Source organism: Eumetopias jubatus, unplaced genomic scaffold, assembly GCF_037043125.1.
Source record: "Eumetopias jubatus isolate StellerSeaLion01/CBP00866 unplaced genomic scaffold, mEumJub1_p1.0 scaffold_8, whole genome shotgun sequence".
In the NCBI taxonomy this organism is placed as follows: domain Eukaryota; kingdom Metazoa; phylum Chordata; class Mammalia; order Carnivora; family Otariidae; genus Eumetopias; species Eumetopias jubatus.
Window position 1 is genome coordinate 41,007,012 of NW_028274814.1, and position 210,072 is coordinate 41,217,083.

At 52.7% G+C, this 210,072-nt stretch overlaps 1 protein-coding gene across 5 annotated transcripts; it reads left to right on the forward strand.

Annotated features, from left to right (window-relative positions):
- The first annotated feature begins 13,911 nt into the window (after positions 1-13,911).
- TSPAN9 (tetraspanin 9) lies at positions 13,912-208,444 on the forward strand. 5 transcript variants are annotated; one of them, XM_028121157.2, is made up of 10 exons: positions 13,912-13,989; positions 18,768-18,833; positions 110,884-110,932; positions 125,672-125,751; positions 200,833-201,024; positions 201,420-201,494; positions 201,851-201,952; positions 202,583-202,714; positions 203,002-203,085; positions 204,879-208,444. In XM_028121157.2, exons 4-10 carry the CDS (start codon positions 125,689-125,691, stop codon positions 204,948-204,950), a joined length of 720 nt encoding a protein of 239 aa, XP_027976958.1. In that variant the 5' UTR covers positions 13,912-13,989; positions 18,768-18,833; positions 110,884-110,932; positions 125,672-125,688; the 3' UTR covers positions 204,951-208,444. The 5 variants fall into 5 exon arrangements, with proteins under 5 accessions (XP_027976958.1, XP_027976959.1, XP_027976956.1 ...); XM_028121158.2 differs by lacking the exon at positions 110,884-110,932; XM_028121155.2 differs by lacking the exons at positions 13,912-13,989; positions 110,884-110,932 and adding an exon at positions 19,562-19,654.
- Positions 208,445-210,072: the final 1,628 nt, after the last annotated feature.

Genomic DNA, 210,072 nt, shown 5'->3' on the forward strand with positions numbered 1-210,072 from the left:
CGTATATCTCACCCTGCATCTTCTGGCTTCTCAGCCAGGGCACAGGAATACAGGTGGAGAGCAGGTGATGGATGCACAGGAAGTTCTGCCCCAGAGTTTGCCCGATGCTGGTGGGGGGGTTCTTTGGCAGCTGACCCCAGAGGTCCCAGTGAGTCCCGGCACCAGGAGTGCCGCGATCAAAGTTTCTCGCCTTTTCAGGAAAATACTTCTATTTCTAGAGAGATGATGTGGAGTACAGGAGATGGTGGAGAACAAAGGAAGTAAAAATTAGATAAGCATCACCATGGGGAAAGTGGGTCTGCCAGCTGGCCTGCCAGCAGTCCCATTCTGGAAGTAATCAGGTAGCGTCAGATGTTCAGATCAAGTCTGCTGAGTGTCCTATGACCGTGTCAATGTCTCGGGATCAAAGGGATCTGCTGCTCTTTGCAGCCTCCCTTCTTCGGAGGCCCGGCTCAGAGCTTCTGAAGTTTGGCATGAATTGCTCCTTCTGTTTTCCTCTTCAGGAATGACTTTGCTGACTTCTTTCCAATTTCTCTCTCTAGATCCCCACCAGTCCAGAGATTGCTGGGGATACACACATTTTAAGCTGAGCCAGGGTTTGTACCTTCTGAACGGCAAGGTGAGATTACTTTTAAGTAACTCACTCAAGGTTATGCAGTCGGCAAGTAGAGGCTGGGATTTAAGATCATCCTTGTGACTTCTAAGACCACGTGCAGCTCCCCAGCTCTAACCCCAAGCAGAAGAGCCCTCGGGGAAATACCATTCCGTCCACCCTACCCACGGCCCCCTTTAATCTCGACTGACCCACCCTCACCCTGCTCCTGGAGGCACATTAAAGCAAGCCTCACATGCCTGGCCCAGGGAAAGGCCTCGGCCCCTCCCCAGCTCCAAGCGGCCCTCTTACTCTTGCTCTTCACCTCACTGGACCTTGGATTCCTGGCTGTAGTCCCTGGCTTTGATATTTGCTTCTGCTCTCTGAAGTCTGGCAACTCATCACATTCTCCTCGCAGCTTTTTGGGCCTCAGGGGTTTTTCCGTTAGCCCTCTGCTCTGTCTGCCTCTGATTCAGCATCCTCCCCTGGCCCTGGGTGAGGAGCCCTTGCCCTCTGGCCTGGGTTCTGCGTCTGGGCCAGAGATGGATGTGGTATTGAGATGGCGTTATGACAAGGGGCATAAAGAGACTCCAGTCCTGCCCTTGGCCACACTTCTTCCTCGAGGGAGATGTATGCCCAAAAGAGGCTAAGCAAGGCACTTACCACGGTCTGTCCCGTAAGACTTGGACCCCAATGTCAAATTCCTGAGGGTTTGAATGGCCTAGAGCCAAAACAGGCTTCATTCAGCCCATAAACACCGAGCACCTAGGATGTGTCTGGCACCCTTGTAGCTCCTGGGGACACAGCAGAGAACAGAATCAAAGTGCCAGTCCTCCAAGAGCTTACAAGCCAGTGAGGGGGTGGGGAGGTGGGTGGGAATCCTGCAGAAATTCAGCAAAATAACCTGTTCTGTACTACCCCTCACTCCCGCCCCTACTGGCCATTCCCAAACAGTCTTGGATCTGATCTCTGTGATGGAGGGAAGGCCACACATCAGAGATCAGTGGAGGGGGTGTCAGACTTAGGACCAAAGGAGGGCAGTTGTCTCAATGCCTCCTCAGATGAGGGCCCCTGGGCCCTGCTACTGTAGGAGAGCAAAATGCTTTGTTCCATCCACAGAGAAAACCCCTTACGTGAGAGACAGGGAGAGAGAGAGCATGCACTCACCTGGCTGAGAGCCCTAGATAACTGGGACCATTGGAAAGAGCCACACCCACGCATGCTCACGTGTGCAGAGCATGCCCTTCAAGGGCTTCAGGGGGGCGGGTCCTGGATGCAGAGCATCATAAGGAGCTCAGTAAAAGTGCAAATTCTCACCCCACCCATCCCAGTCATTTGGAATCCAAGTCTGCAGGTGATTCCTATGCACACTGAGAAGCAACAGGCTGGACTTTGATCAGGTGCAGGGAAGAGCTTCCTGCCTAGACTGTGACCAGCCCACAATAATTCAAAAAAACTCTTGGAGACGGCCTGGGAGATGGAGTGTGGGGTGGGTCACAGGGTTTCCTTCCCTGCAAGAGGCATGTATTTGAGCAACATATTCACCACTGCTTGTAGAAGTTAGCTGCTATAAATGAAATAGTAAAAGAAAAATAGAATAAAAGAAAACTAAATTCAAAAAAGGATGCTTCCTTGGAATACTTGGAATACTTGGAATATCTGCAGCTGTCAACATTTCAACAAATAAATATCATTCTATACTTTGTATTAGTTTGTAAACTGCTAAGCCACTATCAGTTGAGTTTTTATTGTCCGAGGGGAAATTTTATGCATGGAAAAGAATAAAGCTATTTATTTTAATGTTTGTCACCTGATTAAAGTTGTAAATTTAAAGCCTGATTTTATTAACTCAGGTTCAACTTCTAAATCTTGCTATTTTGTTCATAAAGCTAGTGTTTTCATGTTAAGTCTTAGACTTTTTTGATTGATGTTCACTTAGCCCATAAATTCTCTAAACATTTAATATCACTTACAGATTTGATTGATTAAATTAGCTCTGACTGTTTAAGCTATAATTAAGCACTTCAAAAATCTAACAAGGCAGACATGAATCTAACAAAATCTTAGACTCTAAGCATTTAACACTAAGAACTTAAACACTTATTCATGAAACAGAGTAAATCTCAACTTGTCGATCTAAACAGATTTATTTAAGCATTTAATCACCAAACTTAATCCACCCAAGTTATGAAATCAACATCTCAAGTCCAATATGTCACATGCTTTTATACTTTTCCAACACATTAAAAAGCAGATAAAAATTGTACACGTTGAAATGGTGGATGCCTAATTTTGTTATGTGAATTTTTAAATAAAGAAATACAAAACTTTTCAATTAAATTTTTAAACTTCCAAAAATTACAGGCAGAACACAGATGATTCCAGTGACTGCAGCAGTGACTACTGCACACACCCTTAGACCCATCACAGAAGTGTTAATATACATTTGCATCATTCACCATCTGTATATTGATCTCCAAGCCTCTAGTCAGGCAAAGAAGGCAGAACGAGCCTCACGGTTAGGTTGAGGTGACTAAGGCAAAGGTTTAGGGCTCATACACACTTACAGACTCAGGTTGGGAGCTCCTTGTTTGCTCCTTGTTTGCAGTTGCTCTGCTGTTACAGATACGGAGAGTCACCTGGAGATTGGCCAGTCTGGGGATGCAGGCTGGACGTGCCTCCTGAAAGAATTTCACCCAACGGGCTAATCACCTGTGGGGGTGACTTCCTATGATCAAATTTTGCCTGCTACAGTCACAAAACTCACCAAACCTTCGCTTAAAGAAACTACAACCCAGTGCATCTTTCATCCCTGCATGTCCCTTAAGTCGAACTGCCTGATACAAGTACAAGAAAGCCATAGCTCATTGGTTCAGCATCTGCCTTCGGCTCCCGTCATGATCCCGGGGTCCTGGGATGGAGTGCCGCGTCGGGCTCCCTGCTCAGCGGGGAGTCTGTTTCTCCCTCTCTCTCCTGCTGCCCCTGCTTGGCTCTCTCCCTCTCTCTACTGCTCTCTGTCAAATAAATAAAATCTTAAAAGAAAGAAATCCACAGCTTAATTATTAACCAAAACTGGGCTATGGTAGGCACATTGAATGGTTGACATTTTGGGGAAACTCACATATACTTTTTTTTTTTTTTTTTTTTTACCCACATTCAATATCACAACGGACTTGGGTGTTCACACGTTTGTTTCCTTTCTGGTACTCAGCCGCAACTTTACTCCCTCCCTTCTTCCTTCCTCTCTCCCTCCCTTCCTCTCTCCCTCCCTCCCTCCCTCCCTCCCTTCTTTCCTCCCTTCCCTGCATCCCTTTCCCTAAATATGTTTTGAAACTAACATGCTTCTGGCATCATCTAGCAGACTTAGGCCTGCTTTGATTTTTCTTGCACAGAGGTATGGTATCAGCTACTTTCCAAGAAGCCCTGGTTTCTTTAAGTGGTGAGTGTTATTAAGGACGAATGTCTGGGCACTCCTGGTGCAAATCCGATTATCCACGTGAGAGCTGCAGGCGAGGAGGAGTTCCCACCTCCAGTCCTCTAGTGGGAGAGCCAGAAAATGAGTTCACACTTATTTGGTCCAATTTAACGCCAACCCTACTAAGTCCTTTAGAAATACGTGTTCTGTAATGGCGTTCATTTTATTCCCCCCCCCCTTTAAACTACCAGTTTTTAGCTACCAGCTGCTGCTTTCCAAACAACCTTAATATGTCATTCTATATGTATATTTTAATTATAATGGGAATGAACCTTTCCATGTTGTAAATGAACGTGTAATGACTTCGATCCCAGATGCCCTGGTGGGGCTGCAAATGTGTTCCTCGTCCCTTTTATGATCCTTGAGTGTTTTATTAACCATCATCCTCAGGTCATTTTATTTGACAGTCACACAATTTCATTTCATCCCACTCTATTGAATTCACTAGGCTTGATTCCAATTTCGAAGTGTCACGTTCAGCTCTCTTCCTTTCTCCCGGAGCACCTTTGCCTTCTGGCCCTCCTCTGCCTTTTATCCTGGGAATAGGGCTGTCATTTTTTTCTCCCTGTTATCTTTAAGACTCCTCTCAGGCTGTCTCAGTCTATGTGCCTCAACCATCTGCTCTTTAAAGAGGCCAGACTTTTGGAGAAAATAGAATCAATATATATTCAGCAAAGTTAACCTATTTGACACAACATATTTTTGTAAGTAAGCAGATTTGTCTTCCATAGTACACAGGATGGAGAAAGGCAGAGAACCCAGTTTCCATCAACTTGTACTCAAAGTCTAAACCCCTCTTCCCGTCACACCATCCATCCCCTGCCAAACCCTCATCCTCAAGTGCTCAGCATTTGCTTGCCCCAATCCAGCTCCCACCTCCTGGTCTCCCACCTCCATCCACCGTTTTGCCCCATAGTGACTTGCACACATCCCGTATCCCCTTCCCTTCCGTGGATCACAGACCCGAAGGTGCCCCCAAGATCCCTGACTCCCTGTGTTCACACCTCTGTGTGACATCCTCCCCGTGAGTGTGTGGGCACCTGGGCCTCTAATGCATAATAGGCAGAGGCGATGGGATGTCACATCTATGTTAAGGTTATGTTACACACCCCTCCGTCTTGCTAACAGACTTGTTCTAGGAGACCCTCTCTGTTGGCTTGATGAAATCAGTGTCCATGTTGGGAAAGCCCGCATGGCCACGCAGTGAGGACAGCCTCTGAGAGCTGAGGACGGCTTCCAGCAGGCAGCTGGCAAGAAGCCAACGTCCTCAGCCGCACAGCCACCAGGAAATGAACTCTGACAACAGCCTGAGCGAGCATGGACGCAGATTCTTCCCCAGTCGAGCCTCCGGATGGCAATCTGGCCAACGCCCTGCCTGCAGCCTTGAAAGAGCAGAGGGCCCAGCGGAGCACAAAGTGTGAGGTCAGAACTGGAGCTTGTTTTAAGACGCTAAGTCCGTGGTAATGTGTTGTACACACACCTACAAACACTGCTTCTTTTGTAGGCCTCCCACACGGTGGCTGCTTCTGTTCTCCCACACCCCCGTGTAAAAGCTGGGGGGCAGGGGGCTTGTTTTTTTTACTTCCCACTTCCCATAGACCATTGTTCTGAGTCTCAGTGGTGTGGCTAGGCCACTTTCTTCCCCTCCTGAGAGCCTCTGCCATTTACTGACCCCCTGGTCCCTCATTCTTCGATAATCTCAGCAGCTGTCTCATAGTCTCCTCTCATCCTATGTGAATTCAATGTTGGTTTGGGGGAAATTTTCTTTCCTTGTTTTTTTTTTGCTGGTTTTTAAAAAATTTATTTTATTTAAATTCAATTAGCCAACATATAGTACATCCTTAGTTTCAGAGGTAGAGTTCAGTGATTCATCACTTGCACATAACACCCAGTGCTCATTCCATCAAGTGCCCTCCTTAATGCCCATCACCCCAGTGACCCCATCCCCGCACCCCACTCCCCTCCAGCGACCCTCAGTGTATTTCCCAGAGTTAAGAGGTTTGGGTGACATTTTTAGCAGGTCACCTGGGCTCTCAGTTTCTTAATTTCCTCTTCTCTGCAGGCCAACTCTCTTCTCTCCAAGCCACCCACCTCCACAGTCACAACTGGGGCTTTGGTATCTCTGGGAACTGGTCCAAAATCATAGAGCCAGGCTGTCCCTCTCTGCCCTCTGCCCCCTTCCCTGTCCGCAGGCTGGCTGCTCCCACTGCCATCACTGCCCCTCCCCAGCACCCCTGCTCTGCTGATCTCTCTGATCCCCCCCACCCCATCAGCCCTCTTACTTTTTTTCTGTTCTCCTTATCATGCTTAGAGTTAATGTCTATGCCTAACCTTGATCCTCTGTCATTTGGTCACACCCATCTGGCAAAACCCCAGCTGTGATGAACCCAAGTATCCCAAACTAGCGTGCTTGCATTCAGGCAGCCTCTGGGAGAGTCACGCAACAGGGCATATTGGTTCTGCATAAATTCACGGTTACTATGTTCCAACAAGCCCTTAATACACCCAGGGAACACTAGTAAGTGTCTATGATGATCTCACTCTCCCATGGTGATTTCAAGCCTCTGGCCCTTCCTTACGCTGGCACTTGCAGCAAACGAACTTCTGTCTCACTCTGTCTCTCAGCCTCTCTCTTTAAAAGGGGAAATAGAAGCCAGCAGATGAAAATCCCCATCCAGGACACAGACCCACCTATGTTTGCTCCCATCCTATTCTCTCTTCCCTCTTGTGATGCAAGTGTTCGCATCTTTTCTGCCTTAGCCAAATCTCATCACCTAGACCTTGGATTCCATCCCTTCCCTTATTCTATAAAAGCTTTTACTATTTGTGGTCTCTTATCGTTCCCATATATTCAACCTCTTCCTCTTGATTGGATCCTCCCCATAAGCTTTTAAATATATCTATTTTTGCCACCCCATTTTCTCTTCTTCTTCTGGGACTTCAATTACCTATGTATTAGATATTTCTCTCTCTTTCAGATTGGTTACTTTCTATTGATTTATCTTCAAGTTCATTTTTCTCCTTCCACTGAGATCTTATTTGGCCATTAAGCCCACCCAGTGAATTTTATTTTTTAAATTCCAGATATTTAGTTCTAAAATTTTCATTTGGGGGCACCTGGGTGGATCGGTTGGTTAAGCATCTGATTCTTGATTTCTGCTCAGGTCATGATCTCAGGGTTGTGAGATGGAGCCCCTTGTCGGGCTCTGCGCTGACCGTGGGCCTGCCTAAGTTCTCTCTCCCTCTCCCTCTCTTCTGCCCCTCCCCCTGCTCGCACTCTCTCTTTTAAAAAAAAAAAACAAAATTTTCATTTGATTATTTTTTATATTTTCTATTTTTCTGCTGTGGTTTCCTGTCTGTTCATTTATTATAAATGTATTTCTCTTTATATCCTGGAACATGTTTTTAAGAGCTGTTTTAAAATTCTTGTCTGATAATTCCAACATCTGGGTTATCTTGGGATTGGCATCAGTTGCCTGCTTATCCCTTGAGAATGGGCCACATTTTCCTGGTTCTTTTTATGTTGAGTAACTTTGGATCATATCCTGAATATTTTGAAGGTTATGTTGAGGAGACTCTGGAGTCTATTTTTTTTTTAAGGATTTTATTTATTTGACAGAGAGAGACACAGTGAGAGAGGGAACACAAGCGGGGGGAGTGGGAGAGGGAGAAGCAGGCTTCCCGCTGAGCATGGAGTCCGACGTCCTGGGATCATGACCTGAGCCGAAGGCAGACGCTTAACGACTGAGCCACCCAGGCACCCCTCTGGATTCTATTTTATCATTCAGAAAAGTATTGACATTTTTTTCCTAGGAGGCAATTAACCTGCCTATACTCAAACTACAGATTCTGTCCTACCTGCAGCAGGCAATTGCTCAAGTCTCAGTTTGGTTCTTTCCTCTTTAGCTGGGATTCCCTGCTCATATGCCATTCAAGCATAAGCCAAACGCTTGGGAAGAGTTTATGCAGAGAAATGTGTGTTCCTTTTCTCTGACTCTTTCCTTTCCTCTTTCTAGGATTCACCCCTCACTCTTCAGCAACCTTGATTGCTCTGGGCTCTATCCCCTGGCTCCTCTGCGCAAGAGACAGTGGGTTTTCTACCGGAATTATGCCCACCCTCTGCTGCTGCGGGAAAATCTGCAAAAAGTAGGAACTCATCTCATGTCAGTTCTTCTTCTACACTTTGAATCCCCTCCCAAATCTACCTACGTGGATTCACTCTCCAGAGTCCTCAGATAGTTGGTTGGTTGGTTTGGTTTTCTTTTGTTCGTTTGTTTGTTTTGAATGTCGTCCAGAGTGTATTGTTATTATCTGTGAGAGGGTTGGTCAGTTAGAAACAGATTCTTCTATACCAGAAATAGGACTCTTTCCACAGATAGGTTCAGTTCTCCCTGTTAAGTTCCTCAAACCCTCTCTTGACCCACAATCTCCTTTAGCTTTCTGCTCTACGTATCTTCCCAGCTTGTTTTCTTGACATAATTGTCTTTCCCCATTTCTCCCCTTCTACTTCCTTCTCAACTCTCTCCCGCACAGCTTCTGTGTCATCACGGCAATGAAATGGTTCTTTCCAAGATCCCCAGTGATCTTCGACTCACTGAGTCTGATGGATACTTGTTAGCCCTCATCTTTGAACTCATGATCTTTCCCTTAAATCTAGTCCTCGTCCCCTATTGCCTCTCTCCATGAATGGCTCCACCAACCATCCTCTTAGGCTGATTAGAAACCTGACAAGTCATTTTTGACACTTTTCCCTACCTAATTCCCCATATCCATCGCCCATCTGTACATTTCATCTACTAAATCTCTCTCAAGTCTATTCATAGCTTTCCTTCATCACTACCCCCAACCTAGACCAAGCTAACTTCATCTTGTGCCTAGGCCACAGTTAAAGCCTCGTGTTTCCATTTTGGCCCCCGCCACCCTCCAATTTGTTCTCTATACTACAGCCAGAGTGAAAGTCTCAAAATGCAAATCTGATCCTGTCATTCTCTTGTTTAAAACACTTCAGTGATGACTTATGTGTCTTAAGACATATGTGCATGTCAAAATCCTTAACACGGCCCACGATAGTCCGCTGCTTATGTGATTCTTTGCCCTTATCTTGCACCGTGCCCTCTCACAACTCCCTTGCTCCAGACACATTAACATTTTCTGTGCTGTGGCAAATTGATGACTGGATTTAAGGCTTTTAATTGGTCAGCCTTTTAGATGTGGTTTTGGTTTGAAGGGCAGAACTTGAGTTGTGATTTTAAACCACGGAGTTGCCTTTGATAAGCATATAGGGATATTCTAAGATCATTAAGAAAGTTGATATAAATGTAACTCATATGGCTATTACTGTTGAATTTATTGATTTCAACCCACCATGCAGATTCCTCAGTTGCTACCCACGTGTTGAGATAGATGGTGTATGTGCGGGACACACACGTGCACACTCAGAGATAACTACCACGGGTTTCTGAGTACCCTACCTCCGGTGAACGAACACCAACAGCTTTAGCATCCCCTTAAGGCCTTCTGCAGGGGCGTTTTGCTTTTCTCGGCCTCCGCACTTTCTGATTTCACAATGTTGCCTGTGCATTTTTGTCTTTACAGGGAACACGCCGACCACTAGGAATCCCACACGTAGAAGCTGTACTTCAGACAGCGTCTGAGCAAGACTTTGTAGAACTTAGGTGGCTCCAAACCACTCTAGGCGTGCGTGCTTCCTGCAGACACTGACCCATCTTGGGTCACACACATGCACACGTGCACACCCCCTCAGAATTACTGGTGTTCATTCTATGCAATGATTTTGATCGGTCTCTCTCTGTTTTGCACACTTGAGCACTTGGGTCCAGGCCACTCTCACCCTCACAATACCTCTGAAGGTAGCCAGGAATCTAAAGGCCCTAACTTGGTCCGGGGGTAGGCAATGTTTGTTGTTGCCTGTTTTTGGAAAAAAAGATTTTTTAAAAAATATTTATTTATTTATTTATTCGGGGTTGGGGGGAGGAATGGAGGGAGAGGGACAAGCAGACTCTATGCTGAGCATGGAGCCCAACGTGGGGCTCGATCTCAGGACCCTGAGAGCATGACCTGAGCCGAACCCAAGAATCGGATGCTTAACTGACTGAGCCACCCAGGCGCCCCTGTAAATAAAATTTTACTGGAACACAGTCATGCGTGTTCCTTTATGAATTGTTTATGACTGCTACAGTGGCAGGGTTGAGTGGTTGTGACAGAGACTGTATAGACTACAAAGCTGAAAATATTTAGTATCTGGCCCTTTACAGGAAAAGTTTACAGACCTCTGATTTAGTACAGTTTTCTATTTTAGCAACAATCCATACCGAAGTGGAGTTGCCAAATTTTGCAATTAAAAATACAGGATACTCAGATAAATGATGAATTTTTTAGAATAAGTATGTCCCAAATATCACATGGCGACCCTATGACAAGGGCTTGCACAGGACTCCTGTCCTTCCCTTGGTCCTGCTACACCTCCCTCACTGAGCTTTGGAAGAGAAAGATGTTGAGGGAAAGAGGGGCCTTTGGGATGATTTGCATTCTTTAGGGGAGGGAGTGTGGAATGGAAGCCGGAGAACCATCTTTGGTCACTTCTGCCTTATTCACCATGAGAAAGGGGGGAGGTCCGGCTTGGGTCCTCCAGGTGCAGCTGGTAGGCTTCCGTGATCAGTAAGCACTCTTCAGACTGTCCGAGCAAATGCTGAAGGGAGTGGGGTGGGGAGGAACTGTTTCGCTCTTCACGCCTGGAAGTGCTTCTTTCAACGAGCAGCTCCCTGTGCATCCGGCTGATGGTTATAAATCTTCTCACAGTCTGGTTTGATGCCCTGATCTTCATCCCTAGGAGATGCGGAAACCACCACTCTTCACTGGCAGATGTGGAGGTAGGTCTCCTCACCCACTCCGCTTCCTCCTCTCCATGTCCTCTCTGTGGTGGAGGGTTCGTTGACATGGCTTATGAGGGAAGACACCTCTGCAGTCACCTGGCCCCTGTAGCTGCGGGGGGCTGGACAGAGTAGCAGTTAAGTGCCCCAGACCTGCAGCCAGCCAACCTGGGCTTATATCCTGGCTCAGTCTTTTCATGGTGACATGACCTGGGGGAAGTTATGTACCCTCGGAGCCTCCAACCCCTCATCTGTAAGACGCAGGGACGCTGGTAGTACCTATCTCATGGAGCTGTTGTGGGGACCAAAAGAATGGAAACATGTGAAGTACTCGGAACGGTGCCTGACACGTAAGCACTTGGTAAATGTTCGCTTGTTCTCTGCTTCACAAGCTGACTTGGAGAAACCTATGGCCCAATGTGGTGGCCCTAAAACCCAGCCTCCGGCAGTGTGAACTCTGCCCACTAGGTGTCACAATTCAGCAGGTACTGTCCCTTAGCTTGGCTTGGGGGAACGTGGGCTTATCATTTTTGATTTGACTTGGTGATTTCAAGGGGGATAAATTGTCACACAATCTTTTGAAGTCTTTGGGGCTTCGGAAATTCCAGCAGAACTGCTGACAACCAGGCTGGAAGGAGCTGTCTGGAGTACTGCCTTTGTTCATAGTTAAAGTGACATATAATAATATTTGTTGTTGTTCAAACCAAGCTATTTTTGAGAGTGAAAGGGGGACTATTCATAACTATGCCAGGACAAGTAAATGGGGTGTGCCCTGACAACCTGGATGTAGTCACCCTATCATAGGGTAATTATTCCTCAGCATTCCCAGAATCTCCAGGACAGAAATGTGATGACCTTCCTTAGAAGTCTGCTACAGCCAAGTGCGGCTCCGTGCTTTTGGGAGCTCCTGCCCTAAGCGTCTCTTGCCTCCTTGTCAGGTCAATTATTTGAGTTTTGTCCTCAACCGCCTTGATCAGCCTCACAGACTGCAAGTCCCCTTGGCTACCTTTGTGTTGAATAATCCCATATCCTCTACAGCTTTTCCCCAAGTGGTTTTCTTGCAGCCGTAAACCCCTCTGGGGGCACTGAGTCCCCATCTCTGGATGTGTTTGATGGAGGGTGAACAACCACTTTCTGGGTTATTGCTGAGGGACCTCTAAGGTTTCTCCATCCCTAAGGCTCCATAATTCTATTATTTCTGATTTATCTTCCTTTAAAGGGCAGGAGGAAACCAACATTTGTTAGGCTCCCAGCATGCATCAAATATTGTGCTTTTTTTTTTTTTTAAAGATTTATTTATTTATTTGAGAGAGAAAGAGAGAGAAAGCACAAGCAGGAGTGGCAAGCAGAGGGAGAGGGAGAAGCAGACCCTCCCGCTGAGCAGGGAGCCCGATGCGGGGCTTGATCCTAGGACCCCGGGATCATGACCTGAGCTGAAGGCAGACACTTAACAGACTGAGCCACCCAGGCGCCCCAAATATTGTGCTTTTGCCTCCATCATCTTAGTTATCCCCTCAATCCTGTGGCATTGATACTCTTAAGTCACACATTTCGCAGGTAAGGAAACTGAGGCCTAGAGAAGTCACAACCCATAAGCGGCAGAACCAGGATTTAATTCTGGGTCCGTTGGGCTCCAAAGCACCTTGGTCACTTGCACACCAGGCTGCCTCTCTTTGTTTTTACAGGAGGACCCGCTCCAGGGCAGATATCTCTAGCAAGTCCCTTTCCCTCCCTGGGTCTCAATTTCCTCTTCTGGAAGCTAGGCAGAGCTAGCCATACTGTGCTAAAGGGCTGCCCCAGTGACTGGAGACACTGGGGCTGGTGGTGGTTAGTGTAGGAAGACTCTATGGGGGGGGGGTTGTCGTGAACAAGGCTTTGAAGGAAGGAAAAGGGGAGTCAGAAGGAGGTGGATTATTTGGTTATGTAATGGACACAGGCAAGACTGTGAGCGTCTAAAGGGGAGGGGGCCCGGGAGATGAGTAGAAACTGCCAGTCTAATTAGGAGAGGCCAAGGGGACCCTGGTGACTACAGTCAGGTTTAAAAAATCCGACGCAACTCATACTCAGCCCACGACCGTGCACGTGGGAAGCACAGCATCCACTTAACAGTAATGCTGTGGAGAAGCGACGGCTGTTCAGCCTCACTTCGGAAAAGGGTCGAGGCCTTCTGGCTTCCAGACCTCAGGCCCAGTAAGGCCTATTGGAAGCGCTGGGCCAGAGATGCCTAACTTGAGTTTTTCCTGCTTCAATCCAGTCCCTCTGCCACACGGTGCCCTTTACCCGCACTTGGAGGCCTTTCGCTCCTGGGGAGACCGATAGCGGCTCCTCCTCCTGGGTATCTGCGGACTGGATCACTACACACTCGCGTCGTCAACATCTCAACTGGTCCGCCCCAAACACCGGGGACGGATTTCTCAGGCGTGGGGGAGGGGGCGGTAGGCCGGCCGGCGCGGCCCGCGGGGGACAGCGGCGACCCAGGCGGCGACGGCCCTCGGGGCGGGGCGAGCGCGCGGGCTCCCGGGTCCCGGCCGCCCAGTCCCCACGTCCGCTCTCGGCGGCGGCCCGGGCCCGCGGGGGGCAGCGGACGGGCGTCTTGCGGACGTCTCGGCGGAGCGGCCGGTCGGGAACCCCGCGGCGGGAGGGAGGAAGGCTTCCGGAAGGAAGCCCAGAGGGCGGCCACCCCTAGCGCGGGACGGCGGTGCCCAGCGCGCCCGTGGGTTCCCCGCGGGCTCCCTCCGGCTCGCACACGGCGGGGCGGCCAGGGGGTGTGGGCGGGGCTCCCGCTTCCTCCCGGGGCTCCGAGCCCCCCCCCTCCGCTGGCGCTCGGGCCGCGGCCCCTCGGCCCCTCGGCCCCGCCCCGCCCCGCCCCGCGGCCGGCCCCGCCCCGCGGCCTCGCCATTCCCGGGCAGGCCCCGCCCCCCGCCGCGAGTCCCCGGCCCCGCCCCCCGTTTCCGCTGGCGGCGGCGGTGGCGGCGGCGGTGCCGGCGGTGCGGGAGCGGGCGCGAGACGGGACCCCACGTTCCCCGAGCGCGGTGAGTGCGGCCCGGGGCGGGCCGGGGACCCGGGAGCGCGAGACCTTGCGGGGCTCGGGCCGGCTGTGGGCGGGCCGGGCCAGCCCACGCCCCGGTCCCCGTCTTGGGGAGCAGCTCGGGGGCGCCCCGGGGAGGGGTGACGGGAGGGCGGCTGTGGGCGAGCTGAGAGGGAGGGATGGGGTAGGCGCCCTGTGAGGATGCGGGAAGCGGCTGGGGAAGGGGGTGTGTGTGCGCGGGGCCCCGTAACAGAGCGAAGAGGGGTCTGCAGGGGGAGAGGCTTGGAGGAAGACCCTTTGGGAAAGGGGCTGCGGGAGAGCGGACAGCGGAATCCCAAGTGAAGGGATGGGAGGGCTTTAGGATGCAGCAGAAGGGGAGAGCCTCAGAGCTGTCAAGGCTTTCTGACTGTGTGGCCCAGTGGACTGGCTTGGGCTAGTCCCTAGAGCGCCCCCAGGGAGGGCGTGGGGGGGGGGAGCTCGGGCAGGACTGGGATGCTGCCTGCGGCCCCCCGGACACCCCCTGACCACTCCTTGGGCCACCGCTGGCAGATCGGCACTCACAGTGACGGGGCTTTGGCACACTCCGAGTTCCAAGATGTAGTCCATCTGTGCATCCAAGTTTGGGACTTTAAAAAACTTTCTTGTGGTTAGAAAAAAAAAAAAAAAAAAGTCCAAACAAGAAACTGGCTTGTTATGTGAGCAGAATTTGTACTTAGGTATCTCGGAACTGGAATCTTTGATGTCCTCTTTTTGAAAAAGATCCTGACCTCTTCCTGAACTCCTCTCCGAATGCCTGTACTGTCTGGGCCAACCTGCAGCATTGGGATAATGTGGGATCCCCTGGGTTGTGTCAACCAGCTTGTGTCTTCCCATCCCAAAAATGGGGATAAGAGGACGGCAGCTCACTTCCCTTGGGTTCAGAGAAGCAAACTCATTATATGAGGATGTCCTTCGGACCTGCAGCTGTCCCCTTCTCTGAGGTGCCTCAGGTATTTCCTCCTCCAGGAAGCTTTCCTGGACCAGTGGAGAAAACTGAGGACTCATGCTCTGATCCCTGTATACCCGGCAGCTTCCCTCTCTCTACTAAAAATAGCCACAGAGAATGTTTTGCATGTATGTTCTGCTATAAAGATGTGCAGTCAGCTTGTCATCGTAAGTAATGGGGAAGGGAGGTGAGGTATTAAGGATAATTTCAAACAATGGACTGGACAAATCATTTATATTTAGCTAAGGAATGCAGCCAGGGAGGCAGACATTCATTCACAGGGGCTTCCTATCTTCCACCTGGTCCTGGCAGGGCTGATGCAGCTGGGCTTTGGGTTGGGGGTGAGGGAGGGAACAGGATTGAGGTGGATGAAACTTGAAGGGTAAACCAGCTCTGCACTTACTCATTGAAGACCTGTTGTGTGCAAGGCCCCGAAGAGCTGAGAGTAGACCAGAATGGAATGGGCTTTTTATTTTTATTTTTTTGGTTTGACTAAATCAGATTTTAATTTTTAAATCTATGAACAGATATTTAGTATTAATAATAATGACCACTGTTTATAAAGTAATTTGTAGTTGACCAAGTGCTTTCCCTGCACATTAGCTGTACATAATTTTATTTGATTTACACATAATCTTGTAAAGTTTATGTTCTTTATAATTGCCTTCTTATAGATTGGGAAAATGAAGCTCAGAGAGAGTCAGTGACTTCTCTGAGGTTACAGAACTCATTAGGTGGAAGAAGCGGAACTTGAACCCGTGGCTTCTGACCCCCACCCCCCCACCCCGCCATGTGTTTTGCATTATGCTCTGCTGTCTCTGCCATTCTTCCCCATTGAGTCTGTGGAGAGCAGGGCTCTGATCTTAGCTCTAACACCATCTGTTTGTGCAGCCCTGGGCATGTTACCTCCCCTTTTCAGCTCTGTGTTTTCGAGGGTTACTGGAATGAAATGTTTCTAGAGTTTCTTCCTGTATTAGATAATTAACGATAGAAGATGCTAGTGGCAGCCAATCAGTCAAGTAATAAGTGCACTCTATTTAAAATTTTTTAAATTGTGGTATGAAACAAAACAAAATTTACCATCTTAGCCATTTTTAAATGTAGAGTTGTGCAACAGATCTCCAGAACTTTTGCATCCTGCAAGACTGAAACTGTATGCCCATTAAACAGTAATGCTCCATTTCTTCCCCCCACCAAGCCACCATTCTCCTTAGTGTGCTTTATTATGCTCTTACTGTGTGCTCAATACATGTTGGCCTTGAGGAATTAATAAGGAGGGTTGTGGAGAAGCAGGCCAGCTTAAATAAGAAGGCCTTGGGCCTGTGGTGGCTGGCTAGAGAGCTGGCCCTTATTCCCTTGTCTGTAACTCCAGTTCCTGTATTAAGTGAGTGAGTGGGAGAGGCCTTGGGCAAGTGCCTTCACCTCTTGTAGCTTTAGCTTCCTGCTTGCAAAATGAAGGTAACAATACCAAGCTCTCGGGGCTATTAGAAGGAGCAATGAGACAATGTATGTGAAGCTCGGAGCTTTGGGCCTCACACACAGCAGGTGTGCAGTAAATAGTGGTTGTTATTTATAACCTAGCTGAGGAGACTAGACTAATAAGCTCAGAGCAAGAGAGGACAAGACTTCTTTTCTTCTACCATGAAAGCCCAGGCCTGGTGTGATGGTCATCCTCACTGACTGAGAGGGAATGGATCAAATCCAGGTACCTTAGCCTGGCACTCAGCATCCTTCCTATCCATCTCCAGCCTTCCTGTGTAGCCTTATCTCCCAGCCTTCTCCCCCAGGGACCCTTGGTTCCAGCCAAACTCATCTCCCAAGCATGCTTTGCTCATTCCTTCTTTGTCCCTGAGTTTACACTGTTCCACTTTTCTGGAGTGCTCTTCCCCACCTCATCCTCCCCCACTTTCAAGACCTTATTCATGTTTGAATTCCTTCCTGGAGCCTTCCCTGGCCACCCATCCCCAAAGCACCTCTTTTTCCTTGGAACTCCTCTGGCATTTTCTGTCTTCATCTCTCCTGGCTTTTATCCACTGCCCAGGGCGATTCTTTAGTGAATTCCGCAAACACTTAATGCGTGTGTCATAGTACAAGAGTCTGTGCTAAGTTCTGATGATGAAAAAATGAAAAAACGTAAAGGTCCTTGTCTTCGTGGGGTATATAATGCAGTAAAGGTTAAGAAAGGTCTTCAAAAAGTGGTATTTCAAGGTATAAGGTGAGTGGCCTACTGTATTGTGTGGGTTCAAACAGGGGGATTGATCACCCCAATTCTGGAGAAGCACCTCACGCAGCAGGGGGTGTTTGATGTGAATTTGCAAGAGTGGCTTGCACTTCAGCAGAAGAGAGGAAGAATCAGCCTGCGGAGAGGCACTGAGAGTGTGGGCTGATGAGTAGGTTGTGTGAAGGGAAGCAGAGGGAGGAAAGCCTGGACAGGTAGACAGTGGACCTGTTGTGGTGGCTGCACATGTGTAGCCAAGGAATTCCATCCATCCATCCATCTATCCACCCACCCACCCATCCATCCATCCATCCATCCATCCATCCATCCATCCATCGATCCATCCATCCATCCATCGATCCATCCACCCATCAATCCACCCATCCACGAGAAGCTGAGTGCCCACCTTGTGCAGAAAGCAGTCAGCATTGGGAGGCTCAGGAGCTTTGCACGTTTTTGCATAGGGGCTACAGAAGCAGGGCTAGGCCTAAGGAGGGAGAGTCTGGGGTCTGGGAAGGGGGAAATCATGGCGGGGAGAGCACTGGGAATCTGTGAGGAATGGCGAGGAGAGGAGCCGGACTGGGGACATTTTGGAGGCAGGGTGGAGGGCCTTTGTGAATTGATTGGATGGGGGATGAGGAAAGGAGGAAGGGGGATTGGATTGAAGCCGATTCTGAGCTGGGTGACTGTCAGTGGGCAGTGCCATTTACTGTTCCCAGTGCTTACCATCCTTTCTCCAAGTAGATGGGAAGCCCCTTCAGGACGTGGATTACAGCTCCCTCTGTGTTCTTCCTGGCCCAGTGCTCACTGCTGAGTGGCACAGAGTGGGCACAATGTGGACCTCTGATGTCCTCAAGAAATGAATCTTGCACCTTCTACAATGCCAGATTTGCACCCACAGCAATATTTATTTGTACATGGGCCTGGCTTTTTCCAGAGTCACGTTCTGCAGAGAGCCAAATATCTCCTGTATATGTCTTCATAGCCCAAGTTAACTACCCTTCCAACTTCACTCCAGTTTTCTCTCTCGCCTGATGGCCATTTTCTGCCACATTGTTATTGCTCCACAGGATAACTGTGGATGTGGTAGAGATGGAAAGAACAACGTGGCCTGTTCCTTTACATCAGCCCCTCACATAGGGTATGTGAGTCAGAGTCATGTCTCAGTAGAGTTATATCGTTTTACAGATCTTGAAACTTCAGATCATTTGTCAGTGGTCAGAATTACAGATGTTAAATCCTTGATGCCAAGGGTCTACCCAGGGATGGCAAATAGGTTTAACATGGGTACTGTTACCTCTGTAACTGCCCATAGCAGACATCACTAATTGATCACAGCTATCTTGACTGCTGAGTCAGGGCTTGGGTTCTGCGCCCGATGCTTCAGGCACCCACTATTAGCTGAGCGGCATTGGCACCACAGCTGAAACCAGTTTGCCATTTCTGGCCTTCTGCATCTGTTGATTGAATAGATTCTAGGGGGGAGGCTGCCTCCCCAAAGAGTGGCCATTGCTGGACAGAGTTCACCCTGGAGTGGCTTCCCAGCAGAGTGGTGACTTAATTTTTTATTTTCCTGCAGGAATATCCTGGGATCTTCCCTTATCTGTCAGCGGCCAAGGTGTTTGCAGGACATTCAAAGGAACAGGTCAGTCTGGGTCCATCGTGTGGTGGGGTCTCTGAAAGTGTGTGTGTTATAAACTGTCTAAAGTCTCTCTTGCCCTTAACTGTGGATTGGGGAGGAAGGATAGAATGGGATGCTGATATTTTCTAGATGTCTCTCTGTCTTAGCTCTTGACTTTGATTTGATAAGCTCCTTCAACTGGGCTTTGGGGGTTAAGGAGACAGTTACCCCCTCCCCGCTATTTCTTTCTTTTTTTTTTTTTTAAGATTTTATTTATTTATTTGAGAGAGAGAATGAGAGATAGAGAGCACGAGAGGGAAGAGGGTCAGAGGGAGAAGCAGACTCCCTGCCAAGCAGGGAGCCCAATGCGGGACTCGATCCCGGGACTCCAGGATCATGACCTGAGCGGAAGGCAGTCGCTTAACCGACTGAGCCACCCAGGCGCCCCTCCCCGCTATTTCTGACAGTTAGGATAGTACTCTCAATTTCTTTCCTGACCACTCTGATTACAGGGAGGAGACCTAGGGAAGCAGGAGAGGCCTGTAACTTCCTGCTTCCTGTCCCCTCCCAGCAGGCTTGGGAGCCAGGGTGGAGGACCTCCCCCTAGCTGGCCAGAAAAGAATCTGGGGGAATCTGGCCAATCCTACCTGTCTCTTTTCCTCTGTAGTGGCCGCTGCAGTCATGCCCATGGCCCTTCGGGTGGGTACCCTCTGCCGGGACCCTCACCAGGATCCTGATTTGTGCTCCCACAGGCTCCTGGGGTCTTGCTGAGAGCTGCTTTTGTTCCCAGCACTGGCGCATCAAGGCCTGCCGCCAGTGGGAGCTAGCAGGAGCTCCTTAGGCAGGTAGGCAGCCTTGGTGGATGGTGCTGATTCCGGTTCGCTGTGGGGGTGCTGCTTACAGACCTGGGCCTTTTTGTGTTTTAATTTATGTGTGTTTTATCCTGTGGCTTCCTCCTGCTGGGTGATTTGTAAATCTCTCACCTTCTAAGAATTCAGCAGTGTGGGGGTGGGGAAGGGGGTGGCAGTTGGAAGGATGGTGCTGGCTGATAGCTCACCTTGCCAAAAGATTCCTTGCTCCGTGAGTTCCAGCAGAGAGGGTATGGTGTCCCAGGAGTGGCCTCAGACCTCTTCTTGTCCTGCCGTACTTTGTATGTCATACTTAGGATGCCAGTGCTCACATTTGTCATCCTCATCAGGAGCCTCGGTTTCAGACTCTGTGTCCACAACGAATTTACTTGAAGTCGTATCAAACCTTACTTTAAATCTCATTGACTTTTCCCCCAGAGTCCTGCGAGGTAGTGCTCATTTGCCCCCATGTTACAGGGGCTGCAGCTGGGGCTGAGAGCGGGGCAGGGACTTGCCGGAGACCCATCGGTAGTGGGAGGTGGGGCAGGGGTTCCAACCCGAGCTGCCTGACTACCGCAGCGCCTGCCCTTCCCACTGCAGACCTGCTGCCCCTTCTCGCGGCTCCTGAGACTTGCCTCCAGGTCTGTCCTTTGGCCTGCTGCGGCAGGAATGTGGGAGCTCCCATTTTAAGTCTTCCCCCTCCTCCCCGGGGCCTGGGTGGGGTGTCTGCTTTCATTGTCGCTGCTCTGGGATTTGGAGCACTGCCTGTGGATGGACGACTCGGGGCAGCCAGGCCTGAGCTGAAGGAAAGGGTCTGGTGGAGAGCAGGCCGCAGGGAGGGAAAGGCTCGAGGACTCTGTGTCGCTCCTTGCCGCTCAGCACCTCCTGGCCCTTCATGGAGACTACTCTGTGGGGCTTGCTCCTGGGGAGGTCCTGCCAGGGCAGAACCTGGGGGTGAGCTTCTCGGGAGGCCCGCAAAGCCTTGGGGAGACAGACAGGCCCTGCTGTCACCAGTCACTTCTGGCCAGAAGACCGGCCTCCTTCTGTACATCTGGGAGGGAGACCTGAGGGAGGGACCCTCCGGGCAGGAAGCTTATCCTCTCCTATGGGTTTGGCCTCCCAGGGCTTTGGCGTTGCCATTTCTCGTCCTGCTGTTGAGCCTCCGGGATGATGACCAGCTCCTGGGATGCAGGCTCTCATGTGGCTCCTGCCTCTGCCTCTAACGGGCTTTGTGGCTCAGGCTGGTTTCCTCACCTGCAAAGTGGGGGTCTGGACAGCCAGTTGTTGAGGTTCCTTTAGCTCTGACAAAGGTGGTTTCTGAGTGAGAAGAGGGGGTTTTTGGCTTCCAGCCCCTGGGCTTCCCAAATACCTCCTCCTCTCAAGTGCCCTCCCTGCCTCTGGCCTAGAGGTGGATGGAGGAGGAAAGAGTGAAGTTAATGATTAAACCGGAGGCCCTGATTTTTGAGGGAAGTCGGACTGGGGGCGGAGGTTGTTTACAGAGATGGTCGCCTGTCTGGTTGGTGGCAGGCTCTTGCGGCCTGACTTTGTCCTGTGCTGATGTTATTTATTTGACAGAAAGACACAGCGAGAGAGGAACACAAGCAGGGGGAGTGGGGGAGGGAGAAGCAGGCTTCCCGCTGAGCAGGGAGCCCGATGTGGGGCTCGATCCCAGGACCCCAGGATCATCACCTGAGCCGAAGGCAGACGCTTAACCACTAAGCCGCCCAGGCGCTCCACTGGTGCTACTTTTATTTTAACTGCCTCCTGCCCCTGCCTGCTGCATTTAGGAGCTAGAAAGTTCCATTGCTGCACTCCAGCCTGATGAGTTAATAATTTCAGCTTCAAGTATAACCACAGCATCATGAAACTAGGGTTCCTGCCTGGGGGTAGTCCAGCGTCCAAACCCTTTCCCTCCTCCTGAACCAACAACTCAGCCTGAGTTGGGCTGAGGCCCTTGTGAACGGGACGGAGCCAGAAGGAGCACCTCTGCCGGCTTGGAGTGTCACCGCATGCATGCTTTAGTTCATACTCAGGAGTGAAGGTGCATTATTTTTTGACCATTCATTGTTTAATACTATCTGTGCTTTTGAGTTTACCGCACCCCTTCTCCCCTCCGGCTTCCTTCCCACTCCCCATACCGTGGCTGGAAATTAACTGTGCTTTGAATACTCACTTGCTTTTTGAGAGTCTTGTGATCATTTTTATGTTCAGCGGTCAGTGTTCGTTCAAATATCCGACCTTGTGATGGGGTTGGGAAAGGGGAGGATGAGGAGGGACGACTGTCCAGAGAGTCTGCAGAGTCATCTCAGCAGACCCCCTGGGGATCCCCCCGCTTTTGGGGGAGGCTTGAGCCTCCCTGCAGGAAGGCTGAGGGTCCTGCAACCCTGGCACAGGATCTTGGTGAGTTCTTGGTCTTGGCTTTAGCAGCGTAGGCCACTGCTAACCCTTACAGCACCTTTGTGCACATTGGAAAAACTGCCCTTTCTCGGGTTAAAAAGAAAAATTAAAACGAATAAATGATTGTAAGACTTGACCAAGGCCCAGCTGTGCCTGGGAAGTGTCCTGGAGTGGCCCAGGCTGTCTGCACAGCGGTGCCCACCACCTGCCACGCCACAGGGGCACACGTTGCCCGTGGCACAGGCCCGCTGTGCTCCGCCCACCCCCAGGGAGGGCCGCGGGTCAGGCTCTGAGTCAGGGTGAGGGGCTGCGGCTGGGGACGGGCCTCTGAGAACAGTGGGTGAGGGGGAGGGACGTGAACTCTGGGAGGGTATTCAGAGCAAGGCTGGAACAAGGTGTGGCCAGGCACATGTGTCTGTGTGTGTGTGTGTGGGGGGGAGGTTAGTCTGTGTGTGTTTGCCCCAGTGTGTGTGTGGCTGGGTATGCCCGCGTGGGTTTGGGAAGGAGTTCTCTTGCATTGTTCTGGGACTCAGGTGAGAGGCCCACCTGAGCCCTTTCAGTCCATCACTATATACCTGCGATGTGAATGCCTCCTCCTTAGAGGGCAGTGTAAGACTTGAACACAACGCCTGATAGTCCTGCTCAGCCCTCTCACCTGGCCACCTGCCACAGTGGGGAAACTGAGGCTGAGGGGCCTGCTACTCTCTGACAAGCCTTGGGGGTGGTGGTGCCTGGGCCAGAGGGAGCGGATCCTGCCGGAGCAAGTCCCCAGCCCCCACTTGGGCGGAGCCCTATAGAAGGGCTCAGAGGGGCAGGGTGACTGGCTGCCTTTGAATGGGGGTGTGTGAACACGTAGAATGACATGTTGTGTTTTAGAGAAAGTGAGGTAGAGGTCTGGGCTTGCAATTTTCCACTTGTCTTAATCCTGAGAGATTCTAAACAGCTTTGTTTAAAAAACTGGACGTGCACATTGCAGCCACCTGAGGGAGGAAGTGCCGTTGGGCCCCCCAGGAAGGCAATTAGGTTTGAAGCCAGAGTTTGGATGTGAATGCAGCTTGTGGGACCTGGAAGGTGGGGAGGGAGAGCCCCTAGAGCAGCCCTGAAGGCATGAGTCACTCTGAATTAGCAGCTGTTGCAAATTGGCTCCCACTTGCTGCTGGAGATGGGCGGGTGGGGAGGAAGCTCCAGGCCAAGGCATCACCCGCCATCTAGGCTGTGGGCACAGAGAGGGACGTGGGTTGGAATTGCCTGTCTGGGCTTTTCCCCTCTCCCACTGTTAGCCAGAGCAGTTGGAGCTGGTGATGGTCAGCCCGCCTGTGTCTGTGAAGGTCCCCCTCGAGGTACCGGCAGTACCTGCAGGTACCTGCAGTGCAGGGAGGATAATATAGTACGCCATCCTGTCCAGGGCAGGGCTGGGTGGAACTTTCTTGGGGACCCGTAGAGGAACCCAGGGGAAATCGGGCTGGGCCTCGAGGGAGGGGTGAGATTTGGGGAAGCAAAGGAAGGGGTTCTTTGAGGGTTTGCAGTGGTGGAGGTTGGGGTTGAGATGGGTGTGACTTGGAGATGAGCGCAGAGAGGAGGGAGGGACATAGCTGGCAAGAGGTGGGCTCCACGCTGGGGGCACCTTGAATGCCACCCGGAGGAGGGTCAGATTCTAGGAGGCTAGCAGTAGGGAGTCAGTATTGGGGGTGGTCCCTGAATGGGGGGAATGACAGGCTGAAAGAGATGTTTTAGGAAAAATCACCTTGTGCAGAATTCAGGGTGAATTTTCTTTTTAACATACTTTTCTTTGTTATTGTTGCAAAAATAACACAAATTCATTATAATATTCGTACATTACATAAATTGTATAAAAGGAAAATCTCCTATAATCCTGCCCCTCAGAAATAGTCACTGTTAATACTTTGGTTTTTATTCTTTCCAGGTATTTTTATGAGCGACTGGCATCCAGCTGTCCACCTATTAACAGTTTCCACAAATAGAATTGTATTATACTGACTGGCAACTTCTTTAGCCATCTTTCCACATGAGTGCATAGAGAATGACCTCATTCTAGGGAATAGCTGCATGGACTTGCTGGATGAGTGTTGTATTGATTGTTTATCGCCGCAGAACCAACCACCCCAAAATGTAGTAGATTAACACAAGAAACATTTTGTTTGCTCACAACTCTGTGGCCTAGCCCTGCTGGCCAGGCTGGGCTGGTCTCATTACCTAAGCCTATTAATGTGGCGGCAGTCACCTGGTGGCTCTGCAGGGCCTGGCCGGGCTGAGAGCCTCAGCACCTGTCTGGTGATTGGTGCAGCCTCTCACCTGGGTCCCTCCCAAGGAAGCTAGCCTTTCAGGTGAAAATGGGATCTCCAGGACCTCTTGGGCTCTAGGCTCTGAGGCCTCACAATGTACATCCATTGGCTGCTTGGTCAAAGCAAGTCATAGGACCGGTCAGAATCCCGGGGCTGGGGGAAAGACTCCACCTCGTGAAGGCACGTGTGCTCAGGGCTGGGAGGACATGGATGTGCAGTCCCTTCATGTGCCCAGAAGGAGGAGAATTAGACTATTTGGGAATAGACCCCACTGATCTTTGGAAGATAGCACAGGCCCCTGCCCTTCCCGCCCCTCTCTTCACTGTATGGGTCAGCCTGGGAAACTGGCAAGGACAGGGCACTTGATCTTGCTGGGCGAGAGGTGTTGTTTGAAGTAGCTTCTGAGTGTTTGTGTGTGCGCAGGGCTTGTGCTGGCAGGGGCTTGGGGGTAATCTAGAATTTGGACTCTGGAGCAGACAGCTTCTCCTGCTAAGGCTACCGGAACTGTAGGAGGAGGGCTGGAAGCTCTGGAAGCTGCCAAGGGCTTGGCCGCTTTGTACCCCTTGCTAATTTATGTGGCATCTCTGAAGAATGTGAGTCCCTGAGTGACAGGTCTTTAAGAAAGCCAGCTGGCCACTCCAGATCCAAGCCTCTGCTGGGAATTCGTTTACTCATCTACCCAGCAAATACCACACCTACCATGCATCAAACTTGCTCCCCATCCTCTCATAACTGCAGATGGGAAGGGAGAAGACCCGGGCCTGTACGGTTCCCAGGTCTTCCTTCTCAGGCAGTGCAATGGACTTGACATTTTGACTTCCCACAGTGTATTTGTTTTGAAGGTTTTCTTATCACCTACCTCGGTAGAGCCTCTCCTGTGAAATGTCACAGTGGCAGGGAGGCAGAAGGAAACAGAGGAAGAGGCAGCTCTGGGTCCTTAATGAATCCCCACTGCTAGTTTAGATGATGCTGCAGTGGGCTGCTGGTGAAGTCCTCGTCGGCACCGATCATTCATCAAACTTACCTCTCCCCGGAGATCGTAGGCTGGACTCGAGGAAATATACTTTCTTAGCACAACAGTGTTTTTTGGCCTGTCATCTGCCTCATGGTTTGTGCATTCATCAAATAAGAACAAAGGCTGAGTGGGGTTTCACATTTGAAAACCCCTTGGTGTTTTATTTTCTCCCTGCTCCCTCTCAGCATCTCTTAGAAAAGAAATGCTTTGCGGTGGAAAGGTTCTCTGTTTGTGAAAGTGCAGTCCACACTGTGTAGCTCAGCCTCTGGGTCATTCCTCTTCCTCCTGCTCGACTGTGCTGTGAGGACAGTGACCCAGCTCAGTGAGAGAACTGGGTGAGGAGTGTGGGGAAGGGCAAGCAGCTGCACCACACTCAGAGCCACCCGGATGTGGCTAGGTGACCTGGGGTGCAAGCGCTGGGCTACTGTTTTGGGGTTAATGATATCTGATCAGCTCACAGGGCAGACTGTGCACTAGCATTTAAGGTTGAGGAAAAATGTGCAAAGCTGAGTCTGCGGACCTTGAGAAATCTGGCATCCCAGCAAGACAAGAAACCTCAGCAACTCCTTGTGGCCAAGGAATTGGAAAAACTGGATGGAAGACCTCAGCCTGCTTCAGACTTCAAAGAGTTTGCTCCTTTGAGACATATATATAGTAGGTACCTTCCCCATAAGCAGAGATCCAAGAGGCCGTTCTCTGATTCCTGACTTCTCTGCCCATGCCTCCACGCCCATTTCTGGTTCTCTATCAATATGAGGGTAGACACACTTCAGCGTGCTCAGGAGTCATGCTATTAATTCATTAACAAGCAATTATTGAGCACTTGGATTCTTTTTCTTAATTAAAAATTTTTTTTAAAGATTTTATTGATTTGAAATAGTGAGAGAGAGAGAGCACGAGTGGGGAGCAGAGGGAGAGGGAGAAGCAGGCTTCCTGCTGAGCAAGGAGCCCAACGTGGGGCTCAATCTCAGGACCCTGGGATCATGACCTGAGCCGAAGGCAGATGCTCAACCAACTGAACCACCCAGGTTCCCAGTTTTTTGTTTTTTAAAGATTTTATTTATTTATTCATGAGAGACAGAGAGAGAGAGAGAAGCAGAGGGAGAAGCAGGCTCCCAAGGAGCGGGGAGCCCGATGCGAGACTCGATCCCAGGACCCTGGGATCATGACCTGAGCCGAAGGCAGACACTTAACCATCTGAGCCACCCAGGTGCCCCAGGCGCCTAGTTTTTAAAAAAATTTAAAAAAATTTACTTAAGTAGGCTTTACATTCAGCGGGGGACCCAGTGTGGGGCTTGACCTCACAATCCTGAGATCAAGATCTGAGCAGACACCAAAAGTCCAATGAATGCTTAGCTGACTGAGCCACCCAGGCACCTCTGTGCACTTTGATTCTTTAAAGGTCTGAGGCATCTTTTGATCCAAGTGCTCTGTGTGATGAGGGAGCTTCTGTTCAAGATGGCAGTGTGGGAAGATCCTGAACTCACCTCCTCTAATAGACACAACAGTTACTACCTAGGGAAAAATTTCCCCTGAAAAAGACCTGAAAATTACCAGAATAAGCTCCTTCACAATGGATAAACAGACCACATCGAGATGGGTCTTGCCAAAAACTCCACCCTCAGCACAGCGACCCACATTTGGGAGGGATCTCACAAATACAGAGCTTGTCCCTGTGTAGAGAGGAGTTTGTATCCCACATCAGGTACCCCAACCCTTGGGACCTGCACCAGAGAGACGAGCCCCCAAAACATCTGGTTTTGAAAACCAGCAGGGCATATGTCTGAAAAAGCCATAGGGCTGTAGGGAACCTAGACTCCACTCTTAAAGGGCTCATGTATATGCTCACTCATCCTGGGATAGTGCAGAAGCAGCAGTTTGAAAAGCGCATACACCAAGAGATTCATTTGCTATTCTTAAAGTGTCTGCCAGAAGGGCAAGAGCCTGTTGGGACTCTCTCTGGGGATGGGGACGCTGGCGGGGGCCATTTTGGGTATTCTCCTCCTACCCTGTAAGTGCCGGTGCTGTCAGATGCCATTTTGTCACTCTCCCTCTACCCTGCTAGCACTGGTGGACATCCCCTGTGCTCCTTCCTGAGACCCTGCCTAAGCCAGTAGGACAAAAGCCCTGCCCCCACCTGCTGCCCTGTGTATGTAGCCCACATAGGGGATGTCTGAGCACCTGACTCCAGTGGCCGAGGGGGATTGTGTTTCTGGGTCATACAGGTCTGAAACAATTGGAGACAGTTCTTGGCAGACTGCCATCCCCAGGGCTCTGCACAGACAGCAGACTGATACCACCCCCAGTTATCTGATGGAAAAGGCTTATTTACTTGTCCTGGAGCTTTAGCTTGAGGGTCAGGCTTCAGGTTTGCCACACATCTAGAGACTCTGGAGGTGCTATCAGGGAACATGGGGGTACTGCCTTTGAGCTGACCTTGCTATACCCCCCAGAAATCTTGCTGGTACCTCCCAGAGAGGAGCCTCATATTTTGCAACTATCACTGAAGGCACATCTCCAGACTGCTTGTTTTGCAGGCCAGCAGGGTCTGTGATTATGATCTCATAGGAATATATATATATATATATATATATATATATATATATATATATATGCATACCTTAAAACCTGCTGCTTGAGGGTCTAGATTCCAAACAACCTGAGACCAGGTGCTGACTGAAATCCCTCCGTCTGGAAGACTGACAAATCTTGGCATACCCTCCACAACTGGGACCCACTTAGGAAAAATCGGGCATAAAGATTCAAGAGACAAACAAGAGCTAGGGCACGGTTGAACAATAAAGTTCATCTCCTACATAAGGCCACTCCTGCAAGACTGGGAGAGAGGGCTCTTTTACCTAATGCATAGAGCTGTTTCACCTAATGCATAGAAACTGACACAGAAACTCAAGCAAAATGAGGAGACAGAAGAATATGTTCCAAATGGAAGAACAAGATGAAACCCTAGGGAAAGAAACCTTTAATGAAACAGAGATGAGTAATTTACATGATAAAGATTTCAAAGTAATGGTTTTAAAGGTACTCACCAAACCTGGAAAAAGAATGGATAAGCACAGTGAGAATTTCAACAGAGAGATAGAAAATATAAGTACCAAATAGAAATAGTAGAACTGAAGAATACAATAACTGGAACTGAAGAATACACTGGAAGGTTTCAACGGCAGACTACCTGAAGCAGAAGATGGAATCAGTGAGCTGGAAGACAGGGCAGTGTAACTCACCAGAAGAAGAGCAAAAAGAAAAAAGAACTAAAAACAATGAAGGTAGCCTAAGGGGCTTATGGGACAACATCAAGTGTACTAATATTCACATTATAGGAATCCCGAAGGAGAAGAGAGAGAGAAAGGGGCAGAAAACTTAGTTGAAGAAATAATGGCTGAGAACTTCCATAACCCCGGGAGGAAACACACATCCAGATCCAGGAATCCCAGAGAGTTCCAAACAAGATGACCCCAAAGAGACCACACCAAGACATGTTATAATTAAAATGTGAAAAGTTAAGGATACAGAGAGAATCTTAAAAATAACTTGTTTGGTACAAGGCAACCCCCATAAGACCATCAGCAGATTTCTCAGCAGAAACACTGTAGGCGAGCAGGGAGTGGCATGATATATTCAAAATGCAGAAAGGAAAACACGTCCACTACCTGGGGCGCTTGGGTGGCTCAGATGGTTAAGCATTTGCCTTTGGCTAGGGTCATGATCTCAGGGTCCTGGGATCCAGCCGCATGTCAGGCTCCCTGCTCAGCGGGGAGCCTGCTTCTCCCTCTCCCTCTGCTTCTCCCCTCTGCTCATGCTTTCTCTCTCTCTCAAATGAATAAATAAAATCTTAAAGGAAAAAAAAAAGAATACTCTGCCTGGCAAGGTTATCATTCACAACTGAAAGAGAGATAAAGAGCTTTCCAAAAGCTAAAGGAGCTCATCAACACTAAACTGGCCCTCCAAGAAATATTAAAGGGGCTTTTTTAAGCTGAAAAGAAAGGGGACTAATTAGTAACACGAAAATATATGAAAGTAAAAATCTCACTGGGAAATGTAAATATTTGGTAAAAGTAGTGGACTAATCACTTGTAAAGCTAGTATGAAGGTTAAAAGATAAAAGTATTAAAATTCACCATAACTACAGTGGTTAAGGGATACATAAAATAAAGAAGATGTAAAATGTGATATTAAAAATATAAAATGTTGGGGGGGCGTAAAAATGTAGAGTTTTAGAATGCATTCAGACAACCTGCTGTCAACTTAAAATAGATTGCTATATATATGGGCTGCTATATATATATATAAGAGTGATAACATATATATATATTATATAACTATATATGATATATACGAGTCTCATGGTAACAACAAAGCAAAATCTCATAATAGATAACACAAGAGATAATGAGAAAGGAATCTGAGCACAACACTATAGAAAGTCATCAAAGCACAAGGGAAGAAACCAAGAGAAGAAGAAAGGAACAGAGAGGAAGTATAAAACAGACCAAAAAAAAAACAAAACAAAAAAAACAAAACACAACAAAATGTCAGTAAGTATATACCTTAAATTTAACATAGAATATAAATAATAGAGCTAAATTCTCCAATCAAAAGACATAGAGTGGCTGAATGGATTTAAAAAACCCAGAAGACCACTATGAGCTACCTACAAGAGACTCACTTCAAGACACATAGAGACCGAAAGTGAAGGGATGGGGAAAGATGTTTCATGTAAATAGAAATGAAAAGAAAGCAGGGGTAGCTATACTGATATCAGACCAAATAGACTTTAAAACAAGGACTGTAATAAAAGACAAAGATGGACACTATATAATGATAAAAGGGTCAGTCCAGCAAGAAGATATAACATTTGTAAATATTTTTATGCCCAACGTAGCAGCATCTAAATACACAAAGCAAGTATTAACAGACCTAAGGGGAAAAATTGACAATAATACAGTAATAGTAGGGGACTTTCATACCCCACTTACATGAATGAATAGATCATCCAGACAGAAATCAATAAAGAAACATTGCATTGGCCTTAAATGATATATTAGACCACGTGGACTTAATAGATAGGTACAGAACATTCTATCCAAAAGCAGCAGAATACACAATCTTCAGAAATGCACATAGAACATTCTCCAGGATAGATCATATGTTAGGCCACAAAACAAGTCTCAATATATTTAAGATGATTTAAATCATATCAAGCATCTTTTCCAACCACAGTGATATAAAACTAGGAATCAATTACAAGAAGACAGAAAAATCACAAATATATGGAGATTAAGCAACATGCTATTGAACAACCAATGGGTCAGTGAAGAAATCAAAGAAGAAATAAAAAAGATACCTGGAGACGAATGAAAATGGAACTACAACATACCAGAATCTATGGGATGCAGCAAAAGTAGTTCTGAGAGGCACAGTCCTAGTGATAACTGCCTACCTCAAGAAATAAGAAAAATCTCAAACAATCTAACTTTATACCTAAAGGAACTAGAAAAAGAACAAATGGAGCCCCAAATTAGTAGAAGGAAGGAAATAATAAAGATCAGACTGAAAATAAATGAAATAAAGACTAAAAAGATAGAAAAGATCAGTGAAACTAAGAGCTGGTTCTTTGAAAAGATTAGCAGAGTCGACAGACCTTTAGCTAGATTCATTAAGAAAAAAAAGAGAGGGCTCAAATAAATAAAATCAGAAATGAAAGAGGAGAAGTTACAACTGATACCAAAGAAGTACAAAGGATCATAAGTACTACTACAAACACTTATGTGCCAACAAACTGGACAATCTAGAAGAAATGGATAAGTTCCTAGAAACATACAGTCTTCCAAGACTGAATCATGAAGATGTAAAAAATCAGAATAGACTAGTAAGGAGATTGAATCGAAAACTTTCCAACAAACAAAAAGTCCAGGACCAGAAGGCTTCCCTAGTGAATTCTATCAAAAAATGTTCAAAGAAGATTTAATACCTAAAGTTTTCTCAAACTCTTCCAAAAAGTTGAAGAGAGGGAATGCTTCCAAACTCACTTTATGAGGTCAGCATTACTCTGATACGAAAACCAGACAAGGACACCACACACACACACACACACACACACACACACACACACACACACACACACACACACACACACAAATTATAGATCAATATCCCTGATGAACATAGATGAAAAATTCCTTGGCAAAAATATTAGCAAACTGAACTTAACAATACATTAAAAGCATCATATGCCAAGATCAAGTGTGATTTATTCAAGGGATGCAAGGATGTTTTAACATTTTCAAATCAGTCAGTGTGATACACCATATTAAAAGGAAAGAAAATTATGTGATCATTTCAATAGATGCAGAAAAAGCAGTTGACAAATTCAACATCCATTTATGATAAAAACTCTCAACAAAGTGGGTATAGATGTAAACATACCTCAACATGATAAAGGCCCTAAGTGACAGCTGACATTATGCTCAGTGACAAAAAACTGAAAGCTTTTCCCTTAAGATTAGGAACGAGAAAAGGATGCCTATTCTTGCCACTTTTATTCAACATAGTATTGGAAATTCTAGCCAGAGCAATGAGGCAGGAAAAAGTAATAAAAGACATCTAAATTAGAAAGGAAGATGTAAAACTCTCACTGTGTGTGGACAACATGATTTTATGTATAGAAAATCCTAGAGACTCCATCAAAAAACTGTTAGAACTAATATATGAATTTGGTAAAGTTGCAGGGTACAAAACCAATATACAAAAATCTGTTTTTTTTTATAGACTAAGAATGAACTATCAGAAAGAGAAATTAAGAAAACAATCCCATTTCAGACTGCATCAAGAAGAACAAAGTATCTAGGATTAAATTTAATCAAGGAGGTGAAAGACTTAAACACTGAAAACTATAGCATTGATGAAAGAAGTTGAAGATCTGAATAAATGGAAAGATATTTTCTGCTCATGGATTGGAAGAATTCATGTTGTTAAAATGTCCATATTTTCCAACGCCATCTACAGATTTAGTGCAATCCCTATCAGAATTCCAGTGGTATTTTTCACAGAAATAGAACAATCCTAAGATTTGTGTGGAACCATGAAAGATCCCGAATAGCCAAAGCAGTCCTGAGAAAAAGGAATAAAGCTGGAGGCATCACACTCCCTGATTTCAAACTGTACTACCAAGCTATGGTAATCAATTCAATATGGTATTGATGTAAAATAGACACATAGATCATTGTAACAGAGCAGATGGCCCAGAAATCAAACTGTATATATGGTCAATTAATTTACAACAAAGGAGGCAAGAACATGCAATAGGGACAGGACAGTCTCTTCAGTAAGTGTTGGGAAAACTGGACAGCTACATGCAAAAGAATGAAATTGGACCACTGTCTTACACCATATACAAAAATCAGCTCAAAATGGATTAAAGACTTGACTATGAGACCAGAAACCATAAAACCGCCAGAAGAAAACATAGGTAGTAAGCTCCTTGACATTGGTCTTAGTGATATCTTTTTGTATCTGAATTCAGAAGCAATGGCAACAAAAGCAAAAATAAACAAATGGGACTATATCAAACTAAAAAGCTTCTGCACAGTGAGGGAAACCATCGAGAAAATAAAAGGGCAACCTGAGAGAAGATATTTGCAAATCATGTATTTAATAAGGGGTTACTACCCAAAATACAGAAAGAACTCCTACAGCCCAATAACAAAAATACAAACAATCTGACCAAAAAATGGGCAGAGGAGCTAATAGACATTTCTCCAAAGAAGACATGCAGATAGCCAACAGGTACATGAAAAGGTGCTCAACATCTCTCGTTACTGGGGAAGTGCAAGTCAAAATCACAATGAGTTATCTATCACCTTGCACCTGTTAGAATTATCGAAAAGACAACAAATAACAAGTGTTGGCAAGGATGTGGAGAAAAGAGAATCCTTGTGTAGTGTTGGTGTAGCCACTCTGGAAAAACAGTATGGAGGTTCCTCAAAAAATTAAAAATAGAATTGCCATATGATCCAGCAATTCTACTTCTGGGTATTTATCCAAAGGAAATGACACTCATTTAGAGTGTCGTTTATATGTACCCCTATGTTCATTGCAGCATTATTTATAATAGCCAAGATGTGGAAGCAAGCTAAATATCCATCAATGGATGAATGGGTAAAGATGTGGTGTGTACATATAATGGAATAAATACTCAATAAAAAGATGAAATCTTGCCATTTGTGACAACATGGATGCTCCTCAAGAGTATTATGCTAAGTGAAATAAGCAGACAGAGAAAGAAAAATACTTTATGATTTCACTTATATCTGGAATATAACCAACAAATAACCAAACCAAACAGGTACAGAAAACAATTGGTTGCCAGAGGGGAAAGGGATTGTGAGTTGGGCGAAATGGGGGAAGGAGATCAAGAGGTACAAACTTCCGCTTATATAAAATAAGTCACAGGGATGTAATGTACAGCACGAAGACTGTAGTCAATAATAACATTGTATTGCAAAATTGAAAGCTGTTAAGAAAGTAAAGCTTAAAAGTTCCGATTGCAAGAAAAGGAATTTTTGTAAATTTGTATGGTGACAGATGGTAAATAGACTTACTGGGATGATCATTTTGCAGTGTATTCAAATGTAGAATTAATTATGTGGTACACCTGAAACTAATATAATAAATATTAGTTAATATTAATTAATAGTTAATAATAAATAAACTAATATAATTAGTTTATACATCAATAAAAAAGAAAAAACTGTTTGAATAGGGTATAAATTGCGTGCAATGCATTATTTTTTTTAAATTTTTTATTGTTATGTTAATCACCATACATTACATCATTAGTTTTTGACATAGTGTTCCATGATTCATTGTTTGTGCATAACACCCAGTGCTCCACGCAGAACGTGCCCTCTTTAATACCCATCACCAGGCTAACCCATCCCCCCAACACCCTCCCCTCTAGAACCCTCGGTTTGTTTTTCAGAGTCCATCGTCTCTCATGGTTCGTCTCCCCCTCCGACTTACTCCCCTTCATTCTTCCCCTCCTGCTATCTTCTTTTTCTTTTTTCTTAACATATGTTGCATTATTTGTTTCAGAAGTACAGATCTGTGATTCAACAGTCTTGCACAATTCACAGCGCTCACCATAGCACATACCCTCCCCAATGCCTATCACCCAGCCACCCCATCCCTCCCACCCCCCACCACTCCAGCAACACTCAGTTTGTTTCCTGAGATTAAGAATTCTTCATATCAGTGAGGTCATGTGATACATGTCTTTCTGTGATTGACTTATTTCACTCAGCATTAACACCCTCCAGTTCCATCCACGTCGTTGCAAATGGCAAGATCTCATTCCTTTTGATGGTTGCATAATATTCCATTGTGTATATATACCACATCTTCTTTATCCATTCATCTGTCGATGGACATCTTGGCTCTTTCCACAGTTTGGCTATTGTGGACATTGCTGCTGTAAACATTGGGGCATGCAATGCATTATTAAAAGAGTGATTGATTGATTTAGCCAATGTAGGGTTAGGTGAGTCCCGAACCCTTTCTGTTCTTGGCTACCGACTGTCTCCTCTGTTTTCTGCAGCTTTCCCATTCCCCCTCAGAGCTCGGTCCTGCAGTATCCCTAGCACCCAGCAGTGGGCTCTGAAGGCCAATCAGGAAGGCAGGAGGTGGCTGGAGATGTGGCCAGAGCCCTCTCTGTAGGACTCAAAGGAGAGGCCTGCCTGGACCCAGCTGAAGTCTCACTGCTTTACACTTATACCTCATGTGGAACAAGAATGATGTTCCCTCACCTTCATCATCCACCTTCCTCACTGCTTATCCAAATACCTCTGGGCGGTTTAACAAGTTCAGGTGTCCCTGTAGGAGAAGGATGGCCCTCCCCTGGGGATGCTCAGGGGACTATGCCTTGGGCTCCGAGGATGGTTCTTCAAGCCAAGAACAGCAGCTGCATCTCCAGAACATGTGTGTGACTTCCCCAGAGGGTCCACAGTCTACTGGCTGATGGCGAAGCTTGCAGCGGCTGCCACCATGCCTGGGGCTGGGCGAGCCGGGAGGTGCTTCAAGCCCGCACTTGGCCTGGACCCTGCAGGCCGAGAGGTCAGGCAGAGGGGGCCTCTCCCTCCACAGAGCTCCCCTTCTGACATTCCAGTTAAGCCTGAGGCGCATGGGAGAGCGGAGTCCTGGAGTTGGAGGACCTGAACCAGATCCAGTTTCTTCTCTCTGGAAGTACTTTTGGGACGCTGGCCTTTGGGATGCTAATACTGATTGTAGGACCTGCTTACACCGCGGAGGGGGAAGCCACAGAGTTGTCCCCAGTTCTGGGGGCGTGGCTGGCGGTCCATTTTCCTGGGCCCTCACCGCAGCTGGTTCTGGTGGTACAAGTGTTGGGCAGCGCAGGTGGAAATACTTGCTTGACTCTTTCTTTGTGGGCTGGGCTGGGGGAGCGGGCGAGGCTTCTGGGGGTGAGCCCTACCCTCACTCTGGGGCAAAGGAGAAGGGCAGGTGATTCTTTGGACTGCAGGGCCTGTCTCCTTTGGCCCGCACCCTGTAACTAAAGCATTAGATGCTGCCACATTGTAGACCAAGTGGCGTAGGGGACTGGTCCCCGCAGACCCTGCAGCCATCCCGCTCTTTGAACTCTCCAGGTTCCAGGCAGTGTTTGTGCTGCCAGAGAATGATGGCCCCACAGACTCAGGACTTCTGTAGCCTCCACGGGTGTTCTCTGATAGGCAGGGACTTTTCTGAGGGCTCCCCCCAGTCTCTGGATCTTCATTCCTTCTAAGGAGCAGAGCCCTTGATTTTCCCCTCCACTGATGCTTTGCCTGTTTTCTCATTGTCTGGCACCAGGTGGGCACTCAAATATTTTTTGAATGAATTAATACTGCATTTGAGGTAGAAAAAGAAACGTATCCCTAATCTAGCCCATTTCCCTGGACACTGAGAGCACTTGGCTTGATTTAAAACCACCCATCTTGGGCGCCTGGGTGGCTCAGATGGTTAAGTGTCTGTCTTCGAGGTCATGATCCTGGAGTCCTGGGATCAAGTCCCGCATCGGGCTCCCTGCTCCTTGGGAGGCTGCTTCTCGCTCTGCCTCTCTCTCTCCCTGTCTCTCATGAATAAATAAATAAAATCTTTAAAAAAAATAAAAAATAAATAAAACCATCCATCTTCATAAGTACCGGGGTTTGAAATGTCTCTGGGGAGGAGGCAGGACTCATAGCTCAGGAGCTCCATACTTTAGGGGCTGAGGCTCTGCCCAAGAGGCTTACGTTGCCTTTTCCTGAGGGGAGGTGGAGAGAAGGCCACTGCTTGGAAATTTCACAGATGAGGAAACTGAGGCTGGTTTCCCCAGGATCTCCAAGAGTTGAGCAGAGGAGGCTGGAGCCAGACTTCCTAGATCCTGACCCTAGATTCTATTTTATTTCACCCCCACACGCCCACACCTGCTCCCATCTTCCTCGGTTCATGCAGGGCTACCTCAGAGTTCCTGGTACCTTGTGTGTGAGGTGACCTCGCAGGGCCTGGGGGCAGCTTTGTAGGAAAAATGCACCCCAAATGGCCAGATCCATGGGGACTTGAGAGAGGCACGTGTGGGTTATTTTGGGTTTGGTGGGCCGGGCTCAGATCTCTCTGGCATTCCCGGCCGCTGGCCTCTCAGAATTGACCAGAATGGAAGGATGATAAAAATCGAGCCTCCAGGAATAGCTCAAGAATGTGTTCATTCTTAACCCCTGTAAAGAGGTGCCACCCAACCCGGAGTCTGTAGTGAAGATGGGGCTGAGGGAGGGTGCTGTTATGAGGGGTGGGGTGGAGAAGGAGAGTTAAGACAATTTCCTTTTCCTCCCCTGGGTAGGCCCAGGGGGCAAGCCCAGTGCATGGCTCAGGGCCAATCTGATATGAGCAGGATTTAGAGGCCAGAGGAATGTCCCTCCTCCCACTAGACCATCCCTGCCTCTTGTGTGTGGGGGGTGTCTCCTGGGAGCTCCCATTGGCTGGGGCAGTGGGTCTAGCTCTCTGGATCTCTGACTGCCTCTTTCTGTTTCTCTGTCCTTCTCAGACTTAGGCCAGCTTGGGGGCGGCTCTGGCCTCGGATCCTCAGGAAGGCTTACCTCTTCCTCCCTTCCCCAGAGTCAGGCCCAGAGTCACTTTTGCTCAGTGTAGAAGAGGGAGATGTGTCCTGAGCATCTACCCTATAGAAGGTCAGGGGCTCAGTGATGCCAGGAATGTGCCATCACCCCAAAGGAGCTAGGGCGGACATGTAGAGATGACCGTGTGTTGACATGCACATGCTAGAGCAGTCCATACTTCTGGCGGGGCATTTGAGGTTGTAACAGGTAGGGCAGAGGCAGTGGACAGAGCAGTCCACCAGGAGGCAGGACGCCTGGCTTGTCCTGGACCAGCCACATTGCTTTTCTAGGCCTTAGATTTTTTATTTTTTTAATCTGTAAAATGAGTCTCTGATCCCTGGCTCCTTTCTGGCTTAAGGATTATCTGATTCCAGGGTTGCAGGAAGAACTTTCTCAGATGGGTGGGATGTTTTTGTGCCTCTGCTCTTTGTTCCATATGGGGTCCAAGGGTGGGTATCTCAGCTCGTCAGCCCCATGGGGGGGGGGTGGCTGAAGGCTCAAGATGTCACAGTTGGGCCTCAAACCTCTCTTCTGTTCTCTGGACACTCCTGCTTAGGAAAACCGTAAAGTCCAATGTCAGGTTTAAAAAATCAGTTGCCCTTGTCCAGGACGAGGTGATCATGCCTTGGCCTACAAGATGAGGTCCAAGGGTTCAGAGCTTGCACCTGTCCCTGGCCAGCCTTACTGCTTCCCACTTGGAGCCACTTTGCCCCTTTTGTTTCTGTAATCCCAAATTACTGGTAGCCCCTCCTCCCTCTCCCCGCCGTGCGCCGTGCAAGTTCTCATTTCCTATTGTCCCTGCTGTGGTCTACTTGCTTGAAATGCCCCTCCCATCCTGCATTGTGTTTTCTCTTATCTGCATTGTTTTAGCAAGTTGGAAAATTTGTTCAGCCTTCATGTCTTCGAGCATTTTTCTGCTCCCCCCCTTTTCTCTTTCTGCAATTCTGCAATTTCTCTAACTACAATTCTAATTGCAGTTACGTGTGCATTAGCCTCTTGGTTATTGTCCTACAGGTTGCTGATGCTCTATTAATTTTTTTCAGTCTTTGTTCTTTGTGCGCTTCGTCTGAGATAGTTTTCAGTTGTTACGTCTTCAAGTACAATGCTGTTTTCTTCATTCTAATCTGATGTTAATGCTTCCATCCAGCGTCTTTTTCATTCCAGATACTATCATCTTCACCTCTAGAAGTTAGATTTGAGTCTTTTTTACATCTTTCATATCTCTTCTCATCATTTGTATGTTTCCCTCTACATTCTTGAGCAGATGGAACATACTTACAATCTCTGTTTTTCTACCCTCATCTGCTGGTTTTGTTATCTGTATCGTTTTTGGGTCTGTTGTATTAACTGATGTTTTTCCTGGTGATGGGTCATATTTTTCTGTTTCTTTGCCTGCCTACTAATTTTCGATTGGATGCCAGACATTGTGAACTTAATGTTGCTGGATTTTGTTATATTCCTTTAGATAGTATTGGACTTTATTCTGGCATGCATTTGAATTGCTCAGGATCAGTTTAATATTTGAGGCTTGTCTTTAAGCTTTGTTAGGGTGGATCTAGAGCAGCCTTTAGTCTAGGGCTAATTTAGCTTCACTATTAAGGCATCACCCTTCTGAGGACTCTGCCCAGTACCCTGTGTATAGTGGGGGCTCTCCACTCTCGAAAGGGGAATGTGACCACTTTGTGCTTCTGTGTGTGCTCTTATCGCTTGCCATTGATTCTCTTCCCAGTCTTGTGGAGCTTCACTCCACACGTGTGCGGATTAGCCAGAGAGCCAAGGGGACCCCTCTGCATATCTCTAGAGTACCCTCTCTGTGCAGCTCTTCCTTTCTACTGTTCCACCTTCAATTCCAGCTCTGTGAACTCTGTCCTGAGCTTGGTGAGACCACTGGACTCCATTTGGATTCCTCCTCCTGTGCAGCTGTGTGCAAGCCGCCTCCAGGCAGTCAGCTGGGCAGTCGGAGGACTCACTCTTTCGGTTCCTTCTTCTCAAGGATTACAGTCCTGTGCTGCCTGTTGTCCCACATCTGAAGGAGTTGTTCCATGTATTCTGTTCGGTTTTCTAGCTGTTTAAAGTGGGAGTGTAGAGCCAGTCCCTGTTACTTCACCATGGCTGTAAACCGAAGTCCAACATTATTGGAAGACTTACCTCAGGCATCACTTCCCTCCCCACTGGGGAAGGTGCCTCTAGTCAGCTGTCCTGCAAGACCCCACAAGCAGCATATTCTTTTCCTTATAATTTTGTCTGGGCTTGTTTGTTATCTAAGTAGGCTGTCTCCTGGAACACAAAGATGAGATGGCATTTTTTTGTTGTTGTTGTTATCAAAGAAAATATAGTATTTCCCTTGTGCCTAGTCAGTGCCTGGCATCTAGTAGGCAGCCCGTGTTTGTTGACTGAATGAATGAGAAATGAAAGAAGCTGTATGCTAGCCATGTCATGTGGTTGCTAAGAAGAACAGTGGGTGTGGAGTTCAGACTCTCTGCTGTGTGGAGCTTACACCACATCTGCAGCACTGGGTTTTGTTAATTCTGGCTGGGACACTGGCAGATCTGAATTCATCCAGACAAGGGTGACTAAGATGCTGGAAACTACACCGCATGGGAATTGGATGAAAGCTTTGGGGAAGTTCATCTTGTCTGGAAATTGTTTTTATGGAGTGTTAAGGGGGACACAATAATCGTTTTCTAACATATGTGGGATTGATGTGGAAGTGGGCTTAAACATGTTACATCCTATGGCTTCAGAGGGCCAAACCTAGGACCCATGGGGAGGGGATTCCAGGAGATCAGATTTGGATCCAGTTCCGGGAAGAACTTTCTAGAGCCATCCAGCAGACGAATGGGCTATCTTGGGAGGTAGTGAGTTCTTCATCACTTCTGAGATTTAAGCAAAAACTGATATGAATCAGGGATTTTGTGTTTGGGATTGTAAGATTAGATCTAATGTTGTGTGAGATCATCTCTAAGATGCTTTTCTACGCAGTGATTCTAAATCTTACTTCTCCCTTTGAACCCCATGATTCATCCTTTCTTGCAACTCCGAATCCCCAGCACACACACACACACACCACACCCCTGAATATGTGCTCCTTACTACTGTTTGGTGAAACTCCTCACACTCCTTCATCCTTGCCTAAAGTGGCCTTGCCTAAAGTGGCCTTGCGGACTAGCTGCTCACTCTGCTGATCTCCATTGTTTCGATTTCAGCCTGCTTGGCACTCCATCGATGGGCTGGCTTCTTATGTCAGTGCCTTGTCCCATTGTCTTCTGTATCTGGAGACACAGTGCCTTTGAGACAGCGGATGACTCTGGCTAGGCCGTTGTTCTCCCCCCTGCCCACAGAGCAAAGCCTGGCCGCCTTGCTGCAGCCATTCTCCATGCTCATGAGTGTTGCTCTCAACTGACCTGGCCACTCTTGACCTGTTCATTGACTTGCTTCCCTGAGATTGTGTCTCTTCCCCCGTGGAGCCTCTCTCCTCCCTGGACCGAAAGCTCCCAGGGAGGTGTCACTCCACTGAGTCTAGGATTGAATACCTTGCCCACTGTGGAGGCCATTTAGTAGTGGCCGTGGCAGATTTCTCAAGAGAATCTTCAAGCATCTGCCTTTTCCCATTTTTGAGGTGGCCTCTAGGGAGCTCCAAATATGATTCCAGCCCCAGAAGGAAGGGTGAGTCTGCAGCTCAGTGGCTGGAGGGGAGCGTAGGGGGCCGACTGAGACGGGACCAAAAGCCCCTCATTGTTTCTGCGGCAGTCAGCTGTGCCCAGGGGGTAAGTTCCAGCCGGGTAGACTGTGGGGCAAGGGCTTTATGGGAAGCAGGCCTGAGATGAGAACTCTTCCTGGCAGCCGAGTGCCCTGGCCTGACCCCAAGTGGCCTTGAGCTCCTGAGAACCTCCCTCCCACTGTGCCACTCTTCCTTCAGCTTGCTGGGCCGCATGTGGTCATGGACATGAGGCACACTCTTGAGCTTGGACTTGGGTTCTATGAGCCTCTTAGCCTTGGTCAGACAAGTTTGACATGGAGAAGCCTTGTTTCTTCCTCAGCAGATGGGAAGAACAGTGGCTCCACTGGGAAGCTGGGGATGGGTTCATTTGCACGACTAATGTTCGAGGCTCCTGATCCCAGAGCAGCTTTTCACTGTCCTGGACGGTGTGGGCTTAGCCTCAGTTGCAAAAACTGCTTGCAAATGGAGAGTCCTACCCCTTGCAAATGGAGAGTCCTATCTCCCATCGGAACAAAGGGAACGTTATCTGGAAACTGATCTGCCTTGGGGGCTAGAGCCCAACTGCATTTGGGCTCACACGGTCAGCGCCCCCACTGGAAAGGGAGCTCCGGGAGAGAAGGCACGTAGCTCTCTGGGTTTGCTCTATACTATTAAGGCCAGCAGGGAGAGAGCAATTGGCACAAAATAGGCACTCGACACTTGACAACTGAATGAAAGCATCCCAGAGGAAGGAGGCCCAGCATTTAGGCAGCCGGGACCGTGGGGCACCTGCCCTGTGCCATTTCACAGGTGAGGCAGAAGTGCAGCAGGGAAGGAGCGTGCCTAGTCCCTCGCTGTTGGCTGGGAAACTTAAGTGTTCGGTCTCCCCACCGCCTGCTTGTTCCATTGGAGGGCTGCCAAAACAATAATAAAAACAATGTTATAGGGGCGCCTGGGTGGCTCAGTCGTTGAGTGTCTGCCTTCGGCTCGGGTCGTGATCCCGGGGTCCTGGGATCGAGTCCCGCAGCGGGCTCCTTGCTCAGCCAGGAGCCTGCTTCTCCCTCTGCCTGCTGCTCTGCCTGCTTGTGCTCTCTCTCTCTCTCTGTCAGATAAATGAATGGAATCTTAAAAACAACAACAACAACAATGATATAATTACAGCTAATATTGACAGAGTGTGTTCTGTCGTGATGGGTAGTATTTTGGCCTAATTCTTGAAATGCATTCACTGAAACGAGGTTTCCTGAACTTGTTCACCCTTCCCCGTGGCCTTCTGCCCCAGTTCCCTAGTGTCTGCCCTAGAGCACACTTGCCCTTGATATGAAGATAATAAAAATATATTTACTATTTTTGTCAGTGTCAGGCGTGGTAGCTATTGGCTGCATGCTGTTTTAGGTCAACTAATATTTTGTTCAGGGTGTCTATATTGGTGGTCTTTCTGGTCTCTTTGTGGTTACCAGTATGCAGTTTACTTCTCTGTGCGTCGGCTGGTCATCTGTTGAGCACCTGCCACGTGTAAGCAGGTCTTGGGCACCAGGGGATCAGTGGGGAGTAGTACTTGGTGCGCCCGCCTGGCTGAGGACCTCAGAGCTGACCTAGCTGTTCCCTCGGGGCAGGAACTGGGTGTGCGCATCCCTCTCTGTCAGTCTCCTCTTAGCACTCAGGGCCCCCTGCCCTGGCACTGAAAGTTGGCCTGGGGGAGACCACTGGAGGAACATCCTGGGGTCTTCCATTTCTGTAGGGCGCCCCACTATGAAAGCACCAGGACACATTCCCAGGTGTCATCTTACTGTCATTTCCCCCCGACAATGGCCTTGAGAAGTGGCTAGCATGAGGATTGTTTTTTTTTCAGAGGAGGCCACTGAGCCTCAAAGGACTGAGAGCTTGTAAGTGGGGGCTGAGGACTTGTGATTCCAACCCTGGCCTTGGCTTGCCTCACCCTTAAGTGTTCTGAGACTCTCATCCCACAAATGTTTGAGGGACTCCTGTGGGCCAGACACTGTTCAGGCCCTGGGGATGCAGAAGTGAAGGAAAATCCCTGTCCTCAAGAGCTTATGTTTTGATGGAGGAAATAGAGAATAAACAAATAACTTAAGCTCTGTATTATACTGGGTGGTGACAAATGCTGTGGAGAAGAGTGAAATAGGGAAGGTGGTGGAGGAGAGGGCAGGGGTCAGGGATTATGGCTTAAACAGGGTACTTAGGGAAGGCCTTACCGAGGAGGTGAATTTCATCAGAGATGGAAGAAGGTGATGGAGCCCATCCTGAAGATATCTGAGGGAGGTGCATCCCATGGCAGAAGGAACAGGATATGCAAAGGCCCTGAGGTAGGAGTATGTGAGGCTTGTTCAAGCCCGTACAGCTGGAGTGAAGTGAGCAAGGGAAAGGTCATGGTACTCAGATCGCGTAGGGCCTTGAAAGGCTTTTTGAGGACTTTAGCTTGTATGGTGGTGAGGTGGGAGCCAGTGGGGGGAATTTGATCAAGGAGAGACAGACCTGCCTTATATTTCAAAAGGACCACTGGCTGTTATGTTGAGAATCGACTGAGACTATGCAGCAGCAGGAACAGTAATAAGTGCTTATTTGAGTACCCGGCATGGTTGAGTTCAATCCTCCCCACAACTCTATCTCCGTCTTCCTTAGGAGGAAACCCAGCCTCAGCTGGTAGAGCTGGCTGTCAGTTTAGGACGATCTGAATCCAAAGTCTGTGTTCTTCACTGTTGTCCAGTTTTCAGTGGCATAGGGACAGAATGTTTAGGATGACGGTGAACAATGTCCGGGCGTGACGGTCAGGCTGACCCTGTGCCCATTCTTTGGCTGCTCTCAGGTGTTTAGTGGGCCACCCAGAAGAGGGAGGGGGGCAGGCTCTCTCCTTGAACTCTCGTGAGTGGAGGCCGGGGCAAATTGCTTCCAGATGAGGGAAGGCAACTTGGGGAGTGGAATTTGTGCCCTGTCTCGACAGCGGCTTCTCAGGGCCCGAGAGGGCTCTGTGTCTTTGTGTTTGGCATATTAGACAAGCCCTGTACTTAGAGACCTGGAATTTTTGCTACCGACTGGGGCTCGGCGCCCTGAGGCAGGTGGGCGGGAGGCCGCTGCATATGGTCTTCCTCTCCCTGGAGCCCGGGCCTCCCTCTCTTTCGGAGTGAAGTCTGGGCCAAAGTGCCCTGTATTTTATGTCCCACCTTTTCTTCCAAGTAGCTTAGATCACTTGCAGAATGTCACTTCCATAATCCTCTTATTTATTGCTCCCGAAGGAAGTAGGAAGATTTTTCCTTGTCTTTAAACAAAAGTGCTGGGGTGCTGGCTGGCTCAGTCTGTAGAGCATGTGACTCTTGATCTTGGGTGCGTGAGTTCGAGCCTCTCATTGGGGGTTGAGTTTACTTAATAATAATAATAAAAGTGCTGCAGGGTAGAAAATTGGGGTCAGGGAGTGAGGCTGGAGTGGAGTGAGGGAGGGGACCTGGAGGCCTGGGCCCAGGCCTGGGTGCAGCTTGCCTGGAGTGGGCGGGGGTGGGGGGTGGGGGGAGAGCCGAGCTGAGGTGGGAAATGGGCTTCTGGACTTGGGGGTTGTTCCTTTTACCTTTACCGTGCGCTTTGGTGCCTGAGTTTGTAGGAGGTGGGGCTGACCTGGGACTTCCCGCCCTTACCTAGTGCGCAGTCTCAAGGAGCTGATGCGGCCCTGGCGGTGCCAAGTGAGGGAGATTCTTAAAAAGAGGTACTGGAGGACGCAGCGCAGCTGGAGCTGATGCATCCCCCCCCCCACCTTGAATACATTACCACCCGCAGCGCCAGACCTCAGCAGCGGGCCCCAGGGAGGAGGGCACATTGTTCTGCAGGGTAGAAAAGGACCATTTGGAGAAGGAAAGGCTCCTTCTTGGCTGCTCAGATCCCAGCGGGTTACCAGCCACAGAGGCAAAGCAAACAGGCCCCTGACTTTGTTTCTGTTTCAGAAACCTCACTGCTGCCGACATGCCACCGCTGTGGAACACGACATCATCACGGGGCTGTGGGAATCCAGTGAGACTCGGGCGCCAGCCACCTCCTGCCGTGGGCATGGGGGAGGGGGCGCCCAGTGTGGGGGCTCTATCTAGAAAGTTGCCCCCATCAGTTTGGGTTGAGTGGGGGAGGGGCCAGATGTTACTCGGCTGTGGCCGGTCCTCTTGCCCTCTCATCATCCAGCAAGTGAAAATCCACATGAAGACCCAAGGGCGCCAGGCAGGACTGTGAAGGGTGGGAGGTGGCCTGGAAACTTGGATTGCATTCCCAGCCGGTTTGGCTGACCAACCAGGTGATGAGGGCCTTCTTTCTCCTCTCGGGGCCCCTGGGATCTTTCTGAGCCTGATAGCTCCGGCTTTCACAGGTGGGGGTGAGGAGACACGGTCCAAGCACAGAGACCCTCCCTGCCCCTGCCCAGCCCCCAGATGCCAGGTACCCTTCATCCAGGCCCTTTGCGTGTTCATTGTTAGGTCGGGCTTCCCCTTTCTGTTAGGGCACTGGCTTCACGGTGGTCTGTCCCTGTTCTTCATGCTCAGATTGGTTGTATTTTATTAACTTGTATATCATCTTCCCGAAAAGAGCGTTCAAACGAACCCAAATACCTGGTAATATCAACTGATGTTACTCGGGCATGGGCTCGTTTGTCCCTGACTTGCGTCTCCCCTGTTGGCTAGGACTCTTGGCTGTGGTCAGCCAATTGATGGTTCGTGATGGGTCCCCAAGGCTTTGCACATGTTCCTGCTGCCTGAAACAACACTGTGCTAGACGTCCTTCCCTTAGCCTTGAGGATTCAGTGTAGATGTCCCTTCCCTCCACTAAGTGTCCTCTGCCTCCCCTTTGCTGAGGGCGCCTTTCTTATGGAACCCCGCGGCACCTTGTGCGGAAGCTTTCCAGAGGAACCAGACAGTCTCTAGCTTCAAGCCTAGTGGGATAGACAGCGAGGAATTTGCCCTTTGTACAGGAAGTGCAGTGGACCACGTAAGAGGTGCTCTGTAAATGTTTGTTGGCCTTACAGAGCTGAAAAGGCGTTCATTCTGTACTCCCACTTTATTGCTGTTTGGTTTGGTATAGAAATTCTAGGCCAGGGATTTTTGTGTGTGCAAAACATTGCTGAATTTTCTTTTCGGTTCCAGGGTTACTGTCCAGAAGTTTAATGCCATTCCCATTTTTTAAAAAGATTTTATTTATTTGAGAGAGAGAGGAAGCGGGAGCGTGAGTGAGCGGGGTGAGGGGAGGGGCAGAAGGAGAGGGAGAGAGAATCTCAAGCAGACTCCCTACTCAGGGCAGAGCCCGACCCCACGACCCTGAGATCATGACCTGAGCTGACACCAAGAGTCAGACGCTCAACCAGCTGAGCCATCCAGGCGCCCCGGTACCATTCCCATTTTGATCCTTTGTAGGTAACAAAGGATTTTTCTCTCTGGAGTTGCTAGTGTCCTCTGTGAAAGTCTTCTTTGCCTGGTAGTGCAGAACATCACAAGTGACATGCCTGAGTGCAGATACACGATCATCTGGGGCACTTGGGGACCTTTCAGTCTTGAAACATATCCAGTTCTGGGAAACTTTCTGGAATTACTTCATTGATGATTTCCTCCTGCTGTTTTCTTTCTTCTTTCCTCTGGAGCTCCTGGAATTTAGACACTGAATCTCCTGGATTGGTCCTGAAATTTATTCTCTTTCTCTTTCCTACTCTTACCCCTTTCTGGGAAATTTCTTCAGCTTTATCATCTGGGCTTCTATTGGGGTTTTCATGTTAATTAGCATATTTTTAATTTTTAAGAGTTCTTCTGTTTTCTAAATATATATATATATATTTTAAATAGCATCCTGTTTTAGTTTCGTCGATGCAATCTCACCTCTCTTATTTCTCTGATGCTATTAATGATAGTTATATTTTGGAGGGAAGGATTCTCCCTTGCTGTTCCCTGGAAAGTGTGTGTGTGTGCCTTTCCTCTGTCTTTACTGTGATGGGCTTTCTCCAGAAGTCTGGTGACCCTTGGTAGTCTGCTTACATCTGCGTGGGGCATTACGTTCTGTGTGTTTGTATGTGGTGGGGGGGTCTTGTGGACTCTGGGCCTCGAGTAGGGTGACCTGGTGGGCCTGTTTCACTTAGGAACCGGTAAATTAGCATCTGAGATGTTTTCTCTCGAGCTGTTCAGATTCCCTAGAGGAGAATCTTCTACTAGTCTACCTCGAAAGTGTAAGGCTGACCCCCTGTGCCAGGAACCTGATGGGGAAGTGGGATTTCTGTCTTTTGTACTTCAGCTTAGCCATTTCCAACGTGGTGCCCAGCATTTCCCTGGGCTCAGTTTCCCCAGTCCGCAGACCTTCCGCTTTGCCCTCTCCAAAGAGTAAACCCCTGGGGTGGGAGTGATGCTGACCTGCTTGAGAGAAGTCGGGGAGGAGGTCAGGGGCTAGGGACTCTTTCTCAGGCCGACTTGTAGTCACGCCTCCCTGGCGCTGCCAGTCCTCGTGCTTTAGGATTCAGCGCTCCCAGGTTTCTGAAGTTAACGAGCCCTGTCCTTGTGCCCTCCAGTCTCTAAAATCCTGTGGCTATCCTCTCCCCTTCTGCTATCTTGAAATCGTGGGTTTGGGTTTATGCCTTCAAAAGTCTCTTCACTCTTTCAGGGAGGTGTGGGGCCATGCACGTGTTTTCCCTGAGAGCCGTTGCCAAGACTAGTTGGTGTGCGTAGTTGCCCTTACGTGTTGTTTTTCCACACGCCGGCGGGTGTGTTTCTTCAGGCTTTGTGGGAAAGGGGTGATGGATCCTTTTCTTCCATATGCTCCTTGCTGAAGCCCCAGCACCTGGACCCGGGTGAGTTACACACGAGAGGCTCCGCAGTCGCTGGCTGAGCGAGCGAGGGAACAAATGAATGAATCGCAAAGCGACTTGGAAACAAAAACGGAAACAGAACTACAATTCACCCCGGTTCAAACTGTTCTGAAATGCAAGCCACTTAATGTAACTCTACACCTGTTAAATATAAAACTGTTTAGCAGAGTTTATGGCTTGTGGTGGGGACACGGTGGACTACTCTGTCAGCTTGGTTTCTTTTCTCTGGCTGCGGTGAGCATGTGTCACCCCTATAATTGTTGAAGGGGAATTGAACGAGGAAGAATAGGAATGCATCTCGTTTAGAATGTGGGCCTGGGTGCATCGGAGCAGAGGTACGGTCTATGGCTTTTGCAACCTTTCAAGGTCACTCTGCCGCCTTGGACCTTGGCGTCTTGCTCTGTAAAGCGAGGGGCCGGATGGGACACATCGAAGGTCCCCAAGTGCCAGTCCTGTGACTCCACTATGTCCTCTCCTGCTCGAATCATGATAGCATAGGTCTCTTGTGGAAAAGAACTGCCCCTACCTCCTCCCCCCCCCTTTTTTTTGACATAGAATGCCTTTCGTCTGCCCGTGTGCTCATCTGAATCCTTTCAGTCCTTCAGAACAGAATCTGGGCTCACGTCCTTTGTGAACAGTCCTCAGCTGCTCCAGGACAGGCCCGACTCCCTGTCCGCAGCAGACTTTGCTGTTCAGTTTACGGTCGGGCAGAAAGGAAAGAGCATAGACCTTGGAGCTGGATGGTGCCAAGTTGAATGTTAATTCTCTTGCTTACTAACCCTGTGACCTTGGACGGCTTACCTGGTGTCCCTGAGCTTTAGTGTCCCCCTCTTCCCAAAGGGAATTTGTAGCGAAAGCTGTCTCATGGGGTTTACGTGAGCATTAAATGGGATACGTATTTAAAAGGCCTCCGTTAACACGTGACACAAAATAGACCCATAACACAAGACGGTGAGGACAACAGTAATGATCAACCTTTACGCGCAATACCTTATTTACTCACAAAGTAGGTACTTTCATTGTTTTTATTTTTCAAATGAGGGGACGGAGCCATAAAGAAATAACTTGTCCAAGGTCACAAACCAAGGACATGGACCCTTTAGTGTTTTTTTGTGTTTGTCTTCGCACTTACTCCACAAATACTGATTTGGGAGCTGACTCCATGTTGGGTCTCGGTACTGGGAATGCAGTGGGGAAGCAACAAAGTTCCTGCCCTCATAAAGCTTGTCTTCTCTTGGCAGGGTGGGTCGGCGAGCAAATACTTGTGTAACAGGCAGAGTCGAGTGCGGTGGTGCAAACAAAGCGTGGCTGGGGCCTGCGGGAGGGCGGCAGGCGCGAGGTGTTTCTTGTCAGGTGGTAGGGAGAGCTCTAGAGATGTCACGAAGTCGAGGGAGCAGTCCGCTGTGGGATCTGGGGAAGCACATTGCAGGCATTGGGGACGGGAGTGCAACTCTGGGTAGCCAAGCAGAGGATTGGGCTTGTTTCCTCAACTCCCTGTTTCCTCTTTTAAGTCCCAGATTGCCCCGTTTTCCTGTTTTGTGTCCTGTATGATACTGGATAAAGAAAGTGAGGGGCACTTTCTTAGATGATCAAGAAATATTTTTCTGTTGATTAGTACTCCCACCTGTGTCTACTTAGATCATCGGGCACAGGGACTGTACATAGTCACCACTCTTGGGTGGTTCTCAGTGCCCTTCCCACAGTCTCCAGGGGAGTGCAGACTTGGGAGCACCGCTGCCCTGCAAGGCCTGCCCTCTACTCCGTACTGCAGCCTTGGTGGCCTTTGAGCCCTTCACTAGGCCACATGCTCCCCTGCCCCAGGGCCTTTGTGCATGTGGCTCCCATCTGTTCCTTCAGGGCTCTGTCAGGTCTGCTTGTGGGGAAGCCTTCTGTGATCTCTGGCCCAGGTCAGTCTCTTTGTTCTGGGTTCTCATAGATCTGTAGGTTCTTTCCTTCCAAGCGTTCTTCTATTTTGTTTTATTTTTAATTTTTTAGTTTTTTTATGTATTTTATTTATTTGAGAGAGAGAGGGAGAGTGAGCGGGGCGGGGGAGGGGGGTGGGGTGGAGAGGGAGGGAGGGAGGGAGGGGGAAGCAGGCTCCCTGTGAGCAGGGAGCCTGATGTGGAGCTCCATCCAAAGACCCTGGGATCATGACCTGAGCCGAAGGCAGACGCTTAACGACTGAGCCACCCAGGCGCCTCTTCCTCTCCATTTATAACTGTATACTCACCTGTGTGGTCCTCAGACCCTGAATGTCTTTCTCCCTGGGCCATAAACTCCAGGAGACAGAGGCCCGGGCTTCTGTTGCTCATCCCTTGTCCTCCCCTGCATCTCTAGCATCTGGCACAGGCGTTGGCAAATATTATCCGTAAAGGACCTGATAATAAATATTTTAGGCTTTGCAGACTGTCCGGTCTCTGTTGTGACCACTCAGCTCTGCCCTTGCAGCACAGAAGTGGCCATAGACAATGTGTACACAAATGAGTGTGGCTGGGTTCCAATAAAATTTATTTATGGACACCAAAATTGGAATTTCATATAATTTCCACATGTCATGAAATATTATTCTGCTTTTGATTTTTTCCAACCTTATTTTATAAAGAGAAACCATCTTAGTTTGCAGGCTGTGTAGGCAGTGGGCTGGATTTGGCCTGCAGCCTGTCGTTTATTGACCTTTGATGTAGAGCAGTGCATGACTTAGAGTAGGTTCTCAGTAAGTATTTGTTGAACAAGTAGATGGCATCTTGGACAGGGTAAGAGGCAATGAGTTTATGAGCTGCTGCCTTCCCTTGATTTGCTCCATAATCTGTATCCCTTGTCAGATTCCCTGTGGTCTGTTAAAATCGAAGGCGATAGCCTACTGATTTTTCTTTTAAAAACTACTTTATTAAGATATAATTTATATACCATAAAATTCACCCATTTAAAGTGAACGATTCAGTGGTTTTTAGCATGTTCTCAGCTGTGTGACTATCATCACTATGAATCTGAGAACATTTCAGCCACTGTCCAAGAAACGCCATGCCCACCGACAGTCATTCCCATCCCCCCAAACAGGCCCACTAACGTATTTTTTTTGCCTTTGTAGATTTGCCTAGTCTGGACATTTCATATAAATGGAATCCTATCATAGGGGGCCTTTTATGACTGGTTTTGCCCTTGGCATGGCTTTTTCGAGGTTCATCCTTGTTGTAGCATGTGTAAGTCTGAATAATAGTCCATTGCATGGACGTATCACATTTTGGTTGTCCGTATTCATTCATTCCTCAGTTGACAGACATTTGAGTTGTTTCCACCTTTTAGATTGTTATGACCAATGCTGTTCTGAACGTTCATGCACAGTTTTTTTGTGTGAACATGTGTTTTCGTTTCTCTGGGGCAAATACGTTGAAGTGGAACTGCTGGGTCATACGGTAACTGTGTGTTAAGCCTCTTGTGGAGCTGCCAGACTCTTCTCCAAAGCGGCCGCGCCATCTTGCACCCCAGCGAGCAGTGTGTGAGGGTTCCAGTTTCTCCACAGCCTCGAAGACAACTCTTTATTTTATTTTAATTTTTTGACTGACTCGCCTACTGCTTGTCTTTTTGATTGGCCACTTCGTTCTTCAGTGGCCGCAGCTGTGGTTGTGAGATAGTGGGCTGAATTGGACACCTGGATACGTTTTGTTACTTTCTTTGGTAAGAGTGGTGTCCGCCTCTTGGAGTGTATTTGGACAGCAAAGCCCAAAGCCCGTTAGCGACATGCTCGCTGCATTTGGCCACGGCCCGCTGACTCTAACAGGTCTCCGAAGACGGAGGCAGCTGCCTGAGCGAGCAGTGCGGTGGATGAGGCAGGACCCGGGCCCTGGGGCTCAGAATGCGGGGCATAGCCTGCTTCTGCTGCTGCCCAGAGGCTTGACCTGGGCAAGGTGCTTGGTCTCTGCAGATCTCAGTCTTGTCCTTGGTAAGAGGACAGGCATGCATTCTCCTCTCATTCAGCAGATCTTTTCTGGGCACCTCCTCTGTGGCAGGCATAGCACATTCCTCTCCAGGGTTATGGCAAAGACCAAACGAGGTCAGGTGTGAAGTGCTGAGCACACATGAGAACAGGACAAAACCAGTCGACAGAGCCTGCCCTTCCCGCGACCACCCTGCTCCTCACTGTGTGTAACCGTCGTAAGGGAACGATAGATGCTCAGAGGAGGAAGCGTCCTCAGGGCTTCTCCTGCTCATGCATGGCTTGCATTGGACTCCAGCCCAGTCGCTAGCTTCTGCTTGGACGTTTCCGGTGACGAGCAGTCCCTCTGATGGCTGGGCAGCCCTGGTTTTCAGATCTGCCTCTCTGGAGCCATCCCTTGGCCTCGTCTCTGCTGGCTGAGCCCGAGAGAGTGAGCCTGCTCCTTCGTCCACATGACAACCCGGGAGTATTTGACAACAGCTACCCCCTCCATCTCTTCTCCAGTTCCACCAGCTGTCTCCCAGATAGCTTCATTGCGAGACCCTGCCGCCTTTGGATGCGCTCCAGCTTGTTGTTTGTTGTTTCCCGGACTCAGCCCGAGCCTTCCCCGTTGGAGATAAACACAGACCGAGTGCCCGAATGAGTTGTAAGTCTCCGAGGGTGACAAGTCTTCACCTTTACCAGCAGGACGGTTTTATGGAGGAAAGTGCTCAAGAAGGAAAGATAACTTCATTCAAGATTATGGAAAAAATAAAATTCCAGCGAAAGCCTGTGCATTCTCCCCGCTCCCGCTCTTTCCATGCTTGGTCTGAGAAGGCAGCGCAGACCCCCCTCCTGGTCGTCACAGGGGTGAGCTGCTCTGCTGAAAGGGTTTGTGATTGAGAGTTTGAGGGTTCCCCACTGTCACCGCCTGGCCTGGTGGGGCAGAGCTGTTGATACATTTCTTGGGCTCAGTTTTATAAGCTGCTGGAGGGAGATGGTGACAAGCAGCCCACTAATAAAAGCACTTTAGCAAAAACAACACGAGGAGGGGAGAGGACTCAGAGCTCCATCATTTGTCTGTCTGATTTTTGTGTCCTAGGGCCTCGCTCTTCTTTTGGTGGGAGAAATCCAAATGTGTTTAGCAGTTCCTCTGCTGCTGCCCTTGGGGTAAAAACCTCATAGCTTTTGTAATCAGGAGTAGTCTAGAAACCCACAACAGGCCCAGCTCTGCCCCGAGGCAGGAACGGTGACGGAACACACATTTTAGGCCTTCCCCACTTCCTTAGCCTGAGTTTTCGAAAGCCCATGCCTAACTTTTTTTTTTTTTTCCTGCGCTCCAGGCTGATTTACATAACTTTATTCTTCTGTGGTTAGTTACTCATTCAGAAATTCCCCTGTCCATCTGTTCTGGGATTCTGAGTCAGTGGGAACAGAATATCACGGTGAATTCTGGCCCCTGCCTCCCTACCTCCTCTCTGCCTGGAGGCAGAAGGCAGAGGCCAAGGACCAGGACATCTGTGCGGAGTCCAGTTGAAGGAGCTCCTTGGGAGCCAGTTGCTACAGGTACTGGAACCTCGGGGCCTGAGAGCTTGCCTCCAAGCTGTCCCCTCAGGGCTTAAGAGGTGAGATGCGACCTAGAGGTGAGAGGCAGCAAGCATAGGGAATGGCTGAGGCCCATCTCCTGGTTCGGATCCCAGCCCCGGCGCTCCCTGCTGTGGCCCTGGGCAAGTTCTTTTAAGACCCTTTCTCACCTGTGAAATGGAGATACTAAAGGACCTGCTTCACAAGGTTATTGTGACAGGATATGAAATGAGTTAATGTGTGTGAAGCATCTAGAACCTGCCTGGCACATGGGAAGCCCCGTGCAGCTGTTAGCGGTGGTGAGGAGGATGGTGGGGAGGATTTCTGTCCTTCCTGTTGAATTACCTGATCCATCTTTTTTCTTAATGGAACAAAGATACCGAACGTGTATTTATTGACAGATATGGGAAAACTTTGGTGTGAGCTCAGCCTCATGGCATTCCCTCTCAGATTCCTTTGTGCTCCCTCCCTCCCGCTCCTGACCAGCGTTTTCACCACTCCAGCCTCCACATGAGAACTGGCCCTGGGCTGATCGCCCAGTAGCAGCAATTTCATGTCCCTGCCTCTGTTTCCTTATCTGTAACCTGTGGAAAAGCATTTACCCCTCCCTCTTCTTCCTCCCAGTGCCCTCCAGAGATGGGAAGAGGCACCAGGCACCATCTGTTGAGCATGACGGACAGGTTCCAAAGACAGAACTTTGGTGGATGGTATGGGAGAGCTGGAGGGCCCAGGGCCCAGGGCTCAGGGGACTGTCACCCTGCCCTCAGGAACTCTGGGCCATGGTCTGGAGCGGGGTGGCCATGATGCTGAGCACCCTCCTTGGGATACTGTGAGCACATCCTTGTCCCTTGGCTTACATCACCACAGAAAATGTAGGTCAGATGTTTCGAAAGTCAGTCACAAATGAATGTTCTCCCACCTCATTCTCTGACCCCTAACTGGACAAGTGCCTATGCTTTTTGCCCTCAGATGCTCATGAAGGGGCGAAATGCAGTTTAATACCAGGAAGAAAGCCTCAGTGACATGAATAACCATCAGTCATTGCTTTCCCTTTATGCCTCAGGTACTACTTTATAAGATGAGGAAGACGAGGCTCAGAGGGGCTCATTAGCTGCCCCCTGGGGTCAAGCAGTGGAATACGCCAGAGAAGGATTTCAGCTCCTCTCTGGGGGAGTCCAAAGTCTGTGTTCCTTCCAGGAGGAAAAACCTGATTCTGAGCCCCACGAGGCCTGTTGGGGAGTCCCCAGATCTTTCTTCCGACTTTTCTGGAGTGTTGTGGTGCAACCCTCTCTCTCAGCCACGTGATGTGTGTGTGTGTTCTTCTTTCCGCTGGTAGTGCCAGCCTTTCTCCCCTTCCCTCACCCCTTCTCCTCCTTTCCCCTTCCCCCTTGCCCACCCCAACCCCATGGAGTGTTTAACTTGAGGACCTCCCCACTCACGGTTGGTGACACATCCCACCCACCTCTCTGCTGCCTCCCAAGATTTGAGCCATCAGCAGGTGAGAGAGATGTGTGCAAGAAGGTGCGTGTGACCTTGGGCTTTTGTGAGAAGTATGGAGAGGGAGATGGGGAGGTGAGATGTTGTGGCGGTGTTTGCTGTGCCCTGGAGGTGTTCTTAGGTGAGAGCACGGAATGCTGAGGCAGCGGAGTGGGGGAGGCGGCCGTGTCCTGTCATCACAGGGCCTGGCAGCCTTGGCCCCCAGAGTCGGTCTGTCGGCACCGACAGGCCGTGTGACCTTGGGTACACTGCTCCCCGTTCTGGGCCTTGTTCTAACATGAGGGGTTTGTTTTCCTCCGAGTTCTACAACCTGAGATGCCTCCATGGGGAAATAACGGAGCCCAAGCTCCTTCTCTCCTCCTTTCCCAGTTGCCTCTTGGAGGTTAACGTTTGGTTTTCAGCCGGTGTTAATTGGAAAGCTTTAATGTATGCTCTGGAAGGGGCCAGGAGAAATTCCAGGGCCATAACTCCCTGAGCCATCTGGGGTGAAAAGTGTTCTGGTAAGAGCAGGTTCAAACAGGATACCCCTGGGGCCTGGGGACAGGCTACAACCTTGGCAGGCTCCTTCGCCTCAGGGAACACAGCTCCATGGCTTTGGAAGCCGGCTGGTTAAACCTGGAAGGACCTGCTTCCCGCTCCCTGATTTGTGCCCTTGCGTGGCCGAAACCTAGCAGGCCAGCTGGTCCAGTGTCCCCTCAGCCTGGGGATCCTTGTCCCACCAGCAGCCACGCCTCCCTTTCCAGCGCACTTTCCCATCCCCTCTGCCATCCAGTCACCCTCTCTCCTCCAGCTGCACCAGCCCACCTGGCCCCAAGTGCACTTCCCGGCCTGCCAGCCTGCCTCCTTTTGTTCAGGCCTCCCTGTCCCCTCTTCATCCTCTCTGCTTATTGAGGTCAGCCCATCCTTTCATGTCCGGTCTTCCCTTACCCCCCAGACCAGGCTGGGATAGGTCAGGGGACCGAACCTGGCACGGGGCCTAGCCCGAGGTATGCAGGGATGCGGGGGTGGGGGTGGGGGAGCATCACTGCTGACCTTCGTCATTGGTCAGTTCACAGCAAGTAAGCCTTGTCACCTGCCTGGCATGAGGCTGAGTTCTGTGAGGTAGCAAAGATGGGCACAGCACACTCACCTTGGGGGAGCTGCCCACAGCAGTTGGCGAGAGCAGCGCTCACGAGGCGGGGATGAACTGAGTCTGTAACTGGGAGGGGCTGCTCGGGCCTGTGCAACTTAGGTGACAGTCCCAGGACCTGGGTCCGGCCTCCCTCTTGCCATGGGCTCATTTGGAGACCTTGGGTCAGCCACGGGCCCTCCCTGACGTTTTTTCTTAGTAGAATGAGCAGGTTGGGGTGGGTGTTCCTTGGGGCCCTTCCAGCTCCGCTGAGTTAACGGTCGCTGCTTGTCAGGCGCCTCCTGTGTATCCCACAGTGTGAAGCATGATGGGCCGAACCCCATCCAATCCTCCCGACACCAGGCACTTTTATTTGCCCTCATCTTGCAGCTGAGGAACCTAAGGTTGAGAGCCAAGGTTGCGATCCCGTGGCCCCAAGTCAGGTCCAGGCCACAGATGGATTTTGTTTGGTGTTATTCTTTATTTATTTGAATTTAAACACGGAAGCGATTCCACAAAAATAGAGATTTTGGGTTTTTTAGAGGTGACAAGTCTGGTTACATTGAGTCCACACTCCTTGGTGGCAACAATTGGCTGGATCTGAGTCTCAGCCACCACCTGCAGATGGGGCCTATGCTTTCCTGGCCCCTCAGTGTCGACCCAGCGTGGGTGTGTGCCTGTAAACCCAGCCATTGTCTTTAATTTGCGTTTTCTACCTGCCTCCGGTGAAGGATGTGATATACTCACACCATGTAGGTGACACAGCTACTCTGTTCGAGGCAGGAGTCAGACTCGGCTCTCTCTGACCTTAAACCATGAACCATCAGCTGCTTTTCTGAGTTATCTCTAAATCCCAGCGGGGATGTTTGGGTCCTCTGTTGGAGCACAGGAGACCCTGGTCAAGTCTCTAGATAAGGAAGTTGACAAGAATTCCTCTTTCCAGAGAAGTTTAAGTCTCTAGCCCCGCCTGAGTGCACTGTTGCAGTGAGGTGGCATCCGCTCGCTCGTGTTGAGTCCAGAGAACAACCCTCTCCTTGCCATATGGTATGTCTTCTTCCAGTTGATTCGGTATAACTGTGTTTCGTCTATTTCCTGTTTGCTCGCACCTTGGTTTCTGTTTACTGGCGGGTTGAACCCAGGAGACTCCACCTCCCTGCCCCTGGGAGTGTTGCCAAAATGCCACGCAAAGAATGTGTGTTTTGCCCCTGGCAAATGGAGGCAGGAAATAGAGAGGTCTGTTCAGACCGTGGATGCCTTGGGGTTGGTCAGGGGTCTCTAAGGGATAGGCAGGCAGGATGCTGGGCCTCCTGAATGGGGCAGGGGCTCTTGAGGGGAGCCCTGGTGGAGGCTGGGGTTTCCTGCCCTTGTGGTTGGTCTGTCCAGCTGTTTCCTCCTGATAGAGCATTTGGACAATGCCACAGTGACTCAACTCCCAGCATCGGCAGTGAACAATAGCAGATCTGTCCAGGGTCAGCTAGGGAGTGGCGGCTTATACTGGTCAACCTGCTTCCAGGCTCCCCAAACCATTGCCCTGCTTGCTCTTGGTGCCCCAAAGTCCTGTTCCAATTGGGTTGATTTCGCTGTTGCCTTTTGATTTCCCTATAGCTTGTGTGCACAGCTGACCAGAGCTTCAGTGGCTCCATGCTTACCAGCTGCCTGCCCGCCATCCAAGTCAAGCTTTGCCAGACCTCCCTCACCCTTGGTTTGAGGTTCAGTGGGTTTGGCACCAATTCCTGAAGGTTCTGAATCTCTACCCAGGCATTCAGGACCTGGATGAGCTTCAGATGAGAAAGACAGCTGTATGATTCTTTAATCTCCTCCAGTGGGTAGAGGATTAAGTAATTTTTTGGTGGGTTTGTTTTCATGTATTACGATTTTTTTCTAACAAGTGATTGTTTATTGAGTGTTTTTGAGTTCGTGTCACACAATCACTTTCCATAATTTATCTAACTTAGTCCTTCCGTAGCTCTCCAAGGGATGTATCATTACCTCCATTTTACAGATGAGGCATCCGAGGCACCAAGATCTCAGATCCTTCTCACTTGAAAGTCCTGACACGTGACTTCCTAGGGAGGAACATGGGGTGTGTGGAAGAGTACAGAAATCAGTTTGAGGACCCTAGATGGAAGATGAGTGGTTTGAACAAAGCTGTACAGAGAGCATGCAAGAGTGAGTGGGGCTGAGGCCCTGGGTTTCTTGGAGTTTACAGGAAAGCGAAGGAAGCAGGCGTTGTGACCGGTGCTAACACTGGGGCTGCTACAGGGATTTGGAACCACATTTTCATCTGGTATGTGAGCACCTGGATAAAGAGACACTTCAAAACAGAAGTGGAAAATTCCTGACTCACAGGACTGACTCAGCTATTAGTGTGATTGAAACTGGTCCATGTAGAAAATATCGAGAGATGGTGCCATTTGTGTCTAGAGTTGCAAAAACGCAACATTGCTCAGAATTAGTTTTAATACAGTTATTGGAAATTTATGTCAAATATTCATTCTGACTCAGTGATTCTGTTTTTTGGAATTTGTATTGAGGACCTAATCATATACACATGTGTGTATATATGTATATATATGTACACACATGTGCATAAGGTATCTTCATTGTAGCATTATTTATAATAGTTAGAAATGGAAACATTCCAAGCATCCAACAATAGATTAGTTATGTAAATTTTGACATGTTCATCTGATGCCCTGCTGTATAGCCTTTAAAAAAGGTCTTTGGGGCGCTTGGGTGGCTCAGTTGTTTAAGTGTCTGCCTTTGGCTCAGGTCATGATCCCAGGGTCCTGGGATTGAGCTCCCTGCATCGGGCTCCCTGCTCGGTGGGAAGCCTGCTTCTCCGTCTCCCACTCCCCCTGCTTGTGTTCCCTCTCTCGCTGTGTCTCTCTCTGTCAAATAAATAAATACAATCTTAAAAAAAAAAGTCATGTCTTCAAAAATTATATATGACTCAAGATAATCTTATGAGGAAGTGTCAAGCAAATACTGTAAGATTTAAAACTGTATATGCTATAAATTCTAAGTTTTTAAAAACATGAAGAAAAAAGACTAGAGGAAATATACCCCAAATGCTAATGTAGTGACTTCTGTTTTCTTTTTTATGTTCTTTTATAGCTTCTAAAATTTCTTTTTAAAAAAGATTCATTTATTCATTTTAGAGAGAGAAAGAGAGAGAGTGCATGAGGGGGACGGGCAGAGGGGGAGAGAGAATCTCGAGCAGACCCCCCACTGAGCACGGGGCCTGATGTGGGGCTTGATCTCTCCACCCTGAGATCATGACCTGAGCCGAAACTAAGAGTCAGACGCTTAACTGACTGAGCCACCCAGGTGCCCCTAAAATTTCTTTACTGTACTATAACAGCAACAAGAACAAAAATGTCTCAGGCATCTTCCAGGACTTAGGGCGTCTGTTACGTGGACAACTCCAGCACTCTCCAGAGCATGACATTAAATGTGTTTGGGGAGGTGGTTCCTCTGCCTTTAGTTCACTCTTTCTTCTCTATCACTGTCTCCCCACTCCAGTTTTCTCCCTTAGTTGGCCATCAATTCATAACTGAAGAACGATTTTTTAGAAATATACATTGTTTTTTCTTGGTTGTGTTTCCCAAATACTGTGACAAGAGAGACATTTTATACTTCTCTCTAAAAGAAAACCCTAATTTAAGTTTCTTTCCACTCATGTGATCCCAGTTGATTTTCTCTTTGTAGTTCAGATGGCCTTTGTCAGAAGAATTTTCTGCTCCTGCCTTAAATGGCCTTGGAAAGCCCGATTTCAAATGAATCGTCATAGCCATGGCCTATTAAGTGTTACCAGTCCTGCCTGCTTTCACCACAGAGGAATGGGAGCAAGGGAAGCTTTGCTGTCTTAACCGTTCTGTGGCCGGTGAGAAGTGTGAAGCTGATCCCAGGTTTGAAGCTGACCCCCCAGTGAGCCCAGAGAACACTTGTGATCCGAACTCAACAACAGCCTTTTTGTTTGTGTTTTGTGGCTATTGAGCAGGACTTAGCATGTTACCTGGCATTCGAGGCTTCCACACATGTTGTTTGGATAAATACTGGCCTTTGTGGCAATGTTCACTCCCCTACTGGGGAGACTTCCTTCAAGTGTATGAGGAAACTGGTGTCCTGTAGTGCTTAAGAAAACAGGGATGCAGATCCTGGCTCACTAGCCCGGTGATTGTGAGCACTGCTCCTAACTTGCTGGAGCCTCACTTCCCTCCTCTGTAAAGTGGGCATAATGCTGAAACCCCAGAGGGATGTTAGAGGAATTAAATGAGATCATGCTTATAAAATGCTTAGTAAGGGATCAAGGAATATACAACTAATATTGAACTAGTAATATTGTTGTTTTTGGAGGAGAGGTCCCCCTATCAGGGTCTTTGTTCTCGCCTTGTGTGGAAGATGGCTTCAGTGGTTCATTCGCATACGGACCTGAGCCCTGACCACTTTCTTAATGCCCAGCTTCCACCTTCAGGACCCCGCCACTCCTTTTGGGCCTGCAAATGCAAAAAGGCTGATCCCACTGACTTTCTTGGCTTTTGCACTCTGTGGGGAATAAACTTTCAAAACACAGAAGGCCCATTTTCAGGTCATCTTCAAGGAGGCTTTAAACACAAAAGACTGAATTTCCACATCCCCCAAGAGATAACCTTCCTAGCTCCATGAGGACTCAGTATGCCTGCACCCCACAACAGGGCGACTCCGGGTTTCCCACTGGTTAGAGCAAAGACAAAAATAGTTTAAGGTACATACAGCAGGCCATCACCGTCACCACCAGCCTATTTCTGTTCTTTAGGAAAATCTTTTGATTGTGACAAGGTATACGTAACATTTACCATTTTAAGCATTTTTAAGTGTACAGTTCAGTAGTGTGTTAGGGTTCCCCAGAGAAACAGAACCAATAGGAGAAACATACACACACGTGTCTTTTATCATATGATGCCCATGTATATGGAGCTCGATCCAGAGGGATTGGCTGGTGCAGTGATGGGGGCTGAGAAGCTCCACTGTCTGCCGTCTGCAAGCCACGGGCCCAGGCGGTGTAATTCGGTCTGAGTCCACAGGTCCGAGGACCTGGGGAGCCGATGGTGTACATGCTAGTCCAAGGATGGCAGATGAGAAGAGATGGCCCAGCTCAAGCAGTGAGGCAGGAAAAATGGGGCGAATCCCTCCATCTTTGACCTTTTGTTCTGTTCAGGCCCTCAACTGACTGGTTGGCATCCACCTGTACCGGGGAGCGGGGCGCTCTACTGACCATCCCAATTCAAATGCTGATCTCATCTGAGACGCTTCCCAGACACACCAGAAATAAGGTTTCATCCGGGTGCCCTGGGCCAGTCCGGGTGACGCATGGGGTTTACCTTCACAAGTGACTTCAAGTACATTCACGTTACCGTGCAGCCATCACCACTGTCCGTTTCCTGAACTTTGTCATCCTCCTGATCTGCAGCTGTGTACCCCTGGAGCCCCAACTGCCCGCTCTCCCCTCCCCCTAGGCCCTGGCAACCCCCACTCTGCTTTCTGTCTCTATGATTTTGAGGCCTCAAGGTCCCTCATGTAAGTGGGGTCACCCAGCCTGCGTCCTTGCGCGACTGGCTCAGTACCCTCCGCATCATGTCCTCATAGGTCAGCCATGCTATAGCCTGTGTCCAAACTTCATCCCTTTTTTAGGCTGAATAATAAATTCCATTGTATGGATATACCACATCTGTATTTATCCACTCATCTCTGATGGACATTTGGGTTGTTTCCACCTTTTGGCTATTGTGCACATTGTATTTTATTTATTTATTTATTTATTTATTTATTTATTTATTTATTTTTAAGATTTTATTTATTTTTTGACAGAGAGAGACACAGTGTGAGAGGGAACACCAGCAGGGGGAGTGGGAGACGGAGAAGCAGGCTTCCTGTAAAGTAGGGAGCCCGATGCGGGGCTTGATCCCAGGACCCCGAGATCATGACCTGAGCCAAAGGCAGACGCTTCATGACTGAGCCACCCAGGGGTCCCGTGCACATCGTATTTTAAAGTTAAATTCCCACCGTCTTCCTTTGGAGTCCTCCCATTGGTTCCCCAGTACGTGCCTTTGTGTACTAGAAGCGATGACCACACACCTTGGGTAATGATACACGTGTTCATAGGCTGTTTCCCTGTGCACTGGATCCATTTATCCATTTCCCTCATCAGGCTGTAAATGCTCTGAGGCTGGGAACTGTGTTTAATAATTCTTTTTACTAGCTCCTGAGAGTCTGTTTTAGGAAGTGGTAAAGGATCTTGGTTAAGCGTGTGGGTTCTGAGGTCAGACCACAGGGGTATGTGTCCTAATTCTACCACCTACTAATTTGTCATTGCACAAGTCCCTTTCCCACACTCAGTTTGTCCTTTGAAATGGCGATGATTGTGATTACCACCCCAAGGGGCTGTCTCGAAAATGAAGTGAGATCGTCCAGGTATAGGGTTTGGCACAGTGTCCCAGACCTTAGAAGCCCTTAAAAGTTAGCTTAAGAACAAATGAGGATCTCAACATCCTTTTCTGGATTCGTCTCTTTTATCCTCATAGTTTCTTCTCAAGGTGGAGGAAGAGTGAGTGGCTTCCACTGTGGATTGGGGTCCCCGGGTCAGAGCCAGGTGGAGTTAGAGCCTGCTCACTGCCAGTCACTTACATGTCCTCCCAATGCCCTTGGCCCCCATCAGGTGGTGTGCACCCGGGGCCCCGGGTCTCCTTCCATGCCTTGCCTGCAGCCTCTTTTCTGAAGGGGCCACTGCTCAGTGGGATGGACCAGGCAGCCAGGGGAGGCCTTGGGCACCATACGGACTCTGGCTCTCTCAGGATGGTGCTGTTGGGATGGCCGGTGGGTCATGTCCCAGCTGCTTTGCTTCCCCGGCCACTGCAGAGTCAGCCTGAGTATGCCTGTGGCCGGTCCTGCCTGGCCAGCTCGGGAAACTTGAACCCCTCTCTGCAGAGCCAGTGCACAAGCAGGATCGGGCTGAGCGTTTGGCAGCCGCTCCAAGTGGCCTGTGGTTTCTTCCCCAAGCTGATTGAGCTGGTGAAAACAGAAGTTCCTCTTTTTTTTCCTTCACTTTACAAAATTTTCCCAAATATTCACTGGATCTTCTCACAGTATATTCTTAGCATTAGCTTCTAGATTCGGCTTTCTGGCCAGAGATTGGGGCTGGGGGGAGGTTCTGCCTGGGGCTGATTTTCTGCTCTGGATAGTCTTCCGCCTACAGGCAGAAGGCAGGAGCTGGGCGGATGAAATCCAAAGGCCATCACCCCTCAAGTCAGGTGATAGGGCTTCTTGAGGCTGGCACTCAGGATTGGCCCGTGGCAGTGGCAGAGTGGGCCCTTTCTGCTTACGGCACCTCGAGCACGGTTCTTTGCCCCTTTTACCTTCAGCCTCCTCATCAGCGAGATGAAGATAATAATAGTGTCTACCCTGCAGAGATGTGAGGATGTGGTAAGATAATCTATATAAAATGCTTAGTATAGCGTCTGGCACACATGGGGATGCTCTAAAAGTGGACGTTACTTCTATTTTTATTGGCGAACTTTATTTTTGTTGTTCTCAGCCGCCCGGCTCTCTACACCTTTTTTCTTTTCGTGGGAACTCTGATTCCTCTAGGATCTTCATGTCCTCGAATGGCTCCTTTCTTTCCTCCAGCAGGGCCTGCTCTGGGGAAAAACTCCCATCCTGTAGCCACAGCAGATTTCAACTGGAGAAGCTTCAAGGTCATCTGGGCCAGCCCCGTCTGACAGTTGTCCCTGCGGAGTGGTGCCTTTGCTTTTGCTCACCTCCTCACCTCCTTTGTCAGGGCCTTCTCTACCTGCTAAGACTGGTTCCTCTACCTTTGTAATTTTCTCTACTTTGGGGGAAAAAGAGGAACTGAATTTATGGAGTCCCTTTATGTGTGAGGAGCTGCTAGGTGCATTCATTATCTCATTTCATTGTCCCAGCGGGACTTGGAGCCTGTTGCTAACGTTATTCCAGTTTTTATGGCAGAGGAAACTGAGGCACAGCAAGGCTGAGCAAATAGCCAGAGGCCACAGGTGCCAGTGGGGCTTGATTGAGCCTGGACGTGTGCAGCTGCAGCTGTGTTCTTTGCACTGGGGGTGCTGGATGGCTTGGTGGCACTCAGCACAGGCGTCCAGCTCCCCCGCTCACCGTGTCCCTCTGGGCCCATTGCCTACCCTTTTGGAGCCTCAGTTTGTTCACCTAAGAATGGGGATAACAGGAGTATCTAATGCTGATAGAGCCATTGTACAGTGCCTGACACATGGCAAAGGTGCCGTCATGCACACTGTTCTGTCAGAATTTGATTTCTGCTAGGTTCCTTATTCTGGGAACTCACAGAACAAGTCCTGTCCTCCAACATCTCCTGGACAGGCCCCGAGTATTTGCTCTCAGGGATCATGTCAAGATGGGGATGTTCGGGCTTAAACAGGATTAGATTTAAAAAAAAAAAAATCTTAAAAAAATTTTTTTAAAGAGGATATCGAAGCCCTCTCCATTTTTATTTTTTACTTTTTTATTTTTGAATTTTTATTGTTATGTTAATCACCATACATTACATCATTAGTTTTTGATGTAGTGTTCCATGATTCATTGTTTGTGTATAACACCCAGTGCTCCATGCAGAATGTGCCCTCTTTAATACCCATCACCAGGCTAACCCATCCCCCCACCCTCCTCCCCTCTAGAACCCTCAGTTTGTTTTTCAGAGTCCATCATCTCTCATGGTTCGTCTCCCCCTCCGATTTACCCCCCTTCATTCTTCCCCTCCTGCTATCTTCTTCTTTTTATTCTTAACATATATTGCATTATTTGTTTCAGAGGTACAGATCTGTGATTCAACAGTCTTGCACAGCCCTCTCCATTTTTAAAAACATCTCTTTTATTGTGGCAAAACACATATAACATAAAGTTAACCATTTTAAAGCGGACAGTTCGTTGGTATTAAGTGCATTCGCTGGGTTGAGAAACCATCACCACCATCTAGTTCCATAACGTTTTCATCACCCCGGATGGAAATCCGGCACCCCTGAGACCTCATCCCCTGGTCTCCCCTACCCCCAGCCCCTGGCCACGACTGATCTGATTTCTGTCTATGGATTTGCCTGTTCTGGACATTTTGTGTGGGTCAAGTCATAGTGCATGGCCTTCGTGTCTGGCTTTATTTCAGTACTTGGCACAGTATTGTCAAAGTTCACCTGTGTTATAGTACATATCAGTACTTTGTTCCTTTTTATGGCCTAAATAATATTCTGTGGTACGGATACGCCATATTTTGTTGATCCGTTCATCTGTGGTTGGACATTTGGGTTGTTCCTACCTTTTGATGTTGTGAATAGACCTGCTGGGAGCAGTCACGCACAGGTTTCTGCGTGGACACCTGTTTTCAGTTCTTTCGGGTCTTTACCTAGGAGTGCAATAGCTGGATCATATGGTAATTCTGGGTTTAACGTTTTGAGGCTCTGCCAAACTTTTTCCACAGGTAGGACCCCATTTTACATTCCCACTGGTGATGTGGGAGGGTTCCAGTTTCTGCACATCCGTGCCAACCCTTATTCCCATTAAAAAAATTTAAAAAGTTACGGGGCGCCTGGGTGACTCGGTTGGGCGACTGCCGTTGGCTCAGGTCATGGTCCCAGGGTCCTGGGATCGAGCCCCACGTGGGCTCCCTGCTCAGCAGGAAGCCTGCTTCTCCCTCTCCCACTCTCCCTGCTTGTGTTCCCTCTCTCGCTGTGTCTCTCTGTCAAATAAATAAATAAAAAATCTTAAAAAATTTTTTTTTAAAAAGTTACGACCATCCTAGTGGGCGTACAGTGCTCTCTCTTTGTGGTTTTGGTTTGCGTTTCCCTGACGACCCATGACATGGAGCATTCTCCTTCCGTTTTAACATTCCCGCTTTCTTTTGTTTGATTTATTTATTTATTATTTATTTATTTAAAGATTTTTATTTATTTATCAGAGAGAGACAGAGGCAGGCAGAGGGAGAAGCAGGCTCCCTGCTCAGCAAGGAGCCCGATGTGGGACTCGATTCCAGACCCTGGGATCATCACCTGAGCCGAAGGCAAACGCTTAACCGACTGAGCCACCCAGGTGACCCTCCCGCTTTCTTTTGATCCAGTTCTCGGGTCTTCCCCCATCCTGTTCATGCTTTTCACAATGTGGCCCTGTGCATCTAGATCCTGTTTAAGCTGCTCAGATCCCAGGGCATCCCTCGCCTCCAGCGTGGTTGGGAGTGGTGTGGTGCGGGGGACTCCCAATTGGCTCGTTCCAGATCCACTCCTTTCTCTTATCTGCTCTCCTCTTGATGGCGTCATCCCTCCTCAGCTCGTGGAGCTTCTAGAATCTAGTTCTTTCAGCCCAGGGGGTTACACTTGTTTTGGCCTGTCCTTCCCAGTCCTGGTCAGCTGGCTCTCTCTTCCCACCAAAGTCAGGGTGAGGACAGGTGCCTTCCTGCAGGCTGGCCCAGAAGCCCCCCTCTCACCTTAGCGCAGTTCTTAATCAACCAGGTTATTACTGCCTCCAGCCCGAACATCCCCATCTTGTCCATGGGATTATTCTGAGAGCCTTGTAAGAGCCTTGTTCCCCCAACCCCAGTGACCTCGTTCCCTCTGAGTGTGACTTGAAGGCACTGTTTTGCTTCTCTTGGGTGGGTTTATGGTTTCAGGCCTATTTCTGACCAAGGAATCAAAGACTGCCCCTCAGTGAAGGAATTTCAGGCATGAATGAGCAGATGGAGGAGGTATTTTGGGGGGCAGAGAGTTTGTCTCTGTGCTCCAGAAACCACTCCACCATCTGCCTGTGCACAAGGGACCCCACCCATCCTGGAAAAAGCAGTGGACTCATTTCCTGCTGGAGGGCCCTGTCCTGTGGGACCTGCTTTGCCCCATTGGCTCTCTCCTTACAAGTACCAGGTATAGATCTGCCATCTATCTGCAGAAAGTGTTTAAAATCATGACTCATTTACTATATGAAAATATGCTGCAAAAAAATGAAGTAACATAAAATAATAGCATGAAATGTGAGAGACCCCATTGCCACAGCTGTCCCTCCATCTCAGCGCCCTTTCCGGGGGAAATCAGGTAAAACTTGCTGTGGATTCTGGATCCTTCCGGGCTTTTCAGTCCAGTGCATTCTTTTTTTTTTCTTCTGTAATCCAAGGGCAGTTCCAAAAAAAAAAAACAAAAAACAAAAAACAAAAAAAAACTAATGCCATCAGGCTGAGTGTAGCAAACAGAGTGAGTTCAGATATACCCTAGAATGCTTCTTCAAAGCTGGGCAGACAGTCGGGGCTTGCCCTCGGGGGCTCTGACTGACTCTGGTGTGCAGACGTGGGTAAGCGGCTACTGGGAAAGACAGCACTGGGGGTGGGGGGCAGTGGAGGAATCTCAGGACTCAGCATGAACACGTGGTGACGGAGGGCAGGAGAGGAAGGGCCACTTAATTGAGCCCACCAGCGTTGGAGTCCCAGCTCCACACTCACTGGTTCTGCAGTTACAAACCTTGTCAGCTCCTAGGGTTGCTGGGGGGGTGGTACGTGAAATTGGAGAGTGTCACGTAAGGATTAGGCGCTCCGTCAGGAGCGTGGGTCAGACGCAGGGCAAGTGCCTTCCTTCCTTCTGCTTTGCCTGAGTCCACTCTGCATGGACATTTTGCCTTCATCACTGGCCTTTCTCCTTGTGGCTGGAGCAGAGCTAAGCAAGCCGTACTGCCAAAAGTATTGATCCCACCACAAGCACATGGGTGTTCAGTTACTGTATGAATGAGTGGGTGATGGGTCCAGGTTCTCCCCCTCTCAAGATGAGAGTATCGTGGGAACAGTTATACAATTAGCTGTGAGTGGTCATTGACACATTAGTATGAATTAGTGCCATAGATGTTTTGACCTGAAAGAGACCCAAGTAATGATCCTTCATTCTACAAATGGGGAAATTTTAAGGCTTTAGGAAGGAAGAAACTTGCTAGGAGTATTAGTGCAGCCAGTTAGGGGCCAACTGAGGCTGGAACCGGGTCTCCTGATTCTGGCTGATGCTCTGCTGATCCAAGGGGAGCACCTAATATCTGTGAGGGCCTGCTCACCTCTACTGAGGGTTGTTGCTTCCAGATGGAGGGCTGCCTGTGGCAGGAGGCTCACAGAGAGGCCAGAAGGCAAATGGGCCTTTGGAGGGAGGGAGGGAGCTCTGGGGAACAGTGGCCTTGGGGTTTGGCCTGGCAGGTTTAGGGTCCTGTATCTTCCAAGACAGGAGGTGAGAAGTGTTTGGGGCTCTGAGACCCAGCCTGGCTTGGCCTGTGGAGCCAGGCTTGCAGCTTTGTGCATGTGACAGCTAGATGAGGGCAGGGGGCTGGATCTGGTGGGACATGCACTCCGATAATCACAGCCCAGTGTGAGAGCATGAGGAGAGGGGATGATGTGATGTGGAAGGCACAGCAACATTTGCAGGGCGAAGAGAGACTGGCATGGGCAAAGTCAGGGGCTGGTAGACGTGTGTGACAGGAGGGAGGCTGCGCAGGGCCTTGGGGAGCAGAGGAGAGGCCACATGGGTTTTTCTGTGGTCCAAGTCAGCATCTTATTTACCTACTTTTTCTCAGCGCTGAGGCAGTGCCTTGCCCGAGAGTCAGAGCACCGTTTTAAAATTGTATTTAAAAAAAATTTTTAAAGTTTTTTATTTCACTCACTCGGCACACCAGCATTTTTATTTCTTACAGGGATGAATGAGCCAGGCTCCTCCTTCTCAGTCTCTGGAGGATGACCAACAGGCTTTTTTGGGCTCTTTAAACATTTTTCTTTTTTAAAAATATTTTATTTATTTGAGAGCGAGAAAGAGAGCACGAGTGCGGGGAGGGACAGAGGGAGAAGCAGACCCCAACTGAGGAGGGAGCCTGACGTGGGGCTCAATCCTGGGACTCTTGGGACCCTGGGATCATGACCTGAGTTGAAGGCAGACACTTAACCACCTGAGCCACCCAGGCGCCCCTTTACACATTTTTCTTGCACCCTCTTCCTTCTGCTAGATTCTGCGTCATGGAGCTGGTCACTCACTCCTGGTCCAGGTGTGCAGGGCTGACTAGTGGTCACCCCTTGCTGGTGGCCTTCTGGCTCCTTGCCTGCTTTTATTTGTTTTGGCCATTAGATGGCAGCAGAAAACTTACCAATTTCTCCTCCATGTTGATTTTATTTAGGTCAAGCCCTTTGCTCTAGGTGGGTCAGCCGTTGCTTCTTGGATGGCACAGGGACTGTCAAATGCCACGTTTCACTGGTTCCAGGATGGGGACGAGGAAAGGCTGCGATGAAGCTGAGGCAGCCTGATGTCTGACTCTCCCACAACATTCTTGAGAAGTGGCGGGAAGTGGCCGTCTCAGCTCAAAGAGTCCCAGGGTTGGGAGGCCGGCTTTTCCGGAGCCCTCCCTCCGTGTGGCCGGGACTCTTTGAGCAGAGCTCCCACTGCTGGGGAAGATCTCCTTTGTCCCAGGCTGGGTCCTAGTGCCTTAAAGGGGTCAGCAGCCGAGACCCAGAGTCACTGCAGAAAGTCGGCTTGCTCCCTGTGCAGTCCCCAGCTTGGCAGCCGGGCACATATGTGCACATATGGATGGGTGCAGGGGAGGGGATGGAGGGGCAATAGCGGGACACCGAGGATGTGGGCCACACTCACGGTGATGCGTAGCAGTGGCCGACATTTGTAAAGCACTCCCTTGAGCCGGGGAACAGCCTGTCCACCTCGAACTCTCACTCCTCACACGCAGCTGGTAGTGTGCGGGGATTGGAATCCGTGAGTCACATGCCACCTGAGGATTGTGCTCATTCTTAAGCACTCTGCATATTACATGGCAGCTTGTGTTCCAGGTCACGTGGTTCTTCCTCATCTCCCATGGTTTCACTTGGTCTTCCCAAGGATCTTACCCTGTGTGGGGCACCGGGGTATCCCCTTTTTACAGATGAGGAGGTTGGGGCACATCGAAAGTAAGGCAGCATCCAACATGTCAAGGACAGGCTGCAGACCCTGGCCATCGGATCCCACGCCCGGCGGCCTTCTGTGTGACTGCACCATGTTGCCTCTATTTGTAGGGGAGCAGGTGTGTGTGCTGGGGGTTGGCGGGGTCAGAGAAGCACTCCCTCTCTCTCAGGGCCAGGATGACCGTCAGAAGGCCTATCCCAGTACTTGGCAGTCACCTCCAGCACCCCTGGAAGAGGAAAGTGTGTGCGGGTGCCCCGTGGGAAGCTGGAGAGCACAGGCTGCAAGTGAGAGACTGGGCATCCCACCATCACGCACCCCGAGCGGAAGGCAGGGTGGAGGGCAGGTTGGCCTGGGAACCGGCCCCCCACTCCTACTTTGTGCTGTGGGACTGCCTCGTGGCCCCAGCTGTTAGAACCTTCCACTGGCCAGTGTACTATGGAGGCGTGGGTCAGTTGGGGAGGAGGGTGTTCTTGTGCTTGGGATCGAGCTTCTGCTAGCCTTCCGAGGTACCAGCACTGCTCTGGGCTCCACTGAAGCAAGGGGGCTTTTGCTCAGATCCCCCTCCCCTTTCCAGTTGGGCCTCCTCTGGTGCAGCACCTTCCAAACTGGGCACAGCAACAGTGGGGACAGCTTCTATGTGCCTCTTTGTCTTTTTCCCTCTCCAAGATGCGTCTTCCTGAGGTCCCAGCCCCACTCTCTCTGGGCACAAAGCCATGTCAACTTTATCGGATCTGCAGCAGTTGAGTGACAGGAGGCGATGGGAAGATGGACAGCAGCCCTGCCTACCTTTCTTTGTGCCGCTGTGTGCTGGCCGGCCCAGGCCCCCCATCCACTCCTCACCGGAGGACCTGAGGGTCTGCCTCTGGAGCTTGAGTCACTGTTCTGACTCCCTGCACTCCCAGAACCCTTCCTCCTGCTTCCCACCTCCCACCTGGCTTCACGTCCTGCAGGTTCTGCCGGTAGACACAGCCCCCATGATGCCTCTGACGTACCCTGCTCCAGGCACCCCACGTCCATGCCAGCCTGGATGCGGGCCCCAAGGAAGCATTACCCCCTGGGTTGCCAGTTCAAAGGCTTTTGTTTTCCAGCCAGACACTCGCCAAGGCCTGTGTCTCCAGCTCCAACAGCCTGCTTGGCGTGTCCTGCCCCCCTCAACCCCCCCAGCTCCAGCTGCAGTCTCCCTATTGTGCTCCTGGCAATAGGCTTGCTGGGGGTTGGGGGGGGCTCCTCTCCCCTTGGCCTCTCCTTCCTATATTACGTCAGCTTCCAGCCAAATACTCCTGGGGTCTGGTAAGGGAGAGCTTTTTATTAATTTTTTTTTCCAGGGGAAATAATTCCACCTCTTGTCACATGGATTTCTGCATTCAGCTCTTTAGGGGGCTTGACTTCCTCCCCACATTCTATCCCAGCCCCCTTGATGCTCAAAGAGGGGGCAGCTTTGTTTCCTTAAACTGGGGCTGCTGCTGGTTCTGGGACTCAGAGGAAGGTAGGGTAGGGAGTGGGGAGAGCATAGAGCTGGGAGTCAGGTCTCTGCGGCCTGGCTTCCCCTTGCTGCTGTGTGACCTGGGGCTTGGCCCTTCCCTCTCTGGGCCTCAGCTTCCCCTTCCTGCACCTAGGGCCACATCTGTCATCTGCAGTGGTGAGGTGGCTCAGAGGTTCCCACTCTGGAAGGGAGAGCTCCACCTTCCTCCTGCTGGTGGGATTTTCCCATCCTGCCCCCACCCTGGCCTGGCCCCTCGGGCGGGGTTTGGCAGGTGTGGCAGCAGGCTAGGACAAGTGGATCCGTGTGTGTGTGTGTGTGTGTGTGTGTGTGTGTGTGTGTGAAGTACAGGGCTGGCCGAGCCAAGGGGAGTCAGCTTTGTCTCCTTGCTGGTTGTCACTCACCGCCCCCTGGAGTCTCCTGGTTAGAGGAAGGAGCTCGTCCAGGATGAATGGGACAGACAGGGCAGAGGCTCTGGCGTCCTGCTTATGCCACGCTCCTGCCAGACCCCTCCCGGGGACCTCTTTCAGGGCTTGCCCCTCCTCTCTGGTTTCTTCTTTGGCTTTCCTCCACGTGCCTCCTTGCCTCTGCTTCCCTCCCTCTGTCCCTGTCACCATGCCCTCCTCTGGCTGCAGACCCCAGGATTCGCCATCCCCGCCATCCATCCCTGCAGGCCGGCTCTCTGGGAAGGCAGCAGCCTGGGCCTTGGCCCCGCCGCCTCTGCGCACACAAGCATGAGGCCCGGCTCCTCCCAAGGGCCCACATCTGGCCCGAGTGCTCAGTTTTCCTGGCTGTAAATTGCCTCCCGCTGCCCCTTGGCATCTTCTCAGGTTTCAGCTTCACGAGCCTTTTGGTTTTGGGGGGGTTCAGGGCAGGCCGGCAGCGTCGTGCTCCCTCCCTCCCCGCTCTGCGTGAGGCCGCAGGGAGCAACCTTTGGCGGGGCTGTCAGTGATCCTCTGTCCAAGTCTTGGGTGAGCTGTGGTTTTTAGCAGGTGGCTGAGCAGGAACCAGTTTTAATTAGATTTTTCCCTTTTCTTTTCACACCTCCCCTCCTCCCCTCTTCCTCCCAGAGGCCAGCTTGCCCAGGTGTCTCCTCACCGTGCAGTCAGAGGGGCTTTCTCCCTGGGGTCTGGCTTTGGTAGCGGGCCACTCGGGGACAAACTGCCCTGCCTCACGCCTGCCTTGGCATATCCCTTGACAGAGTTTGCAGCCTCGGGGTCCATAGACACAACCTTCCTCAGGGCTTCCCTCAAGCCCCTGGCTCTGAGATGGATTTTCTCCTGCTTCGCAGGTGGGCAGGCTCCAGTGGCTGCAGCTGACCCACCAGGGGCTCAGACCCTTGCACCCATGCCAGTGCACCCAGAAGCACCGGGACAGTAGATGCCAGTTTGTCCCGTTGGGCATGCCCTCTCTTCCTTCCTTGTGGAATTTGCTCTCTACCATCTTTGCTCTCGGTTATCCACACACCTGGGAACACCTTTTGTTTGGGCCCTGAAACACCCTTTTGAAAGGGTGTCTCAGGGCAGCCACCAGGACCAGCTCAGAGGGAAGAATCATCTAGAGGAGTGCTGTGTAAGCGTGATCCGTGGACCGTGGTGACCAGAAAGGTTCCAAAATGGAAAGTAAGCATTTAGCAGCATTTCTAGTGATAGGCATGGCCATGGCATTCTAGGTTCGTTTGGACTTTCGTTGGTGGGGGGGAAGCTCATCGGAAGTCAGAATTTGGTGATTGGAACCAAGGAAACTCTTAGGGATTTTTAGTCGGAGCTGAAGGACTTGTCTTGTCAAACAGGGTGTTGTTAAAATCTCCGGGAGATTCACGTGTGGCGTGAAGCCTGTACTAGTCCTTCACGGCAGATCCACCCATGGGTCCGGAATGGACCGGAAATAAAACGCCTGACATTTGCCACTGATTGGGTGGGAAGTGCTGTCCTCAGCATCCCGAGCCTGCTCAAGAGTCCCTGAAAGGAAACCTTGAGGGTTTCTTAGAGGAAGCTGGAGATTTAGATTTGGTAGGGAAAGTTGAGGAGAACTGGGGGTTTGATGATGAAGGTCCAAGGGAAGTGCAGGATTTCTTGGGGCATTTGAGGTGAGGAAGGTTTGTAGTCGGCGCAGAAAGTTCGAGGGGAGTTTGGAGTTTGCAGTGGGCGGATGTGGAGATGTTTTGGGGTTAGGTGTGGGAACACAGAGGGCTGCTGGGAAACTCCATGGGTGAGGATGCAAGCAATACCGGGCTCCTGGGACAAGACAAGGGAAGAACAGGCTCTTGTCTGACCAGTGGAAGTTTGGGGGTGTGCAGGGGGAGGCTGGGAGAAACTTGGGGTTTTATTCAGGACATTGGAAGGAAATTTGGATGTGGATTGGCTAAGGACCAAGGGAGTTCAGGCTTTATTGGAGAGGGCCAAAGGGAAGCATTGGGGCTTTGTGGAGAAGGCCATGGGAAATGTTGGGGTTCACAGTAGAGGCCAAAGGAGAGATTGGGACTCTATGCAGGAGGCCAGAGGGGAGCCAGGAGATTCAGCCGATGAGGCCACGGGGCCTTGGGGTCCTTGCCAGAGGGGAAGTGTGGGTGTTTTATGCAAGGTGATCTAAGCTCCCAGAGTCTCTAGCAGCCCTCAAAATCAAACAAAATCTCCCATCGTGTTCACTGCGAACTTGCTGCCCGGTGCCAGAACCTTCTCTCTCCCCCGGCTCCTCCAGCTCTGTCAGTGTAAGAGCAGCCGTGCCCATGCTGTGGCAGCACACGGGGTGTCTTCACTCACAGCCGGAAGCTCTGGCCCTTCTCAGTCGGCCTCCGAACGGCTTTTCCAGCCCACTCCCCTCGCCCCCCACCATGGCGGTGACAGATGTCCTGCCTGCCTCTGGAGCATGCTGTGACGGGTCTGGCATCCGGGACGGCTTTCCCCTTCCTCCTGCCCCTGTCTGTGCTCCTCAGAGCCCCACCTGTCTTCCAGAGTCTAGCGAGAGCCCTGCTTCTTCGAGGAAGCCCTGCGTGACGCTGCTCCCTGGGGCAGCCTCTCCCCTCTTTGGTGGCTCCCTCCCTGGTGGCTTGCGTTTTCTCTGGTCCTCTCACTTGTCCTTGGCTTGCCTTATCAGCAGTGACGGCCCTCCTGTCGTGACCCGACTTTTCCGTTACTCTTGTCCCCCCAGCTAGACTGTAAAGACCCTGAATGCAGGGTCTGGGTGGCTCTGTATGGTGTCTTAGTTGCTTGGGAAACACAGGTGCACCGGTCTAAAGGCTTTTCTCTGAGTCAAGGTGCCCATCCTTACTTAGCACTGCCCCCTCCTTCCCCAGCCTGGCCAGCGCTGCTGTGTGGACCTTGCCTTTCCCCCTTGCAGGGACGACAGCCCCACATCTGAACAAGTCGCCTCTCCTGAGTGGGCAGCTACCTATGGGTTAGACATAAGGACCCTACTCCATGCTGCTCGGCAGTGGACTCGTGACAGCCTCTTGGGAAACCCGTGGCTTCTTTCCTGGGACCAGTAGGTCCCTGTATTTTCCACCATGCCCACACCCACGCTGTCCATCTGGCCCTTGCTCTGGCCCTTTCCCACGTGGCCAGCAGGTGACTAGCAAGATTTGGTGTCAGATATTATGTGAAGTGCATAACATGGATTGGTGCTCATGGGAATCCTGTGTGATAGGTACATCTCAGGGTTGGGGAACCTGCCCAACATCACACACGCTTCAGAGGCTGAGAGCTGGTGGCCACTCTGCCCTACAGCTCGACCAGGATTCCCTTCGGGGGAGCCTGCTGCCTGACTCTCTCTCTCTCTCTCGGGCTGGCCTTTATTTGATCATGGGGGCACCCCACCCACCCACCTACACCCCTCTCCCCTCCTGGCAGCTGAGCTGCCTCTTCTTCTCCGACAGGGGGTCCCTTTCTTGGAAACCAGATGGGGTTCAGGTTGATCTCTGTGGCGGGGGCCGAGACTGTCCTCAGGCGGGTCCCGGCTGTAGGAGGAGGGCTGCAGGGTGAAAGGTGATATATAAATGTAAGGCGGTGATTATTTATTTGACAGGGACAGCTGCCTGTGGTAAAGAATGTAATCTAGTAATCCTTTTGTGAAAATCGGATCCTAGGCTCAGCACGCTGCCTGAAACAGCAAAAGGCCATTCTCCCCCTGCCCCCCAGACTCATGCACACTTCCTGGCATTCCCGCATTCCTGCACTCTTGTGCCCTGTGGCACGGATGTGTGAGGCACATACGTGCACACACGCCCTGCTGCTTTTGCTTTTCTGGGCCCTTGTTAACATCTTACGTAACCACAGTACAACCGTCAAAGTCAAGAAATTTATACTGGTGTAACGTTAATAACTGAACTACAGACTCTTTCGTCTTTCCCACTAATGTCCTTTTTCTGCTCCGGGGTCCCACGCTGCATTTAGTTGTCACGCCTCCTTGGTCTCCTCCAACCTGCAACAGTTCCTCAGCATTTCTTTGACTTGTGGCCTTGACCGTATGGGAGAGCACTAATATCAGGAATTGGGTTTGCCTGGTGTTCTCTGACGGTGAGGTTGAGGTGATGCATTTTTGGCAAGAACATGGCAGACGGGATGCTGTGTCCTTCTCAGTGCATTGTGTCAAAGGGGTGCATGCTGTCAACTCGCCTTATGACCAGTGGTGCTCACGCTGCTCACTCTGAGAAGGTGGCGTTGGCCGCGTATCTCCTCTATGAAGTCCCTGGTTTTTTCTTGGTAATTCATAACTGTCTTGTGTATCTCGGAGATACTTTGAGACTCGACAGATAGCCAGTTTTTCCTCAAACTTGACTCACTCATTTGAGCACCTGTCGGTGGTTCTTGCTGGTGGTAGTTATTACGGTGGTGTTTGCCTAATGGCACTTTCTATTTTCCGCATTTCCTCTGTTTATTTTTTTATTTTTAATTTTGTAAGAATTAATTTGTGGATTTGAGAGAGAGCGAGCGAGCGAGGGAGCGTGCGTGCGTGTGAGGGGAGGGGCAGAGGGAGAGGGAAAGGGAGAGAATCCCAAGCCGATTCCTCGCTGAGCATGGAGCCCAATGTGGGACTGGATCTCATGACCCTGAGATCATGATCTGAGTCCACACCAAGAGTTGGATGCTCAACTGACTGAGCCACCCATGTGCCCCTCGTTATGTTTATGAATTGGAATTCTTCTGTAGGAAGAGCTGGGCCTTCTCCCGCATTTATTTATCTAACCATTGAGTTATTTCTTTTATCGTTACAAACTCATGAATATTTATCATATTTATTTGATAAAATATGTAGTATGTAACAAACGCAGGACTCCGTGCTGTGTGAGAGAAATGCTGGGTATGTATTCTATTCTACGGGCTGTAGTTAGAATTCAATACTGTAGTTCTTTCGTGGCTCAGATCGGTCCCCCTCTGACTGTTGGAAGCTCTTTCAGTTTGGCTCCTGTGCCCTTTGACATGGCCTCATCTTTTTTTTTTTTTGAGCACTTCCTTCCTTTCTGGCACCCTGAGGTACTCCAGGCTCACGTTCTGTTCTTCCTGCTCCAGCCCTGGGACCAGCCACTTCCCTCAAGAGCCCTGCTTCACCCTGAAGTCTCCCGTGCTCCTCACCCCTCCCGTGTGCGCAGGGCCCCTGCCGTGCCTAGAAGGTGCCTAACTCGGGTTTGCTGTGGGTTTTCTCCTTGTTTATACCTGGGGGCGGATATAAAGGAACCTTCATCTCAACACATCTTGCCGGGGATGTGTTGAGCTTGAGGCTGAAGAGTCCCACCTACTTATAGGGAAACTGAGTCCCAGGAAGAGCGAAGCGTGCCCATCAGCCAGCACCCCAACAGCACATACACAGTGAGGTCAGGGAGGGTAGGGACCAGGTGTCCTAAGCTTCCCCTCGGTCCTCTTTGCCAAAATCGTCTTGTCCTGCTCTTTCCTCATTTTTCTGTCCAGATGGCTGGGGGGAGGCATGGCTGGCATCAGCCAAGATGATGTATGACCACATGGGGCTCAGGGCAGAGAGGGCTCGGACGATTAGGGGTATCAGGCTGGGAAATCGGAAATTATAGGCCTGGCACCGTGGCCAGCAAAACCTCCCCCTGGTGCAGTGTTCTGAAGTCACCCGCGGTGGGTTTCATCAACACGGGCACAAGGGAAGGAAGGCCTCTTGGCAGGCTGGAGAGACAGATGGGCTGCAGGCACTGCCTGGCCCTGCAAGCGAGCTACAGGGCATTGGGGCTCCGCACCAGGCCTCTGCTGTCCAGTTCCTGCTGGCATGGTCACGGGAAACTTCTCCACTTTGGGGGTGTGCCGCTGGACGAGTCAGTTCCCCTCTTATATCTCAGTCTCCTCATCAGGACGATGAGACGATGGGACCACATGATCTTTGCAGTCTCTTTCAGCCCTAGACTTAGGACCTGTGGTCACCAGGAGAGTGGGCTTGGGGCCATGGCTGCCACAGAGGGGCAGACAGAGCCTAGCGGGCCAGCTGCCCCCAGTGGTTCAGAGCCCTCGGGAGCCGAGCTAGTGCTGAGGTCAGGAGGACTTCTTGTGGGCTCTGAAGGGCAGAAAGAGGACTTGTCTTTCTCCACAGTTCTTTGCCATTCCGTCTGTTATTCCATCCACCCTTCTGTCTTTCCGACGGGCATGTATTGAGCACCTGCTTTGCGCCCGGCACCGTGGTCGGGTTAGGAACACAGCGGTGAGCAAGACGAGGGCATTGCTTTCATGGAGGCTGAGGTCTAATTGAGGAAGACAGGTATTAATTACACTTGGAGTACTTTCAAACGCTCGGCCTCCTCCCACGTGCTCTAGCCCCCTCCCATGATTTTACTTTTCTGTTCCCTCCACTGCCTTCTTCCTTCCCTTCCTTAGTCTGCTCCACCTGCTTTGTCTTCAGCCTTTCTTCACCTCGGAGCTGCCAAGACCTTCCTGAGATTCTGGGCTCTCTCAGGCCGGAGACTCCGAAAGCCCTAAGTCCCAGCCATCGTGCGTACATGTGTGGAGAATTCTGTGGGAGGGAGAGTGGAAGTGGCTGCTTCCCCTTCATCAGTTGTCCGTGGCCATGGCCCTGGAGGGGGTGATAGATTGTAAACTCTGCAGGCTGACATTTCTGGGTTTGCATTGAGACCATGACCCTTAACTTCCTAGCTCGCACAGCTCACATTCCTTCTCTGAGCCTTATCTCGTCTGGAGAGTGGGTCTAACCACACTTACCTTGCAGCATTTTTGGAGGGGGGGATCAAATGGGAAAATTTAAGTGGAAGTACCTTCATGTGGCCCCTTGAGTATAATAGGTGCTTGATTAAAACTAGCTTTCTCACCTTCCTTCCCCTTTGGTCTGGGCTAGCAGCCAGATATTTTTGAGTCAGGTGGACGTGGAGGAGCTGAGGCTTCCTGTAGGTCAGAACCCCAGCTGAAGCTGGGCGGCCGCCCTCCCCGCTCTGAGACAAGGTGTAGACCGTGAGCTAGGGAAGGCCAGGGAGTCTGCCAGGGGCTGGAGAGAATGACGAGCGTCCCATGCATCCCAAAAATGAAGTGTGCTGTGACAGCTGCCTGTGCATCCTGCCAGGTGTTGGGGCCAGGGAGCCCTCCCTGGGTGGGTGGGGGGCAGCTACCCTGAGTTGGTGGGCCTGCCGGAGCCCCCATCCTGGTGGTATGTCCACCAAAGCGGTGGGAAGAGGCCCCTCTTCTTCCAGGATTGCCCTCCCCCTCCCTCTCTGTCCCCTTCCAGAGTCCATCTGAGCCCCCTTGGGGCCTGTTCTGCCCCTGACTGGAGAGCATCTTCGAGACGAGTACTGTGGTGAGGGAGATGTTCTATTCTGCACCATCCACTACAGAGGCACTAGTTACACATGGCTAGCGGGTGTTGGAAATGTAGCCAGTGTGCCTGAGGAACTGCATTTTTAATTGTATTTAGTTTTAATTAATTAAAATTTAAATTTAAGTGGCCACATGTTGCTCGTGGTTGCCATATTGGACAGTACGGTTCTGCGCCAACAGTTTCCACTTGCAATGTTGTTACACACTGGTGGGTCACCTCTGGTGTGCGATGTGTTAGGAGTGAGTAATTTGCTCTCGGTAAGAAATGACTGAACTGTATGAATGGTTTATCTCTATGTATGGGGGGCATGGCTTGGTGGATGAAGGGCTGGCCCTTGGGAGTCCGGCCTGGGCACATTTGGAGATTGAGTTACCGGGTCTGGATGGGGAATTGGAGGGGAGAAGCCTCAGGGCCTGACTGATTTGGGAGAAACTGCGGGAATCGGTGCTCGAATTGTCTTTAGAGGAAAGGGACGAAGGGGCTACATCCCAGCGTTGTTGGCCAGAGGCCGAGTCAGTTTTATGGGCGCCGGAGGAGCCCTGAGAGACCATCTAGGCTAGCCTGCTCATTTTACAGATGAAGAAACTGAGGTCTGGGACCTGTCATGGACCAGGATGTGGTTCCTCTCCTTACAAGAACTACTCTATAAAGTAGGTATTACCATCCTCATGTTGCAGACAAGGCAACTGGAAATCAAAGTCATAAAGCTTTTTAGTAGAACCAGGATTGATCCCGAGTCCGTTAGGAGTCACACGCTCCATTTGTGACGGAATCCACGTCTGCTGACAGGCCAGCATCCATGTTGTAGGTCACTGAATTGCCTTCCACCGTGTTGGGATGAGGGTCAGGACTCGGGGCTCCTTCCTGCGGTACCTGTGGCCTATGGAATAGCTGGTGGGGGGGGGCGCGGCGGTGCTCAGGTCCCGCATGGGAGGAGGAGTGCAGAACGTTTGCAGGGAGTGTGACCCATGGCAGTGTGGGGCTGCCTGCTCCGAGGCCTAGAATATGTGGCCATGCCATGGAGTGGCCTACTATTTGTGGAATCCAGAGACACCTGCCCGCCTGGAGGACCAGGAGAGGCAGGGGGAGCAAGGCCAGAGGGGGGGCCGAAGGCTCACATTCCACTCCTGAAGGAGAAGTGTGCAGAGGGGACCTGTCCTCTCCTTCCTCGCCAGCTCCGGCGGGGGAGGGACCCTCCCTCTGTCCAGCTGTTGTCCCCCCCTTCACCCCCCGCCGCTGCAGCTGTCCCGGCTCCATCAATCTCATCTAAGGCTGCCTGGAAGGAGGAGGATAAGGGAAGAGGGGGCCTCTCAGGCGCGTCCCGCCGAGGTGCCTTCGGCTCCTGCCTTTAAGGGGTGTCTCCAGTTAGAGAGACTGCCCCACTGCTGGGTAAGCTGTGGGCTGTGGGCCGCTCGGCTCTCAGCCTGCCGGCACTGTCCCTCCAGAAGGCCGCTCGTTTATTGAGAAGAATAGGAATAGCTAAGTTCCTCCTTCAACTCCACTGGGGACACGGCACCTTCCTAACCTTCTCCTCTGCTCGGCACGTCTTCGCTGTGCTGTAGTTTTCATGAATGAATAAATGAACAGCCCTTCCCCTATGTCCGTGGCACGCCGCAGATGAAGGGCCTGGGGCTCTGTTCCTCCTGATCCTCTGATACTAGAGGGGCTCCGTGTTTGGGGGGCAGCCTTGGGGCGTGCGACCATCAAACAACAGTATGTTTTGTCCTCCAGGTCCGGACAGGAGGCGTAGAGATGGCAGTCCTACAGCCAAGTGTGTGCCTGGCCTTGTTCTCTCTCAATCTCTCTCTTTGAAATTTAGCTGGGTCCTTGAAAGCTGTAATACCCTACCTTTTTCTGGAGCTCAAAGGAGAGGTGAAAAGGGGAGTTAATACTCTTTCTTGGGCAGACCTCAGTTTTCCAACCTACAGAATGGGGAGAAGCTTTGCTACCCTGTTGCAGTCCAATAGGTAACAGCACCACGGCATAAAAAGTTGGTGTGAGCTCTTTGGAAAAAAGGCTCTAGGAGAGTCACTCTTTTTTTTTTTTTTTTTCATTTCTTAGCTTCATCCGGTCCCAGTGCAGGACTGAATGGGTGTTAGCCAAGTAATATACATCAGTGCTTCCAGACCTGGCGTTGAGTTAGAGACATCTGGGGAGCTTTTTAATAATTCATACTCCTGGGCCCCCAGCCCAGATCTTCTGAGTCTGCAGCTCTGGGAGTGGGGCAGGAATCTGTATTTTGACAAGCTCTCCAGATACTTTCAATGCAGAGTTAGGTTTGGGAAGGTCCAGCTTTTCTACCTTTGAGGAGCAATCTGGTAAACAGATATTTGTAAGTGCTTTCTTCTGAAGTGTGCCTGGCTTCGAGGAGCATTTGCTCATGCATTCATTCATCGACTCACTCATTCAAGCAGCTGATATTGGATGAGTGTCTGTGACACACCAGATGCAGCTCTGGGCAGAGGGGTGCAGGCAGAATTAGGTGGGGCGTTCTTCCCCGAGGGAGAACACGGTCTGTGGGGGAGACAGATGAGAACACAAGAACGCTAACAGTTATAATAAGGCGTGAAAGGTGGGGTGTTGCAGATACTGGCGGCTACAACTTTTAGCTGGATTCAGAGAACCATATTGAAGGCCTCTCTGTCTGTTTCATTTTCTCTGCCAGAATTACAGTCTAACTTACCCTTTCTATGCCTAAGTGAACAGGAAGGGGCCTTATCAATACCTTAATCATCCCCTTATTCTTACTCAGGGGCAGCTGATGCCCAGAGAGACTGAGGGGCTTGCCTAAGGCCACCCAGCGAGCCAGGTGGTGGTGGTGGTGGTGGTGGTGGTTGAGAGAGGGGTCGGGGGTGGGGAGGGCTTGCTTTTGGGCAAACTGGATCATGAAACCCTCATTGGAGGGTGGTGTATCTGGAGTGTGGTGTGGCCTCGATCTTGGTTCCAGCCACATGGCTGAGGTGATTCCCCTGGATTCCTAGACTTCATGTCTGCAGTATTAGAATGATATACCCATTTCACTGCAAGTTCTTAGAATTAGTGGTATTGTGCACTTGGTCCAGGCGAGGTGCTTACTAAATGCTAGCTTTTCTTCTCCACGATTTTATTTGTTCTCTTAAGTGAAGATAGCATGTTTCTTTGGCCTCAACTTGCTGAGTCCTCCTTCTAGCTGGGGGTTGTCCTCGGCTAGTTCCCACTGCAGGGCTGATTGAGGGTGCTAAGTTCCAGGCCCTACGGGACCGCAGGCGTTACCCCTTCCTCACCCTGCCCCCGCCTCGGGGAGCCCAGCCCCCAAGTGAACTCAGTACTCCCTGCACAGCCCCATGCAAATTGCTGGAGCACTCAGAATGCCTTACTGCTCAGTAAGGCTCCTTCATCCAAGCCTTTGTCCTTCCGTGCTCGACATTCAACTCTGTCAACATTTTTTCCCAATGAAGTTCTTCCTCCCCCTGCAGTCCCCAGTCTCCAGCCGGCTTCTCTAGCCAGGGACACAATTGGATTGCAGTTGCTAGCACTTCCTGGAGATCAGGTCCCTGAAGAGCTATAAAAGTCCAGGAGTGTCTCTGGCCACCTTTCCATGTGGTTTGTAGAGCCTGGCGTGGCCCCGCATGCTCTCACACTGCCGCTGAGCCTGTGAGCATGCGTGCATTCAGCTTTAAGGGAGGCTCTCTATTGCATTACCTATGTCACTCATCTCTGGCTGCCAGTTTGCATTTCTTTAAACGGATTTGCTGATTACAGGCTCCGGAGGGCTCCCCCCGCCCCCCACCCCACTGGACGTAATTGGGCACAGAGCCGTGGTGGGGTGGATTTGGGTAATGGCTGGGCTGCGTGCCTCCCATTCTTTTCTCACAGGAAAAAGTGCCTGGAAATAACCCTGGGGTGGGGATTGCTTACAGGAGGAGGGGCCGGCTGCCTGCTGTGGAGTCTTTTCCGTCCCTGTTGGCCCTCTGCTGCCCTTCCCTACCACCTCCCCTCCAGCAGATGCCACCAGCTGGGCCGGCACCAGGCTTGCAGATGCCCCTCGAGGGGCTTCATGACCTGACCAGCTGGGCTGTTCTCTTCCCACCATCGCTCGCCAGGACTGTGACCCTGGTCCCAGGGGACTCTCTCTGTGAGCCCCAGACACTGAAAAGGATAGGGCAGCAATGAATGCCTCCCTGCCTCTTCCCTACTCCCCACCTCCACCTATTGATTTTTTTTTTTTTTTTAAAGAAGCCAGTTTTTGGAATTGAAAAGTAAAAGCCCAGCAATTGAGTGTAAGTGAATTTCCCCGAAAATGGGATGCCCTGCTGGATTTGGGGTGTGATTCTCGAGGAGATTCTTTCCTCCTCCAGCTCTCTCTTGGTCCCAGGGGGATTTCATAGGAGGAAATCTCTCCCTGGGGAGTCTGATCAGCTTGCAGAGTGTATGTGAGCCTGAGTCTTCTGTCTTCTGAGGCAGTGGCTCTCTGTCACCGCTTGCAATAAGGCACCCGGCCACCGGGAGTCACGTCTTCCTGGGTCACGTCTTCTGGTTGTCCGCATGGCCCCGACGCTCAGTCCCTCCCTCACCTTCCTCTCGGGCTCGCAGGGGGTTTGGCTTGATGCCATGGGGGACCCCTCCTTTTAGGAGGTGCTTTGGCGGTCCCCCTCTCCTGACGATCTGCCTCTTCCCCGGACCGGTTCCTAAGTCCCCAGAGATGGGCATGACGAAACGTATATTGGAAAGGAGTGAGGGATGGGACTGCTGCTGTGGCTGCTTGTGGCCTGGAGGCCTCGGAGCCTACTCCTATCCTCAAGTGTCCAGGAGAGGGGGGGCTCTGAAACCGTAGCTGGGGGACAGAGCCGTAGAGGGCCATACATGCATGAAGGGGGGTGGGGGCCCCGGGAGGTAGTCCCTCAGTGAGGAGTGCTGAGCTTCCTTTTGTGGTGTGTGTGTGGCAGAGGAGGTGTGGTGGTGCCCCCCGACTCTGCAGACTGATTGATGGTGAAGCCTCTGACCCCTGTGGGACTCCCAGAAGGCCCCGAGACATTTTCCACCTACCCTTCCTCCTCATCTGGTTTTAGATTGTGCTAGCTTGTTCTAGGGTCAGGAGCGGGTTGGGTGCTCAAAAACAAATGCAGATCATATAACTAATGCTATACAATAAGAGCACAAATCAAAGGAATAAGAAAAAAACAATGCCTCCCAAACCTGCCACCGTGACAAATCACCTTTCCATTTTCTAGGGTGCCTTCAGTCTGTATTTACTTGCAGGCATAATTTTCATATGATTATAGTCATAGTGGAGATAGAATTTTGCATTCTGTTTGCTTTAATATTCTACCACGAGCTACATAATCATCACAATTAGACTTTTAAGTGCCTACATAGTAATCACCGAGTATTTATCAATTTTCCCATTGTTGAACATTTAGTTTGTTCACACTTTTTTGACTTAGCCTAATAATACTGCAGGAAACCTCATTGATCTACAGCAATATGTTATATTAAGAGTACATGTGTGTGTGTCTATGAATGTGTCTCCTTTTCCTCTCTCTCCCCACCCTTCTCTTTCTTTCTCCCCCTTCTGTATTGTTGTCTAGGATGAGTCAAGAAGCCAGGCATTTTTTCCTGGAGTAATGGGAGATCTCATTCTGGGCTGTTAAATGCCTGCCGGAAGTCAGGTGCCTGAGAGCAACCACGGGATTTAGCTCAGATCTTGGTCTAAGTCTGGCCTTACACACTAGCCTCAGAAGTGAGTTAGGTGGCAGAGTTTTAAAGGCTGGTAACTCTGCATTTCTCTTGTAGCTCTGGCTCTGAAGCCTGCAGGCCTGGGTACCCAGATTTTGACTAGGCAGGTTAAACTCCTTGGGTAGCTCTCTAAGTGCATGCCACGCCCCCATCTCACCTCACTGAAAGCGCGAGAAATAGCTCCAGCTCTCACCCTCAGGGATCTTGTAGTCCAGAATGACCACAGGCTCGCCCGTTCAGCCATATGCAACCAAACTATGCAAAGCTGCCAACTCTGAGGAGGGACATGGGCCAGGGTCTGCGACAGACTGAAGACCTGCCACCCAGTACCTGCTGATGGTTGCTGCACCAGAATGTGAGCCTGGTATTGCCAGATCTTCCAGTTTTCAAGAGAAACTTGAACTCCTGAGTTTGGGGTAAAATCTCCTGATATGGCAACTAATTAAAAAAATGGAAGACATGATACAGATCAAACAAAACATATCTGTGGCTTAGGGTGCTCGGCTGTTAGCCCTGCTTTCCGTGTTAGGGGTCAGTTGTTATGCTGGGCCCTTCGGGGGAGGGTGTGAGGAGCATAAAGCCGTACAATTAATAACAATGGTGGGGAGAGGAGCGACTTGCACCCAGAACGCCACCATGGAGCAGGACACGATTGGAGACCCCAGTGAGACAGAAGTCCAGCTGTTCTGGAAGCGCCTGGGCGGGGGTGGTAGGTTCCATTGTGAGGGGTTAGGAAATAGTCACTTACTCTCTGTGTACTCTTCTGGTCAGCCATGAGACCGGGGGCTCTGTGTCTGTCCGTCTGTCTTGAGCAAGAGACCACAGCTTCATTTTCTCGTCCCTCCATCCAGGCCGTTGTGAGGAGCTAGGTCTCAAGTGAGAGAGGACTTGAAACACAGAGTCGGAACTGGGAAAATTGGATTAGGTGGGCGCTGAGTAAATTGCCTTTCCTCCATCTTCCCATCTGTGCAAGTGAGGAAAATCATCCCCCTTGGGCAGTTGGCAAGTATTTATTGTAGGCACACTGGCAGACTTGCCAGGGGCCCTCTCCCTTTGAGAGCTGTAGAGAGGATGAAGGAGGATCCGTTTGAGGTGCTTTGAATTCCTCAGCAAGGAGAAGGGACTGGAAGACGCCAGCATCACTCCACGATTTCCCTAGATGAGACAGCCTTGACGTATGAGCCTAGTGATTCTTAAGAAGTACGACTTGCTAGGGAAATAAACACCCTGTGTTATTTATTATTTAGTAAAAAAACAAAGCTTTCCTCAGCTGGGAGGTTTCAGATCACTGACAATGTCAGGTCCAATTTTCCTCTATTAATAATAGGTCGGTATCCTTCTCAGCTTGTGTCGGGAGCATCAGGATGTTTGTCTGGGTGTAGCTTTGGCATGTGATGACTACCCGAGGGGAAAGGATCATGGTTTTGAAGAATTGAAAGGTTGTGTGGTGCCTGGGCCCAGATCTTGTGAAGACGAGCTACCCTCTTGGTGCTGGGTGCCGTGGTGGCTCCTTTATCTGCGTCCTCTCGTGCCATCTCCTCCAGGATTGGGGGGAGTGAAGGGCAGCTGTGGGGGGAACCCCAGTGGTCAGGAGTGAGGGAGCTAATGGAGATATGCACTGTCTTCCAATAGGTAGATTCTTGGAGCTTAGAACCCAGGCGAGACCTGGGTTTTGCTTCTAGGGGTTGAGTGGAATCCAGGGACCGAAAGCATCATGGAGGAAGTGACGGTGGGCCAGCAGGGTGGAAGGCTGGGCTAGCTGGAGGGCTTTCTGTAGAAGGGCCTGGGGCTAGGGCCTCAGTTGAGGTGAGTCTTAGCTGGCTTGAGGGCCACCACATTTGGACCTTGAGTAACTACAGTATCAATAGAGACAATACTCTTGCAGTATTGAGAGTGAATTCTCCCCACTGAGCCTCATGGCAAAGAGGTGAGGGAGGGAAGAGCAGGCTTTATTATTTCCACTCGAGTCACATTCATTGTGATACAGTTTAAAAATGTGGGTTTTGAAGCTTGATGAATCTGGGTTTAAGCATGACTTTCTGACCTTGACTAGCCTATTTAACTTGTGGACCCCAGTTTCTCCATCTATAAAACGGGGAGACTAATACTTACCTCATAGGGTGTTTTGTAAGGGCTAAAAGCCTAAAATAGCCCCTGGCACCTAGTAGACACTGAATAACTCGTCACGGCTATTGCTGTCAGTGAAGACCTAGGGAGGGGACGTGTCTGACTCAAGGTCACAAAGCTGGAGAGGGAAACACATCCAGGACTCTAACCAAGGACTCTCAGCCTCTCGTGCTGTCTTCCCCATTCTCTGTGTGTATCTGGGCCCTTCCTCCCTCCCTGATCAGGGGGTGCTTGGTGGCCATTGGCGGGCAGGCGTTGCTGCTGTCCCTGCTGCAGCTGTAAGGCACGGGCTGTGTCCCCACATTCCATGGGATTGTAGGGTGCCAGCAGAGCAGCCCACCCTGAGGAAAACGAGCAGAAATGTACCAGGGCTTTTCTTCACTAAGCAACTCCATTGTGTCTCTCTCCCCTTCCCCACCCCTCCCTTTAGCTCCTAAAAAAAAAAAAAAAAGAAAGAAAGAAAGAAAGAAAGAAAAGAAAACCCACCATAGAAAAGATGAAGGGCTGTCAGCACCGGATCACAACATGGGCTCTGGGAGTTGGCGGCTTTTCAGTGCCTGCAGAGAGTTCCCTCCTCTTCTTGCTTGCCTCAACTTCTCATTTTCCCAAGTCTAATTAAGATAAATCTGAGAAAGCTTCCCCTAGAAGCAGGGAGCTCTCCAGTTCCTTGAATCCCATTGGCTTCTTCCCATCAGTTATGCTCCTTACCATCCTCTACTGTCCCGTGAATGCTTCATCCTAAGAGTTATTGAAGTGGCCGCTCAGGCCATGTCCCAGCCACGGTGGCGCCACCTTTCCCCTGCGAGCGCTCCCCAGGTGACACCCACTTCTGTTCCAGAATGTTCAGTGGCTCCCTGTTACTTACCTCAAGTTCATGCTTCGAAGCGTGGCGTGCAAAGCTCTCTAGGATCTGACCTCAGCCTACCTTTGTAGGTAGGCTTTGTAATCCCCCACTGTTCCCTGTACAAAGCATATGCTTCTGTTGCCCTGGCCAACTTGCTATTTCCTGAACAGGTCTGGAAATTACCTGCCTTTGGTCACGCGGTTCCTTTTGCTTGGAAAGCCCTCACCCGGTGGAATTGGGCCCATTCTTCAAGGATTAGCTGAAGTGCCAAGTGTTCTGTAAAGCACATCTTGCTTAGGACCAAGCTCCTATTTCACATGGCACACAACAGATATGGAATTCATGTAGAATTTGCTCACGGACTCTGCTGGCATGGTGTGGGTCTCTCCCAGGGCCTCCCCAGAGCTCTGCTGTCTGCCTCCTTTCCCACAAGCCGTGGAGCATATTTACTTCTTAATTACACATGATCTAAGTTCTTAGGCATTTTTCTTAAGTTTAAAGTTCTCTTACTTTTCCCATCATTGTTTGGTTTATGAGCCCTAGAGGTTCAGGTGGAAGGAGGGTGTAGCAGAAAGAGCACCAGACTTATAGTAGCAGCTGTGAGTTCTACTCCCAGCTCTGCCTCTGACCAGCTGTGATTTGGGGGCAAGTGGCTCCCCATCTCTGGGCCTCAGTTCCACATGTGGAAGACAAAGGGGGGGGCAGCTGATCTCTAGGATTTGCGGATGGGGTTTTAAAAATGGTTATGTGTTATATGTTGAAACCCTAACCCCTCGACCCTGAAAATGGGACTGTATTTGGAAATAGGATCTTGAAAGAGGTCATTAAGGTGAAACGAGGTCATTGGGATGGGCCCTAATCCAGCAGGACTGGTGTGTTTTTAAGAAGAGGAGGTGAGGACATAGACATGCCCAAAGGAAGGACCGTGCAAAGGCATGGGAAGAAGACAGCCATTTACAAGCCCAGGAGAGAGTCCTCAGGAGAGAGGAGAGCAAACCAGCGGATACCTTGATTTTGGACTTCTAGCCTCCAGAATCAGGAGAAAATCGATTTCTGTTGTTGAAGCCACCCAGACTGTGGTACTTTGTCGTGGCAGTCCGAGCAAACAAACACACCCCTTTGATGTTCACAGGGTTGTATAACCATTGTCGCATCTACTTTTTGAATACTTGATGACCCCCATATTAAACCCCGTACCCGTTAGCAGTCACTCCTCATTTCTCCCCAGGCCAGCCGTGGGCAACCACTAACCCATGTCCTGCCTCCACGGACTTGTCTGTTCTGGAGATTTCTTTTCTTTTCTTTTTTTTTTTTTTAAGATTTTATTTATTTATTTGACAGAGAGAGACATAGCGAGAGCAGGAACACAAGCAGGGGGAGTGGGAGAGGGAGAAGCAGGCTTCCCGCAGAGCAGGGAGCCCGATGTGGGACTCGATCCCAGGACCCTGGGATCATGACCTGAGCCGAAGGCAGACGCTTAACGACTGAGCCACCCAGGCGCCCTGTTCTGGAGATTTCTTACAAGTGGAGTCATATAATGTAGGGTCTTGTGTGAGTGACTGCTCATATTTAGCACAATGCTTTCAAGGTTTATCCGTGTTGTAGACTATACAAGTATTTTGTTCCTTTTTATGACTGAATAACTTGTTGTATGGGTATGCCACCTTTTGTTTATCCGTTCATCACTTGATGGGCATTTGGGTGGTTCCAGTTTTTTTGGCTGATGTTACTGATACTACAGTGAACATCTGTGCACAAGTTTCTGTGTGGACCTGCTATCATTTTTCTTGGTTACATACCCAGGAGAGGAAGTGCTGGGTCGAATGGTAACTCTATATTTAATGTTTTGAGGAACTACCAAACTGTTTTCCAAAGTGGCAGCCTCCCTACCAGCAATGTGTACAGGATCATAATTTCTCCACGCCCTTGCCAACACTTATTATTGTCTGTCTTGTTGTAGTAATCCCAGTGGGTGTGAGATGGTGTCTCATTGTGGTTTTGATTTGCGTTTCTCTGATAATGAGTAATGTTGAGCATCTGTTCATGTACTTAGTTGCCATTTGTGTGTCTTCCTTGGAGAAGTACCTGTTGATGTACTTGGCCTGTTTTGAAATTGAGTTGTCTTTTAATTATGGAGTTGTAAGAGTTCTTTATATATTCTGGATAGAAGCCCCTTATCAGATATATGATCTGCAAATATTTTTTATATTCTGTGAGTTGTCTTTTCATTTTTCTTGGTGGTGTCATTTGCAGCATGAAAGTTTTTAATTTTGATCAAGTCCAAATTGTTTAATTTTTCTCACATTACTTTTGCTTTTGGTGTCCCAAGAAACCTTTGCCTAAGCCAATGTCACAAAGATTTACTCCTGTGCTTTCTTCTAAGAATTTTATAGGTTTAGTTCTTACATCAAGTCCCTGATCCCTTTTGAGTTAATTTTTGCGTATGGTGTGAGGCAGGGGTCCAGCTTCATTTTTTGCGTGTGGATATGGGGCTGTCCGGCACCAGCTGCTGAAATGGGTAGGACCTTAAAGGTCACTCGGCTCAGCCTGCCGTCTGAGGGGAAGGTGTGGGGGACGACTAGCCTGGAGCCTGGCTTGGGAGAATGCTCTTGACTGCTCTCCCCTTTCCTCCTGCAGCAGCACCAACATGCAGCTAGCTCCCCAGGCTCTGCTTGGCAGTCCTTTGTGTTGAGATTTTAGAATTCTGTTTGTTCACCTTGCTCCTCACCACTTCCAGAAAGGTGTTGTGTGTATTTGCATGCTAAATAAGTGGTTCTGATGATGGCGATGGTCAGAACAAGAGGATGTGGGCTCCCAATCATAGCAAGGCTGTCCCTGACTCATGAACCCACTGGAACTAAGAGCAGAGAAGTTATCCACTAGAGAGGTGTCTGGGGGTCCCAGTGTCCAGTTGGTGGGGCCCTTGCAGGCCTTGATCTGGCTGGGGAGGAGATGACCGTGACAGCTGAGACCGGAGGTGATGGATGTTTGGGGGAAAAAGGAAAGAGGGTCTTTTCAGTTTTTTGGATCCTTTTTTTTTTTTTTTAAAGATTTTATTTATTTATCCATGAGAGACAGAGAGAGAGAGAGACAGAGGCAGAGGGAGAGGGAGAAGCAGGCTCCCCGCCGAGCAGGGAGCGCAATGCGGGACTCGATCCCAGGACCCTGGGATCATGACTTGAGCTGAAGGCAGACGCTTAACCGACTGAGCCACCCAGGCATCCCAGCTTTTTGGATCCTTTAATCCGACTCTGTTTTTCAGGCCAGAGGAGGACCATTTTCTTTCCCCTCAGGACTTCTTCAGCAGAGCTAATAGGTCCCCTGGGTAGATTTAAGGGAAGTTAGTAAGGCAAGTTATGGTTAGATCAGGCTCTGGGCTGTCTGTCCCCCTTCTCTCCCAGTCCTCAAAGCACCATATTCCTCACCATGGAAGCTGAAGCAGGGACTGAGGACCGGGCAGCCTGCTGGGTAGAGTACCCATGGGAGGGCAGTGAGGGACACAGAGGGCACAGGCCTTCTCTTGACGGGATGGGAATGGGGGCTCTTGCTAGTCGTTGGCAAATCTCTCCAGTTGGGCCCAACTCTCTTCTCCCGGCTCATTCGCATCCTCTTCCAGGGTCCCTGGCTCCCGTCAGCACAGACCTCCATGCTTGTTTGTTCCGTTCGCTCTACGTGGAACAACTGCGTGGCACTAGAAAGAGTTGTTGAGTAAATGGACGGATGGACGGAAGAACGCTTTTCTGCCGTGTGCTCAATCTGTTCCTTTTCCCTTGTTCCCTACCAGCCCTCTGGCTGACTTCCAAAGCCTACCAACTGTTCCAGGTCCAGCTTACGTATCATTTCCACAAGACTTAGCTACTGCTGCTTGCCCCCATCATTGCATGTGACGATCTCTTCTCTTTTCTGTCTCCTCTTTATTAGGCTCCTACCTCTGCTTTGCCGCTTTCACTTTACCACACTCTGCGCTGTGGTAAAATCTTTGTCTTAACCCCAGAATTGAAACACAGGCCATGAGGCAGGGCCCGGGCTTTCTCGTTTTGTATTTTATAGCGTTCCTTCTCCCTGGCACTCCACCACACCTCGCACGGCGTCTTACAGACATTCGTCACTCAGCAGGCTCGGCTTGATTACAGTGCCTAGGTCACAGCTCATTGGTACTGGGTCTCCACCCCCCCAGGAGTGTGTTGTGCCTACAGCTTGATGTTACCCAGAGGATTTTCCTGGGTTTCACATCCTGGAGTAGGAAGGATCTGCGAGGGACATATGTCCGTGTGCGGCCTTCCCTAGCCATTGTGTATAATTTGCATATCTCTGTGTAGGGAGCATCAGTGGGCCCGCATTACTGAGGTATCACCCGTGACTCCCGGCAGGAAGAATTGGAGCAGATAGCACATCAGTGGTAATCCCTTGTTCTGCCCTGGAGGATACTGAAAATCTCTGGTGTGAGTTGCGGCCTGTGGATATTAGAGGCTCCCCTGCTATGGTTGATGTAGTGGCTGGATTATTCCCTCCAGTTGATCAGGCAGCTCTTTCCCATCCTCACCTCTTGGCCATGCCCCTCTCCCCACAATAGTTCCCGACTGGAAGAATGTCAAGCTACGGAGGGCCTCTGGGGAAGACCGGCCGGCAAGGAGGCTCAGGCTTGGTGGCTGCCAAGTCCCTAATGAGAGACAAGGGGATGGAGGAAATGATGGTGAGCCTCTGTCCTTATACGGATGGGGCTTTCTGTTCCCTAACCCACCTTCCTATAGATTTTCTCTTGCGAAGCTCACAGTAATCCCGAGAGCTGTGCAGACCTCTGTTTTCAGACACAGGGTCTGCGGGGCAGAGAGGAAGGTGACTTGTTCCTGATGTTAGTAGCAGAGACAGGAGGAAGGTTTACTGTCTGTGGATGTGGCCCTGGCGAGGAGGCCACACCCCGTGCCTCGTGTGCAGTGGGCATCTGAGGCATGTGTATCTGAGAAATGAATAGCGGGCACTTAGTAAAAATTGTTGATTTGAGACAAAAGTAGAGTTCTCTGGATTTTACTCCCAACTCAGTCTGCTCTCCTTCACTCTTTGACTCAGTTTCTTGTCCTCCCCATAGGGGACAGTCACTCTCCCTGGCCCTTGCATGTATCCCAGCCTGCAGAACGACACTCAGGAGTTTTTGGAAAAGGAGATGCAGAGTGTCCATCCTGGGAGTCAGTGTGGTGTAGTGGCAGGCTGGCAAATACTTAATGCGAAACCCTCTTCCTTGGCTCAAGGTGCGTATTGCTAATTGATCACAGCGGTCTTTCTTCTGCACCCGACTGAATCCTTTTCAGCGTGGCATGCCACATCGCCACCAGCAAAGGGCCAAAGTGGCATTTGGATGTCAGATAGCCCTTACCTTGGGTCTAGTAAAAAGAGCATTAGGCTGAGGGTCAGAGGACCTAGCTTTGAACCCCGTCCTCTTCGTCCTGCTTTGGGAAACTGACATCATCCCTGGACATTTTGGAGCCTTGAACTTGATGGTTTCTCAGGTCCCTTATAGCTCTGAAATTCTAGGATTCTGTGGTTCCCTGGTTGGGAGGGAGAGGATCCTCATCGTGTAGCCTGGCCACAGAGGGGTAGGATTAACCTTCGGGGTCAGCAAGCTTGCAGAGCTCAGGAAATGCCTCTCTGTGATCCGTATTTGGTCCAGAGACAGGTGGTGGAGCCTGGAGGAGGGGAAGTGTGCTCACAGCCCCGGGGCTGGGGGAAGGGAGGCCTAGCTCAGCTGCCCTTTTTTTCCTGATGAAATGAAGGTCTTCAGGCCGAGTCTTCGGTGCATTTAGATCTTTAGCCAAGAAGCTGGACCCTGTGAGTTAAGTCTCCCAAGTCAAGTACTTGCCTGCTAATCCCATGGCCCACTCTCTGTTGGTGGGGGGAAAGGAGAGCTGTCAGCGGGGAGTTAGCTGGGAATCAGGTTCACTCACTCGCTTTTCAGTAAACTTTGATGAGATGCCTATTTTTTGGGCAGACACTGCTCTTTGGACTTGCATCAAGGCCTCCCTTGAGCCATTATTCCTCATACTTTCTTATTTGGTGGGGGAGTCCAGACATAGAGTGTTAATGAACCAATTCCTTTGCCATCCTGTCAAAGCAGGGTGAGGGTTATGGGGCATTTCTTCCCATTGTATAGAAGGATCTACTGAGCCCAAAGAGAGTTGCTGGCCGGGCTGTGATTGTGCAGGCAGTCGGGGAGGGAGGGGCCTCCGGTTCTTGTAAGCCCTCAAGGCTGCAAGTGAGCCTTAGTCTATCTGTTTGTGTATTTGTGAGGCGCCCATGAGATTAGCCACTGAGCAGAGGTTTTATTTATGCCGGCGCCTAGAATTCCCGTCCTGCTGCCATCATTGGTGTTGCCAGGCTCCCAGGGGTGTCTTCAGTCTCCCAAGTAATCTGTGTGTCGGCCGTGTTCGAGGGCAGCCGCGTGCGGAGGACAGCCCTCAAGGAGTGGGATCGGCACAGGGCTCAGACCGGGCTCAGCTTTTCCCAGGTGTGGGGCAGAAGCTCCATGGACCAGGGCTGGGAAAGGAGGTGGCCGGGGCTCGGGGGTTAGAGACGTCTGGGTCTATGTTACCATCAGAATGCACTAATTTAGTTACTTGTAATATAGCAGATGTGGTAATGTGGCATTCATGACTCCTCTTGATTAAAGTGGTTGAAAGAAGGATTTAACACGGGCAAGACACAGGACTTTAATAATATTCAAGCAGTATCAAGTAGTGTCAGCCTAATGTATAATTTTTTTCATTAACTTCCACTTAGTGGACATTTATATTTTAATTTGTAATGCACTTAGTGCTTGAAAGCTGTCACACTGCCTTCTTTAAACAAATGTTCCATATATTTTTATTTTTCACTAATTTGGGAAAGATTTCTTATTACTGATTAATGAGGTTTTACTAAGAATAGGATCAAAGCATCAGACTATCTAGAGCTGGAAGGTTCCTTAGAGATTATCTCATATTCTTCATTTTGGAGATGAAAAACGACACACACATTCACAGATGATCAGTGGTTCCTTTAATAGCTTTGTCCTTTCACGTGAAAGGGCTGCAGGGTGAACAAAAGGAACAGAAATGAAACTTCTAGCCTTTGGTTGAGGGACGACATATGTAGAAACGTAGTGTCCGTTGAACTCTTACGAAGTGCACACATCGATGGCACCAGTACACAGATTAAGAAACAGAACGTTACCAGCACCCAGAAATCACCCTCCTGCCCTCTTCCCGTCACTACCCCCAGTCAAGGGTAGCCACCATCCTGATAGCACAGCTTCATTTTTGAGGGGCACATCAGTAGAATCATACAGTGTGTGCTCTTCTGTGTCAGCCTTCTTTTCCTCAATTTTTTTTGTTTTCCCCTGTCTTGAGAGTCATCCATGTTGCTGGAGGTGGCTGTCGTTCATTCATTTGCATTGCTGCGTAGTATTCTGCCGTGGGGCTGACTATGCCGTTGTTGATGTAGTTGTTCTAGTGCTGATGGACATGTTGGCAGCTTCCAGACTTTGGTTATTTTTCATTGTACTTCTGTGAATATGCTGGTCTACCTTTACCATCGAAACTCGGTTTTCTAGGTTGACAGTAAAGGGTGGACATGGGATATGGGAATGGTGCACTTGCACACATAGTGCCAGTTTTCCAAAGTGGTTGTGTCCCAATCTGGAGTCCCACCAGCCGTGGATGAGAGTTCCGCATGGCCCATATTTATCCAAGGACTTGGGATTTTCTCTCGTGTTTGTTTTAGCCATTCTGGTAGACATGTGGTAGTATCTGAGCATGGCTTTTATTTGACTTTGCTGGCGACCAGTGAGGTTGAGCAATGGGAATGGGCCTTGGAGCCACACTGGAACTTTCAACTCTTCCATCAGGAAGTTACTGAAGGCCAGTCAATGCGGACATAGACTAAGACATTTTCAGGGGTGGTAAGTCAGTGTCAGTCTAGGTTTGGTCAGCTTAGACTAGGAAGAGCTGCAAGCCCCTTGGGGTTGGGATTATATTGCGTGCTTCTGCACCTGCCTTCCCCTTTGGTGGCTGGGATAGTGCCAGGCCCGTAGGTGTTCAGTGAAGACTAGCACTGAGATAGGCCTGAGGTGCAGCTGGAGGGCTCAACAGAGGCAGGCCCGGGTGGCTATGGGGGTGTAGAGCCCACGATGGGCTGGATTTGGGGCATGCACAAGCCCCTCCAATGTGGCTCCAAGTCCAGGTAGCTGCTGCGTAAGTGCCATGAGCATGGCCGCCCTGGGTGTCCTCTGCGAGCTTGCGATGGATGGAGGGAATGGGAGCTGCTGGGGCACAGATGAAGCTGCTGACCTGCAGTGCAAAGACCAAGGCTGACTGCATTTCCTCCAGGGGCCTTGACCGGCCTCACCCAGGTCGGGGGTGGGGGTACCTTCTACTGGGCCTGCAGAGTCCCTGTCTGGGGCAGTGTGCTCGCTTGGACTCACCACCCTCTTAGAACCATACCACTGGCTCCTTTGGGAGCTCTGGGACTGATTCTGCTGGGTCAGCTTACGGGCATATACTTTTGGAGAGAGTGAAGTCAGCAGGGGCTGTAGGCCTCTGTGGATGAAGGCACAGCCTGGGGTGATTCGTCCTGTATGGTCCTAGGGAGCCCCAGGCTGCAGGGGGAAGAGCAGCCCCAGGAGGTTGCCGCCGTCATGTCACACATAATGCATCAGAAAAACACTGTGGAGGCCCGGGCTTGGGAGAACCCACAGCACCATTTTAGCTCAGTCCCCTGCAAGGCAGTGGGACCATCAACCATCCTTGACAAAGAACCATTCACTCTTTATCATTAAGAAATCTCCTCTCTGTATGCTGCACCAACTCCTTCCAGATGCTTCAAACCTATTTAGTTGATAAGGTCTTCATAAAATCTTCCCCTCTGGCCTTTTTCTTTATGCCTCCTTCAATTTAAAGCCAAGAGCCAGTATGTGTGCATTCCCAGTGTGCACATGCCAGGTGCTTCAGGGGCTGGAAGAACAAGCCCTGGGCTCGGCCTGAAGTTCCCCAGCATCCAGCACATGGAGCAGAAAACAGGTACCCCGGTAACAAACCTGGGGCAGGGTATAAGAGTGTGTGAGGGCCAGGAGGAGGGGAGCCAGAGCAGGTGGCAGTACACTTACCGTCTCTTTCCCTACCCCCACCTGTCCCCCTGCCTCTGTCTTGCCCCTTTCTGTCTGGGGGCTGTCATTACTTACTCATGAAGGGCTACATCCAATCTCTTTACCAGTGGGTGTCTCAAGAGGGGTTACAGGGATTGGGGAAGAATGGGGTCCAGGTGTGGAGGATCTGGTCAATCTCGACTCTTTTCCCGGGTCAGGCCCTGCCCCTCCAGGAAGCCAAGGCAGCTCCCCACCCCTCCTTCCCTGTGTGTCTCCCATCAGCAAGACTCTAGTGGAGCAAATGAGTGAATACGATGTGGGATGTGGTCCGTTGCCGGGCCCGCCTCCACTCCTGGCCAGTGCTGGCGTGCGGATGGATGAGCTCAGGTTTGGACATGACTCAGGAGGCAGGTAGTGGAGAAACATAAGGTGGTGATCTCATGTGGCATTAAATGGAGCCAGGAACACGAAGTGTGTGCACGCTTATCTGCTTGTCATCTCTCTCCTTCCAGAGCCCCTGGCAGCAGGCTGCCTGGATGGGACTCTCTGTGGATGTCGTCGAGAGGAGAAAATTGGCTCCATTTTCACACATTCATGAGTTTTCTCTGACTATTCCAGCTTCTGCACAGGGGTGTCGGCAAGGGCTAAAGGCGCCTTTTCTCCACACACAGGGCACCTTTTCTCGATGGTGCTCTGTTCTTCCCCGTGGCGAGCAGAAGGTGCTCACTCTGTTTCAGGTAGTTCGGGACACTCGGGTGGTTCGGAGCAGCTTGGCTCCAGGCCAGGGGAAGGTAGGACTGACTCTGGCACTCACGGAGAGGACATGTGGGAGGAGACTCTACTCTAGGAAGTCGAGCCAGAGCCCTCTTGTGTCCTCGTGGAAAGACCTTTGGCCTAGAAATGAGAAGCTCTGATTCCTGGTGCAGATGTTACTGAGTTTAGTGTCCCGGGAGAAGTCCCTGTCCCCCATATTTCCATTTCCTCCTATGTCAAGTAGCTGTGGGTGTACCTGCCCTCCCTCCTGCCCAGGGTAGTGATAAGGACCATGCGAGTTAACAGTGGTAGCCTAGGGAAGGTGAAAGTGCTGCTCAAAAGTAATATGATACCACTATTAATAATAAATACCATAAACACTGAGAGCTAGAGGTGTCTCTAGGGTTGTGAGTGATTACAGCTGTAGATCCAGGGCTGAAGGCCATGCATGCAGAGCCTGACATTTGTGAGGTCCGTCCAACTCTCTTAGCTCATTGGAGGAGGAAGAGGCATGGTGTTAGTTTGGAGGGCTTGATAAAGGAGGTAGTTTTGAACGCTATTTGAAGGAGAGAAGAAGACTATGTCAGGCATCCTGGTGGGCAGGTGACTTCCTTGTGGCCAGAAGTAACAGGGTCTAGGAAGGTGCCAGTCCTGGAAAAGGTGGAGGTGAAGGATGCAGGGGAGCCTTGAGATGTGCTCCATGCCCTGAGTTAGACTAAGCCATCCCATTAAGCCCGATTGTGGGGTCCTTTTCTCATTTTGGGGAGGCAGTGTGGCAATGGAAGGCTCGGGATGTCTTAGAGAAGGGGCAAGGTGTCCTGAATCTCTTCTCTGTCATTTTCTAGCATCTGTGACCTTGAGCAAGTCCCTTTACTTCTCCAGGTTCCTCGTCCTTCATCTGGGAATCATAATACCTGTCTCGCAGGGTCGCTGTGAGGATTGAGTGAAGTGAAAGAATAGCCTGGAAATAGAAGGTGCTCAATAAATGTCACTTAAATCTGAATTTCTCTCCCATCCATCTCGTTTATGGTGTTTGAAGGGAACATTCTAGAGCCTTTTGGTACATCCACATTGGTCCATGCCAGGGCTTGGGATTTTCCTTCCTTTCTGTGGAGACAGACCTTACGGTTTGTCCAGTTTCATACCAGCAGCCCGTATCCTTGTGTCTTTCCTAACCGTGTCCAGTTTGCATCCAGAAATCAGGTAGCATGGAGTTTGTATTTAATGTCCCTTTTGGGGGAAAAACTCAAATTTGTAAGTAGCTTTTATGAAAAAACTTACAGAAGCAGAGATCCTTCCCCCCTTGTCATGAACATGACACTCCTGGAAGCAAAACCGAATTTGCGGGTCTGTGTAGCAGAGAGATCACTGAGTGGGTCTCTGCTGCCAGGTAGGAGAGGGCCTGGGCAGGCCATCTGGCTCCTCCCAGCCTCAGAGCACCTCGCCTATAGAATGAAGCAGACGCATCGGTCAGGCCTCCCAGCTAGCCAAGCAGGAGTGTTGGGGATGATGACACGGACCCGGGAGTAGAGGAGAAAGGACCGCCTGGCAGTGGCACCTGCTGGGAGAGCTGCCAGATGAGGCTTCCTCATCACCATCCCATCATTACCTGTTGGGTGAGGACGCCAAGTCAGACTCTCTTGGGTCTGTTCTGGTTCTAAAGTTCTTTGAGTCATCAAATCATGGGATCACATCTCCACTTGGATGGCTAACAGACCTCTTAATTTATCTAAAAGTGCACTTCTGGGGGCGCCTGGGTGGCTCAGACGGCTAAGCGTCTGCCTTCGGCTCAGGTCATGATCCCAGGGTCCTGGGATCGAGTGCCGCATTGGGCTCCCTGCTCAGCAGAGAGTCTGCTTCTCCCTTTCCCTCTGCTGTTGCCCCTGCTTGTGCTCTCTCTCTCTCTCTCTGTCAAAAATAAATAAAATCTTAAAATAAATAAAATAAAAGTGCACTTCTGGTCTCCCCCCACCCCTCTCAGCCCCGTGTCCTTTATGGAACAACCGGGGTCCATTCTCTTCTTCCTACTCCCACTGCCACAGCCCTGGTCCAAGCCATGGTCCATCCTCTCTTGCTTGGATTATACTAGCTTCCCCGCTTGTCTCCTCTGGTGTACCACTGAGACCTTCCCTGGCCACCCTGCTTAAAATAGCTGCCCTTCCTCCACACCCTGTATTCCTGGTCTCCCCATCCCTCTTTATTTTCTTCATAGCACATCAGATATTTTATATATATACATATATATATATATTTACTTCTTTCTTGTCTTTCTTTATTGTCACCCCCTTGTCCTCAACTCAGAACGTAAGCCATAAGAAGGGATTTGTTTTTTTCTTCTGGTTTTATATACTGCCATAAAGCCAGTAACTAGATCACACAACAAATCTGTGATCTTTAGAAATGGTTTGCTATCAGTCTGGGAATTACTGTCTACCCTCTTGTCAAGTTTTTCTTGATGCCAGCCCAACCCTGTGGACCCCTCGGCCCTGGACCTCCCAGTGGCCCCTGCTGTCCCTCCCTCCCTGACCAGACGCCTATCCTTCCTGCATTGTTAGTTATTCAGCCCTGGGTTTCCTCTGAGCAGATCGGGTAGATAAGACTGAGAGCCTGGTTTTATACTTCTAACCCCCTTTGCCCAGCACAGACCTAAGATGTAATAGAAGGTGCTCAATGAATTCATTATTCATTTATTTACTGGCAAATGTTTTAATGAAATACTGTTGGCCGTTGGTTACAATTCAACCCTAGAAATGATCTGGGCCTCTGGAAGTCATGTTGTATAGCCCCAAACAAGGGGTTAGTGACCAGATTGTGGTTTGTACTGGTAGGTAGGATGTGGAAGGGTGAGGATGGTGCAGTCTCCAGGGTGCGTCTCTGGGAGTGTGACAGCCGGTGACAGGTGCTCCTTGCATCTGCTTCCAGAATGGCCACAGTCCCCAGAGGATGAGGAGTGCACCTATTTTTTTTTTTTTTTTTTAAATTTCCATAGAGGATCGAAGCTGCTCCTTGAGATTTTAAAATAACACTGCACGGTCCCGATGGTGTCAGGTAGCTAGTTTATGGGTCCCGTCCTGGTTGTGATAACTCAGGCTAAGCTGGATAATAAACGAAAGTGGGACAGAGCCGCAGGATAAATATTGCTACAGGGCATCTCGGGCGGTACAAATCATGGGCAAAATATCTCCCAGGCTTTTCATTTCTCCTCTTCCTCCCTGGCCCTCTGGCCGCAGCAGGCAAAGCAGGATCCATCCATCATAGCGTCCCCACCCCCAGCCCCAGCTTCCGCTCTCTGCTGTCCGCGCACCGCTGTGGAGGGAGGGATGCAGGCTGGTCCTTGGATGCGGGTGCGGCTCTGCGCCCAGGGCGACACAGGGGAGCCAGCATGGACTGGGTCAGGTCTCCCGTCTGTGGCCATGCTCCATTTCAGGCGATGGACCACTATGTAGCTTTGCAAACCTGTTTATCTCTAAAATGAGAGAATTTCATAATTGGTTGGTATCTGGAGTGAGCATTTGAGCCACCCAGGGCATTTAGAAGCAGCTTTCTGAGTCCCACGGTAGTGTAAGAATCAGCACCGTGGGAGTCTAGTCTTGAGTGCTTTCCATGGACCTTCCCCTGCCTGGGGTGGGGTGGGGGGCTCCTGGTGTCCACACCTGGCTGTAGGACCCTATATGTGTCCGAATGGAGGGGATGAGATGGGTGGCGGGTTAGGTGGTGAGAGGGGTGGTCTGTGTGACCCACTCTTGTACTAGATCCATCAGCACTGTCACTCGGTAAGGCTTTCTCCAGCTTGGGACTCGTGCTTGCTTTGTAAGCAACGTCAACCTGCAAGTATTGATTGAGCCTGTGGGGAATATAGAGCTGTGGAAGGCACGTAGGCACACAAAGTAACTGCACGAGGCAGGTGAGTCTATTAAATGAAGAGGGTGGTCTCAGGGAAGGACCTTACCACCCATCCCGGCCCCTCCCCTTCCAGACATGTAGGCAGCATTCTCAGCTTTTTCTCTTGGACTCCACGTCTGGCTTCTGTTGCTTCCACTTCTGCTCTGCCTCCAGATCCCACTTTTCCAGTTTTGGTGCTCCCGGTGTCTCACCTGAATGTTGTAAGAGCTCGCTTGTTAGCCCCCTCCAGGCTGTCTTCTGCCGCAGAGCAGAGTGGCCATACCCATGGACTGGGTGACCTGTGCCTGGTGTGTGCAGGACGCTCACTTGTCTTGGGTGGATTAGCTTCATGGGTGCCCTCCTGGGGGTCCTGGGGGAAGGCCCAGACTTCGAGTGTGGCTCAGCCTTGCCTCTGTAGCCCTCACGAGGGGCATGCAGCCACGCCACGGATCTTCTCACACTTCTTGATTTTGCTGAGTACTTCCAGTCTCGGGGGCGCACCTGCGCCATTGGCTCTCCCTGGGATGGGGACACCTTTCTCCTCTCTCTGTCTGGCAGACAGATTCCTGCTCACCCAGTGGACCCCGCTCATGCCCCCCCCCCCAGTGGAAGTAGTCACCTCCATATCTGTGCCCCACTGGTATTCTACCACTTGTCACATCCTTGTGCTGTTTAACGAGTTTGTTTTGTCTTCAAGTTTTTGTTGGTTTCATATATCTCTCCTTCCATCTCTCTCTGTCTGTCTCTTCTTAAATTTTAAGCTTCTTGAGAACAGGGATCGACTATGTCTTAAATTGGCCCCTTCTGCCAATGTTTGTTGAATGAATAGAGTGGAAAAGACACTGATCACACAGTCAAGAAACACGGGTTTTTGTATCAGTTCTGTTACTGCCTCGCTAGATGACTGTAGATGAGTTCGTTCTTTCCTCTGGAAGCTCATTTTTTCTTTCATTGTAAAGAGTGTTTGCACCTGAATGACTTCTAGGCTGCCTTCCACTTCTGACATTCCGTGATTCTGGGCGTTAGAAGATGGAGAGAGGTCTGTGTGTCCGTCTTTACCAGCGCACGCATCCTGCTGCGCCGGGGGCCCTCCTTGGGGTATCTAGTTCTGGGCCTAGCACCCGGTGGCTAGCTGTGGTATTAACTGACGTGGCTGGGACCTCAGGGGCCTCCCGATTTGGTGGTGTAAGAGGGAGCTCTTTGGCTTCCCCTGCCTCACCTCTCTCATCTTTCCTTCCTTCCTTTCGGAAGAGGTGGCCAGGAGCACTCATAAGGCTCTCGTCACCAGCTTTGCGCCCGGCATGATATGGCACGTTGAGACAAGCCTCTGACTTCTTGTGTGTTCTGCGGACATGAGCCCGACTCAGTGGTGTCGTGTGTGATGTGCTGGAGCTGGAGCAGCATCTGGCTGAGGCATGAGACTGGGGACCAGGACGGTCCCTCAGAGCTGAAACCCAAACTGGGAGGGAGAAGCCCAAGAGGGTGGTGCGAGAGAATCGGTTTTCCCGGGTCTTGAGGTTAAAAAGCATCGGGATATCCAGGCTCCGGGAGGGGAGCGGGGAGACAGCCCGAGAAGGAATGGGAAGGACGGCACCCGGGTGGGGGTGGCCCCATGAGCCGCGGCGTGACTGCTTTGGAGCAGGTATGAGACAGGGAGCTGATGGATGCCAGGAAGGTCAGGACTCAGTCTGAGAGGCCCAGCCTGTCTGGCGGTGCTCACGAAAGCCAGGAGGAAGAGTAGTCCTTCCAGCTGGTCAGCGGGCCCTCCAGTGAGAAGGCCCCTGGGGAGGGGTAGAGTCTCTCTGGTCTTTCTGGCAACTGTTTCTAGACCTCAGTTTCTTCCTCTGTCCCACTCTGCCCCACTTCTGAGGCTGGGTGTGGGACCGGCACTGCACCACTTCGGTCAGAGGTGCTTTATAAATAGAAAGATACTTAACACTGACCATGGAACCAAGCAGGGAGGGTGGCTCTGGGCAGCCGTGTTTTAAAAATGAGCACTGATTTCTGGGAATCTACATGCCGCATATTAAACAGACCCATGCTGGCTCCCTGGGCTCTGCTCTGTCCTGCACCCTGCTCCTCCCCCTCTCAGGGACACTCACTGCCCGTCCTGGTCCTCAGAGGCCCCAAAGAGCCATACACTTGGGGTCTGTCTCCCTTCACCTCGGAGGGCATTGTCTGCCTGGCATGCATCTGTTCATTGCTCATTCATCCATTTTCACCTCTTAGGAGGCAGGCACTGTACTAGGTTTTGGGATTCAAAGATGAACAAGAATCACCTCCTGGTCCCTCCCTCCTCCCCATTCTCAGCATTGAGACTCACAGAGCAGGGTGCAGGGCAAGAGTCTTAACACCGGGGCTTCAGAGAATGCTGAAGAGCACGTCCAGTTTTGCCTGGGGTAGGAAGGGAAAAGGCTTCACAGAGAAAACAGCGTGCCCAAGAGAGGGGAGTACGTTCCATGCAGGGAACGGAATGTGCAAAGGCACAAGCAGTTGACACGGCATATAACGGGCATCTCGTCACTGGTACCCAAGTCCCTTGTGTGCCAGTGGGTTCTGATGTCCATATAATACACCTGCTCCCTCCTGTTAGCGTCCCATGCTAGTAGAGGACCCGCTTTATCTTTTGGTTGATTACAGTATTTTGCCTCTGGGTCCAATCACAGTGAAAAGCTTAGCTAAAAAAAAAAAAAAAAGACTAAGTAGTTGAATAACCTCACCACCACTAAGACTTCCTTCCTTTTCATTTGGTGACTTGCACTACATTCTGGGATCTGGTCATAGGGGAGAAGGAAGGTATCAGGCCAGTGTTAGAGAAAATCCAAGGAAAACTCACGACAGGTGTCCCATCTCTACATCATTCCCTCCTCCCCGCCTTCCGTCCCCCGACTGCCACTTGGCTGAGAATTGTGCATCTTTTAGGCCCCATGGAGTTCTGTCCAGTCTTCTCCAAACGGTCCACCGGAGCTTTTCCTCAGACACTCCATTAAAGCTGGCGCCATTGACGTGTTTCCGCGGTGGAGTGAAATGAGCAGGACTGAGTGTTAGGAAGATGTGGGGCAGTCTTCTGAGGAGGGCCCTGGGGAGGAAGGGGAGCCAAGGCCAAGTCAATGAGACAGACACCGGGAGGTGGCCAGGCACCGCGGGGAGCGGGCGACCCCGAGGAGATGGGCCACACTCTTGCCAGCATTGGGTAGCCTTGTTTAATTACATATATGTAACCTGATAGCGTAAACGATGATAGGTTGGCCATTTTAATTTGTGAAATCCCTCATCATGAAAGCTGTTCACACGGCGCCCACGGCCCTGGTTGGAGATGTGGCCAGTGAGTGTGGGCTGGGTGCCACCTGGGAGTGTGGGGGGTCCTCTGAGCTCTGCCTGGGGAAGGGATCTTGCCTGCAGTTTGGAAGCTGCTCATGGACCCAAAGCATGTCTTGCAGTTTGCTTGACTTTCAGGGGGCGGCAGGTGCCGTGGGGAGCAGGGAGGTGGCGCTCCCATTTAGTGCTGTGGGCCAGGCTATGCTTCAGCCTCGCCCCACTGCAGACGTCTTTCTCTCTCTCTCTTTATCCCCCCTCCCTTGTCTTTTGACCTTTCACTCCTTCTCCTCCTCCATTTTCTCCCCCCTCCCTACAACATTAGTGTAATATTTGTTGTGCTCATTTTTCTCCATTTGCATTTCTGTCTTCAGGGTGCCTGTTGCCCCATAGGGATCAAGAGGTTTCAGACCGCGAGTGCTCCACCCAGTGCCTGACACTCAGGCTCTCAATAAACACGGGAATTTTCTTCCTTTCCCTGAGAGTTTAGTTGCCATTTTCACAAAAAGTCAGGGAGATGGGTAGCATAGAAACATTGACGCTTGGAAAGCAGCGTGTCCAGGTCAAGGGTACAGGTGGGGCTCTGACTGCTCACACCTGCTCTTGACTGCCAAGGTCAGAGTGGGGGTTAAGCCTGCAAGAAGGGGTAGGTGAGCTTTCTGGGCAAGTCTGTATCCACTGCAGAGGGTCTGATGGACAGTGCTGGAGACACCCTATGGCTCCCGCCGTCCCCCTTTGTTCCCATCACGCATAGGATCTGGTTGCTTGCCCTCTGATGTGGTTTCTCCTGGGAGGCTGGAGGAATGAGAGTTATTCGGTAGCTTTTCATGACGAGGAATGTGTGATTTGAACAATGCTGGGCCCAGGATGCCCTGGATTCCTCAGTCCACACTGGCATTAGACAGGAACTATCAGGAGCTGGAAATAGGCCGTGGGGCCCCAGGGCTGGGGGGAGGGCCGATTGTTTGTGGCAACCCCGCCATCACCATCTCGCCTCATCCTGGAACCATGGATGCCGCAGACAGGAAGGCACCTCCCAAAGTCATCTAGGAAGGAAGGGACCATGCTGCACTCGGCCGTTTGGACTCCAGGTGGGGCCGGGTTCAGCCCGCCCAGGGTGGTAGCTGGCACCTGCTTTGGTCACCTGCCTCTGTCCTTAACAGCTGTCTTCGGAAGGCTTCCCCTTGCATTCTGAGTCCATTGCTTTCATTCTGCCCTCAGTGAAGCGAGACAGAGGCCATCATCCTTTCTTTGCACAGAGCCTTTAAACGCAGGAGGGTATGATGTTTTCCTTCTGTTTTGGAGCACCAGTGGGAGGTGGTGTCTACTTTCGACACATGAGGCAAGACAGCTGAGCAGAATTTGTAATGGATGAAATATTGGCTCAATTCAGAATTGGTTTTCTCTAGTTTAATGGGGTAGGAAGGTATAGTTCTGTGCTGAGCTAACTTCATGCATTTTTTAAACCAACTTTGTTTCAGCAATCAAGAGAGGAATACATGAATAAAGAGTCCATATTATACATTGTCCATTTGAGATCCTGCTTCCCGCTGATCTGGGCACTGTTCTCCCAGTTTTGCAGGCAAGTACCTTGCACCCACATTTCTAGCCAGAGTTCTGCCACATGACCCAGGGACACATTTTCACAATGCCAAGACTTGCCGTGTCTTCTCATGGCACACGTAACATTTTGGCATACTTAAGCACATTTCTCTCTCCGAGGGCGAATCACGTGTATTTCCTACCGCTGGGTAAACTTGCCTGACCAGGTGTGGCCCCTGCAGAAAGTAGCCGGCTCTAAACTTCATGCCTAGAAAGCCCCTGTTCTCACGTCCCGAGACCCTCCTGGGCTGGACATGTCAGCACTAAAGATCCAAGACCACGTTTCTCAAACTTCGTGACTTAGTACGTGCCTGCGTGTGCGTGCGTGCATGTGCGCATGTGCATGCTACGTCCGTAAAAACGTTTCGTGAAATTACCATGTGAGATACATGCTGGTATTTTCTGTTTAATTTTTAAAAATACTCTTCCTGACCCACTAAACTGATTTCATAACCCACTAATGAGTAATGACCTGCCTTTTGGAAAACACTAATCTGGGAGTCGCTATACATTAAAGCAAATGGAAACAATTAGCAAGTTAGTGCATTTGGTCACACATCTATTATAGCTCAGATTTTTATTTTTTGCGATTGAGTTTCTCTTTTCTTTATTGTCGTTGATGCCTTCAAAGCAGGCACATGTCCAGGAAGCTTGGCTTTCACGCATCTCTTAACAAGGACCCCTGTCAGTCAGTATGTTAACATCAGCTTTCTAAAATAAATTTGATCTTCCGACACAGGTTTTTACTTAACAGGTTATTTTTCATAATAAAAGTATAAACAGAGCCCTGAATTATTAAACTGCTAATTTACTCAACAGTTTTCGTGGAGTGTTTCCAAGGTAGAGTTAAATGAGCAAATCCATGAGTTGGAGCTGGGGATCAGAGGTGTCACCTTCCTGCCCTCAAGGAGCTCACCCCCAGAGGGGGTGGAAGGCTTGTGCAGGAAGTGCGTTGTGAGAAGCGCCGGAGGAGAGGTGCCGGCAAAGACTCCGTCGGAAAGACGGACTCCAGGGAGGCAGGAGGGCAGGAACCAGACCAGGAAGAGAGGAGGGTTGAGTGGGGTCTTGTGGGATGTGCAGGAGTTCGAGTGGCAGGCCTGCCAGGTTGTGGTGAAAGAAATTTGGACTAGAATCAACAAAGTTTTTAAGTTGGAGCAATATAAGCTCAATTTATTTTAAAGAGATGTTTGTGAGGGCAGATGTAAAAGGCGTTCTGGAAATGGATGTGCTGGGAAGGGGCATGGTTTTGGTAATCGTTTTTTTTTTTTTTTTTTTTTTGGTTTTATGAGAAGAACTTAGTTGAGGAGCTTGGCCAAGGAAATGGCAAGAGGAGGGGCTGGCTTCTGGGGTGTAGGGGATGGCTCAAAACAGCTGGGCAGAGAGGTAAAGTAACAGTCTGAGGAGTTGCTCTGGGTTTCTAGATCAAGTGACTGAACTGGTGGTGATGCTATTAACAGAGTAGAAAACAGCAAAGGAGGAACAGGCAGGTAGAGGGAAGAGATGAGAACAAACTTAGATTTGGGCCTGCTGGTGCATCCCTGGTGGATACCCCGGTGGAGGTGTTCCAGGACTCAGCAGCCTAGGGCAGGGCTCCCGGAGAAAGAGCACATTCTTTTCCTAGCTTGGCCATGAACTCCTGGTCTTGTGGTCCAAGATGAATCGCCTCAGCCCTGTCAAGTGCGGAAAGAAAGCAGCGTTTATCTTGCAGGGTTGTTAACGAGGATTGGGAAGAAGAGCTGTTGAAATCGTGGCACAAGGTAAGTACTGAGAATTTTATAGCATTACTATCAGTGATCTGGGCTGAGAGGAAGGATCCAGGGCTCCAATCTTAGGTTTGCCACAAAATTACAGGTGTCCCTGGGCAAGTTACATCATTAGTCTGGGATTTCCTCATTTGGATGTGGCAGGCATGGAGCTTGATGATCCCTAACATCCATTGTAGTGCGAAAATTCTGTGGTCTTCTGAATGTTGAGAGAAATAATTTACCAATACTTTGGTTGATAGAACGGGGACTTTAAATCACCAGTGTGCTGTAATAGTGGAGAGAAACTAATGAGATGAATGGCAATGGGCAAATGTTTACAGTTATACTGTACCTAGATTTATAAAACCGCAGGAATATTGAAGGGGGAGCTCCGCCTTAACGTGCTTGATGTGACACCTCCGGGCAAGCCCTGGTGCTGCTTAGGGCTTCATGTTCGTGATGGTCTGATGCACAGTAGGAAGGGAGTTCAGTGCCAGGCTGCATGGATGGAAACAGAGGGTACAGATCCAGAGCCATCACAGCCTGTTACCCCTTGCAATTTTCAGATTCCATGGAGCGTAGTGTTCAGCCCATTCATTGACTGCTCTGTCACTAATAGTTTCCGTGCACCTGCTAAGTGCTGGGTGCTGAGGCGGGTGATGGAGGTACTGTATTATTGATCAGATGCAGTAGTTGAGGGCTCTACGTCTTGGGGAGGGCATTGGCTGACCAGGAACGGCCAGGAGGAGAGTGGGCAGGGCTGCGAAGGATCTGTAGGTTGCTGCATGAGTAACAGCGGGAAGAAGTGGGGACGTTTGCTCGGGGAAGGGAGGGCTCAGGGGCACATGATACTGCCTTCTTACTTGGGAAAGGCTGGCACCTGGTTGAGGAATTAGGCCTCTGCTTTACGGCTCCAGAGGGAAGAACTAATTCTATTAGCTAGAATAATGATGACGATGATAATTAAAAGAAATATTATCTACTATTTATTAAGTGTAGGGTGTGCCAGGCACTGAATCAGGCCCTGTGCATAGATCACAGACTCTGCACGTTGTTAGGCATTTATTGTACTCATAATTCAGATCAGAAAACTGAGGTGCAGGGCGGTTAAGTAACTTGTCAAGGGGCAGAGCTGGGCTTTGATACCGATGTGACCGAGTTCACGGCCCATGTCTCCCCATACCCCATCCACGTCTCATAAGGTGGAAAGCAGAGGCAGGTGGGTGGGGCGCAGCTTAAGGAACGGCTTTACAGGAGTTAGAGCTGGGAGATGATGCCCGGGCAGTGCTCGAGCAGAGTTAGTTGGCTGCCTTGCAGGGTCTTCCTCAGGGGGCTTCTGCCGAGGGGCGGAGACTGGACATAAGCCAGTAGCTTCCTGAGTTCCCTGGCTCCCAGAGCAGCCCTGGAGGAAGGGAGGGAGGCATTATGCCCATTTTGCAGATGGGGAAAACTGCAGCTCATAGGGTTGAGTGGCTTGCCCAAAGTCACAGGGTCCCTAAAAGACAGATCGGGAACTCAGACCTGGATCTTGGGACCCCATCCCGTGGACCCTTCCTACTGCCCCACTCTGCCTGCCAGCCCTTTACAGCAGTCAGACCTTCTGTGATTTGCATTAGTCTTTTGTCTAGATTCATTCCACCTGCGTCTCCCTGCTCCTTTGATGTATCTGACAGGTGCCAGAGCTCAAGACTGGCCTCAAATTGAGGCCTCAAAACTGAGCTCAAATCAGCCAGTATCCGAGCTGATGGAGAGGTGGTACCATAGTAAGTGTGCACGCACGTGTGCATGCGTGTGTCCTGGAAGGGCCATGAGGGGGGTTTGAAGTCTGGGGGGCTGTGCCTGATGTGGGATAGGCTGGAATTTCTGGCAAGTTGGGGCTGGTGGAGAAGGCTGCAGGATCTGGAGAGGCAAGTGGTCTCTCTTCCTGCCCCTTCTCAGCCTTCCCCTGGGGTGCTGCTATCCCTTTCTGGAAGGCAGGCCGGGAGGGAGCAGATTAGGGAAGTTAATTACTCAATTAATTCATCTAGATCAGACAGGCTTTCTGCTTGAGAGATGCTCTGCTGATGGAATGAGGAAATTGCTAAATTTGCCAGTTCTGGTTACTGACAGAGGGTATCGGGAGGTAGGGAAGCTGTTGGTACACCCTACCAGGCTCCCTGGGGAGCTGATTGCCTTGTTCTTGGCCTTATGTGAGTGAGCACTTCTCTCTCTCACCCTGTGGTTCACTCTCCTCCCCCCCGCCCCCCGCTGCCCCTCCTCTTTTGGAAGCATTGGATACTGCCGAGGAGTTGACTGGGCTAGATTTTCAGACTTGGTTCATTCACTCAACAAGTGCTTCCTGAGTCACTGGCACATGACTGGATGCTAAGGGGACACAGCAGGAATTGACTCGTGCTCTGCTCTCTTGCAGCTGACGGTCCATTTGCAAAGACGAGACTTGCCCACTTGGGCTGCCCAGGGTGAGTCAAGGAGACCACGTGATCTGGGTTCGGGGAGGGTGGGAGGGCAGGTGTGTGCCGGGGTCACGACGAGGGGGAGATCTGTAACTGGGCCATCAACCTGAGGAGCCTCCATGCCAAGGGAGGGGATGCTAATTGAAGCCTAGAATTGGGGCAGGCTGGTGGAGAGCCGCGCCAGGCCATGGAGCCCTCCCAAAGGCTGCGACAGCCACACGGGAGCCGAGTCCACGACAGAATGGTGCACACAGGGTCAGGGCAGATGATGGAGTGCCAGTTGGAGCTGTCTCGAGGGCTGACGTAGGGATAGCTACTTTGTCAGCTTTGCTGGGGTGAGGGCATATCTGAAAGTGAGCAATCAAAGGCGGACGCTGTATCTTTGAGGACACATGCAGGAGGGAAAGAAAAGCAGCCCTGGAGTGACCTAATCCTACCATTCTGTTCTTCCTTCCCTTCCTCTGCCCCTCCCCCCGCCACCCCCCTGCGTCCCTCTTCATTAGGCACGTCTGTGAGTTCGGGCTGGGGCTGACGGAGTGATTTTGGCAGATATGTCCCTGCTGGAGAGGGGAGCTTTTGGCCAGGATTGTCTTCCCAGCTGGTGTGACTTCAGATTACTGACAGAAATGTCTCAGGGTGACTTTGGTGATTATGTGCAGATGTATCTTCAGGAGATGAACCAAAGGGAGCAGTGGGGCTCTCGCACCCAAGCAGCCTCTAGGCCTGGAGGGTTTGCTGGAGGCGGTCGGACTTGTGTTGTTACTTGAGTAGGGAAAGGAAGGGCCGCCAGGGACCCTCTGAGTTCAGCCCACTTTAGAATCCCTTGAAGGTTTTATTAACAGAGGAGGTTATCATGGCCCGGCTTCCAGAAATCCTGACTCCATGAGGCCAGGGTGGGCTCAGGAATTTGCCTTTGGTCTCAGAACGTCCAAGGATTTGGAAGTAGGTGGCCTGGGAACCACACTAAGAGAAATGTGTTTTGGAGGGAACTCAGCACTTGCAAAGGGCACGGGGCCAGGGCTGTGAGACCTGTCGTGGCCCCTCAGTGATGGGCTCGACGCAGGTCTCGTCCCCTCAGATACGGTGATGTGTGCAGCGCCTCTGCCTCCCGGGACTTTCGTGAGGGCGAAGTCCTGACTTAGGTGAGATCCTTTTGAACAGTATACGCTTTTCTGTAGATGCAAGCTGTGGTCATCGCTTTTACAATTACAATAAAAATGTTCCACAGAGCCCGCCTGGGTTGATTGAAGCCAGGAAAGGGGAGGGGTGGAGAGAAGTGAATCGGACAATCTCCGCAGACCCATAGCTTCTGGCATCTTCTTCCAACAAGAAAATTCAAGGAATTGCCCTCTCCCTCCCCCTAGTCCAGGTTCAAATCTATTTCTGCAAATCTGTTTCTTTACCATGTGGGTCACTACTTCAGTCTTGAGATAGATGAGTAGCAAGAAGAGAGGTCCCAGAACTCCCTAATTACAGCACCTTCTGGATCGCCTTTCCCTTTTCTCTGGTGCTGATGTTGCGTAAACTGAGCAATTAGACCTGTGCTGCGAGCTCCCGGCGCGAGTGACCCGGCCTGCCCTGGGTGGTTTTGCTGATGTCCTGCGGCGTGAGGTTGGGGTGGGATGCCCTGCACCTAGAGTTCCTGTTCTGTGCATTGCTTGTCAAGCCAGCTCCTGGCTGCTGGATGTCCTATGGAAGGGGGTGGGTAAGACAGGGCCTCCGTGTCGCACAGCTTCAGGGGACATGCTTCCCAGAGACCACGGTGTCACTCTCCCCCTGGAGGTGGATGGTCCCTCCCTGGAAGGGCCGCAGCCCCGGCCATCTCTGTTTTGTTACTAAACTCTTCTGCTTCCTTGTTCCTTTGGTCTTTATTCTTAGTTTGGGTGCCTGCTGAGGTCAGTAGAAATGTATATAATTAAAGAATGATAATGATAACAGTGATAAGGATGAGTTTGTCCCCTGACCATACTTGGTTTAGGAATACATGGAGAAGCAATCATTTAATAAATAAGTATTTGTGAAGCGGGGCTGTGTGTCTAGCAGTGCGCGGAGTCACTGAGGGGGGACTGGAGTCGGGGAGAGGGGTGGAGAGGGACCCAGTGAATAAGCCATTTTCAGATAACAGAATGCCAGCTCCCTTTGTTCAGTCTGCATTTTTGGTGTCTCCTTGCAATGTCAGGTCCTGGGACATGGGTACCATGCTAGCTCCAGCTTTGCTGGAATTCCGAGGTTGTCCGGGTGGGGCTAGGAGTCGTTGTAATGTGGAAACACAGGGGGTCACATTCAGAAATGGAATCTGGGTGTGCCCAACACAGCTCTTGACTCACTTTCCCCATGGCTGGTGGATTTGAGGGTGTGGACCGGGAGTTTCCGGTCCCTCCAAGGAAGGTCTGGTGTTACAGGGGGTGGCCGACACTCCCTTTCCGAGCTCCCCAGGTCAGCACTCTTAGTGAGTTAGCTTCTTCTACCTCCAACCCGGGCCTCTGGCCCGCTGTGGCCACGTGCTACAGCTGGGCCTGCAGAGCTTAAAATAGCAGTATGAGCTGGCTGCTTTGAATGTGGGGAGCCCGCCTGAGGCATGATGGGGCAGCTGCCTGGAGTTGGGGCTCCACTGGCTCTAACCACTGGGGTGGGCAGTATTCTTTGGGGATTTCTTCTAGGCTCAGGGCTGGGGGAACAGTGGGTTGGGGGCTCAGGTGTGGGTGGTGCGGAGGGGAAGCAGAGAGCTCTTGTCTTTCCTAAGACCTTTTAAGGGAAGGCCTCGAACCTGACCATAGAGCCTCCTACTGCAGAGCTCAGAGGCCTTTGGCTTGGTGTCCTGTCTGGCCCTAGCCCTGGCCCTTGGTACTGCCCAGGGTTAGCCATGTAGGGTCCCATTCTGGCCTAAATGAAGGGAGAAAATGAGGTGCAGAGGTGGGGTCGAGGGTGCTGCTGTGTCCGGTCACGGTGGCAGGATCAGCATGAGAATGCAGGCATCCCGAGCCTAGTCAGGTGGGCACTAACCACTGGGCTCCCTCACTCCCCGGTTGCCTCCTCTTGGGAAGCCAAGATGGCACCTAGAGGATTGTCCAGGGGCGTCCTCCAGGCATTCCTTCGTCCAGCAAGTGCTTACTGAGTACTTATCGGGGGGAAGCTCTGTTCTTTGGTGGAAAGATAGCAAGGAATAAAACAGACCAAATCCCCGCCCTCACGGAGCTTCCTTCTGGTCGGGGAGAGAGATCGTGAACAATCAGTTAACCGAAAGGTAGAGGCACACTCTGTTTTATTGTGCTGTGCAGATACTGCATTTTTCACAAATTGAAGGTTTGTGGCAACTCTCCGTCGGGCAAGTCTGTTGGCGCCATTTTTCCAACAGCATTTGCCTACTTTGGTCTCTGTGTCACATTTTTGTAATTCTCACCATATTTCAAACTTTCCGTTATTATTACATTTGTTATGGTGATCTGTGATCAGTGATTACAACCGGCTGAAGGCTCAGATGATGGTATTATTTAGCAATAAAATACTTTTAAATTAAGGTATGTACATTTTTTTTTAGATCTAATCCTATTGCATTAAGAGACTACAGTAGTTTAAACGGAACTTTTATATGCTCTGAGAAACCCCACATTCATTTGACTTGCTTTATTGCAATATTTGCATTATTGTGATACTCACTTGGTTGTGATATTTGCTTTATTAGAGTGGTCTGGAACTGAACTTGCGACAGCGCCGAGGTATGCCTGTAAATTATATAGTATATTGGGGATAAGTGCTATGGAAAAAGCTGGACAGGGTAAGAGAGATTGTGCATGCTGGGGGAGTACAGTTTTAAATGGGGTGGTCGGGGAAAGTCTCATTGAGAAGGTGTGAAGGAGACGAGAGAGTTGGCCATGCAGAGATCTAGAGGAAGAACGTTCCGGTCATGGAAACAGCCAGCGTAAAGGTTCTCCTGGAAGAAACAGCAGAATGGATGGTGTGGCCATGGGTGGAGAGAGTGGTGGTGTGTGTGTGAACTTTGAACTTTGTCTTTCACTCTGAGAGATGGGAAGCCATTAGAAGGTTTTGAGCAGAGTAGTACCCTGGTCTGACTTACGTGGTAAGGTCATGATAGTATGGGAGCTAATTTCAGTTGTCTTTCTCCAGTGATTAGACCACCTGGGGGGCACCACAGGAGACCAGGCAGAGGACTGCTCCATCCCTTCCCCGTGACATGTCTGGCCTCCGTTCCTACTCCCACACCCTAATCGTGGGACCTTTCCTGCCAGGGGGGAGGACAGGATGGGGCTGGGTTTCTTCTCCTGGCTGTGGAGTTTCTTCTGAAGGGAAGGGAGCTGGGCTGTTAAAGTGGTTTGCTGGAGCCTCTGGGTACTGGCTCTCAAGAGCCTATCAGTAAACGATAGGAAAATTTGCCAGCTATTAGGCCGCTGGTAGCCTGAAATTGGCCATGGTAGGAAGTATTGACACCATGGAAATTGGCAAGGACTACGGGAGAGCTAGTTGTTAAGCATTTGCCAGCCCGCCCCTGGCTTGTCATCTCCACTCTACCTGGACTGTGGTTTTGGAGGACGGGGCCTCTTTTTGCTCTCATTTGGCAAAGCACATATATGCATTCCTGCTGAGTGAAGTCAGAAAGAGCGAGGGACACGCTGGCTGAGGGTTTGATGCAGGCTGGTGTTGGGTGTGCTGGTGTGTTGCCCAGGCTCGTCCCCTGGTGCCGCAGTGTGGGGCTTCTCTGTCACTCCTGGCTGGACCATCCCGATGCATGAGTGCTCTCTCATTTTATTCCTTGCCTTCCCTTGGCCTCCCTCTGTGTAGGGAGCATGCCATGCGCATGCCTTGTTAGGGGTCAGCTTTGTGAGGCAAAACAGGGTCCACTCGGGGTGTAAGGGAAGATCTCCGGGTTAGGAGTCAGGAGACATAGGTTCAGTCCCACCTCTGCCGCTAACTGGCTTTTGACAAGCCCTCTCCTCTCTTTGGTGCCTAGTTCCCTCATTTATACACGAGGACAACTTCCCTGCTTACGTATCTTGCAGGAGTGTGGTGCCTATCACGTGCGCTGTTAAGCATGAAAGCGCCTTGAACTAGCTGAGTCACAGGTCTCTGCTCACTGTGTTCAGGCATCTGGGACCCCTCTCCTCTGCCTCCTTCAGTAGGGATGGCAGCTCAGCATGCATCCCATCTTTTCTAAGAAGCCTTCCCCGAAAGGCCAGGCCTCCCTGGGCAAGTCCTCTGAGCACTCAGTCCGTGCCCCCTGCTCTGGCATGTGTGCATGTGCTTCTTCACCGGCTTCCCTTTCATTTTGTTGCTCTTCCCCCATATGGACCATTAGGTCTTAAGGGCTAACGCTCCTCAGTAACACCCACAGTGGCGGGCCCAGGATGGGCACGTCGTGGGAGCTCAGGAAATCGTCAGTGATTAGTAACCGGTGCAGTGTCCTTTGTCGAGCTCATAGGAAACACATGGGATGGATCCAGACTGTGTGTGGATGGCAGGTTCTGCCCATTTGATAAAGCAGTTACCCAGACAATGCCTCGTCTGTCCCTCACAATCGTACCCAGCCCCCGTTCACAGATAAGAAAATGGAAGTGTGCTCATTCATTTAGACAATATATCAATATATACTGTGCTCGGACAGCTTTAAGCCTGTCACCCAGGTCACACAGATGGTAAGTGCCAGAGCTGGGACCGGGGCCCCAGCCCTTCATTCTGCCTGGCTCCCCACAGCACAAGTGTTCGTCTTGTGCTTTCCCTTTAGGAGGCAGACAGGGCTGCACAGTCGAGTGGAGCGTGCATTCATGGAAGGATCGGGGATAAGCCAGGTTGGATGCTGGTCAGGCTCAGGCTTGGGGGTGGAGGGAGAGAGGGGCTGTGCCAGTGCTCAGTGCCTGTCCCTGCTGTGTCCGGCCGAGGCTGCGGGCTGGCATTTCCTCTGGCAGCAGTTGTGGGGGAGGGGAAGAGCAGGTGTGCCCTGGCAGCGGGCCCGACTGGGATATGGAAGCGCCCCTTGGGGCCAGAGCTTGGGGGCTGAGTGACATGCAGCCACCCAGACCCATTGGGCCTCGCAGAGCACAGCCGCATTCTCTGAGCTCCAGGCTGGACATCCCGAGTCCTCCGGTGCTTCAGGAGATGGCCAAGTCTGGTGGGTGACCCCAGAAAGGGCCTTCAGAAGGGAGGACAGATACTAGTGATTTTGCAAGGTGAGCACCCACCAGAAAGGCTGAGGGCGGTGTCAGGTGTGTCCAATACATGGGTTGAGGTGAGTACGGATGGTAGAGGTGGGGGTGATGCTTGGGGGCCATGTGGATGATGTTGAGGGACTCAGTTAATTTGGCTTCACATTTCTGAAGTGTCCTCCACATATCAGGCTGGTTCTGCAAGAGGAACACAGGTGAGTTCATCCCCTCAGGTCTTCCTGTAGTCTTGTAGGAAGACATTTATGCAAACAGCCATGACACAAGTCAGAGTGAAATGAGTGCCCCAAAGAGAGGTTAGGAACAAGAAGAGGGCCTCTTAGTTTGGGGGCGATCCTTAGGGTCAGAGTTTCATTCATGGAGGATGTGGCATTTGAGACGAGTCCTGGCCCACCTACTGCAGACAGAGATGGGTGGGGGGAGCCACCGTGGGTGGAGGGCAGTGCATACGCCAGAGTGTGGAGACTGGGAGGTGGAGACGTGTCCGGGGAGCCCTGAGGAGCTCCGACTGCTGAGGGGATAGGGCACAGGCCAGGGACTCGTGGGAAATAAGGCCCGCAAAGCACAGTGTAGAAGGTCTTGAATGCCAAGCTTGAGTGTGTGTGTTAAAAGACCCGGAGAGCGGGCGAAGAGTTGGAGCTGGTGAGAGGGGGCAGTGTGGCACCTCGGAGCCCTGCCTCTGGTCCGTGATGGTGGCAACATTTGGCAGGGGGCCATTAGGAGGACGGGAGGCAGTGAGGAGACTGGCAGGTGGGAGGCGGACTGGGGCAGGCAGTCTCAAGGCGGGGAGGCTGCGACAGGGAACGTGTGTGCGTGCCGTCTGCATTCTGGCCATGTGCTGGGCAAGTCTGGGTCAGGGAAACATGGTTGGGTACGCATCACGTTAAGATCTGGTTACCGCGGCTCTGCCGGGACAACCTGAGAGGCTTTGGAGGAACGCTGCAGGACGGCAAAGGGTGTGGTTTGTGACCATTTTCATCCCAGCTACTTGGAGACGAGAGCTGCCTCCAGGTTTGGGGTGGCTGCTTCTCTGAGCCCCCTCAGCTGGAGGTACCCTGACTGACTCGGCCGCATGGACGCGGGCCCGCAGGCAGAGGCAGGAGAGATGCAGTGGGATTTTGGCCGGCGCTGCTGCCTCACTTTACCGAAGGGGCTGGCGGGAGTTCAGAGACCACAAGCAGCTTCATGCACCATCAGACTTGAGTCCTTCGATAGCCAACTTCTACCCAATGGGGATGCCCAAATATGTCTTCTCAAACCCATTCACCACACTGTACCTCCTACTCGCTTCAGCTCAGGGGCAAGCTCCCTTCCTGTGAGGGTTCAGAGCCAGTGGAATCCGGGGCATTGTTTCTTCCTCCATCTTCTTTAGAGCACCCCCAAGTGCTCCTCACAGGCTGCTCTTCCCTACAGTGGTCCCAGGCCCAGGGAGGGACGGAGGGAAGAGGGGAGGCAGCAGTTTCTCAATCAGCGGATGGGTCCTGGCTGCAGGGGCTGGCTTCACAGGCAGGCTGGATGCTGGGTCAGAGGGTGCTGGCCCAGGCCGCAAGTCAGTGCCCTCCACGGGGTGGTTCAGGAATACTGGATTTGCTGGGTCAGTGAATTTCCACCGGTGCATGGCAATAAACCTCAGGCTTCGCCACACTTCCCTGTGCCTGGTGGCCTGGCCTTATCTCATCCTCCCTGAAGCCACCTGCCCTCTTTGATAAGTACTTATAACAAATCCTTTCTTTCTCTCTGTCTCCCTGGAGTAAATAGCTCCGTGTGTGTGCGTGTGCGGGTCCAGGTACATCTGTCCAGCACAATGCCTTGCACGCCAGGCCCCTTAGGGATGCTGATGGGGCTTGGGAAGAAAGATGGTGCTGGTTTGGGACTTTCTTGGGAAAAAGGGCCTGAGAGCCCAGGTGGGCATCACGCTGGTGGGCCACCAGCCTGTGCTTCCAGGGCTCAGCGTCTGCTGTTCCCTTCCACTCTGTACACCTGCTCAAGGAAAAGGAGCCACAGAATATTTTGTATCGGTTACGTGTTGTATCTTTGTTCAACTGCATTATAATTCGATGGGGACTGGGACCACAGTTACTATCATAATTACGCTGATAATCATAATAGTGCCTCAATTCCTTTGAACATTTCTGTCTCAGACACTGTGCTATGTGCATTGCGGTTTTAACCTTTAATCTCTGTCTTCTTACTGCCTGGGGAAGTGTGATTATCATCTCCATTTTATGGTTGGGGAAACTGAGATACGTGGGGGGAAGAGACGCAGATCCATCTAGTCCCAAAGCCCAGAGAGTTTCCACGCTGTTACTTTGCTAGAGCTCGGCTCTCCGTGGCTGGGTGGGGTGGTGGGTTTGGACAGGGGGTATTGACGCCATCTGAGCGTATGCCATGGTTTCTCACAGAACCGGGCCCAACTGGCCCACAGTCACTCGGGCATGTGGTATGTGCTGAGTGGTGTTGGTGTTCCTGACGATCCATGCACACCTTCCACCTGGTTCCTCATGATCTAGAAGCCTGACCTGCAGCACTCCTGACTGGGTCATGAGCAGTACAGTTGGTCTACAGCTGTGACCCTGTTTCCTCAGAGCTTACTGCCTGCAGGGTCAGCAGCACACGCTCTGCCCAGTGCTCTCACCTCTCACTGTGGCGTGTGGACACACAGCTGAGGGACCCTTCACAGTCATGGTTTTTCAGTGGCCAGGAGTGGCCTCTGACAGGGGCTCATCACAGCCAGCACTTGGGCTCTGAGACGTGACCATAGCAGTGGGGAGCGGAGCTCACAGGGACTAGGGAGTTCACCAGGGACTCAGCTGGAGGCCGACCTGCATGGTCCTTAGAGCTCTTCCAAAAGGCGTGGTCCACTGGGGGATGGGGAGGGGTGGTCTGGTTCCTGTCGGTTCCTGTCGGTCTTCCCTGTTTTCTCCTTCCTGCCTTTCCTGAGTCTTCCTCCACAATGGCCTTCTGATCCATAAGCTTATTTATCCATCTGTCAGTTTCCTCACCATCCCATGCTGCTCTATGTGTTGGGAATATGGCTATGAACAAAACAGTTGACCTTGTGGCCTTTCCACTCTGTTATCTGTAGCTGGGAAATTTAAATTTCCTGAGTTCCCTTGTCAGGTTTTGATGGCCTCAGATAGCCTGCTTTGCAGGAACAATTCCATAGATTTCTGGCTTGGGTCCCATCCTCTGGTTAATCAACTTGGGGCTCTCAGGCTATCCTTAGAGAGAACTCAGGACTTAGGCATTAGGCATGGTGGTCTGCCTTTCCCCTCTAACCAGCTGACACATTCTGAGTACCTGCCCTGTAGTGGTCCCTGTGACACGCCCCCAGGCGGGGGTGTGTGTGTGTGGGGTGGGGTGGGGGGGTGGGCAGGGGGAGGGATGAAGTGATTCAGACACAGCCCCTCCCTCCTTTGGGAAGCCCAGTGGCCAGAGCAGAGGCATGCAGGCAAACTGTAATTGCAGGCTGAACAAACAGCTGGGGACTCAAAGGAGGGAGGAGCAGACCTCTTCCCAGAGAGCGAGGTACCCTTGGTACACTCCTGAGCAATTCTAACTGTGAACTGTGCCCCTGCAGCCAAACCCTCTTTGTTTGTGTGTTTTCCTTATGAGTCTCAGAAATTAAACACATACAAAATAGAAGTACCCCCTAGTTCTTTTTTACTCTGATCTTTTCACTGGCATTGTTACCATCCTTCCTGAATCCTGGCCAAGTATGGGTATGCATGACCTTGTAGCATGACCTTGTAGCTGTTTAATTTCCCTGGCAAAGAGCCTTCCCCCGGCCTCTGGACCCTCCTAATCATTCCTTGCCTACTGAGCCTTCACGTAAACATTGTGGGATATGGGCCCCCTGCTAGGGACCTCTCCAGCCTTTTTCTCTTTTGGCACCATTGGTAAATGGTTTGCCAAAAAAGATCCCAATTTTGGAGTTTAAAAACTGGGATGGACTCCCTTCTCCTACAGCGGTGGCCCATCTCACATGTTCCTTAGGATAGCAAATACCACCGCATGTCTAACCTGAATTCTCTGTGAGACTGCCCTGTTTGAAGCTTAGAGGTACAGGATTCCTCGTGAGCTGCACACGCTGCTGAACACGGAAGTGTTCAGTGCAGGTCAGGAAGGGGATCTGTGTGGGCCCATCAGCTCTGATTGTGTGTGGGTGAGTGAGAGACCAAAGCCGAGCTCTGGCTCACACTGCAGGCCTGAGAAACTCAGGAAGAGGCAGAGAGAGCTTGGCATTTACTCTGAGCCCACAGCTCCCCAATTGCCAGTCAGCTGAGACTTTGCATGTTAATTTCACGTATTCACTTCTCTTTCTCCCCTCTGGGAATTCTGTACTTGCTTCACTTTTTGGGGGGTTGTTGTTTAAAAAAAAAAAAAGAAAGGCAGCTCTGCCTTGTTCACATGCTCAGAGATCCTCAAGGGCAGGCTGTGCCTTGTTCACATGCTCAGAGATCCTCAAGGGCAGGCTGTGTCTTCCAGCTCCCCTGAGCATGGCAAGTGGTTGAGGATCAGGGCTGGGCAGGAGACTGGTGTCTCAGGCCACCTTTGCTCTCTGGTCGTTACTTCTGCACCCACAATCTAAGAAATTGGGGCAACCACAGCAGCTGATCCTCTCACCTCTGCACGCTGCTGCCAGGTCCAGCTTCCAAGGGCACCAATGGTGTCATGTGCTTGGGAAGCTCCAGGATGCGGTCCATACTGTTCTTGTGTCATGCAAGGCTGTGCAAAGTAGCTCACTTTGATTCCCAGGCACCTTCTCCTGCTCCAGGCAGGCCTGGTTCCTTATTGCCCCTCAGTGTACCATACCCACGCCTTCCTGGGATGCCCTCACACCTCCTCTCTCCCTGTCCACACTCACTCCGGGGGGTCCAAGGGACCCCTCTCTGCTGGTCCTGTCATGGAACTGGCTATATTGCTCTGCTTTGGGCTTCTCTATGTACAGTCTTGGAGTGGGGGCAGAAAGCTTTTTTTTTTTTTTGAGGTCCTTTTTTATGAAGTCCTTTTATCTAATGACCTCTCATCAGGACATGCAATTTCAGGTTCCCTGTTGTGCTTTTAGATTCTGCCTTTTAGACTGGAAGATTCCCAAGGTTGGGAACTAGGTTTTGAGCCCAAGAGAGTAAAGAAATGGGCTTTGAAATCATATTTCCTTATCTGTAAAATGGGGTTAATAACATTCCTATTCTACATGGTTGTCATGAGGACTCAGTGAGTTACTATGTGTGAAGCTGGGTGCCTGGGATATAATGAGGACTTGCAAATCTCTGTTGCTCTTATTATCCTGATAATGACTAAGCTGGGTGCCCTGATGGGACATCATTGAACTTTGTTAATGGACTGAAGACCGGGACTTCAGTGCCCTCCCAACAAGGGTAACCCGGAGTGAGCAGAACTCTTACACTGGGCAGCTTCCTCTTCCCCTTACCTCGTCCTTCACCCTGGCCTACCAGGGCCTCCGCTGCTGAGGAAATAATTACGGCCTGAACCCACTTATAAGCAGGAATGCAGGGGGAACGATCCAGGGACAACGCAGAGGCTATTCTTACTGAAGAAGGTGTGAATTGATGAAGAAGAAAAAAAAGAGAAGATAGGAGGGGGGGCCAACCTGGGAGGGCCCGTGCTGACACAGAGTCTCCGTCTGAGGCTAGCGTTACCAGGCCCTTGTATTTGCTCAGCGCTTACAGTGCTCAGATGGGTCTCACATCTGCCAGCTCACTTTATTCTCATGACACGTCTCCGGGGGGAGGCTCTATTAATCCCCATTTTAAAGAGGAAGAAATAGTAGCTCAGAAAGGCAGACTACCTTGTCCTTGATCACACGGCTCAAAATTGAGCTCAGAGTGAAAAACAGGTCTCCTGACTCACAGTCCAGCTGGTAAATGATCTCTCCTGCATCAAAGAAGTAATGTTATGAGAACGAAGTGGCAGCCGGGAGCCCGTGGGAGCCAGTCGAAGCTGAAGAGGACAAAAGGTGTTAGCCATTCCAGTCAGGTGGCAGTGGGGTCAGTCGGGAGCCAGCCAGACACGTGCCCCTCATCTGTAGATAGCATCCAGAGGACCACTGTGCCCAACCAGGAGACCAAGGTGCCATGGCCATGACACTCACTAGGTTTCATTGCTGGGCTGCCCTCTAAGTGGGGAAGGGGCTTAGAATGGTAACACCATTGCAGGTCCCACTAAAGAAGCTGAGCGCTGGCCCCCCCCCCTTGCCTCTGAGCCAATGAGGGTGCAGACTCAGCAAAGGGCCACCACAGCCAACCCATGATGAGGGTCTTCAAGTCCCTCTGATTGGAATGAATGTCCCTCTCCCTCTAGGCCATAGCCAGTTATATGCCTGCCCACCACCTTGGTGATTGATGTCCTTCCGTCTTCCTAACTAGATTGTGTGTGTCTGAAGGGCAGGGAGCAGCACACCCTGTATCTGTTCCCTCAAGGGTCTGGCCCCACGCTCAGCACATAGCAGGTGTGGAATACATGTCTCATGGGATCCAGGTTGGGCATAATCACACTCCCACTCCCACGGAGGGCAGGAACTCTTCTATCCAGCCATCCTTGTCTAGCGCCTCCCAGAGGCCAAGCCCGGTGTTGGGTGCTGGGATACAGAGCCTGGTAAATGGAGGGGGGTGGCGGGCTGCTCTCAAGGGCTCTCAGCACTCTCTTGCTGGTGGCAGAAAGGAGAGGTGGGCTCCTCACCCCCCAAGTCTTCTAGTTTTCTTTGTTTGCCAACTATGGTAGCTCCAGATCAGCTGTGCAGATTTATGCACAAGCCAAGGGGACACGGGTGCAATGTTTTACAGTAGGATAAAGGGCTCCTCCAGGATGTTCCCGAGCCCCTAGCAAGAGCGTTCTTTGTCCTGTTTCCCTTGATCAGCCCCTTTTGTGCAGTCCTCACGGGAGAGGACCCAGCCTGGGTCCCAGAGCACTCCTACGTCACCCTTGGCATAGGCAGCATTCAGAGGGGCAAGGCAGGACCCTACTTCTGCCACCTACTCTTCTCAGCCCAGCTGGGGTCCCAGCCAGCACGGCATCCCACCCGGGAACGCGGGGACGGTGGGGGTTGGGGGGCCTCGCGCAGCTGCAGGAGTCTCGCGGAGCCGCGTGTGTGCTCGAGCGCGCGCGCGCGCGCGCGCGGAGGGGGCGGGGAGGGCGGCGCGCGCCCCGCGGAGGCCCCGAGCGCCTTTCCCACACCTCGCGCCTCCCCTGCGGTCTCTTTTCTCTGCGTGCAGTAGCCAGATCCACGTGTGCAAAAGCGTGTGTGCGCGTATGCAGCAGGGAGACCGTGTGCCTCGGGTCGGACAGGCCCCGTGTGCACAGGGGGCGGCGGCCAGCTCGACAGTGGCCGCGCTTCTTTCCTCCTCCTGTCCTCCCCAGCCCTTTCCTCTGGTTTCCTTGGGTCGTTGGTACCTCCAGCCATTCCCCTTCTCTCGCCGCCCCCTTTTCTCCCGTGGAAGAGACCAGCGCCTTCCGATGAAGGTTCTGGTTCACCCCCAGCTCCAGAGCCCTTGACATTTAGCGAGGGCTCGCGGCGCACTGGTATAGGCACACAGCAGAACGCTAATCCTATTAAAGATAGTGTGTCATTGGGGAGGGGGAGGCTGCCCGCCCCCCCGGCAAGCCCGGTGCTCATTGGTCGAATGCAAAGCAGGGGGCGGGGCCGAGGCCCCGAGGAGGGGGCTCCGGGCGATATCGGAGTCGGGAGTCGGGGCTGGGATTTCGCAGGGAAAGCCCAGCGGTGGCAGCTGCGGCGGATCCCTCGGCACTGCCCGCCGCGCGCCCGGGCAGCCCAGGGCCGGCGAGCAGCTCCGCAAAGTCGCGGAGCGAAAGGAGGAGGAGCGCCAGCAAAGTGGTCGGGCTCCGCGCTAGGGCTGGGCAAGGAGAGGTGTGCCCGGGGACCTGGATCCTGGCGCCCTTGTGCCTCGCGTGGAGCGGCCAGTGCACCCGGGAGGCGAGCTGACGCTCTGGAAAGAAAAATCAAATTGCAGCCTCCCCAAAGACGTTAAGTTACGCAGACCAGCCAGTTCCCGGAGAGCGTTCGCGAGCGCGCGTAGAGCCGAAGCCGCGCCGCGCCGTGCCGCGCCGCGCAGCACCGCAGAGCCCTCCCGGGCCAGTCGGCTGGGAGCGGGGCGCCGTCCGAAAGGCAGCGGCCCCTGAGCACGGGGTCTGGCCGGGAGTGCGCCCCGGTGCAGAGAGGGGGCGTGCAGGGCTCCGCCAGCCCGCCTGCAGCCCGCGCCCGACTTGGGCGCCCCCTCCGTCCCACTCCGGGAGCGATGCCCCCCGCCCCTCGCGCCCCCCGGGAACGACGCGAGCATGGAGAAGTCGAGTAGCGAGGATTCTTCGATCCACCGGAGTCCATCTTTGGACAGCAAGGACTCGGACTTTGCCAAGCCGTCCACCTCGGGCCGCCCGTTCGGCCGCGGCTTCACGGCCGGCGCCTTCTACGGCACCGCGGGCTCCCGGGGACAGAGCCGCGCCGAGGCTGGCGTCAAGACTGACAAGTACCATGCCCCCAAAGGCAGCAAGTACGTGGTGTTTTACCTGGACCTGTCCTTTGTTTTTCTCCTAGAATTTAAGAAGTGCAACATGGCCAGGGGCTGCCTCTGCTGCTTGAAGTACATGATGTTCCTCTTCAATTTGATATTCTGGGTAAGTCCTTGCGTTTCTCTCTCCCTTGCCACCTCTCCTCTTCGCTGCTTACCGTCATGCTACCGTCTTCCTCCGTGGTGCTGCATTGCCCTGCTTTCTGCACAACGGTAAGTGTGGGGTTTTTTGTTGTTTTTTTTTTTTAAATCGTTACCCCCTCCCCCTTCATTCATCTTTCTCTCTCCTCGGTGGCTGAATGGAGGCTCCAACTTGCCAGTCTTCCAGGAGAGACTTACTCTACTCCTAGGTGGCTGGCAAAGTTTGCCACCACCTCTCTCCCCTGTCAGAAACCCATGCTGCAAGTGCCTCCAACTGGGTAACCTGCAGAAATAGGTGTGGGGCCAGAATTTTTAACAGCTGTGACCTTGAGTTGGAGATAGGCACAAGTGTGGATGATTTTCGAGTATCTTCTTGTAGTCTTCCTGAATATACAAGAAGACAGTCGGCCGCGTTTTGTGGGCATGAGGTGGAGGGGTGGGAGGGATGGTCGAGGTCACGTCCTCTCACTCCTTCAGTGAGTCCCGGGAAAAGGAGAGGAGCCCCTGTCCCAAGCCAGGAGGCACATTTGCTAGCCTGCAGATCTGCCCCTGAGTGTGGGAGGGATACTGCCATCGGGTGGCGGACAGCTGCTTTTGAGGGATTGCAGTGGACTGGGCAGGGAGCAGGCTGGCCATGTGCTCCCACCATGGAACGCCAGGGAGCCCTCTCAGGCTCCCGGAGCCCCCAAGACTGGAAGGGACAAAGGGAGTGCCCCATCCTCGGTGAGAGATTATTTTCTAGAGAAGGTATCGGTGGGTGGGGCAACTTGGAATAGCTCTCTGTTCTCTGTGATTCTGAAGGCCGCGGGCACACACGTGTGCATGCGTGCATAAGGAACACAAGTTAGGCAAATTTTAAAACTTCTTAAATTTGTGTGTCATGGCTTCTTCATCCCAGCTGCTGCCTCTGCCTTTCTTTGCCAGAGCCCCAGCGTCGTCAGCACAGATGTTTGGCTCTGCCCCAGGGCCTGTCCTCCTGCCGGCTGGAGGCTGTCAGCTGCCCAGGGTCCAGAAGGAGCCCTGGGGGCAGAAGAAAGTCATTCACGGTGAAGCTGGGTAGAAGCCGTTGTGCTTTGATGTTCAGCACCCGTGTGAAGTGACCTGCTTTAACTGACAAACTTTTTTGGGTGTGCGCGTGGGATGACTTTTCCCACAGAAGGAAAGAGCTCAGGGCTGGGTGGGAAGAAGACGGGATCTAGTCTTGGTTCTGTCTTAGCTTCTCTTGTGACCTTGGGCAAATCGCTTTATCCCTTAAGCACTGGGTTTCCTTTCTAGTCTGGGGCAGGGGAGGCTATTGTGATGGCCTCCCTCATGTCTGACCTCATTAGTTATGGGGTCCTGCATCCTTTCCTTCCCTCTGGGGAGGGAGCCCCCCTCCCAGCCTGGGGCACAGGCCACTGCTTCTCTTTTGAGGAGCCCAGTTTGAGATTGTTTGAGTTGGATTTCCCCAGATGCCTGCCTGGTCTGGGGCCCTCCGGCCACCACCGCTGTTAGGATGTTACCTGTCCTGTGGTGAGGGTTTTGTGGAAACCGGGGCTGAACCATTGGAATGTCAAGAATGATTTCACGGCCGCTTTTGGGCAGGTGCTCCTGGTCCTCCGACTCATTTGCCAGCATCAGTGTCAGCCAAGTGGTGGTGTGTATTTGGTGCCTGTGATTTACACGAGTGCTGCCTACACTTTCATTGTGGAGTTTCCTTCTCTGCCGTTGTTCATAGTCTCAACCTACCTTTCTGCCTTGCCCCACTCTGCATATCTTACCACTTACTAGAAAGCCCTTGGTGGGGCAGCTCAGGGCCTTGGCCAATACCGCCCACTTAGCAGCCCTCCTCCCCACCCCCACCCCGCCCCCTGCTGGCCAGAGTAGATATAACTGCTTGTGGCTCCTTTCTTCAGCTCCGTCCCTCTACTTGGTTTCCATCCTCCTCACACCTGGGCACAGGGGTCCCGGCCCTGCACGTTGTAGGCACTCATTATAAGTTTGTGAGTGAATGGACGGCCAGAGTGGTAAATCCACATCTTCCTGTGTGGTAGGGATTCCCGAATCCCCCCTGTTAGGGAAGAGAAGTTAGTTCTCAGACTTGCCTGTGATGAAGGCTCTCCTAGCAACTTAGCTGTGGGGCGACAAGGAACTCTTTTCATCTTCCCTTAAGAGCTTGGCAGAGGTTAATGAGCTGATTGATGGAGTGGCTTTCTTATTTTTGGTTATAGTGAGGAAACTTGCTGTCGTTTCCTAATTAGGGGGTACCTACCAGCACTCTTTTTTACCAGGCAAGGATTCTCTTTCTCTGAATCATTGACTTTTCTGATTGCTTAATATTTTCAGAATTCCCATGACATGCTACGAGCTGGGAGACATTGGATCTCAAAGACCCAGTTCTTTTATGCTAGTCACTCGTGAAATGATGAAGTAAGACGTAGACCTTAGGAAAGGTGGAAAGTTAGCAGAAGAGCAATGGATGCTCGTGTGTGTAAGAGTGTCTGCCACTGTGTTCCCTGGGAGGCGGACAGGGCGTAGCTGGGAGTTAGCCGGGATTTGGGCATGGGGGCAGGTCACTGCGCTTTACCTGCAGGCAGGTGCTTGGGCCCGATACGAGGGAGGGAGCAGAGGAAAGAGCCAAGTCGGAAGAGAAAGGGTGAAGGTGTTTAGGCCAAGGGCAGGTGGGCTGGTTGATGAGGCAGGACTCCTGGGACACTTCTCTTGCTTTACAGTGCACACAGGAAGACTGGAGGGGAGTGAGAGGGTAGGGGTGAGGAGGGATGCCGAGCTGGTCAGAGCCTGAGCCCTTTGGGACCCAGAGCAATTGTTAGGACTTATGTAGCCATCACTTGTTCTAGTCTTATGGCTCAGATCCCCAAAGGAGGCTTTTCTGAGGCATTAGAGTTGAACCTGAGGCCTGCAATCAATAGATAGAGATCTTCCTATAGATCCTGGAGCCTACCTGGTAGTTCTCCAAGCCCGCTGCTGCCGCCACACCCCCCTGCCTTCACACTGCACCCCCTCCTGGGCGGGAGAATCCTGGGTCCCATCTACTGGGTGGAGCTTTGAGGGTACTGCCATTAGTGAGGTCCTGGGCGACATCATTAGGGGCAGGAGGGGGGCGGGGCTATGCGGCCGGTGCTCCTCCTCCTTACGAAGAAAAAGACAGGTGACTTACAGGCTGCTGGGCGCGCCTGCCTATTGGGGGTCGGGGTGGCATCCCGGTTTGCTCCTGGCACCACTGACTTCAACCAGTTGGTGCTAACCATGTTGGCACCCAGGGCAGCATTTCTGAGGGCCTGAAAGAGATGCTGGGGCTAGGGGAGGGGGGATCAGTGGCCGTGTCAGACTGAGCCCCATCTCCTCGTCCCCTTCATACCTCGACCTGATCCTGGGGCCCTCATCCTGATTCTGGGGCCCTCATCCTGATCCTTGGGGCCAAAGAGAAGGCTGGCTTCTTGGTAGCAGGGAGATAGGAGGCCTGACTTGGGACAGCAGTTTCTCTCCATCCTGAGGGGCCTGTACACCAGTAATCAAACCCACCCCAGGGTGTTCTCCCAGCAGTGGAAAGAAAGCGCAGGGCAGCACCCTCCATCAGCTCCATCCCTGAGTCCTCCCAGGGCCATCTGGTGGAATACCCTAGGGAGAGATGAAGTGAATCAGAGCCCCTCCAGGAGGGCAAAGGAGGCTCAGAGCTTTAAACCCTGAGTAGGAGAGAGAGAGTGTGTGGGGGTGGGCTTTGGGTGCTGGGGGCCTGTGTCCCCTTCTCAGCACAGCAGACCGTGATCCCAGCCCAGCTCCTCCCAACCCAAATCCAGCTCCTGTCTGATAATGGAGGGGCTGGGGATGGGCCTGGGGTTGCTGGCATAATTGCCACTCAGGATAGTGGTCACTTTTCATGCTTGCCAGCAGAGCTGTCCCATCACTTTAAATCAGGGCTGGCAGAGCAGTGACATTCCGGCTCCATTGGAAAGTCTATTCCTTGTGGGTTGCTCTCTTAATAAAGGCCAATTAGCCAAGGAGGCAGTGTTCAGTGTGCCTGCTGGAGCAGGGGAAAGGTTGGGGCAGGGCTGCCACGGGTAGGGTGCTGGGTGGACACCCTGATTAACCTCCCCTGAGTGGGGTCAGGCCTTTGCGGCTTGGCCCCTCATAGGCCATTCACTTGCCTTCTGGGTGCGGGCAACTTGGTTAAGGCTCTCTAGCCACAACTGAGGCTTACGTTCGTTACTGGCTTGGCTGCATCGTGAGTTCCTCTGTGGGCTCCTTGGTTCCCCGCCGGTCCATGGTGCCCAGGACACAGGTGTGCATACAGCCGGTGCTGGATGGCCTGGGTGTCCTATGGAGTCTGTGGGAGACCTTCTGTCTGGGAAGGGAAGTGGTAAGCAGGCAGAGGGGTCTCAACAGGGTCAAAACAGGTTTGGGACGTGACCTCTCCAAGCAGGAGGCTGGCTGAGCTGGGCAATGGGAGGCATTTAGAGGCTTCCTGAAATGCTCAGGTGTGAGGCATCGGGCTGTCTCCCCAGAGCACCCTGGCAAGTAGGCCTTCTGGGTGGGTCAGGCAGGGCTCTGCTTGGGGAAAGGGGGCTGGTGCTCCGAGACCCCAGAACGTGGCTGTGAGGGAATGCCAGCTCCGTGTTCACTTCCTTTCCAAAGCATTAAAAATTAAATTTCCTTGTCTTAATATCTATTTTTAAATCATGTCAGAGCCAGCACTAGTGTCAATCAAGGGGGGGGCGGGGAGGAAGAGGAAAGAAAAGAGAAAGTCCCAGCTGAACCAGGGTGAGCCCTGTCACCATCTTGAGGGAAGGGCCACAGGTTTGCCCTCACGTTGGCTGGCCTGCCAGGGAAGAGCCCAGAAAGCACCACCGACCTCTTCTGAGGATGGGGGCCTCGCCCTCCCCCTGCCGTGCCTCTGTGTGCCTGGCTGCCCTTGGCTGAACTTGGCAGCGGGCTCTGGGGCTTGCTGGGCTGTTGGGGTCCCAGTTGAGCCCATTCACTCATGCCACAACTATTTACTGAATGCCCGCTGCGTGCACAGGAGCCTCCAGTTGGTGAGAACAGGCTGACTGGGCTTGCAGAGGGCAGATCAGTTTTCTCAGGCCAGGAAGTCGCGGAATTGAGAGGTCATCTGGACTGTCCTCCACCAAGCATTTGAACACAGGGCTCCCAAGGCAGGGGTTAGAGCCAGGCCATCTCCCCCTCCCCAGCGTTCTAGGGAGGGACAGCAGCAGGCCTGGACCCCGCCCCCGGGTGGCCTGACTTGACTTGTCCTTCCCTGTCCGCCCCCCCCCATCCCCATGTTGGCTGTCCGACTCTGCCTCTCTAGAATGTTTGTGTCCATCAGAAATAAAGGGGAGGGGAAAAAAACCAGTCTGAGTTTCCTAGTTTGGAAAAAAGTCTTAGTGAATTATGTGTCTTTTTGTTTCTTCTACCGAGAGGGCTGACTGGAGGCACTGTGGCTCTGTGCATTGATTGAGCACCTGCTGTAAGCCAGGTGGGCCCTTGAGCTGCTCAGAGTCCCACGGAGGAGTCAGATACACGAACAGTTCTAGTTCTGAGCAGTAGGTGCTCAGTCGAGTTACTTGATCGAGTAGTTAATACTGCTCGGTAGACAGAAACAAAGATAACAGAGTAGAGCCAGTGACCCCTGGATTTTGAAGGATGGGTAAGAGTTTGCTGGTAAGATGAGGATGGGGTTCCGGGCACGGGACAAGGGTGGAGAGAGACAGAGACAAGTTGATCCAGAGCCTGTGCCCGGGGAGAGCTTGCAGCCCAGTGGAAGAGACAGAGCCTCCTGTGCACGTGAAATGGGCTGAACCCAGAGCACAAAGGGTGCTGTCAGTCTGGGTGGTGCCAGTTGAGAATGGCTTCCGGGGTGGTGAGTGTGGTGTGGCTTCTGAGGACGAGGTGGCCCTGCCCTGCTGTGAAGGGTGCACCCCTGCTTGCGGATGTTCCTGACTTTGTCCCCAGGGCTCGGAGGAAAGGGGTATTTGTTTTTTCCTGCAGTGACCACCATGACAGGTCTTGCTGTGTCACTCAGCTGCAGGCTGTTGCTGTAGGTAATCCAGCTTACAGAGATGCCCCTGTCCTCCCCCCTCCTTCCGGCCTGTCCCTTCCAGCTGCGATATGCCCGCTTATTTGGTTCCAGTTAGGAAGCTTTGAAGCTGAGCTAAACCCGTCGGGCAGAGTTAAGTCTTCTGAGCCAGCTTTGTCCCTGCTCACATTTGAAAGCTAATCTGCCAGCAGAAGTGGTAGGGGGTTGGGGCAGGGACATTACAAGTGGCACGTGGTCCGGAGGGTGAGCAGACCTGCAGCGGGGGGAGCAGGACAGGTTAGAGGTAGGCTTGTGCCCCCTACTCTTTCTCTAAGTGGTCACGGGGCTTCAGATGATACCTGAAGTACCTGTGCTTCCATCTGGATGGGCTCTACCTTCTCTTCCTTTGGGCTCCAGCAAGCTTTGAAGGCTCTCGGGACCTGGAGAAGCCCTTGGAAGGGAAGGCTGCAGGGTTTCAAATCTTCTCCCTTGTGTTGGGTGGCTTAGTGCATTGGGGCCTACAGGGAGGTCCTGTTTTAGTGGCTGTCGGGGAGGTGACTGGCCAAGAAGAACAGAGACATGGCTTCTGCCTTCCGAGAGCTTTCTGCCTGCTCTGAGGGTTCTTCATGAGGGTGTAGACTCAGATCAACCAGATACCTTTTGTACATGAACAGAGGCCATGTCCCCCTGCCCGCTTCACCCTCTCTCCCACCTACCGACCTACTGAGTCAGAGGCCTGTGTTTTGAAGGTTGCCTTACCTCTTGGTGCCTGGATTTCTTCATCCTTGACGGTATCAACTGTCTTCCAGGGCTGCAGTGAGGCCCAGATGAGGCCGTTGATGCGTTCTTAGGTATGCCGCTTAGAAGGATGCTGGGACTGCTGGATGCACAGGGAACCTCTCTCACGGAGTCAGATGTCCAGAGGCTTGAGCAACAGTGCTGGGCAGGGCTTTGGAGCCCTTCAAGGGGCCCCATGTGTCCCTTTAGGCTGGGAATTGTTCCGAATGTCTTCTGGTCTTAGGGATATGTGCTAGAAATGGGGATCAGTGAGGTTTAGGCAGATCTGTTGGGCTAGAGGATGGGCATGGAAGGCAGTGGGGGAGGGGTGTGGTCTCAGATCCCAGGGCCTGCAGCTGCACCTGCCACCCTGTACACTTACCTCTGGCCTTCCCAGGTGAGGTGGCCCACACCCTGCCCCTGCTTCCCCTTGTTGCTGGTGCAGTGAACCAGGCCGGGAGCAGGGTCCTCATGGGCCTTCGACCCTGGGTGCTGGAAGGGCAGGTCCCTCCTTCTGGCACACTTAGTGTTGGACTCTGCTGGGCAACTTGGCCTGTGACACAAGCAGACTAATAGACAGGGCATGTGGGGCTCCAGGTCCAGGTCACTTTACCAACCAGAAAAACAAGTCACTCAAATTTTTTTTTTTAAATGTTGGAATATATCATGTGTAAATTCATGTAGTTTAAAAAGTTACATAAAAACATGTACCCCCTGTGTAGCTTAAGAAATAAAACACCATTTATACCCATGAAACCTTTGCATGCCCTTTCCTGAGCGTGCCCCCAACCTGTCCCCTAGAAAGAACCATTATCCTGAAATTTTGTGTTAGGTATATTTCTTTGTAGTGTTTCCACATATGTAAGCATCCTTAAACACCACATCATTTGATTTGGCTTGGCTTGTTTTAAAACTTTTGCTAGATGGAATCATCTGGTTTTTGTTGTTGTTATTGTTGTTTAATAGAGAGGGAGCAGCTGGGCACATGAGCGGGGGGTAGGGCAGAGAAAGAGGGAGGGGGAGAGAATCTCAGGCAGGCTCCATCTCACGACCCTGAGGTCATGACCTGAGCCGAAATCAAGAGTTGGACACCCAACTGACTGAGCCACCCAGGTGCCCCTGAACTTTTTTTAAATTCACTGTTACGTTTATTGATTCGTTCAGGGTGGTATGTGTGGCCAACAGTGACTTACTGTCCCTGTTCCATAGTATTCCATTATCATTCTTCTGATGATAAGCATTTTGGATTACTTCCTTCTTTTTAAACGTGCTTCTGTGAACATTCCTGTACAAGGCTCCTGGTGTATATACGCAAGGCTTTCTCTAGGACATTGCTTCTGGAAGGAGCAGCTTTTTAACTTCCAGGTCTCAGTCACGGTTCTGCGGTGCATGACCACAACTTTATACTAAGTCATAATATCTGGTGGGGAAAATCCTCTCATCTGATGCTTTTTCAAGAATGTTTTGGCTGTTCTTGGCCTTTTATTCTCAGAAGAGGTTATGCAAACATAAATTTTGGAATCAGTTTGTCTAGTTTCATCAAAAGTTAATCGATCAATCAGTCAACCACTTTTCCCCACCCTCTGCCATGCAAGCCCTGTTGGTATTTGGACTGGTTTTGCATTGAGTCTGTTGATCAACTTGGGGAGAATTGCTCTTTTTGTATTTCCATTCATGAATATCAGTTGTATTCTAGTCATGTGTTCCTATTCATGGACATGGTATACTTTGTATATTAGGCCTTGTTTAATGTCTTTCTGTAAAGTTTCATAATGTTCTCCATGAAGGTCTTACACATCTTTTGTTACATAGAGACTTGTGATCTTCTATCCTTTGACGCCACCCCACCCTCCCCTCAGAATGCAGCAGAACCCCTGTGTGCACAAGGACAGAGAATAGAGCCCCGGGAGGACAGCAGCAGCCCTTCTAGCCACTCCTCCTTATGGTGTGGTGGGGCTGAGTAGGTGCTGGGCACTTCCCTAGGTTGCTTTGTTACCTTATCTACTCTTCACAGCACTTGATGAGGAGAGGTAGGATTCTTCACATTTTGTCTTGGAGGAGTTGGAAGCTCTGGCAGGTTAGGGATTTTGCCCCAAATCAGAGCTGGAAAGTGACAGAACTGGGATTTGAAGCCAGGTTCAGAGCCCATGTTCTTTCTATGACTGTCTCTGGGAGGTCATCCTAATCCAGCTCCTTCCTCTGCTAACTTTAGATTGTGCTTTTCTTGGATCCGTGCTTCCAGTCTGGTGTGGTGCAGCCCTGTAATAACAGGATCAGAGTTATGAATATTCGGGTATAACCCATTGACGATTTGTGCCTTCCCTCCACCAGTCCCAGCGCCAAACAGAAACGGCTCAGGAGGTGACCACCTAGTGATCATCAGGGCCTTTCTCAGATCGGGGGATGGTCAGTTGTGTACACTATAGGTTTTATGATCTATTTTTGTGCTTGTTATGAGAGAACCCTAGAACGAATACTGTTTTCTTCACAGCTTCCCGATAGCATGACCCTGCATATTGTGCTATTGAATATTTCAGATTCTGCTCACCTCATCATGGCAGGGTTTACCATATGGCAGGGTTCTAACCATATGGTCCTGCTTTTATGTTTTGTATCTTGCCCCTCCACTCTGCTAGCATCTTCTAGGCACTTTAAGTCCTTGCAGCTACCACGAGTGGGCAGTGGTATGTATGTATGGATGAGGACACTGAGGCTAGAGGCATTCATCACCCGAGGCCGAGAGCAGGAGGAGTTGAGTGTGAGGGGCCTTGTCTTATCTGTGACTCACTTGCTCGTGATGGGTGCTCAGGAGATGTGTGTTGGTCTGTGGGCTGACTGAACTGCACAGCAATGCTAGGTAAGGGGGCTTGGGCAGGCTCATAATGGGATGCCCCTTGCAGGAGAGACCCTTTGACTGTGATTGGGGTTTATCTAAAGGAAAGGCTCCATGCTGTGGGGGAGCATACTGGCCCCCAACTGGAACGTCCTGCTTAGCCGAACAGGACCCGTGCAGCCGCACATACTCACTGCCTTGGAAGGCAGCTTTGCGACCAGTAGCCTTATCACAGCAAGCCCTTGGAGGGTGTCGCCCTGCACAGTGAATCATCAGGGTGCTCTTTCTCACATGCACAACATTCTCCCTGAGGACTCTGGAGAATACTGTTGCCTCCATTGCACTAGTTCCCAGAGATGCTGCAGACTTATGGGGTTTGGTGCCCTGGCCCTTGGCTGGCCATTTTGCCCTGTGATCTGGTTCTGGGTAGGCCCTTGGTGGTGGTATTACTTGGTCACTGCACGATGAGTGATGAGCACTTGGAAAATTCCATTTGTCACTCTACACCTCAGTTTCTCTTCCTTTTGGGGAGTTAGAAATTAAGTGGGATGGTCTGAAAAATGATTTCTGGTGTGAGGGAGAAGTGGAAAGAGCCTGTGAAAGGAAAAGCATGATTAGATTTGTCCTTTGGCAGAAAAAGGAGATGAGGGAGCAGGGGTTTAATTGTATTTCTGCCCGTGTCAGGGCCTGCAGCTGTGTGTGAGGGGAGCTGCCAGCCACTTCAGAACAGAACCCCAAAATGCAATCCTAATTGGTCATGGCAGGCTTGGTCCCGCGTCCCCAACCAGGGGCTCCATGTGCCGTGTGCTCAAGTGGGACGGCCCTTCCCACTGCTCATCCTTCCCCAGGATCAGGGTGAGGGGGGGGCGTCCTTTCAGACTTCTCTGGGCCTGGGACCCCATGGTGGCAGAGGAGATACACTGCTTGCCTGTTGAAGCCTGAACGGGTGGAGTTGGGGCAGTGGGCAGGGGACTGTCTCTGTGTGAGGAGTCCATGGGTGGCACGGATGGTGGGGCTGGTTCCTGAGGGGCTTTATTTCCTTTTCTTCTGCTGGTCTGGTTCTGCACTTGTGTCTTCTCCTTGGGTACCTCTGCTGTGAGTTCTCAGAGCTCCCCCGCGCCCCATACACAGACACACAAGCACAGACATGCAGACCTGTGGGTATGTATGTGCATATGTGTATACATATGATGTGTGTATGTACGCGTGTATATGTGCATGAAAATATAAACGTTCAGAAGCATTTTCATAGTGTGAATATGTGTGTGTGCGTATTTATATAGTTGACCCTTGAACAACATGGGTTTGAACTATATGGGTCCACTGATATGCACGTTTTTTACAGTATACTACTGTAAATGTGTTTTCTTAGGATGTTCTTAACATTTTCTTTTCTCTCACTTACTTTAGTGTAAGAACACCGTATATGATACACATAACATACAAAATATGTGTTGATCAATTGTTTATTATTGGTAAGATTTCCAGTCAACGGTAGGCTATTAGTAGTTAAGTTTTGGGGGAGTCAAAAATTATACCCAGTTTTTTTTGTTTTTACGCTCGTATGAAATATATTTCTGTTAATAACAGCATTTTCTATATGGGTAATGGTTCTATGAAAGAAATTAATAACCTCAGTGTGCTGTAATTAATACACTCTGGAAAGACACATGTATAAAAGATCTTCCTAAGAATTCTAGGAGCATATTTGAATACGTACAGTTATATATATATGCAGATTCTTGACCGGGGGGGATCGGTGTGGTTCAAGGGTCAATTGTGAATGAACATGTAAATTCAGTTAGAGTCCCTCCAAGTGTGTGTGACCATTGGGTATAAGCTGGCATCCCCGTTTTCAGCTTCCCGTTTCCAGATGGATTCTGGGCCTCGTAGGTTGCAAGCACCACACCCCAACCATGGCAAACTCAAGAACACAGATAGAGACCTACCTTTTTATCTCTCTCTGTGACCACAGCCCAGCAGTGTTGTTTGGCATTTGGGGGCAAACCACTCTGGTGGGCGTCTGTTGTTTTCATTGGCCCGGCTTTCTTCTACCTTCTCTTGCTGTCTGCCCCTGTGTTTCAATCTGCTGATCTTTCAGTATCTGTGAAGAGACAAGGTTAGCTCATGGGCTAGAAAGGAAAGCTGAGCAACAGGCCACACACAGGGACAGGAACGAGGGCCGCTCCCGGTGTCCAGGTACCAGGAGGTAATGATGACCTCGGTCACGTTGACCGTGTCCGTTTTTGGCCCGCGGGGCTCACTGCTCAGGAACTGGCTTTCCTGGACAGAGGGTCTGAGGCTGTTTTTGGCAGGGCTGAGCAGAGCACCTTGACTGACGGGACAGGGCTGTATGCACCGGGAAGGAGGAGGATTCCCCAAAGGAAAACAGGGTGCTGACACCAAAAGAAGGGGCAAAAGCAGAAATGGTAGATGTCCACCGAAGAGTTTTGCCTCCCAAATGCCAGATGCCACTGCTGGGATTTGCTCATCCCCTGGAAGTATCCTCCCCACCTCCTGGGGAGCGAGGTCAGGAGCAGATGGGGAGGCTGAGATCCCCCCTGCTCCCACCACCATCCAGCGCCTCAGGCCGTGTTTGCCTGGCCGCCATGCCTGCCTCTGGGGGCGAGATTTGGCAGCCTTGGTGCTCCTGCTCCTCTGGTCTGCTCTGTGCCTGGCTGGGCCATCTGGGTATGTCTGAGTTGCTCGGGGATAGATTTTCCAGCTTCCCCAGAGCCAAGACAGCTTCAGGCCATCTCCCAGCAAGCCATGCGTCTAGATTCCAGTGTGTTGCCCCTTCCCACACCCTGCCCCGGTGACTGCTGCTGGACCTGCCGATGCTCCAGGAGGTGTGTGGTCTGGTGCTGCTGCCTCATCAGCCCTGTCCTGGAGCTGCCTGACATTCGTCAGTCCTGAGTCTCCGAATTCCCAAAAAGGGGTCCTCAGTGATCAGCCAGTGAGTCCTGAGTTGTGTTCATGGTTCACTGACCCCACACTGCAGGCTGGTGGGGAACAAGAGCCTACCGTGTCCCTGCTCTCAAGACGCACGCAGTCTCACCGGGAAGAGCCAACTGTGGCCCAGAGCGGTGCGGAAAGGCAGTGCAGCGTGCCCGGGGCGCCCACATACGCAGCCGGCCTCTCCAAGGTTAGCACATTTTACAGACATCCTCTGTGTCCGACCCACGGGCTCCTCATCCAGGCTGCTGAGTAAGTCAGGGTGCCTGTGCACGGCCTCTCACATGTAGCGGGCACTTACAAACAGTCCACGCTAGTCCATGATCTAGTGTGTTTCCCATTTGCCTTGGCTGCCTGGGAGCGTGAATGGTGGCAGCACCAAGCAGTTCGGGGTGAGGGCCAGGCAGACAGGGAAGGCTGTGTGCAAGAGGCAGGACTTGAGCTGATCCTTGACAAAAGAGTGGTATTTCGCCACATGTGGGGGAGGAGGCATGGCCTCCCGGGTGTGCCCGGATGTGGGGAGAAGGGGAGCCAGAGGTCAGCAGGATGAGAAGCTGGCGCAGGACCTTGCAGTCAGGCTCACCGCGGCCGTGTGTATAGACCTGATGACTGAGATGAGCGTGGAGGACGAGGTGGTCCTCCGGCAGGTGCATGGCGGGGTGGGTGCCTCTTGGGGACGGGAGAGGACAGTGCGTACTGAGTAGCTGCCATGCCCCAGCATGACGCTCAGTGCTCTCCTGGCCGTGGAGGGCAGCGTCTGCCTGGCCCTGCCCAGCACCTGCCATCTGTCTCTGAGCAGAGCGGGCTTAATGGAGGAGGCAGGCTCTCGGGCAGTATTTGAGGGCAAAGAGGAGAGGGCCCGAGGACCCAGAGGATGGAAGATGTACAGCTGGGGAGAAGGCAGGGAAGGGGGAGAAGGCAGTCAGGTAAAGGGGTTCTGGACAGGCAGAGGGGGCATGGGGAGAATGGAGGAGGTGGCGGCAGGAAAAATGAGGTGATATTTGAAGTCAGAGAGAGGGGCTGATACAGAGGGTTTTGAACCAGATTGTGGTGGGCAAGGAATCGCTTCAGTAGAGCAGTTTGCTGGCCATCGAGGACCCCTTTGATGACAGCACTTTGGGTGGTACCTGGCAGAGCGTTAGAGACCACTGGGTGGAATCCGGTCTGTGTAGGTAAGCACCCTGGGGTTTGGAGAACATGTTGAGCCTGGGCTGGGCTGGGCTGGCAGGGGGGTTGAAGGAGATTACAGTGGCTGGTGGAAGGACCCGGAACCTTCTGTGCTCCATCCAGTGTGGAGCAGCCCCCAGTGCGTTCTCTCTGGGAGGTCGGGTGTGCGTTGAGGCCTAACTGTGCCCCCCCCAGCCCCCCGCCACCCGCCCCACTCAAGGGAGGCTTCCACTGCCTGTGGGCAAGAGCTCATGGGACCCAAATCAGAGTGACAGCTTGTCAGACCGATGAGCCTGGGTTCTGGGCCGGAGCTCTGTGATGTCTGAGCCATTTAGGACACCCATCGTGACCGGTGCCTGGGGCCTGGGGGCCTGGTGGGGAGGAGATTGGGGGGCCCTCAGGAGGGCAGGGAGAAGGAACGTTGTTGCTATCGGAAGAGCTCAGCGCACAGGGTGCTTGATTTGTTACCATTTATGGCAGCCAAAGAGAAGGGGGCGAGGCCCCCATTCCCTCCCCTCTCTGCCGCAAGCCCCCCTTCGTCTGCCCCTTTCTCAGGCTGCCTGGTGGGAGGAGGGGAGTCTGTGTGAAAAGTGCATGGTTCATAAAAAGCCGCTCTATAGAGGGTGGCGGGTCTGAATCAGGAGCTGTAGGAGGAAGACAGACAAGATTCTCAGCACTGCTGATTCGTTTTCTCTCTTCGTTCTTGACCGGGGCTCTTCAGAACTTGTTGGGGTTGGGGGGCAGGGTGGGTTGGATGGCCCCTCCAGCAGCCTGAGAATTCTGCTGTGCCTAGTCATGGTTCCTGCATTTTCTCCCCATTTCTAGAAAGGCAGGAATCCCGCTTTTCATGCAAGCCATACACCAGCGAATTCTGCTTGGGATCAAGGGGGCAGAGTGGGAAAGAGCAAGGGATGGGTCATAGATACCTGAGTTCTGAGTTCCAGCTGTGTTGCTAACTGGCTGTGTGACCCTGGACAAGTCACTTCCTTTCTCTGGGCCTAAGTGTCCACATCTGGACAGTGATAGACTTGGACTAGCCCATCTCTAAGGTCCCTTCGGGCTCTGACATCCTGCGATTTTATGCATTTCTTTTGCTCACTTTGTGTTTGCAAAGAGCTGGTGATTCTTGAGTTACCTTATCTTCCTTTCCTCATGGTAGCCTTGGCAGAGCGAGGGACCAGGGAGGGTTCCTTCACATCTCACAAGTGGGGAAACTGAGGCCGGAGTGAGGGAGGACCCACTGAGCAGGGCTGGGTGTGTCCGTGGTGTGCTGGAACTCACTGCCTGAACCTCACAAAACTGCCCCAGATTCTGCTCTGCCCAAGGCTTACGTGCTGGCAGCTAGCAGCGGCTCTGCCCTGGGGCTGGGTGTGGGCACAGGGGCCCCCGGGTTCCAGACTGAACGTTCCCCACTGCGCTTTGGCTCCTTGGACCTCGGTTTCTCTGCTCAGTGGCAGGGAGAGAATCTCCCCTGCTCCCCATTTCCCGCTTCAGGGTCATGGCTGGGTCCGAGCAAGAGATGCCGACAGCCACAACAGCAGGCTGGTTTTGCCTGCCCGCCACCCCCACCCCCGCCCGAGAGGGCTGTCACCTGCTAAGCAGGTAATGAGGGGTGGGCCGCTTTATTAAGCACCCTCACCAGGGGGAGAGGAGCTCAGCACCTTGTTTGACACACACAACTGTCTCGGCTCCCTTCCTATTGTTAGAAGCCTTAATTACGATTGTTCCAATTCCGCCCTCCAGCATTCATCATTAGGAAGAGCTTTCTTTTCCCTTCCTGCGTTCCCCCCAATCCCCTGAGCAGTGTCTTCGCTGTTCCCTTGCACTACGATGCCTCCCACCTCTGTCTCTCCCCTCTCCGCCACCTACCTCTATCTGGGGCAGCCCAGCGCCAGCCGCCTCCCTGTCCCCTGGCCCTGTCTTGCGCCCCCAGCTGCCACCCTTTGAGAAAACAAACACCCCCCTACCCAACTCCACCAAACACAAGGCTCCAAGCTGAGGAGGCTTTCCCTTCAAGGGGCCTCTTAATCGTGAATTCAGGAACCTGCCTGGCCCTTTCCGTGTGGTCATGAGGATCAGCAGGGTGGGTGTCATCGACTGGAGAGCACGCACACATTGACTGGGAGCTCGTTTTCCACTTTGGGGGCTCTTCGCCATTGCTGGCTGCTCCTCCCCTTCTGGCCCCGAGCCCCTGGGTCTGTTTTTTCTCTGACTTCGTTGGAAGGACCCTTGTCTGGGGGTGGGGGTCGGGGGACGGAAAGAACCTTGACCAGGAGTATGGGTCCCCCTCACAGCTCTGCCGTGGCCCCACTGTGAGGATCTTGGACTTCATTTTCTCATCTGTACAATGGGGATGCACCTCAATACTTGGCCGGCCAACCTGGAGGAATTGTCAGGAGGATACATTGAGTTACGGTGTTCGTGAATGTTCTCCGAAGTCTGTGAAGGGCGATGCTAGTGTAAATTGTTTTTCTTTTCCTAACTCCCATCATTCTGCGTTTCTGTGTCTGCCCACCACCTCTCTGCCTTCCTCTTTCGGAGTGTGCCGTAAAGCTGCACGGTGGTTTCTGCCCTGAGGTGTTTCTCCATCCAGGCGGCCACTGAAAGTGTGGTTTTGGCTCCTGCAGGCTGCCTGCCGAGGTACCTGGCTCCTACGTGGTTTTGGCTCCTGCAGGCTGCCTGCCGAGGTACCCCACCATGGTTGGCACCCCAGCAAAGCCCACTCATGGCTGTCCAGGACGTGTGTTGGTGGGAGGGGGGCCCCTCCTCTATCTCCAGCGGCCCCCAAGTTCTGCGATGGGTCAGTGGGGGAGAAAATGGGTCGGCTGGGTAGCAACTACACATGCCTCTCCAGATACATCTAGGACTGCTCTGTCTGGCTTCTTTAGGCTCATTCCTTCTGTCACGGGTTTACCAAGATGACCCGTATCTCAAGATCACAGAGAGCTGGTTTCATTTTCCCAGTGGCTGATCCATCTGACCCACTGTCTACTCTACCCTCAGCTCCCCGCCAAGGAAGAATCCTGTGCTGGGGGTAACCTCCAGGGAAGCCCTTCCCCCACGGGGCCCTAGGGCTGGTCTCTTGAGCCGAGCTGGTAAGTCTGGCGCTTTGATTGACAGGAGTTTGAGCAACTTTGCTTGCTTGGGTTTATCTGCCCTGTGGGGATACTCAGGCCGGTCCAATCATCCTTTGAGGGACAAAGCCAGCTGGTTTCTGCTCTGACTATGGAGATGTGCAAGTAGGTTTTGGGGCCAGGGCACTGAGCTGAGCTCTCACATTTGCCCACATCACGGTGGATGCATACTGGGGAAATGAACGGCCCCTTTCCTTCCCGCCAGAGATGGGGGACATACCCTATCACTCTGGGCGCTCAGCCTGGTGAATGTGTGTCTGTCTGGAGGCTGGGGTCTGGACAGGATGAGCTGGAAGACTTTTCCAGCTTCAGTCCTCCCCATGATCAGTATTTTATACTGTCTCTGAGGCACCTGAGGAACATCGTCTCCTCAGGGAGGTTTGCCAGAGAGTCAACAGCCTTATTTGGCTTGCAGGGAGACTGAGTTGTAGAGAGAGAAGGTGTTTTTTGAGGGTCCAGGTCACGCAGGGCATAAATGAAGCCTGCTTGGCTGTAGTGGAACGTACTGGAACGCAGAATGCCTGAGTGGGCATGGAATCCGATTTGTATTAGGTGTTGTCAGGAGGTGGCCTGGCTCCCAGGCTTTGTGGATCCTTCTCTGCTTCCCAAGGAAGGCCACTGTGGGCCGGTTTCTCCACAGAACTACAGGCATCCTGGGGGAAGTGTGAACCTCCTTTGCCAAGGCCCTGACCTCCAGCCTTTAGACATAGACACCCGTGGCCCCTAGCTTCAGTGGGCTCTGGGGATCTGTCTGGGCATACCGCAGGCTAAGGCTGTCAGAATGGGCTTCTGAACATGGTTGGAGAAGGGCCTGGGGAAGGAGAGGGGGATGGGCTGGAGGGCCGGGCCGAGAGACACCTTTGGGAGGGCAACCTGTTGCCTTGTATTTATATTTAATTAGCTGGAGTATTTTTCCTTGTCTTTCTCTGTTTGGTGTTCCCAAACTTGTCTTTGTAACTGTCTCCCTTCAGGGAGATAACTAAGTAGAGGAGTTTTCCACGATGCCCCTGACCCGATGCCCCCTGACATGGAATGCCAGGACTGAGGAGGCAGGGCAGACCTGGGGAGCCCTTCTGGGGAGGCAGTCGTGGGTCCCCGTGATGTCCACTGACTCTGTTGGGGGTTGGGCTTAGCGCTTGCCTTCTAGGTGATGGGAGAAGGAGGGGGCGGGGAACAACCCTGCCACACCCCGCACCTGATTTCTCTGAAGTCTGTCTGCATCACTGAAGCAGTGGTGAGGGGCCCTGGTGTGGGTGGGTGGCCTGGTGTTTGAGAGGAGAGTGAGGGGTGAGGTGAGCCTCGGCTCCAGACGCTGTGCTGTTGTGCAGACACATTTCTCTCCCTCGTGCCAGGAAATTGGAAGAGGCTTTTTCCTTTGAGAGGGGAGAAGATCAGAAGCCATGGAGACGGACTTCTCCCGGCTTTAGCTGTCCCTCTCTGCATCCCTGTAGCCACCCTGCCCTCCTGCCCCCTCCCTTCTCCCCAGGCTCCTCTAGCTGTCTGGTTTGCGAAGTGAAAGGTGGGATGGTGGCAAGGACATTGGCTTTAGAGACAGATAGTGGGCTTGACTCTCGGCATCACTGCATCCTGGTTTCAGGAACCTGGCCAAGGTGCTTAATTAACTCCTGAAGCCTTGACCTCCTCATCTGTAAAATGGGATAATAATAGAGCTACTTTCTAGGTTGGCTCAAGGAGTAATGGACACACCGTATGAAGAGGGTTCAGCCCGTTGTATGGCAAATGGCAGATGCCTTCAGGTGAGGTGAGGTGTGCACAGGCAGGTGTGGCTGCTGGCTCCTTGGCAGGGCGATATGGGGAACATGTGTTCAGAATTAGAGTGGGGGTGCCTGGTTTCTGTTCTCAGCCCCTGCTTCCTCGGCTGGGCCCACTTTCTCTAGGCTTTGTTTTGGCTTTCTCCTCAGCAGAATGAGGCGAGTCATTGTGTCCCTCTTCCCCCTTTCCCCAGCCTCCTGCGGGGCAGGGAGAGCTGGACAGATGAGGAATGAGCTCCCAGCCCCTGAGTGCTTGGAGATCTCAGCCGGAGATGGGGGAGGAAATTGAAGGTGGGCTGTTCTATGCTTTTAGGATGCTCTCTAGGGACTCTGTGTTTAAACTAGGGTTGAAACCGCTCCTGGAGGAGGCCCCTGGGGCCTGCATTAGCCAGACCAGCCAGGGACCCGGGTGGGCAGAGACGTCCCACCTGGCCTTGCTGGCGGGGCTGAGGCATGTCTGTGGGGAGACTGCGTGTCCCACGTGGGCCATGGCAGAGACACAGTGAAAGACAAAAGCAGAACCTGAGCAGGGAGGACGAGAGGGAAAGGAATGGGGGGAAGAAAGGAGAAGGCACAGGGACAGCTGGTGGGGCGGGGCGGATGCCGGCAGAGCGCCTCAGGTAGCCAGCACCAGGGGCTGAGCCTGCCTGGTCCCTTCCTCTCCGCAGTGATTAAGACATCACCAGCTGCCTGTGTTCTTAGTTCCGCTGGCTCTCCGCTGCCAATAACAAATGCATCTGGCTGGAATCTGGGTCATTAAAAAAACAACCTGATATTTCTCTTCTTCCTTCACCCCCCGGCAATCTGTGTCCTGGAATATAGCCGGGACCCCGAAAGGAGGAGTCCAGAAGTACAGGGAGCTAGGGTGGACACACTGGCTGTCAGGGCCACTCAGCCAGACAGACTGCCATGCTTGCTGGCTGTCCGGGTTCTGTTGTGGTGAAGGCAGGCCTTCAGTGGAGAGTGATGGGCTGGGGACGGGGGTTTTACAGGTGGCTTTTCCTTCCCGTTGGCAGGCCGGGGGGCAGATAACATAGTGGCTGCAGTGAGGACACCAGCTCAGAGTCGCAGCCTCGGGTTCGACGGTGATCTAGTGAGATTCCTTAGCCGCTCCAGACTCACTTTGTTTCCACTGTGAATGATGACAGTGACGCGCAACCTACCCCAGGGGTGGTTGCGTGGGGTTTTTGGGGGATGTCCCAGCACAGCACGCAAGGAAGGATAGCTCTGGCTCAGTTTGTCATCCTGATCATGTTGCCTGTGTGGAGTAGCACCTCCGGAGGGAGCTATGTTGACTCCACCATGATGCCCTGTGTTGAGCTGGGCACCTGACCGAGACTGACCCGCGGGAGAACAGACGGGGAGGTGTCCGTGCCTCTCGTGCCAGGAGCAAAGGATCAGCTGGACAGGTAGCTCTCCTAAACGGAGACCTCTTTTAAGACTGTAAAGGTTTGTTTGTACATTGCGCTCTGGGTTACATTGCGAATACAGATAGATGCTTAGGGAGAAGTAGAGGGAAGGTGGAAAGGATGATTTACATAGAGGGAAGAAATCAAGGAAGTTTCTTGGGATCGGCCTGAATTCTACTTATCTGCAGCTTCCACTTGTGGGTGCTTACCTGTGCTGGGCCCTGGTCCGAGCACCTCCCCTCTGGGGTCCCTTGTCTGGTAGATTCCAGAGGCTCCCTTGCTCCTAACCGCTATATAGGCTTCCCCCGCTATCCAAAAGTAGCGCCTTCCTATGAAACTTCTCACAGGCGGAAATAGCATAAAGCGGAGAAGCGGTTACCATTAATTTATATGGAAATACTTTCTGATCATTCCCAGATGCAAAAAATAACCTCTCTTAGGCTTTTCTGATACCTTAGGACACATCTTGCTAACGGATGCACAAAGTAAATGGAGATAAAGCACAGATGCTCACAGATAGCGTTCAAAGCTCTGCCGAGATGCTGAGTGTGGTTCCCTGGGGATGGAACTGAGTGGGGTCCCTCTCCCGGCTCCAGTGTGCACTGCCTCTAGGATGGCTGGCTGCAAGATGAACCCTGAATGCTATTTTCACTTTTTTTTTTTTTTTTTGTAAAAGTGAAAATCCTCTTTGGATTTCTTTCAGTTAGTGAAAATAGGTACTGGTGTAGGTCTTGCGTAAAAGCAAAGTGGCACGCTGCGGACTTTCAAAAAGCAGGGGCTACCTAAATTGCCCTTTTCTGTTCCAGGCTGGTAATAGCCCAAAGAGTGTGACTTCGGGTAAAGCCGTCAGGGTTGGCAAGGTCCTAGGGGTCAATCCAGGTGTTCTTCAGTGGGTGTGGGGTGGCTGGTTGGCACCTCGCTGGTAGACTGCAGGTCTCATGGATGGGAACACACGTGGCAGGTGCCCCTGCCCCAGGAGCCAAGCCTCACTTCATCCATCCCTCCAGCAGCACACCCAGAGCTGTGTCACAAAGCAGCTCAGTACATGTCGGCTGGGGTGCCTCTCTGGAGGAGGCAGAGGTGATGCTTTTGGTGATCACGCTGAACCTGGGGTGTTTCCTGGGGAGTGGGGAGCGTGGGGGCTGTCTGCAGAATAATCTGATATTGAGGTGTTTTCCTTGGACTGGCACAAGGGCCCAAGTACAGAGACTTAGCCCTGTTGTCCTGACCTGTGGGGGCCGTTCCTGGTCTGCCTGGTGGGGCTGTCTCAATGTGAGGCCAGGGTGCCACACCAAACCACCAGCAGAGGGGCCTCAGGTGGGAAGGGCGGGCCATTTCTGGGTTCTGCCCTTCAAAGGACAGGGCCCTGCTGGTCATAGATCTTAGATGACGGATGCACTGGCCTTTTCCCAGGAGATTGTTCCTGACTCTGGAGCCATCCTTCACCCGGTGCTCTTTTCTGAAGATACAAAGAGATATTTCAAGTCACCTTTTATGGCTCTGAGACAGGAGAGCCCTGGAGACTTGGCATCAGGTCGACCTTTGGCAAGCGTCCTGGCTCTTGGTGGGTGGGGGAGGGGAGAGAGAAGCCCTGGGGACACAGGGACCAGTTCACCACCCTCAACACACAGGGCTTTCCAGGGCTCCCTTGCCTGCTGGCGGTTGGGAGGATGCCCTCTTGTTAGGATCACTTCCTAGATTTTTCACTCTATTCTTAATAGCTCTTTTCCCTTGTTTGTTGTTTCCTTTATTCATTCGTTCAAATACCTCCTGTGCCAGGAAAGACAAAAACAGGGCTGGAACACAGTCCCTACCTTGTCATAGTAGACTGCCTTGACATATTGAGACATTATTTTGTATTAAAGGGAAATCTTAAAGATATCTGAGCACCTAATTGAAGCCTGTCTTTTGACATGGTACAATGTGTTGTTTAAAGACCCCTGAATGAGAGTGTACTGGAAAGAGAGTGAGCAGCTGTCTTAGGTGCTCTGTTGTGAACACATTTCCTTAGAGCTGGGCGGGGTTCTCCACTCTCTTTTCCTGACAGTTCTTCCGATAACAGTAGTGAACTTCTCCTGTGCCCGAGGCACAGCCTGGGCTCAGCTCTGCCAGGACGCAGAAGGGAGGGGCAAGGCCGTGACTGCCCTGGGAAGAGGAGGGTGTGTGAATGGGGATCCCCACTGCTTGCCCTTAGGGCCCTGGCCCCGTCCCAGGTGAGGCCTGTTTGGCTTTGGTATAACTTGTCCTTCCAGAGTCAGCAGCAACAGTGACTGGCGGGCTCCAAATCCCTGCCCAGGCTGGACTATGATGGTGGCAAAGAGGTGGGTGTCAAATGCTTCCTGGTCATTTACCAGCACAAGTCTCCAAGCCCAAGGCTTTCCCCTTGCTAGGCTAATAGTCACCCCCCACCCCACCCCCAGCACCCCATGGATCTGTATCTGGGAAGAGTCACAGGGGTCTTAGCTCTTGACCACATCTCCTGGGCCTGAGGCCACCAAGGTGATCTTGATCAGATCGTGTGTGGGGTCCCATGTGATGGATGGCTCATTTTGTGTCTTGGCTCTGGAGGCCCACGTTCCTGCCAAGAGCATGCCAGATCCAAGGGCCCCTTCTCTAGTGGGTCCTCAAGAAATATTAATTGGGAGTGAGGACAAGAGAGTCAAGTTCACCAGAGCTGGCTTCTGGGTCCTTGTTCTCCCACAGTTTGTAGTTCTCTCCTTAAATCATCCCCAGGCGTCATGCTGGGACACAGGACCAACCAACTTCTCCGCACTGTGGGTTTTGTCCTACAGCTGAGAGGAGAGGGGGCCTTAATCACAACTCAGGCTCTTTGGACCTGCGGAGCCGCCACCGGAGATGCATTTGGAGGCCAAGGCCGACAGATGGGCGGGGCCCTAGTCTTGTGCCGGGCACCCAGCCTAAAGCTGGGGACTCTGAGTGCCAGCCCACCTGGCGGAGATGGACCTGCAGGGGCCCAGTGCCTGAGCTGCCCTCCCCCTGTCTATTAACTTCCCATTGGCATGCGGCACCGGCGTTGCCTCGAACAGTTTGATTTATGCCATCGAGGTTTTGCTTACAAATTAGAAGCCGCTATTGTGCTAAGTCGGCTTTGAAATCGATGCAGAGTAATTGCAGTACACGAGTAGTTGGACGACATTAACATGAGAAATGTGCTGTAGTCGTCATCCTTGGAACAAACATGACCAATTACAGTGCAATCCTGAGCCCTTTCCCCGGCTAATTTGAACACAGCTCAGTGCCAAGCCCTCCCCCAGCGTGGCCAGCCCTGGGTGGAGACATGTCCTGAGTGGATTTGTTGGGAGCGGGGCTGGGAGTGATCGTGTTGACATCCCGTGGAGGTGTGGGGCGGGGACCTCGTTTGCTTCATTGCCTGTTCCGAACCTCCTGGCTTTCGTGGCGTGTTTTCTATGTGGTTTTGCTGCCATGATGCTTTCGGCCTGGAGTAACAGCCCTAAGAACCTTCGTGGATGTGGTATGTGCGTGCGTGCATGCGTGTGCGTGTGTGTGTGTGTCTGTGTGTCCTGCCTTAGAGTAAAACAAAGTGCTTGTGAGGCTCGCTGATCACTTTGCACCCTGCCTCCCTACTGGTTCCTATTGTCACTCCTGTCTCCTCACCTGTAAAATGGGGAGACAGCACTGCTTTCTCACTGGGATCAAATATTGGGAGAGACAACGGGAGCGCGAGAGCAGGAACGCTGGAGCGTGGATCTGGCAGTGGCAGCAGCCATGGCTTGTTAGGAGAATGATCTACCCAGCGGCCGATGGGGCGGCCAGCCACCAGGATGGTTCTTAGCCTTCTCTGCACAGCGGAGTCGCTCAGTGGATTTCAAACAAGATACTGATGCTTGGTTCCGTCTTCAGAAACTTTGGTTTGTTCGGACTGACGTATGCCCTGGGCATCTGGATATTGGAAGACCCCCCCAGAGGATTCGCAGGTATAGCCAAGGCTGAAAACTTTTCCCTCTCCATCTCTCTGTCTTCAGATGGGTGTGCACTTCTTTAGGTAGGTCCCATACTGATCACTGTTAAAGGTCTCTGGAGGAAGGAAAGAAAGGTTTTCTGACAGGTAGGAAGTTCTTCCATCTAACCAGAAGCCCCATTGCTTCACATTCTACCTGCCCACTCCTCCCTTCGCTGAACGTGCGTACCTGGCCCCTCCATTGCTCTGTATGGCAGGTGTCGGGCAGCACTGTCCTTGGTGGGAGCATCTGCTTTTCCCTGGGACTCTTGCTGACTTATACATGGGGCAGTGAGGCCTTCTACTGGGAGTGCCTCACTGAGGGTTGTCCCACTCTCCTAGGCCGTGTGCTTGCCACCTTTGCAGACCAATGAGGTATGGAGTTCAGAGCCCTCGGAGTCCACAGGGTATGGGGGGGAAAGAGCCCAGCGAGTCCAATCCTCTCTTTTTATACACGAGGGAGCGAGGACCCAGAGAAGGATAGGCACTTGGCCTGTGGATCATAGCAAGTTGGGGGCAGAGGCAGGAGTAGAACCTCAGGCCCAGGCTCCTGTTCAGGGCTATTTTCCTGCACTGTCCCAGCCCCAGCTGGGGCGAAGTGGCCCCTGGACCCCGTCTCTGGGGAGGCTGTGCCCAGGGAGGCAGGATCCGTGTGCATGGCTCCGAGCAGCCCTGCATCTGAGACAAGACTGAGTGCCTGCTCACTCCCAGCACACGCATTGCGCCAGGATGGCCGCGTGATGGGCTGGGGGAATGACAGCTGTCGGGTCTGGTTTGACGTCAGTGCAGGCCCCCTGACAGATTCCCCAGTTCTGTCAGCTTCGCTGTAGCAGCATGCTTCCTGTTTGATGAAAGCAGGTCTGCCTTACATCAGCCCACTGGGCGGGTGGGAGTGGCAGCTGGGGGAGCAGAGTGATGGTCAAGATTATAGGGCGGCCATGGGGAGGGGTGCTCGTCCCCGTGTGGCAGTCAGGGCCTCAGAAATCATTTGCCATCGCTCAATCACGACTGAATGTGAGCGTCACCTTTTCCTAGTCTTGTGCCGGGCACCCAGCCTAAAGCTGGGGACTCTGGGAATAATGCGTTCATCTGCACCCAAAGTGAAGGGAGGTGAGTGACGTCAGGCCTGATGGGGCTTTGTCTTCTGGCATCTTGGACCCTCCCCAGCCTGCAGGCCTACCCAGCAGGAAGGGAGTCTGGGCGGGGGAGGCCAGCAGCTCTTCCCTCACCTTCCCTTGAAGTGCGGGCAAGGTGGTGGGCAGGACGTCACACCCGAGATGGGCCTGGCAGCCCCAGGCAGAGAAGTAGTCACGTGTGCAGCACTGGTCTGGGGGCAGTTGGCTGGCAGCTGCAAGCAACGCAGGGCCCTGGGGGATGTTGGCCCGTTGTTGCCTCCTCATGAGAAGATGAGCAATGTCTCCCTGCACATTGCCTGACTCATGCTGGGTTCCGGAGCTTTAAAAAGGTGGGAAAACGGCCCCCTCCCCTCTACAATAACAGGAAGACAGGGGCAGAGAGATTGCTTTAAGTCTGGGGAAGCAGGGTGGGTTGTTTTCAAATAGGTTATGCTCATCAGGGGGACTGTGACCAGGCTAGTCCTTAGTCCTGGGCCACCAGGCTGAATCCCTGGGAGAGGTGGACAAGTTCTTTCTCAGCTGGGAGAACAAGCCCGTGCCTGCGGGACCAGAGGGACTGTTTTTCTGTGCGCCTTCCTGCTGGGCCAGGTGGGGAGCCAGCTGGGGACTGGTTTTCATTTCTTCTGACTGCAGTAAACCACGGCAGGCCCATCAGTGTGGATGGGGGGCAGGAGAGGGGTCAGAGTGTTTGGTCTGCTGTCTCTCCCACTCAGTACTGGCGGGACACCAGAGCGGGGCGGAAGCTGGGGTGAAGGAGGGCTCAGGCGGTTGCTCTGGCCGAGGGTTGGGGGAGTTGGAGAGGGTGGTAGCTGGAGAGGGGAAGGCAGGAGCAGAAGGGAGGGTGATCTTTTTATTACCAGAATTGCACGTAGGGGGAGAAACTTCTTTATAGGCCAGAGAAGGTAACCTTCCATTCTTGGTATTTGGGCTTTGAAAGGAGGAATGTTCCTAGTTTGTCCGCAAGTTCAAGGAGACTGGCCAGGATATTTCTTAGGGAGCAGTTAGCTCTTGAAAGGTCAAATTCACCTGTCAGCAGCCTTACGGGGGCCCACCTCTGAATCCTTTGGTAATGAGGTCCTTAAGGCCTTACCAGTCCCTCCTCCTCTCTGGGTAGAACATTGACTGCCCTTTACCTAGAGGTGAAGAGTCCCTGCCTCCCAGGTGTGTTCTGATTTTAGGGCTCCCTCCTTTGTGACCTGAATCCTTTCCAAGCTGCTCCCACGTGGTAGCCCTGCAGGAGAGGGCACCAGGTCCTCCTCCCAGTAATGAGCAAGACACTGGGGGGCGGGGGGGGGGGTCCACTCAGCACTTCCCCAGCAGGTCAGGGTGGGTGGCGGAGGCCACAGTGGAACTCCCTTGTGCAGGTCTCTGCCTGTGGCCACTGCCTGTACTCCAGCGAAAAACACCACCATGGGTAAATCCAAATGATGGTTTAATGGTGAAAAATTAAATGCGAGAGCTGAGGCCAACAGTAATTTTAACCAACACATGGAGACTAAGAGCCCCAGAGCAGCATTAGAAGTTGTCTGCCACGCATGTGTCCTGGGTTTTATTCTGGGCCCGAATGTTTCCCCCAGGTATGCACAGTCTGGGCTTCTTTGCGCTGCTGGGGGAAGGGCTGGGGACTGCTCAGCCTCCCTACAAGCTCCCTGTGCATCGTTCCTGTGGCCTGTTTGCTCCTGGGTTCCCTGAGATAACAAGGGCGGAGGCCTGAAGGGACAGAGCTATTTTCAGTGGGTGGGGGGGAGGGTGCAGGCGAGTGTTTATGCAGCAGGCTGCGTTGTGGGCCAGACCCACCCCGACCACGACCACCCTCCCTCCCTCACTGGCCACCGCTCCCCCCCCCCCCCCCCCCCGTTTGCTCTAGCCGGGCATATCCTCCCCGCGCCAGACCTGCCTGAGGCAGGGCCTGGTTCCCTCGCAGCTAGGACCTAGTGCCCTGGGGGCTTGACGATGAGCGCAGGTGAGGTCCTTCATGAACAGGGGTGATCGGTCCCTCTCGTGTGGGCTGCAGTGGCCACAAGCTTGACTTCCGCCGAGTTGTAACTAACCATAACTGCCACTCCTGTGGTGCCTCCCTGCTCAGCAAACACCTCCAGGGGTGTCTGGGGGGCTCAGTCATTAAGCGTCTGCCTTCAGCTCAGGTCATGATCCCAGGGTCCTGGGATCGAGCCCCGCATCGGACTCCTTGCTCAGTGGGGAGTCTGCTTCTTCTCCCTCTCTGTCTCTCTCAAATAAATAAATTAAAAAACAAACAAAAAAACCCCTCCAGATGCATTGCTCTTTTGCTCCTCATGCAGCCGTTCAAGGATGTAACAATGGCAGCTAGTGTTTATTAGGTAACTACTATGTGCTAGGCACTGTGCTAAGTGCTTTATGGGCATTAAAAAAGATTCTTTCCTCACAACCATCTTGGGACACAGTACCAATACAACCCCATTTTCTCTGTGAGGACGCCAACAGTCAGAGATGTTGGCTACCAGGGTCACACAGGTTATACCCAAGCCACTGGGCGCTGGAGGCCATGCTCCCTCCCACCCCGTCTATCTGGCACACAGGCTTGGAAGGGAGCGTGTCTGACTCTGGTGCTCACCCGGAGCCCTGGCTGCTGGTGGGCTGCAGAGTGGCACCTGCTCCCAGGCGGCAGCACTGTTCCCAGGCGGCAGCACTGTTCCCAGGCGGCAGCACTGTTCCCAGGCGGCAGCGCCTGTGTCCAAGCAGCAGCGCCCATGTCCAGGCGGCACTGCCCGATCCCAGGCGGCAGCGCTGTTCCCAGGCGGTAGTGCCTGTGTCCAGGCGGCAGTGCCCGTGTCCAGGCGGCAGCACTGTTCCCAGATGTCAGTGCCCGATCCCAGGCAGCAGTGCCCGTGTCCAGACGGCACTGCCCGATCCCAGGTGGCAGCACTGTTCCCAGGCGGCAGTGCCTGTGTCCAGGCGGCAGTGCCCGTGTCCAGGCGGCAGCACTGTTCCCAGATGGCAGTGCCCGATCCCAGGCAGCAGTGCCCGTGTCCAGGCGGCAGTGCCCGATCCCAGGTGGCAGCACTGTTCCCAGATGGTAGTGCCCGTGTCCAGGTGGCAGTGCCCGTGTCCAGGCGGCAGTGCCCATGTCCAGGCAGCAGCGCCTGATCTCAGGTGGTAGCACTGTTCCCAGGTGGCAGCGCCCGTGTCGAGGTGGCAGTGCCTGATCCCAGGTGGCAGCACTGTTCCCAGGCAGTACCTCCCGATCCCAGGTGGCAGCACTGTTCCCAGGCGGTAGCTCCCGATCCCAGGTGGCAGCACTGTTCCCAGGTGGCAGCACCTGTGTCCAGGTCACAACGCCCGTATCCAGGGGCAGCGCCTCTCAGCCTGGGCACAGGTTGATGCCCACGCAGGTTTCTTGATGAAAGCTTACTCCAGTTCCCTTCCAGGGTGTCCAGTGGCTGCTGCAACAAATGAGCACAAATTCGGTGGCGTAAAACAGCAGAAATTTATTCTCACGTGGTTCTGGGGGTTAGAAGACTGTATTAAGGTGTTAGCAGGGCCACACTTCTCCAGAGCCTCTTGGGGAGAATTCTTCTTTGCCTCTTCCAGCTTCCGGTGGCTGCCGGCATTCCTTGGCTTGTGGCCGTCTCATTCGGATCTCTTTCTCCATGTTCGAGGACTCAGTCTCTGCTTCCACCTTCACAGCACATTCTCTGTGTGTCTCATTTCCCTCCTCTTTCTCTCGTAAGGACACTTGTAATGCATTGAAGGGCCCACCAGGGTAATCCAGGATGATCTCCCCATCTCAAGAGCTTAACCTAACCACACAGGCAAAGACCCCTTTTCCCAATAAAGCCACGTTCACAGGTTCTGGGGGTTGGGACACGGACCCGCCAGTCCACTACCCAGGGCATCCTCAGGTGCAATGGGCACAGGAGGCAGGGGTTGGTCCCATTTCAGACCCAGGCGGTGGGGGTGGCCATGGATCTGTGCCCCCGCCCCCCCCCCCCCCCCCACCGCCTGTAGAACCAGGAAGGTGACTCCTACCACTCAGTCTCCTCATACCGTGACCTCATGGCTTGGCCTTTGAGCATGCCTCTGACTCTGAACCTGACTGGGCATGCAGCCTTGCTCTCCCTGCTTTTCTTCCATCTCTGAACTCTGGAACCTTGGGACTGGGGGAAGCGCCCATGGGTTGTCTTGCCCTGGTGATCACTTTCTCCTTACCTCCGGCCTCATTGCCCTCTGCAGTCTTCCTGTCTGGGGCTTGCTGCCAAGGGGGCTTTCACCAGGACCTGTCAACACATTGAAAGCCATGGCCAATCTGAAAACTTTGTGCACGGGGCTGGATGGGTGTGGAGTGCTTTGCCTTGAGCTTAAGCTGTGTGCAGTTTCCCTGCTGGGTTTTGCTGAGCTCAGAAAGAGGGGGGAAGCAGGCTCATGGTAGCATCTCCATCCTGCTGGGCACAACCTGGGTGGAATGCAGATGAAGCCCCTTGCTGGCCTCACAGGCCCAGCCCAGCAGCCTCTGCTCTGGCAGGCAGGCCCTGTTGGACCCACTTCTATTGCAGAGACAGTTGGGAGCCCTCTGCTGTGTGGGAAGTCAAAGTCAGTGCTGGCTCCCTTGGGCCAGATGAGTTTGCCTCCTGTGGTCTCTGAGCAGGAGATAGGGACCTGGTTGTGTAGAGTTGGCTCCTTTCCTCATTCTCAGCTCATTCTCCATCCTTCCTGCTGTTCCCACCTCTCCCAGCAGCTGCCCCGTGGGGCCCTGCATTGCCCCCACCTCCACACCACCTGTGTCCCCCCAGGATGGCCCCGAGCCTGCTTGGGCTTTGGTTAGAGACGCTAGGGACCTGAATAGAGGTGGCAGACATCACAGGTTATCTGCGAGGGTGAACAGTGTTGAAGATTAGGAGGCAAGGTCAAGCGCCAGCTCTTCCTGAGTGTGCCGTGATGCGTCGTCCTGCGGCCCAGCTTCTGTGTCCCTTATGAGCCTGACCCCGCTGTCTCTATTTCACGATCTCTTCTCTCCCTGGCCCTTCTCCCACCGCCCACCAGGCAGCCCTGTCTGTTGCAGCCTCCACTCCTTTGTGTGCACCAGGGCTTTCCGTTCATGCCCTGGAAATGAATGTTTCTAGAGGACAGTAAGGCACTTGCTTTGCACCTGCCTCTGCAAAGAGTAGGTGCCCACTGAGTGCTCTTCAGTGCTTTGGGGTATAGTCTTCTAAAGTGGGGATGGAACAGTGGTTTCTCAGCCCTTGAGATTTTTGCCAAGCTGTTCTGGGAACCAACAGGGGCAGAAGTCCCTCCCAGCCCACCTTGCCAACTGTTTTCCCCACCGCCCTCCTTCCATCCCCGGTGCACTTCTCTTCATCGTTCAGCCTCTGCTCCTGGTTCTCTGAGCAAGTGCCAATTTTGTGGAAGGCTTGCTTATTCCTTGGTCACCCTGGAGACCCCTTAAGGATGCCACGGGGCTTCCCTGATCTTATTTGGAGGCCCTAAAACAGTAGGATCTCTGTGTACCCCTCCTTGCCTAAGGGTGTAGAGATGGGGTGGGACTGGGGGACTGTGTGCTCTCAGGGCCCAACTTGGCCTCTATAAGCCTGTTGTCCCAGGGGTGAAGGACACCTCAAATTGGGGACAGTGCTTGGTCAAGAGAGTGTGCACCTGGGTGTGTAAGGATTGTGGGTTTTTAAAAGTCATTTAAATTTCTCGCCAGGGAATGCCATACATTCTTTCTCTCTCTGCCCTGTGGAGCCTCTTATCCCTGCAGAAGGCGATAGGACAGCAGGTGCAGAAATGAGAGAGGCAGATGAGAATGAGGGGGAGCAGGGACAGTCCCGGGTTCACTGGCTCTGTGACCTCGGGCTAGGTCCCTCCCCTGTCTGGGCCTTGGGATTCCCATCAGTGCATTGACCTTTTGGATTCCTTCAGGTGGAAGATTCTGGTTCTGTTGCCACCACTGCAGACACTAAACATGATTTGAGATGGGGAGTGAGCAAGGACGGTACTCCTAAGCTGGGCCTCACTCTGGCCTTGGCTGGGGCAAAATCCCTGGCATCGGCCCCATTGCACTGGGGACAGATGCCATGGGTGAGAGCTTGGAGAGAGTTCACCAGATCCACGCGTTATAACCTGGCCTGTCTGTACCCCATGCCAGGCCCACCCTAAAGAGGTCAACCTCAAGAGGCAAAGACTGGAGCTGCTAGGGGCGGGGCGGGTGGAAATTCACGTGGAATTGGCCAGCCTATGTGCCAGGGCAACAGATGTTCGCTTTGGAGCCTGGATGGAGTTCGCTCCAGGCCGTGGGCGGGCGGTGCCTTCAGATGATCTCCCGGGTCAGGTTTCTCGTTGGCTCTGGGCAGGGCCTTTCACTTTGGGGGCCGTCTGGCCTCCAAGATTCCTCCTACCCCTGCCTTTCCACCCGCTGTTGCATGCATGCTTCGCCAGCAGAGTTGGCCGCTGCGCCCCCGGCACTGTGAGCTCCCTGAGCTTGGGGCCGGCTCTGCTTTGGGCTGTCTTTGGCCAGGGTAGCTGCTCCCCTCCGCCCGGGAGCATCCTACTCACCCTGAATGCAATAGCACAATTACATGCACCCTAGGAGGGCACTGGGAGTCTGCAGGACCTCAGCCCCAGCTTCTCCAGAAGTCACCTCCATCTGGTTGTTAGGTGCCCTCCGGGATCTTCCTTTTTGGCACCGTGCTTACGGGCCTGAGGCTAGTGAGCTTTGGAAGTGAAGTGGGCACAGGCTTTCCAGCTGCCAGAATGCCCTATGTAACCAAGTACCTGCTCCTGGCACACGTTATGGTAAGTCCTGGGAAATGTGTGCCATCTCCTCTCAAAATATTTTCTCTCCTGACCCAGAGTTTCCATTATAAGCTTGTTTCTCTTTTTACCATGAGATTTATTTATTTATTTGCTTTAAAAATCTGCCCAGTAGCCAGAGGATATGAAGCCGGTTTAATTTTTTTATTCATCAGAGGACAAGAAAGCCGGAGTGGACGGATTTGGGTTGGATCTTCAGAGGTACTGAGAACCAGAGCACGTTCCCTGCCCTGATTGCCCGCCCCCTGCTCCATACCATTGGTGCCATCGGTCCACAGAATCTTGAACTAAAGGAATTCTTTTTTTTTTTAATTTTTAAAGATTTTATTTATTTATTTGACAGAGAGACAGCAAGAGAGGCAACACAAGCAGAGGGAGTGGGGGGAGGGAGAAGCAGGCTTCCCACTGAGCAGGGAGCCCGATGCGGGGCTGGATCCCAGGACCCTGGGATCATGACCTGAGCTGAAGGCAGCGGCTTAACCGACGGGGCCACCCAGGCGCCCTTGAACTAAAAGAATTCTTATAGGGCATTAAATCAGGTGCAGACGGTCCGGCTCCAGCTTCTCCCCATGGCCCCCTGCGGTGGATGCTCACCGCCTCCTGGGGCTGCTCACTCCCTTTGAGGACATGTGAGCCGTAGCTAATTCTTTCTCGTTGGCCCCTCTCTGTTCCCCAGAGCTACACAGAAAGGTTCTGCTTCCTCTTCTCTGTGGCTGGCCTTCTCAGGTGGTGACAGCCGTCCCATTCCACCCAGTCTTGTCCTCTGCAGTCTGTATACCCTTGCTCCTCCTCCTCATGCTTCTCAGACTCCTTTGTCAGCCACAGGAGCCGGGAGGGAAACCGAGGGGGAGGAGCTCAGGAGTGGGGGCTGGGAACCCACGTGCTCAGGAACCCTCCCCCCACCTCCACCACCACTCCTGCTTTTCAGTGTTGTTACGTAACATCGGCAGGTTGGCTCACTGACTTCTCGAGCTTCCATAGCCACAGTAAATTATTAATCTGATAAGCTCACAAGCTCATAAAGTTATATGATAAACACGAAATACACGTATAAGTTGCGAAGGATGATAGAAGGAGCGCCTCTGAACCCATCACCCGACCTGAGGCCAGGTCCTCACCAATACATTGCCTCTGGTCATGTCATCGTTCGTCCCCTTGTACCCCTGGCCTCTCCCCTCAGAGGGGATCCCTCTCCTGACTGCGTTTTTATTACCCTTCTGCCTTGGTTTTATGGTGTTGCCACTCATATATATCTCTAAGCAATACATCTATAATTTTGCTTGCGATTGAGCTGTATGCGATGGTGGTGAGCTATATGTAGCTTTCGGTGGCTTGCATTTCTTTTACACAGTATTATGTTTCTAAGATTCATCATGTTGTTTGTAGCTGCAGTTCACTCATTTCCCGTCTTTATGATATTTCATTGTGCGACTATATGGTCTGTCCTTTGTTACCTGTTTTGGCCCTTAGGGGCAACCTGCCGTGAGCAGTCCCCGCTGTGAGCATTTCTTCAGGGCATGGGTCTAGGTGTGTCTCCAGGGCATATTCCTAAGGGCCGGACATGGCGGGTTGCAGGGGGCAAGGACAGTCTCATCTTTTGGGAACCTTTAGATCTTGAAGAAAGCAAAGGGCCGTCCTACTGGCTAGGCTTGATCAGGTGTGGTTTTATCTGACTGGGGTCCTGGGGTAGAGAGGCTGTACCAGTCCTGGTCAGATGAGCAGCCTGGTCTCTGCAGAGGATAATTCCAAAGCCAGTGGTTCAAGCCAGGTTCCTTCAGCAGCCCCAGGTCTGGGCCCACCACAGGTTGCATAGAATAGCAGTCACTTCACAACAGAGCAGGGAGGAATGGAGTGTGTGAACGTGTGAACGTGTGTGTGTGTATGTGTGTGTGTGTGTGTGTGTGTGTGTGTGTGTGTGTGTGTGTGTGTGTGAGTCTGGGGCTGAGATGTTCTCACAGATCTAATTTACTGCTCCACTTTCCCATCCTGGAGCCTCTGCCAAGTGCCTATAAAAAAGATGAAATATTTAGCTAAGATCAGGGAAGGAAGGATCAAGGCAGTCTTTTGCATTAGCCATGGTGTTGAGGAGGTAGTTTGGGTAATTTCCTTCTATACCATCCCAGATCTAAATCCTGGCCGTCCTTCTATGTCTCCCTTGTTATATTCCATGTTCTGAATGAAATCTTTCTGTTCCTAGTGGCAGGGGCCTTGGGTTCCTCTGAATTTCTCAGCAGCACTTTCCATCTGAGATGTAGTTGAGACTGCGGTGCTTCCTGCCTCATCAGTTGCTTCTCTTTCCAGACGTGTCTCCTTCCCTCACCCAGATCAGTCCCTTGAGGGCAGAACCTTTGTCTCCCCATCCATGGTGCCCCCCTGGAACCCCAGGCACAGTGGTGGGTACTCAGTAAATACTGTCATTAATTGACTAATTAATTGGCTGGATCTTCTTCAGCCACACGCGCTTGCCTGTGGGCTGGGCAACAGGCTATGTTGTCTTTCCCATTCCTTACTCCATGCTCCCTCCCCAAATACCATTCCAAGAGCCAGATTTCTGGGAGGTTGAGATCTTTTGTTTTTTAAGATTTATTTATTTTAGAGAGAGAGTGGGGGTGAGGGGCAGAGGAGAAAGAGAGAATCTCAAGCAGATTCCCCACTGAGCGTGGAGCCCCATGCGGGGCTCGATCCCACGACCCTGAGATCATGACCTGAGCCGAGATCAAGAGTCAGACGCTTCACTGACTGAGCCACCCAGGCGCCCCTGGGAGGTTGAGATGCCTTATGCATGGGGCTTTTGACTTCCTTGTGCAGTGGAGGGGTCAGTTCTAGACCAGGGCTGCAGGTAGGGTGGACCCTGGAGCAGTGTGCTCTGTTCCCAGCCCTCACTCTGGGACCAGCCTCGGTTTGCCATGTACAGCTGTGCTGGGAGGGCTTGGGGAGGGGTGTGTTCCTGGCAGGTCCACAGGAGAGAAAAACATCACTGCGGTCCTCCACGTTTTCTCAGACAGCAAGAGAACGTAGTAGCGGATAAATGACCTGGAGGGTCAAAAATGTAGGCGAGTGAGTGAAGGACTGAGCAGAGCAAAGGAAGAATGAATGAATGAGAGTGCAGTGCGCATGAACAGCATGCTGTTACGGAAAGAACCGTGGCCTGGAGCCTGGAGACCTGGTTTTGCATCCCAGCCCTTTCCTTACTATTTGTGCAACATTGGAAATAACACCTAATGTTTTCTTTGTTTCCTCACCTGTAAAATGGGGCAAAAGTATGTACTTCTGGGGTGGCCCAGAAGACCAAAAGAAATCATGTCTGCCGAAATGTCTCTTCCCCGTGAGGTTATGTCTAATATAACCAGGGTCTCGGGGTCAGCAAGACCGGGTGGGATGGGTGCATGGGTGTGATTTTCCCACTGAGGGGCTGGTAGTCAGCAAAGTACCCACTGCATGCCATCTCCCACCCTCTGGCTATTGCTGGCGATTTGAGGATGGAGAAGGTCTCTGCCAAGCTGGGTTTGCACTATAGCCAGAGTGTTGAAAACAGTTGTTTTCCCATCATGTGTGAAGGCTGATGACGGGCTGCAGCTTCCCAGTTTCCTGTGTGTGTGTGGGGGGGGGGCGGGCAGGTCTCTATTAAATCAGCTTTTGGGGGTTTGGCCTGGCTGCTGCAGCAGCATCTAACTTGGGGGAGACCAGCCAAGCCTCTCAAATAGAGACTTGCTAAGGCCATGCCTCAACTTTCTGCTGAAGTCAAAGAGGGGTGGAGGGACCCGACCCAGGGTCCCCCAGCCACTTGGTTCCTAGGACTTGAGGCTGTGACCTTCCCCGGGTGAGGGCACACCCTGCTGCCTCTCTGTCCCTTTAGTGTCCTCGGCAAGCCCACGCCGTTGCAAAATCAGTGCGCCCTAAGGCGGAAGACCTGAGTGCAAATCCCCACCTCTGTCTCCTTAGCAGCAGCTCTGTGCCTCTGAACCACGTTGCCTGACATCTCTGAGCTTTGCCCTCCTCACTGGTAGAGGGAAGACAGTAATGCCTTGAGGGATCGATGCAATAATATAGTATTATCATTTATCGGGTGCTTTCTAAGAGTGCCGGCTGCTTAGTATATGCTTTAACAACATTATTTCAGCAGCAAACCTGAGAGAGAGAGGTGGTGTGGACCTCCGTTTTATGGAGGAGGCCGCCGCAGCTCAGAGAGGTTAGGTAACTTTGTCCCAGGTCCCACATTTGGTGATTACAGAGTCGGTTCACACCCTGCTGGTGCCTGTGCTCTTCACCGCCGCCATGTTGCTTCTCTCAGTAAATAAGATGCTATGTGAAGAGTGTCTGGCATGCAGTTGGCTGGATCTGAATCTGACACAGCCTGTGGTATTTACTGAGAGATTAGTTGGGGCTTTCTGGGACCGGAAAAAATGGGGTGGGGGTAGAGAAGAGACTTGTAAGCCTGGGTGTGTGCTCCCCAACCCTTGTTAGGGGAGTCATCTGTGAGTCCTGGCCTTGGCATATTTTTGGTAGCAGACTGATGACTCTTCTTCTAGCTCAGCAGGAGGCCGAGGGCCCATAACGATGTGCAGGCCTACACCTCATGCTACAGGTTTGTGAGAAGCTCTGCATTCTCAGATCCACTTATGGAGGTCATCGTGGGGCACTCTCTGGGTTCCTCACCCTGCAGGGAACGTTTGGGAAGTGTCATACAGATAAGTCGCTGCCCGTAGGGGGCACCAGGTTGTCCAACAGACAGGGCGCCCATGCATGAAGCAGCCGCTGAAGTACAAGAGCAGGGTAGTATGAGGGCTGCCATGGATGACCCATCAGGGAGGGCTTCCTGGAGCAGGTGGGACTGCTCTTGAAGCATGGGGGGCGGAATCTGCCAGGAGAGGGAAGGGGCTGATGCAGTGAGGTGTGTGGAGAGAGAGGGGGCATCTTGAATTGGGGCCAAGGGCTCATTGTATTATCCTGATCAACCTTGTCTCCTTCATCACATTTGTAAAGTGTTTGTACTGGCTGCACAGGTAGTTCTGGGACCCTGCCTCCTCGTGGCTCACCATCAAAGACAGATAGGCTGATGCCCGCTTCGGTGAAATGTGACCTACAAAGCCCTCTGCAAAGCCACCAGTAGGAGAGAAGGTTCTGGTCCCTGCATTTGGCTCAGATGGGCTAACCCCGTCCTGCCAAGGACACTCCCAGAGCTGGACTGCCAGAGCGGGCCAGGCTCTGTGTGCCCCCTCCCCCCCCCCCCCAGGGAAGGCTCCTGTCTGAGGGGCTCCTGGGCTCGCACGTTCCTCTGTCTGGCCTCCTTGTTGGGCAGGAATCGAAAACCTGATTGATCTCTCTGGAACGAATGGCAGTCTTATGGCTTAGGGTTTCACTTTCTGGAAGTCTCCTGGATCCCCAGTCACAGAGAGGGTAGGGTCCATGCACCCTCCATTTCCAAAGCCAAGAGTGGGCATTAGCACCCCCGCCCCCCGCAGCTGTCCTGAGTCTACACAGACAGCTGTTGCCCGCTGCGCAAGGGCATTACTGCCGCCATCTGCAGCTCATCCCCTATGTGAACTTTGCAAACAACCTTTTTGATCATGTTCACAAACTCAGCATATGCTTGCCGCAGGTTGGGTTCCAGTGATGACAAAGGGCTGGGCAGTAAAGCCAGCAGGTTGGGTTTCAAACTCTAAGCTTCACAGGGCACCCTTCCTCTGACTTCTGTCTTCTCACCTTCCCTCCTCTCACCCCCCCCCCAGAAGTCTAGAATATTCCCCTCTTTTTGCGTGATCCTGACAGTTGACACTGCACTTGTCCCTCTCCTGTAGAGAAGATGTATTCTCATTTCACAAGTAAGAAAACAGAGTGATTGGCGTAAGGCTGATGGTTAGAAGTAGCTGAGCTGAGCTTCGATCCCACGTCCTGCGTCTGCATCCTTTGCTCTTCCCGCTTCGCTGGACTCCCTCAGTCTGGCCTGTGTGCCAAACTCCTTCTCTGGGATCCCTCTGGCCCCCGGACACGGGGGGCTGAGCACAGTTTGCAGCTGCTGGGGTGGGGGGAGGGGTTGGCCAGCCTGCTTTGTGCTGAATTGTGGTTTGTGGCTTTTGTTTGTTCCCACGGTGCCCTTCGTGAAGGTCATGGAGTTGTCAGGACTGGCTCCTTCACCTCGCTAGCAGGAAAACCGAGCCCTAAACGGTGCTCTTCCCAGAAAACAATGTCAGCTCTTCATGCCTCCTGGGGAGAGCCTTGGCTGGGTGTTGGGCCTTCTGGGTTCGGACCCAAAGCCAACTCTCCTTTTATTCCCTGTTCGGGGGCAAAGCCACGTGCCCTCATTTCCCCACTCCAGACGGGGGTGAAGGTTATCACGACTTCAGACCTCAGTCCCCAGCGAGGCCGTGTGCACATGCACCGGGAGATGTCAGCCGAGGCCATTCAGACCACGGCAGCAGATGGACTGGTTGGTGCTTAGCCCCCGGGGAACATGGGACATCGATGGCCATAGCCCCCGGGCACGCAGGCCGCCCAGGTAACACCTTCATCCCCAGAGTGTTTCCTGCTATGTTTTCTCTCTAGTTGCCCCAAAGGCATGGTCCTCCCCGAAGAGGGTCAGGTAATGCCCAGAGGCGTAGGGGAATTTCTTCTCAGTCACCCACATGGCAGGACGTGGTAGAATTAGACCCCAGGGCTCCCAATTCATCCTGTGATCTAGGAGCCTCCTGTTTTCCAGCCTGACCCCCGTCATCCTGGGAGGGATAGGAGGGAGCAGCCCGGGCTCAGAGGGTAGCCGGGATGGGGAGTGAATGATGGCGGCCACCCTTACGGGGAACGCTGCCTTCCTGCCTCAAGCTTCTCATCTGTGAAGGTGCACACTCGCACACTTCTGCGGAGGGGCACACCCCTTGCCCCTCTTGGTTTTCATTTTCATCCCCTATCCCTGTTCATACGGTCATTGTGCCTGTGTTCCAGTTTCTCTAGCCCCTCCGTGGGTGAGGCGTGTTTGCATGGGAATCGTAGTGTGATGCCCACGGGCGGGCTCCGAGAAGGAGGCGGGGGGCTCTTTTTAGCCTTTTCAAAGTAGCAGCAGTAGCTGGTAAGGATCTGTCTGCTGGCTCTGCGGAGCTTCCATCTGATCAAGCGGAGGGAGGTTAGTTGTATAGGTGAGCATAGGCAACAGTGTGGCCGAGGCTGAAACCCACGTGTTCTCGTTTGTCGTCTGCTGCCCTGGACCTGGCCTTGGAGGGTCATCGGGAGCTTCTGACAGCATCTGGTAGGGAGGTGCAGAGGAGGGAGAGAAAGAAGGGGCTGAGTGGGGGGAGGAGAACAGCTAGGAGTTTGGAAGTTTTAAAATGGAATAAAGGCAAGAGAAGCTTGATTATATTATAGGGTGTGAAGAAAGAAGGCATCCCCAGGATCATAGGTACAAAGGAGAGGCCTGACAAAGTGGGACCAGGTATTATGAAATAGCTCCTTGTTTCCTTCCAACTTCTCATTGTGGAAATTTTCAAGCAGGTGCAGAAATAGAATAGTGTAAGGAACCCTCATGTACCTATCACCCAACTTCAGTGGTCTCCCGCTCCCCTCCTTGTTTTCCTTCTGGGGTGTGTTTGGATTCGGAAGGCCCCACTGCAGGCATGGACAGGGTGGGAAGGGAGCGGCCCCAGGAGGATGGTGGACAGTTCACAGGAGTCAGAGCTCAGCCTCAGGGGGCATTTTCTGTAATCTCTACTCCCTGCCTCCTCACTGGTGAGCAACAGTGGCTCTGATGAATTGAGGGTTTGCTGTGTGTCAGGCATTCTTGTAGGCACTTCCCATGCTTTCTTTATATCAGTGAATCCTCACAACGATCCTGTGGGGATGATTCTGTCAGCATTCCCATTTTATGGCTGTGGAATGGAGGCTCAGAGAGGTTAGGTCACATGCCTAAGCTCACACAGCTGGGCAGCAGGAAGGCAGGATTTGAATCCAGGCTGCAGGCCTCCAGAACTCTTGTTCTTGTGTGTTGTTACACTGCCCCTTAAGGGTGTGAGGGTGGGCACACACATCAGAATTGCTTTCTACGTGGCCCCTGCGTGGCTTTTGGGGTAGCCCAGTGTTCTGCCTGGGAGGGGGTCTCCCCTGCCCATTAAAAGGCTTGTTTTCATGCTTAAAGGGGATAGTTGACTGATCTCTTCTGCCAGATGGGCGGGTGGCATCTTTCCCCACCTGCCTGTGTCTGGGCTGGTTGGCCTCATCTGTCTGTGGCCCCAGGATGACACATGGTAGGAGGCGGAGCAGGAGGGAGGCTCTGGGCTTCCTGGCATTAGCAAGCTGCCAGGTTTGTGGAATAGACACTCCCCACTGCCAGGCTTCAGAGAAGGAAGGGGGGAGGCATCTCAGCCATAAGGCTGTGTCTGAGGATTGGTTGGTGGTTTTCCCCTCTTGGTTGTTGTAGCGGCCGGCCGCCAGCCCCAGCCTGCATGGAGAGCACCAGCCTTTCCCTGGGGGGTGGGAGGGGCAGTCTAGGCCACCCAGCCCCCAGGCGTCTCTCCTTCCCTCTGCGCTGCTCTGTTAGAACTGAGCCCTCTACACAGGGGCTGGGACCCCCTAAGTAGGAGAGAGATCACTCCAGCTTCCTGCTGCCCTTTGAAGCTTACCGTGACACTGAATTTTTTTCTTGTCTCCTGGGGAGGAAAAGTCACTGGGTCCATTCCCCTGCTTTCCCACTGATAACCCTCAAAGCGTGAGTGCCCTGTTTCTAAAGTGTACCTAGTGGGAAGACCTCCTTTTGAAAGTCACACTGCAGTTTAGCCTCATAGCATTGTAGCCCAGCATCATGGGCGTCTCCCTCTTTCCTCCTTATGTCCCAGGCCAGGTGCTCAGCAGGTGGGGCCACTGGGTAGCGTCCATGGTGCTAACTGTTGCTGCTTGTTGAGCACTCACAGGTGTGTGGTCCTACACTGAGTGCCTCACCCGGTTCGCTTGGGGACCCTGAAAAGTAGTTATTGTAGTTCCGTGTTCTAATTCCAGAGCAGATGAAACTGAAGCTAAGAGAGGTTAAGTAACTTTCTCAAGGTCACGCAGCCGATGCCTAAGGGTGTAGGCATTTATGCTTAGGGCTGTCTGGCTTGAAATCTGGCATTCCTGACACTGCCCCACGCCTGTCTCTACTGTAGTGTTAAATACGAGCATAATATTAACTCCTGTGATGGAATGTAGATTTGATATATTATAACAATAACAGTGAAATGGCATGGACGTTTGAGAATTGCGGCTTGCTGGCTGTTGCTGTAATTAAGTTTGTGTAAGAAGAAATATTAGTGATCAATAAGCATAAGAAAGAACGCAGAGTGTCACTAGTCATCAGAGAAATTCAGATTGTGACGATAACACTGTGCTCTTTTCATGTGTTTCCGGTGTGCCCAGATTTGCACGCTGATCACTGCTAGTGTGAGGCAGCCCTTCAACACAGTGCTGGGGCTGGGGGCGTTGGAGCATGAAGTTCCGCACCCTTCGCGCTGGACAGCTTCCCAGAGAAGTATGGAGAGCCTTAAAATCGGCCCTGGCCTCTGACCAGTGACTGCACTTCTGAGAATGTGCCCTGAGAAACTGATCAGAAATGCTGTCAGATTAGGTCATGTGCGAGCGTGTTCCTTAAAGAGCAATTCGTAGTAAAGGAGAAGTAGAAACAACTGGAACGTCTTACATCGGGGGAACGGTTAGACCAAGTATGATCTGTCGGGGGGTGAGCGAGTTTGGGGAATCGTTAAATATGACGGGGGTGGGGGGAGATGTTCGCCGTGTAGTGTATTTGCGCTACACATTGTAGTGTACAATGCTCTCCTTGGCGTCCGTTCTGAGCGCTGCCAAATGCACGCAGTCACGTGCCTACCACCGCACAACAGGAATTCAAGTGAGGAGGAATCGGTTGCTGCCGTGGGTATACAGCAAATTCCTAGATGTAAGAACGTGTACGTGTGTGTGTGCCCGCATAGGACCAGAGGGGTGTCACGGAACAGAGATCAAGCGAAGTGGTCAAGGAGGAACGGGCGGCATGATTTGAAACCAGGGTTTTCCTGCCGAGTCTCGGTTCCCTGCCTGCAAAATGGTGACGCTGGGCGCTGGAGCTCTGACCGGTGCGCTCGGCCCAGTCCTAGTTGGCTTTGTGGGTGTGGCTCCGGGCCTGTGACAGGCCCTGACCTTGGGTGGAGGTATTGGCCTTGGGGTGTGCCCAGTGGGGCTGGGGAGGCGGTCGGCGCTGCCAGCCCGGGGCTCTGCTGTGTCACTGGGCTCAGTATAGAATGGAATGCTGCTAGCTGGGGCCATGTCCTGACGAAGAGCAGTGGAGGGCAGAGGCCTCTCCCCTGCCCCCTCCTCATGGCCTCCGCCAGGCAGCTGCTTGGAGTCAGGGCTTCTGCAAGTGGGGGGCTACTGGCCTTGGCAAGGAGGAGATGCCCCGGTCTCCTGAAGACTTTTCTTCTTCTGGGCAGGGAGCAGTCCGGATCAAGAGAGAACATTCTGCCATCCCGCCCTCTTGCCACCTCCCTGCCCCCTCTGGTGTTCCTCAGGCCACCTTCAGGGGGTCTTCCTCTTGGGGCTCCCTCAGTCCCCTGAAGAGGTGTTAATATGAATTTGATCCCACAGGACCACTCCTTAGCAGGCGGGGAGAAGCCTGCATATGGGACACCGGCCCCAGCGCTTAGGAGCTGCTTATTCAAAGCCCTGAGCCGGGGTGGGGAGGAGAGGGGGCAGCTTGGGAGAGGATCTGCCACCTACCATTCCCTGGATTGGGGCAGGCATGCCTTCTGCCTGGTGGCCCGGCGCCCTGGGATTGCACCCAGCCTGCCCCTTGGCCCTGAGCTTCCTCTCCCACCTGTCCTAGCAACCATCGAGGGCAGCTCCTGTCCTGGGGAGGGACAACTCCTGGGAGTGGGATGTGGCCTGCTCAAGCTCCCACCATCAATTCCGGGCAGAGTCCCTGATGGCTGGTGTTCTCTCCCCCTCTTGCCTCCAGGTCCCCAGGACAGGGACGGTCCCTGCCCTTCTCTGTGTGCTCAGCTGATGGCACGGGACTGCGCAGGGAAGGCAGTGGTCAGTGAGGCTTGCCCGTGCCCTGGGCGGAGGGGCAGGCTGCTGTGGTGGGGAGCCCCAGCTCCACCCTGCATGTGCCGTGACGTCTGGCTAGCTCTCCCTGGGCCTGGGCACCCAGTGACTATGCATGGGATCTCCAAGGACCCTTTGTGCTCACTCCTTTCCTCGCAGGATTTCCAGCAACACTGGCCATTGGGCATCGCGTGTCCCTCTGTGGCAGCTCCCTGTACCCTGTATGCATCCCCTGCCGCCCAAAAGTGAAGTGTGAGCCTATCCTCAGAGGCAGGGCATCCAACAAGAACTCTGGAGGAGGATGGAGAGTCCCTGGGCCTCTTAGCACTGCCTCAGAATCAGCCTTAGAAAATCTGGATTTTGGGTACACTGGTATTTTGGGGCGAATGGGGGCTCAGGATGGGTCTTAAAACCCAAAGTAGAAAAGCTGACTCAGTTTGGAAGCATCCCTCAAGCCTGTCCTTCTCCCTAAGTTAGTGTGTGGCAGTTGGCTTCTCCATCTCATCTTCTGGTCTGACCCACCGGGTCTCCACCTCGCCACCCAGCACCGGTGGAGCACCTCCTGTGGGCCAGGCATGGCGCTGGGCCTCTGCTCCCACTGCCTTGTGGAGCTCCCGTGCCAGCCCGAAGCGGTGGGGCTGCCGTTGGTCCTACCTTTTGCACATAGGAGGTTCAGAGAAGCTAAGGAACTTGGGTGGCGTTCAGCGTCGCTCTGGGCACAGTGGCTGTCTCTGGCTGGAGGCGCTCACTTCCTGCAGAGTTGCCCCACTCCCCTCGTCTCCAGACAGCTGAGCCCTGAGCCGAGGAGATAGGGCCCGTTGGCTAAGCCGCTTAGGCAGGACCAGATCACAGCCAAGACAGAGTCAATCCTGGGCATTAGCGAGGGGGAGAAGCCTGGCTTCAGGCCCTGCCTCTGCTGCCCCCCTCCAGCTCCACTTCTGTGGGCCCTCCTTGCCCAGGTTGGGCTGAAGAGGGACATGAACGCCCCATTGCTTTCCTGTCTCCTCTGATACGGGTTCTCAGGCCGGCAGAGAGCGTGGCCCCGTGGCTTCTGATGGGTGGCAGGGCTGCAGGAGTTAATGGGGTTCAAGGCCACTGCCTCTGAGAAGCCTCCTGTGATTGAGTTACCCCTGCCAGCCATTAGGGGTCTCCTCTGTCCCCACATGCCCTCTGGTTCTACGCTCCTGGGAACCAAAGGCTTACTGGCCAGGCCTTGGCTGGTCAGTCGAAAACACTCTGACCTCTGTTCGCCATGCCTGGGCATGCGCCCTCCCAGCTTGCTTACTGTGCACTGCTGGGTGTAAGCCTTAGCAGCAGGGCCGGTCTGGGGCCCTTTGCCCCATGCAGCACACTCCGAGGAGACAGATGCTTCAGTGACATGATTTTTTTATCCCAACAGTCTGCTCAGAGGCAGGGAGATTACTTTGTGATTTAACTTTCTGGCCCCAAACTCTTGTCCCCTCTCCACGAGACACAGCCGCAGGGCCCCTGGTCCCCATGGAGGAGGGAGTTTAGCCAGGTCTCGTCCTAGCCTTGGGCCTTCCTCTCTCTCCCCGAACCTCCACAGCCCCTCAGCCATTCCCACAAAGAGATGTAGGGAAGCCCACCTGCTGCGTCTCGGCCCCAGCCGGGGAGGAGGCCAGGGGCTACCAGCCATAGCCTTGGAGCTGGGTGCCAGTCCTCCCAGGCCTCCCCAGAGGGAGGCACTGGGCACAAAGATGGGGGCAGGAGAGGCTGCAGGTGGTGTGTGCTGGGGCTGCTGCAGGGTCCACTTTGGGAGGAGGCACTCTCGCAACCCCCGTGCCACGTTGGTCCCTGTGCTGCCGACACTGAGCATCGTGCAGCAGGGCCCAGCAGATGGTGAGCCCCCGATGGCTCCCCTGAAGGGGACCATCTGTTTGATGGTGTCTTTAGTCATGGGTGGGGGAGCCCGAGTAATGGAGGAGAAAGGGTGAGTAGAGCCAAATCTTGCTGGAGTTCCACAGCCGAGAAGGGAGGGCATGTGGTTCACTAGGTTTACACCGCCCTCGTCAGGCTCTGGAACATTTTCACTGGGAGAGTGGCAGGGCTCTTCCCTCCCTTTCCCAAGGACAGTTGACCCAGCTTTGTCTCTCAGTATCCAGCACCATGCTGTTGGAGCTTCATGGACCTACTTCTGCCAAGTCTCCCTCCCTCACGGCATCTTAGCTTCTCTACTCCGCGGCACCCAGGCTTCTGGGGCAGACATATCTGTGTGCTGCTTTGTTCCTGGGATGAAGGGGAGGAGAACAGACCTCCCTGAGTCCCGGGTACCGTCCATGCCCCCCTCCCGCCCCTGGCAGGGGCTGCTTCTCTGCCTCTCGCTGGCAGCATCTGGTTCTGGAACTCAGCACCACTCTGACCGGACCGTCCCGAGGCAGCCAAGCGAGCGAGCAGATTCCTGGACCAAGGCACGTTTCTTGCACCTGCTAGCCGGTGGAACAGCCCTGGAAGGTGCCAGGCCCATTTTCAGTTCCCGGGCTCCTGCCAAAGGGAGGTGCCCAGGGGGTGCAGGAAGGACAGACGGATGTCCTCAAAACTGTTTCTGGGCTTCCACCCTGAAAATGGAAAGTTGACTCTTGCCACCAGAGAAAGGTTTTTCAGTTTTCTTTTTCTCAAGCCACTTTGGAATGTTCCAGAGGAGGGGAGCAAGTTGAGTGGAAGCCTAGCTGTGTGGGAGGGGGAGGGAGTGAGATGGGACAGGGTTTGCCCTCGATTTGCCATATGACCGTGGACTGCCTCTCTGGGCCCCCGCCGCCTCTGACTGTGTAGGGAAAGGGCTGCCTGCTCCCCTGTCCTCACCACTTCACTTCCTTGCAGTATGTTGGCTGCCAAAACAGTCAGAAGAGGGGTGATGGAGGCTTCGGCTGCATCTCCCAACCCCCAAACATCCTTTGCTGATGGCACCAAGCTGGAGCAGGAGGGCCCACGAAGTGTAGCCGGCATCGGGATCGATTCTGTGTCTGTCTTGTGCACTTTTGTGATTGGCGGGGGCGCTCCGGTTTGGTCTCCTAGTTTCTGCTGGGCAGACTGGGGCATTCTCCTCAGTCTAAGGAGCACGGGGGCTGCCCACTCCCATCCTGTCCTCTGCTTCAGTGACTCCTTCCTAGGACTCTGATGAGCTCAGTATAGCACCTTGGGGATAGGAGAACTACATGGCAGGAGGCCTTGTACCCAGGTTACCTGCTGAGAATGCTCCCTAGAATGGAGAGGGAAGAAGGCACATGGACATCTGGCAAAATTTCCCATTTGAAAGGTTTGGGATTCCAAGTCCATTCCCCTCTCAACGCCAGGGAACAGTAGCCCCGTTGTTCCAAATCCCTGTTATCTGGGTCAGTGCACCCACGTCCTTTCTGACCATGACCCTTCAATTTCTGGGCTTTGTAACAGCCTCATTTGGGGCAGGGCAGAGCCAAACTAAAATTGGTAGCTCTTCAGAACAACCCTGGGGCCTTTCTGGCTCCCCTCTCCGAGTGCTGCTGGCCATCCTTGCTGGCCCGGCGTTGGGCAGCTCACGGAGATGGCTGTGGGGCTTGGTGCTGAGTATATCTCTGTTCCTGAGGGTGTAGGTGAAGAGGTTGAGCCTGCTCTGCAGGCCGTGGAGTCCTAGGTGACATGGGGAAACTTCCAGGATAGATTGTCTGCAGCGTGTGTATGGCTCCTGGGTGATGGTGGTCTGAAAAGAGCATGGTCCTAGGGGAATAATGGGTGGAAGGAAGGGTGTGGGCTTGTCCAGAGCAAAGAAGAGGAGTGCTGGGCTCCTAGAAGGTGCTCAAGAAATGTGGATTGCTTTGGACACTGATGAGTTTATTGAGAAAACATCTTGGGAATGACTGTGGGCCTCATCTAGGCCCGGCCACGGGCAGTGAGAGAAAGCCGAAACAATCTGACCAAGGCCCATGAAATTTACTAAAGGTGGAGTCAGAGAAGATTCGTTCTTCTGGTTCCAGCTGATGGGATTTGCTGGCCCACATACCCCCCAGGGAAAAAGCAATAGTGGCTGACTGTCATCTGCCACGTGGGAGTGTAGGTCAGCGTGGAGGCAAGAGATGGGCCCAGAAGCCCTCTGGAGGCCTCTCCTGCTTCAATTCTCTAGATCTTCAGAGCAGAGAAAGCACAGGGAGGCCTGAGAGAACGTCAGGCCAAAATGACTGGCAAGGTCTCAAAGCCTCCTCAGAGACAGACTTGGTGGAGGAAGGAGACCTGGAGAGGAATGGGGTGCTCCAGTCCACAGAGAAACACCCGGAGGGGGGCACCCACAGAGCAAGTGCTCCATTCCCCACGGCTGTCTCCCTTCTGTTCTAGCTGTCTGGTTTTGGGGACAGGCTGGTCTGGAAGGTTCAGATTCCCGGAGCTGGCCCAGGTCCCTCTCCGCTGGTCTCAGTGCCAGCCCATGAGATGATGTACTCACCGCTGCTTCCCTTGTGGACCGCCCCCTGCGCTGCTTGTCTCCCCCTGGTGGCTCCCAGACTCACAGAGGAGCCCCTTCACTCTCTTGCAGCCCTGCTGCCCGGAGGCGTCGGTTGCTAGAACGGGGCAGTGTGCGCCATCAGTGCCCACCTCCTACCTAACAGGCACTTGTCCTTGGGGTTCACATATGTTATTTGGCTTAATGCTCAGAGCATCCCTACACAGAAGATATCCTCCTCTTTATTTTGCAAATGAGGGAACGGCCCCAGAGAGGCTAGCTAATTTACTCAAAGCCTCCAAGTGTGAGTGGGGGAGCTAGGATTTGAACTCTGGATGTCAGACTCCAAAGCCTGCGTGCTTCCCTCTCACACCGCACCTCGTTGGTGAGCGCTGTTGACTGCTTACCTGGCACGTGGGGAGGGCTTCCCGTGCTTGGTAAGTGGTTCATCTGTTGGTATTTGCCATAGGGCTGGCCGGCCGTGAAGGTCATAAGTGTTCCAGCTTCCCTGCTTACTTGAACGGCCCGGTGTGGTTCCGTCACCTCCAGGTTTATCTGACCGGTCTTGATCTTAGCTGTATTTTTGTCCTGTGCCACCCCGCATGGTAATGAGTCCTTTGCCTTTGCCCGTGTGTAAAGCTGAACTGCCTTTTATTTGTCCTCAGATAATTTTTTTGTTAAGCTTCGAGGGATGCCTGAGGTTCTATTTCGGGATCTGTTGGACAGGTCTGTGTCGGCTGTATCATTGTCCTTCAGGATTTTTGCAAACTTTGATCTAATCCCCTGCAAGCTTTGTATTTCTAGAATGAGTTCGCTGCTTTTAGAATCTCCCCTCGTGCCTCACTTTTCACTTGCCTCTCCTGTGTCTGCTGTGTTGATGGGTGTGGGTGAGTCGCCCGTTAGGGTCGGGCATGCTGAGGGCCAGGCTCTCATGCCCCGTCCCCAGCCCTGCCTGCCCTGGGAAGCCCTGTCTCTGCTCCCGGTCCCAGGCCCGGCCTGCCCCTGCTGAGGCCAGCTTCTCAGCAGCTGTGGAGGTGGCCCGTGCCAGGTTAGCTGGCTCACGGCATTGCGCCTGTGACACCAGAACCCATTTTGGGTGCTGTGATGGAGCGCCTGAGGTATGCAGTGCTCGGCTCGTGACTTCTGTGCCGATTGCAGGCTGCCAGGCCTGGGGACGGCTAGGTTAATGGCCGTGATGGGCACGGCGACCTGCCCCAAGAAGGGGCTCGGAGCCCGGGAGGGATTAAAGGTGGCGCAAAGTGGACGGGGTGGCAGGTGGGGATGCATCCTGCTCCAGCCCGTGTGCTCTCTCGTCTCCTTTCGGCCTTTCCTTCCCCCTCGGCTCCCTTTCTGCATCTTTCTTGTGCCCGTCCATGTTTTGGGAGTTACCACAGTGATGAGTGTGCCGAGATGAGAGCCTGGGTGTTGGCTTCATACCCTCGTGGGTTCCTTAAAGAAGCTGCAGGCATGTTAAGGGTTGAAGGCTGTCTTGGAGATGGTTAGGGAGCCTTGCTGGCTTGCAGAGAGCTGCAGATGCCCCGTCTAGGACCATGGGAAGGAGAGAACATTCAGCATGCACCTGCTGTGCTGCACGCTGTCACGCAGGTGCCCAGCACCTGAGAAACGGGCAAGTGTCGTGCTGTTGCTTTCCCAGCAATGATGAAATGTGCTTGCATCGGGACATTCTTCCCTGGTGGGTGTGAATGTGCCAGGCGGTAATGGGGAAAAGGAGGGTGCAGGTCTCTAACTAATGACGGGAGTGGTCTGAGAGGAGAGAAGGAAGTTGCTTCCTCTTTAAAAAGTTTATTTCTGGTTATAAAATTAATACGTGATCATTGGAGATTTTGGAAAGAATAGAGAGATAAAAAAATACAGCATTAATTAAAATCACTTGTAATGCACAGACAACCACTGTTTACCTTTTGATGAGTTTCTAGGTGGGTGGGGTGAGGTGAGGAGATTTTTGTTGGAAAGGACACCTTTAGTTATAAAGAATGGAAGGAATGGAGGGCAGTGGGCCCCCCACTCTGATGGCCACCACCAGCCGAGTGGCCCTCGGAATGGGGCAGCTACTCAGCACCACGCTTGAGTACTTCTGGGCTCAGGGTTGGGAGCTAACCTGGAAAGAGGACCTTGCTCTGGAAGTTCCTAGTCAAGGTGGAAGTGAGCAGTGACTGGGACAGCAACAGGCTCATGGGACAGTCCCTGCCCCAAAGCAGAGTTTCCTAGCAGGCAGCTGTGGCATCTGCACCCGGACTTCCTGGGCAGCCACCATGTTGGTCAGCTCTGGGTCTCTGGGTGAGTGAGGCTAAGGGATTGTTTTTCACCTTGTAAGTTCTAATTCTGGGTGCCCGTTCTACCCTGCAGAGCTTCATGGAATGAGTCCAGACAGTGTGAGCCACGGCAGTGCCTCTTGTTCTTAAAACCTGCACCCGTGTGCCTTGTCACCTGTCCACCAAACACCTGTAGCCCCCACACCCGTTCCTCATGGGCAACATGATTTTCACACCCTCTGGTGCCGGGGAGAGGTAGAGCCTCTGGCAAGGCTTCCTGGAGCAGGTGAGACGAGAATGGCGTTTGGAGGGTACGGTGATGGCAGTGAAACGGGGAAGCCCATTCCAGGCCAGGGAATGGCATGCAGGAATGTTCATCCGCGGCAGGTGTGTGCACATGCCTGTGCGAGTGTGAGCTCTTGCCGGGGCCAGGCAGCAATCCCAGCCCCCTGGGCTCCCCCCAGCCCCATGCCCTTATATAGCTGTCCTCAGGCTCCCAGAGCTCTGCGGGTGGGGACGGAGCCCTCCCCCTACTGTACTCCTGCAGGGAGCCCGCAGCTAGCTGGGCTGGGGCCGACTCTCTCAGGATCGTCTTGTCATCAGAGCTGGAGTCAGCTGTTGGTTTGGGAAGCCTTCCCTGGTCCAGTGTTTCACCATGCGCAGCCAGAAATATAACCCTCCTGTTTGCCAAGAGCATTGGATCTTGGCAGGCATCCGCATGGCCTATTTTAAACTGAAGGGAGCCGAGAGAGGTGACTCCCAGGCTGAGTTGAGGACCCTTCCCTTGTGGGCCCAGTGGGGCAGCGGGGGGCTTGTCACTTTCTCCCTCCATGGGCCTGTGGACAACTGTCTCGTGGGGAGGGCACAGGGGATAGGAAATAGGGCTGCTTCAAGGCAGTCTAGAAGAGGCTTTGTATGATTATACGGTGAGCCCCAAACTGCCCACTGGGAGATTCGGTTTGTCAGCTCCCATGTGTTGCTGTGGCCATGTACGGGCAAGCTGTTTGTCATTTGGAGAAAGGGGGCACGCATGGACCTGCCCTTCCTCTTGAAGTGCTCCTGTGACCTAGAGAATGGGACAGCTCCTGAGCCCCTGTCATCCTGCTTCATTGGCTAAAGTCCCAGGCAGAGCCTACTCAAAGCAGACCCCAGTTTCTAAGCAAACCAAATAAAAAGACAATAGAATTCAGCTCCTCATGAGGCTGCCTGCTGGCTCGATGAACGAAGTAGTAATAATCACTCATGAAGGATCCGGTAGAGGCTAGCGCTTGGGATCTTAGAGTCTGGACCTGACTGGCGGAGCCTCTCACTGGGCAAGTTTCTTAATCTCTGGGAGAGCCTCGGTTTCTTATCTGTAAATGGGGATGATAGTGACACTTACCTCATCGGTTGTAGTGGGGGTGCAATGAGTTAATGGGCCCGAGGGGTAGGCACCGGCCACGGAGAAGTGCCACGTGAGCTTGGCTGCTGCAGTGGCTGCTGCTGGGACTTCCGTAGCCCGTGCAGAGTTTCCAGAGCATCCCCATAGACAGTGCTTGTGGTAGTGCTGAAGCCCAGAGAGGTCAGGCCACGATGGGCGCAGGGTCCACTTAGGTAGAAAATAGCCATCCTCCAGTAGGGGTCCACAGAGCAGCACGTAAGGATGGGAGTCTGGTTGCTGTCCCCCAGGAGCCCCGTCGTAAGGGGTAGGATGCCAGGGGTGGTGGTGACAGGGTGTTCATTCCAGAGGATACGTAGGGAGGGGCCACAGCATGTCAGGTCTTAAGGGGGACAGCATGTCCCTGAGGATCATTCTGTCTACTCTGCCTCAGCCCAGTGGAGTGCACTTGTGGCTGGGCAGATGGATGCTTGGAGCCCTAGAGATTCTGATGCACAGGTCTGGGGCAGGGGCTGGGCATCTGCAATGTCACAAACCTTCTCGGGTGACTCTGATGTCCAGCAAGGGAGTGGAGGGGTAAGGACGGTGGAGTCAGCCGGAGCTGGGGACGGAGCCCGACTGCACTGCTTGGTCTCAGATGATTGTGCCCGCCTCCTCAGACTGGTGTGATACTAACTGGAATAATGCCTCTAAACACCCAGCTCAGAGCCTAGTGCATGGGCCTGTTCCCCAAATGGTGACAGTGGGGGTGATCTTTGAAGCTTGGGTGCAGGGCGGTGAGGGGGCAATCCTCTGCTGGGCCCCACCTTGCCTTCTTTGGACCGGATGCTGACTGCCTCCAGGACTCAAGCTTCTTTCCCATACCTTTTCAGTCTTAGACACCCTCTTCCTTGCCCCCCCACAACATCCCCACATTGGAGGCCTAAATGGGGGGTCTTCTCATTTTAGAGGTCAGGAGGATGGGGGAGAGCCATCTGCAGGTCCACAGAGAACTGGACTCTGGTCCTTGGTCTTGCCTTCCTCCTGGGTCGGGGCCGCAGCTGCCTTCTCAGCCAGCTTGTGCCTGAGCTGCAGGCCCCACACCGGCGCTCGGCACATTTCTCCACCGAAAAGAGAGCTAATGTGAGTGACTTGGTTGTGGCCCGTCCGTCTGCTGGTGACGCTGATCACGGTGGCAGTGATGATGCCATTACCCAGTGACTTTCACTGGGTACCAGGCACTGCTTGAAGTGCTTTCTGTGCCTTAACTCATTTTAGCTTTGTGACAACCCCGAGGGAGGTACTGTTAGCAAATCCATTGAACAGATGCGGCAGGTGAGTCACAAAGGAGCTGAGAATTGCCAAGGGCCTTGTTTCCAAGTGTGCCCTTCCCCAGTCTTGTTCATTTGGTATCGAGTTTGAGTCTGTTTTCCTGAGTGACCCGCTAATGGCGACCTGCGTGGACGTTTCTCTCGGCAGTCTGCAAGTGCGGCGCAGGAGGGATGCTCCAGGCACGCCTGTGTGCTGACTGTGAGCGAGTTGTACTCGCTCATTTCCGGGGGACAGGGGGGAGGCTGGAGAGAGGGCGGCAGCTGTCCCGTCGCCAGGAGAGCTGTTCTGACGCCAACCTGCCCACCACGTGGGCTTCCTGCTGCAGTCATCAGCCCCCCTTTGTCCCCCAGAGCCCAGAAGAGCAGTCTGCAAGAGAGACAATGAGGAGTGAGGCACGTGGCTGGGCTGGAGGGCTGATGGGTGCAGGACGGTAAGCCCTGGGGCTTCCGGCCCGGCTGGCTCTGTCCCGCCAGCTTTGGGCTTTTTATAGGTGAGCCCGGCGGGTTTGTGCATGGGCTGTGTCTGACTGCAGCGCGTGGGCCCTTCGCAGAGGGGGCCTGAGGAGACGTGGCCCCCGGGCTGACCTGGGTTTGAGTCTCCACAGCAGCTGACTCGCCCTGCCCACAGCCGCATCGTGTAATGGGAGCAGCCGGTCAGCGCAGCTGAAAAAGGAAACGGGCCGTGCCCTACCCAGCTCTATTATTAAACTTTTCTCTAGCACTTTCTCCCCACTCAGCCCTTTGCCACCATATTCGTGAGATCGTCCCGGGGCCACCCCAAGGGGATGCGGCCGTGGTAAGCTGGTATGGGGAGGACAGAACGGGTGCCAGGTTTGGTTTCATAGAAGCACCATTGGGATTTCTTTTTTTTTTTTTTGGTGGCGGAAGAATGACTAGTTTGCAGAAGGAACTTCTTTGGGTACCTAACCCCACAACCCAGAAGTCATAGAGCCTTTCCCTTTAGGTTACCCTTAGCATAAGGCAAGTCTCATCTAGACTAGACAGACACGCTGTCGAAGAAGCCTTGGTGCAGGCCAGTAAACATACCCTTGAGGATATGGCGGTATTGGAAAGTCTTAGCATTCTCCCGGGTCCAGAGAAGAGTGTCCGGTTCAGTGGACGTGTGGCCCGTGCAGGAACAAAGCTGGATTTCCCCTTCATATCTCTGAGGCACGGGCATCTGCTCTTTTTCTTTCCTTGAACGGAAGGGCGGTCTTTCCCTCATCAATCACATCCTTGCAGGCCGGGCTGTTAGCTGGTCACTCACCCCTCCCTCCCTCCCTCCCTTCCTTTCTTCCAGGAAGTTGAGGTTTACAGCAAAATTGAGAGGAAGGTACAGGGGTTTGCGATGTACCCCCTGCCTCCCACACATGCATAGCCCTCTTCCCTGTCAACATCACTGACCAGAGTGGTACTTTTTTTTTTCTTTTACCAAGAATCAATCTGTATTGACACAGTAATCATCCAGAGTCCATAGTTTATCTTAGGGTTCACTCTTGGGGTGTACCTTCAGTGGGTTTGGGCAAACATGTGATGTCACATATCCATCATTGTGGTATCATACAGAGTGCTTTCATTGCCCTAAAAATCCTCCGTGCTCCACCTGCTCATCCCCCTGCCCCTGCAACCACGGATCTTTTTATTGCCGCCATAGTTCTGCCTTTACCAGAATGTCATACGGTTGGAATCACACGGTATGATCTCAGATTGGCTTCTTTTACATAGCGGTGTGCACATAAGTCTCCTCCATGTTTCCTCATGGCTAGGTAGCTCATTTCTGTTCAGCACCGAATGCGATTCCATTGTCTGGATAGGCCACCTCTTTTGCAGAGGTGGGGAGACCTGCTCCCGCAACTAGACCCATTCCCCCATCAAGACTTATTTACAGAAATGTCTCCACTCCCACTCCCTTTGTGGTTTTGCCGTTGTTTTCCATTTGTTGGGTGTCAGGAGCCAGGGAGGTGATGAATGAGAAGGAGGGAGGAGAGCGACTGGGGTGCCAGTGGTTGGAGGGGGCAGGACAGTCAGGCCCGAGGCCTGGCGGTGAGCTAGTGAGAAGCCAGGGAGCCAAGCCCCAGCCAGTGGGGGGCCTGGCGCTGCCCAAGGAGCTAAGACGCTGTTGAACACAGCCCTCGGTGCCTCAGAGGTGATGGGACAGGGCCACACGAAACCTTGGGAGGCCCTCCTGCAGGGGTCCGGCGTGGCCGAGTCCCCCAGGCTGAGGCCACGGGCCTGGTGCTCGGCACCTCGCTGTGACGGGAGGTATCTGGTTCCCTACAGAAGGCGAGCGGGTTATAAATAGTCGATGACGGGCTGCGGTAGTGTAATTGTCGATTTTGAGAGTGCCCTGGCTAGGGTTAGGAGGGACGGACGAGGTTAAATTCGGCCCTGTTGGCTGATTGGCATTTCTTGAGCGGGGTGCTAATCCTTTCAGGAGGTCAGATAAGCTCCCTCGCGGCGCCCCAGATCTTGACTTTGAGGCCAAGTTAACTCTTTCAGGGGGACTGCCGAAGAACCCCGAAGTTTTGACTGCTCCACATTGCCTAAAACAGAGCAGAGCTGCACTTTGGCAGGGCCCATCCCAGGCAGGGTTGCTTCCTGAAATATAGAAGGGACTTTGCTATGTGACCATTGCTCCAACCAGGCCATCCAAGCGGAGGGCTGTTCTGGGACAGCCTTGTGGTTAATGAGGACAGAAACCACTTCTCCCTGGGCGGTAGCGGAGGCCTCAGGGAGCCTGACTTGGCTGAATATCAGGGGTAAGTTGGGTGGAAGGCGCCTAGGAGGCAGCACCAAAGGTTGAGGATTCCTTCTACCACCAGTTTCGTGTACCAGCCACCCCCACAGTCTGATGAGTTAGCAGACCCCTCCTCATTACATTCCCATGACCCTCAAAAGTAAAAGCAGAATGCTCCCCTTCTGCAATTCACTGGGCTTTTGGGGTTTCCTGCTCCTACCTAGTTGGCTAGAGGCATCATGCCTCACCCTATTTGCAGAGTAAGGGGAAGTCTCTGGCCCTGCTTGCCCCCCAGGGGACTCTGGGGGCAGCAGGTGGGGAGTTCTCTGCTGCCACCTCTGGGGGTGCTCAGTCCTTCCCCTTCAAGTGTGTGGGGTTCTGGCTCAGCTTTTCCGGGTCTGACCTGCTTCCCTCCCTAAGCTGGGGGTCCCGCTCTATTTCCTTCTCTGATGGATAGGCCGTGCTCACGGGTTTCTTGGAAGCTCCTCTTTCTAGGACCGTAAAACCTGGTCCCTGTGGAGTGTCACGGCCCCCAGTGGGCCGTCTTTGGCTTTATAGCTGCTGTATCTCGGCAGCACTCCCCGCCCCCCCCCCCGCCCCCCGTCACAGAGCTGTGGCATCCAAGGACAACAGCAACTGCTTGTTCCATTGTAAACTCAACTAGCTGAAACCTGCTGAGACGCGGGGGGAATAAATTATCCCCAACAAGCTCTCCTGTTAAAAACCAGGCCCCTCCACTGCTCCCACCCGGCCCCCCTTTGCTGACATCTCAGCAGGGTTCCTGGAGCCTACCTGCTGGCTGTCCCCTTCAGTGCCCTTCCTGCCTGCTGTGATGGCTTCTCTCTAGCCACCAAGTGTGACAAGTCAGGAGGCTTTGGGCAGAGGACTAGAACTGCTGGTGCCCAGAAATGGAGAGAATTGGATTTTATTCCTTCGGTTTCTTTACGCCCATCACCCAAGAAAGATACCCCTGAAGCAGCAGGATCTTAGCTGGTCTTGCACGGTGACTCAGCAGAAGGGGGATCTTCCTGCCAGACAGAGGCTCTCTGGGTGACAATGAGCAGCTCACACGGATGTACTAGGAGATGAGCCTATGGTCGGCTCGCGGAGGACCTTGACTGTTCGGCCAGGGGGTTTGGGCTCCTCACGCAGGCAGGGAGAGCCAGTGGAGCTCCTGAGCATAGAAATGACATGGTAAAAGCGGTCTTAGAAAGAATAATTGGGGCAGGGAAGAGAGGGGTGCTGGGGTGGCGTTGGCAAGTACAGGGGTCTCAAGGGCTAGTTGAGAGTTGACCCATCTGCAGGTGCAGCTTGATGCTGTCTTGGGCTGTGTCTGCACCCTGGTGTCCTCACCCACAGGCTCTGGGGCTTTGGGAAGGGAGAGCCTTCGTGTCTGAGTGCTGTGGGCCCAGGACATGTTCTCTCTTCCCCGGGGATATATTCTGGGGCTCACAATCTCCCTGCTGTTCTCTCTGCTGGGATGGGGAAGGACAAGGCAAGCCCTCCTTTCCTGGAGGGAGGAAGACCTCAGGGAGCATTTTTGGCCTGGCCAGTGTAGCTTGTCATCTCCTTCAGGGAGCAACGAAGGGCAGAGGGAGCCATGACTCCTTCCTTGGGTTTTGAGCTGCTCTTTGGTATTTGAGACCAAGATGTCAGGTGAGTTGGCTCTTATCCTCCATCTTCCTCCTCCCACTGAGGTTGCAAGCAGCTTGGGGTGACCCCAGATCCTGAGCACTGTTAGATAACACCATGCCATGACCTCTCTCCTGGAACCCCAGTGCCTGCTCCCAGGGTCTCCTGCCATGGTTGGGAATGACGGGTCGGTCTGGGAGTGGGCTTCCCTTGACGACTCCCAGCAGAGGTTCCCTGGAATCTGAATATACCTGGTCTCCGTGGACGACAAGGCGTGCCCCCGGACCCCTCTGGCATCTTCGCCGCACCCCTCCTCACTGCCTTTTGTGCTTTAGGTGAGGTCCCGAGACGAGGTGGCTGAGGCGTAAGTGATGGTGACCCCTAGACAGCCCAGCACCCAGAGCAGGAGGATGCGCTCATTTAATTAGAAAAAGTGCATGGATCTGAGCCCTTAGCATCCTTGGAAAAAGGGAATTTTACGTGAGCATCCGCTCTATACCCAGCACTGTATTTGCACAGCCTTGTGAGTTTGGCATTGCCTCCATTTTGTAAATGAGAAATTAAGGCCCAGAGAGACTAGGTAGCTTTCCTAAGGTTGCTGGCTAGGGCAGGGATTTTAACTCACTCAAGGCCATCGACTTTATAGCCCCCGTTTGGTCTTGTTCTTGTTTGCCGGGGCTGTTTACACCCTGTGGCATTCTCTCTGAGTTGCTACTCGGCACCCTGCCACCGCTCCCAGGATCTTGGGGCTGCCCGGGAAGCTTCATCCCTGTGTCCTAAATGCCACGTTAGAGGAACGTTCTCAAGGACAGAGGATTTCCAAGTCCTGGTCTCCTCCCTCCCTTCGTCCCTCCCGTCCACAGATATTTATTGAACCTTTATCACGTGCCTGGCGCAGCGCAGCACCCTGGAGATGCACAAGGAACAAGTCAGAGTTCCCTTATCTCCTAAAATTCATGTTCTAATATAGGGAAGACAGACAATAATAAACAAACACTTTAAGTCATAACAGATTGTCATACAAGATGGGAAGGAAGCAAGGGAAACTTGAAGGGTAAGAATAAAGCACCCACGTGACTACCTAAGGAAGAACATTCTGGACAAAGGAAACAACAGATGCAAAGTAGTGTGGGGCGCTTTGGGAGCCGCCAGGGGTCGGTGTGAACAGAGCGAGGAGGCGAGGAAGGCAGAGGCCGGATCACTCCTGGTCTCGCAGGCTGCAGGGAGGATTTGGAATTGGGAGTTTGAACGAGGACTGTTCTGGCTGCTCTGTGGAGAATGGGTTATAGAAGGGCAAGAGTGCAGGTGGGAAAGCAGATTCGGAGGGAGCGGTTCAAGAAGCGATGGTAGCCCTGCACATAGAAAGAAAGGGACGGACCAGAGATGGAACTTGGAGGCAGAACTGGCTGGACGGGCGGATGGATGGCGCGGGACACCAGGTCGGGCAAAGAGCCGCTGGTGACTCTCGGGTTCCCGGGGCATCAAGATTTCTTCTGTGAAGCTATTTAGGGAGAGATCCCTGTGAGGCATCAGGTGGAGAGAACAAGTAGGCAAGTGGGCGCACGAGTCTGGAGCCCAGAGAGGGGATGGCCGCTTCTGCCCTGCGGTGGTCATGCAGAGCACTCTGAGATCCTGGGAGGTGCTCTGCTGCTTGACATCGTTCCTGTCTTTGTCTGTGCTTAATGATGACAATGGAAAGAAAGCAAGATGATTGATTGCATGACTGAGTCACACAAGGGAAGGACCTTGGTAATCCCTGTGGTCACATACCTTGGGGTAGGGGCCGGGATGTAGCCACATTTGATAGGACATTTCTGGGCTGCTGAAGAATTTGGATGCACTTGGTATTCATGGCAGTGGGGCTTGCTTGACCTTTATGGTCCTTGACAATATAAGTGGAGTACCAGCTGGGCATCGCACAGAACAAATTGTACCATCTTAGTCCCATCCTGCTAGGAGCTTGCCTTCAGGAAAACATAGCTCCAACTTGAAAAACGTTACCCTTTGGGAGCTTACTGTCTGCGAGGCACAGTAGGAGATGCAAAATCAGAGTTGGCTTAGGCAAAAGCAAAAAGGAACGAATCGCTGCAGGGCGAGATGTGTTAGGTATCGTGAGTTGTCAGGTGTGCGCATGCACGGACATGGAAGGATAAAGTGGGAGGGGAGGTCATGGACCCTTCATGAGAAGGATGAGCCTTACTGAGCAGTAGGGGGTGAAGGGAAGGGCATGGCTGGTGGGGGAAGAGCTAAAGGAGAGGCATACAGGCCAAAGGTGTGCGGTGTATCACAGAGGGAGGAGTACCCACATTGTAGGGGATAGTGGTGCGCTAATGATGACAAGATGAGCCCGTTGAAAGGTCTCGAACACCTTGCTGGGGAGTTGCAGCCCACTCGTTGGGGACTGCGGGAGCCCTCCAGGGTCTGCACTATGAGGCACCATATGCTCTGTTTAGATTGTGGTGATGACAGAGCGGAGGTGGGGTGACCAACAGGGGTACCTCCCAGTGTTCCGGCCAGAGGGGTGAGAGCAGGAAGTGGGCTGTGGGTGTAGAGGGGACGAGGTGGTTGCAGGAGATTTGCAGGGATGTGGCCGGCGGATTTGAGACGGATGAGACGCAGAAGGGTAGCGATGACCGTGACCGTGGTGCACCTCGATGACATTCGGCCGTGCTCTTGTTCTAAGAGCTTTACAGTTTTACTCTATTTAATTTTCACAAATTAAATGTGAAAATTTTTTTTCTTACCTTACGATAAGGTAAGTAGACTATGTGGATTTTTGGGGGGCTAGCACTCTTTCCTGCATTTTACAGATGAGGACTCAGAGTCACAGATGAGGACTCAGAGTCACAGAGGCCAACCAGCCCAGTTACATTTGGGAAGGGGTAGAACTGGGCTTCACACCCCAGCTGTTCACTCCAGAGCCTGTGCTCATAGTCACTGGCCACGGATCCAGCTTTTAACTCCAGAACGAAAAAAGAGGTGAAGGCAACCCGTCCCCAAGGTAGGGGGCATGGGTGGAGAAACACATTCTCAGGAGACTGGGCCAGATACCCCGATCCAGAAGACGTTGTTCAGAGTGCCAGCCATATGGCGGAAAACAAGTACCATCATTCAGTGCAAGCAGAGGATCTCGGGCATTCTGTGACCCGAGGGGCAGCATGGGTGCCGGCGCAGGGGGCACAATCCTCACCTGAGTCTGGTGTTTTCGGCGCTCACAGTGTCATGCCCACAGACAAAGACTGGTGAACCCCAGCATGGACCCGTGCCCCCTCCCACAGAGGTGGTTCAGGCGCTGGCTGAGCACCCTTCCTCTCTGGGCCTTGGTGACCTGCTTTCTGCATAAGGGGCAGAATCCGTAGGACTACCTGGGAGGTTCGCTTTTGCAAAGAGGTCAGAATTTTCCTAAAATGAAGCCAGGCTCTCGCTCCCCTGAGCAGCTGGTACTGCGGATGTTAAAGGTTCTAGCTCTGAGTAAATTTTTTTTTTTTTTTGAAGGAACTTCTACTTCCAAAGATGCAAAGCTGCCAAGTGAATGGGAGCGGCACCTCTCCCCATGAATTTGAGGGTGTCTGTTTTGCGGGTGCCCCTGGAGGCAGCACCCTAAACCTCTCCACTCACAGCATTATTTTTTCTATTTCTTCTGACTCCCATGTTAGCCTGTATCTCAAAAAACACTCTTTTGATAGCTTAAGGGAAATGTGGAGCCACAAAGTGCAAGCGTCTGCATTCTGCTGCTTCCTCAACCCTCTCTGGCTATTGCTCTCTCTCGCTCTCTTTTTTTTTCTGTTGAATAAGCAAAAGCAAGAGCAAATTTATTCCTTGAGATCTCATATGAAAATGCGTAGTAATTGTTTCTTTTTGCTATTGTCAATATGTTTCTGTTCCATTGGCTGAACTTTGTTCTCAGAGCATCCTGCCAACTCACAATTTAACATGTAGGTTATTTTCCCTCTGTTTGCTCTTTTTAAAACGGCATCATTTGCCCCCTCTAGGTTGTCTTGGTAAAGGGAGTGCTTATCTGTGTGTGTGGGGGGGGGCAGGGGTGCGAGAGGGGAGGGAGGGCCCACTGGGATTTGGGATTTGCTTTAGAGCGAGGCCTCCCCGAAGCCTAGACTTGATCAAAGCCCTCATTTTACTCTGCTCCTTCCAGGTATGGGAAGTGCCTGAGCTCAGAAGTAATCGATTCTGATTTATATCCAGGTTGGGGTATAATTAGCAGTCTTGATTTAACGTCACTGTGGTCTGAAACTTTGCCATCTCTTCCCTCCATTTGAGTGTATGTACATGGCTGGTTCCTGAGGCAGGGTGCTGAATGGGCATCCGACTGAATCCTTGACGGCGTTGGGGGAGGGGGGACGACCCTGGCAAGTCTTCTGTCCCAGTGTTGCCCGTTTCCTTAACTGGGGGTTTAGCGGTAAGCATAAATGATACAGCACTTGTCAGGCCCAGCTCATGGCCTGGCACTTTCCCTCTGTGCTCCATTCTGCGAGAGAAGTGGGGCTCCTCTTCCCGAGGTGGGGGGCAGGATGCAGGCCCATCATGTGTGAGCAGGTCCCACAACCCCAAAGGCCTTGGCCTCTTCCCCCAGAAGTCGATTAACCGGGTCATCCTACCTAACTCACAGCTAGAGTGAGGATGGAGCAGAAGTGAAGTCCCAGGATCTTAGGGCTGGAAGGGATTTGGGATATTATTAAGTTCAGCCTTTTGTTTTAGGGGTGGGGGAGCTAAGAGAGGCTGGGAGGACAGATCCACTCGCTGAGGTTCAAGACTGTTCGGTACACTGTGGCACCCCGTCGGGCTTGCCACACGGCATCGTCTAAAGGCCTACCTGTCGACTGCCTCCGAAACATACGCAGAGCTGCGCACCTCTCCGTGTGTGCTGGTGGACAGACAGCTGGCCTGTCTCCCGCCATATGCTTGGCTTGTTTACGAGCGTCGGGACGGAAGGGGGTTGTATGCTGTTGCCCAGGGTTGGGGAGGCGCTCCTATTGCTGAGCTGAAAACTGGCCTTGCTTCCCTGTTCCCACGGCCCTCCTTCACTTGGGCTCTCTCAGCCGATACCCGGCTGTTGGTAAACGAGGACTTCTCTGCGCCCAGCACTGAGCTCGGTGCCGGGGCAATGCACAGAGAGGTGTGACGGGAGGCACCTGTGCACAGCCGTTGAGGGCTGAAATATATACCTGGCAAAGGTCAGTACTGGCAAGGTGGGAGAAGGTTCTAAGGCTGATGAGTTGTCAGTCGAGCCAGAATGTTGTGGTCGGGGCGGAAGGGGGGTGGTTGGCCAGCCTGGAGGAGGAGGAGGGGTGTCAGTCGGATCGAGAAAGGTGGAAAGGATCCCAGTCTAGCTGGTTGTAGGTAGGGGCGAGGCTGAGAGCAGGCCATGGAGGCAGAGACGTGCATGGTGCATTTGGGGGGCCTGGTGGTTCATGCAGAGGTGTGGGGAAGCTCCACGAGAATGACGTTTTTACTTTTAGAGGTGGCTCTCTCGTGTTAGCGATGGCCGGCCACTGTGTGATTAGCTTTAGCTTGTCTAACGTGGTGATTGGGATCAGTATTTTGGCTCCGAGCGTTGCTGAGAACCTGGCGTTACTTGTGACTGACACTTCTTACCCACCCCGAGGATGGAATGGGCCCCAAGAGAGGCACGGTGACCTCCTGTGTCTCCCCCTCTCTGAGAAGTCTGGGTCAAATGGATCCCTCGGGATCCAGGGAGAGGAGGCTGCGAGCCCTAGTCTTGCTTTGGATTTACTTTGGTCCCTTCTGGGTCCCAGAGCGACTTCTCTTCGCCTGCCCGCCTGCCCGCCTCAGCCCGCCTCTTCTAGAGCTGGCTTTCCGCTTATCTTAATTTATTGATGAAAACTTGTTTTACGGTCCAGAGCACAGACGGCAGCAGCTCCCTGCCAAAAGAGAGCAGCACACAAATCGGGAAAGCGAGCTGCCTCCTGGAGATGGGTGGCTGGGGAGCGGGAGGACGGCAGGGTGAGTAAAGCATGTCTGGGCAGACGCACCGTGCTTGTCGGGGGAGGAGGGCCTGCCGGAGCCTGGCCGGGTGGGCTGGGGGCTGGGGACAGCGGGGCTCCAGCTGAGGCAGGACCTCTCCACCGCTGGCCCCTGGCTGACCGCCGCCCCACCTGCTCTCTCTAACCGGGGTGAATGAAGACTGTGGCCCATAAATACTAATAATGACTTCTGTTTATAGCTTTGTACGTGGCACCATGCTAGGAAGTTTATTTTCATGAATCCCATCTAATCCCAACTACGACTCTTGTTGGTAGGTACCACAAATGCCCCCATTTAAAAACCAGCACTGGAAAAGTTGTTTTCTGAGACTCCCATCACCCCCCAAGGGTGAATGAGGGCACTGGGAATTGGAACCCAGTCTCTGTGGCTCCAAGGCCAGCGTTGTGCACAGCCTTCCCGGCTCCAGACACTCAGCACTGGCCGAGTATTCCTCCGTCGTGGCTGGCTCCTGTCACCTGGACTTGCTGCTCCAGCTGGCTCAGATGTTCCTGGGGTAGGGACCCCATCTCTGGCTCGTGTACCACTGTGGCCGGCACGCTCCCGGCTCAGGGCAGACACTTTGGGGGCACCTGCTGAGAGACTGATGGCAGAAGGCTCTGTGGACAGGTCACCGGTCAGGCCTTCCTTGTTCGTCCTTTCTAGAAAGTGGACGGTCTTCGAATCGCTTCCGTGAGTTGCTCTGAAGCTCCGTTTCCTGGTGGGTCAGATGATGCTCTTCTGCCTATCACAGAGGTTGGTTACAGGCACTGCATGAGAGGAGAGCTTGACTGCCGTGGGCTCATCTATAAAGTGGGGTGACCCCTCCTCATGAGGCTGTGGCAACTGCGTGTGTGAGACCATGTATGTGAAAGAACGTTCTAGAAAACAAACGGCAGATGATTGTGACTATTTCCACTAGCTTCCCTTTTGTGGAAATACAGGCACAAATAGAAGGCCTGTTGAGCTCCAAATTAGTTTATTTTGTTTCTTCTTGCTGCTTCTTGCAGAGGTAAAGCCAACAATTTTCATAACTCGGGCGAAATCAGCGTAGGTATATTACCTTGGCTGGACTTGGGCAGCCCCAACCCACGTACACCCCATACACGCACCCCTGCCTGCAGATGGGGACACGTCTTCCCCTCCGCCCCTGTCCTCGCCCACCTTCCCTGCCCCCACTCCATCCAGCCAGGGCACGCTTGCATCCCTCCCTCACGCTGGACTCACTCTTCCTGGGTCCCCGCACTCTTCAGTCCTCCCTTCCTACCTCCCTCAACTCAGATCAGCCTAGAAAGTTGCCGAAAAGGTTTAATAAAATGAGATCTTGGATTTTTCGTAGGTCTGTAGGAGGCACAGAGAGGTTTCAGCCATAGGATTTGGAGTTACATCCGGTTGGATGAAAATCCCAGGCCTGCCAGCTCCATGTGTGAGTGTAGACGAGATACGTAATCTCTGATCTGTAGTTTTCCCTGTGCACAGTGGAGGGGGAGGGAAATACTAGTAACCATCTCGTATGGCTTTTGTGGAGAGGGCTTGACACAGTGCCTGGCAGGTCACGTGGGCTCGGTCTAGGCTAGCGTCCTCATCAGTACTGTTCCTGTCTTCATCGTCATCGTCACCCTCGATGCCACCCTGTCCTCATTGCCACCATCTGCCGTCACTGCTTTTTCTCTTCCTGCCCCCCGACCCCCCAGAGCACAAGTAGGCTTCCAGGCCACAGAGCCTTGCTCATGCACACCTCACCACACCACAGCCGGCCTTCCTTCCTCCGGATAAAGCCATGTCTAGGGGACACCCTTTCTGGCTGATTTGGGATGACCTAGGTCTGCATAGTGGGGTAATGGTGGGTTGGAACACGGTTTCTGGAGTCTGATTTCCTGGGTTCCTTCGCCACTTAGCCCTCTCTGCACCTCTGTTCTCTCATCTGTCAAATGCGGAGGACAAAAATAGCATCCCCGCCCCCTGTCCACCAGGTCAGGAGGGTTAATTGAGGCAGAAGAGGCAAAGCCCTCGGAACTGTGCTGGCCCCTGGTCCGTGCTGGTGAGTGCTTGTGCTTTCCTGTCCCCAGCAGCATGGCATCAAAGGGTTAGTAGAGGGAGGTGGGGGGCAGGGGTGAGGAGTGAGGCCAGGCTCCACCATCAGTGAGCTCCGTGACCTTGGGCAGGTTCCTCTGGCCAGACCGTGGACAGGCAGCTTTCAGCAGAGGGCCCTGAATTGCGTGCATGTGTGGAAGAGTGGTAGGACGGGCCGTGGTCTCCTGTCCCGCCAGGGATGAAGGCGTGGGCAGGGCCCGGCACAGGGTGGGGAGGGGTCTCGGGGTCACTGAGGTTGCTGCTGAGACCATCTTTGGCAGAGGGACCTGACCGTCACCGGCCTGTGTCCCCCACAGAGCATGTCAGAAATGCCAAATCCTGGCATGGGTGGACACGGCTCCCATCTGGCAGTGTAAGTAATCAGGCGTGGGCATTGGATCCCTGGAGAGAAGACCAGTCATGTGTCGGCCCCGTCCAAGGGTTATAGCGGAAGTGTGTGTGGGTGGCTGTCCTGGGGCCACAGATGGACCTGGTTGTCAGCCACGATCTTTTCTGATATCTGTACGTGTAATTATAGAGTGTTATTTGCTGAACTTGAGCTGTAGACGATTATTAAAAGGGCGTCCATTTGTGACTGCATAAGAGACACCACTCGTGGACATGTTTCCATTGTGTGACTTCTCTTCACCACTCAGGGGTTGGGGGGGCATCTCTCCTCAGACAGGAGGACGGTCCCCACCCCCTTGCGCATTCTCCAGGATGAGTTATAGTCTCATTTGAGCTCTTTGCCGGAAAGATGTGATAGGCATTCATGGGCTTCTTGTCCTGTTCCCCTGCATTTTCTAAGGAGTTTGAATAATAGCACAGTACCTTGTACGATATTTATATTCCAAGGAACGCAAAGTGCTCGGCAGGCATAATCGTATTCTTCCTCTCTGTGTCCCCAAGTGCTGGGGAGCTGCTTTCTCTCCCCGAGTCCTTTAGCAGAGCATCGTCCCCGAAAGGCCAGGTGGCCTGCCGGAGTCGCACAGCATGTGGCTGTCCCCGAGGCCACCGTCCTGAGATCCGGGAGGCTGGTGGTTCTGCCTTCTCCGAGAACCCAGGTGGCCACCCGCGTCACCGTGATCCTTGAAGGCTGGTTTCCTAAGCCCATCCCTGCCTCCCGTGGCAGCCGTGACTTCACGCATTCTTCCACGCTTTGATGCTGTCAGAAGTGCCTTTCTCCCCAGATGCACAAAATAAAACAAATGCAGGAAGGAAAAAATATGCTGGTGATCGGAAAATCCTTTCTCCAGACTCCTTTGACAGGCTTTTCTGAGTCCTCGGCGCCTTCCCTCCCAATTTGCAGCGACCTTGGGAGTGAAGGCTGTGCCTCCGACTGTGGTCCCCACATGGGTCTGCCCCAGGCCCAGGGGCTCAGGCAGTCGTGGCCCGGGGGGTGCAGGCAAGGAGAGCTACACGTACAACCCCCAGCCTAGCAGAGACAGCCCTCCTTCCTAAACACGGGCACCCTGCCTGAGTATGTTACTGGGTGTGGGTGGCCTCAGGCTCCAAGCTGTTTCCGGTTAAGTATTGACAAGTTCTGGAGTTCGGGGAAAAGACATGTCCAAGGGTCATCGCCCCCCCCTTCCCCACTGTCCCAGCAAAGGGCAGTGTGCCAACAGGGAACAGAGCCTCTAGAAGGGGCCAGGGCAAAAGACCATCAGCTTCCCTCTTGGGAGGACCTTCCCATGCCTGCCCCCTGTCCCTTCAGTGTTTTAGCCTACTTCCTCTTGTGTGTCCCCAAAGAGGGACATGAAGCAGCTGTGTGCTTTCCCGTGCATCCTGTGTCCAGGTCCCTGAGCAGAATCTCGCAGTCAGGGCCTCGAGCCTCCTGCTGCCCGGAGGGAGCGGGATGGCGGGGGTCACTTTGGGAAGTGCCGGGCTAGTAAGTGCTCCTGTGTGTCCCTTCTCCCCAGCACCCCCCTCTGCATGCTTGGCCCGCCCAGGAAGGGCTGCTATGGTGGCGGGAATTGATGTTTATGGACTGGTGAATGATCACTCCTGCTTTTACAAGGGTGGCAGGAGCTTTGTGTCATCCACTGCTTTTTGGCGTCCTGGCCACACATCATTCTGTGGTCCTTCTGGGGGCTGTTCCTCAGGCTTCCTTCCAGCAGCCTCTGGCCCACTTCAGGCCCCCCTAGGCGGTTCTGGGTTTGTCTCTACCTCCTTTTTCACTTCTCCTGCCCCAATGACCCCGTGCCCAGCTTAAGAAGTAGGAAGATACCGGCACCTGAGGAAGTTGATCTGGGACCTGCGGTCTGATTGGAGGCTTCCAGATGGCTCAGGGGCTGGGGTGCAGGTGGAGGTGGGGCAGGTGAGCCACGGTGTCCTGCAGGCCTTTCTCCCAGATGGAGGAGTAGTTGCGGAAGACCAGAGTGTAAAGGGGCTGCATTAGGGTAGCGCAGCGTGGACACCCCTTACTTTCCAGGCATCAGATGTATCAGGGGGTAGGCCCTCTCTCGGCACCCCTGCCCTGGCCTTTGAAGCCCAGGGACAGACCCAGACTCTCCCTTGCCCCCGGGGCGGGTCAGCCTGGAGTCCCGTAGATACCTTGGTTTGAGTGAGCCGCTGGGCAGGACAGATGCCCTCCGTGCTGAAGCCAGGAAGCCCAAACAGGTGGGCAGTGCTCAGCAAAGCCGGCCTCCTCCCCTCCTGGGGTCAGAGAACACCAAGCCCTTTGTGCAGCCAGCTGGGGGCGAGGGCTGCTGGCGCCTGGACCTTTATCCCCAGCCAAGACCGTCAACAGGGGCTGTCCTGAGTCTCAAATGGGATTTCCCTCATCACAGACTCTTTGATTGTCGTGTACTTCTTAGAATTTGAGGGTACATGAGGTATGTGACAGGACCCACTGTCAACGGACGGGGGGTTCTGGTGTGTTGGAGAGGGGGTTACCGTGGTCTCTGTGTCTCTGCAAAGCTCGCTGGAGAGAAGTGGACTCTTGAAACATAATTTAAGAGCTCTGTGAACCTCCAAGTCTTGCAGCAACCAGACACAGCATCCCTGAAGCTTGGCCATGTTTAAATGCTCTCTCCTAGAACCATCTGAGAAAATAATCTCATTCTGCAATAATCAAAATGTAACTGGGTTTTAGATATGCAAATGCTTTATGTAATGTTTATTCGGAGGGCAGTTCAGCTCAGAAATATGGGCATGATCTCCCTGTCACCTGTGTCAGCTGGTGATATGGGGCTGCGAGGTGAAGTTGTGAAGAAATTGGAGGCTTTGAGAGAAAGTGTGGGGTCAGAAAAAGAATGACCGAGGAGTCATGCTGTTTCACTTTAAATTATGCCCAAGCTCAGTGCAAGCCAAAACCATGGGGGGCTGCCCGCCAAGCCAGAAGGGCTGTGGCTGGATTACTAGAATTATAGAGCTCAGAGTGTAGGAGGTGAGAGGGGTATCTTTGTACTCTGTGCTATCCCCTTCATTGCTGGAATCTAAGTGCGAGTGTCGGACAGGGATCAGACAAAGGTGTAAAAGCCATGGAATAGACCAGAAGACGACTTGGGAAAGCATGGTAGATACAGGCCTGCATATACCTAAAAGCCTGCCACGCTTGTGTTTGGTGGGCTGCTCGGGCAAAACTGGGACATGCGTGTCAGCCACAGGGAAGTGCATTCTTGAGTTACTAAGAAAGAATTCTTGATGAACCCGAATTGTGCAAAGGTGGGACGGTGGGTATGGATGGATGCTGAGCGCTGGGACCCTGGGTGCGCCAGCGGGGACTGTTCTGCCTGGGGCCAGGGACAGCCTCACAAGGAGACTTCTCACCCAGTGACCACCTCCCCTCTGTGCTCTGATCTTCCTGCCTGCAGGGTGACTTTGGCAAAGACATTGTCTGGCTCCCTCCTTTCCCCACTTATGGCTGTGACACTGAATGAGCTGCAGGGCCCCTTGGAAGCAAGGGGTGTCTGCAATACAAAGTAGCCGCCCCACTCCTGGCGCTGATGCATTGTCCCTTTTCCCTGGGATGAAGTTCTTGGCAGGCTGGCTTCTCCCAGGGCCAGACTGGACCATTACTAGCTGCATGTCGGGCTGTGAAATTAAAGTCATTTTGGTTTTCTTTTTTATTCTCCACATCCACTAATTTATTAAATGCTGTGCTTGGCCGTGGCTCATAGAGAGTACTGGGGTGTGCTGAGACTTAGTGTTTGAAAAGCTCCTGCAAAGCAGAGGGGGTGAGGCTGGTGGGGCGCAGGGGCAGAGTTGGGGGGCTCTGCAGAGACACATGAGGCCACAGGGATGAAAACAGCCAGGGGCCTCTGAGGGGAAGTGGGGCAGATGAACAGGCGACTTACACAGGCAAACGAGGGGCTAAGGGGGGTGATCTGGGAGTAACTTGGGGCTCTTGGGGGTTCTAGGAGTAGGGATGAGGGGATAATGGGGGGTTTCTTATTCAGGTGGGTTTGTGTGTCTGGGTCTGGTCCTGTTCCAGGCTGTGCCCTGCTCAGGCCCTCCCACCCCTTTCTACCCATCCATCCATCCATCTGTCCGTGGAGCAAATGTTGATGTAGTAGCCCAGGCATGTTCTGGGTCCTCCCGTGGAAGAGGAATGGATGAGTGTGAACCTGGCCCCAGAAGCTGGTGTTTTAGTGGGGGTGGTTGATAAGTCTACACAGAAGGCTTGGCAGGTCCCTCATGTGCTGCCTGGGGCCTAGCCCTGGCCCAGGAGGTCACCCTCAGGGAAGGCCACCCCTGTATGGGGGACAGACTATTGGCAGCCATGAGGGGATGCAGGGAGTGGCCGTCCGTTGCACTAAGTCAGGGGAAGAAGCTCAGAAGGGAGTTTGGTTTGAAGGGAAAATTATGGGACTCACCCCCAGATAAATGGGATGCCCACATGAAAAATACATAAGGACATAAGACAGAAACATATATTAAAACTACAAATCAATAGGATTCGAACTAAAGAGGAGGAAAAATGCCATGGGGGATATTTGGCTAATTACAACAGGCTTAATGAGGTGAGCCTGGAGTGCTTGATCACTCTATGGCCATAGCCTGGCTAGGCCTCAGTTTGCCTGGTGTGCCTCTGGTGGATGGGCCCAACCGTGACGAGGAAGGTCCTGGGATGGCCCTTGGAAAGGGCCTGAACCTTCTCTTTCCTGCAGTCAGCTAAGGGCCTGCACAGGAGAGCCCTGTAGGAGGGACACCCAAAGCCATTGCCAGGGATGAGGTGCTGTTCTAGGCTTTGGGGATTTAGCAATGAACTAAATAGACCCAAATAGACTCCCTGCCCTCATGGAGATCAAGGCCTCGGGCAAATGCAAGGGTAAGAACTTGTTTTCTCACATTTGGATGTGGATTTATTTGGGGCATGGAATTGAAAACACTTAGAAATGTCCTCAGTTGGGGCAGGGGTAGGGAGCACGAAGCTCGGTAGTCAGGACAGTCGCTGGGCCTCGCCGGCTGGAGAGGGCTGCTGACCAGGCCTGGACCGCACCATGTTGGCTGGTGACCTTGGGTCAGTCGGTGCTAACCTTGGCCAGATCCTTGTTCCGAGTCACCCTGCCTCACCCCGGAGCCTCTTCCTGCCTTGGGTTTGACTGTGGCTCGGTCCTCTCGGCTGAGACAGCCCTCAGGTTTTGGAAGGGAATTTTCCCCAAGGCCACCAGCTAAGTTCTCTGGCACTGAGCTTTGGCTGTGCCACTGCAGGCCTTGTCTCCTTCCTGTGTGGGGCACCTTCCGTGTGGGGCTGCTCTCCTTCCCCCTTTCCTGTCGCACCCTCCCCAGCCCCTTGCTGTGGCCTGGTCTGCTTCCTGTCTTCTTGCCCTCCTGCCCAGCAAACCTGTTCTTCCGTCAGCTCCTCCCTCCTGCCCGGTGCCATGCACCAGACAACGGCCTCTTCTCTGCTCCTGCCCCGGGGTTCTCACCAGCTCCCCAGATGGAGTCTTTTAGCTCTTCACTCCTCTCATGGTTTATTGTCCCTTTCAGAACCAGGACGCTGCTCCAGCCCTGGAGGGAACACACCAGGTTCTTTCTGTGATGGCTGTCTTCTTGAGGCGATAGCCAGAGGGTGGACGCCTGGCATGGGGATTGGGCTAGGGCAGGGTTTCTTGACTTCTCTCCACATTTGGGGCTGCATAGTTCTTTGTGGTAAGGGACTGTCCTGTGCATTGTAGGTCGTTTGGCAGTAACCCTGGCCTCTACTCACTCAGATGTCAGTAGGAGCTCCCTACTCCAAGTTGTGAGAAGCAAAAATGTCCCTAGACGTTGCCAGATGTCCCCAGAGGAGCAAAATCTCTCTGGGCTGAGAACCACTGGGCAGGGACGTGACAGCACCAGGTCTTGGGCTTTGCTAAGCCCGTGCTGGCAGGGACCTGAGAAATTCTCTAGCCCAAAGCCAACATTTTAAAAGAATTTGGGCGTCAGAGAGCTAAAGAATTGTAAGGTCTCACAGGGGAGCAGCATGATCAAAGCAGTGTCTTGGAAAAAGGATTGGGGCAGCTCTGTGCAGGCTGGGCTGAGAAACCGGCCAGAGGCAGGAAGGAGAGCGTGGTTGGGACCTGGGCGTGAGGCAGGGGCCAAGACAGCGCCTTCCACCTGTCGGCCCAGGCTCAGCGTGCACTCAACGGTCTCCTAGAAGGAGGGTATGGGAGAGGCCCCGCACCCAAGGCCAGGAATCCAGGTGTAGGCCCAGCCTGGCAGTGGGACGGCTTCCTGTCCCCTCTTGCTGTCCTTATCTGTGAACTTAGGGCCTGATTGTTTAGGTTTTCTTCCTGCCCAGAGGCTCTGCTCATGGGTCTGAGAGGGGAGCAGGGGCTTTATCTCAGTAGGAGAGCCCGGAGGGTATGGAAGAGTGGCAGTGGGGTGTGCAGGAGGCCCCCCCAATTGCACTGCAGGGACGACATTCACTCAGCAGACATTGTGTGTGATGCTCCCTACACCCCAGGACTTAAGTACAGGCAGTGTGTGGGGACTGCCCCAGCTGTAGGCAGTGGGTCTCACCTGGGATCTAGCCCGGGGCATGGTGGGAGCTCAGACAGGGAGTGAGAGGGCGCAGGAATGGGGCCAGAGCGACAAGCTCTTCTCCTGGAAGGAGGCTCCTGGGCAGGGCTTTGGGAAGCTTGCAGACCAAGTCAAAGAATGTGGAGCATGAAGTCAGAGAACTGTTTTGAGAGAGATGACCAGGTTCTGGGAGTTTCTGAGCTGTTGGGGTTTTCCCGTATAGAGGCTCTTGGACTTCATGGCAGTTCTCCCTGGGAGGGAGATGGAGAACGGAGGTATAGAGGGGCCCCTGCTGGACCCACTCCCTGTGGGAACTGGTTTCCGGGGAAAGGTGTGCTGTGAGAATTTTCCCAGGCCCAGGGAGGGTCCTGGGGGCCCCAGGGTCCCCACCGCAGGGTGGTAGGGGCATCCTGCAGCTCTGGGGGTCCCAAAGCCAGGTGTCTTTAGCAGGGTCCTCTATCTGCAAGGAGTGACCTGGCAGCCTTGGGGTTTCCTCTCAATCATTGCAGGCTCTGGCTTTTAGAGCCATAAATCATCAGCATAAAGATCATGAATTTCCATGGTATGATTAATGAAAGAAAAATTGAGACGGCAGTATAGAAACTGACCAGATTGAAAAAAGTCAGTATGAGAAGTTGGATGGAAGTTTCAGAGCTTCTGACCCGGCCTGGAGCGCCACCTAGTGGTTACGGGGGTGGTGGCACCCATTCCCCCTGCAAAGCTCGGTGGATGCCCATTGATTGGGTGGATGCTCTCGGCCAAGTGTGCCCATACCTTGGGAGCCTTGACGTAGTTCCACTGGGACTGCTTCCAGGTACAGGGGGCACAGGACCACTCCACGGCGTGGGCAACCCAGGAAGCTGCTCCACTTATTCCCACTCCTCCCCGGCTGCTTGAACCATCTCTGCTTTAGTAAGGCATGGGAATACCCCCCACTTTTTTTTGTCATGCACAGCCTGGATCACCTTTCTGGTTCCTCATCTATGATAATCTCATCTCTTAAAGCCCAGCAAGTCCGTCAAGCCTGCCTTATAAATAGACCTCATTGTACTGCTGCTCACTGGTCCTCCAGAGCTGTCTGGTGAAGGTCACCACCAGCTCGTGCCTGATCCCTGCCACGGCCTCCCAGTTGCTCTCCCGGCTTTCCCCATTACCCTGTGGGGACCGTCTCTGAACATCAGCAAGAGTGATCTATTGGAAACATACATCATGTCACTCTCCAGCCCTTGGGGCTTCCCAGCACGCTAAGAACACCCCCACCTTGTCTTTACTGACGCCTGCTAGATCTCGTCGCATCGGTCCCCTGCCACCCCTGGTCCCCTACCACGTGTCACCTCCTTCACTCTGTTGCAGCCACACGAGCAGCTGGCTCCTCCCGGGGTTGGCTGGCCTCCTTCCCACCTCAGGGCTTTTGCACATGCTTTTCCCTCTATCCAGAACATTCTTCCACCACTTCCCTTCTTCATTTGGGTCCTTACTTCAATGCCACCTTTCTTAGAGGCCTTCTGTGACGACCCTGTCCCCGGATACTTTCTAACTCCTTGCCATCCTTATTTTTCTTCATGGCACATGCCATCACCTGAAATTGTGCTACCTGTGTGCTTATGGAACATTATGTCCCCTATAAGAATAGCCTGTTCGTGGGGGGAGGGGCGGTTTGCCCGTGCTGCTCACTCCCCCACCCCCACCCCAGCACTCAGAACAGGCCCTGGCACTTACTAAATGGGGGCTCAGTTTGGGTGTGTGGACTGAATGAGGGAAGAAAATGCCACCTGCTTGGGCAGCCTCTCCCCCTGACCTTCCCCGCATGCATGCGAGAACCACTCTCTGCCTACTCGTGGGCCGCCTTGTCTTTGCTGATCCTTCGGGGTCTCCTCTCTGGAGCTAGAGCAGCTCGAGAGCAGGGGTGTGCTCGATTCCTGGGGTCACAGCACAGCTCCTGGCATCTAGGAGCTGCTCAGTCAATGCCTTTCCGAGACCAGCACCTGGTGCTGGCCACCCACTTCCCATGCTTTCTTCCATTTAAAGTCTCCCAGCAATCCGGAAGGCAGGCAATATTGTTCTCATTGGGCATACAAGGAGTTTGCAAGGTCACACCACCAGGAAAAGCTGGAGCTGGGTGTCAGATCCATGTTTGTGCCCCGCCAAGCCCTTGCGTGTCTGCTTTCACCCTGCCTGGAATGTTCTTGTCCCCCACCTGCCCCAAGTCCACCTGTCCTTTGGGGACTGACTGCCTCCTCCAAAGGACATCACGAGCCAGGACAGTGGTTGGCTCCTCGCAACTCCTGTACTATTTGGCACCGGCGTATACCGTGTGGGGTCGATGCTGCTTTTTCATTGCTCCTGTCCAGCCAGAGCGGAGGTCCCAGGAAGGCAGGTCGCTGAAGAGGTTGTGGCTCTTTTGGCCCGGGACGCCGCAGGCTGCTGGTACTCAGTAAATATCAGCTGACTGATGGATTGGCCCCGCAGACTCCACATACAGACTCCGCATACTTCCCCGGAGCTGCGGGAGGGACGGGATGGGGGGGAGCGTCGGCTATATGGAGCATAAAATAAGGCAGCTGTGCAGACGCGCAGCCAACGAAAGTGGAGCGTACCCCAGGTGAAGCCGCGGGCGTCGCAGCCCCGGGGGCGTCGTGGAGGAGAGTTGGTTTTCAGGCCCGGAGCGCTGGCTGCTGGCTCACGTGGACGGATGGCCAAGGCAGTGATGGACTCGCGAGTTTCCTTCTCCCCCATCTGTGGGAAACTTGTTCCGCGGGCTCCGGAGAGCACGGGCATGTGGGCAGGGCAGCGGGACACAGGTGCCCGAGGGTCTGGCTCTGAGATTCTTCCCGGCCCCCGAGACAAGTCGTTACTCACTTTCACTGTCCACTGTGCCCTCCTGCCGGACTCCTTCCTGAATGCTGGGGCCTCTCCACTGACAAGGGGAAGAATCGCCACCACCTGTGTGGGTCTGGGACCTTCTGTAGCTGTTACAGGGTTCTGCCTGTGTCTTTTAAAAATAGATGCTCAGAGCGACCGTAGGAGGTTTGTGAAGCTAGTATAATGCCATTTGCCAGACGGGCCAACTGAGGCATGGAGAGGCTGAGGGTTTGTCTAGGTCACACAGCCGACGTGATGTGGGCCCGTGGCCCTGTCTGACGTGCAGCCCCATCCCCCCCTTTCCCCGTTGCAGAGTGGGGGGTGGGGCCATGCAGCCTTCAGGGGCCGTGGAGATGAGCCCAGAAGCAGTGCTGATCTAATGGCTTTCCTTTCTCTCCAGCTCTGTGGCTGTGGGCTGCTTGGAGTGGGCATTTGGCTATCCGTGTCCCAAGGCAACTTTGCCACCTTCTCCCCCAGCTTCCCCTCGCTGTCTGCAGCCAACCTAGTCATCGCCATTGGCACCATTGTCATGGTGACGGGCTTCCTCGGCTGCTTGGGGGCCATCAAGGAAAACAAGTGCCTCCTCCTCAGTGTAAGTTGGACTCCATATCCCCCCAGCACCCCCCCCGGCCCCCCGAGCTCTGATCTCCCTGCTTTTGGGCCACTGAGACGGGCAAGGCCTGGGACGACCATCAGCCTCCTGGATGCCCAGCCTGAGCCTAGGGAAATTGTTTGTAGAATGTTCTTGGCCTGACCACACCCCTCATCCTCGTGATGGGGCGCCCCTGCCCTAGCTGCCCCTCCCACTCCTTGATTGGCTGTCTCCTGTGTCTCCGTCCCTTACTCTCTGGGGATTCCTCAGGAGAAGCTGGCCTCTCCCGCGCCTGGGAAGCCCTGTCTAGGTGCCACCTGTCCCCCGCCCCCCTGCCATCCTTGTGTGCACCCCATTCCCGGCCATGACCACGCCCACGTGCTTTCTCTTTCCAGTTTTTCATCGTCCTGTTGATCATCCTCCTAGCAGAGCTGATCCTGCTTATCCTCTTCTTTGTCTACATGGACAAGGTGAGCTTTGTGAGCTGGAGGGGGCGTGTGGAGCGTCACTGGGGCTGGCGCGGGGCCAGCCCGAGAAGCACGGACAGGGAGGACCTCTGAGGAAGGCAGGAGGGAGAATGGAACCAGGGGAGCTAGGGGAGGCCTGGATGAAAGGTTTTGGTGGGGCCAGCGTGGGGAAGGTGAGTTTGCGGGGTGGCGGGGGGCTTATCACCTGTGTAGTCTTGGGAAATAGAATCCTCTAAATCACCCACGGGGGCAATGGACTGCCTCTGGCATTAGTGAGCTCCCCATCACTGGGAGTATTCAAGCATAGTTGTGTTGACCCCTTGGAGGAGGGATTCAGGTGTCTGCCCTCAACCTGACAGGTGAATGAGAACGCCAGGAAGGACCTGAAAGAGGGCCTGCTGCTGTACAACACAGAGAACAACGTGGGGCTGAAGAATGCCTGGAACATCATCCAGGCCGAGGTGAAGGGCCGGGGGTGGGGGTGGGGGGTGGGCTCAGACTCTGCCCAGGGGGCCGGGAGGGCTGCTGGGTGGCACACCATACAGGGGATGCCTCTGGAGACGGACAGCAGGGGAGTGAAGGAGGGTGAGCAGGATCTGGACACAGGCCCGAGTGCCTTAAATGGGTACAGGGAACTAGGAAGGACAGGTCGTCTTTACTGTAGCGACAGGGTTGCCTCCGTGATCGTGGCTCAGGCAAGGGGGCCCCGGTTCCAAGAGGAAAACAAGTCCGTGCCGCCCAGAGGCCCCATGTCAAGCCCTGGGGAGGGGGGCCAGCCGGCTTGGGACGGTCCCCAAAGCAGAGTGGGCGGGGTGGTGGGTGAGCAGAGGGATGAGCGCTTCTGCCCGGGGCCTGGTGCCCAGCTCAGAGAGGCAGGTGGGCGTCACCTTCTCTGCGCTCTGGCCTCCAGGGAGAGGCTGTCGCTCCCCGTCTGGGTCCAGCTGAGGCCCAAAGAAGGGGCCAGAAGGAGACCCTTGTCTCCTTCGCTGACCTGCAGGGAGGCAGGTTCGTGGGGCCGGGTTGGTCTGGGTGGGGAAGGCCCGGAGGACCACAGGCTGTGGGCGTCTGACCCTGTGGGCTGGCACCTGCAGATGCGCTGCTGCGGCGTCACCGGCCACACGGACTGGTACCCGGTGCTGGGGGAGAACACGGTGCCCGACCGCTGCTGTGTGGAGAACTCCCAGGGCTGTGGGCGCAACACCACCACCCCTCTGTGGAGAACGGTGAGGCTGGACGCGGCTGCCCCCAGGCCGCCTCCCAGAAGCCTGTGGGGGGGACAGTGCGGCTCGAGGACACCTGCCGGGGAGGGGCGGTGGGGTGGACCCACGGTTGGAGGTGTCAGAGGGTGCGGGTTGAACGGGGCTCTGAGGCTGTGCAGTGGGGCCTTGTAGGCCGAACCCTGGGGGCGAGGGGCGGGTGGGGGCACAGGTGGGGAAGCGAGGTGGCGGCTGGGCAGGAAGGGGCACTCTCCGTCCTGCCACTGCCTTAACCTGCAGTCGCTGCTCCCCAGGGCTGCTACGAGAAGGTGAAGATGTGGTTTGATGACAACAAGCACGTGCTTGGCACGGTGGGGATGTGCATCCTTATCATGCAGGTGAGAGCCTCGCAGCTCCCCGGGTGGAGCTGAGACACACGCACGCACACAGACGTGCACACACACACAGACACACGCACACACACAGACACAGATGCACACACAGACGCACACACGCACACAGACACAGACGCACACACGCACAGACGCACACACACACAGACGTACACGCACACACACACAGATGCACACACACACAGAGATGCACAGACACGCACACACACACAGACACACACAGATGCACACACACAGATGCACACACACAGATGCACACACAGACGCACACGCACACACACACAGATGCGCACACACACACACAGCTGCCCCAGGCAGCCCACACGCACTCCCGCTCCGCTCTGCCCCGAGACCTCTTTCAGTGCCTGTCCCAGCCCGGCAGGCACAGTAGGGCCCGGCTTCCCCGGCATTCCCTCTGAGCCTTGGGCCCGGTGCCGGCATCGCACGAGTCCCTGGGTGGGTTTGCTTGAGAACGCGCCTGCCCGTCTTCCCAGGGACACTTACCTCGGGACTGAACTGAATGAAAGCTGAGTCCCCGGGTAACATGCCTGCGCACAGGCTTGCGCTCTGCGGGCAGCTGGCTGGCCGCGTCGCCTATGATGTGTATGTGAGCTGGGCGGCTGCCTAACTTCTGTGCCTTAATTTCCACATCAGTATAATGAGCATGATCCCCATGCCACGTCTTAGCATCAGGTGAGCTCTAGCTGTGTCCCGGGGCGTGGAGCAGGACTGGGCAGCTGGGGAGAGCTCCACAGGTGTTAGTGTTCTTAGCGAGCGCTCAGTGGGCAGCCGTGCTGTGCAGGCTCTCCCCGGGATGCTGGAGAGGGACAAGGAAGGAATCCCTGCCTCCCTTCTGGACCTTTCTGGGGCGAGCACTTCCTGGGCTCTCTTCTCTGTCCACTCATCTATGGCTCCTCCAAGCAGGAGTCTGCAGTGCCCGATTCCCCTTGGAGCCCTCGAACTTGGCTGGCCGGTCCATGACAGGGTGGCTGACATCCTGCATCAAGTGATCTTTCTTGCCCTAACCGCTGGGGCCTGCGGGTCTGACCGTGTCTGATTTTACTGCGAGCTTTCAGGCTCAGCAGACGAGCCTGCTGTCATTTTGGCAGAGCTCTGATGAGAGATGTGTGCATGGGGGCCAGACAGCATTCCGCATTGAGGCCTGGACCAGAACCAGCCACAGGGTCCCCTCCAGTTACGCCCAAACACGGAGCACGAGAGCCGTGCAGGCCGCGCCGTGTCTCCTGGGCCCCTGCTTTATGGTGCGAGCCCACGGCCTGCTGTCTGTGGTGCCCATGGGGCCGCAGGCTGGCTTCTCTCTGCCTCCTGCATGGCTCAGGGTCAGCACCCCTGTCAGGATTCAAGAGTCGAGGGAACACAGGTGAGCGTGAATGTTGTTCTGGGCACATCAGCGGTGAAGACACACCTGCTGCCGCCAAGACCTCATGTTGTGTGCTCCAGAACTGAGCGGGGTGACTCGGCACGGCTTTGGCGTTCTTGCCACCTTCCTGTCCCCCCTCCTCAGTTCCTTGGTAGCTACCACTTAGGACAGGTCCTTTGTGGGTCTGGTCCTCACCACAGCCCTCGGAAGTAGGCAGATTTTTGAGCCTCCGGGCTGTGTGTTATTCCGTACAAGTGGCTCTGAGGGGCTGAGCTCCTGGGTGTGTGACCTCCTTCTGGCACGTTTCAAGCCCACGAGTGGCTGTCCCCACTCGCTCCGGGTACCATGTGGCAGACCCCAGGCCGCCGTCCCAGGTCCTCTTCCCCTTGTCTTTCAGATTCTGGGCATGGCCTTCTCCATGACCCTCTTCCAGCACATCCACCGGACTGGTAAAAAGTACGACGCCTGAGCCGGCTGGCTGGGAGCACCCCGGCCCCCACACGGACACTGTGCCGGGGAAGAAGATTTGAGCTTTGTGTTGCCTGCCCGCGCCCTTCAGACTGCTGACCCCTGCGCCCAGCTCCCCAGCCCGCCGGCCCCCAGCCCACCCCGCCTCAGCCTACTTGGTGGGTGGAGGGCCAGGGAGGAGGAGGTGTGGAGGAGGCACACACAGACCTTGGGTGCTGGGGGCGCCTGGATTCCTGCATCTGTGTATTTGCCAAAGAAGATGGGGTGGGCCGGGTTCGTGCTCCAGGAGCCCCCCAGCACGGATGCATTTCTGCCCCTGCCCTTCCTCGCCCTGACACTTTGTCCCTGTGGGGGTGGGGAGCACAGTGCTCCCCCCCCCCGGTGGAGAGACTGCCCAGTGGAAGCCACTGGCGTCCACGGCCACCCCCGGGGGAGGGCTGGTGGGGGCGGGGGTCCAACCACCTCTGGGCGAGGCCCCTGGGAGCATCTTGCCCAGGCTTTTTATACCTTACAGTGTACCTTTTTTTATTTTATTTTACTCTGATTATGGTTATTCAGGAATATTATCTCTCAGATAAGTTTAGGGTTAGCTTTCTGATTTATAACTTTTTACTGCGTTGATTTCTGTAATGGTTTGATTTTTTTTTTTTTTCCCTGAGGGTGGGGACGGGTGGGGAGAGAGGATGTCCGTCAGGTTTCAATCGGGACAAACCACTGTGCCACGCCCAGGAGGCCCCGCGGTGAGGCGCACCAGGCCCTGGCTCAGGACGCGCTGAGCAGGAGGGAGAGTGGGCCATGCGGTGGGGACTGGGCGTCCATGGCCCCGGGGGGCCTGGAAGAGGCGCAGGCTGGTGCGGGGGGGCATCCTGTGCAGGGGTGAGGCGTTTGCTGGTGCCGGCGGCAGTTGGGGGTCCTCTGGGGGGCTGGTGCAGTGCTTCACCAGGAACGTGGCCAGGGCTCTTGTGGGTCCTTATGCTTCACTGATGGGCAGTCTTTCTTGTTTCCCTTCTTCCTCCCTCCTGCCCTCTGCCGGTATGGGAGGCTCCCCCTTCCGCCCCATGCGGGCATTCCCGCGACAGGTTCTGCAAACCCCAGTTACTTTCACAGACATTCCTGCTAGAAACTCTCGGACAAATACCTCTCTAGTTCAGATGCTGCTCACTTTCTCACATTGCTTCTGGAAGGGGAAGCGGTCCTTATGTTTTGCTGCTCAGACAGTGGCAGAGGACCCGTGACCATCAGGAGGGGAAGGTGGAGCTGGGGCCCACGATCATTCCAGCCACATCCAGCCACATTCACTGGGCGGCAGGGTCCCTGCTGGGGGTGGGGGGTGGGGAGGAAGATGGCCCTCGGGCCCCAGGACCCTCATCCCCTTCCTTGGGGTTTACTGATAGTGGAGTGGTGGCACTCATGTCCTCCATGGCCCCCAGGAGAAGCCCAGAGAGGACAGACTGGGTCTTGCTACAGTTGCCCGAGGAAGCAGGCAGCCTAAGTCACGCAATAGGAGCTGAACAGGCAGGGTGGGGCGTCTGACTGCAGCAGGGACCCCCATAGGACTTAACGCTGGCCTGACGGAGTGTTTTTGCAGTTTGAAAAAAATAAAGTCAAGAATTTACGCGACTGAGCTCGAAAAGGCTATCCACAAGCCAGCTAGGGTTGGTGCCCTTCCCCAGCGGGGCCTCGCGTGGGGCATCCGCCTTTTTCCTGCACCATTTGGCTCGGTCTCTTGATTTCCCACCAAGCCCATATCTCCTCTCCAGCCTCCACTTGGCTGTTCCAAAAGCTGAGACCTGGCCCCCCAGCCAGCAACACCTCCACTCGCCTAAGTAAAATATAGTCGGGACCAGAAGTATAGAACTTTTGGTGTGTTCAGGATTCCAGGGTTTGGGGGGTGGGGCGTGGAGAGTAGGGTGGTCTTAGCGAGTCAGGCAGAGTAAAGACCACCCCCCTGAGACAGGCGCAGAGGTGCCCCTGGGGAAGCTGGGGAGGTGGGTCCTTGGGTGGAGGATGTGGCAAGCACACGCGTGAGCCAAACTGCCCTCCCAGGTCTTCTGGAGCTGCTGTGTTCCTGGTTAGGAGCTGCAGCTGCCGCCCCGGGGCCTCCCCCCTGCAGGACACAGAACAGACATGTCATCACACTGGGGACAGTCGCCTGGTGGGACTCGATGCATAAGGACCCCTTGCTTGGGGGTGGGGGTGGGATGGGGCAGGTTCGTTCATGCCTATCAATGCAATTTCAATTTTTGTTCAAATCCATAGCAAAAGCCTAACACCTGGGGGGGGGATGTGTATAGCCTCCCTGGCAATCTTACATTTCTGGAGCTTCAGGGGTGTCCTCTGGCCCTGGAGCCTCGGCTGCAGTCCCCTTCTCCCTGCCAGCACCCTCTCCCCTCAGCTGTCCGCCTTGTCCATAGTCTCCCAGACTGCCTTCCTGCCTCGCCCCGTGCTTGGCTGTGTAGGCGTTTGAGGCTCCCCTGGGTGGAAGGCATGAGTGGTGGGGGGTGCCCTTCCAAGCCCCTTGCCCTTCCTGCAGGGTGGTACCCACAGCCCACAGAAGGCCACGCCGCATGGTGTCTATGTGGTGGCCCCGTGGCCCCATGTCTTTTCAGTTTCTCCTGACTGTGATCTCATTGGGGCAGGGTTACCTGAATGAACCCTCTCACCTGGGGCTTCACTGGCCAAAATCTGATTTACAGATTCGACTTAGAAGGTCAAGGTTCTGTAGACAGCTTCAAGGGAGTGCCGGCTGGAGACCTGGTCTTTTCCTGCAGCCATCTGGCAGAGGAGGTGGGCGAGCAGGGACTGAGAATTACCCTTGGGGGGGGGCTTGTAGCAGGTGTTGGGGGCAAGTCTCCACCTCCACGGCCCAGCTGGAGCACTGTCCCAGCCTCTCCCCACCAGCATGGGCCTACATCATGGGCTCTCACTCCAGGAAGGTGGCTGACCCCACCCCAGACCCTCACGCGGATGTTCTGGTTTGACTTGGACCCGGGTGGCCATCCCTCCTTGCTTTGGTGGCCCCAAAACAGTCCAGGTGGCTGGAAATGACTGTCCCCGCCTCTGCAACCCCCTGCCCACCCACACTGGTGGAGGTGCTAACTAGCAGGGACCTGGTGTAGGACAGGAGCTGGGTGCCGGGTGCCTGGAGCCCCCCGCTTTGTCCCTCCGCCCTTCCCCATCCGGCCTCCCGTGGTCCTGGACTCCCATCTTGTTCCTCTGTGCCTCAGTGAGGCAGTGGTCCTGGCAGGTCCTGGCCTCCCTGCCCCTTCTGGGCCCCCGAGGGCTGGAGCCAGGGGCTCATGCCCACACCCTGCCCAGCCCTGGGAGCGCGGGAGCGTGGGAGAGCAGGGCCAGCTCACTTGTTGGGTTCGGATGCATTTTTCCTGCTTGCGATGCCGTACCTGTGCGCTTCCTTCATCCTGGTTCTGGCTTTCTTGAACACCATGTTTTTAGCATGTTTTTAAATAAAAACTGATAACGTGTCAAAAGCACAAACAGGAGGTCTCTTCGTGGTGTGTTTGTGTTCGCTCAGCCACGCTGTGCCTTGACTTCTTGCGGTGGTTGGTGTGAGGGACACAGAGACTGATCAGGCACTGGCCCTACCATTCGTCCAAGACACCCCACAGCAAGGACTTCCCCCTTCTCGGGCCCAGGTGCCAGGTCTGCTGGGTGTGGTGGGGCTCAGTCCCCTCTGGGGTGCCCGGTGACTGGATGCAGGCCTGGTCGGGGACCAGTCCCAGAGGCCCGAGCTCTCTGCAGCAGAGGTCGGCTCCCACCTCAGTGTCTGTCACTGGTCACACGTGGCCAGGCCTGTGGGAAGGCCCGGGAGTGTGTTGGGGGAGGGGCAAGGAGTAGGTCATTCGTGGCTTCTTGTAGGGTCAGGGGTTGTGGGTTTTACGTAGTCTCTCCCCAGTCCCCCTGATGTTCCTGGGGTTCATTTGAGCCTGAGTGTGTTCCAGGGGTTTGGGGGGGGGACTCACAGCATGATTTAGCCCAGGCTGTGCTCTCTCAGGGCGGCTCTGAGACCCTCAAAGAAGGTACGGGAACAGCAAGTCAGTATGATGGGTCAGTGGGGAGCGAGGGGGCGTCTTCGAACACACAGACCCGCTGATGCCGCGGCCTTGTCCCTATAGACGTCTCCCAGTGTCCTGGTTGGGTTCTGGTGTGTGGAGTTGCCTCGGCTGGCACAGTCACGGGGACGAGTCGCAGGTGACAGGAGCCCAGAGGTCATCCTCACCCGGGGCCACATGTATGTGTGCATTGCTGCACGTGTACCAGGCTGGCATGGGAGCCAAGAGCGAGCATGCCGTTTGGGCCCCATAGCAGGAGGGGGGCTTCTCTGGACCCCCCTCCCCATGTGTGGAGGCCGGTCTCTCTCCCTCCTCCTCAAGGCAGTGGCCAAGTTGGCAGGGAGTTGTTGCAGAGCATCAGGCTTTGGGACCCCATCCTGCAGGTGCTGTGTCCCAAAGCCTCCAGAGGTTTGCTGAGCATTGAGGAGTCTGTCAAAGGTCCACCTAGAATGGGGTCCCTGAAAACCCTCCTAAGGAGATGCATCGGAAGGGACCATGTGGCTGTGGAGTCAGGGGTTGGTCATGAACTAGGGGTGGGTGACCCTCCAACATCCTCTGAGGTCTGACCAAGTCATAGGTGTGTGGATGGAAGCCCTTTCCTCTCTGTCCCTTGCTCTGACTCCTGTCCCCCACGAGTGGGTGCTGGCCAGGTTCCCGTGCTGTGTGCTTCTGGGGGACAGAGTGAAGTCCCGGGGCCACGCTCTGTTAGCACTGGGCTCCAGTCAAATGAGCTAAGCTGTGAAAGGCCAGCTGTGCTGGCTGGGCCGGAGAGATGGTGTTATCAGGGTAGGGCTGGGCGTTGTTTATCCCTGCGCATGTCTGATGACTGGGCTAGAGCCTTCTGGTATGGGTGCTGGGCTCTTCAGCCCATGGGAGGGGGTGAGCAAGATGATCCTGGGGGCCCTTCCCTCGTCCCGTGTGCTGTGGTGGGAGGGCTGCCTCCCCAACTGCACTCAGCAGAGGGCCCGTGAAAAAGGATGGCTTATGAGCTGCAGCAGAACAGGCTTGGTACCCACACGAGAGTGCCTTAAATATGGCCCAGACCAGGTCTTG

Bases quoted from the DNA above. Each gene is read 5' to 3' on its own strand.
- TSPAN9 (XM_028121154.2), top strand. From the start codon at position 125,416: ATGGAGAAGTCGAGTAGCGAGGATTCTTCGATCCACCGGAGTCCATCT. The intron at 201,025-201,419 runs GTAAGTTGGACT...TTCTCTTTCCAG, and splicing joins ACAAGTGCCTCCTCCTCAGT to TTTTTCATCGTCCTGTTGAT. The intron at 203,086-204,878 runs GTGAGAGCCTCG...CTTGTCTTTCAG, and splicing joins TGTGCATCCTTATCATGCAG to ATTCTGGGCATGGCCTTCTC.